Raw genomic sequence first — 248,215 nt, 5'->3', positions numbered from 1 at the left:
TAGGAAGCTAATATAATGACTTTAAACATTTTGAAACAGTGCAGAAAATACAAATCGGTGTTCTGCACAACCTTAGTGTCACTGTCCACAAAAAAATACTATTCAGTATGTCTTGGGTAAATTTCCAGGAACTTTCTAGGCATATACAAAGATATTATGCATATAAAAAGATGGAGGAAACTTTATTCACCAGAAGCCCTGTTGAGATACATGCTTTGGGTTGGCCAAACATTTTGATAACTGTTTAGGGTAGAAGACCCTAGATATGTATCAGCTGGTTCCTAGAATTCAGGGAAGTACATGAAGCTGCTTGGCATGAAGTAAGAAGACTTTGTTCTCCTTTTGAGAGGGGAAAGGGAAGAAAAAGAGCCAGGATGCCCCAGGGAAGGGTTGGAGTAAAGTCTTGGAGAAGAGTTTGCCATCAAGTGTTTTACAGGGGGGTGTGCAAGAGAACTGTGTTCTTTGCTTCCCTACCAAATTTTTATTAAACTGCATATTACACACCAGTGCTTTTGACTATGTACACTTCTTGGGCCCTCCAGTATAAGAGAGTAATGAATATCTGACTTATAAATATCTTGAATCTTCAAGGCACATAGCACTCAGCAAGCATTAGTAACAACATCCATCTCCTTTTTGATAGCTACATATAACAGAAAAGGGTTTTAATCAGGGTCCTGGGACAATATATTTGTGGTTGCAGGACTGAGGTCCCTGCTTTCTTACTAGATATTGGCCAGGATTGCTTTTAGCTCCTAGATACCATCCTTGATTCCTACTAATTCTATGGCCCTCTCACCACATAACAGCTTACCCGTCTTCAAAGCCAGCAGGAGAATTTCTCTTGAATCTCTGACTTCTTTTTAGGGATCACCTAATTAGGTCAAGCCCACCCATCATAATCTAATTTTTTATTAATTCAAAGTAAATTGATTAATAACCTTATAATGGAAGTGAAATCCTTATATTCACAGGGCCCACACTGAAGGAGAGGCAATTATACCAGGTGTGTATATCAGGGCATGGGAAGCTTGAGGCCATCTCAGAATTCTGCCTACCACGATCCACCCTCTACCCCCTGATGATTTACAGGTGAAATACATTCTCCCTTTTCCAAGGTTCTGATTGGTCTCATCCCAATACAGCATCCGCTTGAAGTACAAAACCTCATCTTAATCTAAATATCATCAGCTCAAACTCCAAAATCTCTTCCAAATCAGATGAAGATGAGGCTCCTGGTTATAGTCTATTAATTCTTCATCGGTGGACCTGTGAAACTAAAGAGCCAAGTTACCTGGTTCCAACACTCCCAAAATACAGTGGTGGGACAGGTAGAAGATAACAGTTGCAGGCATTCCAGTTCAAAAAGAATAAAGGAATATAGGAGTCACTGTTCTCAAATGCACAGCCACCTACCAAAAGTGATGAAAGAGTGCTCCTTTCTTTCCTGATAGAGTAGTTGGTTTGGGGTTATTTTGTTTTGTTTTATGTTTTGTTGTTGTTGTTTTGAGAAAAGGAAATCCCTTTTATTACCCTCACCTGAGAGGGTTTTATGCCTTACTGCACTTAAGCGCTTAGTTTTTTGGCTCATTTATCTGTTTCTACTGGCTGACAACACAGATTCAAATCACTATATTCACTTCCTGATTCTGCGCTGGACCAACCCACAAATCACGTTTCTCTCAGTGTAGCTTTATATCTGAACCCCCTTTGCTCTTTCCTGTCACTAGGTCTTGTATAAAATTATAGCTAGGAGTTCACACATATTTCCATAAGTCTGACTCTCAGGCTACGCCACTTAAAAAGGCAAAACACTCCAAAAGTTCTTGTTATCTAATCCTGGAACAATGAGGTCTAGTCACCCAACATAAACAGTAATCAGTGGGCCACTCAAGTGACCCTTGTAGGATCAAGAAATTTAGCTTCTTATAATGAAAATAAACTGTACTCTATTATAACGAATATTCCACAGATTGCTAATCGGGTTTATATGGAAAACCTGAAGATTAAAAATTCTTCTAAGGACATATCTTAGGACCTGCCAAAATTAGGGATTGTCCCCCTTGTTGCCAGGAAAGTCTACACTGGTTTTGTTTTGTTTGTTTGTTTGTTGTTGTTGTTTTGAGTATAGAGTTAAAAATTATAGGATATCAGGCAAAAGAGGTCCACTGTTTTAAAGTTCTTTATAACGTACAGTCCCAGTAATATCCAAATATTACTTGCTTGGTGTTGTGTGGGGAATCACATTAATAAAATGATATCCCCCAAATATACTACCAGACAAGCTCTCCCAAAGGTCAGAGAAAGGCTAACATTCCATAAGAAGCAAGGAGGAAAAGAAAATCAACACACTTAAGATAGGGTACAAGTGGAGAGGAAAGACCCATGATTTGAAACATGCGGTAATGCAATGCTTATAGGTCCTGTCTCTCTTTTTGGCATATTAGCCTTCCTGTTGATGGTGAGGTAATTAGGACCAGAGTTGTTGTTTGAGCAAAGGTTCAGAGATGGAAGATGCTTAAGCCAATGACACTCTCACTCTACCAAACAGATGCAGGGACAAGAGTGCCTGGGCTTGCCAATTAAGCTGGTGAGCAGGTTTTGCACTTTTGGAGCAGGTCATGAGGGACACAGTATGAGTGTCACCACTTGGGGGCAGAATTAAGACCCATGAATGTTGAGTGTCTCATGTATATCGAGTGTATCATGAATATATAATGCTCAATGAACATTAGATGCCTTTGGGATGCTTAGTGCTTCATTAATATTGGGCACCTCTTGGTCTTTCCGCTGTTTCTACCTATGTTCACAAGTATATGCCCTGCTGACTTTATCTATCCACCATATGTTATAGGTTAGTAACTTTATCTGTGCTTAACACATCCTATTTCTTTTTTTCCGGGGCAGAATTGAATATTCTCAAGCAGTACAGTTCTGGGCTACAGAGTGGGTATTCTGCCCATGGTGTGGACGGGGGTGCTCACAATATAGTCAAACTTCTTATGACTCTTTCCTTGCTTTCATCAAGGTAGAATTCATGGAACCATGGTAATACCAAGCACAATATTATTTTACTTGGAACACTGTTGGACACGTTTTACAAGAGATTTACAGAAATTAGATGTTTTCTTCTCTCACTGCAGATACGTAGCCTAATTTTGGGAAGGAACATAGAGATTCTGAGAATAGGAGATAATAGTCACAGGCTATTAATCAATCATATCTGCTTACTATAATCCTTTTATAGATAAATCCTAAATCTTTTTTATGGTAGTGTATTAGTTCCTACATGGGGGATTATGCCAAGGATCTCTTGGAAGTGGGCAAGAATGAGTCAACTTGCATATTTTGGTCTCTGTAATATTGCTTATACTGTGGACTACCTTATTTCTTTACAGGAATGTGTTTATTTTAAAATCCATGATTTCTAACATACAACGATCTTGCCAGCAGTCCTCAACCTTCACTTTCCATCAAAACCACCTAGGGAGCTTCAAAAAATACTCTTGCATGGGCTCCACTGTCAGAAATTGTTTTAATTATTCCAAGTTTAGGCCTAAACATGCATATTCCTAATTATTTCCAGTTAATAAGCAGCATTCAGTCAGAACCAGAACTTTAGACATGAGGCAATCTATCTAAACAATATGCTACATTATACTTTGGTGATGTAACAATAAATTCCATCTAGGGAAGAACCTTCTCTATAATTCCTCCAGTATTTTTGTTAGAAGAATCTAGTGGTGGTAAATCTCCTCTTCAACAGACTTGGGTGTTTTACATGGTAAGGTCTATAACCAATGCCCTTGAACATTTTTTTTTTTATTTGTCCTAACGTGAATATTTCCAGCTTGCTCTCATTCCTTCTCAGCAAGTGTTATAGAAGGGATCCTGTTTGATTGGGGTTCTTAGCCGATCCTTTACTTTAGGGAAGATGGTTAAGAAGGAACTTCCTTGGGCTGAGATAATTCCCAATAAGGTGTTTTTACAGATCCAGCTGTGGGCTTTTCCTACGCAATAAAAAGAATTACAGTCAGCCTGACGTACTTTGCTCCTGGAACCTAAAGAGAACAGGAGTTTGCATTGATATGCTATTGCAACAAATTCCCACAAATTTAGTGGCTTGAAACAACACAAGCTTATAGTTCTGTAGGTTAGAAGTCCCAACTCAAATCTCATTGGCTAAAATCTAGGTGTTAGCCTTCTTCTAGAGGCTCTAGGGGAGAATCCATTTCTGTGCCTTTTGCAGCTTCTAGAGGTCACTTCCTCCATCTTCAACACATCTTCAACACAACAGTGGAGTTGTGTCCTTCTCATATTCTATCATTCTGAATTTTTTTCCATAGTCACATTTCCCTCTGATTCTGACTTTCTTGCCTTCCTCTTTCACTTTTAAGGACTCTTGAGATTACATTGGGTCCACCTGGATAATCCAGGATCATCTCCCTATTTTAAGGCCAGCTGATTAGTAACTTTAACTCCGTCTACAACCTTAATTCCCCCCTCGCCATGTAACCTAATGTAGTCACAGATTCCAGGAACTGGGGGGCAGGGACATCGTTGGGTGGCCATTATTCTGCCTACTATAGATTGCTTAATTTATCTTTTGACCACAGATGTAAGTATGCATTTTAAAAAGCCCTCAGTAGGGTGGGGTGGGTGGGGCGATTTGATAAAGGTGTCTAAAGCTACAAACTTTCAGTTATAAGGTAATTAAGTACTGGGGATATAATGTGCAACATGACTATAGTTAAGACTGCTGTACAGTATACTTGAAAGTTGTTAAGGGAAAAAAATCCTAGAGGTTCTCATTATAAGAGAAAAACAATTTTTTCTCTCTTCTTTATATGAGATCATGGATACTAACTAAACTTATTGTGAGAACCATTTCATAATATATGTATGATAAATCATTAAACTGTACACCTTAAACTTATACAGTGCCCTATGTCAATGATATCTTACTAAAACTGGAAAAAAAATAAACCCAAACAAACAAAAATTAGTAAGCCCTCAGTATATAGGAAATATTTGGAGGCATAGCAAAATAATAATAAAATCAGGTTCTTGTACTGGAAATTATATTTCCTTTGGTTAGAACTGAGCTGAAGCATTAATAACAAAACTCTACCAATACTCAAATTAGCTTTACTCCCTTCCCACTAACCAGCCAACAAAATCTTTAAGCCCTCAGGGAAGGGGAAAAAAGAATAACGCGCAGTGGTAAGAGTTTATCTATTCCAACCAGGTCTAGAACTGCTTGTTCACTAGTCTTGCTTGCTATCCTGGCAGATACAGAGAAACAAATGGTAGCAATTATCGGTGAATGGAGGTTGTATAAGTCGTTCCCTTCTGCCAGCAATTCTGTCACTCTGGGAGTGGCATGTTGTATCGTGCTATTTTACAGAATTGGCAAAAGAAGTCAAAAGGATATGCATATTGCTAGCATCCCTTCTACAAAGACTGTTGCAGTTTATATTCCCACCAACAGTCTATGACAGGAGCCTGAAAAATCATCTAAGGAGGTATCTGACTAGCCATTCTTCATGAAAGCAGCAAAAGAGAATTTACTTAGATTGGCGATTGGCAACGTTCTTATATTTCTTTGCTGTACAAAGGTACGTGGGTAGAACTAGAGTTATTGTGCATTCAGACACCAAAATTCCTACTAACTGCGGGTGGGAGGGGTCACAGGAGGTTAGCCTAGAAATGGGAAAATGAGGAAAACAAGTCTTTTGCATGGGTGGAGATTGAAGAGGAGATAAACCAAAGCAGATTGTCTCCAATTTGCCAGGTTAGATGACTTGCAGTGCCATCTTCTGGCAAAGAAGCCAAAATCATTCAATTTCCACGCTAGTGATAAAGTATTTTTTTTCCTTTTTCTTTTTGCTTTTTAAGTGTTTCTTAAAAGCATGGCTAAACCAAAAACTGGAAAAACTCTGAGAGGTCTTGGGTGTTGGTGTGTTGGAGAGAGGATGAGAGAGAAAGAAGCAGATATCTTTGAAGCAATGATCTGAATCTTTGACCTCTGAGGTTTCTGGAAAAATCTGTGGACACCCCAACGGGCCACGTACATTACACGTGCAACAGGTACAATCTGGAGTGTAACTTATGTTGTAGACAGGTCATCATCCTCCTTCAGCTTCATTTGGATTCTCCCGTATCTCAGGGGTACTCTAGGTGAGGCAATTCAGCCACAGGGCTATTCAGGACAATAGACCCTTATACAAGAAAATCTGTTTCTATCTTTGAAAGTCCTGCCCTGAAGTTCGACCATCTTTCAATATACCGGCAGGTAATTTGTTCACACATTGGATGTAAATGTGTAGAAAGCCACATTATAGTCTTTTAAAATTTTTGCAATACTTAAAAATAGTTTCTTGCTTTAATCATCCAAAATGTGCTAGAAAAAATCTCGCTTTTTAAAGCAAAATTACTTTTAAAAATGCGGGATCCCTAAGTAACAGACTTCACGTTAAAAAAAAAAATCCCTTTCTCTGTGTAGTATATGTGGGACAAATTTATAAAATTCCTATTCAAAATCAGCTTCTATTAGTGAGCTCTAGCCCTCATCTATGCTTTATTCCTTTCTTTCTTTTTCACCTTTTCCTTCTCCTGCATCATCTCCCGCCTGCTGTGCCTCGGCCCCGCCCATCCCCGCCCATCCCCGCCCCTCCGCTCCCATCCCTGCCCCTCAGCGCCACTCCTTCCCCGCCACCCCCAATGCGCTCCAGCTTCCGCGCGCTGACGTCACACGCCAGCGCCAGTGACGCGCCGGCCGCTCCCCCTTCCTCTGCATTCGCGCTAGGGTTTTGGGGCGCTAGGGTGCAGAGTCGTCTGCTCCGAGTCGTAAGCAGTTCTCCGCGTAGCCGTGAGTCCAGTAGCGGCGTTGGGAGGCAGAAAAACGTGGCAGGCAGGTAGCCTCCCAGTCCCAAATGCCATCTCCCCACCCCCATCCCTCCGAGGCCACTAGCAACCACCTCTGTGAAGTTGCAGGGGCGGTAACCCGGGCACTCCCCCTGCCGCCGCCTGCCGTTTCTTAGGGACTCAGAAACCAATTTGTTTGCTTCGAGTAGTGTGGACCTGTCTCACGGGGCGTTGCCGGAGGCGGGAAGGAGTCAAGCCTGCGGGGTCAGCCAAAGCGTGGTGTCGGGAGTGGAAGTCTCATTGCCCTCCTTCAACTGGCTTGTGAGCTGCTGCAGGTTAGATAGACTTGGTTTCTTTTTCAGGATGTCATTTTCAAAATCCGGGATGGTGCCTGTGCCTCATTAACTGCCATAAGAAGGCTGCTACACCTAGACGAATGCTTATTGATCCTCACCGTTATTCCGACTAACGCCCTGTGTCGCTGAGGTGAGTTGAACTTGCGGGAAGCAATGATATGCAAAACAGTAAAATCATACTGGAAAAGAGGAGTGCCTTGCTTAGACTTGTTAATGTAGAGCTTGCAGGGATACTTTAAGTGCACAGAAAATAATACCTTCACCTCACTAAGATGTTAATTCTTTAAAGAACAATGTGTATTACAAAGCAGTCCTTGGACATTAGTTAAAAAGCTATAGTGATAAAGGAATTAAAATAACAAATCTTGGTATGGATAAACAGTCATTTGCTTTGCATTTATGTTGTCTCCGATTTTGAATTATATATACATTTTAATAAAAAATAATTAGCAATTAACTAGTTAGCTTATAATCTTGTATTTCAGTTTACATAATTTGAAACAATTTCCCTATGGAAAGCATTAAAAGTTGTACGACTTTCAGAGTTCATCATAACTTTTTTCTCTAATGTAAACTCCGCCCCCAAGTAGCAGAAATTTTTTTTGTTGCCATAGTAACATCAGAAGTATTTATTAAGGATTAAAGGTAATATCCAATATATGCTAGTAATAGCCTTTTCTTATGATGCAGCAGTATTGTAGATATGTTGGGGGGGAGCCAAATATGGAGGGAAGTAGCCTTTTGTTTCTAGTTTAGAGTTGTTTGGTATTAGAGAATCCATTTCTTTTAAGATCTATTTCTTATTTCATTTAAGATCTATTTCATTTAAGATGGCTCTTTGTTTTAGGTGAAAGGTAAGGAACCTCTTTTGTGGGAAAACAGGTTTTTGCACAGTAAGAGTCAGCATTAGGAGTTTAGTAAGGGTTATGGAACTTGGCTACAGTTCTTTTGAGGTCATTTTGGTACACTGACATTGTATTCCAAGTACATTTTACTCTGATTTCTTTCTTCTAATCTAAGTTGTGGTCATGACACCATTTCATGAATATAAGTTTTTTAGATGTTGGTAGTTTCCATTAGGGAAGCCGTTAATTGTTTGTATAGACTTACAGAGAAGAAAAACAAATGTTTTGAAGAAAGTCTGATGGGAATCCCATTTTTGTTTTCTGCTTTTTTGAATAATAAGTCAGGGATTTGACTCACTGAGAAGGTAAATTGTCCCTCTCCCACCATCCAAACGTTACTTAATATCTGGGAAACCATATATATGGATTGTAGCTGCAGACAATACCAAAGGGACTTCTTGAAATCTACTGACATTCCTCTACCAGTGTTTCCCTTCAGGAAAATTTGTTCATCAAATAGCTGAAACAACTGAAGAGACTTCAAGTTGCAGATTGGAGCGGATATAGTTTTCATTCATATACTCTGGCATTTTTCATATTTGGTGCACAAATTTTATTATGTCAAACATTGCTTATTGTAGCTTAAAAAATTTTTAGTTAAATGTTAGGAAAGATGTCTAATTTGCCTAGAGGCTAAGATATTTTTATGGACCATAGTTGACATAGTTGAAGTATGCCATATAGGAAAACTTTGAATGTCAGGGTTAGAAGTTTGGAAATGGGGAACTATTGAAGGATTTTATCTGGAGAAATTGATTTATCTAGCATTCTTCTTTCTGTCAGCATCTACTATTTTTTAAGTTTTACTGTTTTGAATAAATAATACATTCATATGGCTTAAAATTCAGAAGGTACAAAAGATTAAAAAAAAAATCTTCCTCTTAATTACTCAGTTACCTTCCCCGAAGGCAGCCAGTAGTGTACCAGTTTATTGTGTATCCTTTCAGAGGTATTACACACAAAGGCAATTAGGTGTGTGTGTGTACACATGTAGGGGTTTTATATATTTTCATACACTCACATGTACAAGTAAATAAGTATAAGCATATACATTTTTATTTCCTCTTAATACACATGATAGTATGCTGTGTTAATTCTGGTACTTAGAAATTAACCCATATCAGTATAAATGTTGCTTCTTTTGATTTGCTTATGGGTATTTACATATTGCCATTTCAGACAGTATTGCAGAGGAAGACTTTGTATATGTATCATTTGGAAATATTTATAGGGTAGATTCCTAAAAATGGAATTGCTGGATCAAAGTGACCACTGATGATTATGGTAGATATTGTGGAATTTTATTTACCCTGGTATTTGCATCAGTTTGTATTCTCACCATATTCTGTTTCCTTATATTCCCCTCCAACATAGTACAGTAACAAACTTTCTGAATTTTGCCATTCTGATGGGTGAAAAATGCAATCACTTCTACTTTTTTTTATCGAGGTAAAATATACATAACATTAAATTTTCCCGTACTTTTAAATTGTATTTCTCTTTTCAAGAGATTGGGTACTTTTCACATTTTAACATTAATTACATTCCTTTTTGTTGTTAACTTGTAACTTCATACCCTTTTTCTATTTTTCTGTTAGATTGGTTTTTTTTGTTCTATGAATATGTGGGAATGTTTTATTTATTAGAAAAATTAGCCCTTGGTGATATGAACTAATATATATATATATATATATTTTTTTTCTTTTTGTCACTTGAATTTTGACTTATAGTAGCTTTTGTTATACATGATTTTTTTTCTCTTTTAAGTAGGGAGCCCAGTGTGGGTCTTGAACTCACCACCTTGAGATTCAGACTTGAGCCGAGATCAAGAGTTGGACACTTAACTGACTGAGCCACCCAGGCACCCCTTTTGTACATGTTTTTTTTGTAGTTGTATTAATACCTTAAGGCTTTTTGGGTTTGTGTCATACTAAGCTGCCCTACTCTAAGATTATAAAAGTCATCCTCCCATGTTTTATTGCTATTTTGGGTTTTTCCCTTACATTTAAGTAGTTTATCTAGAATTTGTATTGATGTAAAGTGAAGAAAAATGGGTTTTTCTTTTCCATATTACTACCTAGTTGTCTAAATACTGTTTATTTCAAAATCTAACTTTTTCCCACCAATTTGAAATGTCACCATGGTCATCCACCAAGTTAAAAATATGGGTTTGTTTTTGTTTTTGTTTTGAGAGAGAGAGAGAGAGAGAGGCAGGGGAGCTGCAGAGGGAGAGGGAGAAGGAGAAGGAGAATCCTAAGTAGGCTCAACACCCAGCATGGAGCCAGATCTGGGGCTCAATCTCATGACTCTGAGATCATGACCTGAGCCAAAATCAAGAGTCAAATGCATAACTGACTGAGCCACCCCCGTGCCCCCACCAAATGTTTTTGATAGGTTTCTGGACCTTTGGTGATTTGCCTGTCAATTTCATAATTATTGTAGCTTTATAATGTGTCTTGATACTGTGTAGAAAAGTCTTCCTTCATTGGTCTTTTTTTTTTCTTCTTTTTTTTTTAATGATTTTTTATTATATTATGTTAGTCACCATACAGTACATCCCCGGTTTCCGATGTAAGGCTCGATGATTCATTAGTTGCGCATAACACCCAGTGCACCATGCAATACGTGCCCTCCTTACTACCCATCACCGGTCTATCCCATTCCCCCACCCCCCTCCCCTCTGAGGCCCTCAGTTTGTTTCTCATAGTCCATAGTCTCTCATGTTTCATTCCCCCGTCTGATTACCCCCCCTTTCTTTATCCTTTCTTCCCCTACTGATCATCCTAGTTCTTATGTTCCATAGATGAGAGAAATCATATGATAGTTGTCTTTCTCTGCTTGACTTATTTCACTTAGCATTATCTCCTCCACTTTTTTTTCTTTTTTCAGTATTTCTCTGACTATTGCTTTTTTTCTCATATTAACTTCAAATCAGCTTGTCTAATCACTGTCACCCACAAAGCTTGTGTTTTTAATAGGGCAGAATTATTATGTAAAGACTAAGAATTAAAATCTTTCTGATATTAAATCTTTCCACCAATTTTCTTTTTTTCTTTTTTGTGTGCTTTTGTTCTTTCTTGAATATTTTCTGTTGGTTCATTTTGTAGGTTAACAGTCCTGTCTTCTGTATCCTAACTGCTGTAAAGCCCATTCAATGCCTTCTTAATTTCATATAGCTTATATTTCAGTTCTAGAATGTTCATTTAATTTTTAAAAATAAACATCAGTTCTTTGTTGAAATTCTTCATCTTTAAAAAAAATCACTTTTGTTCTTTTCCTCTTTTCCTCTTATTTTCTTGAACATATTACTTATGATTATTTAAAATCCTTTACTGATAGCTCCATATTTGAGTCATTTGTGTTTCTATTTCTTTTGTTTCTTTTGGTTTTGGATATTTGGTTCTTCTTCTTCTTCTTCTTCTTCTTCTTCTTTTTTTTTTTTTTTACACACCTTGTAATTTTTGACTGGTTGCTGGGTGTTGTAAATAAAAAGTCATAGAAGCTCTGGAACATGTATCTTCCAAAAAACTGTTTTATTCTGGCAGGCTGATCAGCAGATTACCTTCCTTGATTCTGTCAAGGAATGGTGTTAGGCTTTGTTAGGACTAGTCCGTTTTAGTCTTGCTCTTTGTATGCACAATTTAGGAATGGGCTAACTGGAGAAAAATTTGTATGCAGAATTTGGGGCTTTTCCTGTTTTTTTTCCTTCTCTCTGGGATTTTGGCAGCCTTAAACTCCGACTTCTCTCTCCCCAGCTCGGTAAGATTCCTGCTTTCTACTTAAGCTCCATCATGCTAGGCCACAGTTTAGAAAATATCTTCAGGGAGAAGGCTGGGATGAATGTGAAACTCACTAGTATTTTCCCACCTCTCAAGGATTGTAGCCCCTCAATTCCTGTTTGTCGTTTATATATTTTACTCAGTGTTTTTGATTGTTTTGGGAAGTGGGATGGTCTGATAATGAGCTACAGCATCATGATTGGAACCATTTATTATGTCAACCTTCACTTAATCTCCCATATCATATATGGTACCATTCTCAGCTATGTTGATATCACCAATCTAGAGACATCTCTAGTCTTTTGCCAACATGAGAGAGGGATGGTCACCTGACTGGGAGAGGTGGAGGAGGCAAACTGTGTGTCTAACTGCATATTACACAGTCTTTCAGCCAATTCTGTTTTAGTTCTGATATTATCCTCACTCTCAGAAGCACCTTATTCTAATTATAGAGCCAGTCTGTAGTGGAAATTGACTTATTTGCCACTGTTGGGTTACAATACAGCTTGATAGTCTCCTAAGTCAGGTGTTGCTTGTTCTTTGTCAGCTTCCAGAAACTTATTGCTCTTGCTTACTCTCCTGTTCTGCCTTTTTGATCTCTTTAAAGTTGTGTTAGGTTTAGGGAAGAAGTAGAGGTAAATATGTATGTTCAGTTTGATATGTTAACTCTAAATTGCACTTTATTTTTTGACTTTTTAAAATACGAGCTGAAGAAATTACTCTTGTGTCTTCTTTTTGATTTCTCTGAAGGAAAGGCTTTGGCCATATCTCTCTGTCATTCCTACTCTTTGTGGCTAATGGTACAATTCTAAACAATGTTGAAGTTTCCCATTTTCTGATCTACTCAACTCTTATTTTCATCTCTTTGCATCATTGACTATTAGAGTTGGTAGGACCCTTAAGATAGCATTATGTTTAAATTGTTAGTGTTTTCAGATGAAGGAACCAAGGTGCAGAAAAGTCAGGTGGTTTGCTTTTTGGTCATGTAGCTTTTCTCTTCCAAATCCATTGCTTTATTTGTTATGTCACATAACTCTTTGGAAAGCTCAAATGTCAAAAATGTCTTTGATTTTATGCTTTGAATGTCTTTAATATTATAGAGATTAAATTGATATAATTGTTAGAGACCTTAAGAACACTGTCAAGTTGGTATGTAATTTTCATTTGATGTTGGAAACTGAAGCATAGAAAGGACAAACACTTGTATTTTCAGTTTATTACAAATATAAAATTAGAGCAGGATTATTATGTTCCTTCAGTTATACGTTATGATGACTGGATGTATAAGCCTATAGTACATTTTGTCACTGTTTTTCATTTGGTTTGAAAAATCTTTTAGGATTGTAATTCAGCTGAGAAGTCTCAAGACTAGGACATAAGCTTGGTTAAATATGTTGTAAGACACTGAAAATACTCTTATCTTTTCATGTTTTCCCCTTCACTTCCTTCAGTGTACTACAGTAGTCTAGTGTAGACTCTGCAGAAAAGGAGGAGTCAGAGTTGCTCTGAAACTCATTTACCACGAGTCTTCTGTTGTTCAGGAAGCTTTCTGCATTGACATCATTTGATGGCAATTAGAGTCATCCCTCTATAATACCGGGGGCAGTAGATCTCCTATAATGAGTTGTCCGAACCACAATGATCAGTAATGTGGTAGGCAGTAGAATGCAATACTAGGGACTCTTGGAGCTTCCATTTCATTAGTGTGGTCCTTGGAAAGGAATTGGCAACTAAACTCTGAGGCAGAGCCAAATTGACTAATTTTGTTTCTTTTTCTTGGCGGCAGTCACAGAATAATGATGGTTGTGAAGTTTATTATTTAATGTAATTTGATTTATGAAATTTAGTTTTCTAAGATGAGTTTATCTTGATATATTTTTTTAAAATAGCATGGTAATGTAATATACTCATGTCCCAGAAAAATCATTAAATTCTGGCTGGTGCCCAGATAGCCATTATATTATGCCAGTTGACCAAACTTGGATTTGAGAGGAGAGTTATGTATGTTTGGAATGACTTCTTTAACTCACTGATGGTGCTGTATTGCTATTGTAATAGTTAATTTCTTATTTTGCTTTAAGTTGCGAAAAGTCTTGTCCTATCTTACAGAAGTTTTTAAATGCAATATTGTTATAATGTTTTCTAAGGTAGAAGAACGCTCTTTCCCACAAAATTTCCTAAGGCATAAATATCTGATTGATTTTACTAGAGGCTGGGTTCTGGACTTTGGTCTTACAGGCCCTGAATATAAATTTTGTCATTTAAGGAGATTGAATCATATTTTGAAGGCAAAGCAAAATTAAATTTAGTATTGACGGACAAAATGAGAACATGGATTTGTTAATTTACAATGAGAAATATGGTAAACATTGACAAAAATTTTATTTATGGCCTTCATGATGGGTCCATTTTCTCCTAGAAGGGAATCATACATAGAAAGCTGCATTATGTGAATGGAAATAGAAGACTGCAAGTTAGGTAAATTAAATATTTATTAGTTTTAAATTAATATAGTGAATTCACGTATCTCTACAGTAAGGGTAGTCTTGCCTATAGGCAGTGCTAATGATTGTCTGATGACCATATCACTCTCTCTTTCCCTCCTCCTTACCTTTGATTTTTTAAGCTTTCGCTAATTAGTTTTCAGACTCTGGCTTCTGTCCCCACCCATCACTCTGCTGAAATTAACTATTGCTAAAGTTACTAAAGACTCTTATCAAATATCTTGGTATGGTGAGGATCTAATTATGATACCAAAAGGAGAAATATAAAGACTAATAACATGTTTAATTAATATCAAAATAGATTTTTATATTTAAATAAAATTGAAAGGCAGAATAGCATATAAGTAAAAAATATTTTTTTTTTAAAGATTTTATTTTATTATTTATTCAACAGAGATAGAGACAGCCAGTGAGAGAGGGAACACAAGCAGGGGGAGTGGGAGAGGAAGAAGCAGGCTCATAGCGGAGGAGCCTGATGTGGGGCTCGATCCCATAACGCCGGGATCACGCCCTGAGCCGAAGGCAGACGCTTAACCGCTGTGCCACCCAGGCGCCCCAGGAAAAAATATTTTTGACAAAGGAGGGCTAACATCCTCATTGAAGAGGGGACTTTTACAAATTAATAAAAAGATTATTCAAATAGAAAATGAACAAAGAACGTGAATGAATAGTTCAAAAAAGAATACAAATGTTCAATAAATGTGGAAGAATTATTCAAATTAACTGATAAGCAAAAGAAATTAAAATAAAAATGAAACACCATTTCTCTGTCGAATGTAGTAAGTAACAACAGCAGCAAATAGTGACACAGTGCTCACTATGTGCCAGGCACTGTCCTACAGTAGAATACTGAAATTAATCCTCCCAACAGTTCTGAGTGTGTACTATTGGTATCCACATTTTACAGATGAACAAACTAAGGCACATAAAGCTGAGTAACTTGCCAGTGTCACATAACAAAGAAGTGATAGAATTTAAATCCAGGCTTCCTGACTCTGAGGTTTTAGTGCTTGTTAACTACTACCTTTTATGGCTTCTCCAAGATTTTAATAAATAATAACCAGTGTTAAAAGAGTATCAAGGAACAAGCACTTTTTATACACTGTTGGTTAGAATACAAGTTTGTAGACATTTCTGCAAGACAATTAAGTGCTATGTTCCAGAATTTTAACACGTGCATATTCTTTGGACAAATAATTTATCCTAAGGAAATCCTTATAATAAGTACATAAAAATGTGTGTACAGAACTTTTATCTAAAGTTCTTCTGTAATGGCAAGGAATGTAAACAATTTAAATGTCTAATAAGATAGGATTAGTTAAGTAACTTTGGGAAATGCATTCTTATTGGAGATAATAAAGTAATGCTGCTAATTAATTCACATAGGAAAAGTTTGTCTCTCTCTCCATATACATTAAGTGTATACAGTATTTGACTCTCCAAAACATTCTTATAAAATTGAAATGTCATTGTTTTTCTCTTTTTAGCTATAACTATGTCACATGAGTAAAGTTGAGATAAAGTTAATTTAACTTTGAGTGAAGATTTTATTTCATTTTTTGAGTAAAGATTTTAAATATCCTATTTTTAAGTAAGCAAATCACTAAGGAATTAGAATTGAATTAAACATTGTAATTTTTATGGAAGACATGATTTATCTCTGTTAACTGTTACTTTTTTTAATGTCTAGTGTATCTGTTAAGATGCCTTAGGAAAAGAATCATGGAGAAGTATGTTAGACTACAGAAGATTGGAGAAGGTTCATTTGGAAAAGCCATTCTTGTTAAATCTACAGAAGATGGCAGGCAATATGTTATCAAGGAAATTAACATCTCAAAAGTAAGTATATTTTTTGTTTGGTTATTCAACTAATACTCTGATTTCAGTAGGGCTTATTGTTAGAGAATTAAAAAAAATATATGGCATTGCATAACCTAAAGTGAAAGGCTGCAGTAATCCCAGAGAGAACCACTAATTTTAGAATCGTCTGTATATCCTTTCAGATTTTTTTCTATGCTGTGTGCTTGTGTTTATGTATTTAAGTGTTTAAAAAAATACACCTACTGTTCTGTAACTTAATTTCGTTTGAACATCTTAAAATGTTTTTACCTGTGGATTCAACTTACTCTTTTTCACTTCTGTCTTTATTTTGTTATTTTGAGTGTGCTTTATTGGTACTGTTGTTTTTTAACCACTCTCTTACTGATGGACTTTTAGATTGTTTATTGATGGTCGAATTTAATATTTTCTTTTTCTCTCCCATTTAAGATGTCCAATAAAGAAAGGGAAGAATCAAGGAGAGAAGTTGCAGTATTGGCAAACATGAAGCATCCAAATATTGTCCAGTATAGAGAATCATTTGAAGGTCAGATAAATTTTGCAAGAGGGTTCAAAAGAACTAAGCCATGTGACAACTTTTGGATATTTTACTTATAATGTATTTTCAGGAAGAAAAGTATATCATTTTTGCCTCAGTACATACGTATATGAGTATCAGCTTGATTCTAGGGTAATACAAATGTTACTGGTGGGAGAGTCAGCATTGTGAATGGAGGTCTCAGTCCTTGGATTCCTCATGAGAAGATTTACGTGTCAGTCCTTGGATTCCCCATGAGAAGATTTACATGGTAATCTGTGCTCTAAAAAGACAGCCAGAAGGAAAGTGGCAAGTACAGAGCAATTTATTAAAGTGAATGTACAGGGGCGCCTGGGTGGCTCAGTGGGTTAAGCGTCTGCCTTCGGTTCAGGTCATGATCCTGGGGTCTTGGGATTGAGCCCCACATCAGGCTCCCTGCTCAGCAAGAAGTCTGCTTCTCCCTCTGCAGCTTCCCCTGCTTGTGCTCACTCTTGTTCCCATGTTCTCTGTCAAATAAATAAAATCTTTAAAAAGTGAATGTACACTGTCAAGATGGGAGAGAGGGCAGGTTCCACCAGTTGGAACCTACTCTATGTTGTTTTGTGATTGGATATTTGTTACATCTCTTTGGGCCGGGAGGAGCTGTGACGTACTGTGGGTGGTCTCTAACGGAGTCTGTTTTCAGTCATTTGGGAGACTCCTTCCATGGATTGGGAAGGGGAGTTTTTGGCCCTACAAGGTTTGTATGGAAAGGTCTGGGCAGCCTTTCTCCATCCAGTGGGGCTGTACCCACAATTCAAATGCATTATGAGTCCAGGGGTTACCCTGGGGCAAAGGTAGCAGAGGAGAGCACTTGTTTTGCATCTGTGGCTATTTAGTTTGTCAGCTCCAAGGTCTTGGAAGCCACAAGGTCAGATGTTGTGCCCCCGGTTTTTAATGTGTAGCTTATTTGTCACAGTCCTTGCCTCCAGCTCTTATCTCTGTCATTCCCCTTCAAGGGTTGGGACTCTGCCTTGGGGCATTCCTTCCACTGCTCAGGTCTAGCTTCTACCCAACACTACACCACACTGTCTATGTGTAATTTTGTATTGGCTCACTGTTACTATGACTGCTTAAAAAGAAGCAGTGTGGTTAAGTGTAAGAATTTGGACAAAGCAAGGATGGTAATTTACATCATTTTAAACTTTTTTTAAGTGCTACCACTACTGCTGCTAAGAAAATGTTCTGATCTTTAGAAAGGATCCTACTCATTTGTGTTCTCCTATATACCTCATTATCATTGTAGTGAGGTATGTTGAAAGTGTTCTCAGGTTCTTAAAATGTCATAGCTTAAATTGTTATATTCTATTTTGGAAATATATACCATTATATTTAGTAATGCAGGAGCTAAGCTAAAGCAGAGCTTCTCTAAAGACAGGTCCACATGGTTTGTTGAAGTCCTTTTGAAGTCATTCCCATTGTCATGAATCTGTTACAAAACAAAGTATGTATGTATACATATAGTATATGTATGTATATATGCAGACATAGTATATGTATATATGTACTATACATGTATATATGCACCATATGTGTATATATTTACTATATGTGTATGTATACTGTGTTGTATATATATATTTCATGTGTGTGTTTTTATACTATGTGTGTGTGTATGTAATTCGACACCATTACTATTTGTTTAAGTCAATGAATGTGGGAAGAAAAAAGAAACAAAGCTTCTTCAGCTCCTGAGTTTCTAGCTGCTTATGAGTCTTAAGTTCATAATCATAGTTTTTTCTCCTTTTACAACCAATTCCTTGTTCCCCTCTGCTCTCTGCAGCATCTTGGCTGGGTGTGTTCTGTTTGCCTAGTGAAATAACCCAAACCTTTATCACTGCAGGATCTGAGTCTTTGAGAGTACTACATTTGTTGCAGTTTTTCATTAATTATGGCTATTTGGCAAGAGAGTAAAAGAGGAACCTCAGTGAATCCACAGAGTTCCAGTAATAGTCCTCCTTGGCTTGATGGTGTTGCAGCAACACAATTTCCTCTTGATAATCACAATTAAGCACTCCAGCCATTAGGGTGACTTAATAGAAAGATAATTTAGGTTGAAAGTAGCAGATAGTTTAAATGACTGTTTCAGGGTTAAATCACATAGAGTCTGAATTAGAACAAAAGTATGCTCATTCGCAGATTAACTAGCTATGTACTAAAGTAGAACATACTTTAAAAAAATATGGATCAATTAACACATTGTGTCATAAGGTACTCTGTTTTATGATGGTAGTGAAATGAGCATTTATACATGTACAGGAGTACAGTGTTAACTGTCTTCTTTCCATGAGCTTGGATTCCTTTATCTTTCTCCTTACATCTCTTTCAGTTTCTTTTCTCTTCCATCACCAAAATTTTAATATTTCAAATAAAAAGGTTTTAATGTATGTGAACAAATACGCTAGTAGGTGTTTTGTATTCATGTAGAATGCTTCACATAGAAACATCTCAATGACTCAAAAGAGGTAGCACATTCTTTAAATAAGGTTTTTTTAAATACTGCTATTTAATTTTAAAGGAGTAAATGCTTATGGTAAGCATATTCAAAAAGCACAGAGGGCCTGAGCCCTAAATTCTCTGCTCCCCCCACTACATCCTCATTCCCATTCCCCTAGGGGTAAACATTGTTATTAATTCAGTGTTTATGGTATTTTATGGAACAAACATCTACATATAACTTTTAACATTTAAAAACAAGGGGGATTATATTATGTATTTCTGCATCTTGTTCTTTTCACTTTAGATCTCGGGAATATTTTTCCATGTCTTTATGTATTGGTGCTCCACATTCTTTACAACTTTCTTGTAACAACTGCAGTGTATCCCACTGTGTGCATTTTATTGTTCTGTCACAGTTTGTTTAGCTAGTCGTCTGTTATAGATACTTAGGTTGTTTTAGTTTTTCACTATTGGAGATAATGTTGCATTGAACGTTCTTGTACAGGTGTCTGTGTACTATAATATTTCCTACATTCTGTATTTTTTATCCCCTTTAATTTTTTTTCTTACTGTTTCTAAAGTAATTTTTATATCATTAATGGAAGTTTTTCTTATTTTCTTAAAATATTTATTTATTTATTTTGAGGGGAGGAATGAGAGAGTTTCAAGCAAACTCCCCGTTGAGTGCAGAGCGTGACATGGGCTCAGTCCCACAACCCTGAGATCATGACCAGAGGCGAAACAAGAGTTGGATGTTTAACCAACTGAGCCACCCAGGCACCCCTGTTCTTTTTCAAGATTGCTTAGGATATTTGGGGTCTTTTGTGGTTTCATACAAATGTTAGGATTGTTTGTTCTAGTTCTGTGAAAAATGCTGTTGGTATTTTGATAGGAATTGCATTAAATCTGTAGATTGCTTTGGGTGGTATGGGCATTTTAACAATATTTGTTCTTCTAATCTGTTAACGTGGAATATCTTTCCATTTCTTTGTGTCGTCTTCAATTTTTTTCATCAGTGTTTTATAATTGTCTCTTTTTTTTAAAGATTATTTTTTTATTTTGAGAGAGAGAGAATGAGCGAGCGAACAGGGGGAGGGGCAGAGGGAGAGAGAATCTCAAGTAGACTCCCTGCTGGCAGAGCATGGAGTCTGACATGGGCCAGATCTCACAGCCCCGAGATCACGACCTGAGCTGAAACCAGGAGTCCAACGTTCAACCAACCGCGCCACTCAGGTGCCCAGTGTTTTATAATTTTGGAATACAGGTCTTTCACCTTCTTCTTCTTCTTTTTTTAAATATTTATTTATTTGTCAGAGAGAGAGAGAAAGAGAGTGTGCAAGTGTGCATGTGCACAAGCAGGGGGAGTGGCAGGCAGAGGGAGAAGCAGGCTCCCAGCTGAGCAAGGAGCCCAGTGCAGGACTTGATCCCAGGGTCCTGGGATCACAACCTGAGCAGAAGGAAGACACTCAGCCGACTGAGCCACCGAGGCATCCCGGTCTTTCATCTTCTTGGTTAAGTTTATTCCTAGGTACTTTATTGTTTTTGGTGCAATTATAAATGGGATCATTTTCTTAATTTCTTTTTTTTTTTTTTTAAGATTTTATTTATTTATTTGAGAGAGCAAGAGAGAGCATGGGGGGGGGGGGGTTGCAGAGAGGAAGAAGTAAGCTCCCTGTTCGCCCAGTGTGGGGCTCAATCCCAGGACCCTGGGACCATGACCTGAGGCGAAGGCAGATGCTTAATGGACTGAGCCACCCAGGCGTCCCTTTTTCTTAATTTCTCTTTCTGCTACTTCATTATTAGTGTATAGAAGTGCAACGGATTTATATACATTGATTCTGTATCCTGTAGGACCTTAATGAATTCGTTTGTCAGTTCTGGTAGTTTTTTGGTGGAGTCTTGGGTTTTCTATATATAGGATCATGTCATCTGCAAATAGTGAACGTTCTACTTTTTCTTTTCTAATTTGGATGCCTTGTTATTCCTTATTCTTATGTGATTGCTGTGGCTAGGACTTCCAGTACGATATTGAATAAAAGTGGTGAGAGTGGACATCCTTGTCTTGTTCTTTAGTGGAAAAGCTCTCTATTTTCCACCATTGAATATGATGTTAGCTGTGGATTTTTCATATATGGTCCTTAATATGTGTGATATGTTCCCCCAGACCTGCTTTGTTGAGGGTTTTTAACCTGAATGGATGTTGTACTTTGTGAAATGCTCTTTCTGCACCTACTGAAATGATCATATGGTTTTTATACTTTCTCTTTTTGACATGGTATATCACATTGATTTGTAAATATCGAACCACCTTGCGTCCCAGAAATAAATCCCACTTGATTGTGGCGAATAATTTTTTTAATGTATTGTTGGTTTCGGTTTGCTTATATTTTGTTGAGGGTTTTTGTATCTATGTTTGTCAGAGATATTGGCTTGTAGTTTTCTTTTTTTGTTGTGTTTTTATCTGGTTTTGATATCATGGTAATGTTAGCCTCATAGAATGAATTTGGATGCTTTCCGTCCTTTTCCTATTTTTTGAAATAGCTTAAGAAGAATAGATTTTAACTCTTCTTTAAATATTTGGTAAAATTCACCTGTGAAGCTGTCTCATCCCGGACTTTTGTTTCTGGGAGTTTTTTGATCACTGATTCAATTTCATTGCTGGTACTCGGTATGTTCAAATTCTCTGTTTCTTCCTGATTGAATTTTAGGAGGTTATATGTTTCTAGGAATTTGTTCATTTCTTCTAGATGGTCCAGTTTGTTGACATATTTCATAATGTTCTGTTAACAATCCTTTGTATTTCTGTGGTGGTGTTATTTCTCTTCTTTCATTTCTGATTTTGCTTACTTAAGTCATCTCTTTGTCTGAAGAGTCTGGGTAAAGGTTTATCAATTTTGTTGATCTTTTCAAAGCACCAATACCTAGTTTCACTGATCTGTTGTATTGGCTTGTTTAAGTTTCTGTATCATTTATTTCTGCTCTAATCTTCATTATTTCTTTCCTTCTGGTTTTGGGTTTTTTTGTTTTGTTTTGTTTTGTTTTGTTTTTTAGCTCCTTTAGGTGCAGGATTAGGTTGATTATTTGAGATTGTTTTTGCTTCTTGAGGTGGGCCTATATTGCTATAAATCCCCTTTAGAGCGGTGTTTGCTGCCTCCCAAAGATTTTGGACCATTGTGTTTTAAATTTTGTCTCCATGTATGTTTTGATTTCCTCTTTGATTTCTTGGTTAACTCATTCATTGTTTAGTATTTAACCTCTGTGTATTTGTGTTCTTTCCAGATTTTTTTCTTGTGGTTGATTTCTAGTTTCATAGCGGTGCAGTTAGAAAAGTTTATTTTCTGTTTGGATGATCTATCCATTGATGTAAGTGCAGTGTTAAAGTCCCCTACTATTACTGAATTACTGTTGACTACTTCTTTTATGTTTTTTAGCTGCCTTTTGTTTTTGGTTGCTCCCATGTTGGGTGCATAAATTTATAATTGTTATATTTTCTTGTTGGATTGTTTCTTATATGATTATGTAGTGATCTTCTTTGTCTCTTGTTACAGTCTTCGTTTTAAAAATCTAGTTTGTCCGATATATGTATTGTTACCCCCACTTCCTTTTTACTTCCCTCTGCATGATAAGTGCTTTTCCATCCTTTCGCTTTCAATCTGCATGTGCCTTTAGGTCTTAAGTGAGTCTCTTGTAGGCAGCATATAGATGGCTCTTGCTTTTTTATCCATTCCATGACCCTGTGTCTTTTGATCATTTAGTCCATTTACTTTCAGAGTAATTATTGATAGGTATGTACTTATTGCCATTTTATTACTCATTTTATGGTTGTTTTTGTAGTGCTTCTATGTTCCTTTCTTTTCTGTTCTCTTCTCTCACAGTTAGTTGACTTTCTTTAGTGATAAACTTGGAATCCTTTCTCTTTATTTTTTTTGCATATCTATTACTGGTTTTTGATTTGTGGTTACCATTATATTTATAGATAAAATCCTGTGCATATAGCAGTCTATGTTAACATGATGGTTGCTTAGGTTTAAACCCATTCTTTACTCTTCTCCCCGCCACCCCATGTTTTATGTATATGGTGTCATACTTTACATCCTTATGTTTTCTGAATCCCTTGACTGATTTTTACACGTATACTTATTTTACTGCTTTTGTGCTTCCCAGTTTTCTTACTCCTACTTAAGGTCTTTCCTTTCCACTCAAGGAGTTCCCGTTAGCACTTTTTGTAGGGCTCGTTTAGTTGTCAGGAATTCCTTTAACTTTGTTTGTCTGGGAAACTATCCATCTGTCCTTCTGTTCTGATGATAGCTTTGCTGAATGGAGTGTTCTTGGCTGCAGATTTTTTTCTTTCAGCACTTTGAATATATTATGCCACAGCCTTCTGGCCCTGCAGAGTTTCTGCTGAAAAATGCACTGATAGTCTTATAGGGTTTCCCTTGTATGTAATTGTCTTCTCTCTCTCTCTCTCTCTTTTTTTTTTTTTTTTAAGATTTATTTATTTATATTAGAGAGAGAGCACACATACCTGTATGCTCGTGGGTGACGGACAGAGGGAGAGAATCCTCAAGCAGACTCCTCACTGAGCATGGAACTGATGCAGGGTTGTATCCTGCCACCCATAAGATCATGACCTGAGCGAAATCAAGAGTCAGACACTCAACCAACTGAGCCACTGAGGAGCTGCATCTCTTGCTGTTTTGAAACTTCTCTCATTATCACTACTTTTTGCCATTTTAATTATGTGTCTTGTTGTAGACCTTATTACATTGACTTTGTGGGGGGCTCTTTGTACCCCCTGGATCTGTATTTCTGTTTCCTTTGCTAGGTTAGGGAAATTTGCAGCTATTTTATCTTCAGACACATTTTCTGCCCCCTTTTCTCTCTCTTCTCCATCTAGGATCCTTATAATGTGGTTTATTAATTATCCTTGATGGTTCCCTGAGTTCCCAAGTCCATTTTTTAATTATTTTTTCTCTCTCCTGTTCAGTTTGATTGCTTTCCATTGCTCCTGGTCGCTGATCCATTTCTCTGCTTTCTCTAGTCTACTATTTATTATATCTAGTGTATTTTTATTTTTATATTTTTTCAAAGATTTATTTATTTTGGAGTGAGCATATATGTGCATGAATTGGGGGAGGGGCAGAGGGAGGGAATCTTCAAGCAGACTCCCTGCTGATCATGGAGCCTGACACAGGGCTCAATCTCATGACCCATGTGATCATGACCTAAGCCGAAACCAAGTGTCGGAGACTCAACCGACTGGGCCACAACATCTTGTGTAATTTTTAATTTAAGTTAAAAGTTCTTCATTTCCGATTCATTCTTTTTTATGCTTTCTATCTTTATGTTAGGAGTCTCACTGAGGTTCTTCACTCTTTTCTCAAGTCCAGTGAATAACTTTATGATCATTACTTTAAATTACTTATCTCCGTTCATTTAGGGCTCTTATGGTGATTTTGTCCTGTTTGTTCACTTGGGATGTATTCCTTTGTCTCCTCATATTTTCTAACTCTCTGTGTCTGTTTCTGTTATCTTAGGAAAGTCAGCAACGTTTTTGGCTCTTGAAAATAGTGGCCTTATGAAGAAGAGGTCCTATAGTGCCATGCGGTGCAGTGTCCCCTGTTCACCAGAACCTGGCATTTCAGGGTGTCTCCTATGTGTGATATATATGGTGCTGTTGTGGCTGAGCTATGTTTGCCTTTAATTCACTTGTCCGTGGTGGCTCTCTTTAAGAGCCTGTTGTAGGCAGGGTTTGGTCCTTGTGTTTTTGGTAGGCCAGTCTGGGGCCTCCTAGGATTTGAGTTGAGTCGGACCAGGCATTTATTAGAGATGCAGTAGCACCAAAATGCAGTGCATTATCCCTTTGTTTTTCCCCTGAGAAGCTTTCTTTGGTGGGCTGGGCCTGCATTCTGACCAGGTGTCTGCCCCCAGCCCACTTTTGGGGCACAGTCTGGTGTGTGTGGTTATCTTTACCTGTCTCTCAGGCATGAGTCACTTTGGAGGGCTGATAGCCCCTGTTGGGGCTGCTTTCTGCCTGCCAGGCTTATGGCACCGCTTTGGATGGGCTCTGGCCAGGGGCATATTGGAAGGGGCAGGTCTGCAGGAGAATGTGGGTACAGGGTGCAGCGTGTTAGCAAGGTTTATATGGGTCTGCTGTTGGAGGAGACCTTGAAGAAGGGCCTGGCTGGAGAGAATGTGCCTGCAGAATGTGGGCAGGATATGCTGTTGGCAAGCTAGGTGGAGAGTGTTGGCACTGCACTGGTTCTTGAAGGTGTCCATGTAACTAGGCTGGGGGATGGGGGAGTTTTATGGAGCCTACCAGTTCTGCTCCTGGAGAAGATTAGTAAGCTACTCTCCCTCCCTTATATCCCAGGCATTTTTCATAGTGCTGCTTCTGTGCTTCATCTTTGCTGGGCTATTTGTTGTGTTGTCCTTTAAGGGTGGGGATAGTTTCCTGTTGCTCTCTCACTCTCCTAAAGCCCAGCATGCTGATTTTTAATGTTCTAGATGTTAAATGCTGCTGATTGTAAGAACTCATGAAATTATTCCCCACTGGTTTTTATTTTTTTTTAATTTATTTTTTAAAGATTTCTATTTATTTATTCGACAGAGATAGAGACAGCCAGCGAGAGAGGGAACACAAGCAGGGGGAGTGGGAGAGGAAGAAGCAGGCTCATAGCGGAGGAGCCTGATGTGGGGTTCGATCCCAGAACACAGGGATCACGCCCTGAGCCGAAGGCAGACGCTTAACCGCTGTGCCACCCAGGCGCCCCCCCCCCACTGGTTTTTAAAGCTAAATGTTATGGGCATTCATCTTCCCTGTGCATGTTCCCTGTGCCTGGGGTGCCTGAGGTTAGGGTCTGTTTCTTTCCCCTCTCCACACCATGGGTGTCCCTCCCTTCCTTCCTCCTGCAGACAATCCCATGGATCCATTTAGCTCCTGACCATGTCTCTGCCCATCCTACCCTCTTCCATCTGGCCTCTTCCCTACATTTAGCTGTGGAGAGTCTTCCAGTCTTCCAGTCAGTTTCTGGGTTATTTACACTGACATGGTTGTTATCTAGTTATATCCATGGGAGGAGGTGAGGCTAGGATCCTCCTACTCCACTATCTTCCTTAGAAGTGCCCATGAATTATACAGAATCTTAATTAGCTCAGTCATATAGATTCCCAGTACATGGCACATTAGACGCAGTTTATCAAAAAGGAGGTATGAGAACTATGGGTAACAACACTACCACAATGTGCAAGATACAAATACTGAGGAAATTAAGGCTATAAGCACAGAGAAGTAAGAGAAGTGAAAACTCTTCTTTTAAGTTGCAGTAGTCTCATTAGTAAGAAGTGGTTTAGTAATGTTAGAAGCGATATCAGCTACTCCCTAATTTGTGCAGAATAAACATAGTGTTAATCTTACATAAGAATAATGGTGGAGGGAAGGATGAGAAGGGTTCTTCTAGTCCTTTCTACCCATGGGAAGAGTCATAGAAGTCTTTCTTTGGACTGAGACATAAAGGAGAATAAGGTATTGCCCTATTTTCATGTTGCTCACAGATTATATATAATTTTTAAAAATAGAAGTAAAATCAAAGCTCCAGCAGTGTATAATCTTTTTCACTGTTGCATGCTCAAAATTCATTGCAACATCAAATATTTGTTTAGTAAGTAATTGATTAAGTGGATGAAACAAAGCTGAAAAATAATGGTAAATTGAAAACTAAGTTATAACCCATCTTTGACAAATTGGTGGAAAAACATGTTTTTATAGGTGATGTTTAAGGACATCTATCTATTAAATGAATCCATGTCTGCATTTTGTCTATATTCCAGAGATGTTTAGACCATTGTGGATACTGGTATTCAATAAGATGCTGTATTCTTAGTAAAAAATCATTAATGATAGAGCTCCCTGTTAACCCAGGTTATCATACAATCTGTATAAACATTATACCTTGATTTTGCACTCTAATTCTTTTGAAGGTGGTTCTGTTTTTTTAATAAAACATAATCACTTTTTTTAGTAAACCCTTAAGTACCTTTAATTTAGCTATGCTTCTGACATACATTTTAAAAAATGAAATGTAATGTTTATATTTTGTAGAAAATGGCTCCCTGTACATAGTGATGGATTACTGTGAAGGAGGCGATCTGTTTAAACGAATTAATGCTCAGAAAGGCATTTTGTTTCAAGAGGATCAGGTGAGTTAGCATGTAGGAGATTGACTCTTACTCCATGTTACTCAGAAGCAATTCAAAGTTTATTTATGTATTTATCTGTAACTACAAATTCTTAATTGTAATTACTAGGACAGTTTGGTATATTCTAATATCTCAGTCACATTTCTGTTCTAATTAGCTTTCACCTTAGTCATTTCCCCATCTCATTTCCTGTCTGTAATAATATTATTATATTTGTAATATATGTTATATCCTTTGTGTGTATATAAATACATATATATATGTATGTATATAACCTAATTATTCATTATAACTAGTTGATTATTATATATTATATCTGGCTTTCTGCTGCCAGATCCCATTTTCCTAAAACGTGGCTTTCCTAGGTAATTCCAGCTCTGGAAACCTTGCATTGGCAACTACATTAATCTAATCTCTGTTTTAACCTCAAGGATCTCTAAAATATGACCTTCTCCTACCTAAGCAGTCTTTTCTTTTTTTTTTCCCCTAGTATTCCTAACGTGCATCCCTTTTCATTTATTTAACGGATATTCATTGAGCATTCATTTTGTTAGGCACTGTTTGTGTTAGGGATACATGCTTATATATCTCTATATCTCATTTTTCTTCCTGTGTATTTATTCTATTTCTTTTATCTTGGTAACACTTTGCCAACTCTCTTACTAATATTCTACCTTTTTTTTTTTTTACAGCATCTCAAGTGCCAGGCTTTCCTTTGATTTTCCATAACCACTCTCATCTTCTGTGATCTTTTCCTTCTCTAAATTTCTATTGCATTTCTCATTATCACGCATTCTTAATTTTACTTGTGTGCTTTTACATAAGGGAATGGGGGGGATCACTGTATTAGGAGTGTGTATTTGTTTTTTCTTTTAAATTTTATAATCCCCCATGAATTAGTGTAGTTTTCTTTATTTAATAGATAATAAATCTAACAGAGGTTAAGTAGCTTGCCCCAAATCATATAGTCAGTGTTTGAACCTACTTCTGTCTAACTCCGAAATTTATAAAATACTTGTTTACAAACTTAAATTATAAAATTATTAAAAGGTTCAGAAATGGAAATAATTCTTTGCTCACTGTTCCATCCCTGAAGGTTACCACTGTTTTTTTTTGGTGCATTCTTCCAGACTTTCTTTTTCATACTTGTACATGTAAACATATACATCAAGGCACACGTATTCAGAAAGGGGTATTATATATAGCATACTCTATCTTACTTTTTTCACTTAATCATCTTGCTTATCCCAACCTATAAATAGAACAAACTGATGGTCGTGAGGGGGGAGGGCGGAGGTGGGAGTAGGGCAAATGGGTGAAGAGCAGTGAGAGATACAGGCTTCTGTTTGTGGAATGAATAAGTGATTGGAATAAAAGGCACAGCATAAGGAATATAGTCCGTGATATTGTTATAGCAGTATATGAAGACTAATGGTAGCTACACTTGTGAACATAGCATGATGTACAACCTTGCCAAATCACTATGTTCTACATCTGAAACTAATGTAACATTGTGTGTCAACTATACTCAAATGAAACAATTTAGAAAGTAAGGAAAATGTTATTTATAATATAGGAAAAAAATGCAGCTTTCATTTAAAAAAATTATCTTGATTATTGTCACATGTCCCATCCATGTAGATCAGTTATACTAGTTTTAATGGCTGCATTAAATCCCATTCTAGCAAGGCCTGTGCTTTTTTGTTTATTTTCACTTCGTATTCCATTTCCATTTCTTTCCCATCCGTAGGCTGCTATTTTAATATCTTTAATGAATATCTGCATATTTTTGCAAAATGGCTATCATTGTCTTATATTTTTAAGTGCATATCTGTTGTGTTACATCTCATTCAGCTCTGCTTTTCCCCTTAGTACTGTTTCTGATCCATTTGTTTTGCTTTCTGTGCATTTGTTGCTTCTGCTATATAATGCTCCATTGATACTCATCCAAGTCTACACTTAGTTTTACTGCATCATGCACCCTTAATGTATGCTGAATAATTTTACATTAGAATTGTTTCCCCAACAAGATTGTAAATTACTATAGAACGGATATCACAGTTTTCACTAAGGTCCTCTCAGGATAGTTAGGAAAGCTATGTCTATAAATTGGTACAACTAATTGATTGGTAATACTGTGTAGATGGGGCCTTTTAGCTTCTTGGCAGCAACTTGGTAATATGGTAAGGTTCTGGAATCTTGAGTTATATTTTAGTTAAGTACTATTAAATAGAGTAATGTCATACTTCTCACTTTACTTATCCTGTTTCCTCAATTAAGCCTACTAGACAGAGCACAGAACTTCAAAACTTGGGTTTGAGTCATTGTTCTGCTTATCAGCTAGGTAATTGTTATGTTAACAAATGAATTAACTATTTTGAGACTATTTCCTCATTCATTAATTGGGATGTTTATACGACATAGCCAACTTCATGGTTGTGGTGAAGTCAAATAGTAATGTATGTTAGTGTACAGAGTGCTATTTTTTATTAGAATTCTATCTAATACCTTCCATTGCTTGTGCTTACGTTTTATTCTTTGTGTTTATTGGATTTAAAAATGTTTACTATTAGATTTCATAATAGTCTCTTATAAAGTTCATTGATAGTCTGTGGGTTTGGTTCTGCAGTTGGATAAATGTTCTTGGTACATAATGATGTATGCGTGTGTATATATATTATGTATCTTGTTATCCTAGAAATTGTTAATGGAGATCTACTCTATATATTTTTGTCCATCTCTGAGATTATTCCATAATAAACAATGAGAGTTTGGCAAGTCTTTCTTTTAAGTTAATAGCATTTTTTTCTACCCTTCAGAATGTTTTGTTAACACAAATAACTTAATTTTAGCCTATTGGCAATGGGAATTATTTAAAGAGAAACATCCTACTACTACTACGTCGTACTACTTTCCGGACTTTGGAGCAGAAAAACATAAAGACCAGAGGCTATTTTTTGTTGAGACTGCAGGGTAGCATGAGTCTGAGATGGGTTTTGTCTGTTTCTAGAATAAAAGTGGGAAGAGCGAGATCTCTGAAACAAGATGATTCTCCAGCTACTCAAGCCATTCTCTTCAGTGATACTTCCTTGTTTGCATCTTTGTTGGACAAAAATCTAGACGAGTTAGGAAGTGACCTAAGTCTAAGACTTTTAATCAGTAGTAAGCAATTAAATGAACTAAATAATCCTTAGATGGCCTTTGCCCACACAAATATTTAAAAGATTTCTCACTAGTTTTGCCTTATTTCCAAGTTTTGGATAAATTTCCTGATAGTCTGCTCTCTTTTTATCATAAATAATTTCCAAATGTATACTTTTTTCAAAGGAAAGCATCATCTCACATGGGTTTGCTCTAATATTTAGGTTCAGTGAGATTGTTAATTAAGCATGTTAGTACCTTCAGTTTTCTGTGAAAATCTAGAGCCCTACAGTATCAGGCATCTACTAAGCTGCAAAATTGATTTCTGTCCATAAGTTTTCATAAGGATCTTGGATTAGATTTAAAAAATAACAACAGCAACTATTCTTTTCTATCCTAAGGCCAGTATATTCTCCAGCAGATTTCGCCTGCGGTACCTATAAATTTGGGTGATTTTCTTTATTCCTGAAGGTTTCCAAAACTGCCATGGTTTTTGGCTACTAGGAAATGACCTTGCCACCTATGATGCTGAGCCCTTGTAAGTTAGGTACTAGGGCAGTTTCCTGGCAGTGTGACAGAGGAATTGGTTCTGTATATATTTCTTAGTGTGGGCTTGTCATAAGTGAATGAAAATCATTTTTTTTTAAAGATTTTATTTATTTATTTGACAGAGATAGAGACAGCCAGCGAGAGAGGGAACACAAGCAGGGGGAGTGGGAGAGGAAGAAGCAGGCTCCTAGCAGAGGAGCCTGATGTGGGGCTCGATCCCATAACGCCGGGATCACGCCCTGAGCCGAAGGCAGACACTTAACCGCTGTGCCACCCAGGCGCCCCTGAAAATCATTTTTAATTAAGACATTCCAGGTATGGCCTTGGTTGCACAATTGATTAGTTAAATTGGTAAAAAGACGTATAAATTCGTTTTTTTTTTTTTTTTACTTTCTTAAAAATACCTTTTTACATTTAGATTTATATATTAGAGAGAGAGCATGCACATGCATATGTGTGCATGTGTGGGCGTCAGAGGGGTAGAGGGAGAGGGAGTGAGAATCTCAAGCCAACTCCACGCTGAGTGCAGAGCCTGGTGGGGGGCTGAAACTCACGACCCTGAGATCATGACTGACCCAAAAGCAAGAGTCAGATGCTTAATTGACTGCAACACTGAGGTGCCCCAAGGAGTATAGATTCTTATTGAACAGATGAAAATTACAATATTGTCCTGAAAAGTAAAATTCAGTATAACTATTTGTTTCTGAATTCTGAGTGGGTCAGTGAGAATCAGATAATTACTTTAAGATGTGATAATTCAGTTTACAAAAGCATAATCTACTAAGTTGAAGGTTAGAGATGGTTCTTAAGGAAAAAAATGGACTTCATATGTTCATTAAATGTGGAATAGGACATTAAAAATAATACCAATCAGGGGCACCTGGGTGGCTCAGTTGGTTAAGTGTCTGCCTTTGGCTCAGATCACTGAGATCGAGTCCCACGTCAGGTTCCATGCTCAGTGGGGAGTCTGTTTCTCATTCTCCCTCCGTCCCTCTGCTAGCCTGTGCTCTCTCTCTCTCTCAAATAAATAAAAATTTTAAAAAAGAATAATACCAATCATATTTCAAACAAGTAGCCACAATTTAATTTCATTTAGTTCAGTTCATTCAGTCCTAGTAATTCTTATCTGGCCAGGTGTTGGGCACTTTGCTTTCATCATGTATGTCAGCTTCTGGACTAAAAAAGTCTTAGAAATTTTCACTCAGTCCATTGTCCACTTTAAGCAATGTCAGCTCTGAAGCCTGTACTTAACAGTCTATTTTTTGAAGTATCAAGAGTTCAGTGTTCCTAGTACAGTCCTTTACAGGAGACTCTGGTCAGCAAGAAGCAAAAGTCTGTTTGATAATGAGACTGAAAGTCTGTGGTTAATTTATTATAGTAACCAATAATAGAATAAAATTTTCTATATGAATATTTGATAAGGGCTTGATGAATATTTTCCTTAAGGGTAAATATAGGTAGCAAAATCACTGGCATATGTCTAGAACCTTCCCCAAAAGCAAGCATTTTCTGAAATATTTATATTAAAAGTAATTTTCTATATAAACTTAACCCAGGAAAGGCTGAGCTTCTTTGCTGATTTGGCAAGTCTTACCATGCAGCTCTTAAAACAATGTTGAGCCAATTAATATATTAATAGTATGTTTTCTAATGATACTGTATATGCCTGAAAAATAATATTTGGTTACCTGTTTAATCAAAGTGACAAAATATTTTAAAATAAATGTAGATGGAGAGGATTCTGGGAGGGTGGTAGAATAGGAAGCAGGAGGAATCTGACTCCCAACCAACACAATTACAGGGCAGAATCTATCCGATGAAACTATTCTGTATCTCTGGAGTCTATTGTAGGCATATAATTTCTTGGTGAAAGGTTGAATAATAAATTGTGGTTATTTTCAGTCATTTTCAGCTCTTAGCTAGGTAGCAGTGGCTTCTACCCATTCCCCACCTCCCAGCACCCAGGCAGTCAGCCCTGCATGCTTTCCAGAAGCAGTTTGAATGCACCTTGTGGGAACCAGGGTGGGAAAAAAGGCTCATGTCCTCCAAATGTCTGTGCTCTGAATGTTACTTGTAATTTTTGATCTTGGAGGTGCAGACAAGGAGGTGGGCAGCCATTGTTGTTGTACCTCGCCCCATTGTTGCAAGCCCCATCCCTTCTTGCTGAGGTGACTTCCAGGGGACTTAAAGGGCCACTGCCCTCTTTTTTCCCCTTCTTCATTTCTCTTTTTTTCCCTTTGCGGAGACAAACATTAAAAACTAAGGTATTTGAAAGCAGCCACATATAAAGGGAAATTAGAAAGTCACCATGTATACCCAGAGAAAGATGAAGGCTCAGAAAAGACCTGAGAAGATTTTAAGTTTGCACCTCAGGCTGTTCCTGGGCTCAGGGACACCATACGAAAATTAGCAAAAACCAAAACACAAGAAGCCCTGGGAATCAAGAAGAATCTGAGTTCTGGCATCACCACATTATTAGATTCAAGTCACTCCTTTTCAACAAAAATCACAAGGCATATGAAGAAACAGGAAAGTATGGCTCATTCAAACAAAAAAGTCAACAGAAACTATCTGAAAAAGACCTGATGGTGGATCTACTGGACAAAGACTTTAAAACAACATTAAGCTGCTCAAAGAACTAAAGTAATGCATGGAGAAAGTTAAGAAGACAATGTATGAAGACATTGAAAATATCAATAAAGATAAAAAACCAAAAAAATTCTGGGGCTGAAAAATAACTGAAATGAAAAATTTATTAGAGTGATTTAGAAATAGATTTGAACAGGAACAAGAAAGAGTCAGTGAACTTGAATCTTGGACAATGGAAATTATTGGGTCTGAGGAACAGAAAAAAAAGATTGAAGAAATATGAACAGAGCATAAGGGACCTGTGGGACATCATCAAGCTGACTAACTTATGCATTGTGGGAGTCCCAGAGGAAACAGAGAGAAAGGGGCAGAGCAAATATTTGAAAAATTAATAGCTGAAAACTCCCTGAATTTGGTGAAAGACATGAATGTAAACATCCAAGAAGCTCAGCAAACTCCAAGTAGGATGAACTGAATGAGATCTGCACCAGACAGATTAGATTCAAACTATTGAAGGTCAAAGACAAAGAATCTTGAAAGCAGCGTAATAAAGTGAATCATCACATGTGAGAGCAGCCTCACCAAAATTTTTGGGAGATTGCTCACTAGAATCTTTGGAGGCCAGAAAGCACTGGGCTTACATTTTCAAGCACTAAAAGAAAAAAACCGTGAATCAAGAATCCTGTATTTGGGAAAATCAAAGTCCTTCAAAAATGAAGGACATTCCCAGATAAACAAAAGCTGAGGTTATTTGTGACTACTAGACCTGGCGCTGAAAAAAATGCTAAAAAGGAGTCTTGGGCAGATTGAAGTGAAAGAACAATAGACAGTGACTCGAAGCCATATGTAGAAATGAAGATCTCAGTAAAGGTAAATATATGGGTAATTACAAAAAGCTAGTATTGTTAACAATGATTTCTAACTCCCATTTTGTTTTCTACAAGATTTAAAAGGCAAACACATTTTAAAAAATGCAATTGTTAGTCTAAAAGCTAGTATTACTGTAACAGGTTTGTAATTCCACATTTTGTTTTTTTACATAATTTAAGAAAGTAATGCACCTTTAAACATGACCAGTTTATGTTTTTGGACACATGAGCAAAGATATAATTGGATCAAGATGTAATTCTCTGACATTGAAAGCTGAAAGGAGTAGGACAGAGAGATGTTAAGGAGTAGAGATTTTGTATGTTACTGAAGTTGAGCTGGTACAAATCCAAATTAGAGTATTGTGATTTTAGGATGTTAAATGTAATCCCCAATGGTGACTGCAAAGAAAATAGATACAGAATATGTACGAAGGGAATGAAAGATGAATTTAAATGTTTCACTATAAAAACAAGCACAAAAGAAGACAGTAATGTAGGAAATGAGGGAAAAAATAGCTATGAGGCATATGGAAAACCAATAACAAAATGACCGAAGTCCCTCCATATCAGTAAGCCTTAAAAAAGAATGAAATTGAAATATACTACAACCTGGATCAACCTGAGAACATTATGCTAAGTCAAATAAGCCAGGTACAAAAAGATGAATGCCATATGATTCCACTTATATGAGGTACTTAGAGTACTCAAAATCTTAGAGTGAGAAGGTAGAATAGTGATTTCCACGGACTAGGGGGTGAAGGGAATGGGGAGTTATTATTTTTAATGGGTATAGAGTTTCAGTTTTATAAGATGAGAAGAGTTCTGGAGTTGGATGGGTGGTGATGGTTGCACAACAATATGAATGTACCTAATACCACTGAAGTGTACTCTCAGAAATGGTTAAGATGATGGATTTTGTATTATGTATGTTTTACTACAATTAAAAAAATTAAAAACAAGATACGTAAAGGCAGTACAATTGTAAGGATCTTTAGCTTTCTCATAGGCAAGGAACCTTTGTTCAAAAAAATAATCAAATGATAAAGTCAGCACAAATCAGAGAAAATTATTCTGGTGGGCATAGAATATCTGCTTTCTGGGCACATTACGTAGAAGGGAAATAGTGAGTTCTATTACCTTTTATTCTAAAATCAATTTACTGTTTTAATAGAAAGCCAAGTTTTACTTTTCTCTTAATGTATTTAGCAGTATAAGTTTTTCAAACTTTTTTTAATGAATAATGTATCAGAACTTGGCATACTTTAGTAAAATTTTAGATATCTCATTGCATAAAGAAACTTGAGTTTTGGATTAGAGAAGGTGGACTGTAGTATTGTTTTAGTGATCTAAAGCAATCTATAGTAGTAAAAATAGTGTTGTATACATAAAACTAATTCAGACAAGTTTATGGTCATTATCATATAGTATTTGATTGGCTGGCTCACATTTTGTAACATGAATTTGAAAGCCTTTTGAGCAAAAAAATGCCATTATCCCAGCAGTATTTTACAAATATTAATATGAATTAATATGTATAAGGAAGTAAAAGGGGAGATTAGAAGCAGGGTTATAATTTAAGGGCCTTTCCTCTTATCCAGCCTCAACTCTTAAGTAATCAAACCCTAATAAAAGTCTTGACTGGATAGACAGAGGTAATGGAAATGTAGCCTTTATACTTATATGTGCCTTTCTCAGCTTTGTGTATACCTGCCATCAAAATTTAGCTGTGGAATCATCTCTTTGTCCAGTTTTATTTTATCACCTCTAGGCTGAGTTGACTGTCCTTCTTTGTGCTTCTTCATTACTACTTCGGGTTTACTCATCTCCCTCAATAGTCTTTGATAGGGGTCAGCAAACAATGGCCAATGGGCCAATCTCATACCACTGCCTGCATTTGTAAGCAAAGTTTTATTAAAACCACAGTTACATTTTTTTGTTTGCATATGGTAATCTATGGCTGCTTTTATCTTACAGTGGCAAAGTTGAGTTGAAACAGAGACAGAATGGCCTGCAAAGCCTAAAAAATTTACTTTCTGGTCCTTTACAGAATTAATTTGCTAACTCTTGGTCTGTGAGCTCTTTTATTACCTTTTTGCCAATTCCTGCACCTGTCAGGCCTATCATTGGTGCTGAATACATTTTTGTCAAATTATAAAGGAGTATAGGTATGGGAAATATGGTAATGAAAAACCCTATCTGTAAAATGAGGCATGTGTGGTTTCTAAGATGTGTTCTAGTTGTACAGGTAGACTGCATAAAAATAAGACTCAACTGAGCTGATTTTTTTATCTTTTTGTACTTTTTCTGAACCCCTCCCTGGTTGAACTAATTCCCCTCTTAATATACGTATTGCTGTTATAAAAATTTGTGCATTTTATTATAGGCATATTTATAAATATATTTCAACCACCATGTGAACTCAGAGAACAGTATTTCAATTTTTTGCTTATAGTGCCTGATGTGAATATGGAAAGGAACTTAAACATTGTGTAACCCTCAGTAAATACATATTGCACTGGACTGGTTGGTTTTTAAAGAAAATTAATTAAAAGTTATTATTATTTTTTTAATGTAATATTCTTTTTTAAAAAATACTGCAGAGTGTAAAAAGTCGTTTGTTTCATTTTATCTAATGAAAATCCTCTTCTCTGAGGTGTAAACACTGTTAACTGGCATATCCTTCTGTGCTTCCTTTATTTCTTCTTTCATTCCTACACACACCATACACTCATATACAATTAAATAGAGCTTAGGTATGTAATATACACAAGCATTTCTTTTTAAAAAAATGCTATGCATACCATTCTGTGACTTTTTTTTTCACTTAACAGTATACATGGAAGTACTTCATTCTTTTCAGTGGCTGCATAGTATTTCTAGTACACTGATGTCACAATATATTTAACTAGTCCTCTTGACGTATTTATATTTTTTTTGCTCCAGTGAACATTGCTGGGGTGAATATCCTTTAACACATTCTTTTTGTATCTGTGATACCGTATCTGTAAGACAAATTTGAAATTCCATTGCTCTTTCAAGCGGTATATGAATTTAAAATTTTTACATACTTTGCCAAATGACTGTAATTAACTTTCTCACAAACAAAGTATGCAAAGACTTATTTTCTTACATTCTGGCCAATCTTGTGTATTATTTTATTTTTCTCAAGTTATAAATTATTGTTTTAATTATTTTCTTAAATAATTATTACACTTGATTATATATTTTGCCATGCAAATGTTTTAAATTTTATATTTTGACATTGTCAGTCGTTTTTCTTGTGACTTAGGGGTTTTGTGTCATGTTTTGAAAGTCCTTCAAAGATTATAGAAAATTAATCTGTGTTTTCTTTGATTAGTTTATAGTCTGACTTTTTCCTGTTTAAAAATACCATTTACTTGGAATTCTTTTGGTGTTAGGAATGGGGTAGAAATTAAGTTCTTTTACTTTCAAGTAGCCAGTTTCAGAGAGTGTGTTTATATATGGTGAATGTGGAAAGAGATGAAAGTCAGTGATGACTTCCAAATTTCGAGCCTGATTTTTTCCTCTTGTAATTTTTATTTAAGTAGAAAAAAGATGTATTTAAAAATAAAGCGACTCACCATCACATTATCATAACATATAAAGTATTTCTTTTTTTCACTCCTCTCTGGAAATCTCTATATTTTGATTTATAAGAGATGCCTCAGTAACAGTCTCTTACATTTTAAAGTTAGTGCATACCCTGCACATAATGTGTCAGTTGGCTTGATTATCTCCTTAATGTTAAAGACATTAATTATAGTGAAATTGAAAAATTATAGCCTAAATTTGTTTTTTCAGGACTTAGTTCCCCTCAACCCCAAATATTGCTTGAATGCTTTCATTGGTTAAGGAGAGACTACTGTGAAATGTAAATTTTAAAAGAAATGACAAATCTGATTTTCCTCCCTAGATTTTGGACTGGTTTGTACAGATATGTCTGGCCTTGAAACATGTACATGATCGAAAAATTCTTCATCGAGACATAAAGTCCCAGGTATGGTTATTCTGTCACTAATAACTTATAAATGGATATGAACTTTGAGCCAGTATTTTTTGTGGCTAAAATTTTTGAACCCAAACCAGTCTACATCAGATTATCTGTTCTGTCTTCCCCCTTCATTATAATCCTAGAAATCCTGTTTATATGCATCATGTGTTAGATCACCTGCTTTTTTCCTATATCCTCCTCTTTTTGGGTTTACTCTCATAATGATAGGAAAAACCTGAAAAATAGGTATGTGGAAGATCTATTTTTGGGGGTATTGTAGGTCTGAAGATGACTTTATTCCTCTCTCTAACTTTAATGATAATTTGGATATAAACCTCTAGGTTGGAAATTTGTTTTCATACGTAATTTTGAAGATTCCATTCATTTTCTTTTGGCTTCTAGTGTGCCATTTAGGAATTTAAAGCCACTGATTGATTGATTGATTGATTGATTGATTTCTTTCTTTTTTTTTTTAAAGATTTTACTTATTTGAGAGAGAGAACGAGCAGGAGCAGGGGGAAGTGGCAGAGGGAGAGGGAGAAGCAAACTCTCTGCTGAGCAGGGAGCCTGATGCGGGGCTTGATCCCAGGACCCTGAGATCATGACCTGAGCCGAAGGCAGGCACTTAACCGACTGAGCCTCCCAAGCACCCCTTTTGGAGCTTCTTAATTTAACTCTTCCGAGTACCTTATTTGTTCACATTTTATCTCTTTGTCTCTCAGTTGCATTCTAGGTGAATTTTTCAGCCTACTTTCCAGTTAACTAAATCCTTTTTAAATTTTGTGTAAACTGATGCTTATCTGTTTACTTTTTAAAAAAAAAATAATGACTTTTTTCCTCTCCAAGATATTTAAATGGTTTTTCATATACATCTGTTCTTACTCTGATTGTATTTTTTTTAAGATTTTATTTATTTATTTAAGAGAGAGAGAGTGAGTGGGAGGGAGAGGGAGAAAGAACCTAAAGCAGACTCCATGCTGAGCACAGAGCCTGACTTGGGATTCGATCTCATGACTGAGAGATCATGACCTGAGCCAAAACCAAGAGTCAGATACTTAACTGAGCCACCGAGGTGCCCCACTCTGATTGGTTTTTGTTTCATAATGTCTTGTTCTTTTTAAATGGACTTCCTTTATTTATCTCTTTGCAATTTTCTTTCTTTTTAATTTTTTTAAGTAACCTCTACACGCAACTTGGGGCTCGTACTTACAGCTCCTGAGATCGAGAGTCACATGCTCTACTGACTGAGCTAGCCAGGTGCCTCTCTGTCTGCAATTTTCTAAATATATTTACTTTAAAGTTTTTATTGGATCGTTTCATAAAATTCTGTCTGGAGTGAATTCTTACCCTGATTATTTTATTAGCTTTTTTTTTTCTTTTTGCATTAGGTTTTTTCATGTGTATTGGACTTTTTTTTTTTTTTTTTTTGGCCACTGTCTGTGAGAGAGATTTTGTTCCCACAGCTCACTCATCTTTCATAGAGGATTCTTTCCTGGATGCCCCACTGGGGCTCTCTCAGTTCCCAGACTGGGTAGCACAAAGGGGATTTGTTTCCTGGTGTCAAGGCTATGTATCTATCTTACCTTCTTACTCCTGCAACTTCTTGTATAGCCTGACAGCCTCAGGAAGAGTAGTAAGAAGAGGAGTAACTGTGATGGGAACTTTATACTCCATCCTTCCTGTCCAGCAGCCGTCTGCCACCTAATTCCATTTCATCCCATTTTACTCCATCCTCCTCATCCCCATTTTGTGTCATCTTTGGCTGTGAACATGTATCTGATTCAAGTGAGCGATACGGAGTTTAATTCATGTTCCACAAACTCCTGCCTTTACTATTTGATAGCGCACCGCAGTTATGTATTTATGCATGGAAATTAATTGGCTAAATTATTGGAAAATTTTAAGGCTAATTTGTTACATTTAGGCTAGTTAGAATTTTTATACAGCCTTTTTTTTGTTTTTTTGCAATGGAGGGGAGAGTCTGGGTTTATTTTTTTAAAGCTACATTGAGCTATATTTCAAATACGATAACATTCACCCACTGAAAATGTACAGTTCAGTGATTTTTAGTATATTCACAGAGTTGTGAAACCATCACCGCTCTCTACTTCTAGAACACTTTTTATCACTCCAGAAAAAAACCCTGTACCATTAGCAATCACTCTCCATTCCCTAACTCTGGAAACCACTAATCTAGTTTTTTTTCTCAATGGATTTGCCTATTCTGGACATTTTATGTAAATGGAATCCATAATATGTGACTTTGTGTATCTTAAATGGGGTGTCTTTTGTTGCTAATGAATTGTGAAAGTTCTTTTTTCTGGATACAGATTCCTTTTCAGATACATAATTTGCAAGTATTTTCTCCAGTTCTGTGGGTTATCTGTTCATTTTTTAAAAAAATTATTTTTAAAAAAAATTTATTTTAATTCATTTAATTAACATATACCATGTTACTGGTTTCAGAGGTACAGGTCTGTGATTCATCAGTCTTATATAATACCCAGGGCTCATAACATTACATGCCCTCCTTAATGTCCATCACCCAGTTACCCCATGTCTATTCACTTTTGATGGTCTTCTTTGAACAAAAGTTTTTATTTTTGGTGAAATCCACTTTGTCTATATTTTCTTTTTTTGCTTGTGCTTTTGGTGTCACATTTAAGAAACCATTGCCCAGTCAAGTGACAAGAAGATATATTCCTATATATTCCTCCAGGAGTTTTGTAGTTTTAGTTCTTATATTTAAGAATCTGTTTTTGTTTTTGTTTTGTTTTTAAAGATTTTATTTACTTATTTGTCAGAGAGAGAGAGAGCACAATCAGGGGGCGTCATAGGCAGAGGGAGAAGCAGGCTCCCCGCTGAGCAAGGAGCCTGATGTAGAACTTGATCCCAGGGCCCTGGGATCACGACCCGAGCCAAAGGCAGATGCCTAATTGACTGAGCCACCCAGGCATCCCTAAGAATCCATTTTGAATTAATTTTTGTGTATGGTATGAGATAGGGATCTACATTCATTCTTTTGTATGTGGATATCCAGTTAATCTAGCATTTTTTGAAAAACTAGATTCAGTTTTATGAAAAGAGCTGTCAACTCAGAACTGGATGTAACAGTATTCCTGATTTTTTTTTTACATTTCTCTTATAGAATATATTTTTAACCAAAGATGGGACAATACAACTTGGAGATTTTGGAATCGCTCGAGTACTTAATAGGTAACATCAGTTTTAAACTTTGTTTTGACATAAGGTCCATGGTGATATATGTGTGATAATTTTTAATATCCTTTAGTATCTTAAGCTTTTCTAATAATTCTCTTTTTGTTCTAGTACTGTGGAGCTGGCTCGAACTTGCATAGGGACCCCCTACTACTTGTCACCGGAAATCTGTGAAAACAAACCTTACAACAATAAAAGGTATTTAAAGTGATATTCATTACATATATTTCCTTTAAATCTTTCTGTTATATTTACTAACCTTCAGAATCTTATTCCAAAATCATTTATACACATATAAATATATATATACGTATGTACCCTTTTTATTTTTTTTACTGTACGAGGGGTATTGCAAAGAAGCAATTTCACTACCTTGTTAAAGGAAGTATAGAAAGTGTCACTTTATTTTTTATTTATTTGTTTGTTTGTTTAAGTGATCTCTGTAACCCATGCGGGACTTGAACTCATGACCCTGAGATCAAGAGTCACATGATCTTCTTTTTTTTTTTTAATGTTTTTTTATTATATTATGTTAGTCACCATACAGTACATCCCTGGTTTCTGATGTAAAGTTCGATGATTCATTAGTTGCGTATAACACCCAGTGCACCATGCAATATGTGCCCTCCTTACTACCCATCACCAGTCTATCCCATTCCCCCACCTCCCTCCCCTCTGAAGCCCTCCATTTGTTTCTCATAGTCCATAGTCTCTCATGCTTCATTCCCCCTTCTGATTACCCCCCCTTATCGCATTCTTCCCCTACCTATCTTCCTAGTTCTTATGTTCCATAGATAAGAGAATCATGTAATAATTGTCTTTCTCTGCTTGACTTATTTCACTTAGCATTATCTCCTCCAGTGCCATCCATGTTGCAGCAAATGTTGAGAACTCGTTCTTTCTGATAGCTGAGTAATATTCCATTGTATATATGGACCACAACTTCTTAATCCAGTCATCTGTTGAAGGGCATCTCGGTTCCTTCCACAATTTAGCTATTGTGGACAATGCTGCTATGAACATTGGGGTGCATATGATAGTTGTCTTTCTCTGCTTGACTTATTTCACTTAGCATTATCTCCTCCAGTGCCATCCATGTTGCAGCAAATGTTGAGAACTCATTCTTTTTGATAGCTGAGTAATAATCCATTGTATATATGGACCACAACTTCTTAATCCAGTCATCTGTTGAAGGGCATCTCGGCTTCTTCCACGATTTAGCTATTGTGGACATTGCTGCTATGAACATTGGGGTGCATATGGCCCTTCTCTTCACTTCGTCTGTATCTTTGGGGTAAATACCCAGAAGTGCAATGGCTGGATCATAGGGTAGCTCAATTTTTAACTTTTTAAGGGACCTCCACACTGTTTTCCAGAGTGGCTATACCAACTTGCATTCCCACCAACAGTGTAGGCGGGATCCCCTTTCTCCACATCCTCTCCAGCAATTGTTGTTTCTTGCCCTGTCAATTTTTGCCATTCTAACTGGCGTAAGGTGGTATCTCAGTGTGGTTTTGATTTGAATTTCCCTGATGGCTAATGATTTTGAACATTTTTTCATGTGTCTGTTAGCCATTTGTATGTCATCATTGGAAAAGTGTCTGTTCATATCTTATGCCCATTTTATGATTTGTTTATTTGTTTCTCGCGTATTGAGTTTGAGAAGTTCTTTGTAGATCTTGGATACCAGTCTTTTGTCTGTAGTGTCATTTGCAAATATCTTCTCCCATTCCGTGGGCCGCCTCTTAGTTTTTTTGACTGTTTCCTTGGCTGTGCAGAAGCTTTTTATCTTGATGAAGTCCCACAAGTTCATTTTATCTTTTGTTTCTCTTGCCTTTGGAGATGTGTCCTGAAAAAGGTTGCCTTGGCCGATGTCGTAGAGGTTGCTGCCTATGTTCTCCTCTAGGATTTTGATGGATTCCTGTCTCACATCGAGGTCTTTCATCCATTTGGAGTTTATCTTTGTGTATGGTGTGAGAGAGTAGTCAAGTTTCATTCTTTTGCATGTAGCTGTCCAATTTTCCCAGCACCATTTATTGAAGAGACTGTCTTTTTTCCACCAGATATTTTTTCCTGCTTTATCAAAGATTAGTTGCCCAAAGAGCTGAGGGTCCATTTCTGGGCTCTCTATTCTGTTCCATTGGTCTATGTGTCTGTTTTTGTGCCAGTACCATGCTGTCTTTGTGATCACAGCTTTGTAGTACAGCTCGAAATCTGGCATTGTGATGCCCCCAGCTTTGTTTTTCCTTTTCAACAGTTCCTTGGCGATTCGGGGCCTTTTCTGTTTCCATACAAATTTAAGGACTATTTGTTCCAGTTCTTTGAAAAATGTCCTCGGTATTTTGATCGGGATAGCATTGAAAGTGTAGATTGCTCTGGGTAGCATGGACATTTTAACTATGTTAATTCTTCCGATCCATTAGCATGGAATATTTTTCCATCCTTTTGTTTCTTTTTCAATGTCTTTCAAGAGTGATTTATAGTTTCTAGAATATAGATCCTTTACATCTCTGGTTAAGTTAATTCCAAGGTAACGTATGGTTTTTGGTGCTATTGTAAATGGGATGGATTCCCTAATTTCTCTTTCTTCAGTCTCATTGTTCGTGTATAGAAATGCAACTGATTTTCGAGCATTGATTTTGTATCCCGCCACATTACCGAGTTGCTCTATAACTTCTAATAGTTTGGGAGTGGATTCTTTTGGGTTTTCCATATAGAGTATCATGTCATCTGGGAAGAGAGACATTTTGACTTCTTCTTCGCCGATTTGGATACCTTTGATCCCTTTTTGTTGTCTGATTGCTGTTGCAAGGACTTCTAGTACTATGTTGAATAATAATGGCGAGAGTGGGCATCCTTGTCTTGTTCCTGATCTTAAGGGAAAGGCTTCTAGCTTTTCCCCATTGAGAATGATATTTGCTGTAGGCTTTTCATAGATGGTTTTTATGATTGAGGAATGTACCCTCTATCCCTACACTCTGAAGGGTTTTAATCTGGAAAGGATGCTGTATTTTGTCAAATGCTTTTTCTGCATCAGTTGAGAGGGTCATATGGTTCCTGAGTCTTTTCTTGTTGATATGATGTATCATGCTGATCGATTTGCAAATGTTGAACCATGCTTGCATCCTAGGGATGAATCCCACTTGGTCATGATGGATAATCCTTTTAATGTACTGTTGGATTCTATTAGCCAGGATCTTGTTGAGGATTTTGGCGTCCATATTCATTAGGGATATCGGTCTGTAATTCTCCTTTTTGAGGGGGTCTTTGCCTGGTCTGGGGATCAAGGTAATATTGGCCTTATAGAATGAGTTTGGTAGCTTTCCTTCTGTTTCTATTTTTTGAAATAGCTTTAGGAGAATAGGTATTATTTCTTCTTTGAATGTTTGGTAGAATTCCCCAGGAAAACCATCCGGGCTTGGAGTTTTGTTATTTGGAAGGTTGTTTATCACTGACTCAGTCTCGTCATAATTAATTGGCCTATAAGAAATCAGTTTCTTCCTGTTTCAGTCTTGGTAGTTTATAGGTTTCCAGGAAGGCCTCCATCTCTTCCAGATTGTTTAATTTATTGGCATATAGCTGTTGATAAAAGTTTCTAATAATCCTTCCAATTTCATTGGTGTTGGTTGTGACCTCTCCTTTTTCATTCATAATTTTATTAATTTGGGTCCTTTCTCTATTCTTTTGGATAAGTCTTGCCAGTGGTCTTTCAATTTTATTGATTCTCTCAAAGAACCAGCTTCTAGTTCTGTTGATCTGCTCTACTATACTCCTGGTTTCTAACTCATTGATTTCTGCTCTAATCTTGGTCAACTGCTTCCTCGTGTGTGGATTAGGCCTGTCCCTCCTTTGCTGTTCCAGCTTCTTGAGTTTAGAATATAAAAACTGCATTTTTGATGTTTCTATTCTTTTAAGTGAGGCTTGGATGGCTATGTATTTCCCCCTTAGGACTGCCTTTGCAGTATCCCATAGGTTTTGGACTGTTGTATTTTCATTCTCGTTGGTCTCCATTAATTGTTTAAATTGATTTTTGATTTCCTGGTTTATCGACTCATTCCTGAACAGGATGGTTCTTAGTCTCCAAGTGTTTGAGTTTCTTCCAAATTTTTCCTTGTGGTTGAGTTCCAATTTCAGAGCGTTGTGGTCTGAGAATATGCAGGGAATAATTTCAGTCTTTTGGTATCAGTTGAGACCTGTTTTGTGACCCAGAACATGGTCTATTTTTGAGAATGTTCCATGAGCTTTAGAATAGAATGAGTATTCTTTGGTTCTGGGGTGTAGTGTTCTATATATATCTATGAGGTCCAACTCATCGAGTATGGCTTTCAAAGCTCTTGTTCCTTTGCTGATTTTTTTTTTTAAAGATTTTATTTATTTATTTGACAGAGATAGAGACAGCCAGCGAGAGAGGGAACAAAAGCAGGGGGAGTGGGAGAGGAAGAAGCAGGCTCATAGCGGAAGAGCCTGATGTGGGGCTCGATCCGGATCACCGGGATCACGCCCTGAGCCGAAGGCAGACGCTTAACCGCTGTGCCACCCTGGCGCCCCCCTCCTTTGCTGATTTCTTGCTTAGGTGATCTGTCTATTGCTGATAGTGGAGTGTTGAGGTCTCTACTATTAGTGTATTTTTATCTATATGTCTCTTTATTGTGGTTAAGAGTTGGCTTGTGTATCTTGCTGCTCCCCTGTTGGGGGCATATGTATTTATAATTGTCATATCCACTTGTTGGATACATCCTTTAAGAATGATATAGTGCCCTTCTGTGTCTCTCACTATAGTCTTTAGTTTAAAATCCAATCTGTCTCGTATGAGAATTGCTACCCCAGCTTTCTTTTGAGGTCCATTGGCATGAAAGATGGTATTCCTTCCCTTTACTTTCAGTCTGAATGTATCTTTAGGTTCAAAATGAGTCTCTTGTAGACAGCAAATGGATGGGTCATGTCTTTTTATCCAATCTGCAACGAGCATTTAGGCCATTTACATTGAGACTGATTATTGAGAGATATGATTTTAGTGATGCCATGTTGCCAGTAAAGTCTTAGTTTCTATAGATTGTGACTTTCTGTTCTGTATCACTCTTAGGGCCTTTTTACTTTTATAGAACCCCCCTTAATATCTCCTGCAGGGCTTGTTTCGTGGTTATGAAATTGGTCAATGACTGGCGATTCTGGAAGGTCTTTATGTCTCCATCCATTCTGAATGACGGCCTTGCTGGATAAAGGATCCTTGGCTGCATGTTTTTCTCTGAAAGAGCTTTAAAAATGCCCCCCCAACCCTTTGTCTCATTCTAGGTCTGTGTAGACAGGTCTGAAGTAATTCTGATACCTTTGCCTTGGTACGTGAGAAATTTCTTTGCCCTGGCCGCTTTCAATACTGTATCCTTGGATCTAATATTTGCGAAATGCACTATGACGTGACATGGTGTAGGTTTGTCGTGGTTGAGCTTGGGAGGGGTCCTCTCTGCCTCTTGGCCACGAATGCTTGTTTCCCTTGCTAGATTAGGGAAGTTTTCAGCTACAATTTGTTCAAATTTCTCTTCTAGACCTCTGTTTTTCTCCACGCCCTTGGGGATACCGATGATTCTGACATTGGAATGTTTCATTGAGTCAGTAATCTCCCGTAACCTACATTCCTGAGCGTGGATTCTTTTTGAGTCCAGATTCTATTTTAGCTTTTTCTTCTACTAACCCATTCTCCAATTCACTGATACATTCCTCTGCCTCATTCACCCTGGCCATCAGAGCCTCTAGTTTTGACTGCATTTGGCTCATAGAATTTTTAATTTCTGCCAGATTCGCTCTCATTTCCACCCTTAGAGATTCTATATCCTCATTAACATTTTCGTTAATACTTTTTTCAAGTCTACACATCATCTTGACCATTGTTACTCTGAATTCCATTTCTGATAATTTGGTTATATCCATATCCATTAGTTCTGTGGCAGAGGCCACAGACTCATTTTCTTTTCTTTGCTGGGGGGATTTCTCCATCTCGTCATTCTGATGAGGAGAGGTTGCGGGGTTGTCCAGAGCCCAAATTATTGACCGGGACCCAGGCGGTGCGCCCTTTTTTTAGAGGGATCTTAGGGATGTGGGCTTCTTGATTTTTCCGCCTGTCTTCTGGGGTAGGGGCCTGCTGCGCTGATACTCAAGCAACTCTGTTTGGGTAGAGTCTCCGTGTTCCCTGTGAGGGGGAATGGGGATGGGCACACTGTGTGCCGGTCTTTCCAGGCTTTTGTTCTCTGGCGGCTTTCCCTGGCGGTTTGCTGTGCCTCTTCTGAGAGTCAGAGCAGCAGTGGCCAAATCTCAGCCTCTCTCTCAGAACAGAGGGATCACGGACCGTTCTCCATTGATGTTCTGGCCACTTTAACTCTGTTTCTGTTGGTGCTGCTCAACCCTGCAGCGTCCCGGGATGTGCACCCCACACCCGGCGTCCCAGCCCTCACTTCCAGGGCCAGCGCGTCTCTGTCCTTTGTGTTTCTAACACCGCCAGCCGCCCCCGCGCGCTCCCGGAGCTCCCAGTCTCAGCCTGGTTCTAGTGAGCACACCGGAGCTCCATTTCCGTCTGGTGGCGCGCGCTCCCTGCTCACGGTCCCAGTCTGCTCTCTCGAGGGTGCCGGGTGCCGGTCCTCGAGTCCGTCTGTTCCCCCGTGCAGGTGGCTACCGCTCCTGGCGCCCGAATGTGGCGGCTCCCTACCCCTTCCGTTTATCTTCCGATATCTGTGCATGGTTTACGGCTCCCCACTTTGCACCTCAATACTCAGCTCTGGAGATGTTCATTTGTAGAGATCCAGATGTATCTTCCTGCGTCTCAGGCTGATTCCGTGGATGTTCAGGCTGGTCTGGTACCTATCCAGTTCGACTCAGGGAACTGGCTGAAAAAGGGGTCCCCTACTCTTCCGCCATCTTAACTCCTATCAGGAGTCACGTGATCTTCTGACTGAGCCAGCCAGGCGTTCTGGAAATGTCCCTTTATTATAAGTTATAATTGGAAATAGAGTACTTTTTTTTGCTCTTTGTAATAGTCACTTTCTGTTGCATTGTAATAGTTAATAGTGATTGAACACTTACTAAATGCTAAGCACTGTTTTGAATGCTTTCTATGTATTCATTCCTTTAATCACAGTAACCTTGTGAATTGTAGCTATTCATTTTTTTCTTCCTTTTCCTTGTAAGGAGGCCAAATACAGAGAGAGAGGTAAAGGAACTTGAAAGTCTTAGGCATCCGGCTCCCAAGCCCAAATCCCCAATTATTGAACTTTACTGTGGCTAACAGTTTGTGTAATATGTGAGTGGGATAAGGAATTCTGCCATTGAATTCCATTTACCCCTTATTTTCTCTCTTTCTAATTGAAATATCCTAAGCAAGAAATATTGGTCTTAAATTTGAAAGCACCCACAGAAGCTAAAAGGAAAAAAGTGATAGCTCATTTTTTTGGGAGTGGAAGGAAGCTGTATTTAAAACCTGAGCAGTTGAGGCAGAGAACATCATCCTAACAATGTATTTTTTTTTAAAGATTTATCTATTTGAGAGGCAGAGTGAGAGAGAGCATGAGCAGGGAGAGGGGCAGAGGGAGAGGGACAGAGAGAATCCCAAGCAGAAACTCCCTGCCGAGCGTGGAGTCCCACTCGGGACTCCATCCCAGGATGCAGAGATCATGAGCTGAGCTGAAACCAAGAGTTGGACGCTCAACCTACTGAGCCACCCAGGCGCCCCCTGCACCAGCAATGTATATTTTAAATGATTTTAAATTACAATGATCAGTTTAGTTCATAGAATGTATTATTAGTGGATATTCTTAAGGATAGTAGCATTTTCTTTGAGCTAAAGTAATTTTCCATTTTAATGCTATTTCTGTGTCTTATGGATAAGTCAACTGTGAAAAAAATCAGTCTTTAAATTAGGAATGGATTTAATCATCCTTTTGAGAATTTTATACAGAATTAATTTTGTGGGGGAAAATGGTTTAAAAATGTCATGGATGAGCATTATTAATACACTTCAAGAATTCATATTTTTCTAAATATGTCTTAAAGTATTTTATTAATAGGATCATTAGTTTAATGTGTTTGTTTATACATGGGTCATGTACTAACATGTACAGGTACTAAATAACTAATAAACTACTAAATCAATAAGTTTAATTACATTTACATTTTTTTACAAGTTGAATCTTGAAATTAAGTAGATTTTTGGGGTTATAGGTTTATATTTGTAGCTTTTCATGAATTTGGTTCAAGATAACCTTGGGATTTCAAATTTGGATTTTATTCTTTTCTAATAAGTTCAACTTTGAGGAGCAGTGGTTTTTGTTGACTACTAAGGACCACTGTAGCTCTGAACTGAGTCTTTTTTTAACATTGGAAATAGTGTTTTTTTATTATAAAAATACATTTAAGATGAAAGAAAGGAAGAAACTGTAAAGAAGATAGTAAGTATAAGTCCTTAAAGTAAGATTAAATAATATATTTACCTTACATAATATTTTAGTAGGCTGTCATAAGTTTATTTCAGATTTAATTTTAGTAAATTAATATTTTTGTTTATCATTAAAACAGTGTTTTGCTTTTAAAATACTTTTTAAAATCATGGTATTTTGTAAATAATTGAATAAAATAAATAAATAGAATATTCATGGAATTTACTGATTTTGTTCTTTTAAATATTACATTTCTTTAATAAAACTTTAAAATAATTGCTTGGGCAATGACCACAATAGCCAAACTACGGAAAGAGCCCAGATGTCCATCAACAGATGAATGGATAAAGAAGATGTGGTATATATACACAATGGAATACTACTCAGCCATCAAAAAAATTGAAATGTTTCCATTTGCAATGATGTGGATGGAACCAGAGGGTATTATGCTAAGTGAAGTAAGTCTGTCAGGGAAAGACAATTATTGTATGATTTGGCTGATATGTGGAATTTAAAAAACAAAACAGGATCGTAGGGGAAGAGAGGAAAAAATAAAACAAGACAACATCAGAGAGGGAGACAAATTATAAGAGACTCTTAAGCATAGGGAACAAACTGAGGATTGCAGGAGGGGAGAGGGGTGGGGGGATGGGGTAACTGGGTGATGGACCTTAAGGAGGGTACGTGATGTAATGAGCACTGGTTGTTATATACTGATATAATTGATGAATCTCTGAACTCTACCTCTGAAACCTGTAATAGATTATATGTTAATTAATGGAATTTAAATTTAAAAAATGATAAAGTGAGGGAATTAATAAAATAAAATAATTGCTTGGGCAACTGCTGTTTTTCTAATCTGGGATAGCTACTTTTATCATTTGGTTATGGTTGAAATTTTGAGTTTTAAAGGATATGTTTTATGGAACACGTATTTTTGAAAAGCATTTTCATGGTGCTTTTGTTTCCTTTAAATGAAAAAAAATTTAAGTAAATTTTGATACTTAGAGAAAATTTCTCATTTTTCCCTTTTCTAGTGACATTTGGGCTCTGGGGTGTGTCCTATATGAGATGTGTACACTTAAACATGCAGTAAGTAGAAGTTTCTGAAATATTTAAAAAATTGTGTCCTAAAGTACCTGTAATATATATATATTTTTAAATCATATGCCATCTTTCAAGTCATCCTCTTGTACTAGAATTTGTCAGTTTTTAAATTTCTCATCTTTTCTCAAGTATAAATTTGTATAGATTTTCCCTTAACATATATGGATATATTACATATGTATGTTATATATTTGTTATTATAATACGTATGTCATACTTTTTTCCAGGAAATTCCTTTTCTTTTTAAGATTTATTTATTTATTTTGGAGAGAAAGAGAGAATCTCCAGCAGATTCCCTGCTGATTGGGGAGCTGAATGGGGGTTCAATCCCACAACCCTGAAATCATGACCCTTGAGCTAAAATCAAGAGTCGGATGCTTAACCAACTGAGCCACCCAGGCGCCCCCCCCAGGAAATAATTTCTAATGACAAAAATAAACTTTCTATCTTTTTAATGTTACATTCATACGTGAGTTTGGTATTTTAGCGTAACAATTTTTGTTTCATCTTAGCAATTTCTCTCAAAACACCCAAAGTATTTGGAATTGAATTGTATTTGAGTTTGGAATTGAAACTAAAGAACATTTTTCGACATATTCATCAAGGGATTTTATCAATTCACATGCTCTTTAGTTAAAACTTATTTTGGGGGCATCTGTGTGGCTCAGTTGGTTAAGCGTCTAACTCTTGTTTTCAGCTCAAGTCATGATCTCAGGGTCGTGATCGGGGTGAGATCAAGCCAGGCGTTTGGGCTCCATGCTCAGCAGGGAGTCTTCTTCCCCTCTCCCTCTGCCCCTTCCCCTGCTTGTTCACACACATGTTCGCTCTCGTCTCTGTCTCTCTCTCTTTCTCAAATAAATCTTTAAAAAATTGTTTTGTTTTTTTTTTAATTTTGGGACTTTGTTGAGATGGCACATAATACACCCCAAAGGGGGAGTTTTTGTCTTAAATAGGTTGAATTTTAATCACTTTCCATTTTAAAATTTTGCTTTTTAAAAATGTTCCCCTGGGAGTGCTTGGGTGGCGCGTCAGTTAAGCATCTGACTCTTGATTTCTACTCAGGTCATGAACTCAGGGTGGTGAGATAGAGCCTTGTGTTGGGCTCCTTGCTGGGAGTGGAGCCTGGCTGAGATTCTCTCTCTCCCTCTCCCTCTGCCCCACCCCCTCAACACCTCCCCCACCTGCAGGTGTGCTTGCTGTCTCTCACAAAAATAATGTTTCCCCCCCTTAAACAATAATGTATTTTCATTACAGAAAACTTAAAATAGATAAAAATATAAAGAAGTAAATGAATATCAAAAGCAATTCTAGCTGGTAATGAATACTTGTAATATTTTGTTTCCTTCCAGGCTTTCTTCTAGATTAATTTATAAAATGAGTTTTTTTTTTTCTTTCTGCAGTTTAATTATATTGTATAAACAGTTTTATGGCCTGTTTTTATTGCTTGATATTATTTGGGGGATATTTTTTCTTTGTTGTGTTTTTTTATGGTTGTATACTCTTTTAAGACTGTATTGCCTTATAAAAGCATAGACTGCCATAGTGATGTGGAATGGCAGTTATCAGATCTGTATTTGAAGGAATTGGTCAATTTTTCAACACACAGTCATTTCAGGTATAAATCAGTATATTTTCTTTCATTTTTTCATCTGTGTTCTGTCACCATTGCTTCTGTATTTTGTAATTATTTACTTTTTTTTTTTTTAAAGATTTTTCATTTATTTATTCGACAGAGATAGAGACAGCCAGCGAGAGAGGGAACACAAGCAGGGGGAGTGGGAGAGGAAGAAGCAGGCTCATAGCGGAAGAGCCTGATGTGGGGCTCGATCCCATAACGCCGGGATCATGCCCTGAGCCGAAGGCAGATGCTTAACCGCTGTGCCACCCAGGCGCCCCTGTAATTATTTACTCTTAAGTAGACGCATGAAATAAGTAATTCACTAACCTTTATGAAAAGCTTGTCAGTTGAGAGAGTGAAAATTCATTGTAGTGAGGGAATAATCTATCATTATGCATTCAGAATTCCTTCTTAGGTACATAGATATTTCTAGACTACTGAATTACACTCAAATTTTAATATGCTGAATATCATATTTTAAATGTCTAGCAGAATTCAAGATTTAGTAGAACTTTTTTATACTCGGTATAATCACCAATACCTGATTTATACCATGTTTTGTTTTGTTAATGTGTATGTTAATACATTAACAGTGTACAACTGTTCTATTTTAGCAGAGATGTCAAAAGCTTAGTTTTATTTACTTTCAAAACGAAATCTTTAGGTTTTATTTTTTATTTTTATTTTTTTGAAGATTTTATTTTTTTGCCAGAGAGAGAGCACACACAAGCAGGGAGAGCGGCACACAGAGGGGGAAGCATGTTCTCCGTGGAGCAGAAAGCCCACCGCAGGACTTGATCCCAGGACCCTGGGATCATGACCTAGGCTGAAGGCAGATGCTCAACCAACTGAGCCACCCAAAATCTTTAGATTTTAAATTGCCCCACCGCTGTTGGTTTTTCTCTTTTTTAACTTCAGTTAGAGTTTATATTGTGTTTACTCCTTAAATATATACCATTCCCATTGATATGGCTTACATTCCCCTTTGGAATACTTGCCACGTTGCTCACTACATGGCTTTTGGGAGCATCACACACCTAAAAATAATAATGAGCAGTGTTTAAAAGGAAGCAATTAGTATTTTCATTTATTTTTTTTTAAGATTTATTGATTTGAGAGAGAGAGGGGCATGTGCGCATGAGTTGGGCTAGGGGCAGAGGGAGAGAATCTCAAGCAGTCTCCCTGCTGAGTGTGGAGTCAGATGCAGGACTCGATCTCACAACCTGAGATTACAACCTGAGCTGAAATCAAGAGTCGGACCCTTAGCTGACTGAGCTACCTAGGCGCCCCAGTACTTTCATTTACTATGTTTTCTCCCAGATACTGTTAGTTTTGCAATTTCTTGTTGCACTTACTGCAACAGGGGCCGTAGGTAGGCAGGTTTTAAATAAAGACTACAGGGTTTGTTTTTGTCTTTATTATTGTTTTTATAAAATCTTTAATTAATACCTTTATTCCATCTTCTAGTGTTTTGAGTAAGCAAAAATTAATATTAGAATAGGTTGTAACTTTTTATGAGGACTGATAGTCTCTTAAATATGTTTATAAATAAGCAAGTGAACTTTGTTCTAAAGAACATATGCTAATAAAAAGAACATATGCTGATTAAAGTATTTGTAAGAGGATTATATTTCTGTTCTCAAGGAAAAGAACTATTTCTCATTGTTTATTCCTGTTTTCAATTTATATATGTTTCATATATGTTAATTTATTTTCTGGATTTTAGTTTGAAGCTGGCAATATGAAAAACCTGGTACTGAAGATAATATCTGGATCTTTTCCACCTGTATCATTACATTATTCTTATGATCTCCGCAATTTACTGTCTCAGTTATTTAAAAGAAATCCTAGGGATAGACCATCAGTCAACTCCATATTGGAGAAAGGTTTTATAGCCAAACGCATTGAAAAGTTTCTCTCACCTCAGGTATGTTTTTGTTTTTGTTTTTTTTTTTTTACTTTAAAATAGTAAGGTTATGATGCTTAACTAGGACATGACCTATGTTTTGAGGAGAGCATATCACAATCCTGGGAGAACAAAGTGCCTTTTTCAGATGACACTGGAGTCACATTTCTTTCCATTCTCATATTCTTCTTTGGATTTGTTTTCTAGTTGCAAATCTGTAGGAGGGAAAACATTCCTCCTGTGTTTCCTCTTAACACTTAATACTAAACTTCTTACCCTTCCAGTCACCAAATGTGTGGTAGTTTTTTCCACACCAAGCACTGCTGCAACACAGCAGGGTGTCCGGTTTAATTCAGTTCTGGCACTACCTGGAGATATAGATCATCAGATCCCACAGTCAGATGAAGGGATACGTAGGACAAGGTCTGAAAGAGTCCAGAGTGCAGGAGCTTCTGTTCCAGTGAAATTAGGATGTGTCACCCTGCTGGCATGTTTACCAACATAGAAGCTGTCCAAGTCCCGTCCTTCAGTTTTTTATGGAGGCTTTATTATGTAGACATCATTGGCCTTTAGTGTTTGATTCAACCTCTAGTCCCTTTCCTCTCAGGAGGGGAGTGAGACTGAAAATTTAAGCCCTCTAATCATGTGGTAGATTTCCCTGGCAATCAGCTTCCATCCTTAGGGGCTTTCCTGATGTCACCTCATTAAAGTAAATTCATGTGTGGTTGAAAGTGGTTTGTTAGGAATAACAAAAGACACTTTATTCTCTTACCTTTTAGGTACTTTAAGGGTTTTAGGAGCTGTATGCTAGGAACTAGACACCGGATATGTATTTCTTAATATAAACCACAGTATCACAAAATCATTCCTCTGTCTTGGATTTCTTTTGTTTTGTTTTCCAATTTTTTTTTTTTATCGTGGTAAAATGTGCACAACATAAAGTGCATCCTCTTAACCATTTTTGAGTGTCCAGTTCAGTGGTATTAAGTAGATTTTCAATGCTGTGCAGTTAATACCACCATTCATCTTCACAACTCTTTATCTTGTAAAACAAACTCAATCCCATTAACCAGTAGCTCCCCATTCGCTTCTGTCACAACTCCTGGCAATCACCTCTCTCTCTACTTTATGTTTTCTTAGGTTTCTAACTGTAAAATTATTATTTTAAAAAATTTTAAATCCAGCATTGTTAACATACACAGGGTTATATTAGTTGCATGTGTACAATACAGTGATTCAGTGATTCTGCACAATAGTGCTCATCATGATAAGTATACTCTTAATCCCCTTCACCTGTTTCACCCATCCCCCTACCCACCTCCCCTCCATTAACCGTCTCTGATTGCAAAATTATTAAATATTTCTGTGACTCACTGACCTGTAAACAATGGGATTATAGACATATCTACATCATGAGGTGGTTATGAGAGTTAAAAAAAAAAGAATGCATATAAAGTGCTTAATGTCTAGCATGTAATAAGTGCTCAATATAGTCAATATAAAATATTATTGTGTCATTTTATTATACTAATATAAATATATTAGTATCTTAAGTTGTGTGAATTACAATTATATTCTATTTGATAATTATTAAAAACTTGTTTTGTGGGCATTTGTATGTATAACAAATTGTTGACTCATGATTTTTCCTCTAGTACTCACACGTAGATGCATAATAAATATTTGTTGAGTTGAACTGAATTTTACTTTGAGAGGATTTATTAAAAATTTATATCAAATCAGTTCATGCAAGTTATTGCATCAATATATTGATCACCTGAAACTGGAATTATTTTATATTACATGTTCTGTGTGGCCTTTGTTAATTTAAATGATCACTGTTAAAATCTTCTGTAAATCATGTATTAGCAAAATCATAGTTTTATTACTTTTATTATGCTCATGGGATAAGAGGGAATTGTCATATTCTTTGGGTTAACAGAACATTTGTGTGAACAAATAATTTTCAGAAAACAGAAGTGTAGATTTAACTCTTATTACCAGGAGAACACATTAGTCAGCAAAAAGCCAATTAAAATGTGTAGATTGAAGGTTACTTATATGGGATATATATAGCAAGAATCTCTGAAACATAGGTGTCTTATAAGACTCCTTTGTTGTAAGTAACGTTTTCAAGGACAGATTTATGATGCAATATACTATTGTTTTTTGGCAACTACTGGCAAAGAAAGAATAACTTTATTGAATCTTGCTGACGTCCCCCCTCCCAAAACCAGTGGTTAGGACATACAGTCTCAAGGCTGAAGCACTGGAATTCAGCTAGCCAGCAATGAAGGAAAATGTGCAAGCCTAATACATCAAAATTTATAATACAGAAAGAATAAAAGGACAGATTATGATTATTAACAAGTGGAATATTTGATAGTGTGTGTTTAGTATATGAATAGCTACTTGTTGCTATTTAGACATCACTTAGATTTCATTTTTTGTGAAAATCTCTTCTTTGGTTCCCAAGTTTTATTTTCTGCTATATTATCATTTATTCAGTATTCTAGTGAGAAAGTTTGTAATATATTTTTTAAGGCTTTGAAACAATATGTGAGCTTTACTACATAATATATGAACTACTATAATATTCTATAGGGTTTTAAAAAAATTTCTTCTTCTCTAACTACTGTCACCCAAGGTTTAATAAGGTTTAATTCTCAATCTTGCACACGCTGGAAGAGGCTTGACAAATCATGGATAAGCTCTGATTGCTTAGCAATATAGGTGTTGTCCAATAGTACTTTCAATAGTGCATCAACAGTGATTAAGTGTTTTATATCTGCGTTGTCCAACGTTGTAGCCACTAGCTACATGTGGTTATTGAATACTTAAATTGTGCCTAGTGTGACCAAGGGGCTGAATTTTAAATTATATTTATTTAAAATTTTAATCTAAATAGGTGGGTGCCACCAATGGGTGGCAACTATATTGAACAACACACCATGGAGATTTCAGAATCTTCTTGGATTCTTCATGCCCCATCTCTTAGTTCATATTTGCATTCACACTCAAAAAAGAAAGATTCACCATCGAGCAATGAAACTATCCAGTTCAGGGCAAGTTGGAGTTCATAAAACACCCATTTCCTTCCATGCAAAGGAAAGGGAAAAAATGCAAATGTTCAGAAGAGAAAATACATTTACACAGTTGCTCTGAATTACCTGTGCACCAGACCTTCACTTAATTTATCTTTTGGTGGAGTGGTTTTTAAGATTTAGCAAACTTCAAAAAAATCACTTAGAGGACATTGCTGGGTCCCATCACTACAATTCCTATTTTAGTGTTTCTGAGGTGGGAGCCTGAGAATTTCCACATGTGATATGTCCCTGGTGATGCTGATTCTGCCAGTATGAGACTTGAAAACTGCTATTGGGGGATCCTTAATGGGACAGATGACCATCTCAGTCATGGCTTTTTGCCTGTTGGAGCTTCTGTCCCACTGCTACTGTGTGAATATTCTCATCAGCAGGCCTCATTCCTCTTGAAAAAAGAGAAAATTCACTTACTTTCCCTCCCCCCACCCAGTAAGAAAAAAGTAGGCTTAAATTGAGTTAAATCTTTTGCACTTAAAGTTTTTCACTTAAAGAGGGGAAAAAGAAAATTTAGTGAGTAGGGAGAAAAAATGACTTGCAGGAAATACTAATGACTTTTGGTTCTCAAAATATGTTAATGAATGCTAAAGAATAAGTACTGGAGTGTTTTAGTAGTAGTAGAAAGAGATACTTATTGAATTATCTAGGAATATTCAAATATTTATCCAGTATTGTTTATAATTACATATTGTTAAAAGTGAAAACTCATTGGAGATGCTGCGAGGATTCAGAGTAAAGTTGAAATAACTGAGAAGTTAATCTGAGAAAGGGATAATTAAGTGACTATCAGTTTGGAGGTAAATGAGGAATTTGGCTGTATATAGAATATAGAGGGTATTCCAGATAGGAGGTAATTATGTTAAATTGCTGAGACATAGAACAGGAAAGCAGTTTATGGGCGCCTTTGTGGTTCATTAGGTTAATTTGAGAAGAAACCTTGTCTAGAAAAATAATAAAATAAATTTGTAAGAGTGGAAGAGAATTAGTATGAGAGGAATTTGGGATTACTTAGGTTGAATAAATACAGTTTATCTCATAGCATATATGTGACTGAAAAGGGAAATATGTAATCTGAATAATGGGTAGGGTTTTTATTTTGGAAATTTCACATCTTTTCTGACTTTTTCTTTGTCCTTTTTCAATCTAAGCTTATTGCAGAAGAATTTTGTCTAAAAACATTTTCCAAGTTTGGAGCGCAGCCTGTACCAGGTAAATGAAATTTAATGTGAGTCCTTTCACCTGTTTGCAATAATCAGTATACTAATACTAATTAGTAATACATTTTCATTATACTAGAGATATGTAGATATAATAAGTTGAGGTAAATGTAGATAAATTTAATCCAGAGAAAATGCATCTTTATTCTTGATATATGGCAGCATACAACACTTTGTGATGAATTAATAACAAAATTTGCAAAATTTCTTGTCTGCCTTATTTGAGTTAAATCTGTGTTAAAGTCTTTCATCTTTATCAGTTGCTTAGCTGATATTTTGAGCAGATTGTCCTAGAATATTCTAAAATGTCTTAGTTGTTTATATATTTTTCTTTGAGAAATACTTCATATTCTAAAATTTTTAAAAAGTGAATTAATATGAAGTCAGGTACCTTACCAAGGATAATTTTGTTTTAAGTGTGGATTGTGGGTATGGTTATATACTATATGTATATATATACGTATATTTGTGTGAGAAGGAAATTATATTTTTTCTTCATAGAATGATTTCATAATGGATTTCTAAAATCAGTGTAAGTTATGTAAGATTTGACGAGTATATTGTTTTTCAAACTAATGCTTTACATGTTCTCCATTTTGAGTTTGAGTAAATTAATAAAAATAAATACCATATTGTAACAGTGAGTCCATGTAAGCTGGAAGTGGTACGGCAGTGTGTTCTTAGGAAGGCCAGCTATATGTAGCTCTTCCTAAAGACCCTTAGACTCATCCTCTCAGTGTGCAGAGACTGTCAGTCCCTGGGAAATCAGTTCACTGTAAACAAATTCACAAGAGACAGACACACACGAGAATCAGAATCTCTCTCCTGGCAGTCAAACCTCATGAGAAGTCAAATCTTAATCAAAAGCCTCATTGTCACAAAGACCAGAAATACTCCATGTCAGCACATTCTTTCCATGTAGATAAGCCTACATAGGAATTAGAAAGTTATTTTGTTGTAACAGAAGTTGGATGAATGAAATGTTTATTAGCATGAAGCTAAAATAGGAATTGTATTCCTGATGGGCCTGTAGATACTTTGTGGGCTCCAACTCCCCATATTAAGCTGTATACTACTGGTAGCCTTGTCATGGACCCTGAGAAATACCCCCAAATCAGATAAGTAATTCTCCCTCTTTTCTGGAAGTAAATGGCGACTATTCAATATTTTCTCCTGGGAATCTTCATTTTTATACTTTTGTGACTTTAGCTCCTTCTTCAGTATGTGTGCCAGTATGTGTACTGGTAATACACAATATTCCTTTGGTTGTTTTAATACATTTTGCCAAGGTACAATGTTGTGCTGTTGTATATATGTGTTCTGATTTGATCTCACAGTTGAACTCCCAGAGGGAAATTTCTTTTTCTTCCACTTTTCCTAGTTCCTTGTCAATATCTTTGAGAGATATAAATAGTAGACTTTCCTTTAAATTTCTTCAATTTAACTGTTTTTCTTGAATTCATCATTGTTCTAAGACTTCAGTCTTAGAACTCTAGGCTTCAATAAGAATTGGATACATAATTGCTGTAGGGCTTATACTTATATATAAATTTTTATGTATCTCTGATTATTTCTTTAAAAGCAATCCATAAACATTGTTCTTGATACAGGTTGCCCTCTAGAAAGTTTGACCATTTTATAGTCCCACCAGTAGTGTATAAAGGTACCCATTTCATGGGTCCCTGAGTTATAATGATTGTTTTAAAGTGTTTGTTCTTCTATAGGTCTGTAGATATAGACATCTTTCAGACTATAGATGAAGAAAATATTAAAGTTGCTCACAATGATGGCGTTAGTATTTAACACTTGCTCTTGAAGTTTATGTGCTAATTTTGAAAATAATTTCTAAAATAGTAAGAGTTCTTTTAAAAATATTTTTTAACAGCTTTATTGAGTTACAATTTCTATACCACTTAAAGTCTACTCTTAAGTTCAGTGATTTTTAGTATCTTCACAGATACATAGTAAGCATCCGTAGTCAATTTTAGGAATGTGCTTTTTTTTTTTTTAAAGATTTTATTTATTTATTCGACAGAGATAGAGACAGCCAGCGAGAGAGGGAACACAAGTAGGGGTAGTGGGAGAGGAAGAAGCAGGCTCATAGCGGAAGAGCCTGATGTGGGGCTCGATCCCGGATCGCCGGGATCATGCCCTTAGCCGAAGGCAGACGCTTAACCGCTGTGCCACCCAGGCGCCCCTGGAATGTGCTTTTTTTTTAATATGAGAAATTTCAACATCTTAAAGATGTGTGGCCTTTTCCTCCCCCCCAAATGGCTTTAGTATCAAATAATTTAAAATGAAGGCATTGACATGTGCTAGGGAGTGAACAAGATTTTTAGTGAAAAGTCTCAAATGCTGTCAATGATAGTGAAAATGAAAAAGTGCTATCTTGAAGAATTTTGAAATTCTATAAAGAACTCTAGGAAAAAACTCTTTGTATCTTTTCATGTAGCTAAAAGACCAGCTTCAGGACAAAGCTTGGCTTCTGTTGTGTCTGCTCAGAAAATTACAAAACCTGCTGCTAAATATGGAGTGCCTTTAACATATAAGAAATTTGGAGATAAAAAAGTACATGAAAAGAAACCACTCCAGAAACATAAACAGGTATGATCATGTTACAGACTGCGTATTAGTAACAAATTCAATTTGATCTTTTTTTATTGCAGCTCAGTTCAGTTGTCTTGATACCCATAGAATTGTTTTTTATTAAGTTACTAAAGAACATTGCTATTCTCTGCTTCACCAGTCTTTTAAAACTAAGAAGACTTACAGAAGTCACAAAGAAACATTAAGTAGATATATTAAGTAGTTGGTGCAATAAAAAGAAAGTGATGTCATCAGTGAAATCACTTTTGAACAATCTAAGCAGAGCCATTTGTTTTTGTGCATAAAACAAGTAAATGTGATATACTTGATAAAAATGTGGGAAAATTTTGTATTTGAGAATTCACAATCATAAATAATATCATACAGCTGGAAGGAAAGTTATTGTACAGTCTATAATATTTCAGATGAAAAAATTAACACCTATAGCATTTAGGTGAAATGCCCAAGAACACACTGTTAGTTGCAGGAATTTGACATTTTTCTTCATGTCATTAGCTGCATACTTTAGTATATGAAACCTGTTTTGTTTTGGACTGCACATGCACATGCATACGTATTTAGATACATATGAACATTGAACACACTGCTTTAAGAGAGATCTAAGTTAAAATCTGTCATAAGGTAGTTCAAATGATTACTGTAAATTAGTCTTAAAATAGTTGTATAAGTCACCCTCCAGTAAGGAGAAAAAAAAACGCGTAATAATTTAATCAAGGAAAGTTTAAATAACTAATAACTATGTTTAGGGAATTAACTTTAAGGGATAAAGAACTCTAGAGAATATAGGAACAGCAGATGAAGGAAGCAGCCACTACTCCTAGCGCTGAGACATAGTTTTGGATTTTGGAAGATCTCCACAACCCCACCCTTCAGGCTGAGATTCAAACCTTTTTGTTGTGGTATGGCTATAATTTACTGGATGGTGAGTTCACTGAGGTGCCATAGGCTGTCCTCTGTAGAACTGATGAAGCTCCTGAGAACCTACCTAGAGTGCCGGTGAAATGTACTGGGAAGCTGCTTGGGGAATCATTGAATCTGCTGGGAAGCCTGCTGGTGGAAGTTGCTGGGTGTTGCTGAACTCGTTGGGTAGTAGGCTGGGATGCCAGTTGGGTCACCAGCGGAATGTGGTGGGAAACTGGCCTTGGGGTTGCTGTCAGAGGTCATAGGGAAGCTGGCAGGGGCACCTCCAGAACTGTCCTGGAAGCTGCCCGCAGGGGTGAATGTTACTATGTGTCCCACATGCAGCAGGAACAAGAAGAAAGCAAGCCTCCTAATCAGGAGCAGGAGTCATTTCCTTCTGCACTGTTCCTCCAACATCATCTGCTGACAAAGCTTAAAGTCATGCTAGCAAGCAAAGAAGTGTATATTGTCTGGCTTCTCACAAGGAGGACAATGAAGGGTGAATTTGCAGCTGAGAGGCAATATTACTGGCACACAAGTTTTCCCTCCCTGCCTCTCTCCCTTCCTTCCTTCAGTCCTTCCATATACTACTTACCTAGGCCTAATGGACCAATTCCATCATATCTTTTATCCCTCTTTTTTAATCACCAGAAACCCCTGGACCTCCACACTTTACCTTCATTAGCTAGTCTCTCTATTCCGTATGATTCTGGTCATATCCCAATCTGACCCCCACCCTCTGCATACCTCCCTAAACTCTTCCAGAAAGCCCTCTTATAGCACATTATCAGCAAAATACCCTGTATTCTAAATTTGTAGGGTTTTTTTTCATCTTTTTTGCTCTGAAACCTGGCTTGTCCCTGAACACACTGTTGTGCAACTGTCTTACATGGTGTCTCTAATTTCTTAATACCACTGCCTCTAGAAGTAGGATGAGAGAGGTGTTTTCCTTGCAAGACTCTTCCCTGTTCCTAACCACAACCAACCCCAAAACTTGTGAGGCTTTTGCTGTCAGACTCTATCACCTGTTAACCCTCTGTGGGTCATCTGCAGGCTCTCATTTTTTAAAGAGTTTAACACTTGACTCACGGTCACTCTTCCCCATACTGTACTAATTCTTGGTGATTTCAGTATCCAAAAAAATGATCCTTCCAATAGTACATGGTCTTTTATTTTCTTGATTGTTCTCTTTCAGTAATTTTGTCTACCACCCTGCCTTAGAACTCTCACCTGTAGTCATGCCATCAAATTTGTTGTTATTGATTATAGCAACTCTTCCATAGTCTCAATCATAAGCATCCCATGATTTACCACTATTTCCTGTGTTTCCAGCTTATTCCCGTAGGACTCTGACTCCACAACTTCTTTGTCCTATTTGGGTCTGTGGATTTTACTAGTGTTTTTCCGTGTCCTTCTCCTCATTTTTTATTTTCCTTTTTTTGGCTTAAATTCCATGTTCTCCCATTATAATAATTTCCAAAGCCTCACCTATCCTTCATTATTACAAATCACCTGGCAAAAACTTAACTTGGTGAAATCCAACTCTTCATGTCTTTTGAGCCTGAACTCGGGTAGTAGAATGTGATTGGAGAAAGCATACAACTATTCTAACTGGTCTCACTTTAAATTTATAACTAATAGTGTCAAGTGAGCACCTTCTAGCCACCCTATTATATTTGCTTAGTCCACTTAGTTGCCTACTTTATTTTATTTCATTTTATTTTATTTTATTTATTGTTGTTGCTTTTTTAAATTTAAATTCAATTAACATGTAATGTATTACTGGTTTTAGCAGTAGAGGTCAGTGATTCATCAGTCTTATATAAAACCAGTGCTTATTATATCACATGCCCTCCTTAATGTCCATCACGCAGTTACCCCATCCCCCCACCCCATCCCTTCCTGCAGCCCTCAGTTTGTTTCCTATGCTTGTCTCTTATACTTTGTCTTCCTCTCTGATGTTATCTTGTTTTATTTTTTCCTCTCTTCCCCTATGATCCTCTGTTTTGTTTCTTAAATTCCACATATCAGCCAGATCATATGATAATTGTCTTTCTTTGATTGGCTTATTTCACTTAGTAACACCCTCTAGATCCATCCACGGTGTTGTAAATAGCAAGATTTCATTTTTTTGCTGGCTGAGTAGTAGTCCAATGTATATATATACACCACATCTTTGGGCGTCTGCCTTCGGCTCAGGGCGTGATCCCGGCGTTATGGGATCGAGCCCCACATCAGGCTCTTCCGCTGTGAGCCTGCTTCTTCCTCTCCCACTCCCCCTGCTTGTGTTCCCTCGCTGGCTGTCTCTATCTCTGTCAAATAAATAAATAAAATCTTTAAGAAAAAAAAAAAAACCTGCAGAGAAAAAACAACAGTTGTTAACTCTGTTGAGAACACTGTAATGTGTCTTTATTCCATGAGGGTGAACAGTAGGAAAAAAATAGTTTTAATAACTATTTTCTTTAGTTAGATAAGTAGTCTGCTAAGATTATTATCAGTAGTACCCTAAAGATACTAAAAATTAATATAATTCCTTTACCTATTGTACCCCAGAATTCATATCTAAACATCTTTTTTTTATTGACATAAAAAGCATAAAATATGCTCATGAAGAAAACATTCAGTGGCAAAGTACTACCCTACCATATAAATGTCATGTTCATGTTTGTGTATTGAGCACTTTCTAGAACCTTCATTCAATCCACCAATCTCTATAATGCTCCAGAATTATGAATCTGAACTAAATTAACTTAGCACTAGTTAATAACTAGACAATTTTTTTTCTTTCTTGTCTTTGTTAATTTACATACCCCTTCCTCCTTTTTAAATGTTCTGTTCTTTGACGCTCTTTCCTGTATAGATGCCTGTGGTATTGATACTGTACTATTCTGTGAGCCCTTGGAGAGTACAAAGTAAAGACCCTGTTTCTTCTGCCCTCAGATATTACAGTTTAACTAAAGGGACATAGCCCTGAAAAAAGGCAAAAGGAGCAATATGTGTGATGAAGGTTCACATCGTTAGCTTGTAGGTTAAAGAATATATTGTTGGCGTTATGTCCTTGAGCACCGCTATTTTGGCAGGGGGCATTGATATTTACAGTTCTCCATTGATCTAAGGGATTAGGTAGGAAACACTCAGATAAATTTTTTCCCAAAGACTTTTCTTGTTTCTTCCCTAATTGTCCCTTTACCCTCTAAAAAGCAGTAAAATAACTCCTTTAGCACATCATGTGTATCTTCTAATGCTGTTTAATTAGACTGACATCTCTCTGAAGTTAGGGACAGTGTTTTACACAAAGTGGGTGTCTAATAAGATTTTTTAAAAATCAGGGAATAAATAATTAAATGAAATGAGTTCCAGCTTAGACTGCACACTGCCACGGTCATCATGCTCGGCGCCGCTCTGTAGCAGCAGTCACAGTCTCCCATGCCAGCCCTTGAGGCCTCCTGTAGCCCACCTGGCATGGCTTCACTGCCACTGGCCACTGTCCAGTTAGTTCATTGTTATTCCCATGGGTCACACGAGACAAATGAATTTGATATCCGCTGGATGACATACTTCAACAAGCCAGATATTGATGCCTACAAATTGAGTAAAGGGATGAAGATGCTTATTGGCTATGATCTGGTTCCAGAACCCAGTATCATTGATGCTGCTTTGCAGTCATGCAGACACCTAATTATTGTGCTAGTGCAGTTCGCATCCTAGAGGTTAAGGACAAAGCAGGACCTGGTAAGGAAATCTACCCCTATGTCATCCAGAAACTGCGACCAACTATAAATGAACTGGGAATCTCCACTCTAGAGGAACTGGGCCTTAAAAAAAGTATAAACCCCATGGATGGGCTTCTCAAGGGTTTATTCATTATGGTACTTGATTGTAAACAATCACCTGGAAATACTGATGATAATGAATTACCTTACTTGAATAAGTTTTTCTTTATTGAGTACCAAACCATGTAATGGTAACTTGGACTTTAATAAAAGGGAAATGAGCTTGAACTGAAAAGGAAAAAAAAAAAAAAAAAGGAATTCTGAATCAGGAAAGCAATGTTCTTTAATAATTTTTTAATAGTACTTAGTAGGGTTAAAGGCCAAATAACAACACTGCTTTTAGGTACAGGTGGAAGGCCAGTTGTTGAGTTCTTATTCTCAATGCTTAAAGGTTACTACTGCAGTGTGAGGTGATGAAGACAGCTTTAGAACATTTGAAATCAATTTTTTACATACATGTGTAATTCTTGAGATAGAAAGTTCATTTCTGTTAGAGTTTTTGGTTCTTTGAAGTAATTTAATAGTATAACTTTGATCAGCTGTTTTTTTCTACAAAGTATTTTAACAAATTTGCTATAGTCTTTTAGAATAGTTTTTAGAGTTTTATATAATAAAAGAGGAAAGAAACGTTCCCAGTATCCAAACATTGCATTTAATTTAACTTAATTTTGTTATGGGCCCCTCCACATTTGTATTCAGTATACATTGCTTGTATTACTAATGTGGTCCTGATAGTTTACAGATAATTTGTTGTGTTTTTATTTAATATTTTATATACTTTATGTAAATTTTTATTATCAGTGGTTGTATTGTAATTCACTGATATGAAATCAGTCAGATGGATTGCATTCTTATAAATGTCGTCTTTGTTTTTATTTAATGAGGTATAATTGACATACAATATTACATTTGCGTCAGGTGTACCAAGGGGTGATTTGACATTTGTATACATTGTGAAATGGTCACCACAATAAGTTCCATCTGTCACCTTACAAAGTTAATACAATGTTTTTTACTATATTCTCCATATTATATATTCCAACCCATGATTTAATTATTTTATAACTGGAAGTTTGTACTTCTTAGTTCCCTTCATGCAGTTTGCCCCATATCCCCACACCCCTCCCTTCTGGCAACCACCAATCTGTTCTCTCTAGCTGTGGGTCTGAGTTTTGTTTTGTTTTAGATTCCACATATAAGTAAAATCATGCAGTATTCATCTTTGTCTGACTTACTTAACTTAGCATCATGCCCTCTAGGTCCATCTTGTCACAATTGTAAGATTTCATTCCTTTTTGTGGCTGAGTAGTTTCCCATTGTGTATACATACCACCTCTTCTTTGTCCATTCATTTATTGATGGACACTTAAGTCATTTCCATATCTTCACTATTGTAAATAATGCAGCAAAAACATAGGGGTACATATATCATTTCAAACTAGTGTTTTCATTTCCTTTGTATAGATACCTACTATTAGAATTGCTAGATCATATGGTAGCTCTATTTTTAGTTTTTTTGAGGAACCTCCACAGTGTTTTCTGTAGTGGCTGCACAAATTTACATAACCACCAGTAGTACTCTGAGGGTTGGTTCCCTTTCTCCACATCCTTGCCAACACTTATTATTTCTTGTTTGTTTGTTTTTTTATATTGTCCATTCTGACTAGTGTGAGGTCATATCTCATTGTGGTTTTGATTTGTATTTCCCTGATGATAGTGATGTTGAACATCTTTTCATGTGCCTATTGTTCATCTGTGTCTCTTTTGAAAAATGTCTGTTACACTGCCCATTTTTTAATCAGATTTTTTGTTGTTATTGAGTTGTATGTGCTCTTTATATATTTTGGATATTAACCCTTCATCAGATACATGATTTGCAAATATTTTTTTGCAAATTTTTTTTATTTGCAAATATTTTCTCCCATTCATTAGGCTAGCTTTCCATTTGGTTGGTTGATGGTTTCATTCACTGTGCAGAAGCTTTTTAGTTTGATATAGTCACATTTGTTGATTTTTGCTTTTGTTTCCCTTGCCTTTGGAGTCAGTTCCAAAAGAAATATTGCTAAGACAGATGTCAAGGAGCTTCTGTCTGCTTTCTTCCAGGAATTTTATGGTTTTAGGTCTTACATTCAAATCTTTAATCCATTTTGAGTTGATTTTTTTTAATATGGTGTAAGATGTCCAGTTTTATTCTTTTGCATATAACTGTACAGTTTTCCCAAAACCATTTTTTAAAGAGACTGTACTTTTAAAGAGACTGTATATTTTTGCCTCCTTTGTTGTAAATTAATTTACTTATTTAATTTAATTAATTGACCATATACATATATATATATATACATATATATATACACACACACACACACGTATGTATACACACACACACACACACATATATATATATACAAGTTTATTTCTGGACCCTGTTCTGTTCCATTTATGTGTGTCTATTCTTATGCCAATACCATACTGTTTTGATTGCTGTAGCTCAGTGGTATGCATTTGACACTTGAACAAGGCAGGGGCTTAAGGGCACGAATTTCCTATGCAGTGAAAGGTATGTGTGTAACCTTTACTTTCCCAAAACTTAACTAATAGCCTACTGTTGACTGGAAGCCTTACTGGTAATATAAACATTCAGTTAACATATATTTTGTATGTTATTAGTATTATATATTATATTTTTACAGTAAAGTAAGCTAGAGAAAAGAAAATGTTTTAAAGAAAATTATAAGAAAAATACATTTTCAGTACTGTACTGTAAAAAATCTGTATATAAGTGGATCCGTGTGGTTTATACCCATGTTGTTTAAAGGTCAACTGTAGTTTGAAATCAGGGAGCATGATACCTCTGGTTTTGTTCTTTCTCAATATTGTTTTGACTATCAGGGTCTTTTGTGGTTCCACACAAATTATAGAGTTATTTTTTCTACTTCTGTGAAAATTTTCATTGGAATTTTGGTAGGAATAGCAATGAATCCATGGATTGCTTTGGGTGTTACAGACATTTTAACGATATTCTTCCAACCCATGAGCATGGAATATTTTTCCCTTTGTTTGTGTGGTCTTCAGTTTCTTTTATCAGTGTCATATCATTTTTAGAATATAGGTCTTTCACCTTATCAGTTAAATTTATTCTTAGGTATTTTATCATTTTGAATAAATGGAATGGTTATCTTGATTTCTCCTTCTCAGAATTTGTTATTAGTGTATAGAAACACAACAGATTTTTGTACATTAATTTTGTTTCCTGCAGCTTCACTGAATTCATTTATTACTTTATACTACTTTTTTGGTGTAATCGTTAGGGTTTTTTACATATAGTATCATGTCACCTGCAAAAAGTGACAGTTTTACTTTTCCTTTCTAATTTTGATGGCTTTTATTTCTTTTACTTGCCTGGGACTTCCAGTAGTATGTTGAATAAAAATAATGAGCATCCTTGTTTTATTTTTGATTGTGGAGGAAAAATCTTTTGTCTTCTTACCATTGAGTATGGTGTTAGCTGTGGGTCTGTCATAGATGGCTTTATTATGTTGAGGTACATTCCCTCTGTATCTACTTTGTTGAGAGTTTTTATTATAAATGATGTTAAATTTTGTCAAATTATTTTTTTGCATCTATTGAGATAATCATATGTGATTTTTATCATTTATTTTGTTAATGTGATTTATTATGTTGATAGATTTGTGGATGTTGAACCATCTTTGCATCCCTGGAATAAGTATTTCTTGATCATGGTGTATGATCCTTTTAATATATTGTTTATTTTGGTTTGCTAATATTTTGTTGAGGATATTTGCATCTGTGTTCTTCAGGGATACTGGCATGTAATATTCTTTTTTTGTAGTGTCCTTGTCTCGTTTTGGTATCAGGGTAATGCTGGCCTGGTAAAATGTGTTTGAAAGTTTTCCTTCTTCAATTTTTTTGTAAGAGTTTGAGAAAGGTAGGTATGAAATCTTTGAATGTTTCGTAGAATTCACCAGTGAAATCATCTGGTCCTGGACTTTTGTTTGTTGGGAGATTTTTGAATACTGATTCAACCACTTTATTAGTAATCAGTCTATACAGATTTCTCTTTCTTTATGATTCTGGTCTTGGAAAATTGTAAATTCTAGGAATTTATCTGCTTTTTTTTAAAAAATAATTTTTTATTATGTTATGTTAGTCACCATACAGTATATCCTTAGTTTTTGATGTAGTGTTCCATGATTCATTGTTTACGTATAACACCCAGTGCTCCATGCAATATGTGCCCTCCTTAATACCCATCACCAGCCTATCCCAATCCCCCACCCCCCTCCCCTCTGAAGCCCTCAGTTTGTTTCCCAGAGTCCATAGGGAATTTATCTGCTTCTTAAGTCTGGCATATCATTGTTTATAGTAGTCTCAGGATTTATTTCTGTGATATCAATTGTAAGTTTTCCTCTTTTATTTCTGATTTGATTTATTTGAGCCCTCTCTCCTTTTTTCTTTCTTAGTGAGTCTACCTAAAGGTTCTTTCATTTCTGATCTTTATTATTTCCTTCCTTCTACTACCTTTGGGCTCCATTTGTTCTTCTTTGTCTAGTTCCTTTAAATTGTTAAGTTTAAAATTGTTTGGGGTGCCTGGGTGGGTCAGTCGGTTAAGCATCTGCTTTCAGCTCAGGTCGTGATTCCAGGGCCCTGGGATCAAGCCCCACATCAGGCTCCCTGCTCAGTGGAGAGTCTGCTTCTCCTTCTCCCTCTGCTGCTTCCCCTGCCCACTCTGCTCGTGCTCTGTCTCTATCGCAAATAAATAAATAAAATCTTTTTTAAAAAAGTTAATAATTGTTTCTAGTTGTTTAATTGTTTGATATTTCTCTTATTTCTTGAAGTAGGCCCGTATTGCTATGAACTTTCCTCTTAGAACTGCACTTGCTGCATCCCATAGATTTTGGTGTGCCCTATTTCTGTTTTCATTTGTCTCTAGGTATTTTATGATTTCTCCTTTGATTTCTTCTGTGACTCACTAGTGTTCAGGAATGTGTTGTATAATCTTCACATATTTGAAGTTTTTCCAGTGTTCTTACATCACTAATTTCTAGTTTGTAACATTGTGGTCAGAAAAGATGCTTGATATGATTCTAGTATTCTTGAATTTTTGAGACTTACTTTGTGGCTTAACATGTTATCCATCCTGGAGAATGTTCCATGTGCAGTTAACAATGTGTATTTTGCTGCTTTTGGATGAATGTTCTATATGTATCTATTAAGTCTATCAGGTCCAATGTGTTGTTTAAGGCCAGTGTTTCCTTACTGATTTTTTGTGTGTATGATCTATCATTGATGTGGGGTGTTAACATCCCCTGCTATGTGTTGCTGTCCATCTCTCCCTTTATGTCTGTCAATATTTGTGTATTTTCATGTTTTATGCTGGTTGCATATATATTTATAGATATTTATAGATGTTATATCTTTATAACCCATTTATCATTATGTAGTGCCCCTTTTTATCTTTTATTATAGTCTTTTTGTCTATTTTGTATGATATGAGTAGAGCTACACCAGCTTTCTTATCTATTTGCATAGAAAATCTTTTTTCATCCATTCACTTTCAGTCTTTGTGTGTCTTCTCTTCTGAAGTGAGTCTCTTGTATATAGATATGTCTTTTTAAAAAAATCCATTCACTCTATGTCTTTTTAAAAAAATCCATTCACTCTATGTCTTTTGACTGGAGAATGTAGTCTCTTTACATTTAATTTTTGATACATATGTAGTTATTCCATTTTGTCAGTTTTCTGGCTGTTGTATAGTTCTTTTCTGTTCTTTTTCTCTTCCACTGTGGTTTGATGACTTTCTTTAATGTCATCTTTAGATTTTTTTCTCATATTCTTTTGTGCATTTACTGTAAACTTTCACATTGTGGTATTGTGAAGTTCTCATGTATATCATCCTATGTTTATGAGAGCTTAAGTTAATAGTTTAAATTTGAACAGACTCTAAAACACTGCATTTCCCCCCTCCACATTTTATATTTTTGATGTCACTCTTTATATCTTTTTGTTTTATGTATCCCTTAACTAGTTACTGTAGTTTTAGTTAATTTTACTACTTTTTAAAAAAATTTGTATCTTTATAAGTGATTAATCCAGTTTTTACCATTTCCAGTGAGATTTTTTACTTTTGTAGGTTTTCTTATTATTAATTATTGCCATTTCAACTTAAAGAAGTCCCTTTAATATTTCTTGTAAAGCTGGTCTAGTGGTGATAACCTTATTTATCATGTTTGTCCAGAAAACTTTTGATCTTTTCTTCAAATCTGAATGATAATCTTGCCAAGTAGAGTCTTCTAGGTTGTAAGCTTTTCCCTTTTAGCACTTTGAATATATTATGTCACTCCATTCTGGCTTGCAAACTTTCTGCTGAGAAATCTAGTGACAGCCTGGGGTTCCCTTTTTTACCATGTCTTTGTCTCTCTTGTTCTTTCTATCTTTTCTTGTGCAGAAACTGTTCAGTCAGGCTTCAGTTCTTCTCCAGGAGAAATTGCTCCCATACACAGGTGTAAAGTTGGTGTGTGTTCATGGAGGAGGTGAAGCTTGAAAATGATAAGTTTATAAGAAAAACCATAACCACTTAATAATATTGTCTTGTCACTTTTTAATTGGAAAAATTTAAGCTAATATATTAAGTTATTACTACTCAGCATATCAAAAATATTTGCATGTCTGCCCTAGTTTGTGTAATGTTATTTTTTAAAGGATTCTGTTCTTGTGCCACCGGAGGGAGCTCTATGCATAGGTTTTAGTATTTTGGTTCTGATTTTTAAAAAGAAACACAAAACAAAATGTTTCTCTTAATGCAATTTTATGTTAACACATTTTTCTCTTCTGTGTGGATACAGTTAAAAATACCTGTGTGATATCAAAGAAACAGCTTGGTATTTTTATTTCACAAATACTTGAATACCTTGTTTATGTGGCAGTGGAGCATCAAAAGATGAATATAATTGTTGTCTTCATTTACCTTACTTAAGAATATGTAGGTGCCTTAGTTAAACATACTCTTCTTACTGCTCACTGTTGAGTAATCTGTTTAAAAGCTGTTTGTTTAAAGTGAGATCTGTGTTACTTGTGTTAATATTTTTAAATTGTTTGATGTTGCAATTCAAAGATTCTGAGAACTGGGTAAGAGTTAAACTGTGGGTCCTTTCAAAATACAGAATGCAGGGCTCTCTGTCCAGAAATTATGATTCTGCAACTCTTGAGGATATGTATATTTTTAAAATAGCTTTATTGAGATATATTTCACATACTATACCATTCATCCATTTAAAGTGTGCAATTAAATGGCTTTTAGTGAGTTCACAGAGTTGTGTAACCATAACCACAATCATTTTTAGAACATTTTCATCACCACCAACAATATGTTTTTCCTGTTAGCTTTCACTCCCCATTCTTCCCCAATCCCCATTGCTCTAGGCAACTGCTAATCTACCTTTTCTCTATGTAGATTTGCTTATTCTGTACATTTCATGTAAATGGAATCATATAATATATGGTCTTTTTGTCTGGGTCCTCAGCACAGTGTTTTCAAGGTTATAACATGTACCATGTTGTAGCATGTATCAGTACTTCATTCCTCTTTATTGCCAAATAATATTTATTGCCAAATAATAATTGTATTTTTTTCTTACATGTCAGTAACAGTGGCCCCAGTACTCTCCATTGATTTTAAAATTTGGGGTCTCTGTCTATTAGTGATGGTAAATTTGTTTTTTACTGGATAAAGAACAGAGACTTTTTTTGGTAATAGATGGAAAGTAGGAGAATCAGCTACACAGAGTATGTATCTTTACTGGGTCTGACGTGAAATATATTTCTTACTCTTGGTTACTTTTAGAAAAAATTGGAAAGTTATTCTTTAAATATTTCAGTATTTTTGTCATTTCATTGACCCTACTGCCATTTCTGGGGTTAAGTGGTAAGATACTGGTAACTTAAGTGAGAGTTGAATTGAAATAACTAGCCAAAGTTAGAGATTAGGAGTTAGGAACTAATAATGTAGTGAGGGGGTGGGATGGTTCTGGGAACCCACTACTTGGGTCTTCTCAGGTAGTAAGCTCACGGGTTGCTTATGATGTGAGATTTAGTACCACTTACCACATTGTTTATGCAGCTTTAAACTAACTTATACTGTATCGATAAAATGGATTTGGTTTAGGGACACCTGGCTGGCTCAATTAGTGTGCGAACATGAGACTCTTTATCTCAGGGTTGTGAGTTCATAGCCCACCTTGGGCATAGAGCTTACTTTAAAAAAAAAAAAAAAAATTAAGGGTGTCTGGGTGGCTCAGTTGGTTAAGTGTCTGCCTTCAGCTCAGGTCATGATCCCAGGGTCCTGGGATCTAGTCTTGCATTGGACTCTGTACTCAGTGGGGAGTCTTCTTCAAGAGCTTACTTTAAAAAAAAAAAAAAATTAAGGGTGTCTGGGTGGCTCAGTTGGTTAAGTGTCTGCCTTCAGCTCAGGTCATGATCCCAGGGTCCTGGGATCTAGTCTTGCATTGGACTCTGTACTCAGCGGGGAGTCTTCTTCACCCTCTCCCGCTCGTGCTCTCTCTCTGTCTCGCAAAAATAAATAAAATCTTTTTAAAAAATTAATTAATTAAATTGAAATGGATTTGATTTTGATGATCATGAATTAAATTGGCAAAGTACATTATAAAAAGAATCATTTTATCAGTTTATCAACACATGGGGTAGTGTTACATATTCTAAATAGCATTATTTTATTGTGCTTGTATTAAGTAATGTATTCATTAAAATAAGTTACATTTCATAAGGAGGAATTTGTGTTTAAATTATATATCATGTTACTTTCTGAAGAAGAAACGTGTGTGTCTTTGTAGTTCTTTTTTTATTTTATTAACGTCATATTAATTGAGGGTCATTTATTTTGATTTATTCTGAGTTGTCTTTTAGAGTTTTAGTGCTTATTTCTTTGGATCATTTTATAAAATTTAGAAAACTGATGCAATGAGTAGTATATTAAAGTAATAACATTGGCTTTTGCTAAAAGGCAGCTGCTATTGAAGTGGAATTGTTTCTAAAGACCTTTTAAATGATTTAATAAAATGCCAAAATATTTTGATAATAATGTATATGATCACTGAAGCAATTTTTTAAAGTAACAGCTGCTTTTCTTTGTATTGAAACTCAACAAACAAATAATTTTGTACAGTGTTCTCTTTATATTCATTTTTTCCTAAGGTAGTTGAAAAATGTAAAAACTGGTACATGATACATAACTTAAAGTTTCCTGTAAATACTTTTTATCTTTTTTTGGCATATTGGATTATATTTCGAATTGTTTGAAAATTTGATCATACATTAGGCGTTACCTTGATTACAAAATTTAAGTATTTAGCACAGGATAAAAATGAAAAGAAGACCATGTGTCAGTTATTCTTATGAACATACATGTAGAAATCTTTAAAAGTATTTTTAAAAAGACAAATTAAACAGTTTATTAAAAGAATAATAATTATCAAATAGGATTCATTTCAGGAATACAGGGGATGGTTCAATAATAGGAAAATGATTACTATATTTTTACTGCATTAACAGATGAGAAGAGAAAACCATATATAAATTATCTCAGTAATACTGAAACTTCAATAAAATTTAAGACTAATTTTTGTTTTGTTTTGTTTTTAAGAAAAAAAGTTTTTTTGTTTTGTTTTTAAGATTGCTGAGGCCTGGTGAGCTTTTCAGATTTCATCCTGCCCCAGGAATAATTAGTTAACCTCATTTGTCTGGGTTATAGTTTACTTATCTCTAAGAAGAGGTTTACTTATCTCTAAAGAGTTTTTCCATAAGGTCTTTAGCAGTCCTTGTCTCCTTCTACCTCTTTTATCCTAAAGCTCTCTCATACTGCTTTGAAGTTGGACCTGAAAGATGTTAACTTTTTAAAAAGGGTTAATTTTATAATACAGAATGTTTTACTTCCTTTTTTTTTTTTTAATATTTTATTTATTTATTTGACAGAGAGAGACAGAGAGGGAACACAAGCAAGGGCAAAGGGAGAGGGAGAAGCAGGCTTCCCGCTGAGCAGGGAGCCCGATGCGGGGCTCGATCCCAGGCCCCTGGGATCATGACCTGAGCCCCTGGGATCATGACCTGAGCAGAAGGCAGACGCTTAACGACTGAGCCACCCAGGCTCCCGAGAATGTTTTAACTTCTGATCAAGTATCCGTTTCCAACACCACTTCCTAGTAAGCTCCAACTAGAGGAAGTTTGGGCCTGGAACTTACAACCCCAAGATCAAAAGTTGCGTGCTCTACCAACTGAGCCAGCCAGGCCTCTCACTGATTTTTGTTTTAAAAACTTCTTTGGTAGTATACATTAAATATGTATAACTTTCTGTATGTCAGTCATACCTCCAAGTAGTTAAAAAAAAAAAAACACAAGAATTTCTTTGATTCAAGATGTAGAAGGGAAAGTTCTTAACTTGATACATTTATATATACCTGAAACTTATGTCAAGGATTGTATATAATGATGAACAATTGGAAACATTACCTTTAAAGTCAGAGACAAGACAGATATTTGCTATGATTCCTTGATTGCTTTTTTTTTTTAATATTAGGCCAGAAGCCCTAGCCAGTGCAATTAAAAACAGAAATATGAACCATAAATATTGGTAGAGGAGAGAAAACATAGACATTATTTACAGATGATATAATTACTTACCTAGAAAATTGTTGTGAAGCAGCAGAAAACTCTTAATGAATTCAGGAAAGTAGCCTGACACAGTTTGCACATGCAAAAATGTGTAATCAGTTACAAAATGAAATGGAAAGAAATAGTGACAAACTCGTTGAAATTCTTTAGAATAGACCTAGTGAGAAAGGTACAAGATAACTGATTAAGAGAGGAGTCATGGTCAAAGGAATACTATATATGAGTGAGAAAAAACAAATGTAGATAGAAACAATAACATAGATAAATCCCCAAAACAGTATTAATCAACAGAAGCAAGATACAAAAGAATACATATTGTATAATTTCATTCATATAATACTCAGAATCAGAAAAATACTAAACTATATTGTTTAGGAAGGCACATGTAAATTGCAAAACAGTAAAGAAAAGCAAGATGGGGGGCGCCTGGGTGGCTCAGTCGTTAGGTGTCTGCCTTTGGCTCAGGGCATGATCCCGGTGTTCTGGGATCGAGCCCCGCATCGGGCTCCTCTGCTGAGAGCCTGCTTCTTCCTCTGCCACTCCCCCTGCTTGTGTTCCCTCTCTCGCTGGCTATCTCTCTCTCTGTCAAATAAATAAATAAAATCTTTAAAAAAATAAAATAAAAAGAAAAGCAAGATGGTAGTTAAAAAGTCAGGATGGTAGTTACCTCTCTGGTAGAGGTGGAATTTGTGGAAGGGCACTTGGAGGGATTCTGGATGTTGGTTTGACTTGAGTTATAGCTACATGGGTATTTCCTTCATTTTTGCTAACCTTTGTGTAGATCTTTTATCTACTTTCTTAAAGGTGGCGTTATATCCCAGTAAAAAAAAGGAAAAAAGGGAAAGAGGAGATGATTATGTGGAATAGATTAGAGAATTCCAGAAACTGACCCAAATGTGTTTGTGAATTTATTAAATGATATATGAAGCATTTTAAATCAGTGGGAAAAAAAGATGTATCAGCCAATAAATTGTTATGAGATAATTGAATTTCCTAGAAATCCTAGAAAAATGTAGATTCCCAGCTCATTCCATGAATAAAAATTTATTTTAGATAGGTCTAAAAATAAAAATCTAACTACAAACATTTAAAAATCTAAATCTAAATTAAAGATCTAAATATAAAAATGAAACTAAGCAGCAGAAACAAAATATAATATCGAGGTCTAAAATGTCTTCCTTAGCAAAACAATATATGCAGTTTTCACAAAGGAAAAGATTGGCAGATTTAACTATATATAAATTACAAACTTCTGTGTAGTGAAAGATACAACAAACAGCAACTAAAGAATGGGGAAAATATTTGTAACCTCTGTAATAGTCTTATTTTCTGCAGTATGCAAAGAGCTCCTAAAATTGAACAATCCCACAATTAGATGAACAATTGGTATATAAAAGGAGAAACGTTAATATCTCCATACTGGAAGATATTCTTAGCCTTTGTTTAAAGCAGAAATTCAAGATAGATCGATAATATTCAATATTTGTGAGACTGTGAGTAAATGAGTTCTTTGATGGGAGTATAATTTGGTGCGGCCTCTTGGGAGGGTAGTTTTTCTCAACATTTAGGTTATGTTAGACATGTACTTCCATGTCTAGAAAAATTGCCCTTCTGAAAGGCTTGCATATGGCACAAAGATGTATGTACAAGAACGTGCCTTACAGGCATATAGAGTAGGAAAAAAGTGGAACCAACCCAGTTATTCATCCCTGGAGGAATGCTAAAATAAATAAATTATATCCATTGTGTGGAATATTGCCATTGTTAATTTGCTTACTCCAATGTGGAAATGTCAAGGAACATATAAGAAGCATAAAAAGCTAAAAATCTATGTATGTATATAGTTATGTGTATATTTAAGTGTGTATATATTTAACTGTGTCTTGAAAGGATACTCATGAAAATATTGATAGTGGTTACCTCTAGAAGTAGAGAGTGAAGTAAAATAACTTTTTACTGTTGTTTGAATTTTATATAGTGAATATATTTTGTATAACTACTTTTAAAAAACTGATCTCTTCAGTATTGGGCTTTCTAAATGACATTCTGTTTTCATATTAGAAAACTGAAAATTAACATCTGTGTCGAGGACAGAACTTAGTGATTGGGGAAGAACCCTTTTCCACAGTTTCTTTGAATCTAAGGTTTCTTTTTAACACCGTATCAAACACTACAGTCATTCTTTTGTTTTTAGGAATAATATATATATGTATTATTTTTAGAAATGATATCTATATCTATATATCTATATCTATATCTATATCTATAGATATATATAGTTTGTTTTTTCTTGCTCTAATCTTTATTATTTCCTGGCTTTGGGCCTTGTTCTTTTTTTAGCTCCTTTAGATATAGGGTTAGGTTTTGTATTTGAGATTTTTCTTGTTTCTTGAGGTAGGCCTGTATTGCTGTAAACTTCCTTTTTAGAATAGCTTTGCTTTACCCCAGAGATTTTGGACCGTTGTATTTCATTTTCATTTGTTTACATGTATTTTTTTCATTTGTCTTTGAATTCTTGGTTGACCCATTCATTGTTTAGTAGCTTGTTATTTAGCTCCATTTATTTGTGTTCTTTACACAGTTTTTCTTGCGATTGATTTCTAAAATCATACCATTGTGGTTGGGAAGGATGCATGATATGGTTTTAATCTTTTTTGAATTTATTGCAACTTGTTTTGTGGCCTAACATTCTGGAGAATATTGCATGTGCACTTGAAAAGAATGTGTACTCTGAGGTTTTTGGATGGAGTGTTCTGTGTGTATCTGTTAGGTACATCTGGTCTTATGTGATTTTCAAAGCTACTGTTCCCTTGTTGATTTTCTGTCTGGATGATCTATCCATTGATGTAAGTAGGTGTTAAAAGTTCCCTACTATTATTGTATTACTGTAGGGAAAATGTATTTTGAAAGAGTCATGGTAGTATTTGGCTTTGCCTTTTTCTTATTTTCAATTTCCATAAATTTGAATTTTCAAATAGGTACCTCAAAATCCTTATCTAATTTGTAGTTTTACTTTTTGTCCAGGCCCATCAAATTCCAGTGAAGAAAGTGAATCCTGGAGAAGAAAGGAGGAAAATGTTTGAGGTATAAAGACATCTGTCTGCTTATTTTAAAGCTTTGCAAAAACAATTCTAAGAAGAGAAGCAAATTCTAATTAAACCTCCAAACCTTTCCTCCTTATTTCTTTCAAACAAATAAACCTTTAACTTAATCCTTTTTTTTTCCTCTTCCTAATCTCCCTGGGCATACCTCTACCATTGCTATACTAACTTTCCTTATGAAACTAGAAAAAGTAGGAATTACTATTGATAAAAATGTTCTTTTTTTATTTAAGGAAGCAGCAAGAAAGAGAAGGTTGGAATTTATTGAAAAAGAAAAGAAACAAAAGGATCAGGTAGTTTTTTTGCTTTTGTTTTTCTTCCCTTGCCACGTTGTAGATGATAATAGTTTCAAGAGTTCTAAGAATTTTGTCTTTAAAATTGTTACAGATTAGTTTAATGAAGGCCGAGCAGATGAAAAGACAGGAAAAGGAAAGGGTAAGAGGATACTCCATTTTTCCATGGTACATTCTACCCCCTCTCCATACACATACTTTTTTTTCCTTAAAGGAATACAGTGATTTCCATTGTGTTAGTAAATGTGTTTCATGTGTTTTATATTAAATACTTGAAATTGTGTTTTGTTTGTTTCTTTTCCCCCAAAAGTTGGAGAGAATAAATAGGGCCAGGGAACAAGGATGGAGAAACGTGCTAAGTGCTGGTGGAAGTGGTGAAGTAAAGGTAGGCATTTGATACCCCTATGGTTACACTACTGCGGTTTTTTTCTCCAGTTTCACCTTGCTCTTTGAAATGTATATAACTGGCTTTGGGAGGGAGGGAGGTTTTAACTTTTTACCTAGAATTCTTCATGTATTACAAATTCTTAGTTTTCCTACATGTATTTGATGTATAATTTGTATTGAAAACTAATATCGGACACTGTGAAATTGTTAAAAAAGTTTGATATGAAGGCTATGATATACCATTCCTTCCAGAAGAATCTTTTTAAAATCAAATAAAATTTGTCACACCTCTGCCTAAAGTCCTTCTGTTGCTTCATCTAGCCTTAAAGATTAAGTTTTCATAAGATCCTTGTTAGTCTGGCTCCTGCCTATCTCTGTAAGCTCATCTCCATCTGTTCCTGCCATACATTTTGCGCTCAAGTGAGGCTGAACTAAAAACCAAACTTGTATTGTGTTCTCACTGTGTGTAGCCTGCGTAATCTGTCTTTGTACTGTGTTTCTCTTTACTTGATAGCACCCCTCCCTCCCACTTCACTGTCAATCCCACCTCCAACCATTTACCTAGATAGCAGATTACCTAGCTAACTATTTACCTAGATATATTAATTCAGACATTTCTTTTGGGTAGAGCCAGACACTATAACCTTGGGCAAGTTATTTAACTTTTCTGAGACTTAACTTCTTCACTTAAAAATAAGAAAAAAAGAAAAAAGAAAAGGAAAAATTTCAAGAACAATGCCTGGAGTGTGACTAGCAAGGACTCATAGGTTTAACTTCTGTTTCTTTCTTTGTTCTGCTTATCTGAATCTTATATTTTCTCTTTTGCTTTGGTAGCATCCTTTACATATCTATGGTAAGCTGAATTCTAAGATGGTCCCCCAAATATCTGATTCCTGGTGTAGATACCTTGTATTCCCTCAACTTGGTGGAACCCTGTGAATAGGGTGGTATTGTAGCTCTCTTGATTAGGTTTCATTACGTGGTAAGTGGTGATGTGGATAGTTATTACTGTTGACGTTTGATGACACTCCCTCATAGCAGACTGGAAGGGGAGAAGAAAGTCTGAGAGACATGCTTCTGCTGGCCTGGAAAAAAGCAAACATTCGTCTTGCAGGGAAGTATAGGTGGCCCTTAGGAGTTGATAGTACCTGTTGGCCAACAACTAGCAAGAAAATGGTGACCTTAGCATTATGGCCACAAGGAAATGAATTCTGCCAGGATCCAGTGAACTTGGAAGAGGATCCTGAGCCTCAGATGAGAATTGCAGTCCTGGCTGATACCTTCATTGCTGCTTGGTGAGATCCTGAGCAGGAGACCCAGCTAACTGCATCTAGACTCCTGAGCCAAGGAAATAGTGAGATAAAATAAATGGGTATTGTCTTAAGCTACTAGGTTTGTGGTAATTTGTTACACAGCAATAAAAAACAAATATACTTTTATTCCTCTGTATTATAATTTTAATGTATGTCATCCAATCAACTTTTAGTCAACATGTCTTTAAATTTTGAATTCCCCTGACCCAAGCTCATTAAACTTGGTATTTAGGTATTTAGGTGCTGAATAGATTCGTCAAATTGACTTGATTACCATTTTTACTTCTTTTCCCCACAAGTTACGATTTGAATAAAAGTTTATTTTATATAGATATGTGTGTTCTGTCCTGGCTTTCTTGATTTCTCATATTAATAATTCAGTAAGAGTCACTTTTTCTAATTCTGTATTAATATATTATACTGTTTTTAGTAATATAATTTTATCTTTAAAATTATACTTTACCATTTTTGTGCTGTACTATCTACGTTACTCAGAAGTAGAGCTTACTACCTCCTGAATGACAAGGAATGACTCAAAATTGCCCATTCTAAAATAACTAATTCCATATCTTACCTGATTGGAAAGTAAAACAAAACAGTTAAGGTGTAGGCCCTCAGATCTTGTCAGGCATTTTATATCAAGTACATGGTTAGTGTTGAGAATTCGATTACTTTTTCTTCTCCTTTTGCATATATCTTCTCTGCAGTAAAATGTCTTTTTTTCTATGATGTCTAAAGCTATACTTAATCCTGAAGTCCAGTTTAATCAACTGATTGAGATAGTTTGTACTGATAACTGATTGAGACAGTTTTTCAACAGAATTACATAGTATGTGCTTAGTGGATTTCTGCTTCATTTTATAAATTTCTATAATGCTTTCATTGAGGATTAATAAAACTATTTCCCGTGATTTAAAGCAAATTCTGTGTTAGTTTCTGTACTTATTTCCATTGGGGTTTGAAATATTTAACCTTTTAGCTTGTTTGAATTCTGTACAGTTGATAGGGACCTGGAGCCTCAGTATAATGTTGATCAAATTAAGGAGTTCCCCTAAAGATAAAACAGAAACTAAACACTTAGGGAAAGATTTCAAAATTAATACATTATTATATACCTCTAATGGTATTATTCACAGTATAAATTACCAACTGTCTTTGATTATTTACTATCTGCAAAATCTGGGACTTATTGCTTTGTCTATTTCTAATGTATCTCTTATGAATGTGTGTGTTTTTTTGAAATTATGAAATGTTCCATATACATAGTTTGATCATATGGTGATCATAATATGTAAGAAGCTTATCTGTTGTTTGAAGATATGTTGGAATACTACTCAGCAATAAAAGGAATAGTCTGTTAATACATGCGACAACATGGATCAATCAATATGAAATTATAGAAGAGGCAGTCCAATTTATGACAGAGAGCAGATCTGTGGCTGCTGGAATGAGGGGACATTGACTGCAAAGTAACATGAGGGAACTTCTTGGGTCGTGATTGATATGCTTTTGATTGTGGTAGTAGTTACACAAGTCTATATATTCATCTAAACTTATGCATCTATGGTTATAATTGGGGAAGAAGGTGATTTTTGGAAGATCATATTGCTTCAGCGTTCTAGTACAGTGTTTTCAGCATTATTTTCAGTATAGCCACCTTCAGAGATGTTCGCATACTTTCATTTTTGCTAAAGAGAAACATTAGAAAACTCAAATTCAAGTCAAGGTGATATTAGCACCAGATTAAACTCAGAGAGTAACCAGTCTCACAGGAGATGCAACTGCCTTTTATCAGGATTCTGATTCTGATTCTTGCCTGGAGAGGCACATTTTGAAATGTGTCTGAGGATTCCTTTGATGGGGTTTCCTGCCTAATTAGTTATCTTCCCTATTTCTGACAACTTTCATCTCTTCTCAAACATCTTTTATGAGTTATCTGTATTCATCTCGAGCTGTTTTTTTTTAAACCTCATGCTTTCTTATAATACTGTCTGCAACTTACTATGTGAAGATTTTATCTCAGTGGGTACACTGAAATTTATTTGATTCTAGTATTTTTCTTTGCCTCTTTTCTCTCTCTTAGCCAGATTTCTTCCTTAAGATGTTATCATTTGGAAGCTGTTCTTTTACTTGTCAGTATTCTGGCTTCTGTTCTCATCACTTCCCACCCCCCCCCCCCCAAATGGGTTTTGAAATGCTACCACTCAACTTTAGTCATAACAGTTTATTTTCAGTGTTGTTGACCTCTGCATTTGAGGTAATTGATTTCTCTTGATAGTGAAATTCTTTCACCGTGACTTGTGCAGCATTACACACTTACTTTTAAAACTTATCCTTGTGTGACATCTCTGTTTTCTAACTGAGTTTTCCACACACTTGAGTTCTTATGTCTCAGTAGCAAGGCCTTATGTCTGCCTTTATTCTGTGTTATTCCCGAAGAGAATCCACAGCTCCCTTCCCTTTTTCACTGATTGCCTTGCTTTGCTTCTAGGCTTGTGGCTTGGCATCAGCACAGTAAGCCTTCCGATTAGTTCCTTTACCTTATTCTCTCTCTTATTCCTGCTTATCGTGCATTTGACTCACCTTCTTAAAAACTGTTTTGCTATGTTACATCTCTCAGAAAGTTTATAAGTGCTTTCTGTTGTCCTTTATTATATGAACTCAAAGGGTTGATAGCAGTTAGATAAACTAGGCTTTTATGACCAATGCCACCTTTTCTTATTTGTTTGCATACTGTCTTCCTCCTCCTACTGTCAACACACAAATATTACACATACATCGCTTATTTTTACTTTAATACTCTGGCTCATATTTAAGCATTCAATTGCTCTTTGTTACATTGCTTTCAGGGCTGGGTTGAACAGTATCTTTCTCTAGTGCCTTTTTTTTTCATTTGAGGAATTTTTATTTCTGGTAAGTTTTTTTCTATTTTGTGAAAGTTGCTCAGTCTCAGTACTTACTGCTTTAGAATGTACCTGTTACCATTCATTTATCACAGACATGGAATGGTTTTCTAGTTTTGTGCTTTGTTTCTCAACTTGTTTATAAACTGATTAAGGATAGCTATGATGTCTTGCTTTTTTTATTTACATCTAGAATATGTTTCAGTGGTATTTATATCTTTACCATTTTGGGCGTTGAAGGATTTGAGGTATATTAAATGCCATATGTAAATGTTTTTGTTAAATATAATTTTGAGTGTTATTAAAGTAGGCTCTGCTTTACTTATAAGCTGTACATATTTAAACTTAATAGAATGGCATCATAAAATGTGTACTAGAAACGTTTCAAAACTTACTAAGACCAGACTTTTCAATATTTACAATTTTAATGTCTTTTTATATTTTTGTTTATTAAATTATGCTTTATTCTTAGTAACAAAGTATACTACTTTTTTATTGTTAGTGGTTATAATGTAGTAGAAAAACATTTTGCTTTAGGCTGTCTGTTCATTAATATGTTCAAATTAGCTAATTACTTTTTAAAAGTCAAGTGTTGAAAAAAACCTTTTTTTTTAGGGTAGCACAGGCCTTTTGGGCCTTATGAGATAAACATGTGAGAGCTCTTTGTTTAATTCCTAGGCTCCCTTTTTTGGCAGTGGAGGGGCTGTGGCTCCATCATCTTTTTCTTCTCGAGGACAGTATGAACATTATCATGCTATTTTTGATCAAATGCAGCAACAAAGAGCAGAAAATAATGAAACTAAATGGAAAGGAGAAATATATGGCCGAAGACATCCAGAAAGGTATGGCTGTGTTCTGCAGAAGTTGATTATGCTTTGCTTCAAAGAAAATAATGAAAGTCATTTTGCATGTTTATCTACAGAGGAATTTCACCTGAAATACATCCAGGATTTCCTAAGGGGCTACAGGTCATCACCATTCCCAAATGCTGATTCTCTTAGAAATCTTTGAAAAGATTAAAGATCATGTCTAAACAAGCCAGTGTAAACAGGTTGAGCTGTGATGATCCATAAATTCATTCTTGTGTGTAATTTTGTCTTAGGTCCTATATAGCTTAGTACCTGTACTTTGCAGATGTCTTCTGTATTGATTACAAAGAATATTTTTTTGCCTTCTGGATGCAATAATTTTCTCAGGTGCAAATTTGGCCTTTGATTACAGTTGGCAAACATGTAGCTCTTCAGTTCAGCCTCATTTTTGTAGCATATTTATATGTTATAGGCTGAACCTACTTATTTAAAAAAACATGTGATAGTATCACTTTACACCAACATATGGTTGTAATAATTTTGCCCACTTGCTTTAAATGAATCAGAATATATTTAAATGGAATCACATTTTATGCAGAATTTCAAAGCATGCCTTTTTTGTCTTTTTTTCCTCATCTCTTAGAATCCCACTTTTTGTTGTTTTGACTTGTTTTCTTACATTTGTCTCTGATTGATGGCTGTGATCTTGTTCATCAGATTTTACCTTTTCTTCCATTGAATTAATTTAATATGATAGTAATTAGTAGTTTTAATTTTCATGGTTCCTTTTTTCTTAGGTATACATATATGTTTTCCTAGATATTCCCATTTTTTCTATAAAACATCTGTTTAAAACAAAAGCAGATATCATTTTGTGAAAATTCAGTTACATTGCCTTTTTTGTGTCATTTAAGGAGAATACTTTTGAATGTAATAAAAATCTTTATGATCCCCCAATTATAAAAGATGACTAAAATGTAGGTGAGCAGAGGTAAATAAATGAGGTGAATATCAATTAACATTATGTAATATACGGTAGCCTAAAGTATTAAGCTAATTGTAGAGTCTGTTTTTAAGAAAGGAAGGCTACCAACTCACAATATGCATTTTTTTGATGAAATGGGAAAGCAAATTTGTGTGTGGCTTTTATCCTGTGGCGTTATAGATCTTTCTAGTATTTAATTTGGCTTTATTTTGCTTTATATTACATCTAAAATAAATAGATATAGTATAAAGAAAATAGGGAAAACGATGTGATGCCTCTTCACACTGTTCAACTTCCAGAACATTTCTTGGTTCTTCGCAATTGGAATAACAAATAATGGATTACATTGGGCCATTTTTAATCAAACTCTTATTAGAACCTTGAAATATATGCATATATTTGAGTTTCAAATTATCTTAAATGGCTACCTCTTCAACTATACCACATCTCCCATTCAATCTTTGTTTTGCATTAGATATAGTTTCACTATTTTAATTTTCAGTTTTTAAATAATTTATGTTTACGAGATCACTTCTATTTCATTTATATCAACCCTGTGGGCCTAGCAGTACTCAGACATATAGTATACATTTTCTTACGTTGCATGAAATTATTGTTCTTATTATTAATGATGGTAGGTATTATTGAACGCTTATTATATACCAAGTTGTATTTATTTGTCACAGCAACCCTTTGAATTAGGTATTATTCTTTTAATAAAGATGAAGAAATTAGGATTTACAGAGATTTAAAACTTGTGCATGGTCAGTCAGCTAGTAAGTGGTAGAGCCCAGATTTAAACTAAGTCCATCTGACCGTAGAGTTCTGCTCCTTAAACGCTCACTCTTTTTTTTTTTTTAAAAAGATTTTATTTATTTGAGAGAGACAGAGATAGCGATGGAGATAGTGAGAGAGAGCACAAGTGGGGAAGAGAGGGAGAAGCAGGTTCCCCACTGAGCAGGGAGTCCAGTGTGGAGCTACATGCTCTTTCTCTCTGTCTCAAATAAAAAAAATAAATCTTTTTAAAAACGACCCAGACACTTAACCGACTGAGCCACTTGGGTGCCCCAAAAGAATGGACATTTTAATGTGAAAAAAGTAGGATGACATAATCTTAGAATACAGATTATCCTTTGATTAAATAAATTTGGATTTGTAGAAATAAAGTAGTCATTTCTTCATATTATTGACAACTATTGAAAACTTAGTGATAGAATACCACTGGTCAGAAAATGAACACTGGCTAGTCACTACTGCTCTTCTAAGCCTGAATTAGTTGGTCTTATGAGATGCTCTCACATCTGGACACGTGCCTCTCTGTAGTAGAAATGAGCCTGTGTGAAGAGGCCTTGAGGATGAGTTGAGCTTTCCCTCCCTTGGTCATTGCTTGAATAGCTACAGGGGGAGCTTTTTGGGCACCCTTCATCTCTCGCATCATTACCTTTGCATTTACTACTGTCATCCTCATGAGTTTATTTTTTTATTTGTACATGTTAGTGTGATCAGGTCTCAACAAAACCTTGCCTTTGTCAGCAAGCCATTCCATTTCATTAGGTTTACAACTCCTTTCTTTTTTTCTTTTTTAATGTGTTAGTTTTACAGTTTAGTACTGAGCAGTCAAATTTATTTCTCTTAATTTCAGATCCTGGTGGAGTATATATTCACGATAGGTTAAATTAGGGAAAAAACAAGTTTTAAAACATGTATCAAAGATTTTCTTCTCTCCTGCAAACTGCTTGTAAATGAAAAGAAAACAATAGAAAAGTTTTGAACCTAGTATAATTATATTGTGCTGTAAGAATATAAATACCCTTGTCATTTATAACTAGTAATCATTGGTAAGGAAAATATTTAACTGCTGTGTGTATGATGTTCTCCTAATTCTATGCTTCATAATACTCATTGTCTCATATTTACATATATGCTGTAGTCCTTTTCCACTGTCATGTTCAACTTTTACAACTCCCTCAAACTTAAGCTATTATCTTAACTCCTCAATGTTTTGCTTTACTCAAAAGCATTTATTCTTTTTTTCCTCCTCTAATCCTTAAGTTCCCATTTAATACTGCTTCCATTGCTGAGTTGAAGACTGCTCACATATTTCCTATTTTAAAAATACTAGAAACTAAGTACCTTGTCATCTCCCTTTCACATAGAATTCTTTTTTTTCTTAAGATTTTATTTATTTATTTGAGAGAGAACACAAGCAGGAGTAGTGGCAGAGGGAGAGGTAGAAGCAGGCTCCATCCCACGACCCTGGGATCACAACCTGGGCTGAAGGCAGACACTTAACCAACTGAGCCACCCAGGCACCCCTCACATAGGATTCTTGAGTTGGGTTTTTTAACAAAGATTTTATTTATTTATTTGCAAGAGAGAGAGAAAGAGCATGAGTGGCGGGTGGGTAGAGGGAGAGAGAGAGAAGCAGACTCCCCATTGACCAGGGATCCTAACACGGGGCTCGATCCCAGGACCCCAAGATCATGACCTGAGCTGAAGGCAGATGCTTAACTCACTGAGCCACCCAGCTGCCCCTCACATAGGATTCTTTTTTTTTTTTTTAAGATTTTATTTATTTATTCGACAGAGATAGAGACAGCCAGCGAGAGAGGGAACACAAGCAGGGGGAGTGGGAGAAGAAGAAGCAGGCTCATAGCAGAGGAGCCTGATGTGGGGCTCGATCCCATAACGCCGGGATCACGCCCTGAGCTGAAGGCAGACGCTTAACTGCTGTGCCACCCAGGCGCCCCTCACGTAGGATTCTTAACCAAACATTCATACCTCTTTTCTCTCCCTTTTGCTCATGGAAAAAGGAAACCCGAAGGAAAGTCACAAGTGGGTTTTTTTGTCTTGTTTTTCTGCTTGCCAAAGTGATACATGTTAGTTTCAGAAAAATTATGAAGCATAAGGAGGATGTTAGGAAGCAGGAATGGAAATCACTACTCATCTCTACAGAGGCAGTTCCTGTGAAGACTTTGGTCTATTTTCTTTGCATTTTTTTTTTTCTTTAGTTAGTGGAGATCAAATCATATGTACAATTTTGTATCTGGTTGGGTTTTTTTTAATCTATTTTTATTTACCGTTTTTACCATAACATTTTCCCATGCTAAAATTGCTTTCAAGGGAATTTTGATGTGTCTGTAAGATTCCAGGGTCTGAATTATCATAATTTATGTAATAAATCCCCTACTGTAATTCACTGGTTGTAATTTTTTTGTAATTATTTGCCAAATTTTATTTTTTGTTTCTCATTTCTGTATAACAATTTTGGAAGGGCAATTATTAGATTAAAGAAGTTGGTCAGTTAGTTCTTGGTGAAGATTCTGGAAAGAAATATTAATATATTTATTATTTAAATGTATTTATTAACTATTACTAAATTTCTGTTTGGAAAAACTGTACCTATTTATCTTCAGTCTGACAGTATATAATAGTGACCATTTTATTACACTCTGGCTAGCACCAATAGCTTTTTAGGAGCTAAGGAATATTTTTAGAAAATATAAAATTTGAAATGAAAGTAGTAGAGGAGATGAATTTTTCACTATATTCTATACTGGTTACATAAAGGATATTGATAAACTAGGCACCTGTAAGAATAGTGATTTATGAGAATGATGATAACAATAATAAAAATAGGAGCTAATATTTAGTTGGGCACTTTCTGCCAAAACCGGTTTGAAGTAATTTACATATATGTCAATTCTCATTATTTGTGGAGTGTTTATGAATTTGACTTCTTGCTAAAATTTATATATAACCCCATAATTAATACTCCCAGTGCTTCCACGGTCACTCATGGATGTGTACAGAGCAGCAAAAAATTTGAGTTGTCCAGTGCACGTATTCCAAACTGAGTTTGAAAAGGCGATGCTTTACTTTCTTGTTTCAGCACTCATAAACAAATGTAGTTTTTGTGGGGTATTTATTACCAAACTTTGCATTTTTGTGCCTCATATTGGTGACTTCACTGTTTAAAATGGCCCTCGAACACAGCATTGAAGTACTGTCTGGTGTTCCGAAGTGCAGGAAGGCTGTGATGTACTTCATGGAGAAAATATTTGTGTCAAGTAAGCTTTTGCTCCAGTGCGAGAGCACTGTTGGCTCAGAGTTCAAGCTATATACATTAAATAAGGCATCTTTAAATAGAAACACAAGGGCGCCTGGGTGGCACAGCGTTAAGCGTCTGCCTTCGGCTCAGGGCGTGATCCTGTCATTATGGGATTGAGCCACACATCAGGCTCCTCCGCTATGAGCCTGCTTCTTCCTCTCCCACTCCCCCTGCTTGTGTTCCCTCTCTCGCTGGCTGTCTCTAGCTCTGTCAAATAAATAAATAAATAAAATATTTAAAAAATAAAAATAAAAAAATAAATAGAAACACAAAACAATGTTATGTATCAATCCATTGAGGAAGATGTTGTAACAAGAGGCTAGTAGGAACATATCCCTGTGTTTTTCCTAGGGGTGGTGGTTCAGTATTGTCTAATTCAGTGTTCCTGGTGACCTTACAGTACATAACTACTGTGAATAATGGGAATTGATCATAGTATTAACTCATTTATTTATCACCAATGCCATGGGGCAGATATTATAATTCTCCCTGTTAAGAAATTGAGGCACTGCGTAAACAAATAATTTGTTGAAGGCCACATAACTATTTATTAGTAAAACCAAGAGTCAAAATTGGACAGTTTTTTCCAAAGTTCACTCAACTGTTGTGCCATATTGACTTTAGTGAGGATTAAAACAACTTCTTAGGAAAATTAAAGAAGCTGGGAGAATTTAGCCACCATTAAAGAAAGCATGCTTAAAGTAGCAAGCCTAGAAGAATTGGATGGCTTTTCATGTAAAAGAGAGAGTTATTTATATTTCCACCACGTAGAATTACTATGACTCAGAGAAGTTGAGGAACCAATTTTAGCCCAGTATGAGGGCTGTGTAATGGCTGGCCTGTCATGGGATTTAATGAATGTCCTCAAGCTGATACTACTAAACTAGAGGTTTGAGTGACCATGTGTCAGGTATATCCAGATGGAAATAGAGAAATGCTTTATTCAGCAAGAAGTTAGACTAGTTAATACTTAAGGTCTCCTCCAATTTAAATATTATGATTCTTTTGTCTTGTACTCTTTAGTGGCCATTGGCATTAAAGAACATTTTTTCCACACTGTCATAACATCTGGTTTCATTGTAATTTGTATATCATTGTCCTTCCCGGTCAGTTCTTTTCCCTAATTCAAACTGAATCAGCAAATTGATATTTATGGTCAACTCTTTCAAATTCTCTTTTCCTTATATTTTGGATCACCCCTATTTGCCTGCTCCCCTCTTCATGGCTTTACATATTTTTCCTCTTTCCTTATTATCAGTAACTCTGGCCAGTCTGACTTTGCTTTATATCTGTCTTAACACACTTCTTCAATTAGCTTTTTCTTTAAGACTTTTTTTAGAGCAGTTTTAGGTTTACAGCAAAACCGAGGGGGAAGGTATAGAGATTTCCCGTCTATTATCACTGTCCCCACATTTACATAGTCTTCCCCCTTATCAGCATCCCCCATCAGAGTGGTACACTGTTGCAGCTGATGAACTTACATTCAATTAGATTTTTACTGTTAGAGCCTCAGCCATGTAAGACCATTTTATAAAACTATTGAGTGCTTCTTAGCACTTGTGTTTTATAGGTGCTTTTACTTTTCCAAGTCTTTTTCTCTCTATTGCATCATTTAATTTGGGTAAAGCTAATGGCAGTTCCATTCCATCAGATTGACATTATGCCACTGAAACACAGGAGGAAGCTTAACCCCCTACATTCTTCTCTCATCTCATTAACTCTATACCACTCCAGCTCTTCTACATTAAACCATATTGACTCATTTTTATTTCTCAGATTATTTCTTCTACCTGGATTGCTACTTATTATTGTGTTGTTTTTACCTCTTAATCACTCATTATCATCCTTCAGAATTTTTAAATATCCCTTACTTGTAAAGGATTTGAGCCAGGGATGTGAAGTAACCTACCCAGATGTTGACAGTTATTCATGCCTTTGTAATAACAAAAGGAAAGGGAAGAACTTACTCCTTTTTACCCCTCTCTTTTCAGGATAAAAAAAAGGGTTTGTCTTAAAATAATTACTTCTTTTTAGCGCATTTTAATGTCTCTGTATTTTACTTTCCAAATTCCTACTTTCTTGCTATTTAATTGTGGTTTATATGGTGTTTATGTTATTACTTTATAAATCTGGATTGCTGTTTTACTGATTTTAAGTGGTATAATTTTGGAACTCAAAGGATGAAAAATATGATAGAGTGTTCAGTTTGTCTAAAATAATATGTGCCTATGAATTCTTAATAATGTTTAATGAAGAAAGTGACCATTGAATAAATTGACGATTTCTGGTTTATCTCTATGAATGTAGCACGAATAGTTTGTGCCAATAGTTTAGCAGTTTTACTGTTTTGGAGAGGAATAAGAATATGAATATGGGTTCTTATTTTGGTGTATATGTAGTAGTAAACAAGTGCATGTGAAAATAAAGACAGGTTATTTATAGTGTTACGAGGGGTCATAGATCATTTAAACTGATTTTGTCTTTTTATTCTTTTAATAAGGTTCATTACTCTCATTTTTGTTTATTGAATCAACCTTGCATTTTTAGAACTGTTTTATACATCTTTACATCTTCAAAGACAGATATAATATTGACAGATAGTTAACACTCAATAAGTATTTGTTTGATATATGAGAGGGGGAAAAGATAATCTTAAGCAAAAATCACTACAGGTTTTAAGTTTGTGGTTGAAAGCAATGAGTTATGTAAACCTGCTTATTTTTTTATTTTTATTTTTTTCTTTTTTCCCCATTTTTATTTAAATTCTAGTCAGTTAACATATAGTGTAATATTGTTTTCAGGAGTAGAATTTAATGATTCAACACTTATATTTAACACCCAGTGCTCAACATGACAAGTGCCCTCCTTAATACCCATCCCCCATCTAGCCCATCTCCCTCCACCAAACCTCAAGTTTGTTCTCTATCGGAAAGAGTCTCTTATGGTTTGTTTCCTTATCTCTCTCTCTTTTTTCCCCTTCCCATGTGTTCATCTGTTTTCTTTCTCTTTTCTTTTTTTTAATAATTTTTTTATTATGTTAGTTACCATACAGTACATTCCTAGGTTTTGATGTAAAGTTCCATGATTCATTACTTGCGTATAACACCCAGTGCACCATGCAGTATGTGCCCTCCTTAATACCCATCACCAGTCTATCCCATTCCCCCTCCCCTGAAGCCCTCAGTTTGTTTCCCAGAGTCCATAGTCTCTCATGGTTCATTCCCCCTTCTGTTTACCTCCCCATTTTCTTCCCTTTCTTATTTAAACCAGCTTAGGAAAAGACTATTCAGTGAAGCTAAACCTATAAATCATATAAATAAATAGAATAGGAGTACTTTATATATTTAAATGGTATGAAAATCTATAAATCAAAACTGTTATACATATGACCAGGTTTCAGTAAAATAATTCTGTGCAGCTGTTGTATTAACATATGTCAGTTTGAGGTTTAGACTGACAAACATTGGACATGGTATCTTAGGGAAATGAAACATGTTTTACTTCAATGAAGGTTAGAGATGCAATCAGGATACATAGAGAGATCAGCAATTTTTTTTAATTGCAAGTGGTGGTGTAAGCTTCCAGGACCCCCCAAAAGAGCCTAACAGTGGACATGCAGCTTCAGATTACATGCCTGAGTGTCATATCCTCTTAAAGTATATAACCCTCTTCAGGCCCAGCCTTCTATAAAGGGACTGTAGCTGACTAGGATACAGCCTTGCCTCAATACATGCAGGCAGATGTGTTGCATCCAGACTAGATATTAATCTCATAAATATACGGTGCATAATATGACTGCTAGAGGATAGCACATGTGCACTACAGAGGCATAAACAAATTTCTTAATTTAATCTACTCAAACTACCATGGGTTATGTTAGGTAAATTTATTAATTTGGTGATGTGAACTAGATTAAGAGTTACTACCTACATATACCTGACAGTCATAATAAAAGGCTCTTAACCAGCTATAGAGATTATCTAATCCTAGAAAATTCCAATGATGGAAGTCAGGAAGTGTTTAAACCTATTGGAAGACAGAAAATACATTACTTCATGTATTATCCAGAGCATAACTTAGTTATGGTCTTAAAGAGAGGCTATAGGAAGTTTGTGTGTCTTAGTAGCCAAAATCTGAGTAGAAGCACAGCCTATCACTTGTTCATCTTTTTAATTCACCTCCAAAATTAACTGCATTTGATACTATACTATGAGTTCTCTGATTATTGGGGCTGGATTTTATTTATTTTTGTATTTTTCAAAATATATTACAGGCATAATATATAAAAGGCACAATATATATTAGGTACAGTAGAACAGGTACAATATATATTAGATGTTCAATAAATGTTATTTATATGTATTTTTAAATTAAAACTTAAAATTTTTTTTATTATTAACGTATAATGTATTATTTGTTTCAGGGGTGCAGGTCTGTGATCATCAGTCTTACATAATACACAGCACTCCCCGCAACACATACCTTCCCCAATATCCATCACCCAGCCGCCCCATCTCTCCCACCCCCCGTTCACTCCAGCAACCCTAAATTTGTTTCCTGAGATTAAGAGTCTCTTATGGTTTTTAAAAAGTTTTTTTTAGAGAGAGGGAGTACTTGGAAGCAGGGGTGGGAAGGGCAGAGGGAGAGGGGGAGAGAGAATCTCAAGCAGGCTCCACGCCCAGTGCGGAGCCGACTCAGGCCTCAGTCTCACAACCCTGGGATCATGACCTGAGAAGAAATCAAGAGTCGGACGCTTAACTGACTGAGCCAGCCAGATGCCCTTGTTTTTTTTATTTGTATTCTAAGCTCAATGTGTTTACGTTCTTTTGTAATTGTCAGAGAGATGCAGAAATATAACCTGTGCATTTTAGTTTTTAATAGTTGTGATACTCCAGGAATTTAGACATCACTTTTTACTGTATTTTGAAAACTTGCACAAACTTTTTTTTGAATTCGTGTTCATATTTCATTTTTGAAATTGCTACTATACTGCTTTAGTTTTACTTCAATGCTGTTTAAGGAAGGTTCTTAGATATATTTGGTACAGAGTTCTGAGATAAGTTTCACTACTTGAAAACTGTTGAGATTCTTCTATAATTAAATATAGTCCAACATAATTTTATGTGTAAGTAGACTAGATTAAATAAATGTGAGAGAAACCTTCTTGATAAGATTTGGAGTAGTAGTATAGATTTTACTTTTATTTAGAATAGTAAAGATGTGATTTAGGTAGTAGATAGTAATATATGTAGCTTTTTCTTCCTTACAGGGAAAGGTTTTATGTCATATTCCCCAACAAAGAAAACATTTAGAATCAGTCTAATTTTTAACTTTTGAAATAATGTTCAGAATTTCTGACTATGCTGTTTGTCCAAATTACTCAGACAAAAGGGGCAGCTAGCTGTGGAAAGAACTAAACAAGTGGAAGAGTTCCTACAGCGAAAACGGGAAGCACGGCAAAATAAAGCTCGAGCCGAAGGACATATGGTATGATTTTTTTTTTTGAGATTTCGAATATATTAATATTCAAAGTGAAGGTTTGGAACAAGGTAGGTATAAATGAATTCTAAATCTCTAAAAACATTTACTCTAAACTTTACAGAGTATAAAGTTTGATATGCCTAAACCTTTCTTCTGCCATATGTTTTATACCAAGGTGAAATTCTGTTGATGGTTTGGTTAATTAGGAGTAGGTTCATAGTTGTATTCTTCCTTTAAAAAGAGAAATAGATATAGCAACCTAGATGTTTATATTAAAACAAGTGAGTTTTCACATTGCTAGGTTTGTTTTTTCATACGTGCTTTTGGTTTTAAATACTTTTAAGTAGCAAAGAATTTTAAAAGAAAAATGGGAAACATTTTGATAAATATAAGTGTAACTATGTATCGTCTGAAAAGCACATTAGAAGCAAAAGTATGTTAAAACCTCCATTATGCCAGCTAACTTAATTAAGTCATGTATCCAAGAAAATATTAACAGTTTTTAGATAATCATTTTAGTAGTTAAAACCTAATAGTTTTGACTTGTAGAGGTGCACAAATGCCTTTTGACCTTTTGTCCACAGAACAACTGATTGTTTCTGTCAGCTCACCACACCATGAAGCATCCTGCTAACATAGAAAATAGATCAATTATATGGTAGTGTATTTTGATTACATTTATAACTACTGTAAGTTTATAAGTGGTATCTTTATGAGTTAATGTAATTATTGCAATTTAGGATATTTTTTTTGGAAATAATGTCATTGAAAGATACTTAGATTTTTTAATGGTTACCCTTTAACACATGAATTTGTTTTCCTAATTTTGGAATTAATCTGTATTTGTATCCTTCCTGTAGATAGAAGAGAACCTCCTGTGTTTTCTCTTACCCCATATCTCCAAAGTTAATAGCGTCTGGAATTTTAGTTAAGGATTTTAATTTAAAATATTTTAAAACAATTATTAGACTTGTCAATATTTATATATTTCTTTCCTTTTCATTACATTATACTATTCTGCCCACGCTTTATTTTTCTTTATGATGGAGAATATCCTTTGGCAATTCTTTTGGACAGAAGCTTCCCAAGATATGTTGGGAATTGCCTTTATTTTGTCCTCATACTTTAAATGATAAGTTGTAGTGGGGGTCAGTTGGTGAAAATGCTTAGCATTTGTATGTCTGAAAAATTATTTTGCCTTCTTTTTTGAAAAATATGTTTGGTGAGTATAATATTATAGGTTGAGATTTTTTTCTTTCAGTACTTTAAAGATGTTTTTCCAGTTATCTTCTGGCATGTCTATTTTTGACAAGAAGTTCACTGTCATTCTTATCTTTTTCCTGTATAGGTAATATGTCTTTTTTTCTCTACTGACTTTTAACATTTTATCACTGGAAGCAATTTGATTATAGTGTAGCTTGGTGTAGTTTTCTTCATGTTTATTTTGTTGGGATTCATGGAGTTTCTTGGATCTGTGGATTTAAAATTTTCATCAAGTTTGGAAAAAGTTCATCTATTTATTCAAAAATATTTTTCTGTTCTCTCTTTTTGATTCTGAGACTCTCAGTTACCCATCCAACTAGACCATGTGATGCTCTTTCAACAGCTCATTGAGGGTCTGTTCATTTTTTTTCACTCTTTTTTCTACTTTTCATTTTGGGTGACTTTTATTTCTGTATCTTCAGGTTCATTAATCTAGTCTTTTGCTTTGTCTAATCTATTAATCCCATGCAGACATTGTATTTTTTTTCATCTCAGACAACTTTTTCATCTTGTATTTTTTATTTCCTAAAGTTTATTTGGGTCATTTTTATACTTTTCATGTCTCTCTTTATAATGCTTATGCTTTTCTCTACATTCTTGAATTTGAATATAATAGCTGTATTAATGACCTGACCTAATAATTCCATTATCTTTGTCATTTCTGATTGATTTTTCTCCTCATTGGGGTCTTTTCCTGCTTCACATACCTGGTAATTTGTGATTGGATGCCAGGCATTGTGTGTGTGTATAAAAATCTTGGATTTTTTTCGGGGGCACCTGGGTGGCTCAGTAAGCATCTGCCTTTGGCTCAGGTCATGATCCCAGGGTACTGGGATCGAGCCCCATATCGGGCTCTCTGATCAGCTAGGAGCCTGCTTCTCCTCCTCCTGCCTGCCTCTCTGCCTACTTGTGCTCTCTGTTTCTCTGTCAAATAAATAAATAAAAATCTTTTAAAAATTAAAAAAAAAATAAAAATTTTAAAATTTAAAAAAATCTTGGATTTTTTTCATATTTAAATATGTTGGGCTTTATTCTGGGATGCAGTTAAGTTACTAGGAAATAGTTTTGAGTTTTTCAAGGTTTGCTTTTAAGATCTGCTAGGCAGATCCAGAACAGCCCTAAGTCTAGGACTAATTTGGCCCCATTGCTTCAAATACTGCTTCTTCTCCTTTTTCTCCTTAAGAGAATTCCTGTTAGATGGATAGATTGCAACTTTCATCGAATGTCCTTTTCTCTGTACTTCTGTTTCACCCTTTTTATCCCTTTCTCATCCTTTTTATCCCTTTCTTTCTTACTGCTGTATTTTAGAAATATTCCTAGGCCTGGTTTTTAGCTTACTAATATATTCTTAAGTTTTGTCTACTCTACAGTTCAGCCCACCTAAGGAGTTTCTTCTTTTCATTTAAAAACTTGTGTTTTCTGGGGCGCCTGGGTGGCTCAGTCATTAAGCGTCTGCCTTTGGCTCAGGGCGTGATCCCAGAGTTCCGGGATAGAGCCCCACATCGGGCTCCTCTGCTGGGAGGCTGCTTCTTCCTCTCCCACTCCCACTCGCCCTGTTTGTGTTCTCTCTCTAGCTGGCTGTCTCTCTCTCTCTGTCAAATAAATAAAACCTTTAAAAAAAAAAAAAGAAACTTGTGTTTTCTTATCCATGAATTGTAATTGGTTTTCCCCTAAATCTCCTTAATCATATTCTCATTTCTCTGATAATACTACAGTTATTGCAAAATCTTGTTTTTAGTGTGCTATTATTGGTTTCCTCCATTTTTGAGTTCTCTATTTCACAGTGTTGGCGTTCATCAAATGCTTGGTGTTCTTGACAGTATTCGTATTTGGGAGTGGCTATTTTATTGCTCATTACCTTTGTTTGAATGGCCTCCTGGTGAGATGGGAGAGTGCTACTGACCTGTCCCCTGCACAGTTTTCAGGAGAGTAGAGAATAGATGGGATGTGTACTGATAATCTGCCAGGCAAATATCTCAACAATTTATTTTCTGGGCTAAGGAGAGTCTCATTCTTCTTTATTATAGCCAGTCATTCAGAGGATTAGCCTGTCTTTTACCACTATGCCCTCTCTGATCACTCCTATCTGAAGGTAACAGACTGCTTTCTGGCTTATGGAGATGAGTAATGCAATGGAAGTAACTGTCTTACTCCAACCACTGTTGTCTGCTCCTAGACCTTCTCATGTTCTTAGCTTCCAACAAGTCTAAGAGCATGCTTCATGTTGCTCACACCTTCTGTGGTAGTATCCTTTCTGACATGCTTTTGCTAGTGAAGTTTCTCACTTAAAACTGATTTCGTGTACTTTTCTTTATCTCTGGATTCCTTCTGTACTTGGGACTACCAAGAGTTTTGCTTGTTTTTGAGTGCTGGTATATATTCACTTAAAACAACTTTCTTCTAGGATTTTGCAAGAAGGGAAGCTATAGTGTCATGTTGCCTTCTTACAGACAGAATTTTGTATTTTTATTTTGTTATCATTTTTTAAAAAACTTAAAAAATGCTTAGAGATCAGCAGTGCATTTTGACTGGTTTTTATATGACCTTCCAAGATTCATTTTGTTAAACTATATAGAATTTCTTCATTCCCTAGATGACTAAATGTATACATAAAACTTTACCTTAGAAAGATGGGGGTAAGAGTGAAGAATTTCTGTTTTTCTATTTTATATTTGGGTATTGCATCTTATATTAAGTTTTTTCCATCTGCTAATTTAAAAACAAGGCAGTTTGTTAAACATTTTGGGCGTAGTGGGTTAATTAATTAAATGTTACTGAATTAAAGCCTACTCAGATATAGTTTGTCTCTAGAGTAATTTATTATCTTAATATTGAATAAGCGTATATACACTAGTAATGTGAGGCAGTGAATAGATGTGAGAGCTGAAATTAACTGTGGGGAAGGCCTCACAGATTTTAAGTTTGAAATTAGAACTTTTTTATGATGAGATAGAGATACTATTTAAAATTTGCTCTCTGTATTAGTTTTCTTTGCTGTGTAACAAATTACCATAAACTTAGTGGCTTAAAGCAACACAAATTTATTACAGTTTTTGTGCGTCAAGAATCTGACATGTTTTAACTGGATCCTCTGGTCTCATCAAGCTAAAATCATGGTGTCAGCCATCTGTGTCCTTACCTGAGGCTCAAGTAGGGCAAGATCTTCTTCACTGCTTAGAATGTTGGTAGGATTCTTTTTCTTACTGTTATAGGGTTGAGGTCTTCATTGTCTGACTAGCTTTTGACCAGGGGTCAATCTCAATTCTAAGAGACCACTGTCAGATCTTTGCCATGTGGCCCCCCTTCATCTCAGCAACAGATAACTTCTTGTGCATCAAAACCCTTCCATGCTTCAGATTCCTGACTGCCACTTCTACACCCAGCTGGAGAAAACTCTGATTTTTGAAGAGCTCATGTAATATCACTTCACATCTGTCGAAATGGCTAGTATCAAAATAAGAAAGAGCAAGTGGTGGTGAGGATATAGAGGAAAGAGACCCCTTGTGCTCTGAGTGGTAATGTAAATTGGTACTGCCACTGTGGAAAATAGTATGGAAGTTCCTCATAAAATTAAAAATAGAAATATCAGCTGACTCATCAATTCCATTTCTGGTTATTTACCCAAAATAAACAAAGATACTAATTCGAAAAGATATATGCACCCCTATGTTTATTGCAGCATTATTTACAATAGCCAAGACATGGAAGCAACCTAAGTGTCCACTGATAGATGAATGAATAAAGAAGATATTGTATGTAGACACACACACACGTATGTGCACGCACACACAGGAATACTACTCAGCCGTGAAAAAGAATGAAATCTTAACATATGACAGCATGGATAGACCTAGACGATGTTATGCCAAGTGAAATAAGTCAGGGGAAGACAATAAACTGTATGACTTCACTTATTTATGGAATCTAAAAAGCAAAGTAGGAATAGACTCACAAATACAGAGAACAAATTGGAGATTGCCAGGAGGGCAAAGGGTGAGGGGATGGACAAAATAGGTGAAGGGGATTAAGTGGTACAAACTTCCAGTTGTAAAATAAATATGATGGGGATGAAAAGGATAGTATAGGGTTTATAGTCAGTTATGTTGTAGTAAGTATGTATGGTGACAGATGATAACTAGACTTACTGTAGGATCATTTTGTAATGTAAATAGATGGTGAATCACTCTTGTACACCTGAAACTAATATAATATTGTATATCAACTATACTTCAGTTTTTAAAAAAAAGAAGTAGCTCGCAAATATCTTCTGTCAATGAATAAATATGTAAACCAATAAATGGCTCATGTGATTGGTTAGGCCCACTGGATAATGTCTCTATTTTAATGCCAGTCATCCCATTTAACATCACCTAATCGTATAGATGAAATCCATCATATATAAAGTGCTGGGAATTATGTAGCATTTGTAAGCCTGGTGGAGCAGTAAGGGTAACAAGAAACCTTGGAGCTTTTAAAACTCTACCTATCACACTCCCTTTGCCTGTAATTTTACAGACATCTATGGACAGTAGACTAGGCTAGGTGAAGGAGCTCCTTTTAAGTGCTGTCTTTATCAGCATGCTTGATAGGACAACATTCTACCCAGGTCTTCAAACAAGAACTTTTTAAAAAATTGGTTTTATTAATAGATGCAATTTAAATACAATGAAAGTCACGACTCTTAAGTGTATATCATAATGAGGATGGACAAAGTAGTCATGTAACCACTGCCATAATCATGGTATATCACTATCCCATCATCACTTAAGTTTTCTCATCTCACAATAAGAAAAACAAAATTTGCAACTATATAAGATGATTTTTTTTTTAGCCAAACTTCTTGTGATCATTATTTTTTCATATATACATATATCAGGTCATTATGTTGTACACCTTAAATTAGTACAATCTTATGTGCTAGTTATATCTCAATAAAACTGGGGGGGGGGTCTTTTGGTGTCCCTTTGCAGTCAATCTGCCACCAACTGTAGGAAACCACTGATGTGCTTCCTGTCACTATAGTTTTGTCTTTTTAGAAGTCTTATGTAGGGGGCACCTGACTGGCTCAGTGGAAGAGCATGTACCCTTGATCTTGAGATCATGAGTTCAAGTCCCATGTTGGGTATAGAGATTGCTTAAAATAAATAAATAAAAATTTTTAAAAAGTAAAAGTTAATTTATCAATTATATAGTATATAGTTTTTTGAGGTTGATGTATATCAGTAGTTTGTTCTTTTTTATTCCATATTAGAGTCATATTCCATTGTATGGATGTATGACAATTTGTTTATTCCTCAATTGATGGACATTTGTATAGTTTCCAAAAGAGATGCCTTTAAACTTGTTGGAGTAATGTGAAAATTAAGTTCACAAACTTATATGCATACCTGTATAATTGGTTAGCCTGTCCTTCTTAGGGAGCCCTTCTTTTTGAATTGGCATATCCCTCCTTATTACGTGTAACTTTTAGCTAGTGACTATTTTTATATTCAAGCTTCTGAACATTGCTGAAGGAAATTAAAGTTTTGATGATTAATGTCAGATCAATTTTTGGTCTCTGGTTTCAGTCAAGCTGTCAGTCCTGCTAGCAATCCTTTTATATCTTCATGGTCAGTACCCTCTCTCATTTTCCACAGTGGAAATTTTCTTCAATAATTTTGCCCCTTACCGCTTTATGAAGATAATCATTATTTTGTCATTATTTCACAGAGAAAATTGGACTTTCAAGTCCCACACTTCCTCCCATTTTTCTGCGCCTAAAGTTACATATTTGTAATTGTACCAAATCTTCCTTTGTTTTCTCTAGTCTCAGAGAAGGATGGAACTTCCTGTATTCAAAAGTAATCTCTCCCATCCCATCCTATTTTGATAGTTATACTACTAAAAATTGTTAACATATCATTTTTTGGGTACTTACTATACACTAGGTGTTGTTCTAAGTTCTTAGTTACTTCTAATCTCACAACAGTTCTCTGAAGTAGATTGTGTTACATTCCCATTTTATATCCTACTGAGGCATAAAGAAATTAACTAGTTCAAGCTTTACAGCTACTAAATGATAGAATAAGTATTTAAATTTCTGTAGTCTGGGGGCACCTGGGTGGCTCAGTTGGGCATCTGCCTTTGGCTCAGGTCATGATCTTAGGGTCCTGGGATCGAGCCCTGTGTTGGGCTCCCCCCTTGCTCAGCGGGGAGTCTGCTTCTCCCTCTGCCCCTCCCCATGCTTGTGTGCTCACTCACCCTCTCTCTCTCTCTCCCTTTCTCTCTCTCCCTCAAATAAGTAAATAAAATATTAAAAAATAAATAAATTTCTGTAGTCTGACTTTAGAGCCCACACTTTTATCTGTTTACTTAAGGGCCTTCCTTATTCCATCAGTTATTTCAGACTCTCTTTTCTGAACTTTTCCTTCTTTACTGGTACCCTCCCTAGCCTACAAATACATTTGTATTTCTCACATTCCTATGTAGTCATCATCCTGGCTCCTTCCTCGTCTTCATAGCCAGGCATTTCAAATGAAAGAAGCACCTGTTGTCTGTTATTGTTTATATACTATTCAATTTTCCATCCATGTACACAGCTTATTATGACATAATCATATTGAAACTTGACCATTCTGTGATGTTTGATCTCATGACTACTTCAGCATTTCTTCCTTGCCTTCTGTGATACCATATTCTCTTTATCTTTTACTTCTCTGATTATTATTTCTAAATAGCTTCTACAGGATTCTTCTTCTCAGTCTTTAAATGCTGATATTCTCTGGCGTTCTCTCCTTGGTTATTTTCGCACTATAAATAATATCTTAGGGTGTTCCCACATATTTTTCGATCAGGGACTGATGACTTCAATATCTGTATCAGTTATTCAGACTCCTCTCGACTTCTGGCTAGCTGCCTTCTGGACATCATTTCCTAGGTGTTGCACTGGCACCTCATTTTTTTTTAATAATAATTTTTTATTATATTATGTTAGTCACCATACAGTACATCCCTAGTTTTTGATGTAAAGTTCCATGATTCATTACTTGTGTATAACACCCAGTGCACCATGCTGGCACCTCATTTTTAAAAAGTTCTTTTATTTTTAAAATTATCATACAGTAAGATTAACTTTATTTTTCTTCTCCAGTTCTTTGAATTTTAACATATGTATAAATTCATGTACTCGCCACCACAGTCAGGATACAGAACAGTTTTGTCACCCCAAAACCTCTCTTGTGTTATCTCAGTACAGTCATACTCTCCCTCACCCTGGCAACCACTGACTATTCGCCATTACTCTAGTATTGTCTTTTCAAGAATGTCTTACCTTGTATATATGTGTATACATACATATAATAGTATCTAAACTTTGGCAGTTGGCTTCCTTCATTTATTTTAATGATGTTTTACGAAGTTGTTGCATATATCAGTAGCTTTATCTTTTTTGTTGGTGTGTAGTATTGCATTATATGGACGTGCTACAGTTTGTTTATCCATTCACCCATTGAGGGACATTTGGGTTGTTTCCAGGTTTTGGTAATTATGAGTAGTGCTGCTTTGATCAATCATTTACAAGTTTTTGTATAAGTTTTTATTTCTCTAGGGTAAATATCCAGGAGTGGGCTTGCTGGATCATAGGATGAGTGTATATTTGACTTGATTTAAAAATATGTCAAACCATCTTCTAAAATACTTGTACAGTTTTGCATTCTTATCAGCAGTAAGTAAAAGTTCTACTTGTTCCGCATCCTCATTCTCATCAGCATTTGATATTGTGAATATTTTTTATTTTAGCCAACTAGTCCATGTATAGAGGTATCTCATTGTGGTTTAATTTGCATTTCTGTAAATGAGAGTGACGTTGAATAATTTTTCATGAGCTTATTTGTCATCTTTAAAACCTCTTTAGAGAAGAGGTTCATTGTGTGTTGTTTTCTTATGTTGCTTTGAGAGTTATTTTCTGGATACAAGTCTTTTATCGGATAAGTGATTTGCCATTATTTTCTCCTCGTTTGTAGGTTAGTTTATCATTCTCTTTATACTTTGCAGAGCAAAGTTATTAGCTTTGATGAAGTCTAAGTTGTCATTTTTTTGTTTTTATGGATCATATTTTGACGTCATGTCTGAGAACTCTTTGCCTATCAGACAGTAACAACAGTGTTCTTATTTTTTCTTTTAAAACTTTTATAGTTTGACTTTTTACCTTTAAGTCTGTGATCCATGAAAACATGTTTTTATTAGGGTAAGATACACATAACAATTTACTGTCTTATACAATTCAGTGGCGCTAAGGACATTCACAGTGTTTTCCTTCTGTTTGATTTTCTCTTTATTTTGTTCTTTTCTCATCTTTTAAGGTCAAAAATACCCTTTTTCTCTAAGGGTATTGTATGCTGTAAAATTTCCCTCTGAGCACTGCTTTAGTTGTATCAACAAATTTTGCTGTGTTGTATTTCCATTTTCATTCAGTTCTAATTCTAATTTCCTTTGAAACATCCTCTTTGGCCCATGGATTACTTAGAAGTGTGTTGTTTAATTTCCAAGTATTTGGACATTTTCCTGTTATTTTTAGTTACTGTTTCCTAGTTTTATTTCATTATGGTCAGAGAACATACTCTGTAGGATTTCATTCAGTAGTTTTACATTTGTTAGGATTTGTATTTTGATCTAAATATGATCTGTCTTCATGAATGTTCCACATGCAGTTGAAAATAATGTGTATTCTTCTGTCAGGTAGAATGTTATACAAGTTTCAATTAGATTCAGTTAGTTGGTTGTGTTTTTAGTATTTCTTAATCTGTGCTGAAATTCTGTCTATGTTCTGTTTTATACTGCAGTAGGGTGTGTTGGAGTCTTCAGATATAATTGCGAATTTGTCTGTTTCTCCTTTGAGTTCTGTCAGTTTTTTCTCCCTCCTCCCCACCCTTCCTCCAGCTTTTTAAGAATATATATTTTTAGTATTTGTTGGGCTTTTTTTGGTGAATTGGCCTTTTTGTCAAAATGTAATCTCTTTTTATTCCTTGTGTTAGTTTTCTTTTGTAGAATTAACAAATTACCACAACTTGGTGGCTTTTAGCAACACACATTTATTATCTCATAATTTCTGTGAGTTAGAAGTCTGTATACAGTTTAGCTAGATCCTTCATTTAAGGGTCTCACTTGGCTGCAATCAAGGTCAGCTGGCCTGCATTCTTACTTGGAGGCCCAGTTGAGGAGGGATTCACTTTCAAGGTCATTCATGTTTTTAAGGCAGTTTATTTCCCTGTGGCTTAATGAATGAGGGCCCCAGCTACTTGCTGGCTGTTGGCTGGACTTCTCCCTCAATTCTAGAAACATTCTGAAGTTGCTTGCCACATGGACTTCTCCAGCATGTCTGCTTACTTCATTGAGCCAGAATAGTCTATGGAGGGACTGTGCTAGCAAGACGATGATATATAATGTAACAGTTACAGGACTGACATCCTATTACCTTAGCCATCCATATTTTATTGGTTGGAAGCTAATCACAAATTCTCCCCTCACTCAGAGGGTGGGGATTACATAGGGTGTCTGCCACAGGAGGCAAGGCTTATGGAAGCTACCTTAGAGTCCATGTGCCACATTCTTGTTAATTATTTTTGCTCTGAAGTCTACTTTCTTTGATATTAATATGATCATTCTAGTTTCTTTTGATTAATGTTTGCATGGTATATCTAGTTCTATCCTTTTAATCTACCTGTAATGATTGATTTGGTGAATTTTTTGTACTGGATCTATAATTGGTATGTGGGGGTTTTTTAAATCCATTCTAACAATTCCTTTTTTTTAATCAGCGTGTTTAATGTAATAGAATTATATTATTACATTTAGTGGCATTTAATGTAATTATTCATATGTTTAGGTTTTTGCATAACCTTTTATTATTTTTATGTTCTTTTTATTTCTCCTTCCAATTTCTTGCTGACTGTAGGTTATTTGAACACTTTTTGTTACTCCATTTCAATGAATCTCTTCTGTTTTTGGCTATGTCTTTCATATATTTTTTTAGTGGTTGCTAAGGGGATTAAAAACATACTTTTCTTTTCATAATAAACATGGTTTTACTTCTTCAGTTGGAATGTAGAAATCTTTCCACCATCTTTACCCTCTCTTATGCTATAGTTGTCTTATATATTACATTTACATACATTTAAATCCCCACCAAGCAATGTTGTAATACTTGCTTGCAACTTTAAGTGTATTTCAGAACTCAAAAAGACAGGAATACTTTGTTACATTTACACAAATACTTACCATTTCTCTTGCTATCCTTTCATTACTAATGTTCCAGGTTTTCTTAAATCGTTTCTGTCTGTAGAAATTCCTTTAGCAGTTCTTTTAGATCAGGCCTGCTAGCTACAAATCCTCTTATTTCTGATGTAGTATTTTGGGGTTGATAGCTCATTTCTTTTAACACTGAAAACATGTTACTTCACTTCTTTCTGTCCTACGTAGTTTTTAATGAGAAATCCTCACCTACTCAAATTATTTTTTTCCTATAAATAATGTCTGCTTTTCTCTGGATGCTTTAAGATTTTTTTTTTTTTTTTGCTTCTCTTTGGTTTCAGCACTGTCTTTGGCATGGACTTCTTTAGGTTTATTCTGTTGGTAGTTTGCTAAGTTTCTTGAACCTGTAGATTTATGCCTTATGTCATTTTTGAGCCATTACTTCTTCAGGTATTTTTTTTTTTAGCACTGTATTCTTTCTCTTCTTCTCTGGGTCTCCGATGATATGAATGTTAGATCTTTGTTCTTGTTCCACTGGTTTGTGAAGCTCTGTTCAGTTTTTTCCAGTTTCTTTTCTATTACTCAGTTTGGATAATTTCTATTCTGATTTCAGGTTTTCTTACTCTTGCCCCTTTCATTGTCACTCTGCATATTTGACCCATCAAGTGGGTGTTTTTTATTTTGGCAATTGTATGTTTCATTTCTTGTGTTTCCATTTGGTTTCCTTTATATCTTTTTTTTTTCTTTGCTAAAACTTTCTATTTTAACCTTTTTCACCACTATTCATGATATTTCTCAAGCACTTTTATATAGTTTCTTTAAAATTTTTGTCATATGATGAGCACTGGGTGTTATATGTACGTGATGAATCACTAAATTCTACTCCTGAAACCAATATTACACTATATATTAAGTAACTAGAATTTAAATAAAAATTTTGAAAAAAGGTTTTGTCAAGTAATCATCTGTGTCATCTAATTATAATCTGCTTATTGTATTTCCCAAGTAAATTGAGATTTTTGTGGTTCTTCATATGCTAATTTTGGATTGTATCCCGAACATTTGGAATATTACAGTATTACTCTGGATTTTGTTTAAATCATACAGAGATTGTTGATTATATTTGTTTTAGCAGACAATTGACCTCTCAGGCCCAGGCCACAAGTTCCTACTTTTCTGTCGTGTGCTGTAGTTCTAGTTTACACTTATTTTCTCAAAGTCTTATAGTGCCCTTCAGATCTGTCCTGCGGTGTGGTTTGTCTGAGATCTGGGTAGAAGTCTAGCTGTTAGCTCTATTTTCAAAGTCTTTGGTATGCAGAACAGGATTATATCCATACATACACAGGTTATCAGTAAGCCCAGGACTTTATAAACAACTCAGGTCATTTTCCTGAGCTCCTCCCATTCTGTCAATGACTTGATGCTTTTCCATTCCCTGGGGCTCCACTTTTCAGTCTTTCAGATAAAAGCCTAGGATCTAGGATTTCATCACCTCTTTAGCCAAGAAGTGGTGGTGAAGTGTCACAGACAAAAGTTTCCCTCCCTCAGAGTTTTGCTTCCTGTAAGCTGCCTGTTGCTGTCTCAGCTGCCGCCATAGCAGTGAGTTTTCCTGGGGGCTACAGCAAAAGAGAAAGTTAAAAAGGAGAGAGAAAAAAAAAAAAGTGTGGGGGAGATTTCCTCCTTTCTCCTTAAGTTTTCCAAAGAGTTCCCTCTGTTCAGTAAGCCAGAACTGGACGTTTGTTTGTTTGTTTTTACCTGTCATCACCAGAGTGCTCAATTCCAGGTTTTTGACCACGTTAGGTTTCGGCCAGAAGATACCATAGTTTAAAAAATAAATTACACACTCACCATGTACTTGATGGTGATACTTTGAGTTTTGGTGTTCTCTAATTTGCCTGCTGCTATTTACTTTTCAGAGTCCTCAAATGTTCTGTCCAGATTTTATAATTCCATTCAGTGGGAGAGGAGTGGTAGCATATGCTTATTTCATCCTACCCAGAACTGGAGCTTTGTGATACCTCATTCTTATTATTTTAATAACTAAATGCATTTAATTATTTTCACACCTACTGCCTTTGCTGTATTACCCATCTTACTGTAAGAATCACTATTAAAGACGGCTTGACTTTGAGGTTTTGGTTTGAGTTACTGGGAATTAAAGTGATCTTTCAGAATCTTCTCTCTTGTCAGTGGTCCACCCAACTCATATCCAATCAGTGACTAAATCACATGTGTTCTACCTTCTAATTATCTTGTCTCCTTTTTTTCTTTCTTCCTTCTTTTCTTTTCTTTTCTTTTCTTTTCTTTTCTTTTCTTTTCTTTTCTTTCTTTCCCTTCCTTCCTTCATTTAATTTATTTATTTTTATTATTTCTGCCCTAGTTGAAATTCTGAGAATTTTCTCTGCTGCTCTTTTCATCTCTTTACTTCTAATCTTGGATCCTTCTTTCTTTCTTCCTTCTTTTTTCTTTTCTTTCTTTCTTTGAAGATTTTATTCATTTGAGAGAGAGAGCATGAGCAGGAGGAGCAGCAGAGAGAGAGGGACAAGCAGGCCCCCCACTGAGCAGGGAGCCCAACACTGGGGTTGATCCTAGGACCCTGATATCATTGCCTGAGCCAAAGGCAGACGCTCAACTGACTGAGCCACCCGGGCGCCCTAAGATTGTATCTTTCTAGTGCATTTTTTACTTGAGCTGCCACAGTGATCTTTCCAAAGCAAATTTGAATGCATTGCTCATTTGCTTTAAGTTATTCAGTGGTTCTTTATTGCCTGAAGGGTAAATTAAAACCTCTTTAGCTTAGGGGCGCCTGGGCAGCTCAGTCAGCCTTCGGCTCAGATCATGATCCCAGAACCCTGGGATCGAGCCCCGCATCAGGCTCCTTGCTCAGCGGGAAGCCTGCTTCTCCCTCTCCCGTTCCCCCTGCTTGTGTCCCTCTCTTGCTCTCTCAATCTCTGTCAAATAAATAAATAAAATCTTTAAAACAAACACACGAACAAAAAATCTCTTTAGCTTAGCTGAAAGCTTCCATCCTTTGGCTTTCTTACTGCTCTTGATTTTCCTCTCTCTCTTACTTTCTTCACTTCTTAAACTTCAGCAATACCAGAGGAATTTTTTACCAGAAGTCCTATCTCCCTTATCTTCTCGGAGAGAGAGTTCATGGTACCTTTCTGTTGCCTTGTTAGCTTGGGGATTATTGCAGAGGATGTCGGAGAGATTCAGTGGGGAAGAGTAAATTGGTTTCCTGCTGTGAGGGGGAAGATGATTAACTATAGCAATAATTACCATTATTATGTACAGTGTGTTATAAAGCTTACAAAAAGCTTTCTGATATTTTTGGCCTTCATTTATCTTCCTCGGAACTTCAGAGTATAGACATTGTATTGTCACCATAAGAAAGAGTTTATCAGCTCTAATAGCGAAGCTTAGGGAGGAGAGAGTAGGAGAGGAGTATGGTAGACATCTCAAGGAGTACTTCAGAGTCTACCTTGAAAAAACAATCAGAAATCTGTGGGAACACTCATTCATAGTGTTATGTGCTGTCACTCAACCCTGTGTCACGTAGGAAGACTCTCCTTAGCCCAGCATTGTTGATATTGGAAAAAGATCACTTAAAGTAAGTCTAAATAGAATAGAGATCCACATTTTGTAGTAAAGAATGAAAAAAAGGTTTGGTTGGGATTTTACCTTGAAAAATACAATTTAAAAATTATTTTGTTTTGGGTATTATATGTAAGTGATGAATCACTAAATTCTACTCCTGAAACCAGCATTATACTATATGTTAACTAACTAGAATTTAAATAAAAACTTGAAACAATAAATAAATAAATAGAGTCTGGAAATACATTCAGGAGGCATGTGAAGAAATACTCCTATATCTGTGTGATGTTTAATCACATGGCTTTTGTTTTATCTATTCCATCTTGAGAAATAATAAAAATTTGTTTTTCTGTAAAAAATAAAAATTATTTTATCTTATATTTTTATCAGAATTTTGGTTATATTTAAGTCTATATTAATTTGAAAGTAATTTAGGGAGGATTGTAATTTTTCTGATAGAATTATATAATGAAGTACAGTATGTGTTTTATCAAATCCAAGATAGAACTGTAAGGCATACTGTTATTTTACATTTTAAAAGAGAAAAAGTGTTGCCAGCTTAACTGATGCAATACTTTTTATTGCTTAACTTTATTTTATGCTTACTGAAATAACTTTTAGATTTTTATTTTCTAATTGTATCATTCTTGTGAATACATAAGAAGGAAAATATGAGTGAAATTAACTGATAAAGATACTCATTCCTAAATCTACTTCACATTTATAATTTGACTTTCCAGTCTTTATTTTATTTATTTATTTATTTATTTATTTATTTATTTAAAGATTTTAGTTATTCACTTATGTATGAGACAGAAAGCACAAGCAAGGGAAGCAGCAGGCAGAGGGAGAAGCAGGCTCCGATGAGCAAGGAGCCCGATGTGGGACTTGATGACTTGAGCCGAAGGCAGATGCTTAACTGTCTGAGCCACCCAGGCATCCTATCATTTCTTTTTTGAATTAGGGTTGTTGATGTTCATGTTTTCTCAAATAATATTATCCTCTATGACTCCACGTGCATTGAGATTTCAACATTTCTTACAAGAGTACTCCAGTTTTGTCTCTTGGAGTTTTTCTGAAGGAGTTAACACTAGTCTGCAAATTTGGTTGCTAGCATTTTCTTGTTCTTATTAAAAGGAATCAATGGAAGGTTTTCAACAACTAGCAGGGGTCATGTTTCCTTTTGAACAAGCCCATAAGTGATTTCTTATATCAAAACTTTAAGGGGTTACAGTTGTCCAGTTATGACACCAAGAAAGAGAAACTAACAAAATTTAGACATCACTCAGGCATAACATTTATGTTATAACTGATTTCTGGCCAACAGTTGATGAGATTATAACAGAGTATAAGATGCCATTGACTATAAGATGTACCCCATTTCAGAGATGTTAAAATGTTAAAAATATTCATATTAGAATTGGAAGATGGTACACCCTTCACTTCATGATTTTCATGTACTTTTATAACTATGATATGAAAGAGAACCATTTTCTAAAAATGGCTGAGACTTTGGCAGTTTTCTAAAGACCATTTTTTAGTTTTTTAATAACCAAAATATTTTGAGGAACCAACATTATAATTCTTTGCAGTTTTCTTTTATTCACTTAATTTATCCTGTCATAGGTATAGATGATTTTGCATCTGATTTGAACAATTTTACAATATTACTGTCATCGTCTTTGTGAAATCCTTCATCTTTGGCAAGATTTGCAGTTTCCGTTGTGATTCATTTTGTATAACATCCAGCAGTCAGGGAGAAATTGACCAACAGAGACCTTGATGCGATGAATGTGAATAGAAACTGGTGTTAAATGGGGATGGAATAATACCTGGGAACTAATTTTATAGTGGTCATTTGGAGCTGTGACTCTATTTATTTCTCAAGTAACGTTGTAACTAGTTAAATCTTTATATAGCTGTACCTAGAGCATAGTACACTAATGAATATTTATAAAAACTCTGACTCTTCAAGAAAAAAGCATCAGTGATTTAAGGCAGCATTATTTATTGATAAATATTAATAGTCATCATTTGTACAGTTGGAAAATGTATATACATTTCTCCTGTGGTTTATTCTTATAATCACTCATAAAATCTCCATTTTGCTGATGAAGAGAAGTAGTTTTAAAGAGGTTGTGACACATGCAGGTCTCAAACCTAATATGTGTTTTCTAATACTTTTACAAATCACATTATAAATAAACAAAGTTAAGATTTTTAAGAGTCTTAAAAATTAATCCTTTAGAATTAGAAAACTGCTGTAAATTATTTGCTCAGTATGTTTTATTAAGTGCTTTGGGAAATCATAATGAATTATAACATTGCTTCTGTGGCAGAATGAAATTAAAGTCCCTGACTTATAAGCATTTGGAACATAAATAATTTTTAGAGACTTAAAGAAAATGTGGATTTCAAAATAATTTTATATGCTTGTATATGAATTCAAAATTTTCCCTGTTTGGGTCACTGAAATTTTCAAAAAATGAAAAATGAAATCTTCAAAGGTCAGGGAAACTAATAAGACTTCAGCCAAATGGTTTGCTTTCTTCTAAACAGTATGAATAAAAAGTAAAGTAACTCACAGTCAAATCCTGACAATAATTCTTTGTGATAGGAATTATTGTTCCAAAGTTAACAGGTTTTGAAACCAGCTCAGAGTCCTTAGTACTCTGCCTAAGATTACATAGTGTGCAGAGGCAGGGTGTAAGTCCAGTTTCGTGACTTTGGAGATTATGCTTTTAGATATTTTACTATGCTCTTTGTTCCTTTTTAAATCTCATATTAGTATTTGCTTTAATTTAAGTAAAACTTGTAGACATGATAATTTTGTAGAGCAGGTGTAGACAAACGTTTTCTGTAAAAAGGCAAGTAGTAAATATTTCAGGCTTTGCAGTCCATATTGTGTCCTACAAAACAAATGGGTATGGCTGTGTTCTAGAAAAATTGTATTTACAAAAACAGGCAGCAAGCTAGATGTGATCTGGGTATTATAGTTTGCTGATTCTTGTTAAAAAGTATCATAATAGCAAGTTAGTTCTTCAGTACTAAGTTCTTTATTGAAACATTTTTTTCAATTCTCTAAAAAGTATTCTCTTATCCTTCTAAAATAAAATGTTTGGTACAAAGAAAAGAATATATGTAACATGTGTAAATTATTAAACAAAATAATATATGCAGGAGGGTAAAGCACTAATAAGTTCAGTCTATATACTGCTCTCTAATCTAGGGATTGGCAAGTATTTTTCTATAAAGGGCCAGATAATAAATATTTTAAGCTTTATTAGCCATAAGGTCTGCAAACTGCAAACTGCATTGTGGCACAAAAGTAACCGTAGACACTGTAAATGAATGAGTGTGGCTGAGTTCCAACAAAACTTTATTTATGAACACTGAAATTTGAAATTCTTATAACTTATATGTGGTCATGAAATATTCTCTTCATTTTTTTCACCATTTAAAAACGTGAAAAGACATTCTTAGCTTATGGACCATACAAAAATAGTGGAGACTGGATTTAGCTTGTTAACTGTAGTTTGCAATCCACTGTCCTAGCCTTTTTTTCTGCCTTCTCCCAGGGGTGACCATTATCCTGAATTTTGAATTTATCATTACTGTGGATTTTTAAAAATACTTTTTTTCCAGGTATGTATATGTACCTACACAATGTAGATTTCTGTTTTTATTTGTGAGCATTCTAAAAATTATACTGTGTATAGACTGGGACTTAGTTTTTTTCATTCAACATTATTTTTCTAAAAAATTCATTCATGTAGTTGAGTGTAGTTGTATAATACTCTGTTGTGTGCATATACCACAATTATTAATTCTCCTGACATTAGGTATTTATTTAGTTGGGTTTGAGTTCTGCTTTGAACATTCTTGTACATGTTTCTTGGTACACATGTGCAAGAATTTTTCTTGGTTATTAGTTTTCTTCCATTGAGTAACTTAGAAAAACTTCTGGATTATTTCCCTTGAGAAATGTTACTTTCTTATTAACTCATCTTAAATCATTCTGTATTTACTTACACTAATGGAAAAATGCCTTAAAAATGTACAGGTAAGTGTTAAACATTTCATTCATTCTTTCACTCATTTATTTAATATCACACAAACATTTATTAGCTGTAGTATATTAGGTTTTATGCCAGCAAGAGAATGTAAGATAAGCAATAGATAGACAGTTAAACCAACAATAATAACAGCAGTTGTTTACTGAAAACTTAGTATGCCAGGCATTAATATTAAGTATTTTATATATATTATCTCTGTATTAGTCTTCTAGGGATGTTATAACAAAATACCACAAACCAAGTGGCTTAAGCAACAGAAATTTATTATCTCACAGTTCTGGAGGGTAAAAGTCCAAGATCAACATGTCTACAGGGTAGCTTCCTTCTGAGGGCTGTGAGATAGAATCATCCGTGCCTCTTTCCTATCTTCTGGTGGTTGACTGGCAGTCTTTAGCATCCCTGGACGTTAGAATCATTATCTTGATATCTGCCTGCATTTCACATAGTGTTCTCCCTGTATGTGAGTCTGCTCCAAATTTCCCCTTTTTATAAGGACGTCAGTTGTATTGTACTAGAACCCACTCTAATGATATCATTTTAACTTGATAAAGATTTATTTCCAAGTAAGTTCAAATTCTTAGGTACTAGGGGTTAGGACTTCAACATATGGATTTTAGAAGAACATAGTTCAACCCATAACAATCTCTTTAAGACTTTACAACAGTCCCATGTAACTGTCAAACCTCAATAATACTGGTCCTGTCATAGAGTATACTGCATTACAAAAACCCAGCTACTAAAAAGTAACTTAAGCACAGTTCCAGAACAAGATGACATAAACCCTCTTTTCCCTGCTTCTCCCTTCTAGATAGAATTAAATACTCTGGAAATGAATTAACATACAACTATAGTGGGATTCTATATGCTGGAAAGAAGATGAACTAACTAGAGACCTCAGGACTTAAGAAATAGCAGTGTGGTTCCCTGGTGTTTCTTTTTGTCTTCCATATATTGTGGGCTCGGTGTTGGCCATGCTTGCCTCCCAGATCCACCATTAATTAAAAAAAAAAGCAGAAACAAAAACCGAAAGCCTGTTCTCACTTGCCGAATTACTGGGAAAGAGAAATCTCAGGATCTGCCACAGCAGGATCCTGTTGTAAGCTGTGGACAACAGTGAAGCCTCAAGCTGCCCCAACCTCATTTCACAACTAGAGCATGGGCAGGTGACTTGGAGGGCAGTTTGAGCCATCAGTAGCAACAAAGCCTTGGACAATCCCAGTTCCACTCAACATGTAGGGCACTAGCAGGTGATTCCATCTATCCACAACAGAGTAGCAGTCACAAGGCCTTTATACCTCTTTGCCCTCCACCTAGCAACATAAGAAGACCTAGACCAAGTGTCATCTGCCTCCTGTTCTCAGAAGATCTTCCAGTAACAGGAGGTGGCTCAGGGAGGCAACTTTCATCCTCACAAGATAGCACCAGGAGAGACTGAGCAGGAGCACCATCAGCACCAGAACAATGAAGCAGATTAGAATAATATTACAAGGGTTCAGGAAAGCAAACTGTCATCAGAGCTAAAGCCCACAAAAGTAGGCCAGAACCTAAATGCTAGTCCTAAATGGAGCTACTCCTGCTAAAATTGAAGGTATTAAGAATTTTCAAGTAATAAAAAATCACTTGTCATACCAAGAAGCAGGAAAACCACAACCTGAACGAGTAAGGCCACAGTGCTGCCACTATTATCGAGGTGAATTACATATTGGAATTATCTGACAAAGATTTTAAAGCTGCTTCAAATAAGCAATTAAAACTCTTTTGAATGAATAAAAAAAGGAAAATCTCAGTGAAGAAATAGAAGTTATAAAAAATAACCAAATGGAAATTATATAATTAGAAAATATAATAACCAAAATTTAAAATTCACTGGAGAGATTCAGTGCTAGAATGGAAATGACAGAAGAAAATTTTTCAGTCTTAAGGATCTGTAGAACAATAAGAAGAAATTCAACATTTTTTAAAAAATACATTCACTCCTTTTTTTTAAAAAAAGATTTTATTCATTTATTTGACAGAGAGACAGCCAGCGAGAGAGGGACACAAGCAGAGGGAGTGGGAGAGGAAGAAGCAGGCTTCCAGCAGAGGAGCCCGATGCCGCATTTGATCCCAGAATGCCGGGATCACGCCCTGAGCCAAAGGCAGACACTTAACGACTGAGCCACCCAGGTGCCCCAAAATTTAACATTTCTATCATTGGAACCCAAAGGACAAGAGAAAGAGTGTGGGACTGAGAAAACTATTTGAAGAAATAATAGCTGAAAACTTTCTGCATTTGGCAAGGGACATAAACCTACAGATGTAAGAAGCTGAGCCAACCCCCAACTAGGATAAACAAATCCTCACCAAGCAATATTATTAAATTTCTGAAAGTAAAAGACAAAACAAATCTTTAAATGTTGAGACAGAAATGACATATTACCTATAAAGCAGCACCAATTTGAATGACATCAGATCCCTCATCTGAAACCATGGAGTAAAGAAGGAAATGACAGCATTTTTCAAGTGCTAAAGGAAAAGAACTGTCAATCGTGAATCTTTTATCTAAGGAAACTGTCCTTCAAGAATGAAGCAGAAATAAAGAACTCAAAGTAAACTAAAAGAATCTGTTGTTAACAGAGCAAATAAAATTGCTAAGGATAAAGAGACAGAGACATTATATAACAATAGAATCATTCCTATAAGAAGTTATTGCAATCCTAAATGGGTATACACCAAACAGTGGAGCTTCAAAATATATAAAGTGGAAACAGCTGAAAGGACAAATTAAATGCACAAGTATAGTTTGAAACTTGAACACCTCACTTCTCAGTGATTGATAGAACTGCTAGCCAGAAATTAGCAATGATACAGAGTAGCTAAGCACCATCACAACCTACCAAGTTCTAATTTACACTTGCAGAGCATTCTACCCAACAATAGCACAATACATTTTTTTTCAAGTGGAAATGAGTTAACGTGTAATGAGACATTCACGAAGACAGACTATATGCTGGATCATATGAATACATGAGGGAATTCAGAAGAATCAGAATTACACAGAGTATAATCTTTGAACATCATGGAACCAAACTAGAAATCTGTAATAGAAAGATGACAGGAAAATCTACAAACAACTGAAAATTAAAACATAACTAAGATGGGGTCAAATAGGAAATCTAAAGGGAAACTTAAAAATACATAGAACTGAATGAAAATAGACACACAACATATTAAAATTTGTGAGATGCAGCTAAAACACTGCTCTGAAGGAAATTTATAGCATTAGATGCTTATATTAGAAAGAAGAAAGGCCTCAAATTATCACTCTTAAGTTTCTACCTCAAGATGCTGGAAAAAGAAGAGCAAAATAGACTGGAAGCAATTAGAATGGAGGAAATCATTAAAAGTAGAAATCAATGAGATTGAAAATGGGAAAACTATTGAGAAATTTAATGAAACACAAAGCTTGTTCTTAGAAATTGAATGAAATTGATAATCTCTAGATTGACAACAGTAAAAACAAAGATGACATAAATCACCAATATCAGGAATAAAACAAGGGTTATTACTACAGATCTTGTAGTGAGTAAAAGGATAATAACAAGCACCTTGACACTCATAAATTCAACAACTTAGAAGAAATAGACCAAGGCTGAAAACTACAAATTACCAAATTGGAATAGATATCTTAAGTAGCCCTGTAACTTTTAAAAATTGAATTTGTGATTTAAAAGCTATCAATGATTTTGAACATTTTTGCATGTGTCTGTTAGCCATTTGTATGTCTTCATTGCACTACTGGGTATTTACCCCAAAGATACATAGTGAAGAGAAGGTCCATATGCACCCCATGTTCATAGCAGCATTGTCCACAATAGCTAAATTGTGGAAGGAGCTGAGATGCCCTTCAACAGATGACTGGATTAAGAAGATGCAGTCCATATATACAATGGAATATTACTCAACCATCAAAAAGAATGATTTCACAACATTTGCAGCAACATGGACAGGACTGGAGGAGATAATGCTAAGCGAAATAAGTCAAGCAGAGAAAGACAATTATCATACGGTTTCACTCATTTATGGAACATAAGAAGTAGGAAGATTGGTAGGAGAAGAAAGGGAAGAAGAAAGGGGGGGTAAACAGAAGGGGGAATGAACCATGAGAGACTATGGACTCTGGGAAACAAACTGAGGGCTTCAGAGGGGTGGGGGAATGGGATAGGCCGGTGATGAGTAGTAAGGAGGGCACGTATTGCGTGGTGCACTGGGTGTTACACGCAAGTAATGAATCATGGAACTTTACATCAAAATCTAGGGATATACTATATGGTGACATAATATAATAAAAAATTATTATAAAAAAATAAATAAAAGCTATCAAAAAAAGAAATCTCCAGGCCAACCTGGTTTCATTGGAGAATTTTATCCAACATTCAAAGAAGAATTAACCTCAGTTCGATACAATGATACAATCTCTTTTAGGAAATAGAAGGAGTATTTCCCAACTTATTTTGTGGCCTGTATTACCCTGATAGCCAAGCTAGACAAAGCATCAAAAAGAGAAGTACGGACTAATACATCTCATGAACCTAGACGCAAAAATCCGTAACAAAATTTTGGTGACTCTAATCCAAACATGACAAAGTGGGATTTAGTCTGGAAATGCAAATCATGTTTCAATATTAGAAAATCAGTGTGATCCACCATATCAATAGGTTAAAGAAGAAAAATCATATATCAATTGATGCAGAAAATCTTTTAACAAAGTTCATGACAAAAACTGTCAGTAAACTAGAAATAAAGTGAACACCCTCAACTTCACAATAGGCATTTACAAAAAACAACAACAGCAACAAAAAAAAAAAACCCTTAAACCTAACTTCGTACAGATAGGAGACTAAATGCTCTCCCTCTACAGTTGGGAAAAAGGGAAGGACGCTTGCTCTCACCACTCAAATCACAACATTGTACTGGAAGTTCTAGTTACTGCAGTAAGGCAAGAAAGAGAAATAAAAGGCATACAGAGGTGAAAAGAAGGAAGGAATAAAATGATTGCTATTTCCAGTTGACATGATTATTTGCTTAGAAAATCCCAAGAACTCTACAGAAACTCTCCTAGAACTAAAAAATGAGTTCATTATAATTAACAGGATACAAGATTCAGTACTTAAAAATCAACTGAATTTCTATACATTGACAATGAACAAGTGTATAAAAATACAATACCATTTACAATTGCTTTCAGAAAATGAAAAAAATTAAAACATGCAGGATTTATGCAATTAAAATGACAGAATGTTGATGAAATCAAAGAAGAGCTGAATACTTGGAGAATCATACCATGTTCATGAATTGGAAGACTCAATGTAGTAAAAATGGCAAGCTGTCCTAAATTGATCTATGTTTAGTGCAATTCCTAGTAAAATCTCAGGAACATTTTTTATAGATACAGACAAACTTATTCTAAAATGTATATGGAATGAGAAAGGTCTTAAAATAGTCAAAACAATTTTTGAAGAATTAAGTGGGAAGAATGACTCTTCTTCATATTAAGGCTTACTTACAGCTATAGAAATCAAAACAATATAGTATTAGTGAAGGGATAGACACATAGATTAATGGACCAGTATGGAAAACCCACAAATAGATCTATAAAAATATGCCCCACTGATTCTTGAAAAAGAAGCAAAAGCAATTTGTGGAGGAGGGATTGCCTTTTCAGTATGCGTGCTTGAGAAATTGGACTTCCATTCATAGGCAAAAATATGAACCTTGACCTAAACCTCACACCTTGTAAAATAATTAAAAGAGATCATACACTCTAGGGAAAAACATAAAATTGTAAAACTATTAGAAGAAGGAGAAAATTTCAGCCCTCAGACTTTCTCAGACTTGGTGTCAGAAGCACAATCCATAAAAGGAAAATATTATAAACTGGACTTCATCAGAATTAAAAACTTTTGTTCTGCAAAAGATCTTGTTAAGAGGAAGAAAATATAAATTACACTTGGGGAGAAAATGTTTGTAAACTCCATATTCAGCAAAGGGCTTGTATCTAGAACACAAAGAATCACCGAAACTCAACATTAAAAACATTGAGAATCCAATTAGAAAATGGGCAAAAGACATACTAAACATTTCATCAAAGAGGATATACAGATGGCAGGTAACAGCATTAGCTATGTGGGGATTGCAAATTAAAACCACATTCATGTATCACTACACACCTATCAAAGTGACTAAAAAGTGATAAAAACCAAATGCTGGTGATGATGTAGAGAAACTGGATCATTCATTGTTGGTAAGAATGTAAAGTGATACAGCCATTCTGCAAAATAGTCTGACAATCCCCTTTAAAACTAAAAATGGACTTACCATAGGTAATTCTATTCTTGCACCTCTGTCCCAGAGTAAAGAAAATGTGTTTTCACCGAGAAACTTGTACATGAATGTTCTTAGCAACTTTAACTCTTAATAGCCAAAAAGTTGAAACTACCCAATGTCCATCAGTGAGTGAATGAATGAACAAATTATGGTATATCTATACCATGGCATATTACTTAGCAGTAAAATAGAACAAACCATTGATTTATGCATCCAATACCTTGAGTGGACTGCAAGGAATAATACGAAGAAAAAACAGTCCATCTCAAATGGTTACGTACTGTATGATTCCAATATGTAAACTTTGTGAAATATAAAGATGGAGAACATATTAGTAGTTGATGAGTGTTAGGTATGGGAGTAGTGAATATGGCTGTGAAGTGTATAGTAATGGTACAATTGAGTATCTTGATTATGGTGGTGGTTACATAAAGTTATATGTATGATAGAATTGCATTAACACAGGTACATAATACATGCCTATATAACTGCTGGAATAAGTTTCCTGGCTTTGATAGTGTACTATAGTTATGCAAGATGATAAAATTGGGAGAGGCTGGATGAAGGGTCCATGAAAACTCTACATTTTACATTTCTGTGAATCTGTATTTCAAACTAAAATGTTTAAAAAAATTGCTTCAAAGTAACTCAGATTTTTCTACTTAAAGTTCTCAAATACCATGAAAGGAAGATACAGTCTATAGTGATACTCTCTTCTCCACCCACTCTTTTGTAACTGTAGATATTTCCATTCATCTTTTCATAGTTCACCTCACATCTTTGCCCAGCCTTGCCTATTTCTTGTTTTCCTTCACCTTCCCACTCTCTGACTCATATCTCAAAAGCTCAAGGAACTGATAAGCTAATGCCAAGATCCCTTTGAAGAGGGGAAGAAAATGAGGGGGCAGTAGCCTTTGGTCAGGATCCAAGAAGAGACAGGCAGAGCACATTCATATAAGAATACTTTTTGTTTTGGCATACCCATAAAGTAGGCGGTGTTGTTATGCCCAAGCTTACAGCAAGTTTAAGTAATTTTGCTGAAGGTCAGCAATGGTTAGGTGACATTGACAAATGTGTGAACTGACAGAATTTGGAGTTTTCCATAGTCTATGTTTTTAACCATCATAGTATACTGCCCGTCCACCATTATAATACACTGATGAACACTGCTGCAGACAGTATATATAAAAATGGAATGGCATATAACACTTAACTGACTGGAGGAAGTATGAGCAAGTAGATTTGCATTTTGGAAGATGAGTAGAGTTAGCCATTTTAAGATGAGTGAAATCATGGCATAGTCTATAAACCACAAGTAGTTCTCATGACTAGAACATGGCATGGGCAGAGATAATAGATATGGCTAGGTCAGAAATGGCCTTATCTGCCATACAACAGAATAGAATGTGGATTATATTTTGAAGTTAATGGGAACCATTGAAAGATTTATGTGGGCTTTGATGTGAAAGAAACTGTTAAAAAGGTTACTCTGCGTTGTAGAGAGTAGACTGGGTAAGGAATAGACTAAGGTGTAATGATAAATTAGGAAACTCTTGGAAAGTCAGAAATCAAGAGAAGAGAGCATGAGCTAAGGCAGAAACTAAAGGGATAGTTAGAAAGTTAGGAGGAGGTGGACTGGTAATTTGACAGTCATTTGTTTTTGGCAGAGTAGAAAAAGAGGCAAAGATAACTTCCAGCTTGCTCGCTTGGGTGGCTGATTGTGATCAATAACTGAAGTAGGAATAAAATCCTGTAGTAAAAAGAATGATGAAGTCAGGTTTATAAATTGTTTGAAGTAGCTTTGCTACATAAAGAGTGGAGTTGTCCAGATGTCTGTTGAATATACATAGATGTTTAAAAAAAAGGACTGCAAGGTTGATTGAAATTTGGGAATTGGCAACATATGGTAAAGCCTGGTAATGAGAAGAGAAGCAGGACCAGAGAATGAACCTTGACAAAATATTGACATTAGTGACGAGCCAAGGAAGAGAAAAGCCTGGGAAAAATAGTGAAGATTGATTGGAAGAACCCAGGAGAGAGTGCTGTTATAAATATGAAAGAGAAGAGAGATTTTTTTTTCAGTGTGTGAATTATAGAACACTATTTGGTGGAATATTATGAATACTATATAGTCAGTTAAGAATAATGTTTTTAAGAAAAAATAATGTTTTTAAGGATATTGAATGTGAGGAAAGACTCAGAATATTAAAATTAATATACTGATTAATATTACGGTAAAATCAGAACTATAGTAAAATTCCAATTTTGTAAAGATAAAATGTGTATGTATTTATACATATGAGAAGGAAGTTTGGAAGTGAATAACCTGAGACTTTGGGTGCTTCGGGTTGTCGACTTGTGAATGATTTATATTTTATAAGTTTTCTCCAGTGAACATATATTTTTATGAGAGGAAAAAAATACTTATGTGGATTCAGCCAACTATTTTCTAGTGGAAATATTAATTGCAAAGTTTACTCAAAAGGGTCCATTTGAATTGTGAACTAGGAAGTCAATGGTAACCTTGAAAATTTTCAGTCTTAGTGGGATTGGAAACCAGATTGTAGTAGGTTAGAAAGTAAATAGGAAAAAAAAGTAAATAGGAAGCAGGAAAATGAAGGTCATGAATATAAAAAAACTATGCATTCAACAAGCTGATAAAAAGACATTAGATAGGCAAGTTAGACACTGACAGTTTTGGGGTGCCTGGGTGGCTCAGTCGTTAAGCATCTGCCTTCAGCTCAGGGCGTGATCCCAGAGTCCTGGGATCGAGCCCCGCATCGGGCTCCTCCGCTGGGAGCCTGCTTCTTCCTCTCCCACTCCCTCTGCTTGTGTTCCCTCTTTTGCTGGCTGTCTCTCTGTCAAATAAATAAATAAAATCTTAAAAAAAAAAAAAAGACACTGACGGTTTTTTTAAGGAAAAAAGCTTACAGCATAGTTGTGTGCTGAAGAAAGAGAAAATGGATAGTTTGACAATCTGGTATTTTTTTTTTTGAAGGATATTAATAATTTCTAATAAGGACATAATTCCATGTTTATGATAAATTGTATTTAAAAATGATATCAGTTTGTGATTGAATATGATCATTTGCAGTATAGTAACAGGACATGCCCAAGTGTAGAGTTTGAGTTCAGATATTTAATATTGTGTCTGTGTATTTAGTATGTAAACAAATGTGTAGAAAAGATCGGCCCTTTTCAGAACAAAACTTTGATTTCGGATTTAGCTAACTTCCAAAGCAGTTTTAAAAACCTGATTACTTAAATGACTAATAAAAACATAGCTGGTCTCTCTTTTGAATAATTATGTTTGGGGTTTAATTCCTCCTTCTGTTCTCAATGAATGTATTGGTTATATTGATACGGGAAAATGCCAGGGTTTATCTAAGTTTATCAGCTAGAAATGATCAGTGTTTGCCAAACGAAATAAAGTGGCACCTGGATATTCCTAGGTAAGATGCTAATGTAGCCTTAGTGATTCTTTAAACTTAGTACATTAAATGATGAACAGGGAATCCTGCAAAACCTGGCAGCTATGTATGGAGGCAGGTCCAGCTCTTCAAGAGGAGGGAAGCCAAGAAACAAAGAGGAAGAGGTATGCTTCCCGCATGTTCGCTACCTCCGTCACATAGCCATTTTGAGTTTATTGCCTTCCTTTCTTGCATGGTTTAAATTCTTAACAATTATTTAAGGATTTTGTAGGTCTAGAGGGACCTGTTAATATAATTTGACTGACATGCTGTGTCATAATTTTGCCCCATAACTGATATTCAGTATTCTGAGTTCAATTTCTTTTCTTTTGATAAAATTAAAAATTTGTAATTATAATGTGTTTCTTTTCAGAAATAAGTTGATCTAAATTAAACACTTGAAAGCTAATATTACATTTCCATTAACCAGATTTTGAAACTTTTATTTCTTGTATTCAGATTAACACTTTTCTTTAAATTAAAAAAAATTTTAGCAGTAAAAACATTGATAGTTTTTTCTTTAAATTAAAATGCTGTATGCTTTTTTTCTCTCCTTGTAGGTATATCTGGCAAGACTGAGGCAAATAAGACTGCAGAATTTCAATGAGCGCCAACAGATTAGAGCCAAACTTCGTGGTGAAAAGGCAGGTTGAAAAATAATTTTTTAAAAAGTAATTGAATGACGTTATAATAGATTAAGATTAAAAATGCTATGCCACTGGAGCGCCTGGGTGGCTCAGTCAGTTAGGCATCTGCCTTTGGCTCTGGTCATGATCCCAGGGTCCTGGGATAGAGCCCCAAGTCAGGCTCCCATCTCAGCGGGGAGTCTGCTTCTCCCTCTCTGCACCCCCCTTTCCCCTGCTTGTGCTCGTGCGCACTCTCTCTCTCTCTCTCTCAAATAAATAAAATTTTTAAAAAAATAATGCTGTGCCATTAACACAACAACTGATGGAGTTAGAGTCAAAGATCAGAAAACTATACGTAGAAAGAAAATACATTTTAGATGTGGGATTTAAAATTGATAAGACCATTTTTTTCCAGAGGAATTCTGAGAGGAAAATATAAGTGGTACCCGTGATCATTCTATATCATTCTATTTTTGTCTTTTTTTCCATTCATTGTCCATAAGAGTTGGTAGTTGTGGATAGTTCACTTGCAGTGCAGGAGAGAAAATTAGCAGTGTTGAACAATTTACCATTTCATATTTTTAGGTGTTAGTTTCTTCAAATTGTCTTCCACAGAGCTCTGCACTGAATTCAAGGCTCTATCCTAAGTGTTTTGCTTATCTACTTACTTTGTAGAAAGAAGCTGATTATTCCGAAGGACAAGAAGGAAGTGAGGAGGCTGACGTGCGGCGTAAAAAAGTTGAAGCGTTTAAGGTATGGACTAGAAATACACAGTTGTCTTTGAGAAAATTGGAACCTGAGGTAGAAATCTTGCCTTAATTTTTCATTCCCCTTTATCCCTCACTGTTTGGTTTCTGAAAAATAGTGTCTTCCTCTCTTCGTATCCTGTATTTATGGAGAGTAATTTGATGAAATCATGACAGAAGTATATGAAACTATTGCACAAGTAATCTTAAAAAGAAAAAATAGTAACCTTGAAAATGAAAAATGTAATTGCCCATTTCTGTGAAGACAAATGAAGTCTGTATATAATAACCATAGTTTAAAATTTTTACATTTGTATTTCCGTTAGAATGTGCCTGTATTTATTTTTATTCAACAAATACTCATTGAGCAGCTGCTGTGTGTTGAGCCCTGGTTTCAGTGCCAGGGATATAGAGTGAGCTTTTATTTTTACTGGAGAAATTCTCCCCCACCCCCACAACTCCTCTTTTTTGGCTAATAAGTAAATCGTTTTAGAGACCTAAAACAAAACCAAACAAAAAAAAACAACCTATGCCCTTCTTTCTGTAACTAATTTTGTTGATTGTTTTTATTTTCAGGCCCAAGCAAGTGCACGTGCTGCTGTACTAAAAGAACAATTAGAACGAAAGAGAAAGGAAGCATATGAGAGAGAAAAGAAAGTCTGGGAAGAGCATGTAAGATTTAGCTCATAATTCTTTTTTTTTTTTTAATAATTTTATATTATCTTATGTTAGTCACCATACAGTATTCTTGATCCTGGTCATGTTAATGTTCCTATATCTCTTACTGGCTAGTATGTCACCATTATAATTTTGTAATTCTTTTCTTTTCCATTTGTTATTCTCATTCATTCTCCCTCTCTCATCCCCTCCCCCAGCTCTCCCTCTCTGTCACCCTATGTTCCGTATTTAAGGATGATCAATATGGAAGTTATTTTGGGGTTTGATTTGGGGTGAAAGCCTAATTTACTTACTCTAAAATGAGTAAGTTTTAAAATAATAAGTTGTTATTATTGCCAAATACCTAATCAAAGTCCAGCATCACTTAGTGGCTATGCTTTCTTTCTGCCACTGATTTATAAAGCTACCTTTATATATTAATATAAATACCTATATAATTAATATGAATTAATATTAATATGAATTAATATTAATATGAATTATTAATATAAATATTAATATAAATACCTATATATTAAATTCTTATACAGACTAGAGAATGACTCTATAATATACATGCATCAAGCTCTCTTCTGCTCCATTACTCCGTCTGTTCTGTCACTACCTCATTATATTAGTAACTGTGGGTTTAGAATATATTTAAATTTCTGATAGAGTTTTTCCCTCATTTCCTTTTTACTCTTCTTTTTACATTGTTTTCTTTAGTTGCTTGCTCTCTTTTTCTTTACCAGATACATTCCTGGGTAATTTTTATTTATTTTTTTCTTTTTATATTCTGTTGGGGAGAGTGCCTGGGTGGTTCAGTCAGTTAAGCATCTGACTAGATTTCAGCTCAGATCATGGTCTCAGGGTCATAAGATCAAGCCCTGTGTTGGGCTCCTCACTCAGTGGGGAGTCTGCTTCTCTTTCTCTCCTTTTCTCCCCTCACTCTCTCCCTCTGCCTCTCAAATAAATAAATAAATCTTTTTTAAAAACTTTGTCAGAATTTTTATCAGTATTACCTTAAACCTACAAATTAATTTATTCAGGAGCATTTTAAGTATCTACATTCATTCATTATTTCTTTTATATCTCTTACACAATTTTGATCATTTTAAGGTCATACTTGTTATATTTCTTGTAAAGGTTATTTGCTGGTAGTACCTAATTCTATTTCCTAGGCCAACATTAAACAATAATAGGGATAATATTTTTTTCCTGTTTCTAATGGAAATACTTGAGTCATTTCTCTGTTATGTATGGTAAAATAATAAGGAATATGGTATCTCTGTGATTTATAATCTTTTTTATCAGAGACAAGTGTTGGAGTTTGATCAGATGTCTTGTGTGTTTCTGCTTAATTCACCAATTGAAGTAACATATAGGGAGATTCTCTTCTTACCAGATTCCTAATGAAAAAGAACCACTTAGCTATAAGAAAGTGAAAGAGACAACTCCAAAAGTTAGAATCTAAGTCTAAGGCTTGTTTGATCATTCCTTTTTGCTTTCTGTTCACAGTAATTTTAGGTAATGTTTTGTTCTGATTTGTTCATCCTCATTTAGTTACATTTTTCTCTTAAGTTTTAAAAGTCCAGCAGTAGAGAAATCTCATCTAATTCCCCCTTTTTCTTTCCTGACATAACATGGACAAGGTTTGAGTGTGGAACAGTAACTGTGGTAATGTATTTCATCTTCTCCAAGAGTGTCTAGTAATCATCTCCTGGCCCATTGACCAAAATTTACCTGTCTTTAGATTGGTATGCTTTTTAAATGTTTTAAACCCAGTGTTCCTCAATTCCCTTCCCCCCCCTCACTTCAGATGTAGTAGCATGAGTAGGGCAAGAGTATGAGACAATTACAGTGCTAACTCACCAGCTCCTCCTCAAGAGAAAGTTTTAGCAACCAAATTTGTCAGAAGTAGAAATAATTCATCTTCATAGTCAGAGCCAATGATTTCTTTTACTACCTAAGTCCCTTTAGGCTTACCTTAATCTGGAAAATAGTATGAGCCTACGTTTGGTGGCATATATATATAGCAATTAGGAACAATCTGCTTTTGTTCTTTTGGATTTGTTGAAGATTCAACACAAGAAACAGGGACATTTCATCCTGTGCTGATTTGCACAGTGGGGCAGAAATTATATCAAGATGAATCCATATGAAACTCCCTGTGTATTCTTTTTGAATCAGCTTTCCTCTTGATAAGCCTGCTGTTATCATCCTTGTGTTCAGCTGTAATACCGCAGTTGCAAATTTTAAGGACCATTAATTGCCCTTACAGTTTTTAGTTTAGTCTTTAATAATCCATTCCAGCAGTCTACATAGCACATGAAGGTGATTGGGGTAGTAATATATCCATTAACTATGATAAGCTTCTGCTTAGTGCGAATCAGCCTTATTTTTAAAATATGATCTATTATGCACAATTAGATGGGGCATCCAAGTATTTGATAATAGCAGTCTGCATGGCTTTGATTATGTGAAACCCTTTATTCTTAGAGATGGGACAGCTACTCCATATACTCTGCTATCGGTATGTATGCGTGCATAGGCCCATCTTGGCAGCAGGCCTATATAGCCACCTGCCACTCTGTGCCAACTATATATACACCTTATGATTTCCCCAGGGAAAAGTGAATGGCTGTGTCTTTAGTCGATGTTGTGATCAGCATGTGGGATACTAGAGTAGCACATTTATCAATGGGAAATGTTTCCTTTTCTCCCAGTCATGTAGGGACTGCCATTTTAGTGATTCAGAATGTTATGCTTCCAACAGCTCAAGTTAATATAGCTCAGAGAACACAAAGCATGAGCTGTATAATTATGTTTCTTTCCTGAAATCTGCTTTTGGTGGACCGAAACAGCCCACAAACACCTTTAAATGTAGTCTTAAGTACATCTTGTATAATGGTTTTCGAAAGCACAGTTCCTCAAACAGGCTTTCTTTATATAGCTTATTTCTTATTGTTCTACCCATTCAACAAGATCATAACCACTGTCCAAGAGTCAGTATAAACATATGGTTGATCAGTATCAGTGTATAAAATCTATTGAGTTGACTGTTCCATTTATTTCTTTTCCCTTTTTTTTTCTTTAAAGATTTTATTTATTTGAGAGAAAGAAAGCTTGAGCATGAGTGGGGGTGGGCAGAGGGAGAGGGAGGAGAAGCAGATTCCCTGCTGAGCAGGGAGCCCGACGTGGGTTTCAATCCCAGGACCCCAAGATTATGACCTGAGCTGAAGGCAGATGCTTAACCAACTGAGCCACCCAGGCTTTGCATTCTTATTCTCATTGATGCTTGACACTTCCATTGACATCCTTCAGTTATAGTTCTACAGTTCTAAGTGGAGCTGTTTTACCGTATTTTTCATCTAAATTATCAAGCAGGGTACCCAGTCTGCATATTTCTTAGCATCAATTCAGGCAACATATCTGTGGAAGTCTATTCTTCGGTTAGGTCAGAGACTATATTTTGAATATGATGTGTTCCTCCTGCTTTGCATTTCACTCTTTGTTGTGTATTTTATTTCTATTGTTGTCTCGTTCTTTTGACCTGCCATATAGGCCTATAAGGCTTCTGGTGGAAGCCCCATCTTTGACTATCTCAGAATGTTCTTATCCTTAATCTTGCCACATAATCTCATCCACTTAAATAGACACATCATGAGATCAATTTGGAATCATGCTCTCTCTTCCAAGTGTCCCTAGATATTTACAGTGTTTCAGAGAGGTCTGCAAGATATGTTTATTTGACATTTAAAATTTTCAAGAATATCAAAGAGAATCAGGATTCCCCTTAGCTGAGGGGCCCTATTTCAAAGCTTCTCCTCTAATGATCTTCCTAGCATTAAGCTAACTTTCCCTAAGCAACAGGAGCGGAAGTTTCACAGGTGGTGGTGGTAATGGTAGAGGAGGCAGAAGGAGAGGAGCAGGGGAGCACCTCTGGAAGCATGTTAGGTTTTATATGTCAACAAGTACATTTTATAAATTATGTCTGACGTTGATTCAGCTCTGAGCAGGTACTATACATTCTCGTATAATACTTTTATTACTAGGCAGCTGTATAATAGTACAGTTCCGTTTCCTTATATAATCAGTTGGAGCCAGGCTTCTCCTTCCAGAAGACTGCACTAGATAGACCTCATCCATCCATCCAACGCACTTTCAAGAGCATCCATATAGTTAAAATACAGTCCAAGAACTACCCCCCCCCAAAGTCTTTGCTTTCTAAGCCATTTAAACCAGTATAAAGGTTTTTTTCTCTGTATATATTTTCTCTGTTAATGGTAGATCTGTCTTAGATAGTTCTGAAGTGTGCACAAATGACAGCTTTTATGACTATATTATTGATAAAGAATACTGGTTTCTAGTATGGGACAACTTTGTATTTCAAGTTCTCTCAGAAGTATTTTTATGGTGGCAGCATTAAACTGTGGCAGTCTGCCTGACTTCTCAAGTCCAACAAACAGGCAAGCAACCCATTTTCATTTGGGGGAATTATTGTGTGCTCTTTTGGTAAGTCTGTCAAACGAGGCATTCTGGCTTCTTCTAGCTAAAGGATAGGTCATCTAAAGTAGACCAATTGAATCATCTCCCAGGGCTTCAAGCTTGAGCAGAATATCACAGGATTTGAAGTTTATTTAATCTAGTAAAGGAACATGATGAAACAATGAATTAGTTTTGCTACCTAGATTCATCTCCTGTTCTTTTTGGACTGTTCTTTTTGGAGGGCTTCCCTTTACTTTTATAATCTTACTTACAGTTCTTTTCTCTCTTCTTCTTTCCCCTTCCACCCCTCCTCCTTTCCTCCAGAGTTAGTTTCTTTCTTTCTTTTTTTTTTAAGATTTTATTTATTCATTTGACAGAGAGAGAGAGACAGTCAGTGAGAGAGGGAACACAAGCAGGGGGAGTGGGAGAGGGAGAAGCAGGCTCCCAGCGGAGGAGTCTGATGTGGGGCTCGATCCCAGGACTCCGGGATCACGCCCTGAGCCGAAGGCAGACGCTTAACGACTGAGCCACCCAGGCACCCCCAGAGTTAGTTTCTGTTGCTTTCAACCAAAGGACCCTGATTTACCTTGTAAAATGCTTAGCATGGTATCTGGTGAATAGTAACACAAATAAATTCATTGGGAATTCTGTGGCTCATAACATTTCAGAGTTCTAATAGAGGAGTGTTCAAACATTGGTTTACTAACTGCGTTCTTGTGAGAAAAAAAATGAGTTTAAGAATCAGAATACTTGATTTTTAATCTCAGCTCTGCCAGTTAATTTGCCGGTTTGGAAAACTGACTTAATGTTTGTGGGCCTTTATTTCCTCATCTCCTAGATGAAAGGCTTGATCTCTAATACTGTTCTTTATAAGTTACATAGAAAAACAGTCTTCATAATTTAAGTACTTAAATCCAGTTTAATCAATAGAAAATGGTTTAAAGTTATTTTATCAAGTATTAATTTCAAAAGAAGATTTGATTTGACATAATATAGATAAGTATGGTGTCTTCTTATGTCTATATTTACTTACCGTTACTGTAACTCAGGAGTGGTTAACATTATTCAGAGTTAGAGATAGCATTATTAACTTCCTGAAATGTTAATTTAGTTTGATGGTATATATGTTGATGAATTTTTCTTCAGTAAGACCACATCTTTCTTTTTTTAATTTAAAAAATTTTTTATTATGTTCAGTTAGCCAACATATAGTACATCATTAGTTTTTGATGTGTTCAAGGATTCATCAGTTGTGCATAAAACCCAGTGCTCAACACGTGCCCTCCTTGATGCCCATCACCCTGTGTGCCCCATCCCCCCACCCCCCTCCCTTCTGTAACCCTCAGTTTGTTTCCTGGAATCCAGAGTCTCTCATGGCTTGTCTCCCTCTCTGATTTCTTCCCATTCAGTTTTCCCTCTCTTGCCCTGGGGCCCTCTGTGCTATTCCTTATTCCACATATGAGTGAAATCATATGATAGTTGTCTTTCTCTGCTTGACTTATTTCACCCTCCAGTTCCATCCATGTCAATTCAAATGGTAAGTATTCATCCTTTCTGATGGCTGAGTAATAGTCCATTGTATATATGAACCACATCTTCTTTATCCATTCATCTGTTGAAGGACATCTTGTCTCCCTCCACAGTTTGGCTGTTATGGACATGGCTGCTATGAACACTGGAATGCAGATGCCCCTTCTTTTCACTATATCTGTATCTTTAGGATAAATACCTAGTAGTTCAATTGCTGTGTTGTAGGGTAGCTCTATTTTTAACGTCTTGAGGAACCTCCATACTGTTTTCCAGAGTGGCTGTACCAGCTTGCATTCCCACCAACAGTGTAAGAGGGTTCCCCTTTCTCCACATCCTCGCCAGCATTTGTTGTTTCCTGTCTTGTCAATTTTTGCCATTCTCACTGGTGTAAGGTGGTATCTCAATGTGGTTTTGATTTGTTATTTCACTGATGGCTGGTGATGTTGACTATTTTTTCATGTGTCTGTTAGCCATTTGTATGTCTTCTTGGAGAGATGTCTATTCATGTCTTCTGACCATTTCTTGACTGGATTATTTGTTTTTTGGGTGTTGAGTTTGAGAAGTTCTTTATAGATCTTGGATACCAGCCCTTTAAGGACCACATGTCTTTCATTGGGTTATCAAAAGTATCTTTGATCTAACAAATGGTAAAAATCACTGCCTTAATTATTCTTATTCTTTGGCACGTAAAAACCCATTTTATAAAATTTTCTCTTTGACATATTTCAGTGTAAAAATTGTAGTACAACATAGGATTTTAATATGAAGAAAAATTTCATGTGTGGTGAGAGAGTTTTTTTCCCCCCAAATAATGTAGTATTGCCTTTCTCAGTTGGCATATATACTCGTATTCTGAGCGAAATGTAAGGCAGATTGCTTCTTAATAGTGGCAGTGCATTTAATAATTAAAATTAAATGAAAAACAGAATTAGAGAAATTATGTGTTGATTTGCTGAGAGACCATTTTGAGTATGAGGAATTCCTTTTTCATTGTGTTTATCTCTTGTCTATGTCATTTTGTTTCTTTGTCCTATTCTTCAGATCTGCCAAAAAGTTCTATCAGGCTTCCTTCAGGGTGGAGAAATACTTCCCCTTTCTGGCCACCTTGGAGTGTTCTTATTCATGAACATTGCTATAAATACATTATAGCAATACTAGTTCATAAAAATGATTCAGAAAAATACTTTTGTATTTTTGGTTCTTCAAAGACAAGGTTTTGAGAGGTTAAATGTGAATTTGATAAAATTTAACCATGTTGTTTCTTTAAGCTATATAAAATTATGTGTGAAATTAATTGCTCTATATTCAAAATGTGGAATCAGGCCATTTAATATTTTCCTAGAATATATAAAATCTTTAAATCATTCAGCACTTAGAGGTGAAATAGTGTTTGCATTTATGCTTCAAGAATAGGTAAACTGATAGTGTCATGTGTTTATAAATGTAGCCTCACTATTTGGTGAAATTTTGCCTTTTGTCATTTGGTGGCACTGCTGATTAATTTTTCAGCAAATTTAAACGGACACAATTAACAGCTAAAATAGAAGCAATTTTACAGTGATAATTAAAAACCTTTTGTGGTAGTATAAGTAATATAGAAAAGTCTTGAATTTATGAATTTAGTGAGAAAATAGCTGGGAAAAATAGCTCCTAAAGCAGTTTATTTTTTTTAGCTTGACTAATGAAACTTTTAGTTCGGGATTTTATTTCTGTTGCAATTTTTTTTTAACTTTGGATTTTGAAAAACTGTGCTTAGAATGATGTAACGAGGTGATCAATTTTAACAAAATTGTGGGTTTTTTTGCGGCTTTAAAGTTTTTATTTTCTGTGAAAATTTGTTTTGTTTTCTTAGTTTTATTTTTTTGTTTTTTTGTCATATTGGATGAACTTTCTGAATTAAGAACTCAGTCTAGTGTTTTCTCTTTTGACAATTTAAAGATAAGTTATTATTTTCTATCTCAAGATCTGTTTAACATTGAATAGCCTTAACTTTGAGGTTATGAATAAGATATCCATGATGTTTACATAGAAGGCCCTGCTCCTGTTGTACTAATCAGTTAGTGGCGTTTGTTACCTGGGCTTATAATGATGTTCCAACACCTCAGTAGTTACTCTGAATTACCTTTATATTTTTGTTAACTGACGTAGTTTTGTTATTAAGTAATTGGAACACTTAGTAGGGTAGTCTGTTTGTTCTTTGGTTTAGATTTCATTATGTCTGACTTTCTCTGTATGTTTATTATTTTAGGTTCTTAGGATCTGTTTAGTTGACCCAGGGGAGAGACTAGTATATGTTTGATTTTGGAATATAAGGATTTACTGAAGGCTGCTGAAGGTCATTATTATCAAGGTGCCATTAACTTTGTCTTACACATTGAACCAGATTATTTTAGGTAATAGACTATATGCCAGTCATCAGCCATATATAATGGCAGCCAGACAGATTTTGATACAATACAAAGCAAGTTCTTAATAGTAGTAAGTGACATTTTCTTCATTAAAGATATCTTCTCTTGATTAAAAGAGAAGATGTGCTTCTATAGATTCAAAGATGAATAGTATGAAGAGAATTTAGTAGAGATTTTCCACGTTTTAGCATAATCCCTACTGTACTGAATTTGATTATCTTTGGTCTCCTACTCAGTTTAACTCATAGCACTTTATCAGTAAACAAATTTTTGTCTCTGTTACTTTAGATTTCTCTTAAGGTTGAGATTAATATAAAAATATTTCTATTTCATTACTTTACAATTTAATAATACAAGGTCAAGATAAAGGATTTTCAATTCCCTTATGTGACTTTTGCCATTCTTTAACTAAAGATAAATCTGCTAAGTATTCCCTAAAGGTTTTTAAATTTTTTCTTAGGCTGTATGTCTGCAGTTTCAGAGAGTTATGCTAGTGGTTTGTTTAAATTGTGTATGAGTTATGTGTGTATGTGTATAAGCATTAAAAGGAAGTATAAAAAATGAAATATAATAAGTTGAAGCATTCAGGTATAGGTGACTTTTTTCTTTTTTTTCTTTTTTTTTTTTTTAAATGATTTTTTATTATATTATGTTAGTCACCATACAGTACATCCCCGGTTTCCGATGTAAGGCTCGATGATTCATTAGTTGTGTATAACACCCAGTGCACCATGCAATACGTGCCCTCCTTACTACCCATCACCGGTCTATCCCATTCCCCCACCCCCCTCCCCTCTGAAGTCCTCAGTTTGTTTCTCATAGTCCATAGTCTCTCATGTTTCATTCCCCCTTCTGATTACCCCCCCTTTCTTTATCCCTTTCTTCCCCTACCGATCATCCTAGTTCTTATGTTCCATAGATGAGAGAAATCATATGATAGTTGTCTTTCTCTGCTTGACTTATTTCACTTAGCATTATCTCCTCCAGTGCTGTCCATGTTGTAGCAAATGTTGAGAACTCGTTCTTTCTGATAGCTGAGTAATATTCCATTGTATATATGGACCACAACTTCTTAATCCAGTCATCTGTTGAAGGGCATCTCGGCTCCTTCCACAATTTAGCTATTGTGGACGTTGCTGCTATGAACATTGGGGTGCATATGGCCCTTCTCTTCACTACGTCTGTATCTTTGGGGTAAATACCCAGTAGTGCAATGGCTGGATCATAGGGTAGCTCAATTTTTAACTTTTTAAGGGACCTCCACACTGTTTTCCAGAGTGGCTGTACCAACTTGCATTCCCACCAACAATGTAGGAGGGATCCCCTTTCTCCACATCCTCTCCAACAATTGTTGTTTCTTGCCTTGTCTATTTTTGCCATTCTAACTGGCGTAAGGTGGTATCTCAGTGTGGTTTTGATTTGAATTTCCTTGATGGCTAATGATTTTGAACATTTTTTCATGTGTCTGTTAGCCATTTGTATGTCTTCATTGGAAAAGTGTCTGTTCATATCTTCTGCCCATTTTTTGATTTGTTTATTTGTTTCTCGTGTATTGAGTTTGAGAAGTTCTTTGTAGATCTTGGATACCAGTCCTTTATCTGTAGTGTCATTTGCAAATATATTCTCCCATTCCGTGGGCTGCCTCTTAGTTTTTCTGACTGTTTCCTTGGCTGTGCAGAAACTTTTAATCTTGATGAAGTCCCATAAATTCATTTTATCTTTTGTTTCTCTTGCCTTTGGGGATGTGTCATGAAAAAGGTTACTTTGGCCGATGTCGTAGAGGTTGTTGCCTATGTTCTCCTCTAGAATTTTGATGGATTCCTGTCTCACATCGAGGTCTTTCATCCATTTGGAGTTTATTTTTGTGTATGGTGTGAGATAGTGGTCAAGTTTCATTCTCTTGCATGTAGCAGTCCAATTTTCCCAGCACCGTTTATTGAAGAGACTGTCTTTTTCCCACCGGATGTTTTTTCCTGCTTTATCAAATATTAGTTGCCCAAAGAGCCGAGGGTCCATTTCTGGGCTCTCTATTCTGTTCCATTGGTCTATGTGTCTGTTTTTGTGCCAGTACCATGCTGTCTTTGTGATCACAGCTTTGTAGTACAGCTCGAAATCCGGCATTGTGATGCCCCCAGCTTTGTTTTTCTTTTCAACAGTTCCTTGGAGATTCGGGGCCTTTTCTGTTTCCATACAAATTTAAGGACTGTTTGTTCCAGTTCTTTGAAAAATGTCCTTGGTATTTTGATCGGGATAGCATTGAAAGTGTAGATTGCTCTGGGTAGCATGGACATTTTAACTATGTTAATTCTTCCGATCCATGAGCATGGAATATCTTTCCATCTTTTTATGTCTTCCTCAATGTCTTTTAAGAGTGATTTATAGTTTCTAGAATATAGGTCCTTTACGTCTCTGGTTAAGTTAATTCCAAGGTAACGTATGGTTTTTGGTGCTATTGTAAATGGGATGGATTCCCTAATTTCTCTTTCTTCGGTCTCGTTATTCGTGTACAGAAATGCAACTGATTTCTGAGCATTTATTTTGTATCCTGCCACGTTACTGAATTGCTCTATAACTTCTAATAGTTTGGGAGTGGCTTCTTTTGGGTTTTCCATATAGAGTATCATGTCATCTGCAAAGAGAGACATTTTGACTTCTTCTTTGCCTATTTGAATACCTTTGATCCCTTTTTGTCGTCTGATTGCTGTTGCAAGGACTTCTAGTACTATGTTGAATAATAGTGGCGAGAGTGGGCATCCTTGTCGAGTTCCTGATCTTAAGGGAAAGGCTTCCAGCTTTTCCCCATTGAGAATAATATTTGCAGTAGGCTTTTCATAGATGGCTTTTATGAGATTGAGAAATGTACCTTCTGTTCCTACACTCTGAAGGGTTTTAATCAGGAAAGGATGCTGTATTTTGTCAAATGCTTTTTCGGCATCAATTGAGAGGATCATATGGTTCCTGAGTCTTTTCTTGTTGATATGATGTATCACGCTGATTGATTTGCGAATATTGAACCACGCTTGCATCCCAGGTATGAATCCCACTTGATCGTGATGGATAATCCTTTTAATGTACTGTTGGATTCTGTTAGCAAGTATCTTGTTGAGGATTTTGGCGTCCATATTCATTAGGGAAATCGGTCTGTAATTCTCCTTTTTGATGGGGTCTTTGCCTGGTTTGGGGATCAAGGTAATATTGGCCTCATAGAATGAGTTTGGTAGCTTTCCTTCTGTTTCTATTTTTTGAAATAGCTTTAGGAGAATAGGTATTATTTCTTCTTTGAATGTTTGGTAGAATTCCCCAGGAAAACCGTCCGGGCCTGGAGTTTTGTTATTTGGAAGGTTGTTTATCACTGACTCAATTTCTTCATAAGTAATTGGCCTGTTTAAGGAATCAATTTCTTCCGGTTTCAATCTTGGTAGTTTATAGGTTTCCAGGAAGGATTCCATCTCTTCCAGATTGCTTAGTTTATTGGCATATAGCTGTTGATAAAAATTTCTAATAATCCTTCCAATTTCAATGGTGCTCGTCGTGACCTCTCCTTTTTCATTCATAATTTTAATAATCTGGGTCCTTTCTCTTTTCTTTTGGATAAGTCTTGCCAGTGGTCTGTCAATTTTATTGATTCTCTCAAAGAACCAGCTTCTAGTCCTGTTGATCTGCTCTACTGTACTTCTGGTTTCTGCTTGATTGATTTCAGCTCTAATTTTGGTCAACTGCTTCCTCATGCGTGGATTAGGCCTGTCCCTCTGTTGCTGTTCCAGCTTCTTGAGGTGAGAATATAAAAACTGCATTTTAGATTTTTCTATTCTTTTGAGTGAGGCTTGGATGGCTATGTATTTCCCCGTTAGGACTGCCTTTGCAGTATCCCAGAGGTTTTGGACTGTTGTATTTTCATTCTCATTGGTCTCCATAAATTGTTTAATTTGATTTTTGATTTCCTGGTTTATCGAGTCATTCCTGAGCAGGATGGTTCTTAGTCTCCAAGTGTTTGAGTTTCTTCCAAATTTTTCCTTGTGGTTGAGTTCCAATTTCAGAGCGTTGTGGTCTGAGAATGTGCAGGGGATAATTTCAATCTTTTGGTATCGGTTGAGACCTGTTTTGTGTCCCAGAACATGGTCTATTCTTGAGAATGTTCCATGGGCATTAGAATAGAATGAGTATTCTTTGGTTCTGGGGTGTAGTGTTCTATATATATCTATGAGGTCCAACTCGTCGAGTATGGCATTCAAAGCCTTTGATTCTTTGCTTAGTTTTTGCCAGGGTGTTCTGTCTATTTCTGATAGTGGAGTGTTGAGGTCCCCTACTATTAATGTATTTTTATTTATATGTCTCTTTATTCTGGTTAAGAGTTGGCTTGTGTATCTTGCTGCTCCCCTGTTGGGGGCATATATATTTATAATTGTCATATCCACTTGTTGAATACTTCCCTTAAGAATAATATAGTGCCCTTCTGCATCTCTAACTATAGTCTGTAGTTTAAAATCCAATTTATCTGATATGAGAATTGCTACCCCAGCTTTCTTTTGAGGTCCATTTGCGTGAAAGATGGTACTCCATCCCCTTACTCTCAGTCTGAATGCATCTTTGGGTTTGAAATGAGTCTCTTGTAGACAGCAAATGGATGGGTCATTTCTTTTTATCCAATCTGCAACCCTGTGGCGTTTTATGGGATGGTTCAAACCATTTACATCAAGACTGATTACTGAGAGATATGATTTTAATGTTGCCATGTTGCCAGTAAAGTCTTTTTTGTATTGGCTGTGACTTTCTGTTCTGTATCACTCTTGGGGCCTTTTTACTTTTATAGAACCCCCCGTAATATCTCCTGTAGGGCTGGTTTCGTGGTTACAAAATTGGTTAGTGACTGGCGATTCTGAAATGTCTTTATTTCTCCATCAATTCTGAATGACAGCCTTGCTGGATAAAGGATCCTTGGCTGCATGTTTTTCTCTGAAAGAGCTTTAAATATGCTCCCCCAACCCTTTCTCTCATTCCAGGTCTGTGTAGACAGGTCTGACGTAATTCTGATGCTTTTGCCTTGGTACGTGAGAAATTTCTTTGCCCTGGCCACTTTCAATACTGTATCCTTGCATCTAATATTTGCGAAATGCACTATGACGTGACGTGGCGTAGGTTTGTCATGGTTGAGCTTGGGAGGGGTCCTCTCTGCCTCTTGGACACAAATGTTTGTTTCCCTTGCTAGATTAGGGAAGTTTTCAGCTACAATTTGTTCAAATATCTCTTCTAGACCTCTGTTTTTCTCCACCCCCTCGGGGATGCCGATGATTCTAACATTGGATCGTTTCATTGAGTCAGTAATCTCCCGTAACCTACATTCGTGGGCTTGGATTTTTTTAAGAGCAGCTTCTATTTTGTTTTTTTCCTCTATTAACCCATCCTCCAATTCACTAACCCGTTCCTCTGCTTCTGCGACCCTGGCCGTCAGAGCCTCTAGTTTTGCCTGCATTTGGCTCATAGAATTTTTAATTTCTGTCAGGTTCGCTCTCATTTCTGTCCTTAGGGATTCTATATTCTCAGTAACCTTTTCGTTAATAGTTTTTTCAATTCTACTCATCATTTTGACCATCGTTACTCTGAATTCCATTTCTGATAATTTGGTTACATCCATATCCATTATTTCTGTGGCAGAGGCCACAGAATCACTGTCTTTTCTTTGCTGGGGGGGGCTTCTCCTTCTTGTCATTCTGATGAAGAGAGGTTGCGGGGTTTCCAGAGCCCAAATTATTGACTGGGTCCCAGGCCGTGCCCCTTGTTTTATAGGGATCTTAGGGATGTGGGCTTCTTCTTTAAAGATTTTATTTATTTATTTATGTGGCAGCCAACCAGCGAGAGAGGGAACAGAAGCAGGGGAGTGGGAGAGGAAGAAGCAGGCTCCCAGCGGAGGAGCCCGATGAGGGACTCCTTTCCGGAACGCCGGGATCACGCCCTAAGCCGAAGGCAGGCGCTCAATGACTGCGCCACCCCGGCACCCGGGTTGTGGGCTTCTTGATTTTTCAGGCTGCCTTCTGTGTTCTGGGGGAGGGGCCTGCCGTGCCGATACTCAGGCAGCCATGTTTGGGTAGAGTCTCGGCGTCTCCTGCGAGGGGGGATGGGGATGGGCACGCTGTGAGCCGGTATTTCCAGGCTTTTGTTCTCTGGCGGCTTTCCCTGGCGGTTTGCTGTGCCTCTTCTGAGAGTCAGAGCAGCAGCGGCCGAATTTCAGCCTCTGTCACAGAACAGAGGGATTGCGGCCCGTTCTCTACTAATGTTCTGGCCACTTTAACTCTGTTTCTGTTGGTGCTGCTCAACCCTGCAGCGTCCCGGGATGTGCGCCCCACACCCGGCGTCCCAGCCCTCACTTCCAGGGCCGGCGCGTCTCTGTCCTTTGTGTTTCTAATGCCGCCAGCCGCCAGCCGCCCCGCGCCCGCTCCCGGATCTCCCGGTCTCAGTCTGGATCCAGTGAGCGCACCAGGATTCCGGTGTTCCGCGAGATGCCTGGTGGCGACCGCACCCGGCTCACGGTCTCAGTCTGCTGTTTTGCGGGTGCCGTCCGCGAGCCCCGCCCGCTCTCCCGTGCAAGTGGCTACCGCTTCCCGGCACCTGAACACAGCGGCTCCCTCCCCCTTCCGTTTATCTTCCGATATCTGTGCACAGTTTCATGGCTCCCCGCTTCGTACCTCAATACTCAGCGCCGGAGACGTTCATTTGTAGAGATCCAGATGCGTCTTCCTGCGTCTCAGGCTGGTTCCGTGGTTGTTTAGGCTGGTCTGGTACCTATCCAGCTCGACTCGGAGGACTGGCTGAAAACGGTGTCTCCTACTCCTCCGCCATCTTAACTCCCTCCTAGGTGACTTTTTTCTTTCAAGAGTTTCCTTAAGGTTCCTATTATAAGCATCTGCCCAGTTATTTTGGAAATGACTTTGAGATCATCTTCAGAAGCATAAATAAAAATTATGTCATAGGCCGAGAAAGGCAGTTGGTATTATTCTTTAGCAAAATCGGTTAAATTCATATCATCTCTCCTGTTTATTTATACAATTAAATTACTCTTTTGATCGTTCTTTAAAAATCATAGGTTTTTTTAAATTTATAATGCCAAGTATTTGTCTTTCAGGTTTCTGCTTCTTACTGACTTTTGTGTCATAAAACCTTTTGCCATGCAAAAACTTTAAATTCTGATTATGCACAGATGGTAGGTTTTTGTTTTTATTCTGCATTCTAGAGATTAGAAACTGGCTTTGAGCAAAGCCAGTTCCTTCATTTTGTCAGGGTCTAAAATCAGACTTCTAGTGTTTAAGCCAAATAACCTTATTTAATAGAAACTAAATAAATGTTTGCTGAACTATAATTACTGCTGTTGATTAGGAACACAACTGTGCACTTTACATAAATTATCATATTTAATCCCTACAGTAAGGAGACGATGAGTACGGTATTCCCAATTTAAAGAGAAGAAGTTTGAAGTTCAGAGAGGCTAAGAAACAATGGAAAATCTCAGGACTAGTGAGAGTTTGGGGATTTGAGTGTAGAACTGTCCTATCTTAACTGTATTTTTATGACCTCCTTAAACAATGAATGGCTCTTCAAACTGGCTGCCCTACAAAGGCCGCTGTCACCATCTCCCCTCCTGGCTTTACACAGTTCTTTTCTCATTTTATTTCGTTTGTTTTTCCCCAGACCATTTAGCACACATCTGTCTACTTTTATTTCTCTGTAACATACTGATTGATTTATGTTTCCCTTTCTCTTATAGTTTGTAATCTTTTGAGGGAAAACATTTTATGATCTATTTTGTTTTGGTTTTGTCTTTTGTTTGTTTGAAAATTATTATAGTTAGTTCTGGTCTACAACATATTAGGGTTTTTTTTCCAACTTTACTGAGAGATAATTGCCAAATAACATTGTGTAAGTATATGATATACAACATGATGACTTGATATATATATATGTATTGTGAAATAATTACCACAATAAGTCTGGTTAATACATCTGTCACCTCACATAGTTACCATGTATCATTCAATTTGGATATCCATTATTTGGCACTGTGCTTGGCACTTAAAACATCTTTGAATATGTTGATTCATTTTATCAAATATTGTATATTTGTTTTCTCACAAAAATCACATCAGATTTATTTATTAAAATAACAGAAATCAGGGTGCCTGGGTGGCTCAGTTAGTTAAACGACTCACTCTAAATTTTGGCTCAGGTCATGATCTCACAGTTGTAAGATGGAGCCCTGTGTCACGTTCCACACTGGGCGTGGAGCCTGCTTAAGATTCTCTCTCTCTCCCTCTCCCTCTCCCCCTCCCTTTCTGCTCATACACATGCAAGCTCTCTCTCTCTCTAAAAAAAAAAGAAAAGAAAAGAAATAATTTCTTTTAGTGAATTTAAACATTCACTTGATTATACAGTGGATACATATGATACATGGTTAGAGAAATATTTATTGATTTAAATAAAATGATAGAATTTGTAAATCCAGATTAATTTGTTTCTTTCAAAATAATCGTCTAGAGAAATAGCATACTTTTTTAAGAATGCTGCTATTTCTTCAGAACCGCTTGGAACTTGTTTTTATTTTCTCAGAATTTATACCTTTTTTGAATATCCTGTATGAAATAAGACCATCTTAAAGGTTCAGAATATTTCTATGTAATCTTTCAAGGAGATAATACTCAGTTGTGTTAGGTTTAGATTTTTTAAGTTATTTATAATAACATCTTAAATATCAGTATACTTTTTCAGAGGTGCTGAACCATGGATTAGAACAATGTTTCTGTCTTTTTTTGTATGAAGACTTAATTTTTTTAGAGTAGTTTATGTTCACAGCAAAATTGAGAGGAAGATACAGATTTCTTATACATCCCCTGCCCCCACACATACATAGACTCTCCCATTAATCAGCATCCTTCACCAGAGTTGTACATTGTTACAATTGATGAACCTATATTTACATATCATCATTCAAAGTCTATAGTTTGTATTACAGTTCACTGTTGGTGCTGTATATTTTGTAGGTTTGGACAAATGTATAATGACGTGTATCCATCATTATAATATCATACAGAGTATTTTCGCTGTCCTAAAAATTCTCTGTGCTCTGCCTGTTCATTTCTCCTACCACTCCTCTGGCAACCACTGATCTTTTTATTGTTTTTTTTTTTTTAAGATTTTATTTATTTATTTGAAAGAGAGAGAAAGAGCGAGAGTGCATGCATGAGCAGGGTTAGGGGCAGAGGGAGAGGGAGAAACAGACTCCCCACTGAGTGTGAAGCCTGACATGGGGGCTCGATCCCAGGACCCTGAGATCATGACCTAAACCGAAGTTAGACACTTAACCAACTGAGTCACCCAGGTGCCCCAACTGATCTTTTTGTCTCCATAGTTTTGCCTATTCCAGAATGTCATATGATTGGAATCATACAGTATGTAGCCTTTTCAGATTGACTTTTTTTGTTTGGTAATATGCATTTAAGAGCCCTCTGTGACATTGTGTGGCTCAATAACTCATTTCTTTTTAGCATGTATGTACCGGTTTTTTAAAAAATCTGTGTAGTTAGTGAAGGTAACTACTTGGTTGCTTCCAAGTTTTGGTAATTATGGATAAAACTGCTATAAACATCTGTGTACAGGTTTTTGTGTGAATGTAAGTTTTCAGCTCCTTTGGGTAAATACCAAGGGGTGTGATTGTTGGGTCACATGGTAAAAGTATGTTTAGTTTTGTAAGAAACTGCCAAATGGTCTTCCAAACCATTGTACCATTTGAATTACCATCAGACATTAATGAGAGTTCTGGTTGCTCCACATCCTCAGCAGCATTTGGTGCTTCAGTGGTTTGGATTTTAGTCATTGTAGTAGATATGTAGTAGTATCACGTTATTTTAATTTGCAGTTCCCAAATGACATATGATATGGAGCATCTTTTCATATGCCTATTTGCCATCCATATATGTCTTTGGTGAGGTGTCTGTTCAGATCGTTAGTACATTTTTTTAATTGGGTGGTTTGTTTTTTTATTGTTGAGTTTTAAGAGCTTTTTGTGTATTTTGGTTAATGGTACTTTAAGTCTTTATGTCTTTTGCAAGTATATTCTCCAAGTCTGTGGCTTGTCTTATTCTCTTGACATTGTCTTTCACAGAGCAAATGTTTTGAATTTCATTGAAGTCCAGCTTATTAATTCTGTCTTTCATGATTGTACCTTTGGTGTTGTATCTAAAAAGTCTTGCCAAACCCAAAATCATCTGGGTTTTCTCCTGTGTTACCTTCTGGGAGTTTTATAGTTTTGCATTTTACATTTAGGTCTATAATGAAGTTTGAGTTAATTTTTGTGAAGGGTGTAAAGTCTCTGTTTAGATCCCCCCCTTTTGTTGGGGGGCGGGGCTGGGATGTCCAGATGTTCCAGCACCATTTGTTGTAAAGACTATCCTTTCTCCATTGAGTTGCCTTAGCTCCTTTGATAAAGTTCGTTTGACTGTATTTGTGTGGGTCTGTTTCTGAGCTATATTCTGTTCCATTGTTCTATTTGTCTATTCTTTCACCAATGCCACACTGTCTTGATTACTGTAGCTTTACAGTAAGACTTGAAGAGGTTGGGTAGAATCATTTCTTGAACTTTGTTCTTCAATATTGTGTTTGTTATTGCCATCTTCTTTTGAACAACATGGCTATTAGTATAAAATGAGAGTCCAGAAGACTAGATATTATAATTGTATTGCTAACTTATATTTACAAGGTGTTCCGTAAATGTTGCATTTGAAATGTATACTCACCAGAAATTTTTGTTTACTGGTTTGAAGGAGAGAGAGAGATAGCATATTTGCTGCCATGTCACTATGAACATACCTGTAAATGCCATTTCCTTACATTTATTAATGGTTCAGTATCTTATTTCATATAGTTTAGAGTCTAAATGGTAAGATAAAGATGAACCAAATATATGATTACAGTAAGTGATATTTTTAGTGAAGTTAAAATCTTGTTACCTGCACCTTCCATTTCTTCCATTCTTCCATTTCTTCCATTCTTCCATTATGTTGACATTTTTATAATGAGCGTTCTTATGTTGGGTGATTGATGTTCAAACTTTAAGAAGATTGTACCAAACTTTTAGAATTTACACAAGCATTTCTTTTTTGAGGTATAAAATTAATAAGTAAAATATTTTTTCCCATCAAATGTTATAATGAATTAAAATTAAAGTGAAGGGACTGATGTCTTAATCTTTTACAAGTCAGGATTTTTTAAAGGTTATTTTATGAAACATTGTTAATGCAATGGAAAGGAGTTGTTTAGTACTACATGAGACATGATTATGTTTACATCTGAGGCCAGAGATGTTTCTCTCTCTTCTGATCTTTCCTCAGACCTAGCACATTGTCTTGCACAATAAAAATTGAGAAATGAAAAAACCGTTTTTATCTCTTCATACAACTATAAATTTGCAAATGTATTTAAATTCTGTGTTATAGTTGGTGGCCAAAGGAGTAAAGAATTCTGATATGTCTCCACCTTTGGGACAACATGAAGCAGGTGGCTCTCCATTGAAGCAACAGATGAGATCTGTTATTTCTGTGACTTCAGCTTTAAAAGAAGTGGGTATGGTAAGTTACCTAAAATTTGGAACTCCTCAAAGTGAAAGTTTGTTAAAAGGATTAAATTTAATGAAATTACATTAATTCCTAATGTATTAAATTTTTCTAGGGAAAATAAAATAACTTCTTAATATTTTTATGTATGGTTTACTGTGAGTATTGGAGCCTCACTGCTCATAGGTTTATATCTAGGACAACCTAATACATAAAAATAGATATAACTGATTGTCTCTCATTTATACTTTAAAAGAATATTGAACAAATGAAATATATACAGAAATGTACTAAAATAATGCAACAAACATTTTTATACCCCAGCCCTCACAATTAACAAAGGTTCCTTTTTTTTTTAACAAAGATTCATTTTTTATTTAAATAATGTCTCTTTGGTACTTAAATTAATTAACTTTAGGAATAAAGTCCAAGACATGTTTACATTTATTTTTAAATTTTTGTCATAACAAATTTCAGAAGATTTAATATAATTACACTTAATCCACCAATTATTTCTTTTACCTTCTACTTACAAATCTCTGTCATGCTATATGAATACTGGAACAAAGAATTGTGGGCATTAAAAAGTTTAAACTTAGAAGTATGTGTCAGGTGTTCATCTAAAATGTGAAAACTCTGTTCTGGGATTAAAGGAAATAGGCTCATGATACGGAATTTCAGCCTAGAATTTAACACACAGAAGGGAAAAAGTCTACTGAATTACATAACACATTAACTTGATTTTCTCTTGTCTTTTTAATTAATGTCTCTGCCTTTTAATTGCTGAGTTTCATTATGTTTTTGCAGACAACATTGATGTTACTGATACACGAATTTTTTTATAGCCTTTGTGTTTATCTTGAAAATAAGACTCAGTAGGAAAACACAAGTTTCTTGGTCACTGTCAAGAACTTCATGTATGAAACTATTGTTCTTCAAGTAGGTTTAGTCTCCTTTTCTTTCTGATAACGATTTTGCGTGTGCTGCATTGTTCACTTCAACTTTAGATACCACTGTGTGGTTTCCTTCCTGGTACCCAGTCTCACATCTCAACTAGCTGTTCATCTCTCTGGTTGTAGCGACTGCTAATTCCTGACTACTTTATTGGGTAAAATGCTCTTTGTCTCATTTACGTGTATTACTTTACACTGACCACTATACTCTTTTGTATTTTCCTCAAATATTACAAAATTTGAGGTAATCTATATAATGAAATGGTTTTTCTTTATGTGTTATCTTGGTAAATACTGCTTACTTAAAACTTTGAAAAATGCTCTTTCTTACTTTGCATCTTTCAGATACTTTTGCTTCCATAGCTTTCATAACTAATTTCTTCTTTTCATGTGTTTAAAAATTCTCGGTCTAGATCACTATGATTGTACTAATCAAAAGACAGACTTTATATTATTGTTGGTATAAAGGACTCAGAACTTATTTTTATTCTCTTTGCTTATGAAGAGAAGCCAGTTCTCAATTATGTTTGGTAGTATGGCTTAATAGGAATATATATGCATGAAACATAAAGACAGCTTCAAAGTAACACAGCCTAGCCTGAATTACTTTATCCACCAAAACTCCCTAGCTTTAATTAAGAGAGTATATGAATAATCAGTTGGTTAGGTGTCTAACTCTTGATTTCAGCTCAGGTCATGATCTCAGGGTGGTAAGATTGAGCCCCCCGTTGGTCTCTGGGCTGGGTGTGGAGCCTGCTTAAGATTCTCTCTCTCCCTCCTCCCCTTCCTTGTGTGCATGCACACACTCTCTCCCTAAAAAAAATGGAGGGGGGGTTATATGAGTTAATTTTCTTTTCATTTCTACCATTGACCTAAAATTACCAAAAATCAGATGCCAGAAAGGAGGAGGACATAGTTAAATATGTGATCAGTAATCTAAAAATAAATAATTGAGAATTGGCCCTTCTACTATTAAGTCTATCGATTATATGTAACTATTTCTCATTTCCGATAATGAAGGAAGCTATGTTAACATTTTACAGGGATAAAAAAATTCACAAGGAGCAATTTAATGAAAAACAAAAAGTAACAAAAATACGAAAGTTTTTAAGGTAGACATTTAAAATAACATTTCTTACTCTGTAACTCTCTGTATTTATAGGACAGAAGTTTAACTGATACCCAGGAAACCTCAGAAGACATTCAGAAGACTAACAATGCTATTTCAGTAAGTACAGTTTTCAAACTCTGTCAATCATTTTACTTGTATGCATGTTAAAATATAACACTTTAACTGTTTCAGAGTAAGCGAGAAATACTACGTAGATTAAATCAAAATCTTAAAGCTCAAGAAGATGAAAAAGGAAAGCAATGTCACTCTGATACGTGTGAGATAGTTGTTAATGAAGATGCCAAAGAGCGTGAAAAAGAAAAATCGGTTTCATCTGATCGCAAGAAATGGGAGGCAGGAGGTCAACTTGTGATTCCTTTGGATGAGTTAACATTGGACACATCCTTCTCTGCAACTGAAAGTATGTATAAAATGTTAATATTCTGTGTTGGTCTAACACACATGTAAACTTCTAGACTGGGTACTTGGAAAGAAAGAACACTTGGATTGAGAGAGGCTGGAAAAATTTCTTTGTATGTAAAGAATGGATAAGACTATTCAACCTTAAGAATAGCAAGGATTTTTATTACAAAACTGTGTGGTATGAGAGAGGGAACTAATGATATATATTTAAATTATATTACTTTAGCTCTTTCTATCAATTGTATTACTCTGATCTGTTACCAGGAATAATTCGTGATGAGAACCAAGGTAGCAAACTATGACAGAATCTTAGAAAGGTCCCTTAGGTATGTAGCCAGGGGTATGGAATAGATCTCACTTAATGATTTATTTATTCAGCAATAATTATTGAGCATTTTTGCATTATCCAGTGCACCAGAGGGAGATACAATTATAAATAAAAACATGTGCTTTTGTGGAGCTTACATTCTGAAAGGACAAGTCTGATTGTCAACCAACTAAATATAGTTTTAAGTAATTTTTTTAATGGACTATCTTCGTAGAATTCTTCCCTACATTGGAGAAAAGCTCAAAGACTCTAACCTGTGGTGTCTTTTATTTTGTTTACTTATTCAGCAGTTCTTTTTGAATCCCATTAAATGCCACACATTCCTCAGCAATGAAGATGCAATAATGGTTAAGACATAGTCCCTCCCCTTAAGGAGCTTAGGGCCTGGTGGAAAGGGAGACAAGTATAGAGGCAATTGTAATTGAAAAGGAATATACTAGAAATTATCATAGGCTACTGTAAGAATATCTGTTAGGACATAAATCAGTCTTGGGGAAGCCAAGGAAATGATTTCTTAAAAAAGGGATGAACCAAGAAGTAAGTAGTTAACTAAACCAAAAACCAAGCCAAGTGTTTTAGGCATAGAATAACCAGGACCCAGGTGAGAGAGTGTGTAAAATTCAGGGAACTTGGTATAATTCAGCATGGATGGCTAAAATTCAGAAGTCAAGACAAAGAATGGCAAGTAAGCCTTCAAAGAGGTAAGCAGGATCATATCGTGAAGGGTACTATACGCTGGCTCTCTCAAACAGTATGAACTTACTCTAAGTGCAGAGAACACTCTTTGAAAACAAGGGTTAGCAAATGTTTTCTGTGAATGCCAGACAGTAATTATTTTAGGCTTTGCAGGCCTTAAGGACTCTGTTGGAACTTCTCTACTCTGTCACTATAGTTTAAAAGTAGCAATAGATGATATGCAAATGTATTAGCATGGCGGTGTTTCCAGTAAAATTTTATTTAGGGTTACTGAAATTTGAATTTCTTAAAATTTCTTTAATATCTTCTATTTGCTCAGACTTTTCTGTTTTTCATTACTATAAAGAGTGTTCATGATTGTTTCCTGGAAAATTTTTGTAATAACTTTTAAAATTTTTGTTAGATAATTCCAGTATCTGTGTTGTATTTGTGTTGGTTATTAATCAGTAGCCATCTCCCATGAGGTCATCTGTCTTCTCTCGTTAGAGTTGCACTGCATGTTTTGGGTTCCCTATCATGTAGCACAGATTTTATGCATGAAAAGTGGTCATTAATTACATAAACATGATGATAAACACAACTGATGTTGAGACCTCTCAGGTGATGGGGCTGTAAATGATTTAGAGCACCTCTGAGGCAATAAACTATCACCAGTGTGACAGGATGGGATGGAGGGCAAAGGTAGAGAGATGCAAGTAAGTTTTAATATAAGATGAAAAAATTCCTGCCATGTTTTCTTTAAAAGTAGGAAGAAAGGTCATATGCAGACCAGAAACACAAGAATTGGGTAATTTTGAATGATCAGATAGGCCTATCTCAGACAAATATATGAGGACATTTGAGACACCTTATTACCTTATTAAAAGCACTTTTATATGGAAAATTAGCATGAGACTAATACTGTTATATGAACACTACTTCATCTCATGAGTTCAAAAATCATGTTTAATGTAAGTATGCAATATATTTATGTGGTAAGTTTTTATATGATATAAACAATGTATAAAATTTCTCTCCACCTCAACATATACTCCATTTCCATCCTTGTTACCAGGTAACCACTGATATAGTTTATTGTTTATCCCTCTGAGCTCCTTCCTCTGTGTGTGTGTGTGTGTGTGTGTGTGTGTGTGTGTGTGTGTGTATGAATAAAGACACATATTTTATACCTTTATGTTACATTATATGTTATATATCATTTATTGTATTTATTTTACATATAAGTGTATTTTATAAATCTTTTCATATCACTACATTAAAAAATTGCCTTTATCTCTTTTATAGCTATTATAGTCCATTGTATGATCATACATGATTTACTTTTCTCAATATTTTATTTTTTTTATTATGTTCAGTTAGCCAGCATATAGTACATCATTAGTTTTTTATGTAGTTTTCAACGATTCATTAGTTGTGTATAACACCAGTGTTTATCCCAACACGTGCCCTCCCTAATACCCATCACCTGGTTACCCCATCTTCCCACCCCTCCCTCCCTTCTGTAACCCCCAGTTTGGTTCCCAGAGTCCAGAGTCTCTCATGGTTTGTCTCCCTCTCTGCTTTCTTCCCATTCAGTTTTCCCTCCCTTCCCCTGTGGTCCTCCGCACTATTTCTTATGTTCCACATATGAGTGAAACCATATGATAATTGTCTTTCTCTGCTTGACTTATTTCACTTAGCATAATTACCCTCCAGTTCCATCCATGTCGATGCAAATGGTGGATATTCATCCTTTCTGATGGCTGTTTCTCAGCATTTTATTATGAAAGATTTCAAACATGGCAAAATTGAAGTAATTTCACAGTGCACGCCATATACTCTCCATTGAGAGTATACCAGTAATATTTTACTGTGCTTGCTTGATCATATATCTGTCCACCCTTCTATCCAACAATTAGTGAATCTTATTTTTTCATGCAGTTTAAAGTTCATTGCAGATATTGGTATACCTTATCCTAAGTACTTCATAGCATACATATCATTAAATAGAATTCAATATTTGTTTAGAAGTTTTTTTTTAATAGTAAATTCACATATAATGAAATGCAGGTATTTTAAAAGTACATTTGCTGAGTTATTGATTTATTTATTTATTTTAGAGAGGGAGTGCATGCGCACACGAGCGGTGAGAAAGGGCAGAAAGGGAGGGAGAGAGAGAGAATCTTAAGCAGGCTCCTTACCCAGCACAGAACCCGACGCAGGGCTTGATCTCACGACCCTGACAATGACCTGAGCCAAAATCAAGAGTCAGACACTTAGCCAACTGAACCACCCAGGCGCCCCCATTTGCTGAGTTTTAACACATGCCTAACACCTAGGTAACCCAGACTCCTATCAAGATATAGAACATAACCATCTTCCCCCAAAAAAGTTTCATGCCTCTTCCCAGTCAGTTTCTGCTTCTAGCCTCCCAGAGGGGACTTTTTTCTTAATTTTTTCTGTCTTAGATTAACTTTCTCTGTTCTGGATTTCATTTAAACAGACTAACAGTTTGTATTCTTTTGTGTTTAGCTTGTTTAACTCAGCATAATGCTTTTTGAGATTCATCTGCATTGTGATTACCAATAGTTTGTTCCTTTTAAAAAAATTATTTAAAATTTACTTTGTCATTGATAAAGTCACTTCTCTTTTTTTGCTGTTAGTTATATCTTTATCCATTCCCCTCTCCCTTTTAGTTTGTTTGTATCTATATATTTAAAGTAGTTTTCTTATAGGAAGCATATTGTTGGGTTTGCTTTTTTAATCCACTCTTATCATCTTTAACTTGGTTGTTGAGACCGTTTATTTTTAATGTGATTGTTAATATGGTCGGATCTAAAAATGCCATTTTGCTATTTGTTTTTTGTTTGTCTTATCTACCTTTGTTTCCTTTGCCCTTTTGTTTTTCTTTCTTTTGATTATTTTTATGATTCCGTTTTATCTCAGTTATTGGCTTATTAACTGCAGTTTATTGTTCTGTTATTTTAGTGTTTGCTTTAGAGTTCATAGCACACATCTTTAACTTACCACATAGTCTATCTTCCAGCAATTGGCTACATTTCACATGTAGTATAAGAACCTTACGATAGTATGCTTAGATTTGTTTCTTCCCAGTCATTGTGCCATTGTTTTTGTTTGTTTTTTACTTATGCTACAAACCCCACAATACATTATGGTCATTTCTCCTTTAAGGAGTTTTAAATAATAAGAGAAAAAGCCTTGTGTATCTACCTGTGTAGTTACTGTTTCCAGTGGTCTTCATAATACTTGTGTAAATCAGATTTCCTTCTAGTATTATTTTTCTTCTGCCTGAAGAACTTTCTTGAACATTTCTTGTAAGGTAGTCCTGCTGGTGAGGAGTTCTTTCAGCTTTTGTATGTCTGAAAAGTCTTTATTTTGCCTTCCTTTTGCAAAGCTGTTTTTTCTGGGTATGGAATTCTAACTCGATATTTTTTTCTTTTAGTACTTTAATGATATTGTACCAATGTCTTCTAGTTTGCATTTATTGTAAGGAGAATCTTCTATCATTCTTATTGTTATTCCTCTGTATGTAACATGTCTTATTTCTTCTGGATGTTTTTAGATTTTCCCCCTAAGCTAGTAAATTTCATTATGATTTGCCTTGGTGTCATTTTCTTCATGTTTCTTTTGCTTGGGTTTTGTTGAACTTCTTGGAATTGTGGGTAGTTTTCATCAAATTTGGATAACTTTTTGCTATTTTTTTCCAGCTTTTTTTTGTCTTCCTTTCTAGAATTTTATATGGATCTTGTTAATGTTTTCTTTTCTCTAATTATCAATTCTTTCTCTAGCTTATTGAACATATAGAATTCAGTTATAATGATCGTTATAAATGCTCTACTAATTAAATCATCCATCATTTTTAGGATGATACTAATTGATTTTTTCCCCTCTTTATTAACGGTTGAATTCTTTTGCTTCTGTGAATGCTTGGTCATTTTTTGTTTGGAAGCCAAACCATGAATTTTACCTAAATGGGTGGCTGTGTATTTTTGTATTCCTATAAATATTCTTGATTTTTGTTCTGGGACACAATTCAGTTACTTGTAAATAGCTTGACCCTTTTAGGTCTTGCTTTTAAAGCTTTGTTAGGTGAGGGTCACTGACTCTTGGTTTCAGCTGAGGTCATGATCTCAGAGTCCTGGGATTGGGCCCCCCGTTGGGCTCCATGCTCAGTGTGAAGTCGGCTTGAGATTCTCTCTCTCTCACTTTCTCTCTTTCTGCCTCTCCTGCTCATGCTGTCTCTCTCTCTAAAATAAGTAAATAAAATATTAAAAAAAAAAAAAAGATTTTGTTAGGTGGAACCAGAGCAATTTCTGTAGCTAATCTATCCCCTTTTACTGAATCTAAAATCTCTTTGAGTAATCTGCCCAATGACTTGTGAGTCATAAGATGTTTTTTTTTTTTTTTTTTTTTTTTTCCTGGCTGGTAAGAAGAGGAACTATTTTTTACCTACCTTGCTTGAACTCCAAGTATTATTCCCTCTATTCCATTTGGGTCTTTTCCCTAGACTACAGTAATTTTGCTTTTGTGTGATCATCAGTATTTAGCTTAAGACTCCAAGAAGATTCTGAGTTCTCTTTGTGTAGCTTTCTACTCTTCCATATTCTGTCCTGCCAACATTAGCTACTTTTGCCTGCTAGACTTCCAATTTCTGTCACCTCATCTCAGAGAAACCATCAACTCCACCTGGTTTTCCCTCCCTGCATCAAAGGGAACTAAGTTAATATCATTTCATATGGACATTTAGTTTCTCCAGTTTTATTTGTTAAAGAGACTTCCTATTCCCCACTATATTTATAGTTTTGACACCTCTGTCAAGTACCACATGCCCGTAAGTTATGGGTCTATTTCTGGGTTTTCTACTTTTCAACTTTCCTTTTAAAAATTGGTTCCCTACTGGGAATCATTTTTGCTTGATAAAAGTGAATATCACCTGCTAATTTGCAGATACTTAACTTTCAAGGAACTAGTACATTACAAATTTGAATCAACATTTTGTATTTAGTTACCATTAAAATTTTATATGACTTACATATGCTATAATATGTGAGATTGCACCTTGTCTATTACTGCTAGGTACTTAGATGCTTTGTGTATTATTCCAAAAGGCTCTAAAGACTCAAGTTACAATAGATAATTTCCCGTTTTTTATCTGCTAAATTTTATTTTAAAAGTTCCCCCAGAATTATTGCAAAAAGGCAGTGTCAGTTGCCTACTCATGATATATAAGCTAAACTGAAACAAATTTTTTTAGAAATATTCTCTACTTTTAAACCATGTGGACATTTATTTTACAACTTGTTTTCTATTTTCTTTAATTAAATTTATAGAAACAAAATATTAATTTATATTTTCTTTTCTTTTGTACACACCAAATTATTGCTTAATGGTCTTTAGTTTTCAAAAATTTGCTCCAATCAAAATTTTACTGAAGTATAATTTTTTTTCTATTTTTCTATTCCTTGATAATTTGTAAATATTTTATTTTTTATTGAAGCATAGTTAACATGCAATATTATATTACTTTTAAGTGTACAACATAGTGATTCAATATTTATGTAAATAACAAAGTAACCAAGATATAGCTAGCTATCATCTGTCACCATACAAAGTTGTTACATATAATTGACTTTATTTTCTATGCTGTACATTGTATCCCCTTCTTCTATTTATTTTTTAAGTAAAAGTTTGTACCTTTTAACCTCCACCCCTATTTCCTCTATCCTCCCTACCCTCTCCCTTCTGGCAACCACCCGATTGTTCTTCATATCCATGAGTCTGTTTCTGTTTTGTTTTATTCATTTGTTTAGTTTTTTGGATTCCACATATAAGTGAAATAATACATATTTTTCTCTCTCTGACATTTCATTTAGCATATGGACCCTCAGTGTCCGTCTGTGTTGCCGCAAATGGCAAGATTTCCTTCTTTTTTATGGCTGAGTAATTTCCTGTGTGTGTGTGTGTGTGTGTGTGTGTGTGTATGTATAGTTGACCCTGAACAATGCAGGGGTTAGAGGCACTGACTACTCCTGTGTGGTCAGAAATCTCCGTATTACTTTTAACTCTCCAAACATTTAACTACTATTAGCCTACTGTTAACTGGGAGCATTACTAATAGCATAAATAGTTGATTAACACATATTTTGTGTTTATATTATTATATGATATATTCTTACAATATAGTAAGCTAGAGAAAAGCAAATGTTAAGAAAATCATAAGGAACAGAAAATATACTTAAAGTACGGTGCTACATTTATTGAAAAAGGTCCACATATAAGTGGATCCAAGGCTGTTTAAACCTGTATTGTTCAAGGTTCAGTTGTATACCACATCCTCTTTACCCATTCATCTATCTATGGACACTTAGGTTGCCTCAATATTTTGGCTATTGTAAATCATGCTGCAGTGAACATAAGGGTACATGTTACTGAATCTGGGCTTTGTTTGTTCTTTGTAGTTCCTTTCGGTGTAGAATGAGATTGTTTGAGATTTTTCTTGTTTCTTGAGATGGGGTTGCATCACTATAAACTGATCTCTTAGAATTGCTTTGCTGTGTCCCATACACTTTGGAGCATTGTATTTTCATTGTCATATGTCTCAGGATATTTTTTTTGTTTCCTCTTTGATTTCTTCATTGACTCATTGATTTTGTTTAGCCTTCACATGTTTGTGTTTTATAGTTTTCTTCTTCAACAAAAACGAAACAAAACAATTTTCTTCTGCTTGATTTGTAGTTTCCTACTGTTGTGTTTGGAAAAGGTGCTTGATATGATTTCAGTTTTCTTAAATTAATTGAGATTTGTTTTATGGCTTTTGTATGATCCATCCTGGAGAATGTTCCATGTGCACTTGAAAAGAATATGTATTCTGCTGTTTTGAAATGGAATGTTTTGTATAAATCTATTAAATCCATCTGGTCTATTGTGTTTTTTAAGGCCAATGTTTCCTTATTGATTTTCTATCAGATGATCTATTCATTGATGAAAGTAGAATATTAAAGTCCCTTACTATTATTGTATTATCATCACTTTGTCTCTCTATGTTTGTTAATATTTGCTTTATGTATTTAGGTGCCCCTATGTTGGATGCATTGATATTTATAGATGTTCTGTCCTCTTGTTTGATGTATGTAATCATTATGTAACGCTCTTCATTGCCACTTGTTACAGTCTTTCTTTTAAAATCTATTTTTCCTGCTATAAATATTGCTATCTCAGCTTCCGTTATGGTTTCCATTTGCATGGAATATCTTTTTCCATCCCTTCACTTCACTTGTCCCTGTGTGTCTTTAGGTTTAAAGTGAGTTTCTTGTAGGCAGCATGTATATGGGCCTTCTTTTTTTATCCATTCAACCACCCTGCGTCTTTTGTTTGAAGCATTTAGTTTATTTACATTAAAAATAGTTATTGATAGATATGTACTTATTGCCATTTACTTGATTGTTTTCTATAGTTTGTAGTTCTTCTCTGTTACCGTTTTCTTTTGCTCTCTTTCCTTGTGATTTGGTGACTTCCCTTACTGTTATGTTTGTATTCCTATTCTCTTTATTTTTTCTGTACCTATTATAGGTATTTGGTTTATCGTTACCATGAGGTTCATATATAACATCCTATATATCTATCAGTCTGTTTTAAGTTGAAGGTTCAGGCACATTCTCAAAGCACTGCATTTTTATCTCGTTCCCCAACATTTTGTTTTTGATGTCATGTTTTACCATCTTACTGTTTTGTGTATCTCTTGACTAATGATTGTAGGTCTAGATGATTTTAATATTCTTGTCTTTTAACCTTCATATTAGATATGAGGGTGGTTGATCCATGACCTTTGTTTTATGTTTACCTTTACCAGTAAGATTTTTTCTTTCATAATTTTCTCATTTCTAGTTATAGCCTTTTCTTTTTTGTTTAATGAAACCCTTTCAACATTTCTTGGAAGGCCAGTTTGGTATTGATGAACTCCGTTAGCTTTTGCTTGTCTGGGAAACTGTATCTCCCTTCAGCTCTGAGTGATAACTTTGCCAGGTAGAGTATTCTTGTTTATAAGTGTTTTTCCTTTTAGTACTCTGAGTATATCATGTTACTTTCTTCTGGCCTGTAAAGTTTCTGCTGAAAAATTAGTTGTTTTTCTCTTGCTGCTTTTAAGATCCTCTCTTTATCTTTAGTTGCTGATACTTTGATTGTAATATGTTTTAGTGTAGGTCTTTTTGGGTTCATCTATTTGGGACTCTGCTTACTGGACTTTGATGTATATTACCTTGGCCAGGTTAGGGAAGTTTTCAGCCATTATTTCTTCAAATAGGTTTTCTGTCCTTTTCTCTCTTTTCCTTCTGGGACCCTATAATGCTAATGTTAATATACTTGGTGCTGTCCCAAAGGTCCCTTAAACTATTCTCATTTTTTAAAAAATTCTTTTTTCTCATTGCTAGTCTGATTGGGTAATTTCCACTAGCCTGCTTTCCAGATAATTGATCCTTTCTTCTGTATCATCTAATCTGCTGTTGATTCCCTCTAGTGTATTTTTTATTTCAGTTATTGTATTCTTTAGCTCTGATTTAGTTCTTTTTTATATTTTCTATCTCTTTGTTGAAGTTCTTAGCCTGTTCTCTTCTTCTGAGTTCAGTAAGCATCTTTATGACCATTACTTTGAACTCTTTATCTGGTAGATTGCTTATCTACATTTTGTTTAGTTCTTTTTCTAAGGTTTTGTCTTGTTCTTTCATTTGGAACATATTTCTCTGTCTCCTTATTTTGCCCCTCTGTGTTTCTGTGTGTTAGGTAGATTAGTTATCTCTAGGTTTTGAAGGAGTGGCTTTATGCAGAAGGGGCCTAGTAGCACAAACCCCCATGGTCACCTGAGCCAGATTCCCATGAGTGTTCCCTATGGGGGACTGCCTGTACCCTCCTGTTGTGGCTGGGTCAAGATTATTACAGATTCACTTGTTTATGCAGCTATCTGTGAGATCTGACTTTCACTACTACATGTATACTGGTGAGTGGGGCTGGCCCTCAGTGTGGCTTGTTGTGAGATCTGGCTGCAACTGTTCTAGGTGTTATAGTATGCAAGACTGGCCCGCCAAATTGGATTCACTTAGGAGGGGTTCCGGTGCTGGCTGAGGGCGCCCTCCAGGAGTGATGGGACAAGGAATTGCTTGGGAGGAGCTCCTGACCAGCCTAGGCTACTTAAAGAGTATGCTAGGGAAGCGACTCTGGGCCTGGGTGGATAGGTTGGGTGAGGCCAATACACAGGAGAAAACCAGGATAGAGCTAGTGGTGCTAGCACAGTAGGCGGAGAGTGTCAGAAATGGCACCGACCAGGGGAACCTGGGTAACTTAGTAGGTTGAGTGTCCAATTCTTGTTTTTGGCTGAAGTCATGATCTTGGGGTTGTAGAGTCATGCCCTGCATTGGGCTCTGCACTCAGTGCTGAGTCTGCTTGGGATACTCTTTTTCCCTCTGCCCCTCCCCCCGCTCACACCCTCTAAATGAATGAATGAATAAATAAATAATAAATAACTATCTTTAAAGGAAAAAAAAAAAAGAAAGCAGAAAGAAATGGCAGCCACCAGTGCTGGGTCAGCTAGGTAGAAGGAGGATAATAAAAATTGTGCACACCAGCACTTCCATCTCTGGAGAACTTTCCAGCAGCTCCCTGCCCCTCTGGCACATACTTCAAGTTAGTCAGTCGATATCCTTCACTTGTAACCCAGGTAGTTTTCAAACTGCTGCAGTGTGCTGAGACTTGGAGTCAGTGACATTGTGCATATGCTCTTTAAGAGTAGATTTGCTGTTCCCTACTGCTCTCTGACTCTCCCAGACATAAGCAAGCCCAGTTGGTCTTCAGAGCCAACGTTATGGGTTTTTGTCTTTCTGGTGCAGGTCCCCTGGGCTGTGGAACCTTATGTGGGTCTCAGACCCCTCAGTCCTCAGGGAGGGCCTATATAGTTGTGCTAGCACTCACTTGTGGGTCACTGTGCCAGGGATGTGGGCCCTGCCTAAATTGTGTCTCCACCCTTATATCATCTCAATGTGGCTTTTTCTTTATATTTTTAGTTCTAATGATCTATTCTGCTAGTCTTCAGTTCGTTCTCAGAGATAGTTGTTCTACATATAGTTGCAGATTTTGTTGTGTCCATAAGAAGAGTTGGATTCTCAAGGCGCCTGGGTGGCTCAGTCATTCAAGCGTCTGCCTTCAGCTCAGGTCATGATCCCAGGGTCCTGGGATCAAGCCCCACGTTGGGCTCACTGCTCAGAGGGGAGCCTGCTTCTCTCTCTCTCCTCCCTGCTTGTGCTATCTCTGTCTCTCTCTCTAAAATAAATAAATAAAATCTTAAAAAAAAAAAAAGGAGGAGTTCTTGGTCTTCCTTCTCTGCCATCTTGATCGTCCCCCCCCCAATATTTTTTTAAAGATTTTATTCATTTATTTTGGGGGGTACAGAAGGAGAAGGAGAGAAACCCAAGCGACGTGGTACTGAGCCCAGAGCTAACACAGGGCTTGATCTCATGACCCTGAGCTGAAATCCAGAGTCAGTTGCTTAACCCACTGTGCCCCCCATAAGTATTTTAAAAGGCATTTATAGATCTGTATTTTTACTAGTAATATTAGTAATAGCATTCATCATTCATTCTTCCTATCTATTTATCATTTTCTGAAAGTCTTTTATTTTTTTAATTTTTTTTTAAAGATTTATTTATTTATTTGAGAGAGAAAGAGAGAGCAAGCAGGGGGAGGGGCATTGAGAGAGGGAGAGAAGCAACTCCCCACTGAGCACAGAGCCTGACCCGGGCTCAGTCTCATGACCCCAAGATCGTGACCTGAGCCAAAATCAAGAGTCAGATGTTTAACCAACTGAGCCATCAGGTGCCCCTGAAAGTCTTTTAAAGCATCATCAGCATATGTTGTTTGTGATAGGACCTTTCTTTCTTGTGATGTGTTCAATTGGATAGATCTTAAATGTGCTTTTTAATACAATAATAGTATTATGTTCTATCAGTGAAATTTATTTTTTGTGTTTTTTTTATAGAACATACAGTGGGAGAGGTTATTAAATTAGATCCCGGTGGCTCTCCAAGAAAAGTCTGGGGGAGAAGCCCTACAGATTCAGTTCTAAAGATACTGGGAGAAGCTGAACTACAACTTCAGACAGAACTATTGGAAAACACAACCGTTAGAAGTGGTAAGCAGAAACAAATTGTTTTTCTAAACTAGAAGTAATGTTTTTAAAATACAAATTTTATTTTTTAAGATGTGTTTACTTTAAGTGAATTATTTATAATAGATTATCTTTTTGTCATAACAATTTTCTAGTTAGGTGGAAAATAGTTGTATTTTCTGAGGAGTTGTCTCAAAATTGTAGTCTTGAATTTTGGCCCAACATAACCTGGATGGGATCTTAAAAGAAAAGGAAAAGGAAAAGTGTTTAGGGTAAGCCAGAAAAGTAGAACAGTCAAAACATCATTTTACATGAAGAAAGATATAGTAGCAGTGCATGTGGATTCTGGAATTAGGTTGAATAAAGATATCTATTGTAGTTATGACAGACATTATCCAAGGACTGGGGAGGATGAATTGTCAGGCAGGGGAAAACATTTATATTCCATGCATATTGTGGGTCTTGGTATTACAGCTATGCATATGAAGAGTGTCCATGTATAAAACAGGTGTTTTCAGATTTAAACCTTATTTGAATGAGAGGCTGATATGGTTTTTATTTTTTCAGAATTTGTGTCTAGACATGAATGTATGTCACTCCTGTGTTCTCTCTCTCAATCTATCTTTTTTTTCCTGTCTCTCTTTAACCGTCTCTGTCAACTTTGTGCATACTTTTATCCTTGCCTTTTTCATGCAGTATTATTACTTGTTTTCATTTGTGTCTGTCCTCTGAGAGCAAGGATGATCTTTTTACTCTTTATAGCTTTACTGCCTAACGCAGTTGTAGAACAGCTAATTAGTGTTCCATAAATAGTTGGTAAAATGAAGTTTAAAAAAGTAAGACAAGTCATAAATTACTTCTCAGTTCTATTTCTCTGAAGGTGGATTATTTGAATATGGAGAATATCGAATATAGAGAATTATTCGAATTAGAGTGATGCTCACATTTGGAACTGACAAAAAAAAATAATAACACAGGAGGTAAGGTTATTCACAGTGTGTATAAATAAATTAGCCAGATACTAATAAGCCAGTGAGATAAAACTATACAAGCTATTAAAGTGTAAAAAGTAGGTTGCTATTTTTTTTTAATAAGGGTGAATCTACTAGCTAGTAATCAGTTTGCATTTTCTTGAAAAAAAAAAGCAGTTTGAAGAGAGATGTGTGTATAATTATTTGTTTGAAAAAAGGGTAAGTACACAAAATGTGTGTATTTGTAATTAGGTGTTTGGAAATTGTGGTTGTATGCTAGACACTGATCAAAAACAAAAATACTAGTAACTTAATATTCTTACATCTTAGTCTGATCCTATTGTCAAAATGCCCCAGGCTTTATTCAGGAAAAAAAAAAATGCCTCTGGGCTAAAATATTTTTTAAAATAGTGATAAAAAATTGAAATTATTTTGTAATCTAAAAGTCCTTTATGTGTTTATCCTCATTAGAACTACTTTAAAAACATCAGATTCTGATTCCTTTTATGTAAAATCATTATTGCTTAAATGTATATAATTTAGTATATAATAATACTTAGGCAATGTGAAAGCAGGTCTTCTCCATTTCAAATAATTCATCTTCAGAGAATTGGAACTGAGAAGTAATTTATGATTTGTCTTACTTTTTTTAACTTCAATTTACCAACTATTTATGGAACATTAATTAGCTGTTCCTACTATTATGTGTTAAGCAGTAAAGCTACAAAGAGTAAAAAGATCATCCTTGCTCTCAGAGGACGGACACAAATGAAAACAAATAAATGATGTTATTGCATGAAAAGGGCAAGAATAAAAGTATGCACAGTTAAGAGGTAGTGTAGAGATGTTTAAGTAACTAACTTTATCTTGGATAGTTAAAGACTTCTTAGAGTTGTCATCTGCCCCCTTTAATTTTTCCCTAGCTGTATTTACTTAGAATATGCTCTGTGCTGGGATTTTAACACAAAGAAGTCACAGTTTCTTACCACTAGGAAATCACATGTGGTAAAATCTATGTTGGAAGTGTTCTGTGTATAATGGTATGGAGCCACAGATTAGGAGGCTTTATGTTGTCAGTAATGTATAGTTTCATTAAGGGTGATAAGGCCCTTTGGGTCAGAGAAAGCCAGAGAGAGAGCAAGTGATCTCGAGCTAAGCCAAAAATAAAAAAAGAGCTCATTGGGTAAATAAGGGAGAGAATAAAGTTCCAGGCGATACACAGTCCCAGTATATGCAAAGACAGAAAGGGTTTATTTAGTATGTATGTGGGAGCAACTTCATGCTGTGGAAGGAGAATGGGCTTTGGTCCAGTTCTGGTTCGGTCACTTGCCCAACAAACATGGGCAAGCTCCTCTGTCTTTGACATTCAGTTTCTCCATGTGTAGAATGGAAACACTGTTATTAAGGATTGTTTTGTGAATTTAATGAGGAACATAAAGGACCTGCAATGTTCTCTAGTCTTCCAATCTTTATGCCAGTTTCTCATCAATTTGATTATGTTCTTTTTGTAATGGAAAGGCTCATGTGAACAATACAACCAAAGATTTTTCATGTTTGTAGCAGTTTGTCTTAAGACCTTATTCTTTTTTAAAAAAAAATAGATTTATTTATTGATTATTTGAAAGAGAGTGCGTGGTGGGGAGGGAGAGAGAGAGAATCTTAAGCAGCCTCTCCCCTGAGCACTGACCGCCCCCCCGCAGCCCCATGCAGGGTTCATTCTCATGACCCTGAGATCATGACCAGAGCCAAAATCAAGAGTTGGATGCCCAAACAATTGAGCTACCCAGGTGCCCCTTAAGACTTTATTCTTGAAGGTCAGTTTGGCTGAATGTAAATCCTTGGCTTATATTTCCATTCCTTGAATGTATTATATAAAACTCCATTGTATTCTGGCATAAAGCATAGCTATCAGAAAATCCGATGACAATCTTATTTTCTTTTTGCTTGGATATTCACAGGATATCTTTATTTTTCCTTCAAGGTTTCAAAAATATTTTTTCTAATAGTTTTTAAAAATATTTTTTCTAGTAGGTGCTGTGGTGTGTTTTTTTTTTTTCTAATAGTTACTTTTGTTTTAGAGTAATTTGGGGTTCATAGCAATATTGAATAGAAAGTATGGTTACAGTTTCAGTATATCCCCTCCCCTGACATATGCACAGCCTTCCCAGCCATCCATAATCCCTTCTCCAGAGTGATGCATTTGTTAAAATTGATGAACCAACATTGACACATTATGATCATCCCAAATCCATAGTAGACATTAAAGTGCACTCTTGGTGTTAACTTTTCATGGATTTTGACAAATATGTAATGATACATATCTACCATTATAATATCATACAAAACAGCTTACTGCCCTAAAAAATCCCTGTGTTCTACCTATTTATTCCTCCCTCCTCTCAAACTCCTAGCAACCACTGATCTTTGTACTATCTCATAAATTTTGCCTTTTCTAGAATGTCATGGTTGGAATCATACAATATGCAGCCTCTTCAGACTGGCTTCTTTAGTTAGTAATATGCATTTACATTTCCTCCATGTCTTTTCATCATATGATACCTCATTTCTTTTTAGTGCCAAATAATATTACGTTGTAGGGATATACCACAGTTTTTTTATATAGGGTATTCAGTAGGTTATTCACCTATTAAAAGACATCTTGATTGATCCCAAGTTTTGGCAATTATGAATAAAACTGCTTTAAACATCTGTGTGCGGGTTTTTGTTTAGACATAAGATTTCACTTCATTTGAGTAAATATCAAGCAACATGAATGCTGGGTCATGTGGTAACAGTATATTTAGCTTTGTAATAAACTGCCAAGCTGTCTTCCAAAGTGGCTTGCCTTTTTGCATTCCCATCAGAAATGAATGAGAGTTCCTGTTAACTCCCCATCCCTAGCACCATTTGGTGTTGTCAGTGGTTTGGATTTTAGCCATTGTGTTAGATGTGCAGTGGTATCACGTTGTTTTAATTTGCAATTCCCAAATGGCATATGACGTAGAGCATTTTTTTCATATGCCTATTTGCCATCTATATTTGTCTTTGGTGAGGCATCTATTCAGATCTTTAGTCCATTTTTAAATTGGGTTGTTCAGGTTTAATTGTTGAGTTTTAAGAGTTCTTTGTATGTCTTGGTTAACAGTGCTTTAAGTCTTTATGTCTCTTACAGGTATTTTCTTCCAGTCTGTGGCTTGTCTTCTCATTTTCTTGACCGTGTCTTTCATAAAGCAGAAGTTTTAAATTTTAGTGAAGTCCAACTTATTAATTATCTCTTAGATGTATCGTGCCTTTGGTAGTGTATCTAAAAAACCATTGCCAAACTCAAGGTCATCTGGATTTTCTTCTATGTTATCTTCTAGGGGTTTTATAATTTTGTGTTTTACATCTGTGTTTGATTTTGAGTTCATTTTTGTGAATGGGCTGTGTCTAGGTACATTTTTGTGGAAGGGAGGGCTGGGTTGTCCAGATGTTCCAGTACCATTTATTGTAGAGAATATCTTTTCTCTTTTGAATTGCCTTTGCTTTTTTGTTAAAGATCAGTTGTTTGTATTTATATGGGTCTATTTCTTTTTTTTTTTTTAAGATTTTATTTATTTATTTGACAGAGAGAGAGACAGCCAGCAAGAGAGGGAACACAAGCAGGGGGAGTGGGAGAGGAAGACGCAGGCTCCCTGCTCAGAGCAGGGAGCCTGGTGCGGGGCTCGATCCCAGGACCCTGGGATCACGCCCTGAGCCAAAGGCAGACACGTAATGACTGAGCCACCCAGGAGCCACTATATGGGTCTATTTCTGAGCTATGTTCTGTTTCATTGTTCTATTTTAGATTGTTGCATTATATTGTATAGGTGGTTGCATTAACCTTTTTATACATCTTCCTGTGTGTTAACCATTTTTATTACTATGACATAATAAATTTATCTCTAGTAACATTACTTCTTTTAAAGTCTACTTTAGGGGCGCCTGGGTGGCGCAGTCGTTAAGCATCTGCCTCCGGCTTAGGGCGTGATCCCAGCGTTCTGGGATCGAGCCCCGCATCAGGCTCCTCCACTAGGAGCCTGCTTCTTCCTCTCCCACTCCCTCTGCTTGTGTTCCCTCTCTGCTGGCTGTCCCTGTCAAATAAATAAATAAAATCTTTAAAAATAAATAAATAAAGTCTACTTTATCTCATGTTATGTAGCTACAGCATTTTTTTGGTTAATGTTTGCTTGTTATACTTTTTCTGTATCTTCTTTTAATTTATCTGATTCCTTATGTCTGTATGTTTCTCTCATCTCAAATCCAGCCTGACATCTTTGTCTTTTCATCTGAGTGTTTAATTTATTCATGCATTAATAATATTCATGCATTAATAATCATGATATGGTTTGCTCTTTGTGCACAGTCTTGCTATGTGTTTTTATCTGTCCCATCTGTACTTTGTTTCTTTATTCTTTTGTTTCATTTTTTTTCCCTCTCTTCGAAATAATGAAGCATTTCATTTTTCTCTTCTATTTGTTTTAATTATACATTTTTCATTTACTCTTTTGTTGTGATACTAGAAATTACAAATTGTATCCTTAATTCTACCATAATGCTCGTTCAGATCTACCTGAATTTAGTATTTATATTGCTTCTCAAACCATGTATGAGCCTTTTAACAATATTACGCTATCCCCTCTAACCCTTTTCCTTATTACATACTTTACTATCATGTATATTATAAAGCTCATAAGGCAGTATGCTAAGCAATCAATATTCATTTACATTTACCCACATTTTATTCTTTACAATGTTCTTTATTCCTTCCTGAGATTACATACTTCCATTTGATAACCTTTTTCCTTTAAACTGCCTTTAGTATTTCCTGTAGAGCAGATCTGCCCGTATAAATTCTGTCAGCTTTTGTTTGTCTGAAAAGATCTTTATTTCACCTCTAGCTTTAAGGAATATTTTCAGTGTACTAAATGCTAAGTAGGTAGGGTTTTTTAAGGGGGGGGGGTTGTTTTTGCTTTATTTCATCTTGTTCTTTGTGCTTTAAGGTGTCATTACATTTTCTTCTGGCATCCATAATTATATGTCATTTATGTGTCTTACTTTTGTTCCTTTGAAAGCAATATGTTTTTCTTCAAGCTTTTTAAATAGTATTTCTTTGATTTTCAACAATTTTACCGTGATATGCGTAGATGTATTTTCCTTTGTCTTTAACCTGCTTTGGGTTTTTTCAGCTTCTTAAACCTAAAGGTTGATAATGTTTTTTTCAATTTAGGGAAGATTACATTCTTAGATCTTTCTATATTACTTCTGCCCAATTGTTTCTTTTTCTTTTGGATTCTAGTTACACATATATTAGACCAGTTGAATTTATCATGTTATGCTCTTTTCTGCTTTTTAAATATTTTCTTCCTTTTTGCTTCAGTATGAATACAGGCATACCTCTGAGACATTGTGGATTCAGTTCCAGACCACTATAGTAAAGCAAATATCACAATAAAGCAAGTCAAATGAATTTTTTGGTTTCCTAGTGCATATAGAAGTTATGTTTACACTATACTATAGTCTGTGTATAATAGCATTCTATCTATAGAATGCTATATGCATATAGAAGTTATGTTTACACTATACTATAGTCTGTGTATAATAGCATTCTATCTAGAAAAGCAATATACATATCTTAATTTAAATGTACTTTATTGCTGAAAAATACTAACCATCATCTGAGCTTTCAGCGAGTCATCATCACTGATCACAGATTACCATAACAAATATAATAATAATGAAAAAGTGAAATACTGCTATTACCAAAGTGCTGCAGAGGCAAAAAGTGAGCAAATGCTATTGGAAAAGTGGCACTGATAGACTTGATTAATGCAGGGTTGCCGTCAGCCTTTCATTTCTAAAAAACAGTTACCTGTAAAATGCAGTAAAACAAGGTATGCCGACATTTCTATTGATTTGTCATTTCACTAACTCCGTCTTCTGCAGTCTCTAACCTTCTGCTATCTCCAAATGAATCCAGTGAGTTCATAATATCAGATATTGCATTTTTCAATGTGAGAATGTACATTTAATACTCTTTTATAGATTTCAATTCTCTCTTTAAAATGCCCATAGATTTATCCCTTTGGCCCATCTCTTCCTCTTTTTTCTTTCTTTCTTTTCTTTTTTTTTTTAAAAGATTTTATTTATTTATTTATTTGACAGAGAGGGAGACAGGACTCTGGGATCACGCCCTGAGCCAAAGGCAGACGCTTAACGACTGAGACACCCAGGCGCCCCTCTTCCTCTTTTTTTCTTGAACATATTGATCAAAGTTATTTTAAAGTGCCTGATAAATTTAATATCTGAGGTATCTATATATGTTTCTATTATTATCTGTTTCTGTTGTCTCTGTTTTTCTTGGTTTTCAGTAATTTTTTTCCTATTTTTTTTACACACCATGCTTTATGACGTAAGTCAATAAACTTCTATAAATTGTGAGATTATAGCTATTCTAGACTTTGTGAGCCCATATGGTCCATATTCTTCTTTTAAAATTTTTCTACAGGTGCGCCTGAGTGGTTTCAGCTCAGGTTATGATCTTGTGGTCGGGGGATCAAACCCCATTTTGTGCAGAGTTTGCTTCAGATTCCCATTCCCTCCCCTCTCCTCCTCCTCCTGCTCACGCAAGCACACTCGCTCTCTCAAGTAAATAAATAAAATCTTTAAAAAAAATTTTTTTCTATAGCACTTTAAAAATGTAAAAATCATTTAGCTCATAGACTATACAGAACCAGGACACAGGTTATAATTTTCATACTTGTGTTTTACAATATTTGATTGGATGCCAGACACTGTGGTTGAAAAATTTAATGCCTCTGAATAATGTTATCTTTCTTCAAAGATCAGATTTTCTTCTTAAAACTAAACAGTGCCAGCAGATTACTTTGATACTGTTGAGATTTGTATTAGACTTTTGTTACGGTCTGTTTGCTTGTTTTGGTATTTTTTAACTTATTTCAACATGTAGCCCTTATTCCAATGCCTTGATCTTTCTGAGATCTCAACTAAAAGTTTATTATGTTTACCAGGTTTCCTGTACACCTGTGAGGCTTGATCTACAATCTGTCTCCCAAATACCACCCAGCTACTCAAATCTTTCCTCAGCATTTTATTCTCCTAGCTGCTATTACATGCTGATTTTCTTGGAGTATTGCTTTATGCATGCATAGTTTAGGAGTTAGCCAAAAATAGGGGGGATTTTTTGTTGTTGTTTTATCCTTGTTAGAGGACTTTTGCATAGATTTAAGGGTTGCTTGTTGGTGGCTTACTCTTTTCCATGATTTTGTCATTCAAGTCTGAGTCACTTTTTTTTTTAATAATAAGTTTTTATTATATTATGTTAGTCACCATACAGTACATCCCTGGTTTTTGATGTAAAGTTCCATGACTCATTACTTGTGTGTAACACCCAGTGCACCATGCAATACATGCCCTCCTTAATACCCATCACCGGCCTATCCCATTCCCCCACCCCTCTCCCCTCTGAAGCCTTCAGTTTGTTTCCCAGAGTCCATAGTCTCTGATGGTTTGTTCCCCCTTCTGTTTACCCCCCCTTTCTTCTTCCCTTTCTTCTCCTACCGATCTTCCTACTTCTTATGTTCCATAAATGAGTGAAACCATATGATAATTGTCTTTCTCTGCTTGACTTATTTCACTTAGCATTATCTCCTCCAGTCCTGTCCATGTTGCTGCAAATGTTGTGAAATCATTCTTTTTGACGGCTGAGTAATATTCCATTGTATATATGGACCACATCTTCTTAATCCAGTCATCTGTTGAAGGGCATCTGGGCTCCTTCCACAATTTGGCTATTGTGGACAATGCTGCTATGAACATTGGGGTGCATATGGCCCTTCTCTTCACTCCGTCTGTATCTTTTGGGTAAATACCCAGTAGTGCAATGGCTGGTAGCTCAATTTTTAACTTTTTAAGGGACCTCCACACTGTTTTCCAAAGTGGCTGTACCAACTTGCATTCGCACCAACAGTGTAAGAGGGATCCCACTTCTCCATATCCTCTCCAACATTTGTTGTGTCTTGCCTTGTCAATTTTTGCCATTCTAACTCACTTCTGACCTGGTAAGACTGTTGCTTTCTGCTTGTAATCTATTTGCCTGTGCTGATATTTAGAAAATGCCCTCAGAGAAAAGCTGGGATAAAACCGAGCTCATCTCCTGTGTTTACCTTCTCTCAGTTGAAGTCCATTAGTCCTTGCCTGCATCAGTTATTCTCCAATGATTCCATATAGCTTTTTTAATGTACTTTTTGTCTATCATTTCTACTTATTTTTAGTGGGAGATTAATCCAATATGAGTTACATTATTATGGCCAGGAGCAAACATCCGTCTATTACATTTTCTTTAACTGTTTTTTTTCTTCACTATAATACTATATTTTCAGTGTTGTAAAACGTCGAAAATACCAAAAACCGTACTTTAGGAAATTGAAATTACCCATAACACTACTACCCAGAGATTATGTTTTCATTAATCACATAAGTTTGTTTTTTAATTTTAAATTTTATTGTTATAAAAGTTTCTGTGCACATAATTTAACATGCCAAGTAATAGCTCTGGAGGTTTTTATTTTGTTTTGTTTTTTACCAAAAACAGCAGTCCCTGGACCTCACTCCTTGCCTTATGTTCTGCTTCCCAGAGTCACCCACTTTCAGCTCTTACAACTATTTGTTTTTGTATTTCTCCACATAATTATAAAGCAAATACCACTACTGTTACTTCTTGATTTAAAAAAAAATCCCCCCCCCCCAGTTTTAGGCATAACATATGGACTTCTTATTTTAGAAGATAAGGATTTAGCTGCCTCTCATCCGTTTTTCCCCCCTTAATCTCACCATATGCATCTACACATACCATTCTTACATCCTCTAAATATAGTTAGAATTTTGGTTAAATCAACATACAGTATTGGTATTGTTATTGACCATGAATGTTCTTATCAAAGCTAAGATATGTTGTACCATGACTACTTTTCTTTTTTGCATAGTATTTTATTTTGCCTTTAGTGAATAATTATTTTTCGCTTTGTTTTTCACATACTTATTTTTAGTTTGTTGCCATACTCTCCCCTAGGTATGTTTATCTCTTTTCAGAGCATCCAAATATATTAGGTATTATATTGGTATAATCTTGGGAGCATTTCTTTGGAATCCCTCTGACCTCCAAATTAGACAAGTTTGTCCTTTGGATTGCTGTAAAGATGTCATCCTGGCCTCTCCCTCAACTTGTCCTAATGTTAGATCTCTTATTGCTTTGTTTTTCTTGACATATTCCCACATTTTACTGGCATCTATGAGGGGGGTGTGTGGGGGGGGGCATGTGTGAGAGAGAGAGAGACCCCATATGTGGTAAAAATTGCTACTGTCCTGCAGTATCCAATTTTCCCTTCCTCCTTTTTAGTAATGGACTCTCCGCATGCCCACCATGGGTTTGGGTTGGCACATGGCTACTTAAGCAGAAACTACATTTCCCAGCTTCTTTTTTGCAGTTGGATGTGGCCATGTGAATTGAATAGGTTGTATCCAAAGTAAAATAACCATTCATGTGGCTTTTACTTTCTTCTAGCTTAATTGAAGTCTGATTGACAAATAAAAATATATATATATTTAAGACATACAACATGGTGGTTTGATATAAGTATACCTTGTGTGATGATTACCACAATCAAGTCAATTAATATGTACGTCAGCGCATATAGTTAACTGTGTGTGTGTGTGTGTGCGCTGAGAACACTTAAGATATACTCTCCTAGCAAATTTCAAGTGTACTATACATTATTAACTATAGTTAACCATGCCGTAGATCTGTAGAACTTACGTTACAACTGAAGGTGTGTACTCTTAACCAGTATCTTCCCATTTCCCCCACACCCCAGCGCCTGGCAACCACCATGCTACTCTGTTCCTTTGAGTTCAGCTTTTTTAGATTCCACATGTACATGATACATACAGTGTTTGTCTTTCTGTGTCTGGCTTATTTTACTTAGCCAGAGGATAATGTCCTCCAGGTTCATCCACACTGTTGCAAATGGTAGGATTTCCCTCTTTCTTAAGGCCAGATAATATTCCAATGTATATGCCACATTTTCTTTATTTATTCATCTGCTGATAGACACTTAGGTTGTTTTCATGTCTTGGCTACTGTGAATAATGCTTCAGTGAACATGGGAGTACAGGTATCTCTTCAAGATACTGATTTCATTTCATTTGGATGTAAACCCAGAAGAGGAGTTGGTGGATCATATGGTAGTTCTATTTTTAACTTTTTAGGAACCTCTGTACTGTTTTCCATGATGGCAGGACCAATTTCCAGTCCCACTTATAGTATCCAAGGGTTCCCTTTTTTCCACATGCTTTTACCAGAATTTGTTATCTCTTAGCCTTTTTATAATAGTTGTATTAACAGTAGATGATATCTCATTGTGGTTTTGATTTGCATTTCCCTGATGATTAGTGATGTTGATTGAGCACCTTTTCATATACCTGTTGACCATTTGTATGTCTTATTTTGAGAAATGTCTTTTCAGTCCCTTTGCCCATTTTTAATTGGTATTATTAATTAATAATAGAAAATTAACTTGCCCTTTTTTGCAATCAAGTTTTAGGAATTCTTTATATGTTTTGAATATTAACCCTTTACCAGATACATGGTTTGCAGTACCCAATTTTCCATAAACTGCCATTTCATGTTGTTGATTGTTTCCTTTGCTGTGCAGAAGCAGTTTGGTTTGACATAGTTCCACTTTTTTAGTTTTGATTTTGTTTCTTGTGCTTTTGGTGTCATATTCAAAAATTCCTTGCCATGATGTGTATGTTCTTTTTTGAGGTGCCCGTTCAAGTGTCTTGCCTGTTATCGTTATTGTTTTCTTTGGTTTCTAGATCTAGTTCTTTGTATATTCTAGATACAAGCTCTTTGTTATGTGCGTTGAAAATTCATCTTGTCTTTCACTGGCTTGTCCTTCTACTGAATGGCACTTTTGAAGAACAGAAGTTGTTAGTTTTATTATAGTCCAACTTATTGAATCCTTTTCTTTATAGTTAGTGTTTTTTGTATTCCGTTTAAAAAAAATCCTAAGGTCATGATGATTTTTTTTCCTGTGTCAACTTCTGAAAGCTTTATTGTTTAACTTTCAAATTTAGACCTGCAGCTTATCTCATAAAGATGTTTCTGTATGGTATGAAGAGGAGTCATTTTATTTTTTCTGATTTTGTATCCAGTTGACGCTGCATCATTTATGAAAAAAACCCTTCTTTTCCACTGTTCTGTAGTGCTATTTTTGTTGCAAATCTCTATATATGTGTTTCTGAACACTTAAATTACTCCATTGATTTCCATCTATGTTTTTACCATTATGATACTTCCTAATTATAAGGGTTGAAGTCGTGATATCCAATAGATCAAGATTTCCCATCTTGCGAATTCAAGAGAAATCTGGCTAGTCTTACCCCTCTTCATTTCCATATAAATTTTAGAGTAGGCTTCTCAAAATATGTTGTTGACTTCTTTATGAATATATGGAATATTTAGATTGGAAGAAATTATAGTTTTCAATGTAGAGGTATTTCATAAACTTGTTGCATAATTCCAGAAATTTTATACTTTCTGATGCCATTGTTTTATTCATCTCTTTTGAAATTTTATTTTATAATTGTCACTCATATATAAAAGTAGAAATACAATTCACTTTTGTATATTGACTTTATATTCAGCAATTTATCAGATTATGGAATTCTTTTCCAGTCTTATTTTATAAAGAGTAATGAAATTTATCAAACTCTTTTTCTGAATCAGTTAAGATGATCATATGATATTTCTTATTATATTAATGTTGCAAATAACCAGGGATTGATTTTCAAATATTAAACAGGTTTTATCAGTATTATCACTTTTTTTTTTATTGTTACCAGTCTTATAAGTTATAGATTTCATGGATTTCATTTGTGATTTTCTGATTGTAAGTGAATTCCATTGTCATATTTTGGCCATTTAGGTTTCCTTCTTTATAAATTGTATTTATATTCTTTGCCCTTTTTATGTTGCATTGCCTATGTTTTTCATGTGAATTTTTATCTGGTTTAGATTACTTTTATCTAGTATATCATCACAGGTTTTTCCCACATGCCAATTCGTTTATGATGCTTTTTTTGGCCATGCAGATTTTTTTTTTTAATTTTCATGCAAGTGTGTCTTTTTCTTTATATCTTTTCAATTTCCTTTAGTGCGTACAAGTTTTCCCAAATTTTTAAATCAGTTTGATAGACAACATATGCATGTATGTGAGTGTGAATGGGCACACACACAGATGCAAGACATTTAATCTAACTGGAAGTCTAACAATTTTCTGGATTATTTTTTGACGATTATTATTTCAAATGAATTTTAAACTCATTTTATGTAATTGGGTATTTTGATTAGAATTGTATTAAATTTATATATTGATTTTTGGAATATTGTTTTTATTCTACTAAATTCAGGAGTTTAAGTATGTCTTTATCTTTGCACCAGTCTTATTTTGTGTTTATCAGTAACATTTTGTTTTATTCATTTAAGTTCATAAAGTTTTTTGGTAAAATGATGCTTTTTTTTTTTTACCATCCTTTTATTTATTTAAATTCAATAAATTAACATATTGTGTATTATTAGTTTCAGAGACAGAGCTCAGTGATTCATCAGTCTTATATAATACCCAGTGCTTATTACATTAGGTGCCCTCCTTAATGTCCTTCACCCAGTTACCCCACCCCTCCAGCAACCCTTAGTTTGTTTCCTGTAAGAGTCTCTTAGGGTTTGTCTCCCTCTCTGATTTTGTCTTGTTTTATCTTTCCTTCCCTTCCCCTGTGATCCTCTGTTTTGTTTCTTAAATTCCACATATGAGAGAGATCATATGTTAATTGTCTTTCTCTGATTTCACTCATTTCAGTTAGCATAATACCCTTCAGTTCCATCCACATCACTGCAAATGGCAAGATTTCATTTTCTGATGGCTGAGTAGTATTCCATTGTGTGTGTGTGTGTGTCTCTGTGTGTGTGTGTACACACACATATATACATACACCACATCCTCTTTATCTGTTCATCTGTCACAGACATCTGGGCTCTTTCCATAGTTTGGCTATTGTGGTCACTGATGCCATAAACATTGTTGTGCAGGTACCCCTAGGATCACTACATTTGTATCTTTGGGGTAAATAACTGTAGTGCAATTTCTGGGTCATAGGGTAGCTCTATTTTCAACATCTTGAGGAACCTCCATACTGTTTTCCAGAATGGCTCTACCAGCTTGCATTCTTACCAACAGTGTGAGAGGGTTCCCTTTCTCTACATCCTCGCCAACACGTGTTGTTTCCTGACCTGTCAATTTTAGCCATTCTGACTGGTGTGAGGTGGTATCTCATTGTGATTTTGATTTGTATTTCTCTGATGATAAGTGATGTGGAGCATTTTTTCATGTGTCTGTTGGCCATTTATATGTCATCTTTGGAGAAATGTCTGTTCATGTCTTCTGCCCATTTCTTGACTGGATTATTTGTCTTTGGGTGTTGAGTTTGATAAGTTCTTTATGGATTTTGGATACTAGCCCTTTATCTTATAAGACATTTGCAAATACCTTCTCCCATTTTGTCAGTTGTCTTTTGGTTTTGTCAACTGTTTCCTTTGCTGTGCAAAAGCTTTTTACTTGATGAAGTTCCAATAGTTCCTTTGTTTCCCTTGCCTTTGGAGACATGTCTAGCAAGAAGTTCCTGCGGCTGAGGTCGAAGAGGTTGCTGCCAGTGTTCTCCTCTAGGATTTTGATGGGTTCCTTTATCACATTTAGGTCTTTCATCCACTTCAAGTCTATTTTTATATATGGTGTAAGAAAGTGGTCCGGTTTCATTCTTCTGCATGTAGCTGTCCAATTTTCCCAGCACCATTTGTTGAAAAGACTGTCTTTGGGGCGCCTGGGTGGCACAGTGGTTAAGCGTCTGCCTTCGGCTCAGGGAGTGATCCCGGCATTGCGGGATCGAGCCCCACATCAGGCTTCTCCACTATGAGCCTGCTTCTTCCTCTCCCATTCCCCCTGCTTGTGTTCCCTCTCTCGCTGGCTGTTTCTATCTCTGTCAAATAAATAAATAAAATCTTTAAAAAAAAAAAAGAAAGAAAGAAAAGACTTTTTTCCATTGGATATTCTTTCCTGCTTTGTCTAAGATTAGTTGACCATAGAATTGAGGGTCCATTTGTGGGTTATCTATTCTGTTCCATTGATCTGTTTGTCTGTTTTTGTGCCAGTACGATACTGTCTTTGTAGTAGAGCTTAAAGTTCGACATTGTGATGCCCCCCAGCTTTGGTTTTCTTTTTCAACATTCCTTTGGCTATTTGGAGTTTTTTCTGGCTCCATACAAATTTTAGGATTATTTGTTCCAGATCTTTGAAAAAAAGTTGATGGTATTTGATAGGGATTGCATTGAATGTGTAGATTGCCCTGGGTAGCATAGACGTTTTAACAATATTTGTTCTTCCGATAAATGAGCATGGGACGTTTTTCCATTTCTTTGTGTCTTCCTCAATTTCTTTCATGCATGTTCTGTAGTTTTCTGACTACAGATCCTTTTCCTCTTTGGTTAGTTTATTCCTAGATATCTTATGGTTTTGGTGCAGTTGTAAATGGGATCGATTCCTTAATTTCACTTTCCTCTGTCTCATTGTTAGTGTATAGAAATACAGCTGATTTCTGTGCATCGATTTTATATCCTGCCACTTTGCTGAATTGCTGTATGAGTTCTGGCAGTTTGGGGGTAGAGTCTTTTGGGTTTTCCACATAGAGTATCATGTTGTCTGTGAACAATGAGAGTTTGACCTCTTTGTTGATTCAGATGCGTTTTATTTCTTTGTGTTGTCTGATTGCTGAGGCTAGGACTTCTAGTACTGTCTTGAACAATAGTGGTGAGAGTGGGCATCCTTGTTGTATTCCTGACCTTAAGGGAAAAGCTCTCAGTTTTCCCCATTGAGAATGATATTCACTGTGAGCTTTTCCTATGTGGCTTTTATGATAACAAGGTATGTTCCCTCTATCCCTACACTTTGAAGAGTTTTAATCAAGAAAGGATGCTGTATTTTGTCAAATGTTTTTTCTTTATCAATTGAGAGGAAATGTAAATTGTAAAGAAAGAGAATCTTATATATGTACAAAAATAAAATTAAATACAGTGAAAGGATAGAATAACTGTAAAAATGAAAATTAAAAAAAAAAAGAATATAAACAGGTGCCCAGAACAGAGCAATACACTATATCTTGGATGTGTTTTTGTTTGTTAGAAGAAACTGTTTCCCAAAATTGTAAAGAAAGAAAAACTTACATATATGCAAAAATAAAATTAAGTACAATGAAAGGATAGAATGTAACTGTAAAAATGAAAATTTTTTTAAAAAAAGACTTAAAAATCAGTTGATAAAATAAGAAATTGGTTGAAAAGGAAAAAGAAAAAAAGTTAAAATTGAAAGACTTATGAGAAGGAATCATGAGAAAAACCCCATGAGTTCTGTATACTGTTTTCCCCTAGCGCTGGAGTTTTGCAGTTCTGTGTGATCAGTAACCTTGGTCTTGGCTGGATATTCTTGCTGATCTTCTTGGGGAGGGGCCTCTTGTGCTGATTTTCAGGTGTCTTTGCTCTGGGCAGAATTACACCACCCTTGCCAGGGGGGCAAGCTAAATAAGCTGCTCTGGTTTGCTCTATGTGGCTTTTGTTCACCGAAGGCTTTCCACCTCCCTTCAGAAGATGAGAATGAAAATGGCAGCCTCTCAATCTCCAGCCCCAGGGCCAAAAGCTATCGCCCTCTACTCCTTAGTGTCCTTCAGGGAAAAGCAATCCATCACTCCTGTCTCCTTGGTTTCCATCCGCATTCCATGTTCACCCAACTTGTGACCGAGCGTTTCCTTCTTTTTTTAAAAAAAATTTTTTAAAGATTTTATTTATTTATTTGTCAGAGAGAGAGAGAGAGAGAGGCAGGCAGGCAGAGGGAGAAGCAGGCTCCCAGCTGAGCAAGGAGCCCGATACAGGACTTGATCCCAGGACTCTGGAATCATGACCTGAGCCATAGGCAGATGTTTAACCAACCGGCTGAGCCATCTAGGCGCCCCAGGACCGAACATTTCTTTTTTTTTTTTTTTAAGATTTTATTTATTTATTCGACAGAGATAGAGATAGCCAGCGAGAGAGGGAACACAAGCAGGGGGAGTGGGAGAGGAAGAAGCAGGCTCCCAGCAGAGGAGCCTGATGTGGGGCTCGATCCCATAACGCCAGGATCACGCCCTGAGCCGAAGGCAGACGCTTAACCGCTGTGCCACCCAGGCACCCCGGGACCGAACATTTTTATCTCAGGCATGGGACCCTACTTTTAGTCTCCAAACCCTGCAGATTCCTGCAGCACCAGCCACGCTGCTCTTCTCGGTGGAAGATGGGGCGGGGGGGAGGAGGCTGGGGATCTCTTGCCACAATTCTGTGATTTCCTGGGCCCCTGTGGCTCGTGGTTTATGGCAACCCTAAGCTGAAAGCTCACTCTGGGGCTTGCTGATTGCAGCCAGCTTCCCCCTACTGATACCTGGGAACTCTGCCGCACTCAGGCACCCTGTTCTTTGACCCCAGCAGTCCTGAGGTCACACTGTCCCATGTAGGATTCTGGCCTTTTCACCACCTGAGCACCTTTCAGTCAGGGGTTTGCCTCCCCAGAGCAGACTTCTAAAAGATGCAATTTTAAACTCCGCTGCTCAATCACTTTCTGGTAGGCAGCTTACAGAGGCTCCCTACCCCTGTGGTTTATCTTCCTATATATTGCCTTGGATTCACTTCTCCTTACCTCCTACCTTGCAGAAAGTGGCTGCTTTTCTATTTGTAGAATTGCAGCAGTTCTTTTCTTAGATCTCTGCTTGAGTTCACTGGTGTTCAGAATGCTTTGATAGCTATCCAGCTGAATTCCTGGGACCAGACAAAACTACGGTGTCCTATTCCTCTGCCATCTTGGAAAACTGGTAAATTGATTCTTACACTATGTATGTATTTTTGTCTTTATAATGGATGACATATTTTTCCTATTTCCCTTTCTAAATTGTTATTTCTAGTTGAAATAAAGCTATACTTTCTGTTTGTCTGTGTACAATTTTACATGCAGACACCTCACTGAAGTATTTTTTTTAATATATTAAGATTTTCCCTTGAGATCTTAGATCTTCCAGATGTGAGGGTCATATCATCAGTGATAGGAACTAGTGTTTTTTTTGTCCAATATTTATTCTGTTTATTTCTTTTTCTTCTTACTGCATTTATTAGACACTCTAAAGCAATCTTTAATAATGGTGCTAACTGGCATTCTTGTTCCTGATTTTAATAGACATGACTTTATAGCAGAACAGTAGGCTGAATGAACAAAACACAGATGTGACCTCTATCACAATTTGTTGATGAGGCTTGGTATGGGGAAGATTTTCAAAACATGAACAACACTATAGTTTTATTAACTAGGAAGAAGTAAGAGGTAATATAACTCAAAAATACCTGCACACAACTTGTTTTCCTAAGGAAGTTAACTGAACTAGGTATAGTTCCTGGTATTTTATTATTAGGATTGCAAGCAGCACAAAGTGCCCACTTAGTTTTAGTGATAATGATTTGAAATTGAGATCAATAAGGAAGACTCTGTTTTTCCCCAACCATTTCAGCCACCTATATGCAGACATAGCGAAAATTGAATTAAAAGGGGTTGGGATTTCTCCATGTGGGTAGAGTGAGTTAAAGATGTATGTGAGAAAGTGATTATTATTTTTTTTCTAAGATTATACTTATTTATTTGTCAGAGAGAGAGCACGCGTGCACAAGCAGGAAGGGCAGCAGGCAGAGGGAGAGGGAGAAATAGACTCCCCGCTGAGCAAGGAGCCCGATGTGGGGCTCAATCCCAGGACTCTGGGATCATGACCTGAGCTGAAGACAGATGCTTAACCAACTGAGCCACCCAGGCGTCCCAAAAAAGTGATTTTTAATGATGGACTTTAGATGGATTTTAATGAGGATGATGGTGGAGAGAAAACATGGTAGGATCAGCACATTACAGTTACTGGTGGGGTAACATTTTTTAAAGTTGGGATAGTAGAGGGAGATAAGTAGAAGAATAGGATGTTGGAAATTAGAAGGTGGATTATTTAGCATTGCAAATTTTGAGGAGCTCTAGTTAATGACAAGCTCTCTGAGATATAACCGTCGGAGTGACTGAGGTAGGGTGAAGATAAAAATCACTGGAGAGGAATTGAGAGGCCCAGAAATTGGAAGGATTATTAATGGAGATCTAGCAATCAACTAAATTAGTTAAGACAGAATTAGTGTTGGGGAGATTTCCTGACTGGGAGTTAGAAAGTAACATCTTCGAGGAATGAATGGGAGTGACCTGGGTATCCTACAGATAACTGCAATAAGTTGTTCTGAGGTAAATCCATTCTCTCTTGGCATCAGTTAAAAGTATGGGGAGTTTAGGGGCACCTGGGTAGCCCAGTTGGTTGAGGGTCCAGCTCTTGATTTCAACTCAGGTCATGATCTCAGGGTCATGGAATTGGGCTCAGCCCTGAGCAGGGAATTTGCTGGAGAGTCTCTCTCTCCCTTTCCCTCTGCCTCTCCCCCCTTCTAAAATAAATAAATAAATAAATAAATCTTTTTTAAAAAAAGGTATGGGAAGTTCCTGAGCAATTAGAAGTAACTAGCAATTACCAGAAACAAATAAAAACAGTTAGTTAATGATTTAAAATACAACATTGTGACACGTGTGTTAGTTTCAACAAAAGGGAAAAGAAAGTAAGCCATATGTTAATCATCCTAAATATCACTATGTATAATTAAAATGATATTTAGCTATGATGTACCTTAATCATTTATCAACTTTTAATACATAACAGAGCTTACTCAGTAATTTACCTGTTGTAAGAATGCAGTTTTTGAATTTTGCTATAAATGCCGTTATAGGTAAAATTCAAGTTATTTTTGAGAATATAGCATGATCTTTCTTTTTTTGTTGTTTCAGAGACTTCTCCTGAAAGGGAGAAGTACAAACCTTTAATTACTGGAGAAGAAAAAGTAAAATATATTTCACCCGAAATGAATCCATCAGGTACTGTTGGTTCTTCTGTTGAAACAAACAGTCCAGAGTTCAGTGAGGCATCTCCACAGACGTCATTGAAGCCAGAAGGAAATGTGGATGGTATTTTAATAGCTCAAAATGAGCTCTATTTAACTTGATAATACTTTAATTTCTTCTATATAAACAGGCCTTTATAAACAGATCATCAGAATATGTGTATATGTTTGGGTGATTCATCTCAAATTAGGTTCGTTGTTTTTCTATGTTTAATAACTGGTCTGGATTTTTTTAATGCTGCATAATAAATCACCCCAAAACTTAGTGTTAACACTTTTATTATATCTCATGATTTTGTGTGTCAGGAATTAAGTCAGGGCTTGACTAAAGTAATTTTTATAATTCATGTGCTTTTGTCTCTGGGATCACTTGGTGGTATTCAGCTGGCAATCTGGTCTGATGGGTGCAAGATGGCTTCACTGGTGTCCTTTCAGATATAGCTTGAAGGCTGTGTTAAGCTGGTCCTTTCTCCCTCTTCATGTAGTCTCCACACCTTTCCATAACTCTTTCCAGCAAGGTAATCTGACTTCTTATATGGTCGCCAAGGCTCACAGATCCTAGGCAAAAGCTACTTATACTTTTAAAAGCTAGTCTCAACTGGCACAGTATCACTTCTGCCATACTTCATTGGTCAAAGCAGTCACAAACCAGCCTGATTCAAAGGAGATAAAACAGAGCCCACCTCTCCAAGTTAAGAGTGTTAAAGAATTTACAGCCATTGGAAAACTGCCATGGTCTGCCACTGACCAAAAATTATTTACATTTTCTCCCACGTGTAAAATGCATTCACCCCTTCTTAAAGTGTCATCCTATTTGAGAGAGAGAGAGCGTGACACACGAGCAAGGAGCAGGGCAGAGGAAAAGAGAAAGAATCCTAAGCAGGTTTCACATTCAGCACGGAGGTGGACATGGGGTTCAGTCTCAACAACCCTGAGGTCATGACCTGAGTCAAAATCAAGAGCCAGATGCGGGGCGCCTAAGTGGCTCAGCCATTAAGCATCTGCCTTCGGCTCAGGTCATGATCCCAGGGTCCTGGGATCCAGCCCCACATCGGGCTCCCTGCTCAGCAGGAAGCCTGCTTCTCCCTCTCAGACTCCCCTTGCTTGTGTTCCCTCTATCGCTGTCTCTCTCTGTCAAATAAATAAATAAAATCTTAAAAAAAAAAAAAAAGAGCCGGATGCTTAACTGACCAAGCCACCAAGGCACCCCAAAGCCTTGTCTGCTTATTAAAAGGGCTGAAAGCCTAAACTATTATCCGGGTCAGGCCTATGTAGAAGTGAATTTTCTTGGGCACAATTCTTTGAGTACAGTTACTCTCAATCTCAAGACCTGTAAGTGAAAAAAATAAGTTACTTACCTTCTGTTTATCTCATATACAGTAGTGAAACAGGAATAGAGACTCCTTTTCAAAAACAAGGACAATGGGGGACACATATCAATCATTGGTCTGTAGAAATTCTGAAAGTAAGCCAGGTGTTGCAATGTCAGCTTGCTTCCTTTGCACCAAAGTTAGTGCCCTCAAGGTCTTTTCTAAACTATATCTTTCTTTCCTATGCAATCCAAGCTGATGGTGTTTCTGCAAATTGAATTTTCTTAATTTTGTGGGCTTTGTATGAATGTTATTGACATTCACTACATTTAATCACTCTTCTTTTTTTCCCTTCCTTCCTTCCTTCCTTCCTTCCTTCCTTCCTTCCTTCCTTCCTTCCTTCTTTCCTTCTTTCCTTCTTTCCTTCTTTCCTTTCCTCCCTGACTTCGTCTTTGACCTGAATTCAGTGTTTGTTTTGAGGCCATGTTTTCCCTTAAGAAGCTTTTGTTGACTGGAAGGAATTAACTTGGGCTTTCTTTTCAAAATTGTCCTCATAAACTAAACAGTTCTTTCTTCAGTTAATCTCTCTCTTCTTCAACTTTATCAAAGGCTACGAAAGGAACTAGCTGGAACTTTTAACATTCTGCTTAGATAGCATCTTAGCTAGATCATTGAATCTCTTTGGTATGTTTTCTATCATCGTTGTTATTCCAGGCACCATATTTTCTGCCACTATAGAACAAGAATCTCGTTTTCTCTAGCCTCCAGAAACTTTTTTCACTGGCCAATCATCAACAGTCTCCTTGAAGCACTTTTAACTTCTGCCCACTGCCAAGTCCCAAAACCAGTGGACATGTTATAAGCTTTTGTTATGTCAGCACCCTATTTTCAGATAGGAAATTCTATTTCATCTGTCTATTGCTACAAAACAAATTATTCCCAAAACTTAGTGGCTTAAAATAACTTGTTTTACCTTACGTTTTAGTGGGTTAGGAATTGGGAAAGTTCTCCTGCATGCAGCATCAATACCACTTAGTGGTATTCACCTGTCAGCACGGCTTATTCTGGAAGGGGCCAGATGACATCATTCCATGCATGGTGTCTCAGCAGGGCCTGTTTAGCTGGTTCCCTCTCCCTATTTTAGTTTCAGGAACTTGCCATGTGGTCTTTCCAGAATAAACTTTCATGGTGGTTTAGGCTTCCAGATTCCAGTGTAGAAGCTGCCAATTTTCTTGAAGCTGCCAATTTTCTTGAAGACTAGAGCTGCAACTGGCATAAACTTGAACTGTATTCAGTTAAGACAATCACAGTGCCAGCCCAAATTCAAGGGGAGGGGAAGTAGAGGCCCCCTCTAGATGAGAGAAATGTCAGAGACCTTGCTATATGTGACCGTCTTTAACTCACCATGATAACTTAAATAGTCTTACTTATTAGAATTATAGTTAGTAGGTACTTATACCTTTTGTTTTAAAAAAACAGAACCCTGTTAGGCATATAGTAGAGAGTATACAGCCCAGTACAAGTCAGCAAACATTTCCTACAAAGAGCCAGATAGTAAATATTTTAGACTTTGAGGGCAATACAGTCAAAAATCTAGTTTGTAGAATAAGTCATATTGGTATCGCTTAAGGTGTTAATGAACAATTATTCACTAAAAAATAAAATATTTTTTCCCCAAGGGCTTACTTTGTACAGGTAAACAAAAAAAATCATTTGAATAATGGATAAAAACTTTAAGGACTGGTACAATATCAATTCTCTTTCTAAATAGGACAAGCTAATTGGAAACTTTAAAAATAGAGAATGAAAGATTATCTGGATTCCAGGAAAAAAGAGGGGCTGATGGTGGCTTAAGAGCATTGTGGGGTACCTGGGTGGTACAGCTGGTTAAGTGTCTGACTCTTGGTTGTGGTTCAGGTCGTGATCTCGGGGACTTGAGATCAGACCCTGCTCAGTGGGGGATTTGCTTAAGACTCTCTCCCTCTGTCCTTCTCCCCATGCTCGCACTTGCGTTCTCTCTCTCAAATAGATAAATCTTTTTTAAAAAGCACTGATAATCTGAATTGAATTGGAAAAAGAGAAGTCAGCAAATGAAGACAGGACCTTTTCTCATTAGTATTTACTTTCAGGAAATAATGAAAGAGTTAACAAGATTAAAGATCTACAGATAAAATATTTAATTTTTTTTATAATTACTATGTTAGCCTAGAACTAGGTAATGATAATTTATAGAATACTTACTCAAGTATCTATAGATGGATTTTGCTTCAAGACATGTTTATTGTTATATTTTTGATTTTCAGAAGCTGATGGCTTAGAAACAGAAGTACTGCAAGAGCCAAGTGGAGCAAGCAAAGATGGTAGCATGCCATGCAAAATTATCGACGTGTGGATTAGTGAGATAAAAGAAACAAAGGAAACTGAGTATGTCACCTCTTTTTCCTTATATTTCAAAACCTGGGTCCCTTTTCGTAATACTTTTTAAAAAAATACTGTAATAACCTAATACTGCATTATATCCTATTATTATAATACCTTATAAAATAATTTAATTTTTGGAAAGATATTATGTTCATGTGGTTCAGAAATCAATTATATAAAGATACAGAGTAAAAAGTCTCTTTCCCAACTCTTTTTCTCTTCCCTCCAGATATTTTTAATCTGTACAAAGCAAAAATGTCTCCCTCTCTTTTAAATAAAGTTACTAGTATAGTGTATATGGTATTTTCACCTTTTTATTTTTAGTCAGTAGCCTAGGAATTTATTCATATTAATCCATGAAGAGCTTCATTTTCTTTTCTTATTTTATGGCTACTTAGTATTCCATTGTATGGATATACCACAACTCAGCAAGTCTTCTACATTAATTGATATGCTATATTAATTGATATTTCAAATGATGTTGAAATTTTTATAAGATCATTTTGCATGTATATACATATATCTGTATGGTAGATACATAGAAGTACACGTCCTGTGTCAACTGCATTCTTATAAATTGCATTTGTAATTCAGTTACTGTTCTTCCCAGGGTTTTTACTAATTTACATTCTCAGAAAGAATGTATGAAACTTCTCATTTCCCCGAGCCTATCAAACTTATTATCAAAGTTTTTTATTTTTGCCAATCTGATAGGTTAAAAAATATCTTGGTTTGGGTTCTTAGTTTATCCATCTCTTATTATTGGTAAGGTGAGCACATTTTTTCAAATGTTTAAGTTTCATGTGAATCTTTTTCTGTGAGTTCTCTGTATATATCTTTGACCCATTTTTAAAATGTGGTTGTTGGTCTTTCATAAATTAGTAAGAACTCTTTAAATATTAGAGATATTTGCCACGGTTATGATTATATGAGTTGCAACCGTTTTTTCCTTCTTGGTCATTTATGTTTTATGTTTTTGCCATGAAGAAGTTTTTTTTTTTAATAGTCATGTTTACCTGGATTTTAATAATCATTCAGAGATACTTTGTTCTTTCTAAGATTCTCAAAGAATTTTTCAGTCTTTTTTTCTAGTACTTTCAGGGTGGGCACTTTTTACACTTAAATCTTTAATCTATTTGGAATTTATCCTGGGGTATGGGTTTAGTTTTTCTTCAGATGGCTACCCAGTTGTCCACTTGTATTTATTAAAAAGTCCATCTTTCCTACCTAGATTAAAAATGCCACTTTTTATATGTACTAAATTTTCTTAATTTCATTATTCTTCTTTTTTGGTTTTCTTGGCTATTCTTAGCTTGTGTAATATTTCCTTTGAATTTAGAATTTACTAAATTTTGCCTACCTTCCCCAGGAAAAAAATCAATTGGTATTTTATTGGGATACTAAACTCATAGATTAACATAGGGAAAATCAGCATGTTTTGTTCTTCCTGTCCAAGAGAAACATGATAGGCCTTTCTTTTGAGTAAGTTTTGAGTATTTTTATAGTTTCCTTCATCTAGGCTTTACACTTTTATTGGTAAGCTTATTCCTAGATATATTATTTTGTTTGATGTTGTAAATGGTCCCTGTTCTTCTATGAGATCTTGTAACTAGAAGGTTGTACATATGAAAGCTTAGATTTCTTTATATTGATTTTGTACCCCACTACCTTACTGATATCTGCTATTGTTCATGATAGATTTTCAGTTGAATCTTTTGCTTTTTTCAGATATACAATCATATCATATGAAACCTGATGATTTTATGTCTTTCCAATTTTTTAACACTAGTTTTTTCTTCTATGATTACTTTGGTTAGTATCTTTTATACAATGTCAAATATTGGAAATAGGGGGTACCTCTGTGTTGTTCATGATTTTAGTAAATATGCTTCTGTTGTTAACCATCATTGGGCATGACTGTACTTTCTGAGATAGGTATCTATTAATGTTTTGCTGATTTTTTAAAAAGTTAGGAATGAATTTTGTCAAATAGTTTTCATTCTCTGTGGAACTGTTGATATGAATGTTTTCCTTTATTAGTACAGTTAACTTTTGAACAACACAGTTTTGAGCTGCATGGGTCATCCTATGCATGGATTTTTTTTTCAATAAATATATTGGAAAATTTTTTGGAGATTTGTGGCAATTTGAAAAAACTCACAGGTGAACTGTGTAGCTTAGAATACTGAAAAAAATAAAAAGTTGGGTGTTTTAAGAATACAGCATATAATACATATAACATGCAGAATATGTATTTATCCACTGGTTATGTTATCATTAAGGCTGTGGTCAACAGTAGTCTATTAGTAGTTAAGTTTTGGAGAAGTCAGAATTTACACACAAGTTTTTGACTGCATGGGGGATTCAGCCAGCACCCCATCCATCCCTCCATGTTGTACAAGGATCAACTGTGTAGGTGGGCGCCTGGGTAGCACAGTCGTTAAGCGTCTGCCTTTGGCTCAGGGCGTGATCCCGGCGTTCCGGGATCGAGTCCCACATCGGGCTCCTCCGCTGGGAACCTGCTTCTTCCTTTCCCACTCCCCCTGCTGTGTTCCCTCTCTCGCTGGCTGTCTCTCTGTCACATAAATAAATAAAATCTTTAAAAAAAAAAAAAAAGATCAACTGTATAATTAATTATTTTAATGGATTACTTAACATAAACCATCCTGCATTCCTTAAGTAGATTCTTCTTGGTCATGACATATTATTTTAAGGTACTTATGTATTTTAGGATTTTTTTTTTTAAAGATTTTACTTATTTATTCGACAGAGATAGAGACAGCCAGCGAGAGAGGGAACACAAGCAGGGGAAGTGGGAGAGGAAGAAGCAGGCTCACAGCGGAGGAGCCTGATGTGGGGCTCGATCCCAGAACGCCGCGAGCCGAAGGCAGACGCCCAACCGGTGCGCCACCCAGGTGCCCTGTATTTTAGGATTTTTGTATTAATACCTGCAAAAGTGATCTGCAGTTCTTTTTGGTTATGGGAAATTATTGTTGGATTTTGTTATTCTTGTTACGGTTCCTTTATAAAAAGTAGTTGGAAGTTTCTTCCTTTGCCATCGTCTGTGGCAGGAACAATCTTTTTCTATTAAGAGCCAAATAGTGTTGTGGGGCTTGATCCCGTAACGCCGGGATCACGCCCTGAGCCGAAGGCAGACGCTTAACCGCTGTGCCACCCAGGCGCCCCCAAAGGTTTTATTTATTTCTAATCATACAAGTAACACTTTCCTTCATTCAAAATGTAATGTTCCTTGATTCCTCAGAAAGTTAAACATAGAATTACCATACGCTGCAGCAATTCTACTCCTAGCTATATACTCGAAAGAATATGGGTGTGCAAACAAAAGCTTGTACACAAATATTCATACAAGCACTATTAACAACAGCCAAAAGGTAGAAACAATCCTGGAAATGACCCACTGTCATCTGCTGAATGCCCATCCATTTCTTAATGGATAAAAATATATGGTATATTCCACATAATGCAAATAGTGTTTCTGTTTTCTTTGGATAAATACCCAGTAGTGGAATTACTGGATTATATGATATTTCTATTTTTAAATTCTAGAGGAAACTCTGTACTGCTTTTTATAGTGGCTGCACCATTTACATCCTCACCAGCAGTGCACAAGGATTCCTTTTTTTTTTTTTAAGATTAATTTATTTATTCATTTATTTGCCAGGGGGAAAGAGAGAGAGCACAAGCAGGGGTAGTGGCAGTCAGAGGGAGAAGCAGGTTCCCTGCTGAGCAAGGAGCCCAATGACTCAATCCCAGGACACTGGGATCATGACCTGAGCCAAAGGCAGACACTCAACCAACTGAACCACCAGGCCTCCCAAGGATTCCTTTTTTGTCCACATCCTCACCAACACTTACTTCTTGTCTTTTTGATAATAGCCATTCTAACAGATATGATATGATATCTTACTTGTTTTTGATTTGCATTTCCTTGATGATTAGTGATGTTGAGCATTTTTTTCTGTGTTTGAAATCTTTGGACTGTATTCTTCCAGTCTTTAAATTTTTGTTTAAAAAAATATAACACATGAATTTAATTCCCAGCTGTATTGAAATAAAATTGTCCGTTCTTCTTTACCTTTTTTCCTCACTTAATTCACTCTCTTTGAGTGTTAAAACTTTTTTGTACATATCATTCTATATTTTATACTGTGCTACATACCATTTTTTTACATTGCTTACTTAGATTTATTTTATTTTATTTATATTTATTTATATTTATAGACTATCATTACACAGTATTTCACATAGATTTCTGCTTCATTTTTTTAACAGCTGCATGATATTTTAGTATTAGTATATTATAATTGTTCTATATTCTCTGCTATTAAGGGGCATTTTGATTGCTTGAAGTAGTGGTTATCAAACATTAGCAAATATTAGAATTACTTTGGTATTTATTAAAATAAATTGCTGGGCCTTATCCCCCAAAGTTTCTGATTGATAGGTCCAGGGTAGGCCCTCAGCATTTGTATTTTGAACAAGTTTCTGTGTGTTCCTAACATCTAGGGGCCACATTTTGGGAACCACAGTTATAAGAAGTGGTGAGGCTGGTTTTTGTGACTGATTATGATTGGTGAAGATTTTAACAGGTAAAAATACAGTGTACTTATGAGAGAAAAAATATGTATATATCCACACACATAAGTGAGGAAAATATTTGGAAAAGGGACCACAGGATGCTAGTGAATTTCTGCTCCATTTTGTTTTTTGTTTTTTTTATTTAAGAGTGCTTTTATTTCCAGTAAATTGTATTTCTACCAATGTATCCATCTGGGCAGGTTGGAAGATAAGATCACTGTTCAGCAAAATGAAGTTTCTGAAGATGAAATCCCAAGGACTGTGGACCACCTTAGTGAAGTCGATATAAGTAAGCCTCATTGTATTAGACTAGATACTTTCCGGAAGGTTGTTAACATGCATCTGTTTTATTTGGACAACATATTAATAGCATTTTTTTATCAGTCACCTCAATTGTTTAAAAAATATAATAGACGTAGAACACTATATTCTCATTAATAAGCCTGGATTGTTTGGCCAATTATTTTGTCAAATATTCAGAACAAAAAGAATTGCTTGCCAAAATTAAGCCAGTATACTTAGGGCATTAAGTAAGTTGTCTTCTTGTTTTTAATAATATTACTTATAAAACATGAGAAATACAATTTTTCCTATCCATCCTATAGGAACAAAGATAAACTGGAGCAAATATGAGTGTCTAAACAATGTATTTTCACATTTCCTTATATTTGTGTCTACATTTTAAAACTTTCATTTAATGGAGGTATATAGCAAATTTATCTGCTTTCTGAAAATAAAACCTTCTATCAAAGTTTACTTATAAGGTAATATAATCATATCTATACTTTGATTTTGTTTTTCTGATAGACATAGAGTTTTTGGCTAGATTCATGTTAAATACTGTGCTTTTTCAATATCACATAGAGCTTAAGTACTGTATAGGCTTATCACAAAATCTTTCCTTTATACCACAGGACCTGAAATAGGTGATTCTCAGCACTCTAAATGTGATGTAGATAAATCTGTGCAACCAGAACCATTTTTCCATAGAGTGGTTCTTTCAAAACAGTTGAATGTAGTCTCTCAAATACAGTCAATACTGTGTTCACCAGAAGAATCCTTTCTGTTTCGATCTCGCTCTGATTCACCACCAAAAAATAAAGACCAGAATTCCTTGCTGATTGGACTTTCAACTGGTCTGTTTGATGCAAACAACCCAAAGGCAAGTATGCACCTCCAATGGAAAATATCTATTTTAGTAGCATTTCGTATTTATTGTTTTTCTTTAATAAACTATAACATTGAGTTTTAATCTCTTACACACACACACACACACACACAAATAAACAAAAACAGCAAAAAAAAACTTACATCTTCTCTTCTGGGATTCTAAAAAGAATTTGCCATTGAGAGTACAACTAGGACAGACTATTTCATTGGCTCCTTGTTCAGGATTCTTTTTATAGGGTCTACTTTTATTTAAGTAAAAGATCCCTCTTACACTATTTCCCTTTCTCACTACTCAATCCAACTTCCATTTTTCGCATAAGACTAAACTTAAACAATATATTTTAAGTGAACAGAAGTGCTGTTTGCCTGATTTGTATGTAGAAAGGGTAATAGAATTATATTCATATACACTTTCTGGCAAAAAAATTTCAAACTTCTTACCTTTTTCTCGTTATTTTTGAAAATATGTAACCAATTTTTCTTATTAAGGAATTACAATATTATCTCTACAGAAAATTTAAAGATACAAAGAAATCACATATCTTGTTATGTTACTTTTGTAACATTTGTGTTTCTGTGTTTACCAGTGGGCTTGACATTTTTCATGTATTTAAGTCTACATGGGAATGGATTGCCTGAATTCTTTTATCCTTTTTAAATATGTCATTTTGATTTTCAATTTAATTTTCAAATTGGATATGTTTTTATTTTGGGGAGTGTTTTCTTAAGCTTATTTTAAATGTAGAGATTGCTCAATTCTCTCACTTGTCTAATAGCAGTCAAACTTTCAAAGATAATAAACTGTGAAAACAAATGTATGATCTTCAGAGTTTGAGAATAAGGCCTGTTTATGGGACAGACAAGGATTATCCTATAATTCATGTACTTTCTTTTGTAGTAAAGGTGTATAGCTAGCTGTCTTTAGCCCAGGGCTTTTTTTTTTTTTAAGATTTTATTTATTTATTTGACAGAGATAGAGACAGCCAGCGAGAGAGTGAACACAAGCAGGGGGGAGTGGGAGAGGAAGAAGCAGGCTCATAGCGGAGGAGCCTGATGTGGGGCTCGATCCCATAACGCCAGGATCACGCCCTGAGCCGAAGGCAGATGCTTAATCGCTGTGCCACCCAGGCGCCCCTAAATGTATTAAACACCCAGTAGTGCAATGGCTGGATCACAGGGTAGCTCAATTTTTAACTTTTTAAGGGACCTCCACACTGTTTCCCAGAGTGTCTATGTTGCAATAAATGTTGAGAAATCGTTCTTTTTGATGACTGAGTAATATTCCATTGTATATATGGACCAGAACTTCTTAATCCAGTCATCTGTTGAAGGGCATCTCGGCTCCTTCCACAATTTGGCTATTGTGGACAATGCTTCTATGAACATTGGGGTGCATATGGCCCTTCTCTTCACTCCGTCTGTATCTTTTGGGTAAATACCCAGTAGTGCAATGGCTGGATCATAGGGTAGCTCAATTTTTAACTTTTTAAGGGACCTCCACACTGTTTTCCAAAGTGGCTATACCACTTGCATTCCCACCAACAGTGTAAGAGGGATCCCGTTTCTCCACATCCTCTCCAACATTTGTTGTGTCTTGCCTTGTCAATTTTTGCCATTCTAACTGGCGTGAGGTGGTATCTCAGTGTGGTTTTGATTTGAATTTCCCTGATGGCTAATGATTTTGAGCACTTTTTCATGTGTCTGTTAGCCATTTGTCTGTCTTCGTTGGAAAAGTGTCTGTTCATATCTTCTGCCCATTTTTTAATTTGATTATTTGTTTCACCTGTATTGAGTTTGAGAAGTTCTTTGTAGATCTTGGATACCAGTCTTTTATCTGTAGTGTCATTTGCAAATATATTCTCCCATTCCGTGGGCTGCCTCTTAGTTTTTTTTTACTGTATCCTTGGCTGTGCAGAAGCTTTTTATCTTCATGAAGTCCCACAAGTTCATTTTCTCTTTTGTTTCTCTTGCCTTTGGAGTTGTGTCATGAAAAAAGCTGCTGTGGCTGATGTCATAGAGGTTGCAGCCTATGTTCTCCTCTAGGATTTTGATGGATGACTGTCTCACATCGAGGTCTTTCATCCATTTGGAGTTTATCTTTGTGTATGGTGTGAGAGAGTGGTCAAGTTTCATTCTTTTGCATGTAGCTGTCCGATTTTCCCAGCACCATTTATTGAGGAGACTGTCTTTTTTCCACTGGATATTTTTTCCTCTTTTGTCAAAGATTAGTTGCTCAAAGAGCTGAGGGTCCATTTCTGGGTTCTCTGTTCTGTTCCATTGGTCTATGTGTCTGTTTTTGTGCCAGTACCATGCTGTCTTTGTGATCACAGCTTTGTAGTATATCTTGAAATCCGGCAACGTGATGCCCCCAGCATTGTTTTTCCTTTTCAACAATTCCTTGGCGATTCGGGGCCTTTCTGGTTCCACACAAATTTAAGGGCTGTTTGTTTCAGTTCTTTGAAAAATGTCATTGGTATGACATTGAAAGTGTAGGTTGCTCTGGGTAGCATAGACATTTTAACTATGTTTATTCTTCCGATCCATGAGCATGGAATATTTTCCCATCTTTTTGCGTCTTCTTCAATGTCTTTCAAGAGTGATTTTCTAGAATACAGATCCTTTACGTCTCTGGTTAAGTTAATTCCGAGATAACGTATGATTTTTGGTGCTATTGGAAATGGGATGGATTCCCTAATTTCTCTTTCTTCAGTCTCATTGTTCGTGTATAGAAATGCAACTGATTTCTGAGCATTGATTTTGTATCCTGCCACCTTACTAAATTGCTCTATAACTTCTAGTAGTTTGGGGGTGGAGTCTTTGGGTTTTCCATATAGAGTATCATGTCATCTGCGAAGAGAGACAGTTTGACATCTTCTTTGCCGATTTGGATACCTTTTATCCCTTTTTGTTGTCTGATTGCTGTTGCAAGGACTTCTAGTACTGTGTTGAATAATAATGGCGAGAGTGGGCATCCTTGTCGTGTTCCTGATCTTAAGGGAAAGGCTTTCAGCTTTTCTCCATTGAGAATGATTTTCGCTGTAGGCTTTTCATAGATGGTTTTTTGAAATTGAGGAATGTACCCTCTATCCCTACACTCTGAAGGGTTTTAATCTGGGAAGGATGCTGTATTTTGTCAAATGCTTTTTCTGCATCGAGAGGATCATATGGTTTTTGATTCTTTTCTTGTTGATATGATCTATCACACTGATCGATTTGCGAATGTTGAACCACCCTTGCATCCCAGGGATGAATCCCACTTGGTCATGATGGATAATCCTTTTAATGTACTGTTGGATCCTATTAGCTAGGATCTTGTTGAGAATTTTGGCGTCCATATAACTTTCTCTTCTACCATATTCATCAGGGATATCAGTCTGTAATTCTCCTTTTTGATGGGGTCTTTTCCTGGTTTGGGGATTAAAGTAATACTGGCCTCATAGAATGAGTTTGGTAGTTTTCCTTCTGTTTCTATTTTTTGAAACAGCTTTAGGAGAATAGGTATTATTTCTTCTTTGAATGTTTGGTAGAATTCCCCGGGGAATCCGTCAGGCCCTGGACTCTTGTTTTGAGGGAGGTTTTTGATCACTGCTTCAATCTCTTCATAATTAATCGGTCTGTTTAAATAATCAGTTTCATCCTGTTTCAGTCTTGGTAGTTTATAGGTTTCCAGGAAGGCATCCATTTCTTCCAGGTTGTTTAATTTATTGACATAAAGCTGTTGATAAAAGTTTCTAATGATCCTTCCTATTTCATTCGTTTTGGCTGTGACCTCTCCTCTTTCATTCATAATTTTATTAATTTGGGTCCTTTCTCTATTCTTTTGAATAAGTCTGGCCAGTGGCTTATCGATCTTACTTATTCTTTCAGAGAACCAGCTTCTAGTTCTGTTGATCTGCTCTACTGTGCTCCTGGTTTCTAATTCATTGATCTCTGCTCTAATCTTGATCAACTGCTTTCTTGTGCATGGGTTAGGCCTGTTCTTCTGTTCCAGCTCCAGCTTCTTGAGGTGAGACTATAAAAACTACATTTTAGATTTTTCTGTTCTTTTGAGTGAGGCTTGGGTGGCTATGTATTTTCCCCTTAGGACCGCCTTTGCAGTGTCCCATAAGTTTTGGACCGTTGTGTTTTCATTCTCATTGGTCTCCAGTAATTGTTTAAATTGATTTTTAATTTCCTGGTTTATCAACTCATTCTTGAGCAGGATGGTTCTTAGTTTCCAAGTGTTTGATTTTCTTCCAAATTTTTCTTTATGATTGAGTTCCAATTTCAAAGCATTGTGGTCTGAGAATATGCAGGGAATAATTTCAGTCTTTTGGTATCAGTTGATACCTGTTTTGTGACCCAGTATATGGTCTATTCTGGAGAAAGTTCCATGTGCATTCGAAAAGAATGAGTATTCTGTTGTTCTGGGTTGTAGTGTTCTGTATATATCTCTGAGGTCCATCTGGTCTAGTATGGCATTCAAAGCTCTTGTTTCTTTGTTGATTTTCTGCTTAGGTGATCTGTCTATTGCTGAGAGTGGAGTGTTGAGGTCCCCTACTATTAACGTATTACTATCTGTATGTCTCTTTATTCTGGTTAAGAGTTGTCTTGTGTATCTAGCTGCTCCCCTGTTGGGGGCATAGATATTTATAATTGTCATATCCACTTGTTGGATACATCCTTTAAGAATAATACAGTGTCCTTCTGTATCTCTAACTACAGTCTTCAGTTTAAAATCTAATCTGTCTGATATGAGAATTGCTACCCCAGCTTTCTTTTGACGTCCATTGGCATGAAAGATGGTATTCCATCCCTTCACTTTCAGTCTGGATGTGTCTTTAGATTCAAGATGAGTCTCTTGTAGACAGCAAATGGATGGATCATGTCTTATTATCCAGTCTGCAACCCTGTGGTCTTTTATAGGAGCATTTAGGCCATTCACATTGAGAGTGATTATTGAGAGATATGATTTTAATGATGTCATGTTGCCTGTGAAGTCTTTGTTTCTATAGATTGTAAAGTTCTGTTCTGTATCACTCTTAGGGCCTTTTTACTTTTATAGAACCCCCCTTAATATCTCCTGTAGGACTGGTTTCATGTTTAAGAATTCGGTCAGTTTCTGCCGATCCTGGAAGGTCCTTATCTCTCCATCAATTCTGAATGACAGCCTTGCTGGATAAAGGATCCTTGGCTGCATGTTCTTCTGGGATAGAGTTTTGAAAATATGCTGCCACCCCTTCCTAGCCTGCCGTGTCTCTGTAGACAGGTCTGACGTTATTCTGGTATTTTTTCCTCTGTATGTGAGAAATCTTTTTGCCCTGGCCGCTTTCAATACTGTATCCTTGGATCTAATATTTGCAAATGCACTATGATGTGACGTGGTGTACGTTTGCCATGGCCGACCTTGGGAGGGTTCCTCTCTGCCTCTTGGACATGAATGCTTGTTTCCTTTGTCAGATTAGGGAAGTTTTCAGCTACAATTTGTTCACATATCTCTTCTAGACCTCTGTCTTTCTCCACCCCATCGGGGATACCGATGATTCTGACATTGGAACGTTTCATTGAATCAGTAATCTCCCGTAGTGTGCAGTCTTGAGATTGGATTTTTTTGAGCGAAGTTTCTGTTTTAACTTTCTCTTCTACCATCCCATCCTCCAATTCACTAATACATTCTTCTGTCTCATTTACCCTGGCCGTCAGAGCATCTAGTTTTGACTGCATTTGATTCATAGCCTTTTTAATTTCTGCCAGATTCGCTCTCATTTCCTCCCTTAGAGATTCTGTATTCTCGCTAATATTTTCATTAATATTTTTTTCAAGCCTACACATCATCTTGACCATTGTTACTCTGAACTCCATTTCTGACAATTTGGTTATATCCATATCCATCAGTTCTGTGGCAGAGGCCACAAACTCATTATCTTTTCTTTGCTGGGGGCAAGGGGATTTCTCCTCCTCGTCATTCTGATGAGGAGAGGTTGCGGGGTTGCCCAGAGCCCAAATTATTGACCAGGACCCAGGCAGTGTGCACTTCTTTTATAGGGACCTTAGGGATGTGGGCTTCTTGATTTTTCAGCTTGCCTTCTGGGGAAGGGGCCTGCTGCGCTGATATTCAGGCAACCCTGTTTGGGTAGAGTTGCTCTGTCCTCTGCAAGGGGGGATGAGGATGGGCCCAATGTGAGCTGGTATTTCCAGGCTTTTGTTCTCTGGCGGCTTTCCCTGGAGGTTTTCTGTGACTCTTCCGAGAGTCAGAGCAGCAGTGGCCTTATCCTAGCCTCTGTCTCAGAACAGAGAGATTGCAGTCCGCTCTCCACTGAGCTCTCTTGGCCACTTTAACTCTGTTTCTGTTGGTGCTGCCAAAAACCCTGCAGCATCCTGGGTTGTGCGCCCCAGAGCCACTCTTCCAGCCCTCACTTCCAGGGCCAGCACGTCTCTGTCCTTTGTGCTTCTAACACCGCCAGCTGCCCCCGGTTCCCACATGCACTCCCGAGCTCCCTGTTTCAGTGTGGTTCGTGCGCACTCCGGAGCACACATTTTCAGTCTGGTCGCCTGTGTTCCTGGGCTCACGGTCTCAGTCTGTTCTCTCACGGGTACCGGTCCGTGAGTCTGGCCTGCTCCCTAGTGCAGGTGGCTATTGCTTCCCAGCACCCGAGCGTGGCAGCTCCCTCCCCCTTCCTTTTATCTTCCGATATCTGTGCACAGATTCATGGCTCCCCGCTTTGTACCTCAATAAGCACTGGAGATGCTTGTTTGTAGAGATCTAGATGTGTCTTCCTGTGTCTCAGGCTGATTCCGTGGGTTTTCAGGATAGTCTGGTACATATCCAGCTCGACTCAGGGGACCAGCTGAAAAAGGGGTCCCCTACTCCTCTGCCATCTTTTTTCTCTCTCCCTAAGTCTTGCTTTTTAACCAGACTAACAACCTCTTTTATTTAAAGTGATTAGACCAATTACTTTTCATGTAATTTTCGATATACTAATGGTATGATTGAGTTTAAACCTATCATTTTGCTATTTGTTTTCTATTTGTCTCATCACTTTTTCTGTTCCTGTTTTACTTTTATTCTCCCTTCTTTTGATTATTTTTAGCATTTTATTTTACCTCTACTATTTGCCAATATAGACCTTTTCAAAAACTTAGTTGTATTTCTCAGCTTTGAAGATAAAATTTTAGCCTTTTATACTCTTCCTTCAAATAATATACCACTTCATATATGACATAAGAAACTTTTCACATTATACTGCCATTTCCACCCTCTTGTCTCTCCTTTTGGCATTGTTGTCATACATTTTACATCCACATGTTACACACTCCACAATAATTTTTTATTGTTTTTGCTTTAAACATTCAGAAATAACAGAAATAGCCCCTGTCCACCAACCTGTGTGGTTCTCTTCATTTTTGAGAAAAAGTAGAACTTGAACCAACAACAAAACATCTAAAAAATCTATCAAAGAAAATTGTAAACGTGAAGCATTTTTAATACAGGACAGATAGCTGTTGAACTGATGGGTGCATAGACCGATTCCAAGAGGAAAATTGCCAGATTACATACCTCTTGAAATTTCTTTCTACTGTATTATTTTATGTTAAGTTAAGAAAACTATTTAGTGAAAGGAATAAACTAAAACTGACTTTTTTTTTTTTTTACCAGGGTTAAAATTTATCTCAGCCAAAAAATATTGCATCTTTATGTAGAGTCCCCTTGAATTTGGGTATATAATGGATATATGCTATATATTTTTATTAATTAGCATGTATCTGGAGAAACTGTTACCGTATACATATTCTGCACACTGCTGGTTTATAATATACATGGTTCAAATAATAAACAAATTGAGCATAAATTCTGCCAAGAACAGGTGATTCAGCAAAAGAAATACTTTCAGTACCATCATTAAGTGTTTTAACAAGCAATGTATCTTCACCATCTTGTAGCTCATAACCATTTTTTTCTTGTGCTGTAATATGTAAATGATGTTCAAATAATGGAAATCTATCCTTTTTTATTCTCAAAAACAGATTGTACCAATTAAATTGGCAAAGTATATAAATTTTCATTAATATGCTAAACATTGTGTTTTCTTCACAGTCTCCAGTCTGGTGTAGGATTCTTAGCAGAGCCTTAGGTTTTAGGTTTCAAATCTCACAGGTTCCTTTAGGGTTATTAACTGAATTCCGAGACTCATGTATATAGACATTTGTTTCATTGTCCTGTCTGTCCATCACATTCTAATTGCTGATGGGTTGATGAACAGGGCTATTTCTGTTATTCCTGGTCTTATCCAAACAAATTTAAATTTTAAACACCGCAACTATACATTGTTTTTTTCTCAAGTCAATTCCTTCTCACCTGCTGCTATAACTGATTCTCAGTATGAACATCAAAATGCCTATCTTTCCAGCCTTGCCTTCTTGTGGGAAAGGCTCCACTTACAGTCCATTGTTCATGGAAGTGATGGTAGGCTTTTTTTTTTTTTTTTTTTGCACTATTATGAAGTTGCTTATTTAACCATTGTTAGCTACCCAGTAGCTCTTAGGATAAATGATACAAAGGGCCACCAATTATGTGTGATAGCGCTTTGCCAAGCTTCAGACTAACTCAGTTCAGAATTTGGGAAAAATATATGGGGAACATTGGCCATAGGAAAGTGTGAGAGAAAGAGACACAATAAAAGAGGGACGGACAGTATGGGCCTTGAGTGAGAAGAAACAAATAGGCAATTTCTAGCACTGCCTGATTTCTCAAAGATTTCTAATTCCATTCCCTGGGCATACCCCAACTAAACACCTCTCCCTGCCTTTTAATGGTGACTTAAGTGAATCCCTCCCTATATTTTGAAACCCAAGCATAACTCACCGGTTTAGTTTCCTCACTGAAAAAATACAGAGCTGAAATTCAGGAAAATTAGGTTTTAATCTTAGGCGAGTCACCTCTGGAGCTTCTAACTCTAAATATATGATATAAAATAAAAAATTAGTATTAGCTCTTTATAATTTTTTATTTCATTTCTACTTTCTAATGATCTTACTCCTACTAAGAAATCTGTTGACTTTTTTAGATGTTGAGGACATGTTCACTTCCAGATCTCTCAAAGTTGTTCAGAACACTGATGGATGTTCCCACTGTAGGAGATGTATGTCAAGACAATCTTGAAATAGATGAAATTGAAGATGAGCATCTTAAAGAAGGACCTTCTGATTCTGAAGACATGTGAGCATGATGTCATTAATAAATACTAGCACTAAAAAAATTTCTGAGTTTATGTGAATTCTAGAGATGTAACTCACCTAGACAGTTTTAAGAATTATCTGTAACTGATTTTTCACCACTCCTTTACCTTTTTACAACTATATCAAGTACAGTCATATAAGTTTTGATATGTATATTTGCCTCTGAGTAATATAAGGACTGACTCTCACTTGAGGAATATGAGAAAATGGTTTGTGTGTGTGCTTTCTGTCATATTCACCACTGAACATCTAGCACATTGACTTGTCCATGGTACATGCTTAATAAATATTGCTTAAGTGAAGGAATATTAGCAGTTTAATAACTGTTTAACAGTTTAAAACCGCATGATACAGGGATTGCAATGGAAAGTTGTGAAATATGAACTATTCTACAGTTCCCCAGGGAAAAAACCAGAAACCTCTACATCTTTCTCCTCCCATGTATGATTTCAAAACCATGACAGTGGGAAGTTAGCAGGTAGACTAGTTGTTTTGTTTGCATATGTGTGTGCATATGTGTGTTCTGCATATAACTTAATTGCTTTCACAAAATTCCTTTCTTCGTGATTCATGGGGAATCTACAATCCAAGAGGCAAATTTAACCAACACTTCTGAGAACTGTAGGAAGTGATAGCCCATTAGATAGTACAAGTAAGCCCTCTCACCCCCTCAGAAAAATGTTACCAATATGGGGGGGAACTAAAGTGTTCCAGAAGGTATAGTGTATTCAAATCACCAGGAAAATATGGTATAAAATATTGGGATTTTTTAAGACTTATTTTCTGATACTTTTGAACTTAAGTTTCTGTATTTTACCTCTTTTAATAGAAAGATCTGTGTTTGGATATGATCGATACCCAATTAAATCTGTCTCGTGATTTTTCCCCCTATAATAGTTGAGCCAGAGCCACTGTATCTGGCACATATTTTTTTCTATTTGTTTGTTTTTCTTAAGCCTTGCCTCTTGCTTCTTAAATTTTTAACCAAACCGTATCTATTAAAGATTTTGCCTCCCTTTTTTCATCTTTCATAGAGTTCTTTATATGTTTGCTAGTGTCCTCAGATTTTGCAGGAAGTTACCCTTTTATCCTTGTTTTCTTCTGCTTGGCTATAGTCAATAAGCGTTTTAACTATGTGTTTTTATTGAGCCTCTTGGAGAACACAACAACATATCAGCACCTTTTTGGTTGACAGAGTGCTAAGTAACAGTTTTTCCTCAAGTCATCCATTTTTATCTGACTGCACAGTAACTTGTTTGTGGCTTGTGTTCTTTTAATTATTAGTTGATGACAGATTTTTATTTTAAAATTTAAGTTAGAAGCTTTTAGTATTAACCTTAAAATTTTGAAAACCAAGTTATTTTTTAAAGTAAGTTAGTCCATACCAGAAAATTTCACTTGATGTTTTCCTTGGGATTTTTTTTTTTTTTTTTTGGTCCAAACTCAAGGTCATATAATAAGAACATCTACTAAAATGTGAATTCAGGGCCAGATTTTAAAATATATCTTTCAAAAAAGATGTTAATCTTATACTTTTCTTGTAATGGCAGACTTGGCAGCCCCATTTACTTTAATACCATCTATGATGGGCACTGATTCCTCTGGGTTGGCCATAGGAAGATTTTATCAACAGGTCATTATTTAATCATTGTTGTCATGGTACATAGAAGATGTGCATATTGTGTTAGTCTTGTAATTAAATATAAAGTGAAATGCTACTAATAGGATGATCCAAAAGATTAGATATACTCTCTTTCTCATTCTAATTAGATGCTTTGTTTTTCTATATCTGCTACAAAGTCAAAGTGTAGATTGTACACATAAATACAAAATAAAGATATTTCTACTTAAAAGAGTATTTTCTTTTCCATTAATGGATATTTTATTTAAGATCTTGCAAATACCATTTCTATTTTAGCTTTTCAGTAAATACTTATTTAATTGGAATCTAAACTTGAAGGCTTTAATCACTTTTTGTGTCCTGTTCAGCATTGCTTTTCTGGTGGATGAAATCCTCAACATGGGTACATAATCTCTTTCAGAAGACTTCATTTATCTAAAATTTCAATTAACTCTTTATCTACAGGCTTTTCCCTTTGCATGGCACTTTAGGAGAAAGAGGCAAATCATAAGAGAAATAAAGTTGATAAGTACATTTTTGGGGTATTGTAGAAGTGGTGAAAAGACCTAGATTTCAGTCTTTATTTGCTATTTATTGATTGTGTAACCTTGAGCAAATCATTTAAACACTTTGATTCAGTGTCCATGTCTCTAAAGTGAGTTATGAGTTATGTGTAGATAAAATTTTAGTAATAGGATAACACTGTTTAATAAACTAAAGTACTATATAAATCAAGGGTATTATTTGCATAAATTAATTCCAGCATCTATAATCCCTTGAAAATAAAATTAATATCCTGAGCGATGCCTTGGAAACAAGATAATCTAGTGAGGATTATTATGGTTAGTATGTTTTAATTATTCAGTAAGGTCCATTTCTTAAGTATTTTAGAAACGTTTTCAAGAATAAACATCTAAAGGTAAGATTTCTGGTGACTATTTTATTCACTAGATCATCCTATTAACTTGAATATATAATTCCCTAAGTATTTCCATTTCTAAAAATTCAAATGTCCAATGAGTGTTTATATGGAAAGCCTTTCATATAGTATACTACCATTATACATCCACACAAAGATTTTGCTAAATTTTCAAAATTACATAGAAGAAAAATATTTGAATATTAAGTATTTTTGTAGAAGGCAAGTGAAAAATCTCTTTAGTCTGGCCTCTTAAAATACTGAAACATTCTTTCAAAATTTAAGCAATGAATAATATTGACAGTTAAGTGATTCTCTTTTGGCAAATCAGGGTCATTTTAAACAAGTCATCTTCTGGCTTATGTATTCCAGAAATGTGTCATGTGCTGTATGTATAATTGTATTAATCTTCATTTACTTTGTTAAAAACTACTGTGTAGGTTTTTCAGATTTCTTTTTATCCACTGTTAGTACTTTTAAAAGCAGAAAGGAATGCATGTATATTGAATTGAAGTAAAATTTCAAAATAAGGTGACATTTTGGTAATATTTAGTTTAATTTTTTAAAATTTCAGTGTTTTTGAAGAAACTGACACAGATTTACAAGAGCTTCAGGCCTCTATGGAACAATTACTTAGAGAACAACCTGGAGAAGAATACAGTGAGGAGGAAGAATCAGTCTTAAAGAACAGTGACATAGAGCAGACTGCAAATGGGACAGATCTGGCAGATGAGGATGACAATCCCAGCAGTGAAAGTGCCCTAAATGAAGAATGGCACTCAGGTACATGGTCATGATCGTGGGACTTTTTTTTTTTTCAGTGTATACAAATATTTCAAGTAGAGTATATTTTTCTGATACCTGATATGAACAGTTTCCAAATTTAAATACTGAAGTATGCTTCTGTGTCTCTGACTTTTATTCATTCTTTTTCTTTTCACACAAATGCCCATATACATTTGTTCCATTTCTTTCCCATTAAATTTTGGAAATGCTTTTGAAGCAGTTTTATTGTTTTCTTATCTTTCTTGACTTATTTTTTTAGTACTAAAGATAACAGCCTAGTTTTCTTAGCACTTTATATTTTACAGAGAGCTTCCACATACAGTAGTTAGCCAGCAAGGTTAATGCTAAAAGCAGTTTTTAAAACCTCAACTTTTTTTAAACTGTTCTTTGTTCATAGTATTACCCCTAAGATGCATAGAAAATAGTGTATTTCGAGAACTATATTATGTTTATTTGGGAAGAAGAGCTAATGTGAAAAGGAACTTCAGTAACTTTGTCTTTTACTAGAATGTTTCCAAGTGTCTTGGACATGTACATGACGTAAAACATATATAGCATTTATAATACTTTCTAAATGTTTTACTAAAGTTTTATGATATGTTGCATAAGTCATCTGCCTCTTGCATGCTTTTTCATGTTTTGGCCCATGTTTAATGTCAACTTTTTAAAAACAGTAGTTAGGGTTGGTTTGCTTCAGTGCAGAACATACGGGTATGCTTTTTTCATTTTTTACTCTGTTAGAATGTTTTTATTCTAATCAAGTTACTGTTTATGTCTATAAAAGAAAAGATTCCCAAAGTAACAGTCTTGTTAAGACATTTACATATACACTGATTTCCTACATAAAAGGGAATATTTGTAATGACAAAAACTTTATATTGAAAGTACAAGTAAGTCTTTCAGTGACATCACTCATCAAAAAGAATTTTAGTCTTTTAGGGTAAGAATTATTTTATTCATTCTTTTTTTTATTTTTTAAAGATTTTAGTCATTCTTCTTAGTCATAAAATATCTTCTTTTTATTTCTGCTTTTTAGATAACAGTGATGGTGAGATTACTAGTGAATGTGAATATGATAGTGTCTTTAACCATTTAGAGGAACTGAGACTTCACCTGGAGCAGGAAATAGGCTTTGAAAAATTCTTTGAGGTTTATGAGAAAATAAAAGTAAGTAAAATGTCAGTTAAAACATTTAACTTTGGGGCACCTGCCTGGTAGGTAGAGCATCCAGTTCTTGATCTCAGTGTCGTGAGTTCAAGCCCCACCCTGGATGTGGAGCCTACTTTAAAAAAATTTTTTTTTTAATTTTGAAATATGCTCTTTTTGAATTACTAGTGAAATGTCAGCAATTTTTATAGGTCAATAGATTTATTATAAGTAATAAAGTCTCTAGAGAAAGTTATTCATATATTAATTTATATTTGAAAATTTGGTATAGGCTATTCATGAAGATGAAGATGAAAATATTGAGATATGTTCAACAATAGTTCAGGATATTTTAGGAAATGAACATGAACATCTTTATGCCAAGATTCTTCATTTAGTCATGGCAGATGGAGCCTATCAAGAAGGTAAGATTTCCTCAGTCTATATTTTAAGTAAATGTGCAAAAAACAGGATGACAAATGTAAATGGCTGAGCTTTTATCACATGCGTTTTGGTGAAATCTATATTGGAATCATATCTTAGTACTTATGAGCAATTATAAAATTAACCATGTCATATACTTTTACTGATTCTATCATTTTTATTGACTTAAGTCCTTGAAGTTCATATTTTTACTTAATTTATAAGTAACATATGAATGAGATTTTTTAAAAAGACTCCTTATTGGACAGCTCTAGAAATTAGAATACTTTCTTATCCAGGATGTTGAAGTAAACTTTTAGACATAACATGCTTCAGCAATATGTACAATTTCTCCTGAGTAATACCAAATGTAATCTCTTCCATTCACAGTAAACGGAGTTCATTTATAGTGATTTGAATGTAAACCATTTTTATATTTGGAAAATACTTACCTATAGAATCACTTAAAATATATTAGAACTTTACTGAAAATTATTACTTAAAAATTGTGTTTCCCCTTAAATTTAGTCAAGAGCACTAAACATGGTACCAGAGCAGTGGTATGGTCTGACTCTGACAAGCTAGTAACGTGACATTAAGTGATTTAAAGTTTCAGTTTCCACTGCTGTAAAAGGGCGATCACCATTTTAATGTACCATGAATTGTTTTTGGAGTACTTACTAAGTGCTTCTTGTAGCCTAGTACTTTATTACTATGGACGTTAAAAGATGTAGTCTGCTTACATGTTGAATTTGGAAGATGAGACGTAAGTATATGAAAATGTAGAACTATATATAAAAATGCATATTCTAAAATACTTTTCAGTGCAGTAGGAATTAGAGAAGGGAAGCTTAGATTGTGAAAACTAGAAAGAAATGTAGAGCCATAACTTGTCAGAAAACAGTAAAAATCAACGTGTATTAGAGTTAACATTGGAAGCTTCTTATTGAAAATAGTCTTTGTTGTGTGGAAGTGTTGAATCACTGTATTGTGCACCTGAAACTAATATTACACTATATGTTAACTAACTGGAATTTAAATAAAAAAAGAAAACTGGTGATTAGATACCATGAAGTGTTTAAAGTACATAGAGGAAATCATAGAAGGTGTGTGAACTGAAAGAACTAACAGAGTGAAGGAGATGTTTTATAAAGTTCAGTCTCATAGTAGTATTCTGGATAACTTGGAGAGTACTAAGATTGCAAATAAGATCTGTTTTGAAGCTGTAGATGCCTTTGGGCACAAGATGGTGAATACCTAGATATAGTGTTCATACGAGTGAACATAGTGTTCATGAGTGAATATGCAGTTCAGGTATTTTAGAGCCAGGCTTTTAATAAATACATTTGATATTTTTACTCATGAAAAATTAAGTTTCCTAAAATCAAATTCAAGAATGTCTTTTATTTTGGGAGCAACTTTACTTAGTTAAGTTATAAACTTATTTATATTGACCATAAAGTTCAGCCAAAAAAAAATTTTTTTTCAAATTGGTAAGTAAAAGTTTTCTAAAAACTCTAATAGTTATTGTTAAGTCAGAACCAGAAAATCTCTGGACGCCTGGGTGGCTGAGTCGGTTAAGCATTTGCCTTCGGGTCAGGTCATGATCCCAGGGTCCTGGGATTGAGTCCCACATCGGGCATCTAGCTCAGCAAGGAGCCTTCTCCCTCTGCCTGCCACTCCCTCTGCTTGTGCTCGCTCGCTCACTCTCTCTGATAAATAAATAAATAAAATCTAAAAAAAAAAAAAAAACCTAGAAAATCTTCAGGTACAGTGGGTACCCTTACCTTATAGATTCAAAAACCACTGCATCTTCATTAGTATTCTTAACAAAATAACTGCCAAGAAAATATTAGGGTCATTAGCAACAAGTAATGGATTGAATATAAGCCAGTAATTAGTGCAACATATGTTCTTAATTATGGTTTTCTTTAGCCTGCTTAATAATTAAGATCACAAATAGGCAAAACCAGAATAGTATTTCATATGTATGGTAGTGCTATCAAACCTATCAAAAGAAACTTAAAGGAGCTCCTTTCTTTTCTTTTTAATTTTTTTATTTGTTTAGAGTTGACACACAATGTTATACTAGTTTCAGGTGTACAACATAGCGACTTGAAAAGTTTATACTTTATGCTGTGCTCACCACAAGTAGCTACTGTCTGTCACCATACAGTGCTATTACGGTATCATTAATTATATTCCTTATACTATGCCTTTTCTTCCCATGATTTGTTCATTCCATAACTGGAAGCCTGTATCGCCCACTCCTCTTCACCCATTTTGCCTGTCCTCTCAACCCCCTCTCTGGCAACCATCAGTTTGTTCTCTGTTAAGTCTGTTTCTGCTTTTTGTTTCCTTATTCTTTTTTTTTTTTTTTTAGGTTCTACATATGAGTGAAATCATATGGTATTCCTCTTTCTCAGTCTGACTTACTTAGGAAAATACCTCTGGGTCCATTTATGTTGTCACAAAGGACACACTCTCATCCTTTTTTATGGCTATGTGATATTCCAGTGTGTGTGTGTATGTGTGTGTGCGTGCACACATCATATCCATTCATATGTTGATGGACACTTAAGTTGCTTCCATATCTCGGCTCTTGTTAATAATGCTGCTATAAACAGAAGGGTGCATATATCTTTTCGAATTCGTGTTTTCATTTTAAATACCCAGTAGTGGAATTGTTGGATCAAATGGTATTTCTATTTGTGATTTTTTGAGGAGCTTCCATTCCTGTTTTCCACAATGGTTGTACCAATTTACTTTTGTACCAACAGTGTGTGAGGTTCCTTTTTCTCCATATCCTCACCAACACTTGTTATTTCTTGTCTTTTTGATACTAGCCATTCAGACTTACGTAAGGTAATATCCCATTATCAATTTGCATTTCTCTGTTGATTAGTGATATTGAGCATCTTTTCATGTGCCTGTCAACCATCTATATGTCGTCTTTGGTAAAATGTCTATGTTCTCTGCCCACTTTTTAATCAGATTGTTTGGGTTTTTTTGGTGTTGGGTTGTATAAGTTGTTTGTATATTTTGCGTATTAACCCCTTATCAGATATATCATTTGCAAATATCCTCTCCCATTCAATAAATTGCCTTTTCGTTTTGTTGATGGTGTCCTTTACTGTGCAAAAGCTTTTTATTTTGATGGAGATCCAATGGTTTGTTTTTGTTTCTGTTTCCCTTGTCTGAAGAGACTTATCTAGAAAAATGTTACTATGTTACTATGGCTGATGTCAGAGAGATCTCTGTGTTCTCTTCTAGGATTTTTATGGTTTCCAGGCTCACATTAGGGTCTTTAATTTATTTCTGTGTATGGTGTTAAGACATGGTCCAGTTTCATTCTTTTACATGTAGCTGTCCAATTTTCCCACCAGCATTTATTGAAGAGACTTTTTCCCCATTGTATATTCTTGCCTCCATTGTCATAGATTAATTGACCCTATAATTAAAAGTTTATTTCTGGGCTGTCTATTTTCTTCCATTGATTTATATGTCTATTTTTGTGCTAGTACCATATGGTTTGGATTACTACAGCTTTGTAGTATATCTTGAAATCTGAAATTATGATACCTTCAGCTTTGTTTTTCTTTCTTAAGATTGCTTTGGCTATTTGGGTTATTTTGTGGTTGCGTACAAATTTCAGTATTCTAGTTTTATGAAAAATGCTGTTGGTATTTTGATAGGATTGCACTGAATCTGTAGATTGCTTTGGGTAATACATTTTGGCAATATTAATTCTTCTAATCCATGAACATGGAGTATCTTTCCATTTGTGTCATCTTCAGTTTCTTTCATCAGTGTTAATAGTTTTCAGAGTATAGGTCTTTCATGTCTTTGGTTTATTCCTAGGTATTTTATTCTTTTAGGTGCAATTGTAAATGCGGTTGTTTTCTTAAATTCTCTTTCTACAGCATTATTAGTGTATAGAAATGCAACTGATTTCTGGGTATTAATTTTGTATCCCAGGACTTTACTGAATTAGTTATTTTGTCTAGTAGTTTTTTGTTGGAGCCTTTGGGATTTTCTTTGTATACTGTCATGTCATCTGCAAATAGTGACAGTTTAACTTCTTTACCAATTTGGATGCCTCATTTCTTTTTATCATCTGATTGTTGTGGCTAGAACTTCGTGTTATGTTGAATAATAGTGGCAAGAGTGGATATAACTTGTCTTTTTCCTAATATTAAAGGAAAAGCTCTCAGTTTTTCACCACTGAGTATGACGTTGGCTATGGGGCTTTCATAAATGGTCTTTATTATGTTGAGGTATCTTCCCTCTAAACCTATTTTGTTGAGAGTTTTTATCATGAAGAGATGTTGAATTTTATAAAATGGTTTTTCTGCATCTATTGATGATCATGTGATTTTATCCTTTGTTTTGTTAATGTATTATGTATCAGATTAATTGATTTGTGAATATTGAACTGTCCTTGCATCCTTGGAAAAAATCCCACTTGATTGTGGTGAATGATCCTTTGAATGTAATGTTGAATGCAGTTGGTTGAGAATTTTTGCATGTTCATCAGGGATATTGGCCAGTAGTTTTTTGGTTTTGTGGTATTTTTGTCTAGCTTTGGTGTGAGGATAATGCTAGCCTCATAGAATGTATTTGGAAGCTTTCCTTCTATTTTTGAAATAGTTTGAGGAGAATAGGTATTAATTCTTTAAATGTTTAGTAGAATTCACCTGTTGCTCCATCTGTTCTTTTATTTTTTGATTATCAATTCAATTTATTTACCAGTAATCTGTTCAGATTATCTGTTCCTTATTCAGTTTTGGAAGATTGTATGTTTCTAGGAGTATATCCATTTCTTCTAGTCCAATTTGTTTAGCATATAATTTTTTGTAGCATTCTTTTATAATCCTTTGTATTTCTGTGTTGTCAGTTGTTACTTCTCTCTCATTTAATTTTATTAACTTGGGTCCTTTCTCTCTTTTTTCTTGATGAGTCTGGCTAAGAGTTTACCAATTTTGTTTATCTTTTGAAAAAAACAGCTCTTGGTTTCATTGATTTTTTTTTCTATTGTTCTTTTAGTCTCTGTCTCATTTATTTCTGCTCTGAATTTTTTATCTTCCTTCCTTTTACTCAGCTTGGGCTTTGTTCTTTTTCTGGTTCCTTTAGGTATAAGGTTAGATTGTTTATTTAAGCTTTATCTTGTTTCTTGACATAGGCCTCTGTCATTTTATTTCCCTCTTAGAACTGCTTTTGCTGCGTCCCAGAGATTTTGGACCACTGTGTTTTCATTTTCATTTGTTTCCATGTATTTTTTGGTTTCTTCTTTGTTTCGTTAGCCCATTGGCTGTTTCATATCATGGTGTTTAGTCTCCATGTATTGTTTTTTCCAGTTTTTATCTGTGATTTATTTCTAGCTTTATACTGTTGTGGTTGGAAAAAAATGCATGGTATGATTTCAATTTTCTTAAATTTACTAAGGGTTGTTTTGTGGCCAAACATGATCTATTCTGGAGAATGTTCCATGTGCATTTGAAAAGAATGTGTATTCTCTTGTTTTGGAATGGAATGTTCTGTTTATCTCTTATGTCCATCTGGTTTAATGTGTCATTCAAAGATACTCTTTCCTTTTGATTTCCTGCCTGGATAATCTAGCTATTGGTGTAAGTGGAGTGTTAACGTCCCCTACTATTATTATATTACCATCAGTTTCTGTATGTCCATTAATATTTGCTTTATGTATTTAAGGTGCTCCAGTGTTGAGTGCATAGATGTTTACTATTGTTATATCCTCTTATTGGATTGATCCCTTTATCATGATGTAATGCTCTTTTTCTCTCTTGTTGCAGTCTTTGTTTTTTAATTTTTTAGAATATTTTATTTATTTATTTATTTATTTATTTATTTATTTATTTATTAGAGAGAGATAGCAAGAGAGAGCATGAGTGGGGAGGAAAGGGAGAAGCAGGCTCCCCGCTGAGCAGAGAGCCTGATTTGGGGCTCAATCCCAGGACCCTGAGATCATGACCTGAGCAGAAGGCAGACGTGTACCAACTGAGCCACCCAGGTGCCCCTGCAGTCTTTGTTTTAAATCTGTTTTGTCGGGGGCGCCTGGGTGGCTCAGTCGTTAAGCGTCTGCCTTCGGCTCAGGGCGTGATCCCGGCATTATGGGATCGAGCCCCGCATCAGGCTCCTCTGCCATGAGCCCGCTTCTTCCTCTCCCACTCCCCCTGCTTGTGTTCCCTCTCTCGCTGGCTGTCTCTATCTCTGTCAAATAAATAAATAAAATCTTTAAAAAATAAATAAATAAAAAAATCTATTTTGTCTAATATAAAGTATTTCTACCATGGCTTTTTTTTTTTTTTTTCTTTTTGGCTTCCTTTTGCTTGGTAAATGTTTTTCCATTCCTTTACTTTCAGTCTATATGTGTCTTTAGATATGAGGTGAATCTCGTGTAGGCAGCCTATAGATGGGTTGTGGGTTTTTTTTACGCATCTCACCACCGTATGTCTTTTGATTGGGCCATTTAAGCCATTCACATTTAAAGTAATTAATTGATATGTATGTACTTACTGCCAATCTGTTGTTTTCTGGGGTTTTTTTGTAATGTCTGTTCCCTTCTTCTCTTGCTCTCTTTCTTTGTGATTGATGAATTTTTGTAGTATTATCTTTGGCTTTTTTTTCCTTTTTACTTTTTGTGTACCTATTACAAGTTTGGGGTTTGTGGTTACCATGAGGATCATATATAACATCCTAAGTATATAGCAGTCTATATTAATTTGATGGTAATTTAAGTTCAAACACATTCTTAAAAACCTTCTTTTCTCCCTTCTCCACATTTAATGTACATGCTGTCATATTGTTTGTCCTTTTCATCACTTTCTTTCGTCTAATTATAGCTATTTCTTTTCAACTTAAAGAATTCCCTTTAACATTTTTTATAAGACTGGTTTAATAGTAATAAATTCCTTTATCTTTTTTTGTCTCGGAACTCTATCTTTCCCTCAAATATGAAGGATAATTTGCCGGGTAGAATATTATTTTTTGTAGGCTTTTTCCTTTCAGCACTTTGTTTTTTTTATTTTTTTTATTTTTTAAGATTTTATTTATTTATTTGACAGAGCTAGAGACAGCCAGCGAGAGAGGGAACACAAGCAGGGGGAGTGGGAGAGGATGAAGCAGGCTCACAGTGGAGGAGCCTGATGTGGGGCTCGATCCCATCACGCCAGGATCACGCCCTGAGCCGAAGGCAGACGCCCAACCGCTGTGCCACCCAGGCGCCCCTCCTTTCAGCACTTTGAATACATTATGCTACTCTTTCTGGCTTGCAAAATTTCTGCTGGTAAATCAGCTGAGAGCTTTATTGGTTTTCCCTTGTAGGTTTTTTGTTTATCTTTTGCTGCCATTAAAAAGTCTTTCTTTCTTCATTCTTAACCTCTGACATTTTAATTATTATGTGTCCTGGTGTGGACCTCCTTGGAACTTCCCTGCTTCTTGGACCTGAAAGTCTATTTCCTTTCCCAGGTTAGGGAAGTTTTTAGCTATTATTTCCTCAAATAAGTTTTTTACTCCTTTCTCTCTTTCATCTTCTTCTGGGACCCCTATATACGAATGTTTGCTTGGTGTTATCTAAGAGATGCCTTAACCTATCCTCATTTAAAATTTTCTTTTCTCTTTTTGATGTTCAGCTTGGGTGCTTTCCATTTCCCTGTCTTCCAGATTACTGATATGTTCTTCTGCATCCACTGATCTACTGTTGATCCTTAAGGGAGCTCTTTTCCTTTAAAGAAGTATTATAGAACCATTGCATCACTTTGGGGGGAAAAATGTCAGAACTTATATATCCAAATAAATAATAGTTTCTTTAAAGTAGAGATATAAATTTATCTAATGAAGATTCTCCATTACACAAAATATCTTGGAACTTCTGGAATTTCACTGACACGTTATATACCAGTTTCTTTTGATTGTCTTTCTTTGTATGAGTGTTTATTCCGGGCACATTTAGGTTTTTTTGGACAAAGTTTTAAAGTTTCTTGAAGCCAAGCTTAGTGAATGAAGTGGGAATCAAGATAAATTTGTTGTCTTTTAGTTTTTAGGTATCTCATCACAAAGTAATGAGCTTAATTTTTAGAGTGAATTTGTAAACTGATTCTGAATATTTTGAACAAGAATTCTGTTCTAGAATATCTGTCAAAATTACTTTAAAGATATGATTTGTATGCTAAAGTGATTTGAGGATTTGAAATGTTTAAAATGTTGCTTAATTTTAGTGATATAAATTTTCATAAGTTTTATTTATATTCTATCTTGTCAAAAACTTTAACATTGCACTTAAAAATATATACAGTGCAAGGTAAAAATAAGTTTAAAAAATGATTGGGAAAGTCAGCATTTCAAGCAAATGAGCATAAGCAATGATTATTAAGCCAAGAATGAGGTGAGAATACAAATTTAATGTTCAAAGGGCCTCTACATTTTGCAAAAATAGGTCATAAATTTGGTGCTTATCTTTCTAGCAAAGCAGGAAACCTAATTAATTACATGAGTCACTGTTCTTGAGATAAAACACGTCACTCAAAAGACAGCTATTTTTGGTATTAAAACAAAGGAACAATTTTCCCATGGTTCTTAAAAGCGGGCACAATCATACAGTGTTCCTCAAATTTTAATAACATGTGGATTCCTTTAAAAGGGGAAACTTTTATTAGACTTCAAGAATCAGGGGTGCCTGAGTGGCGCAGTCGTTAAGCATCTGCCTTTGGCTCAGGGCGTGATCCCAGCATTCTGGGATCGAGCCCCGCATTAGGCTTCTCTGCTAGGAGCCTGCTTCTTCCTCTTCCACTCTCCCTGCTTGTGTTCCTTCTCTCGCTGGCTGTCTCTATCTCTGTCAAATAAATAAATCTTAAAAAAAAAAAAAAGAATCAGTCCATAGGCCTTAGCAAAAAAGTCAAGCCTTAGTCTTTCAAAATATCTGTCAATTGAGAATTACTACTGTAAAACAGATGTTTTTCCTCTAAATATTGAAATGTTATTTGTTTTCGAAATTAGTATATAAAATTTAAACATTATCTGGAACTTGAATATTTCTGATTTTATTGAGATCTTGAACCCTGGTTTTATAAAACAGTGCTATATAATGAACTAAAAATTATCTTGAGTAATTTTTACAATATTTGGGTTTCATGGGCCTCTTTCTCATAATATGACCTAGTATAATTTGATGGCATGAAGCCAGAGAATGACTCCACTTAAGTTAATCTGTGTAGAATGCCAAACTAGTTGTATTCATAATCAGATTGTTTATCCTTCAGGCAGTTCTCGATAAGTATTGTTTCAATACTGCTTTTTGTAAGTAATCAGCAATGTGCTTGGGGTTCAACTTTGCTTGACGAATATTTGGAAAACCTTTATTTGGTATTGCTCCTTAAGCTGAGAACTGTAGCAGTTGACTGAGCCACAGAGTAGAATTGACATGTTTTTTGGATAGTTGAGTGGCTTCAAAAGGGCTATCTCTCCTACAAAGCACCAGAAATCAGGCTAGGCTTATACACTCCTCAAGAAGTGATACTGGGAGAGGGTTCAACGTGGTAGCATAGGAAGATCGGAAGATCGGAAGTTCACCTCCTTCCACAGGCACAACAAATCCACAAGTACATAATGAATAATTCCTTCTGAAGGAGTCCTAGAAAGTGGATGAATGAAAACTCCACAACAAGGGATAACACTGAGATGGATAGAAAAGGCATAGATACGATCTCACTACAGAAAAAAACTCACACCCCTGGTGCAGCACTCCATGGTCAAGAGGGATCTCAAAGGTATACAACTTTTTTCCTGAGGAATGGTTGATTTGAGCTCCACATCAGACACCCCAGTCCTTAGATCCTGTAGAGGAGAGACAAGTCCCCCAAATACCTGCTTTTGGAAATCAACATTGATCTATAGAGAAAGGAAAACCTACACTTAAAGGTCTTGACTACAGACTCATTCAACCCAGAAACGAGCACGAAACACCAGATCAAAAACACATAAACCATAGGTGAAGGAGAATACTTACTCATCTTGGAGCAACTGCTGGATTCTTCCCAGTGACAGAGACTGGCAGCAGCCATTTTTACTACCTTGTTCTGCCATGCTGATCCTGGCACTGGCAGGAGCCATTATGGAATCTTTCCTGTAGATAGCTAATGCCAGGGCACATGCATCATTCAGAACTCTGTACAACTCTGCATATTGGCTGGGCCTCACTGCTATCTGGGCCAGAGACAACCCCCTCCCACCATTGTAGCCACAGCAGTCAAGGTTCCACCAGAACAGGAGGATATATGCAGCCCACACAGATGATCTTTGGAGTACCTGGCTCTGGTGGCAAGGGGTGGGGGGAATTGTGTTGTGCTTCTGGGCTACACAGGACATCTCCTACATAAAGCTTTTCTTCAGATCAAGAAATGGACCAGAACCATGTAATACATAGAAACAGATACAAGAGTTAGGCCAAATAGGAGATGAAGGAATATGTCCCAACAAAAGTATAAGACAAAACTTCAGAAAAAGAACTGAAGAAAATGAAGATAGCAGTCTACCTGATAAAGAGTACAGCATAATAGACATAAAAATGCTGACTGAACTCAGGGAAAGAATGGATGAACACAATGAGAATTTCAAAAAAGAAAATAAAAGAAAGTAGCAATGAGAGAGGAAGAAAACATTAACAGAAATGAAAAACATACCAGAGAGAATAAATAGCAGATTAGATGATAGAACAGATCAGTGAACTGTAAGACAGGATATTCTAAATCACCCAAACTGAACAGCAGAAAGAAAAAGAAAATTAGGATAGTTAAAGGGACCTGTGCAACAACATCAAGCATATTAACAATTGCATTATAGGAGACTCAGAAGGAGAAGAGAGAGAGAAAGGGTTAGAAAATTTATTTGAAGAAATAGTAGCTGGGATGCCTGTGTGGCTCAGTCAGTTAAGTGTCTGCCTTCAGCTCAGGTCCTGCGTTTGAGTTCCACATCAGGCTCCTTGCTCAGCAGGGAGCCTGCTTCTCCCTTTTCCAGCCATTCCCCCTGCTTATGTGTGCACTCTCTCTCTCTCTCTCTCTCTGACAAATAAATAAAATCTTTAAAAAAAAAGAAAAGAAAAGAAAGAAAGAAAGAAAGACTAGCTGAAAACGTCCCTAGCTTGGGGAAAGGAAACACATCTATATCCGGGAAGCACAGGGGGTCCCAAACAAGATGATCTGAAAGAGAGCCACACTAAGACACATAATAATTAAAATGTCAAAAATTAAAGATAAAGAGAAAATCTGTAAAACAGCAAGAGAAAAACAGTTACATGTAAGGGAACCCTTGCAGACTGTCAGCTGATTTTTCAGCAGAAATTTTGCAGGCCAGAAGAGAGTTGCGTGATATATTCAAAGTGCTGAAAGGAACAAACTAACAACCAAGAATATTCTACCAGACAAGGTTAATATTCAGAATTGAAGGGGAGGTACATTTTCCCAGACAAGCAAAAGTTACAAGAATTCATCACTACTAAATCAGCTTTAAAAAGAAATATTAAAGGGTCTTTTTTAAGCAGAAAAGAAGGCAGGCCATAAGTAGGAATAAGAAATTATATAAAAGAAAAAAATCACACCAGTAGAGGCAAACATATAGGACAGGTAGTGAATCAATGACTTACAGAGCTAGTATGAGGGTTATAGACAAAAGTAATAAAATCAACTAAATTTACAATAATTATGGGATACACCAAACAAAAAGATGTAAAATAAGTATGACATCAAAAACTTAAACATGATGTGGGAGGAGGAGTAAAAATGTAGTGCTTTTATAATGTGTTCAGAATTAAATACCCACCAATTTATTTTTTTAGTATTTTTTATTATATTATGTTAGTCACCATACAGTACATCCCTGGTTTTTGAAATACCCACCAATTTAAAATAGACTGGCATACACATAAATTGTTATATATGAACCTCACAGTAACCACCAATCGAAAACCTGTAATACATGCACAAAAAAATAAAGAGAAAGGAGACCAAATTTAACTCTAAAGAAAAATCATAAGAGAGCAAGAGAAGAAGAAAGGAACAGACAAGAACTATAGAAACAAGAAAACAATAAAATGGCAATAAATATATACCTGATATAATAGCTTTAAATGTAAGTAGACTAAATGCTTCACTCAAAAGACATAGGGTGGCTAAATGTATATTAAAAAAAAAAAAAAGAAAAAAAAGAAAGTCCCATCTGTATGCTGTCTACCAGAGACTCAATTCAAATCTTAAGACACAGACTGAAAGTGAAGGGGTAGAAAAAGATACTACATACATTTACTAAATAAATAAAAATCATAAAAAAAAAAAAAAGAACATTCCATCCCAAAACAGAACATTCTTCTCAAGTGCACATGAACATTCTCTAGAACAGATCATATGTTAGACCACAAAAAAAAAAATTTAAGAAGATTGAAATCATATCAAACATCTTTTTTTTTTTTTAAAGATTTTATTTATTTATTTGACAGAGATAGAGGGAGAGGAAGAAGCAGGCTCATAGCGGAGGAGCCTGATGTGGGGCTCAATCCCATAACGCTGGGATCACGCCCTGAGCCAAAGGCAGACGCTTAACCACTCTGCCACCCAGGCGTCCCCATATCAAACATCTTTACTGACCACAATGGTATGAAACTAGAAACCAACTACGAGAAGGAAACTAGGAAAAAACAAACATGTAGAGACTTCAACATGCTACTAAACCAATGGATCAAATGATAGAGGAAATCAGAAAATACCTTGAGCCAAATACAAATGAAAACACAGTGCTCCAAAATCTATGAGACGCAGCAAAAGCAATTATAAGAAGGAAGGTCGTAGCAATACATGCCCATTTCAAGAAACAAGAAAAAGCGTAAATAAACAATCTAACCTTACACCTCAAGGAATTAGAAAAAGAAGAATAAGCCCAAAGTTAGTAGAGGAAAGAAATAATAAAGATCACAAAGGAAATAAAATAGAGACTAAACAAACAGTGGAAAAGATTAATGAAACTAAAAGTTGGCTATTTGAAAAGATAAAATTGATAAATCTTTAGCAAGACTCATCAAGAAAAAAGGAGAGAGGGCCCAAATAAAATCAGAAATGAAAGAGAAATTATAACCAATACCACAGAAATACAAAGGATCATAAAAGACTACTACAAATAGCTATACACCAATAAATAGAAAACCTAGAAGAAATGGATAGGTTCCTAGAACAAATAGTCTTCTAAAACTGAATTAGGAAGAGATAGAAAATTTGAACAGGCTGATTACAAGTAATGAAATTGAAGCAGTAAAAACACAAAAAAACAGAAACAAAAAACAAAAACCTCCCAACAAATAAAACTCCAGGACCAGACAGATTCACAGGTAATTCTACGAAACATTTTTTAAAAGTTAGTATCTATCATTCTTAAACTACCAGATTATTGAAGAGGAAAGAATGCTTCCAAGCTCTTTCTATGAGGCCAGCATTACCCTGAGACCTAAAATCAGAAAAAGACACTACAAAAAAAAGAAAGTTATAGGCCAGTATCCCTGGTGAACATAGATGCAAATCCTCAACAAAATATTAGTAAATTAATTCAACAATACATTCAAAGGATCATACACCATGATCAAGTGGCATTTATTCTGGGAATGGAAGGATGGTACAGTATTCACAAATCAATGTGATACACCACATTAACAAAACACAGAATAAAAGGCATGATCATCTCAGTAGATGCAGTAAAAGCACTTGCTAAAATTCAGTATCCATTTATAATATAATATAATATAATATAATATGTAATATAATATTATATAACTTAATATATGATAAACCCACAGTAAGCATCATACTTAGTGGTGAAAAGTCAAAAGCTTTTCCTCTCAGATAAGGACAAAACAAGGATGCCCACTGTCAGCACTTTTATTCAATATAGTATTGGAAGTCCTAGCCACAGCAGTTGGACAAGAAAAGGAAATAAAAAGCATCAAAATTGGAAAAAAAGAAGTAAAACGGTTACTTTTCCCAGATGAAAGGATACCGTATAGGGAGAACTTTAAAGCCTCCACACAAAAACTATTAGAAATAATAATTGAAGTCAGGAAAGTTGCACAATACAAAAGCAATATATAAAAATCTGTGTGTTTCTCTCTCTTTTACTTTCAAGTTTTTATTTAAATTCTAGTTAGATCATACAGTGTAATATTAGTTTCAAGAGTAGAATTTAGTGATTTATCACTTACATATAACACGGAATGCTTGTCACAAGTGCATTCCTTAATACTCATTACCCATTTAATCCATCCAGCTACCCACCTCCCGTCCAACAACCCTCAGTTTGTTCTCTATAGTTAAGAGTCTGTTTTATGGTTTGCCTCTCTCTTTTTCTCCCCCATGTTCATCTGTTTCATTTCTTAAATTCCTCAGATGAGTAGAATCATATGGTATTTGTCTTTCTCTGACTATTTCACTTAGCATAATACACTCTAGCTCCATCCACGTTGTTGCAAATGCCAAGATTTTTTTTTTTTAATGTCTGAGTAATATTACTGGAAGTCCTAGCCTCAGCAGTCAGACAACAAAAAGAAATAAAAGGCATCCAAACTGGCAAGGAAGTTAGACTTTCACTATTTGCAGATGACATGATACTCTGTAGAAAATCCGAAAGATTCCACCAAAAAATTGCTAGAACTGATACACGAATTCAGTAAAATTGCAGGATACAAAATCAACATACAGAAATCTGTTGCATTTCTATACACCAATAATGAAGCAGCAGAAAGAGAAATCAAGGAATCAATCCCATTTATAATTGCACCAAAAAACATAAGATACCTAAGAATAAACCTAACCTAAGAGGTAAAAGATCTGTACTCTGAAAACTATAAAACTTACGAAAGAAATTGAAGATGTTGTGTTTCTATGCGCTAATAACAAACTAGCAGAAAGAGAAATTAAGAAAACAATCCCATTTATAATTGCATCAACAAGAGTGAAATACCTAGGAATAAATTTATCCAAGTAGGTGAAAGACCTGTACTCTGAAAAAAATAAGACATTGATGAAAAAAAAATTGAAGATGACACAAATAAATGGAAAGATACACTGTTCAAAATCAGTTGGAAGAATTAATATGTTAAAATGTCCATATTACCCAAAGCAGTCTACAGATTCACTGCAATCCCTATCAAAATAATCCTAGAATTTATATGCAATCACAAAAGACCTTGAATAGCCAAAGCAATCTTGGGAAAGAAGAACGAAGAGGTATCCCACTCCCTGATTTTAAACTATCCTACAGAGCTGTAGTAATCAAAACTAGCACAAAAACAGACACATATTATTAATGGAACAGAATAGAGAGCCCAGAAATAAACCCATGCTTACATGCTTATATGTTCAATTAACCTACAGCAAAGGAGGCAAGAAATTACAGGGAAAAGACAGTCTGTTCACTAAGTGATGTTGGGAAAACTGGAGCGCTACATGTAAAAGAATGAGACTGGACCGCTTTCTTACACCACATATAAAAATATACTTAAAATGGATTAAAGACTTAAAATAATACCTGAAGCCATAAAACTCTGAGAATAAAACATAGGCCGTAAGCTCTTTGACATTGGTATTAGCAATACTTTTTTGGATCTGTCTCCTCTGGCAAGGACAACAAATGCAAAAATATACAAGGGGCACCACATCAAACTACAAAGCTTTTGCACAGCAAAGGAAACAATCAACAAAATGAAAAGGCAACCTCCTGAATGGGAGAAGATATTCAAAAAAGACATATTCAATAAGGGACTAACATTTGAAATATATAAAGAACTCATAAAACTCAATATCAAAAAAAACCAAACCAATTAAAAAAAGGCTGATAGCCACTTTTCCAAAGAAGACATAAAGATAGCCAACAAGCACATGTAAAGATGCTCCACATCACTCACCATCAGGGAAATTAAAGTCAAAACCACAAAGAGATACCACCTTAAACCTGTCAGAATGGCTATTATAAAAAAAAGATAGGAAATAGTATTGACAAGGAGGTAGAAAAAAGGGAACTCTTGGTGGGATGTAAATTGGTGCAGCCATTGTGGAAAACAGTATGGAGGTTCCTCAAAATATTAATAATTGAACTACCATACAATCCAATTCCATTTCTAGGTATTTATCCAAAGAAATTAAAAATACTAAATCAGTGGGGCGCCTGGCTGGCTCAGTTGGTAGAGCACGCGACTCTTGAACTCTGGGTTATGGGTTCAAGCTCCATGTTGGGTGTAGAGATTACTTAAAAATTAAAAAAAGAAAATACTAATTCAAAAAGACATATGCATTCATGTTCATTGCAGTAATATTTACAGTAGCCAAAATATGGAAGCAACCTAAATGTCCATACATAGATAATGGATAAAGATGTGGCAAATATACACAATGGAATACTACTGAGCCAACAGAAAGAGTGAATTCTTGCCATTTGCAACAACATGGATAGACCTAGAGGGTATTATGCTATATGAAATAAATCAGAGAAAGACGAATGTCATATGACTTACATGTGGAACCAAAAAAAAAAAAAAAAAACGAAAGAAACAGAACAGTAACAGAAACAGAGTCATAGATATAGAGAACAAACTGGTAGTTGCCAGAGTGGAGGGAAGGTGGGAGGGATGATGGAATAAGTGAAGGGATTAAGAGGTACAGTCTTCAGTTATAAAAGAAGACAAGGGATATAATGTTCAGCATAGGGAATATACTTAATAACATTGTAACAGCTTTGTACAGTGACAGACTGTAACTAGACCTTGTGATCATTTTGTAGTGTATATAAATATCAAATCAATATGTTGTACACTTGATACTAATACAATATTGTGTGTCTGTTAGTCTTCAATCTAAAAAAAGAAAAAGAAGCAATATCAGAATTTCATACAAATTTCATATCACACAAATGAAAAGGGATGAGGACCCTGAAGTTCTGTATCATAAAGCCTATCAGTATATCCTTGAGCCTAGAAAAAGTATAAAGCAGTTAATCAAATGCTTACCCTGGAAACCTTCTAAAAAATATCTTATTGAAGCCCCTAAAACATTGCAACTTACTAATATGTAAAAATTACATATACTAATATATAAACTCACTAAACTGGTTGTAAAATGTATATGAAACTATATAAATAAATTGCTGTTTTGTATTAATCCTAAAACAGTTCAGTGTTAGACAGTGATTAGATTTAGAATAACCATTTCAAAGTCATTCTTATTGGAAATACTTAGACCCTAAATCTAGTTGTCTTATAGATTGTTCTTTAAAACCACATTAGGAGATAATAATTAAACCATGTCATCTGCATATGGTATTTACACACTTTGATTTTCTGTTTTAGGGGAGGGGGAGATTAATGAAGGGAGAGGATAAGTAAATTATATGTTGTTCACCCAAAAGTGGTATCAGTGTCATTAAAAAATAAGTTTAAAAGATCATCTAAAATACATTTCTGTTTTATTTTACTGAAAATGATCTGAGTCCTCAAAAGATGGCCTCCCCTCTTTGGCTGCCTGATCCTGTTAGAATATAGGTTTGGTAAGCATCTGCAACTGCAGCTATTAGTAAAATTAATGCCATTTAGTCCATAGCTAAGTACTATCCAGAGTCAGAAGTCAAATAGAACTAGTAAAATGTGTAAATTATTTTACATTATTCCTAAAAAGTTCCTCTACAAGGGAAGGGATTATAGCTGTGGCAATGGTAGAATGGCAAAGGCCATCAAGTCCTCATGTAGAGTATCAGTCTTGGCAGTCTGTGCCTGTAGACTTTCCTTCCACATTTATTTTAGATGGATATTGTGCTGTGCTTATGTAATGAAGTTCTCTATAGCAGTTAAAACAAATGAACTTAATTTTCACCTATCAGTATGGATAAGCCCCACAAATACGATGAATGGAATAAGTAGGACAGAGTACCATTTATATAGTGTTTAAAATCAATATTATTTAGGTGTGCATATATGCCATAAAAGTAAAAAACCATGAAAAGAAAAGATACACATCAGTTTAGAATGTTGATAATGCCGTTGGGCAAGAAGAAAGGACAATAAGATTGGAAAATGGTACTTTCTATCTGTAATGTGTTTTTCTTAATAAATAATCCAAATCAATATGACCCAAAATTAACTTTTATTAATTCTAGGTATTAGGTACAATGTGTGTTCATTAGTTTGCTCTCTGTACTTTTCTATTTGAAGCATTTCGAAATTGTAAAAAATAAGTAAATTATAGTACAGAGTATAACATTGGAAGCAATAAAATATGTGTTGCATAAAGTAATGATCCAGCAATATCGGGAGAAATAAAAGATGTCAGGGTAATTCTTCCTAGAGGAGAGGACGTCGGAGTTAGATTTTGAAAGATGAATGGGAGTTTATCCCAAAATCAGTATGTGTACTTAAACATAGAAGCATGCAAAATGTATTAGGGGAACTATAACCAAGTCAGTGTTACTAAAGCATATATTCTAGGGACGGTTGGAGAAGATGGGTAATTAAGTAGTTAAGACTGGACGTATTTAGAAGGTTATATCATGAAGAGTTTTGCAACCCACATAAGGAGCATAGGTTCTATTCTGAGGTAGCGGGGAGGTGTAGAAGAGGGTTTTAAGCAGTGCGGTGACTTGAATTGACACTTGGATTTTAATGAAAGATCACTTTTGCTAGAATGTGGAAGATAGTGATTGCTGTGTAGGATTAAACCAAGCAGTCTGTTTAATTCATTCAACAGTGTTTTTTTAGAATAAAGAAAAATTGGTAGCAACCAACATGTTTATAAGTAGAAATGGTTAATTTAATTATGCCTTATCTATAAAATAAAATACCACTGAAACTGACATAGAGTATATCAGTGATTCATTCTTTCTCAACATATTGTAAAATTTTCATCATATGTAAAAGTTGGAAGAACTTTTCATTTATCACCCATATACCCAGCACCTAGATTCTGCCACTAGCATTTTATAATTTTGCTTTATCACTTATCTGTTCTTCTATCCATTATGTGCTTTAAGGAGGAAATGCGCAATTTAAGAAAGATTTTGGAAAGTTTTTTCAAAATTTGTTATTTGCATAGAATTATTAACATTGGCTGCCTTTGGCTTATAGGTGATTTTTGTTTCCCACTTTATTCTTCATTGTACTGTTTGAATATTTTACACTGAGTATGTGATATTAAATAATATTAAGTGATATTAAATAAAAACTACACTTAAAACTGCATTAAAGCTCTTTCCTTTAGCATAAAAAAGAATCAGTTTTTGCTAAGTAGATATAGTTCGATTTGCATTGAAGTGAACTTTTTTTTCTTTTTCACAGATAATGATGAATAATCATCAGAACATTCTTTAATTCTCAACTGTATGAAAGCATTTTATTTGGCTCATCAGAAAAACAAGCTGCAGTGGGAAGTGTAACAATTTTCCACAAATATCAGATTTATGATGGGCATGCTGATTGCATGAAAAAGATGGAGAAACATGCCATTTTTCAATTAAGATTCTAGTATTTTATCTATTTTATTTTGTTCATTGAGTTCTATAATAAGCTCCTAGAGAATATATACTTTATTAACTTATCCAACCAAAGCATAAGAGACATTGATCCAGAACTGGACTTAATGGTTCTAAAAAAGATTTACCAATGCGGTAAGGTAACTTTTACTTTGAGCAAATGTCTTTAAGTTGAGAGAATTACTTACATTATGAAACACTTGCCTATGGTTTTTCATTTAAGTATTTAAGCATGACCTTTTTTTCTGTCTACATGTTTTTGTAGTCAGCAGTTTGGTATTAAATAACCTTGCCAAGGGCTCTATTTAAATCTTTACATTTTGAAGATGGAATTTTTAGCCTTAAAGTTTATATTCTCCGTCCTTTTTCAACCAGTGTGTCTCCTAAACTAGCTCAGTGGAACCGGCTGTAGAAGTCAGTCTTAGAAATCATTGAAAAATTTGATTGTGGAAAAATAGCAAAATTATATTTCCTGGTATTTAAAAAGTTTGTTAATTGTTTTTAAGGACCAAAATCAGGAATATTATATTGAAAAATTAGTTTATGAATTTTAACATTGACATAGCATATATCATAAAGTTGCCCTTTTTGTTTTTAACTTTCTCTCATGTATATGCTTCCAAGGCAATACAAAAATGGAATTGTTTTTATTTTGACACTGTGACAGTTTGGGTAACTAGCATTCCAAAGGGGGGAAATGTTTGCCTCTTTTATTTCCATTATGGTCATTAAAATGATGGTCACACAGCTTTAGTTGCAATATACCAGGTATTACATGGTTTCATTAGAGATATCTAAAGTCCAGATGCTTTTAGTAATAAAAGCATAATTTTTGAAACCCAGAGTACATAGCAGCCTGATTGGCATACTCTGTAATTTGAACAGTAAAATCTTATCTTGCAGCACTCTCAGTACCATGCTAAATTTATTATGTATATTATTTCTAACATCCAAAACTAAATACTTGATTTTTATATGTTTATTTTATGATATTACTATTAAATTTTTATTCTCTACCTGAAGTACACTATCAATTGTCTTTTACTTATTTGCACTATTCTTAATATAGAATGCTTTTACAGTGAGCTGAGAATACTTTTGTTTGTTTTATCTGATGGTTTCCTTTTTTTTTTTTTTTCAAGGAAGAATTTGATTTCTGCACTTTAATTCTCTACAATCCTGAAAAATGAGAATGATCTTTTGGGGAGTTATTTTCTAATTCTAACCTATTACAACTATTAGAAAAGCAGCTAAGGATATAACACAGTAGAAAAGTTGTTTAACCATATTTCAAAAGATGTCATTTATATATACAAGAATAGGGATGACAGATAGGATTTGTGCCATCTCCAGTCAATTGGTAATGAGTGGCTCTGGATTGTTATGGGAAGATTGTGTCATTGGAAAGAGAGCTATTGTTGTTTAATAAGGTCTATTAAAGGTGTTTGAAGTGAAGTGTGGAGGCATCTATAGATTGATAAATTAGAGCTAGAAAGGGCTATGAGGATGATTTAATATTACCTTCATTTAACAGGCAAAGACATTTGAATTGTAACATGAATGAAGTCGCTTGCATAAAAGGCCAGAGTCAGACTAATTCCAGGTCTAACATTGTGCTTTTAGCACACTGGTTTTTTAATTTATTTCACCTGGAGAGTGAAAAAGAATAAATTCAGTAGGAAAAAGTATACTTAGTATTAATACATTAAGAATTCGGCAGAGATTTCCTGTTCCTAGGAATAACACACTATTGTAATGAGCCTTCCTGTTGAAATAATTTTAATGCTAAATAAAGGGTTTTTTCCTCATAAATTAAAAAATACTCTACCTTTGATCACTTCATTGATGATAGATCTTTAAAGATCACGTGTGTCAGTGTGTATGTGTGTATCTTTAATATACATCTGAAAATACAGAAGGTGTCAGAAGATGAGTTGCAAGGCCAAAGCTTAGGAGAAAGTCTCAACCCAGGGGCTAGTGCATATTGGAGAGAAAAAGGTAGTTTTGACCTGAAAGTATCCAACACCTTTCACTTTGATATAGTGTCTCATGGAGCAAAGGAGATAAAAGATGAGGCCAAGTGCCCATCCAAGTTGGAGAATCCTGTAGGAAACCCTACATTAAGGTGGGACTCCAGAGTTTACATCTTCACAATAAGGGAGAACTAGAACTAAACCCAACCCCAAGTTCAGGGACTGTAGGAAAATGACCAAAAAATGTCTTAAGAAGTCATGACCACAAACCAGTCTTTAAGTGGTTTTGTACTGTATCTTGAGCACCAAAATCTGAGTGGGCCAGGTACCTTTACACTCAAACATAATTTGAAATGGTTCCCAACTGGTAGTGCCCCCGTGAACCAGTCAGAAGCCATTCCAATGCCTCTCTGAAGGAAGATGTTTATTTTATATCTTGAAAAGCACCAAAAGTAATTTTGAAGACAATGGTGGACACAGAGAAAAAAGTACACAATTGATCAATCAAGGCAATGCAAGTGGGAGATAGGGACAGGATCCGCACAGACTTTAGATTTGAAGTTATCAGAGATGTGTTTTAAAATAACTATATTTACTGAGTTTGAAAAACAATCAACAAACTTGAAAATATCTGCAGGGAAAGAAAAACTAAAAAGTTTTATACAGATTTGAAGAATAACATAAGTTTTTAAAACTCAGTGGACATGCTTGGCAGTAAACCATGCATGGCAGAAAAGAGAAAGAAATGGAGGAAATTATCCATGATTCAGCACAGAGAGAAAAAAACGTGGAAAATACAGAAGATACGAGACCAATTCAGTAAGAATGTCTAGTATATATTTGATTGGAGTCCTAGAGAAAAAGGAAGAAGGGGATAAAGTTAATTGGAGAGTGAAAGGCTAAGAATTTGTCTGGAAGACACCAATCCACAGATTGAAGAAGCCCAGTGAATGTCAAGCAGGATGAAGTAAAAGAAATTCTTTCAGTGCTTCAGAGTGAAACTGGAAATCAAAGACAGAGAAAATCTTAAAAGAAGTTGAAGTTAAAAAGCATACTACTTTCAAAGGAATGTGGAAGACTTAAGTGGCTTTTCAACAGTAGTAATAGAACAGTGGGATGGTATCTTCAGTGGGACAAAGAAAATAATCATCATTTAGAATTATATATGTAGCAAAAATATGTTTCATGAATCAATAAAAATGAATTCTGACTCCCACAACTGGCCATGATGTAAAAGAGAGATTTCCAACTTTTAACAACTCAAGCACTGGACAAAATACATGAACAGTGCTTTTCAGAGAGTGGGCAACAGACAACAAAGGTCAGTGATCCAAGAAAGAAGGGAAACAAATGTGATAAGCCCTGTAATTGCCCAAATTTATTGTGTAGAAATAACATGGGAGCCAGGGAGCCCATAAAAAATCCAGGATTCTAAGTTGAGAAGATAGAATAATTTAGAGAGGTGAAAGCAGAGGTAAAAATCTGAAGAGCCCTATATCAAATGATGAAATTTAATTTTAGTTTGAAATTTTCCCACAAAGCTTTGAGCTTAGGTGGCTTCACTGATGAATTCTATCTAACATTTCTGAAAGAAATAATACTAGTTCTACACAAGTTGTTCCAAAATATAGGAGAGGAGGGAACAGTTTCCTGCTTAGTCTAAGAGCAAAAACAAGGAAAGAGTTATAAGAAAACTACATACTCATAAACCTTGTGAACACTGATGAAAAAATTATTAAAATTTTCCCAAGTCAAACCAAACAATATCCAAAAAGGACAATGCATCATAACCAAATGGAGTATATGCCAGAAATGCTAATTTAGTTTAACATTTACAACTCAGTCAATGTTATTCATCTTATTTTCAGACTAGAGATCATTTTTTTGACATTTGAGAAAATTCAACATCCATTTCTCCTAAAAGTTTTCAGCAAACTAGAAATAAAGGGACAGCCTCAGTCTGATAAAGGTCATCTTAAACAAACAAAACAGCTAACATACTTGTGAAAACAAAGTTTTCTCCCCAAGGGAAAAAGAGCAAGTATTTCTGCTCACATCACTTATATTCTATTTTGTGCTGGAGGTTCTAGCCATTGCAGTAATGCAGTAAAAACAAATGTCTACAGATTGAAAAGAAAGCAGTAAAAACTGCCTTTATTCACAAATGATGTGATTGTCTCTAAAATCTTAAGAAAGCTACACAAATGCTACAAGAACTAAAATTTAAGCAAGATTGCAAGATACAAAGGTCAATATTAAACATCAATTCTATATACTAACAAGGAACAATGAGAAATGGAAAAATTTAAGATACCATTTATAGTAGCATTAAAATTATGAAATACTTAGGGATAATTTTAACTAAAAAGATATGCAGGCACGCCTGGGTGGCTCAGTTGGTTAAGTGTCTGCCTTCAGCTCAGGTCATGATCCCAGGATCCTGGGATCAAGTCCTATGTTGGGCTCTCTGCTCAGTGGAGAGACTGCTTCTCCCTCTCCCTTTGCCTGCTGCTCCCCCTGCTTGTGCTTTCTCTCTTCCAAATAAATAAATAAAATCTTAAAACACACACACACACACACACACACAAATGTGCAAGATCTGTGCACTTAAACTACAAAACATTGCTGAGAAAAAAGACCTAAGTGGGCAAATATATCATGTTCATGGATCAAAAATGCAATATTGTTAAGTAGAGGAAAACATAGGAGAAACCTTAGTTACCTTGGGTTTGGCAAAAGTTCCTTAAATAGAGTTAAAATATTAACTGTAAAAGAAAAAATAAATTTGATTTCATTAAAATTATAAAATTTACTTTCAAAGGATGTTGTTAAGAAAACGAAAAGGCTAGCCATAAACTGAGAGATGTTTGCCAAACATATCTGTTGAAAATATGTTATCTATAATATATAAACCCATATAACTCAACAATAAGACAGTCTGGTTTAACAGTGGGCAAAATGTTTACACACACAAGATAAATAGACAACAAGCTCATGAAGAGAGGTTTCCATTATTCATTAGGGAAGTACAAATGAAAACCACAATGAGATACCACTGTACACTCTAAAATGACTAAAGAATGTTGAGAATGTAGTGCAGCAATATATAAAATATCACTTTGGAAAAACCAAGTATGTGAATGCTCATACCAAATGTATTCATAATAGCCAATAACTTAAAAAAAAGCTAGGTATCAATCAACAACAGATAAATGGATAAACTGACATATCTACAAAATGGAATACTACTGAGCATAAATATGAGCTATGAACACAACATTTTTGAGTCACAACAATAGGCTGTTGAAAGAATAAAAACACATACTGTATGATTCCACTCACTTGAAACTAGAAAAGACTTATCTAAGGAAAGCAGACCAATGGTTGCCGATGACTAAATAGGGGATGGAATAACTGAGGAGGGACAAAATAGAACTTTTTTGGGTAGTGGGTGTGTTCTATATTTTTGTGAATTTGGTTACACAAATGTTTACATTTGTCAAAATTTATTATACACTTAGATGAGTTCATTCCCTTACATATAAATAAACCTCAATCAAGTTGATTTTCAAAAATATATATCAGGCATGCTAAGAAACTTTAAAATGCAACTTATGCTTAAAAGGCTATATGAGGTAAATAACCCCGAGTTTTTTAAATTATACAATTAGGAAACAAGGACTCTAAAGCAGTTATTATAAGTATGGAAGTTATTATAAGTGATGGAAGGAAAATACGACTGGGATTAATAAATAGACATAGAATTTTTGCAGATGAAAGTTTCCAACTTATTTTATGACTCTCAGACAAACAGTGGCATAAGAAAGAGAAGTGGGAAGGAAAGGAAAGGAAGAGAGAAAAAGACTGAAAGGAAGAGTGAGAGGGAGAAAGGAAAAGAAAACAAAACTATAGACCAATGTCCCTCATGAACTTAGATGCAAAAATCCTCAACAAAATTTTAGCAAATCAAATCCAACCATCTGTAAAAAGTTATACACCATGACCAAGTGGGATTTATTCCAGGTATGCAAAGCCAGTTCAACAACTCAAAAATCAAGCAATATAATCTATGTCAATAGGCTAAGAAAACTACCAATTCATGATAAAACCTCTTAGCATGGTAGAAAGGAACTGCCTCATCTTGATAAACAGCATCTACAAAAATCCTACAACTAAATCATGCTTAATGGTGAGCCTTTACAGGTTCTATTTTAAGATCAGGAATGAGGTTCTCACTAATCTCATTTAACATAGTACTGAAAGTTCGAGCCACTAGAATAAGACGATAAAAAATAAATAAAAGGCATGTATACTGGAAAGGAAGAAATGCAGAAACAAAACTCCCGTAACTAATAAGTGAGTTCAGCAAACGTGCAGTATACAAGATCAAAACCTAAAAGTTAATCTCATTACATATTAATGAATATGCAGAAACTGAAGGTAAAAACAATGCCATTTAAAATCATTTCAAAGTGAATACTTCCCAAACCATATACAGAATTGTCATCCCTGAAAATATAATGAAAATTATAAAATGTATATGATAGAAAGAAAACTTGAATAAATGGAGAATCATACTGAGTTTGTGAATTTAAAGATATAACAGTAATTATGTCAATTTTCCTTGAATTGATCTATATAGATTTAATGAGTTTTTTTGTCAAAATCTCCCTAAGGATTTTTGGAGACAGATGAGCTTATTATAAAGTTTATATGGAAAGGCACACTCCTAGAATAGCTAATATAGTCTTGACAAAGAATAAAGTGGGAGGACTAACCCTACCCAAGTTAAGGTTTACTATGTATCTACAGTAATTAAGGCAATGTAGTACTGGTGGAGAGACAGAAATAGACACACATGTAAATATCCAACTGATTTTTGACAAAGATGCAACAGCAGGAGCACCTGGGTGGCTCAGTTGATTAAACAGCTGACTCTTGATTTCAGGTGCAGGTCATGATCTCAGGGTTGTGAGATCCTGAGCCTGGATCTCAGGCTCCACCCTGAGCCTGAAGTCTGCTTGGGATTGCCTCTCTCTCCCTCCTCCTCTGCCTCTCCCCCTGCACTTGCTCTCTCTCTCTCTCTCTCAAAGCATTTAAAAAGAAAAAAGATGCAACAGCAATTCAATAGGGGAAAGATAGCCCTTCAACAAATGCTGGAGAAAACGGAAACCTATAGGGGAAAAAATGAAACTTAACCTAAACAATTTATTAAAAAATTTACTCAAAATGGACCATGGACTTAAATGTAAAACACAAAACTATAGAATGCTTAGAACAAAACAGAAAATCTTCAGAATTTAAGTGTAAGCAAATAGTTCTTCAACTTGACTCCAAAAGAATGACCCATAAAAGAAAATTTTAATTACTTGAAACTGATCTTGCTCTGCAAATATCATCTGAAATGAATGAAAAGACACAGACTGGGGAAAATATTTACAAACCATATATCCAACAAAGGTTTAATATCTATACTATATGGAGAACTCTAAAAACTCAAGTCGATCTAATTAGAAATAGGTGAAAGACAGGAACAGATACTTCACCAGACAGAATGTACAGATAGCACATATGCACATGAAAAGATATTTAAAATTTTTAGCCATCAAGGAAATGCAAATTAAAAACATAATGAGATATCACCATACCTAACAAAATAGTTAAAATTTAAAAAATAGAACAACAAATACTAATGAGGCTGCAGAGAAACTTAATTGCTTATAAACTGTTGATGAGAATGTAGAATGTACAGGCACTTTGGAAAACATTTTGACAGTTTCTTATAAAACTAAACATGCAACTACCATATGACCCAAATTTCTCAGGTATTTATCAAGGAAGCCTTAAAAGGCTTAAACTTAAAATTTTATAAAAACCTGTACAGAAATGTTCATAACAGTTTTATTTGTAATAGCCAAAAACTATAAACAGCCTAAATGTTCTCCAGCAGATGAGTGGTTAAACAAATATGCTTTATCTGTACCATGAAATACTACTCAGTAATAAAAAAGGATCACTGTTACAAGCAACATATGAATCTCTAGAGAATTATAATAAGTTATTTAAAAAGCCCATCCCAAAAGGTTGTTATGACTCCATTTACATAATATTTCAAAAACAAAATTTTTAGAATGAGAGAACAGATCATCAATGGTTGCCAGGGGTTAGGGAGGGGCTAAGAGGGGAGAATGAGCATGTGAGAGATCTTTATGGTGATGGAACTAATTCTCTAGACTCTGGTGATGGATACACAAACTTTCATGAAATAAAATTTATAGAACAAAATACACATGTGATGAAATTGGATAGAACTAAATGCACATACAAATGAGTACAAGCAAAACTGGGGAAATCTGAATAAGATTGGATTGGATTGGATTGTATCAATGCCAATATCCTGGTTGTGATATTGTACCATAGTTTTGCAAAATGTTAACATTTGCTGAAACTGGTTAAAGTGTACATAGGATCTGTACTATTTCTTTCAAGCGCATGTGAATCTATAGTTATCTCAATATTTCAATTAGAAAATAGCTATTGTAACTATATTATACATATTTAAAAAGATAAGTATAGACATGGAAGAAATAATAAAAGACCCAATGAAACTTACAGAAATGAAACCCACAATATGTGAGATGAAAAATACACTGAATAGGACTAATGGCAGATTAGACATTACAAAAAAAAAAAAAAAAGGATTACTGAACTGAAAGCATAACAATAGAAACTGTTTTTAGTAGTAAAAAAGAAAAAAAATAATAGACTAATAGAACAGAGCATCAGTAAGGTTTGGAACAAATTCACATGGCCTAATATATGTCTAATTGGAATCTCAAGAAGAAGAAGAAGAAGAAGAAGAAGAAGAAAAGAAGAAGAAGAAGAAGAAGAACAGAAAAGGAAGAGACAAAAAAGTATTTTAAAAAATAATGGCTGAAAGTTTCCAAATTTGATAAAAATTGTAAATACAAAGATTGAAGAAATTCAATAAACTCATGCACAAGAAACATGAAGAATCCTACACCAAGGAATAACCCAATCAAATTTCTCAAATCTGGTGACAAAGAGAAAATCTTAAAAGCAGAGAAAAAAAAAGACATGTTTACATAAAAAGAAACAAAGATAAGGGTAACTGAGGAGTTCTTGTTGGAAATAATTTAGCGAGAAGATAGTAATATTTTTGAAGTACTGAAAGAAAAAACTCAACCAAAATTCTCTGCCTAATTTCAAAACAAAAATAAAATGAAAACATTTGAGATACACAAAAGCTAAAAGAATTCATCACCAGAAGACCCATATTACAAGAAAATTAAAGGAATTCCATTAGGAAAAAGGAAAATGATACTAGATTGAAATATTGTTCTGCACAAAATAATAAGTACCATATATGGTAAATATATGAACAGACATATATGGCACATATATATGATTTTTTCTTATTTAAATCTCTTTAAAATACACATTATTTTCCCAAAAATAATAGCAGTGTACTGTTGTGTTTGTAACACATGTAAAAGGAAAATGCATTAAAATAATAACGGGGGAGGAGCAAAGATGACAGAGTAGTTGGAGGACGCTAGGCTTGCCTCTCCCTCAAACACAGCTAGATAAATATCAAATCATTCTGAATACCCAAGAAATCAATCTGAAGACTGACAAAACAAATTGCACCACTAGATCTAGGGAGAGAAGAGGCCACACCACGGAAGGCAGGAGCTGCAGAGAGGTGGTTTGGGAAAGAAATGGATCATGAGTGCTGTGGAGAGGAGGGAGCCTTGGTCACAGAGAGAGGTGAGAGAGAGGAACACACAGGGGATCACACAAGGAAAACACTTACCCAAAGCCATTGACTGAGAAAACAAGAAGAGCTGATTTTCATGAGTTTTTGCAACCTGTGGGCCTCGAAGGCTGGAGTTTTAGAGGTCTCCGGCATAGCTGATGTGGAGCCCTGAGGGCACTGCAGTGCTCCTGTAGAGAAGGCAGGCAAGTAACCCGGGGGCAGATGGTGTGATTTGTGGATTGTCTGAGACACTTGGAGAGACTGTTCCCCCTTCTTGGAGCACATCTGAGAGAGGTGGCATTGCCTCTCTGGGACAAAGGAGCCAGTGGGTGCCATTTCCCTACCTTGCCTCCCAGCACGGGCACAGAGACATCTGCTGAGGGTGGCTAACCTGGACACTGGCTGTTTCGTGTTTTTCTCCAAATCCCACACTCCTGCATTCTGGCACAACTGCCCTTCTGGGTCAAACCTGCTTCAATACCAGCACAGTAAGACCCTCCCCCAGAAGACCAGCACAGGTCCTGGCCACACCAGGTCCCTGAAGTTTGAACTTTAAAAACCCAGCTGGCCTGGCTAGGATAGAGCTTAATGTGCACTGTGCAGTTCCAGGCAAACAAGCAACCTAGACACAGACAGTGTGAAATAGCAATCTGAAAAACCGCTAGGACACACAAGGGGAAATTATTCCTTTTTCTGGAGGGCCTCCCTGACAGCAGCAAATACAAACTCCCCTCTCCAGGGACAAAGGATCTGGTTAATGTGGTTTCCCTCCCCCCACCCCTCAGCATAATCTAACTTCAGTAAACAGTACTGCACCAACACCGGCTGCCTAAGCTGCTTACACCAAGCCCTGACTCCCTGTGCTCTGCTGGTACTGCTTTTCTCCAGCAAGTGTGCCTGAGAACCAGTGCAACCAGCCCCTCCCCCGGAAGACCAGCACAAACCCCCGCACACACCACATCTACTGACCATAGACTTCTGCAAATCTTCAGCTCTAGTGGAAATAGCATCGGGTCTCTTTTAACAAGCAGACCAGAGCACACCTAGTTAAGACTCACCACACTCTGGCCAAAGTCCAAACACCCCCCACTGCAGGCAAGGAGAAACTGTAGAGGGCTGACCTGAGGGATACAGCAGCCATAACACCACAGCAGAGTGCATGCAGCATACACCAGAGACACTTTCTGAAGCACCAGGCTTTGGACAGTGTATGACCTCTTCATAAAGCCATTGCTCTCAGGAGTAGAAAATGTAACAGGCTTTCTAAACACAGAAGAAAACAGAGACCTAGACAAAATGCCAAGACAGAGGAATTAATCCCAAAAGAAAGAACAAGAAAAGGTCATGGCTAGGATCTAATCATAACAGGTATAAGTAATATGGCTGATCCAGAATTTAAAGCAACAATATAAGAATACTAGACAAGCTTGAAAAAACCATAGAAAACATGAGGGAGTTCCTTACCACAGAGATAAAAGAGCTAAAAAACCAATCAGGCCTAAATGAAAAACACAATAACGGAGATTTGGAACCAACTGCATGTAATGACCATAAGGTGGAAGAAGCAGAGGAATGAATAAGTGATATAGAAGATAAAGTTATGGAAAATAATGAAGCTGGACAAAAAAAAGAAAGAAAAAACTTATTACAAAAGTAGACTTGGGAACTCAATGATTCCATAAAGCATAATAATATTAGTATCATAGGAGACCCAGAAGAAGAAGAGGGGAAAGGGGGCAGAGGGTTCACTCAAGGGTATTAAAGCTGAAAACGTCCCTAATCTGGGGAAGGAAACAGACATCTAAATCCAGGAGGCACAGAGAAATCCCATCAAAACCAACAAAAGCAGGCCAACACCAAGAGATACTGTAGTTAAATTTGTAAAATATGAAGATAAAGAAAAAATCTTAAAAGCAGCAAGACAAAAGGAAGTCCATAACTTACTAGGGAAGATAAGTAAGATCAGCAGCAGATCTCTCCACAGAAAGTGGGCAGGCCAGAAGAGAGTAGTGTGATATAGTTAACGTGCCAAATGGGAAAAATCTTCAGCCAAGAATACTCTATCCAGCAAGGCTATCATTCAGAATCAAGGACAGATAAAGAGTATCCCAGACAAACAAAAACTGAAGGAGTTCATGACCACTAAACCAGTTCTGCAAGAAATATTAAAGGGGACTGTGTGAGTGGAAAAGAAAGACCAAAAGTGACAAAGACTAGAAAGGAACAGAGAAAATCTTCAGAAATGATAAAAGTAAGTAATACAATCGCACTAAATTCATACCTATCAATAATTACTTTGAATGTAAATGGACTAAACGCTCTGATCAAAAGGCATTGACTGATTGCAGCATTTAGTCCAATCAAAAGACATAGGGTGTCAAAATGGATTTAAAAAAAACAAGACCCATCTATATGCTATCCGCAAGAGACTCATTTTAGACCTATAGACATCTGCAGATTAAAAGTGAGGGGATGGAAAAACATGTATCATGCAAATGGATGTCAAAAGAAAGCTGTAGTCTTTAAACCAAAGACTGTAACAAGAGATGAAGAAGGGCACTATATCATAAAGGGGTCTATCCAACAAGAAGAACTAAAATTGCAAATATGCCCCCAACTTGGAAGCACCCAAATATATAAATAATTAATAACGATCATAAAGGAACTCAATGATAACACAATAATAGTAGGGGGTTTTAACACCCCATTTACATCAATGGACAGATCATCTAAGCAGAAAATCAACAAGGAAACTGGCTTTGAATGACTGTACCAGGTGGATTTATCAGATACATTCAGAGCTTTTATCCTAAAGCTGCAGAATACACATTATTTTCGAATACACATGGGACATTCTCCAGGCTAGATGACACACGAGGTCACAAATCAGGCCTCAACAAATACAAAAAGATTGAGATCATACCATGCATATTTTCACCCATAACACTATGAAACTTGAAGTCAACCACAAGAAAAAAATTGGAAGGACCACAAATACATGGAAGTTAAAGAATATCCTACCAAAGAATGAACAGGTCAACCAGGAAATTAAAGAAGAAATAAAAAATACATGGAAACAAATGATACTGAAAACATGATGGTCCAAAACCTTTGGCATGCAGCAAAAGTGATCATGAGAGGGAAGTATATAGCAATACAGGCCTACCTCAAAAAAACAAGAAAAATCTCAAATACTCGACCTAATCTTACATCTAAAGGAGCCAGAAAAAGAACAAGTGAAACCTAAAGCCAGCTGAAAAAGGGAAATGATACAGATTAGAGCAGAAACAAATAACATAGAAAAAAACACACAAACAAAAAGAACAGAACAGATCAATGAAACCAAGAGCTGGTTCTTTGAAAAAAATTAATAAAATTGATAAACCCTAAGCCAGACATATCAAAAAGAAAAGAGAAAGGACCCAAATAAAATCATGAGTGACAAAGCAGAAATTACAACCAACACCATAGAAATACAAACAATTGTAAGAGAATATTATGAAAAACTATATGCCAAGAAATTGGGCAATCTAGAAGGAATGGATAAATTCCTAGAAACATATAAACTATCAAAAGTGAAACAGGAAGAAATAGAAAACTTGAACAGACTGATAACCAGCAAGGAAATCTCCCAACAAACAAGTTCTGGGCCAGATGGCTTCACAGGGAAATTCTACCAAACATGTAAAGAAGAATTAATGCCTATTTCTGAAGCTGTTACAAAGAAATAGAAATGGAAGGAAAGCTTCCAACCTCATTCTACAAGGCTAGCATTACCCTGATTCCAAAACTAGACAAAGACTCCACTGAAAAAGAGAACTACAGGACATCCTGATGAACATGGATACAAAAATTCTCAATGAAATATTAACAAATTGAACCTAACGGTACCTTAAAAGAATCACTCATCACAATCAAGTGGGATTTATTCCTGGTTTGCAAGGGTGGTTTAACGTTTGCAAATCAATCAATGTGATACACCACATTAATAAAAGAAAGGATAAGAACCATATGATCTTCTCAATAAATGCAGAAAAAGCATTTGATAATGTACAGCATCCATTCTTGATAAAAACCCTCAATAAATTGGGGATACAGGGAACATACCTCAACATCATGAAGGCTACTTTTGAAAAATCCACAGCTAATATCATCTTCAACGGGGAAAAACTGAAAGGTTTCCCTTTATAGTCAGGACAAGACTGAGATGTCCACTTTCACCAGTGTTACATAACATAGTTCTGGAAGTCCTAGCTTCAGCAGAAAACAAAAAGAAATAAAAGGCATCTACGTCAGCAAGAAAGAAGTCAAATTTTCATTATTTGCAGATGACATGATACTCTATGCAGAAAACCTGAAAGACTCCACCAAAAAATTGCTAGAACTGATACACAAAGTCAGTAAAGTCACAGGATACAAAATCAATGTACAGAAATCTCTTGCATTTCTATATGCCAATAATGAAGCAGCAGAAAGAGAAATAAAAAAAATCAATCCCATTTACAATTGCACCAAAAAACATAAAATACCTAGGAATAAACCTAACAAAAGAGGTAAAGGATCTGTATTCTGAAAACTATAGAACACTCATGAAAAAAATTGAGAAAGACTACAAAGAAATGGAAAAACATTCCATGCTCATAGATTGGAAGAACAAATACTGTTAAAATAGCTATGCTACCCAAAGCTATCTACACATTCAATGCAATCTCTATCAAAATACCATCAACTTTTTTCACAGAGCTGGAACAAACAATCCTAAAATTTGCATGGAACCAAAAAAGACCTCGAATAGCCAAAGCAATCTTGAAAAAGAAACCAAAAGCTGGAGGCATCACAATTCCAGACTTCAAGCTGTATTACAAAGCTGTAATCCTTAAGACAGTATGGTACTGGCACAAAACAGACACATAGATCAATGGAACCGAATAGAGAACCCAGAAATTGACCCACAACTCTATGGTCAACTAATCTTTGACAAAGCAGAAAAGAATATCCAGTGGAAAAAAGACAGTCTCTTCAACAAATGGTGTTGGGGAAACTGGACAGCCACATGCGGAAGAATGAAACCGGACCACTTTCTTACACCATACACAAAAATAGATTCAAAATGGATGAAAGACCTAAATGTGAGACAGGAAACCATCAAAATCCTAGAGAAGAACACAGTCAGCAACCTCTTTGTCATCAGCCAGAGCAACTTCTTACTAGACATGTCACAGGAGGAAAGGGAAACAAAAGCAAAAATGAACTACTGGGACTTCATCAAGATAAAAAGCTTCTGCACAGTGAAGGAAACAATCAACAAAACTAAAAGACAGCGTACGGAATGGGAGAAAACATTTGCAAATGACATATCTGATAAAGAGTTAGTATCCAAAATCTGGAAAAAACTTATACAACTCAACACCCCAAAGACAACAATCCAGTTAAAAAATGGGTAGAAAACATAAATAGACACTTTTCCAAAGAAGACATACAGATGGCTAACAGACTCATGAAAAGTTGTTCAACATCACTCATCATCAGGGAAATACAAATCAAAACCACAATGAGATACCACCTTACATGGGTCAGAATGGCTAAAATTGACAAGTCAGGAAACAACAGATGTTAGCCAGGATGCAGAGAAAGAGGAACCCTCATACACTATTGGTGGGAATGCAAACTGGTGCAGCCACTCTGGAAAGTTGTATGGAGTTTCCTCAGAAAGGTAAAAACAGAACTAGCTTATGATCTGCTGAGCAATTGCACTACTGGGTATTTACCAGGATAAAAAAAATACTGATTCGAAGGCACACATGCACCCCAATGTTTATAGCACCATTATCAACAAAAACCAAATTATGGAAACAGCCCAAGTGTCTACTGACAGATGAATGGATAAAGAAGAAGTGGTATATATACACAATGTAATATTATTCAGCCATCAGAAAGAATGAAATCCTGCCATTTGCAACTACGTGGTTGGAGCTAGAGAATATTGTGCTAAATGAAGTAAGTCGGTCAGAGAAAGACAAATACTAAATGATTTCACTAGATGATTTTAAAAATGTAACAGATGAATATAGGGAGAAAAAAATACCATAAACAAACCATAAACAGATTCTTAACTTTAGAGGACAAACTGAGGGTGGCTGGAAGGTATTATTAATTAAATCAAGTAATTTAATTAGGTGGGGGGATGGGTTAAATGTGTGATGAGCACTAAAGAGGGCAGTTGTGATGAGTACTGGGTGTTGTATGTAAGTGGTGAATCACTCAATTCTACACCCGAAACTAATACTACACTGTATGTTAACTAACTGGAATTTAAATAAAAACTTGAAACAAACAACAACAAATAACAACACAAAGTTTTGGAAGGGAGAAATAAAAGTAAACTATTATAAGAGTCTTATATGTGAAGTGGGAGAATATCACTTGAAGTAAACCATGATAAAGTAAAGGTGTACAAGATAAATTCTAAAGAAACCACTAAAATAGCAAAAGTAATTTCTAGCTGATCAGCCACCAAATGGAATTGCAAAATCACTTAATCTACAAGAAGCTAAAAAAATTTTTAAAAAAGGAATAAAGAGACCAAAGAACACATAGAACAGATAGAAATCAATAAAAAAGATGCTATATATTTTTAACATTTATTTATTTATTTTAGAGAGGGGTAGGGGAGGGGCAGAGAGTAAGAGAAAGAGAGAATCTGAAGCAGACTCTGTGCTGAGTTCAGAGCCTAATGCAGGGCTCGATCCCAGGACCCTGAGATCATGACCCAAGCTCAAACCAAGAGTTGGCCACTTAACTGACTGAGCCACCCAGGCACCCCACAAGATGACATTTTTAAATCTAACCACAGTAATAATAAACTAAATGTAAATTACCTAAATATCCCATTTAGAAGCAGAGATTGCCATATTGGGTAAAAAGGTAATAACTATATGTTGCTTATAAGAAATCTCTTCGTATGTAAAGACACAAAACTAAAAAGAAATATCAAATGATTGAATAATCACAGAAAAAAAAGCATTTGAGAAAATATATCACCAACTCCTAATAAAAACTAAGCAACTAGAAATACAAGGGAATTTTCTCAACTTGATAAAGGACATCTGTGAAAAGCCCTACAGCTAATATCATACTTGATAAAAATTTTCATGTTTCTTCCCATTTCACATTGTACTGGAGGTTCTACTTAGTACAATTAGGCAAGGAAAGAAAGGAGAAGTCATCCCAATTGGAAGGAAGAAGTAAAACTGTCTTTATTTCAGACAACGTGATTATATATGTAAAAACATGATAGAATCTACATGATAGTTCCTAGATTTAAAAAATGAATTTAGAAAGTTTGCAGGATCAAAGGTAATATACAAAAATCAACTCTATTCCTATATTATAGGAACAATCAGAAATTAAATTTTTTAAACTTCCATTTAAATTGTATACATTATTTGAAATAGGGATACACCTGACAAAATATGTGAAACAACTATATACACTGAAAAGTACAAAATGTTGCAGAGAGAAATTTTAAAAGACCTATATAACTAGATAAACTGTGAATGCAGACTATTCTCATTCCTACTCAACACTGTACTGGGGGTCTTAGTGCATGCAGTAATGTAGGAAATTATAAGTTTTGAAAAGAAATAAAGTCAATATTATTCACATATAAAACCATTATATGCACAGAAAACCCAAAACATCTCAAATATGTTTTTAGAATTAATAAATTATATATATATATATTTTAAAGTTTTCATTCAAATTACAGTTATTTAACATACAGTGTAATATCAGTTTCAGGTATACAATATAGTGATTCAACACTTCTATACAACACCTGAGGCTCATCACAAGTGCATAAATTATATTTTTCTAAATAGGCAAGAAACATTTAGAAAATGAATGGCCCCATTTATAATAGCATCAAAAATATCAAGCAACAAAATACACTCAAACCTCCAAAGGGAAAATTGTAAAACATTATTGAGTCATTAAAGAAAGCATAAATTAATAGATACCATATTCATGAATTAGAAGGTTCAACATTATAAAAATGTCAGTTACTACCAAGTGGGAACAATCACAATCTAAAGCTTAAGTTCATTCTTAAATTCATATGAAAATAGGAAAGTCCAGATATAGCAAAGACACTTTTGGAAATAAAAGGGTAGATGGGCTTGCTGTATCATATATCAAGAATTATTATAGAACTATAGTGATAAAGATATGAGGTAATAGTGCAGAGGAAAATGAGTAGACCAATGGAACAGAGCAGAGAGCCCAGACACAGATTCATCCATAGATGGATACTTGATATGTCTAAGAAGTAGCACTTCTGGACTGTGTAAAAGTACAGTCTCTTAAATGGTGCTGGAACAATGGAGTACCTATAAAGACAAAAGAAAGAAAAGAAAGAGCAAAAGTGAGAGGGAAGGAAGGAAACACACTAGACTCTCACTCCATGCAAAGATCGATTCCAGGAAAATATTAATATGAAAAGTAAAACTAAAGCTTTTCTTTTTAATTTTTTAAATTAAAAAAAAGTCTTTCTGTTTCAGGTGTAAAATTTAGTGATTAAAACTAAAGCTTTTAGAAGTGACTATCTTCTGGACCTCAGGGTGTGGAAGAATTTCTTAAGTCCAAAACCATTAACCATAAAGAAAATATTGATATATTCAAGTACATCAAAGTTAAGAGTTCATTTTCAGAAGATACCATAATGGAAATGAAAAGATAAGCCATAAAGATTTTTGACTAGTATTTAAATACATAAAGAGCTCCTTTATGGCCAATAAAGATATGAAAAGATGATCAATCTCATTGGTAACAAGGCAATGCAAATTAACCACAATGCAAAGCCATTATCCATAAGATTGGCAAAAATTAGATAAATCCAATTCTTGGGAATTTTGTGGGGAAAAATCAATTCTCATATGTTGTGATAGGAGTATAAGCTGGTACAATGATTTTGGAAAATAATCTGACATTACCTTGTAGAATGTTGAAGATATGCGTCTCTTTTGACCATTATTCCAGTCCTAGATATATAACCACAGAAATGTGTGCATGTGTTCACTAGGATTCATGCCCAAGAATGTTCATTGCAGCGTTGTTCTTAGGAGCCCCAAATTGGAAACACCCCAAATATCCATCAACATTAAAATGGCTCAATTGTACTGTGTTCATATGAAGCAATATTATACAACATTCACAAAGGTGAATGAATCTTATGTCAGGGGTTTTGAATGAATTAGGTAAGGTAACAAAGAATGTACCCAATAGGATTCCATTTATTCAAAGTTTTAAACAGGCTTAGGGATGCGATCATAAAGGGTAAAATCATAGAGAAAAACAAGGAAATAAATAATTATAAAAGGGAGGAAGTGGTGTAATTAGAAGACAGAGGGCCAATGGTGGAGTGGTAGTTCCTGCTTGCCTCAAATGTTCTAGGCAAGGGGTTCTAGGCAAGTGGACTAGGAGGTGATGACATGTATTTCCTTTGCAACCATTAGATAAACTTTACAGATAACTTTCATGAACTTTTTTCAAGAAATGCTTTTATAAAGAGAATTCTACTCAATTGTATATTACAGTATTACTAATTCACAGTAGGAGAGTCATAATAAGAACTTCGGAAAATGTTTTGCACTCAACAATATACCGTAAACCAAACAAGGTAAACCTGTAAAGATTGTGAGGTGATCCTCCTAGATCATTAGTATACACAAATACATAGATTTCTAAAGAATTCAAGAGTATTTGAAATAAATATTCTAATGTTTAAATTAGTATTAACAAAAGCCAGTACCTACCCACATTAGTGCAGTTTTGTACACTTAAATGCTTCTTATCCCTTCCAGGACTATATTCCCTGACAGATATATTCTCCTTGGGGCTTCCAGAGTTCTGTAGAGAAGTTTGGTTTGCAGAATGGTAAGGAAACTTGATTGGCTTCCTGCAAGCAACACAGTGTCCTAAACCCTACTCTGAAAAGTACTTTTGACACCATTTTATATTGGCATAAAAATACCTCACTTTATTTTTATACAGAATTGTTATAATCCCATTTCACTAAAATCCCACATACTCCCTGCGCGTAGACCTAACTATTGTTGTATCAACCCATTTCCCTTGAAAAACAATAAAGCCATACTCTTGTGTCAGAAAGATAAGAGAAGTAAACCTGCCAATTCAGAGATATCTGGCATCAGAAGTCCCACCTAGTTATTTTCTTGTGGTCTCTTGGCATCTCCTGACATGCAGCACCTCACCTCCAAGGTCATTGAGAACTTTCCTAGATGGATCTGGGTGCTTCTGAGACCCTGACATCAAATGTAATTCATAGGCCTGTAAAGGCTACCTTAAGACTTTAATTCTACATGATCTTCAGCTTCATTTCCCACAAAGAACTACTACTTCACTCTGTGTCTCAAAAAGGGAGAATCTGATTGGCCCTGAGCCAAGAAATATAAATAAGATGTTGAATACTGGTGGCCTTAGGCAGAAAATCCATCACTGTCGAATCAACAATGATGAGGAAATCCTATATTATATGGGCTATAACGTGGCCATACATAATCTGCAAAAGCAATGAGCAGGAACAGTTGGAGTACAGGGTAGGGGGAGGGTGGTAGGCAGAGCACAGAGGAAGCAGATTCACAAAGACATTTTGAGTGCAAGCAGGTTTTTAAGAAAGTAAGTTCAATTTTTGGTTTATTGAATTTGAAGGAAGCCAGGTAAATTGTCCTATTGGTAGTCAGATATATAGGAGTCCTCGAATGTGAGCCAAGGTCTTGGATTTGTTCAAAGGATTACAAGGACAGTCACATGTGAGTGTGTGTATATATATATATATATATATATATATATATATATATATATACACATATATATATGTATATATATATATATATATATATATATATATGTATATACTGGTCATATATACATACAGTCACATATACTGGCTCTAGAGAAACAAATTACAGAATTAAGACCAAAAACTTGCTCTATTTAACAGTATTAACCATGTTCAGGCAACCAGATTTGGGTATACATACTTACGCTTGTGAATATAATGTACCAAAATACGAAATAAGTGGTTGCGTATGCTAATTAAATTTTCTTGCTGGGCATGTAGTGAGAAGATCCGAATCCCAGGCTTGGTTCAGCTACTTGATTAACTCAGTTGACCTAACCCTGTTATTCAACTGCCAATTGAGATGCTCCCTGGTGGTCTAATGGTTAGGATTCAGATGTCTCAACTGCCAAGTGAGTCCCAGGATGATTTTATAAAAAGAGAAAATATCTGTGGGAATGTTTCATAAACTGTAGCTCAGTGAAAATGTTAGCAAATTTATCTCTTTTAAAAAAAATTGTTTAAATGCACTAAAGACCTTTGCTTTGTTCCCATTTGAACTTTTATTTTCTAGGTATAAGACTGAGATTTGGAGGAGCTGGCAAAACATTCCCTCTAGCCAGGAGCAACGAGCAATGCTATCTTTCTAAAAACATTCTCTTGGGGCGCCTGGGTGTCTCAGTCAGTTAAGTGTCTGCCTCTTGATTTTGGCTCAGGTCATGATCTCGGGTTCTGGAATCAAGCCCCATGTGGGGCTCCCCATGTGATGACAAGGGGAGTCTGCTTGAGGATTCTCTCCCTTGCCTTCTGCCCCTCCCCCTAAATAAATAAATAAATCTTTAAAAAATAAAATAAAAATACTCCCTTAAGAATTGGTGTCACATGTTAAGGCAGACACACTGGAGCACTAACTGCCCCTTCTGAGTGCTAATTTTTTAAAAATATATAATTCTATCTCCAGAGGGAAAAATTGTAGATTATATTTACCTGGTAAAAATAAATTTAATGCAAAGTACTGTTTCTTTCTGATATTTTATATCAAGATTTTTGAAATGTACATTTAATGGGTTAAAAACACTGTTATAATTATTTAATTATACTTAAATCATGGTCCCTAATAATTAGAAAGGAAATCAGGCATAATGGGGTTGCTTTTTATGATAATTATAGTAATTTTGTAAATTATTCAAAAGTAATCATTTTAGAGAATTAACAATAAAATGTTGATTCTGTGTGCTGAATCATGACTCTGGCAAGATTTTGAAATAGCTTCCAAGGTAAATTTACTTTTGCACTTAGTTCCTTACTTGTGGAAATTCTAAACCTTGAATGTGTCCAGGGATAGAATAGGCAACACAGTCTTTCATTTATCAAAGCCACACCATTAGCACTGAAACACCTTTTTCTCATTTTTTTCTCATTTGAAAGGAATGCTAGAGTCTCATGTGTATAGTTTATTTCATTTAGGAGGGAGATCATCTTCTTTCATTTCCCAAATGGCTTTAGACATTCAAATTTCACAGCCATTACCAATATTACTTTAAGGTAAATAATTGAACTTTCCTGCTAATATGGATTATCTGGTATCTGTGGCTCCAGACCAGAGTATGGTGAAAACCAATTTCAAATGATTTAAACTTGTAGAACTGCAAGAAGTTAAGAAATGTGACCTGTAAATATAAAACAACCTATTGTTCTTTCGTCCAGCAAAGGAGCACTGAGATGGACAACCTGTTTTCTAAGGTTACATGTGGACCTTCTTAAAGATGTTAGTTCTCCTATTTGGTGCTTTAGCAATTTGTACTATCCACAGTGGTTTTACATAGAATGATATTTTTATCTGTTTATTTGTGGAGTGGCAAAGTATTCCAAGAGGATAATTTTCTACTCTTCTCATAGTTACCATTGCTTTAAAGTGAAATCAGAAACAGATTAATAGGGATGTCTAAGTTAATAGGAATCAATAACATAATTTTTGAAGTAGAACTGGTATATTAAAAGGCCAACAT

At 35.6% G+C, this 248,215-nt stretch overlaps 1 protein-coding gene and 1 pseudogene across 8 annotated transcripts; both read left to right on the top strand.

The window, feature by feature from the left end:
* The first annotated feature begins 6,759 nt into the window (after nucleotides 1–6,759).
* NEK1 (NIMA related kinase 1) lies at nucleotides 6,760–227,461 on the top strand. 8 transcript variants are annotated; one of them, XR_006779863.2, is made up of 37 exons: nucleotides 6,760–6,917; nucleotides 7,230–7,353; nucleotides 14,327–14,385; nucleotides 16,102–16,250; nucleotides 16,680–16,776; nucleotides 27,347–27,444; nucleotides 38,527–38,610; nucleotides 41,753–41,820; nucleotides 41,935–42,021; nucleotides 51,281–51,335; nucleotides 54,695–54,895; nucleotides 59,124–59,184; nucleotides 61,645–61,796; nucleotides 80,198–80,257; nucleotides 80,508–80,567; nucleotides 80,662–80,709; nucleotides 80,878–80,952; nucleotides 85,849–86,012; nucleotides 96,460–96,562; nucleotides 125,600–125,683; nucleotides 126,119–126,202; nucleotides 126,860–126,937; nucleotides 127,507–127,602; nucleotides 147,491–147,622; nucleotides 149,723–149,788; nucleotides 149,864–150,092; nucleotides 162,139–162,291; nucleotides 182,312–182,488; nucleotides 186,038–186,158; nucleotides 190,955–191,043; nucleotides 191,669–191,916; nucleotides 200,969–201,120; nucleotides 204,255–204,463; nucleotides 205,503–205,633; nucleotides 205,905–206,037; nucleotides 225,402–225,730; nucleotides 226,738–227,461. XR_006779863.2 is itself a non-coding variant. In XM_087866579.1 (36 exons), exons 3-36 carry the CDS (start codon nucleotides 14,361–14,363, stop codon nucleotides 225,413–225,415), a joined length of 3,783 nt encoding a protein of 1,260 aa, XP_087722705.1. In that variant the 5' UTR covers nucleotides 6,760–6,913; nucleotides 7,230–7,353; nucleotides 14,327–14,360; the 3' UTR covers nucleotides 225,416–226,732. The 8 variants fall into 8 exon arrangements, 7 of the variants coding, with proteins under 7 accessions (XP_087722705.1, XP_045654631.2, XP_045654628.2 ...); XM_087866579.1 differs by lacking the exon at nucleotides 226,738–227,461 and having other exon boundaries at nucleotides 6,760–6,913; nucleotides 225,402–226,732; XM_045798675.2 differs by lacking the exon at nucleotides 226,738–227,461 and having other exon boundaries at nucleotides 182,312–182,398; nucleotides 225,402–226,732.
* LOC148109099 (cytochrome c oxidase subunit 5A, mitochondrial pseudogene) lies at nucleotides 62,922–68,784 on the top strand (annotated as a pseudogene).
* Nucleotides 227,462–248,215: the final 20,754 nt, after the last annotated feature.

Source organism: Ursus americanus, chromosome 13 (genome assembly GCF_024610735.1).
Source record: "Ursus americanus isolate L20-20 chromosome 13, mUrsAme1.1.p, whole genome shotgun sequence".
NCBI classification, from domain to species: Eukaryota; Metazoa; Chordata; class Mammalia; order Carnivora; family Ursidae; genus Ursus; species Ursus americanus.
The sequence above is the reverse complement of the archived record's forward strand: the minus strand, read 5'-3'. Positions and strand labels throughout refer to the sequence as shown.

Excerpts from the sequence above, each read along its gene's own strand:
- NEK1 (XM_087866579.1), top strand. The coding sequence starts at position 14,361 with ATGGAAATAGAAGACTGCAAGTTAG. Across the intron at positions 80,568-80,661 it reads AAAAGAAACAAAAGGATCAG|ATTAGTTTAATGAAGGCCGA; the intron begins GTAGTTTTTTTG and ends AAATTGTTACAG. Across the intron at positions 126,938-127,506 it reads AAAAAGTTGAAGCGTTTAAG|GCCCAAGCAAGTGCACGTGC; the intron begins GTATGGACTAGA and ends TTTTATTTTCAG.